The 252,209-nt window shown below is 44.8% G+C and overlaps 12 protein-coding genes across 24 annotated transcripts in view; 9 read left to right on the forward strand and 3 right to left on the reverse strand.

Moving 5' to 3' along the window:
- Positions 1 to 2,027, forward strand: part of LOC132762488 (cytochrome P450 1A5-like) — a 20,842-nt gene extending 18,815 nt beyond the window's left edge. Inside the window, exon 7 of the mRNA XM_060755525.2 lies at positions 1,078 to 2,027. Within this exon, the coding sequence (XP_060611508.2) occupies positions 1,078 to 1,366 (289 nt within the window). The 3' untranslated portion in view covers positions 1,367 to 2,027. The remainder of the gene's footprint in view (positions 1 to 1,077) is intronic.
- A 7,302-nt stretch (positions 2,028 to 9,329) lies between these two features.
- EDC3 (enhancer of mRNA decapping 3) lies at positions 9,330 to 48,965 on the forward strand. 3 transcript variants are annotated; one of them, XM_060755521.2, is made up of 7 exons: positions 9,330 to 9,431; positions 14,610 to 14,787; positions 19,091 to 19,404; positions 27,895 to 28,227; positions 39,339 to 39,492; positions 42,800 to 43,017; positions 47,312 to 48,965. In XM_060755521.2, the coding sequence occupies exons 1-7, from the start codon at positions 9,368 to 9,370 to the stop codon at positions 47,644 to 47,646; spliced, it is 1,596 nt and encodes a 531-aa protein (XP_060611504.2). In that variant the 5' UTR covers positions 9,330 to 9,367; the 3' UTR covers positions 47,647 to 48,965. The 3 variants fall into 3 exon arrangements, with proteins under 3 accessions (XP_060611504.2, XP_060611507.2, XP_060611506.2); XM_060755524.2 differs by having other exon boundaries at positions 9,341 to 9,423; XM_060755523.2 differs by having other exon boundaries at positions 9,352 to 9,427.
- Positions 48,966 to 50,738: 1,773 nt separating this feature from the next.
- On the reverse strand, positions 50,739 to 76,997 carry CLK3 (CDC like kinase 3). Of its 4 annotated transcripts, none has more exons than XM_060755520.2 (13): positions 76,804 to 76,997; positions 72,531 to 72,682; positions 65,336 to 65,552; positions 62,733 to 62,826; positions 62,384 to 62,450; positions 59,798 to 59,914; positions 58,384 to 58,550; positions 58,169 to 58,263; positions 55,734 to 55,902; positions 55,326 to 55,408; positions 54,858 to 54,937; positions 52,205 to 52,295; positions 50,739 to 51,178 (listed from the first exon to the last, which is right to left on the reverse strand). In XM_060755520.2, the coding sequence occupies exons 2-13, from the start codon at positions 72,680 to 72,682 to the stop codon at positions 50,993 to 50,995; spliced, it is 1,518 nt and encodes a 505-aa protein (XP_060611503.1). In that variant the 5' UTR covers positions 76,804 to 76,997; the 3' UTR covers positions 50,739 to 50,992. The 4 variants fall into 4 exon arrangements, with proteins under 4 accessions (XP_060611503.1, XP_067327443.1, XP_060611501.1 ...); XM_067471342.1 differs by having other exon boundaries at positions 58,384 to 58,555; positions 59,797 to 59,914; XM_060755518.2 differs by having other exon boundaries at positions 55,734 to 55,863; positions 76,804 to 76,944.
- On the forward strand, positions 74,424 to 91,695 carry LOC137097623 (uncharacterized). Its single transcript, XM_067471470.1, has 9 exons — positions 74,424 to 74,439; positions 76,679 to 77,097; positions 82,790 to 82,937; positions 83,358 to 83,416; positions 85,055 to 85,206; positions 87,651 to 87,933; positions 89,192 to 89,286; positions 89,456 to 89,564; positions 91,627 to 91,695. Exons 1-9 carry the CDS (start codon positions 74,424 to 74,426, stop codon positions 91,693 to 91,695), a joined length of 1,350 nt encoding a protein of 449 aa, XP_067327571.1.
- A 971-nt stretch (positions 91,696 to 92,666) lies between these two features.
- Positions 92,667 to 111,714, forward strand: LOC132762740 (trichohyalin-like). Its single transcript, XM_067471471.1, has 10 exons — positions 92,667 to 92,833; positions 92,934 to 93,122; positions 94,265 to 94,503; positions 95,769 to 96,000; positions 101,400 to 101,543; positions 102,058 to 102,150; positions 104,991 to 105,128; positions 106,609 to 106,725; positions 108,589 to 108,649; positions 109,828 to 111,714. Exons 2-10 carry the CDS (start codon positions 93,093 to 93,095, stop codon positions 110,385 to 110,387), a joined length of 1,614 nt encoding a protein of 537 aa, XP_067327572.1. The 5' UTR covers positions 92,667 to 92,833; positions 92,934 to 93,092; the 3' UTR covers positions 110,388 to 111,714.
- A 2,658-nt stretch (positions 111,715 to 114,372) lies between these two features.
- On the reverse strand, positions 114,373 to 139,096 carry LOC132762483 (synaptotagmin-4-like). The gene is made up of 5 exons (XM_060755512.2): positions 138,853 to 139,096; positions 123,626 to 124,536; positions 121,249 to 121,414; positions 119,497 to 119,663; positions 114,373 to 117,824 (listed from the first exon to the last, which is right to left on the reverse strand). Exons 1-5 carry the CDS (start codon positions 139,025 to 139,027, stop codon positions 117,663 to 117,665), a joined length of 1,581 nt encoding a protein of 526 aa, XP_060611495.2. The 5' UTR covers positions 139,028 to 139,096; the 3' UTR covers positions 114,373 to 117,662.
- Positions 139,097 to 151,562: 12,466 nt separating this feature from the next.
- ARID3B (AT-rich interaction domain 3B) lies at positions 151,563 to 212,835 on the reverse strand. Of its 3 annotated transcripts, none has more exons than XM_060755510.2 (9): positions 212,726 to 212,835; positions 203,271 to 203,916; positions 181,105 to 181,176; positions 180,820 to 180,892; positions 160,812 to 160,995; positions 159,559 to 159,818; positions 157,082 to 157,357; positions 153,722 to 153,826; positions 151,563 to 151,932 (listed from the first exon to the last, which is right to left on the reverse strand). In XM_060755510.2, exons 2-9 carry the CDS (start codon positions 203,823 to 203,825, stop codon positions 151,775 to 151,777), a joined length of 1,683 nt encoding a protein of 560 aa, XP_060611493.2. In that variant the 5' UTR covers positions 203,826 to 203,916; positions 212,726 to 212,835; the 3' UTR covers positions 151,563 to 151,774. The 3 variants fall into 3 exon arrangements, with proteins under 3 accessions (XP_060611493.2, XP_060611494.2, XP_060611492.2); XM_060755511.2 differs by lacking the exon at positions 212,726 to 212,835 and adding an exon at positions 212,456 to 212,615; XM_060755509.2 differs by lacking the exon at positions 212,726 to 212,835 and adding an exon at positions 209,143 to 209,284.
- A 15,491-nt stretch (positions 212,836 to 228,326) lies between these two features.
- On the forward strand, positions 228,327 to 229,439 carry LOC132762481 (actin, cytoplasmic 1-like). Of its 2 annotated transcripts, XM_060755508.2 has the most exons (2): positions 228,327 to 228,464; positions 228,552 to 229,439. In XM_060755508.2, exons 1-2 carry the CDS (start codon positions 228,327 to 228,329, stop codon positions 229,437 to 229,439), a joined length of 1,026 nt encoding a protein of 341 aa, XP_060611491.2. The 2 variants fall into 2 exon arrangements, with proteins under 2 accessions (XP_060611491.2, XP_060611490.2); XM_060755507.2 differs by having other exon boundaries at positions 228,327 to 229,439.
- A 2,471-nt stretch (positions 229,440 to 231,910) lies between these two features.
- On the forward strand, positions 231,911 to 232,838 carry LOC137097611 (actin-3-like). The gene is given in 2 exon segments (XM_067471343.1): positions 231,911 to 232,179; positions 232,181 to 232,838. Coding segments are annotated over 2 exon segments (912 nt in total). The 5' UTR covers positions 231,911 to 231,925.
- An 885-nt stretch (positions 232,839 to 233,723) lies between these two features.
- On the forward strand, positions 233,724 to 234,866 carry LOC132762739 (actin, cytoplasmic A3a-like). The gene has a single exon (XM_067471472.1). The coding sequence runs from the start codon at positions 233,724 to 233,726 to the stop codon at positions 234,864 to 234,866; it is 1,143 nt and encodes a 380-aa protein (XP_067327573.1).
- A 3,268-nt stretch (positions 234,867 to 238,134) lies between these two features.
- On the forward strand, positions 238,135 to 239,277 carry LOC132762738 (actin-3-like). Its single transcript, XM_060755918.2, has one exon. It carries the CDS (start codon positions 238,135 to 238,137, stop codon positions 239,275 to 239,277), a length of 1,143 nt encoding a protein of 380 aa, XP_060611901.2.
- Positions 239,278 to 242,315: 3,038 nt separating this feature from the next.
- Positions 242,316 to 243,425, forward strand: LOC132762479 (actin-3-like). 5 transcript variants are annotated; one of them, XM_067471347.1, is made up of 2 exons: positions 242,364 to 242,904; positions 243,097 to 243,425. In XM_067471347.1, exons 1-2 carry the CDS (start codon positions 242,364 to 242,366, stop codon positions 243,423 to 243,425), a joined length of 870 nt encoding a protein of 289 aa, XP_067327448.1. The 5 variants fall into 5 exon arrangements, with proteins under 5 accessions (XP_067327445.1, XP_067327448.1, XP_067327446.1 ...); XM_067471345.1 differs by having other exon boundaries at positions 242,364 to 242,680; positions 242,783 to 243,425; XM_067471346.1 differs by having other exon boundaries at positions 242,364 to 242,547; positions 242,659 to 243,425.
- The last annotated feature ends 8,784 nt before the right edge of the window (positions 243,426 to 252,209 follow it).

A 252,209-nucleotide genomic window follows, 5' to 3' on the forward strand; every position in this document is an offset into this window, starting at 1 on the left:
GTACTGGTTTATGCCAGGGCCTTTGCATAAACATTGACAAAATCACGGCCTGTCAACTGCAAAAGGCCACCTGACTTGGATCTGTGTGCATCAAGGGGTCCCTGTGGTGATTGGCACACTGGCTGCAGTGCCTCAAGACCTTGGCCTGCACTTAAACACAATCAGCGCTGACAAAATTACCATCTGTCAGTTGCAGAAGGCCACCTTACTGGGATCTGCACACATTATTTGCCGATACATCACACAGTCCTAAACACTTGGGAAGGGTCCGACATGTGATCCAATACAACAGCCAGCAGAGTGATCTTGTCTGCTGTGGACTCATCTTGTTGTGTTTTAAATAATAATAACTATCCCTTACTGGGATCCCAGATCCCAGTAAAGTGGCCTTCTGCAGCTGGCAGATGGTGATTTTGTCAGTGCTGATTGTGTTTAAGTGCAGGCCAAGGTCTTTAGGCACTGCACCCAGTGTGCCGATCACCACTGGGACCCCTTGACTGGCTTGTGCCAGAGTCTTTGCAATTTGATCGTTAAATCCTCATGTCATGTCAGCTTTTCCAGTTGTTTCTCTGCAATCCTGCTTTCACCTGGGATTGCGACATCGACGATCCATACTTTGTTTTTTAACACGATAGTGAGGTCAGGAGTATTATGCTCCAAAACTCTGTCTGTATGAATCCAGAAGTCCCAGAATAGCTTGACGTGTTCATTCTCTGTAACTTTTTCCAGCTTGTGATCCCAACAGTTCTTTGTCGCAGGCAGATTGTATTTGTGGCACAAGTTCCAATGGATCATCTGAGCAACGGTGTTGTGCCTCTGCTTGTAGTCTGTCTGCACAATCTTCTTGTTTTTATTATTATTATTATTATTATTATTATTATTATTATTATTTCTTACCTGCCTTTCCTTGTGGCTCAAGTTGGAAGTTACTGGAAGACACAGAACATTACGATTTAAAATGAGTGCAGGATGATTAAGATGATTGCGATGATGATTTTATTCATTTATTTCCCATCTTTTCCTCAATAATGGCACTCGAAAGTGACTGGCGACTGTGTTGTCCCCCTTTTTTCCCAGGAAACTTTGGAAAGACCCTTCTGTTTTCAACCCAGGGCGCTTTCTGGCTGCAAACGGGTCCAGAATAAACCGAACCGAGAGCGAGAAGATCCTGACCTTCGGCTTAGGGAGAAGGAGGTGCCTCGGGGAAAACATCGGCAGATGCGAGATCTTTCTCTTCTTAACCACTTTGGTCCAGAAGCTGGAGTTCAGCATACACCCCGGGAAAGAGGTGGATTTCACTCCTCAGTATGGACTCAGCATGAAGTTCAAGAGGTGTGAGCACTTCCAGATCAAGACCCGTTTCTAAAAGTAGACATTGGCAGACATCGGGCTGGGAACGGGGAGGCCATCATTTACCTTGGAGTGAACGGGTTGCCTGGGGCAAGCTGAGGCATTCAGTGCAAAGACTAACACGACATCACATCATTTGCAGTTGCAATACAAAGTGGAACTCTGATGTGGTGAACCATTGCAGATACACATAAAGTTACTTTGAATAATTGGAAGCAGAGGTTGGGAAGCCTCTTGTTGCTTATACGGACAAGACTTTGAGCTCAAGTTTGTCTAGAACGCATGGATTGAGGATTTCAACTTTGGCGTATGGGTTTCGCCTTAAGATGGTTGATAAGCAAGCACCTAGGTGCCCAAAACATTTGTTGAAGCTTCAACGGTGCCTTATGGATATAGATGAGGTGTCCTAGCAGCCAACATTATTCAGCAATTGATCATGAGATTGGTGGTGGGCCGAAGCTTGCCCATGCCTGAATTAACCCCTTCGAAGAGACACGGACACAGATACATTATAATAACACAATGTATGAGGATAAAACATCTCTCATGAAAACCTTCCATCACACACACACACACACACACACACCTATATAAATAAAAAGGTAATGTTTGTTTGTGGGATTAACATAACTCTAAAACCACTGGACGAATTGACACCAAATTTGGACACAAGACACCTATCAACCAACGAGTGACCACTACTCATAAAACACCGAAAACACAACAGAAGAGACTGAAAAAGCAAAAAAAACCCAAAAAAAATATTACAACGCATGCGCAAAACCATATACACACACACACACACACACATGCACAGACACACATATATACACACAAAAAACACATATACACAGGCTGGGCCACAGCAACACGTGGCAAGGGATGGCTAGTGTGTGTGTGTGTGTGTGTATATATATATATATAATGTTCGTTTGTGGGATTAACATAACTCAAAAACTACTGGGCGAATTGACATCAAATTTGGACACAATACATCTATTAGGCCAGCGAGTGACCATCCCTTATAAAAACATTGAAAAACACAACAGAAGAGACTTAAAAAGCCAAAAATAAAAATACATTACGATGCATGCGCAAAACCACATATATACACACAGAAAACACTTATACACAGACTGGGCCACAGCAACGAGTGGCAGGGGACAGCTAGTGGTAAATAAAATGAGGAAATGGGAGGTTTAAATAAAATTAATCAAATATTCATTTAACTTTTTCCAACGGGGCTCAGGTTCTGCTTTCTTTTTTATAGAAAGAGAAGAACGTGGCTTCATTTTATGTTATCCTTTGTCTCATTTTCACTATGCTTTGATGTGCTTTTAAACTCTTTTAATCCAATGTTCAGTTTTTACAAAAGAGATAATTTAAAAAATGATTTTTTGGTGTTATCATTAGCTTGTATATATAAATGTATTGTTCGTTTGTGGGGTTAACGAACTAAAAAACCTCTTGACGAATTGACACCAAATTTGGACACAATACACCGATCAGGCCAACAAGTGACCATCACTCATACAAACACTGAAAAACACAGCAAAAGAAACTTCAAAAGCCAAAAAACAAAACTTACAACGCATGCGCAAAACCACACACACACACATCCACACACACATATATATGCAAACAGACTTATACACATATACACACATATTCCCACCGACCCCTGCTTACAGGAATAATGGGCTCTGTTATATGGCCCAATGATATCTGGAGTGCTTTATATAGTTTCGACGCTCTTTCCCTTTTGAAATCCTTCCTCAAATGCTATTGTCATTGCCAAGAATTTTGATGCAATTGTTTTGATATATCTCTCCTATTGCTGTCTGTCTATAGATATACACAGGTCTTGCTTATACGGGCCGGCGAAATGTTGGATAAGCAGAAAAGTTGGATAATAAGGAGGGATTAAGGAAAAGCCTATTGAACGTCAAATTACGTTATGATTAGGTTGTTGTAGGTTTTTTCGGACTATATGGCCATGGTCTGGAGGCATTCTCTCCTGACGTTTCACCTGCATCTATGGCAAGCATCCTCAGAGGTACTGAGGTGTTTTGGAACTAGGAAAAGGGGTTTATATATCTGTGGAATGACCAAGGTGGGACAAAGGACCCTTGCCTGCTGGAGCTAGGTGTGAATGTTTCAACTGATCACCTTGATTAGCATATAATTGCCTGACAGTGCCTAGAGCAAACTTTCAGGCCATTATATGCTAATCAAGGTGATGCAGGCGAAACATCAGGAGGGAGTGCCTCCAGACCATGGCCATATAGCCCAAAAAAACCTACAACAACCCAGTGATTCCGGCCATGAAAGCCTTCGACAATACGTTATGATTACATTATAATTTTACAAACTGAGCACCAAAACATCCTGGTTTACAACAAATCAACAGAAAAAGCAGTTCAGTACATGGCAACATTATGTAGAAATTGTGGTATTTACCAATTTAGTACCAAAACACACAATAATGTCCCACCCTGGACATTATTCCGGGTGGAAGGTAGACTGCGTTGGATAAGACAAAACGTTGGATGAGCAAAGGTTGGATAAGCAAGACACTTCTATGTATGTGTGTGTATGTATGTGTATATATATATATAATCAGCCTCCATGAAGCCAGAGTTATATGTAAGGCATTATGAATATTGTTGAGATATTAATAAAAAGTATTAAGTCCCCCTAGGGGTGAGAAAAGCGGTATATAAATGCTGTAAATAAAATAAATAAAAATTGCTTTCTATCTTACTGAGGACTCATGTTTACATTTGTGATAAAGCATGTCTCGTTAAGAGCCACATCCACATTCAATATTAACATCAAGTCAATACAGAGTTTATCCGATGGTATAGTATTAGGTCTATTTTATAAGCAACTCTCAAGCAACCAGAAACAATATTTGTCCAGTCTCCACCACAGATGCCGGTTAACTGAGAGCCTGCTGTATTTCTATGGCTGCAGCAGTCCATGATGCTTTAAAAATAAAAGGACAATATCACCATAATATATAATATAAATCAAAATATATACATAATATAAAATAAACATAAAATAAAGCATATAATATAAACATAAAATAAAACATAATAATATATAATATATAATATATTTATTTATTTATTTATTTACTATATTTATATGCCCAAAGGGGTGAGAAGGGCAGCACATAAATGTCATAAATAAATAAATAAATAAATATTTATATTATATATTATTATGGTTTATTTTATGTTTATATTACAATATATATAATGTTTTATTTTATGTTTATATTATATAAAATATAAATAAATAAAGATGTATAGTAGAGCAGCTTACAAGATACATATACATACAATATATTAGCATAGCACAGTATCAATATTATATATTACTACATTGTACTATACCATTATATTGTAATATTATTAGTAATTTTACATGTAATATAAAATATAATAATGTATTATTATTATATTGTATTGTATTGTATAATAAATAGTATATGTATATACAATATATTATATTATTAGTAAAGCACTTTAATATAATTATAATTAATAATTATTAGTATTATATTGTATTACATTATAATATTATAAATATTATATGTATACACAATATATTATATATTATTATTAATAATGCACTTTAATATAATTATAATTAGTAATTATTAGTATTATATTGTATTACATTATCATATTATAAAATATGTATATACAATATATTACATTATTAGTAAAGCACTTTAATATAATTATAATTAGTAATTATTAGTATTATATTGTATTACATTATATTATAAAATTATATGTATATACAATATATTACATTATTAGTAAAGCACTTTAATATAATTATAATTAGTAATTATTAGTATTATATTGTATTACATTATATTATAAATATTATATGCATATCCAGTATATTATATTATTAGTAAAGCACTTTAATATAATTATAATTAATAATTATTAATATTATATTGTATTACATTATAATATTATAAACATTATATGTATATACAATATATTACATTATTAGTAAAGCACTTTAATATAATTATAATATATAATATAACTAATATTAGTACTGTATTGTATTACATTATAATATTATAAATATTATATATATATATATATATATAATATTTATAATATTATAATGTAATACAATACAGTACTAATATTAGTTATATTATATATTATAATTATATTAAAGTGCTTTACTAATAATGTAATATATTGTATATACATATAATGTTTATAATATTATAATGTAATACAATATAATATTAATAATTATTAATTATAATTATATTAAAGTGCTTTAATATTATATATATATATATATATATCTCCAGCAAAGGATCACCGCCTTGTCGGGGCGCTGGAGCTTGAGCACCTCAATGATGTCATGAGTGAAACCGTGAAGGGCCACCCAAGACGGGACGGTCGTGGCAGAGAGGTCAGACCAAGCGTGATCCCTGGGGAAGGCAACGGCAAACCACCCCAGTATCCTTGCCAAGAAAACTAAATGGACCAGTACAACCAGAGATATGTCGGTATGCCATTGGAAGATGGGACTCCCAGGTCGGAAGATGGCCAAAATGCTACTGGGGAGGAGCAGAGGATAAGTTCAAGTAGCCCCAGATGTGATGACGCAGCTAGCTCAAAGCCGAAAGGAAGGCTAGCGGCCGACGGTACTGGAGGTGAACGACGAATCCGATGCTCTAAAGATCAACACACCATAGGAACCTGGAATGTAAGATCTATGAGCCAGGGCAAATTGGATGTTGTTATTGGTGAGATGTCAAGACTAAAGATAGACATTCTGGGGGTCAGCGAACTGAAATGGACTGGAATGGGCCACTTCACATCAGATGACCACCAGATCTACTACTGCGGACAAGAGGAACATCGAAGAAATGGAGTAGCCTTCATAATTAATAAGAAATTCGCTAAAGCGGTGCTTGGATACAACCCAAAAAATGACAGAATGATCTCAATTCGAGTGCAAGGAAAGCCTTTCAACATCACAGTGATCCAAATATACGCCCCAACCACAGCTGCTGAAGAAGCAGAAGTAGATCAGTTCTATGAGGATCTGCAGGAACTACTGGATAATACACCAAAAAGAGACATTATTTTCATTACAGGAGACTGGAATGCCAAGGTGGGAAGTCAAATGACAACAGGGATCACAGGCAAGCATGGTCTGGGAGAACAAAATGAAGCGGGACGCAGGTTGATAGAATTTTGCCAGGAAAACTCGCTGTGTATAACAAATACTCTCTTCCAACAACCTAAAAGACGGCTTTATACATGGACCTCACCAGATGGTCAACACCGAAATCAGATTGACTACATCCTTTGCAGTCAAAGGTGGCGGACATCCATCCAGTCGGTGAAAACAAGACCTGGGGCTGACTGTAGCTCAGATCACGAACTTCTTATTGCCCAATTTAGAATAAAACTAAAGAGTTCAGGGAAAATACACAGACCAGTTAGATATGATCTCACTAACATTCCTAGCGAATATACAGTGGAAGTGAAGAACAGATTTGAAGGACTAGATTTAGTAAACAGAGTCCCAGAAGAACTATGGACAGAAGTCCGCAACATTGTTCAGGAGGCAGCAACAAAGTACGTTCCAAAGAAAAAGAAAACCAAGAAGGCAAAATGGTTGTCTGCTGAGACACTGGAAGTAGCCCAAGAAAGGAGGAAAGCAAAAGGAAACAGTGAAAAGGGGAGATATGCCCAGTTAAATGCGCAATTCCAGAGGTTAGCCAGAAGAGATAAGGAACTATTTTTAAATAAGCAGTGCATGGAAGTGGAAGAAGACAACAGAATAGGAAGGACAAGAGACCTCTTCCAGAAAATTAGAAACATTGGAGGTAAATTTCAGGCAAAAATTGGTATGATAAGAAACAAAGATGGCAGGGACCTAACAGAAGCTGAAGAGATCAAGAGAAGGTGGCGAGACTATACAGAAGATCTGTATAGGAAGGATAACAATATCGAGGATAGCTTTGACGGTGTGGTGAATGAATTAGAACCAGACATCCTGAGGAGTGAGGTTGAATGGGCCTTAAGAAGCATTGCTAACAACAAGGCAGCAGGAGACGACGGGATCCCAGCTGAACTGTTTAAAATCTTAAAAGATGATGCTGTCAAGGTGATGCATGCCATTTGCCAGCAAATATGGAAAACACAAGAATGGCCATCAGACTGGAAAAAATCAACTTATATCCCCATACCAAAAAAGGGAAATGCGAAAGACTGCTCAAACTTCCGTACAGTGGCCCTTATTTCTCATGCCAGTAAGGTAATGCTCAAGATCCTGCAAGGAAGACTCCAGCAATACATGGAGCGAGAGTTGCCAGATGTTCAAGCTGGGTTTAGAAAAGGCAGAGGAACCAGAGACCAGATTGCCAATATCCGCTGGATAATGGAGAAAGGCAGGGAGTTTCAGAAAAACATCTACTTCTGCTTCATTGACTATTCTAAAGCCTTTGACTGTGTGGATCATAATAAATTGTGGCAAGTTCTTAGTGGGATGGGCATACCAAGCCACCTTGTCTCTCTCCTGAGGAATCTGTACAAGGACCAAGTAGCAACAGTCAGAACTGACCACGGAACAACAGACTGGTTCAAGATTGGGAAAGGCGTACGGCAAGGCTGCATCCTCTCACCCAACCTTTTTAACTTGTATGCAGAACACATCATGCGATGTGCGGGGCTGGATGAATGCAAAGCTGGGGTGAAAATTGCTGGAAGAAACATTAACAACCTCAGATATGCAGATGACACCACTCTGATGGCCGAAAGCGAGGAGGAGCTGAGGAGCCTTCTAATCAAGGTGAAAGAAGAAAGCGCAAAAGCCGGGTTGCAGCTAAACGTCAAAAAAACCAAGATTATGGCAACAAGAATGATTGACAACTGGAAAATAGAGGGAGAAACCGTGGAGGCCGTGACAGACTTTGTATTTCTAGGTGCAAAGATTACTGCAGATGCAGACTGTAGCCAGGAAATCAGAAGACGCTTACTTCTTGGGAGGAGAGCAATGTTCAGTCTCGATAAAATAGTGAAGAGTAGAGACATCAGACTGGCAACAAAGATCCGCCTAGTCAAAGCCATGGTATTCCCTGTAGTAACCTACGGATGTGAGAGCTGGACCTTAGGGAAGGCTGAGCGAAGGAAGATCGATGCTTTTGAGCTGTGGTGTTGGAGGAAAGTGCTGAGAGTCCCTTGGACTGCGAGAAGATCCAACCAGTCCATCCTCCAGGAAATCAAGCCCGACTGCTCACTGGAGGGAAAGATACTAGAGACAAAGTTGAAGTACTTTGGCCACATCATGAGGAGACAGGAAAGCCTAGAGAAGACAATGATGCTGGGGAAAGTGGAAGGCAAAAGGAAGAGGGGCCGACCAAGGGCAAGATGGATGGATGGCATCCTTGAAGTGACTGGACTGACCTTGAGGGAGCTGGGGGTGGTAACGGCCGACAGGGAGATCTGGCGTAGGCTGGTCCATGAGGTCACGAAGAGTCGGAGACGACTGAACGAATGAACAACAACAACAACAATATATATATATACACACACACAATCTATTATATTGTATTATTAGTAAAGCACTATAATATAATTATAATTAGTAATTAATAACTGGTAATCATGATCGATCATGATGATTGGCCCTCGACTCCGGAACTTTTCAAGGTGTTTCAGATCAATTCAGGAGTTGCTGTGGTTGTAGAGAGACTATTACTCCTCTAACACCAAGAAGGAAGCGTTGAACTCCAACCCCCATGATGCCACACCATGGGTCGCAACGGCTGGGGCTGATGGGAGTTGTAGTCCAATAGTCAGCCGCTTCCAGGGGCCGAGCAGGCTTTCTGCGCATGCGTGCTGCGAGTGGCACCTTCGCCTCTGGAGAAGGAAAGGCGTGCCGTGTCCTTTCTGCGCCTGCGTGAGCGCTGAGAGAAGGAGAAGCGGAAGTGACGCAGAAGAGCGGGGCAATGGCTTGTCGCTTCCGGTGTGAAGACGCTGTGAGGAAAAGCGGAGGGAGAAGCGAGTCAGTGAGTGAGTGAGCCGCTTTTGGGCCTGCTCGGCGCCTTATCCCCGGCCTAGAGTAGGGAGCAGGCCGAGGGAGGGCTTGGGGGCCTTCTCTTCCCTTCTGGGAGCCTTTGGGGCGGGGAGGAGGCCTCCCTTCCCCCGGGAAGGACCGCCCGGGGTCTCCTCGGCCTCGCCCCAGCCGGACCAGGCCTTTCGTTGTGAAAGGAAGGAGATTGAGTGACCTCCCCTGCCTCCCCCATTTAGCCAAAAGTTTGCAAACTTTTGGCTAAATGGGGGAGGCAATATATATTATTTTATTTATTTATTTCTCGTGTCAGAGCAGCCAGTCTATTATATTACATTTCTAACAGAACAAAGCAAACAAACAGAAAAATACACAACTTGTGAGTTTGGTAGTTGGTTAAATGTCCTTGGACCAGTATCTGGTCACTTGGAGTGCTTCTGGTGTTGCCACAAGAAGGTCCTCCATTGTGCATGTGGCAGGGCTCAGGTTGCATTGCAGCAGGTGGTCAGTGGTTTGCTCCTCTCTGCACTCGCATGTCGAGGATTCCACTTTGTAGCCCCATTTCTTAAGGTTGGCTCTGCATCTCGTGGTGCCAGAGCGCGGTCTGTTCAATGCCTTCCAAGTCGCCCAGTCTTCTGTGTGCCCGGGGGGGGGGGGGGGGTCTCTCATTTGGTATCAGCAATTGGTTGAAGTGCTGGGTTTGAGCCTGCCACTTTTGGACTCTCGATTGCTGAGGTGTTCCAGCGAGTGTCTCTGTAGATCTAAGAAAACTATGTCTAGATTTAAGTCGTTGGCGTGCTGGCTGATACCCAAACAAGGGATGAGCTGGAGATGTCTCTGCCTTGGTCCTTTCACTATTGGCTGCTACTTCCCGGCAGATGTCAGGTGGTGCAATACCGGCTAAGCAGTGCAATTTCTCCAGGGGTGTGGGGCGCAGACACCCCTTGATAATGTGGCATGTCTCATTAAGAGCCACATCCACTGTTTTAGCGTGGTGAGATGTGTTCCACACTGGGTATGCATACTCAGCAGCAGAGTAGCACAGCGCAAGACCAGCATGCAAGCAAGCAATATATAATATAATAATGTAATATTACAATCTTATAAATGTATTATATATAATAATAATAATAATAATAATAATAATGAACTACGGACAATGCAAACTTTTGGCTAAATGGGGGAGGCAATATATAATATAATAATGTAATATTACAATCTTATAAATGTATTATATATATATATATATATAATGAACTACGAACAATGCAAACTTTTGGCTAAATGGGAGAGGCAATATATAATATAATAAAGTAATATTACAATCTTATAAATGTATTTTATATTTATATATATATATAATGAACTACGGACAATGCAAACTTTTGGCTAAATGGGGGAGGCAATATATAATATAATAATGTAATATTACAATCTTATAAATGTATTATATATATATATATAAGACATTTATAAGAATGTAATATTACATTATTATATTATATATTTATAATGATATAAAATATTATTATATTAGTATTATATATTTATAATAATATAATATATTATTATATTGTTGTTGTTCATTCGTTCAGTCGTCTCCGACTCTTCGTGACCTCACGGACAAGCCCACGCCAGAGCTCCCTGTCGGCTGTCACCACCCCCAGCTCCTTCAAGGTCAGTCCAGTCTCTTCAAGGATGCCATCCATCCATCTTGCCCTTGGTCGGCCCCTCTTTCTTTTTCCTTCCACTTTCCCCAGCATCATTGTCTTCTCTAGGCTTTGCTGTCTCCTCATGATGTGGCCAAAGTACTTCAGCTTTGTCTCTAGTATCCTTCCCTCCAATGAGCAGTCTGGCTTTATTTCCTGGAGGATGGACTAGTTGGATCTTCTCGCAGTCCAAGGCACTCTCAGAACTTTCCTCCAACACCACAGTTCAAAAGCATCAATCTTCCTTCGCTCAGCCTTCCCTAAGGTCCAGCTCTCACATCCATAGGTTACTACAGGGAATACCATGGCTTTGACTAGGCGGATCTTTGTTGCCAGTCTGATGTCTCTACTCTTTACTATTTTATCGAGACTGGACATTGCTCTCCTCCCAAGAAGTAAGCGTCTTCTGATTTCCTGGCCACAGTCTGCATCTGCAGTCATCTTTGCACCTAGAAATACAAAGTCTGTCACGGCCTCCACATTTTCTCCCTCTATTTTCCAGTTGTCAATCATTCTTGTTGCCATGATCTTGGTTTTTTTTACGTTTAGCTGCAACCCAGCTTTTGCGCTTTCTTCTTTCACCTTGATTAGAAGGCTCCTCAGCTCCTCATCGCTTTCGGCCATCAGAGTGGTGTCATCTGCATATCTGAGGTTGTTAATGTTTCTTCCAGCAATTTTCACTCCAGCTTTGCATTCATCAAGCCCCGCACACCGCATGATATTATATTAGTATTATATATTTATAATAATTATAATATTATTATAAGGCTCTGGCATCAACCTGTCCAGGTGGTCCCAGTAGTCATTGGCTCATTGGGTGCCGTGCCCAAAGATCTCAGCCGGCATTTGGAAACAATAAACATTGCCAAAATCATGATCTGTCGACTGCTACTTACTTAGGTGATCCCTCGTAGTCTGAGGATGATGGTCCTCCAAGATCGGTGTCCTGGCGTTGTGTCCATAGGTGACTGTGGAGACTATTCTTGACCTGCATCTTCTCCCGCAGTGAGGGCATTGGTTTCCAGGTGGAAGGCAGTCCCGGTCGGGGTTGGCTTGACATGACTTCCTCTTGGCACGTTTCCCTCCTTCGCCCTCCATTCGTGCCTCTTCAGATTCTCCAGCACTGCTGGTCACATCTGACCTCCAGCTGAACCGCTCAAGGGCCAGGGCTTCCCAGTTCTCAGTGTCTATGCCAGGTTGGCTTTGAGCCCGTATTTCAATCTCTTTTCCTGCCCGCCAGCATTCCGTTTTCCGTTCTTGAGTTCGGAGTAGAGCAACTGCTTTGGGAGACGGTGGTCAGGCATCCGGACAACGTGGCCGGTCCAGCGGAGTTGATGGTGGAGGAGCATTGCTTCAGTGCTGGTGGTCTTGGCTTCATCCAGCAGGCTGACATTTATCCGCTTGTCTTCCCATGAGATTTGTAGGATTTTCCGGAGGCAGCACTGATGGAATCGTTCCAGGAGTTGCATGTGACGTCTGTAGACAGTCCACGTTTCGCAGGCAGATAGCAGGGTTGGGAGGAGAATAGCTTTGTAAACAAGCACCTTGGTATCCCTACGGATGTCCCAGTCCTCAAACACTCTCTGCTTCATTTGGAAGAATGCTGCACTCTCAGAGCTCAGGCGGTGTTGTATTTCATTCTCAATGTTGATGTTTGTAGACAGTCCACGTCTCGCAGGCGTACAGCAGGGTTGGGAGGACAATGGCTTTATAAACAAGCCCCTTGGTCTACAGATGTCCCGGTCCTCAAACACTCTCTGCTTCATTCGGAAAAACCGCTGCACTCGCAGAGCTCAGGCGGTGTTGTATTTCAGTCTCAATGTTGATGTTTGTAGACAGTCCACATCTTGCAGGCATATAGCAGGGTTGGGAAGACAATGGCTTTATAAACAAGCCCCTTGGTCTACAGATGTCCCGGTCCTCAAACACTCTCTGCTTCATTCGGAAAAACTGCTGCACTCTCTGAGCTCAGGCGGTGTTGTATTGACTTTTGTGGAGAGGTGACTGCCAAGGAAGCAGAAATGGTCCACATTTTCTAATTATATTAATATTATATATTAATATATAAACATTATATATTTATAATAATTATAATATTATTATAAGGCTCTGGCATAAACCAGTCCAGGTGGTCCCAGTGATAATAATGGGCACACTGGGTGCCATGCCAAAATATCTCAGCCGGCATTTGGAAGCAATAAACATTGACAAAATCACGATCTGTCAACTGCAAAAGGCCGTCTGACTTGGATCTGCGCGCATCATTCGAAAATACATCACACAGTCCTAGACACTTGGGAAGGGTTCGACTTGTGATTTTTTGTGATACAAAATCCAGCATAGAGATCTTTTTTGCTGTGACATACTGTGCTTTTGTGTCAGTAAAGTAATAATAATAATAGTCATTAGTGCAAACATTAGTTCCTCCCGGCTGTTAGGAATGGAGAGAGCTGAAGTCCTAAACACCCGGAGGGAGGGCCCAAGTTTGCCCAGGCCTGCATTAGTGTGTCTATGGAGGCCAGGCATAGCCATTAATCCAAAGGTTGTATTGCCATTATTATTATAGCATATAATATTATAACATAATAACTATAATAAACCCCTGAACATGAGCAAGAACTTCCTGACTGTGAGAGCTATTCAGCAGTGGAACTCCCTGCCCCGGAGTGTGGTGGAGGCTCCTTCTTTGGAAGAGTTAAAACAGAGGCTGGGTGGCCATCTGTCAGGGGTGCTTTGAATGCAATTTTCCTGCTTCTTGGCAGAATGGGGTTGGACTTGATGGTCCACGAGGTCTCTTCCAACCCTATGATTCTACTATTATTATTATTTAAACCTGGAATTTAAAAGGAAAAATCTGTTGGTGAAAGCCTCACTCATTTAGCCCAAAAGTTTTATTGTCATTATTATAATTATTAATGTTGTTGTGGTTATTATTATCATTTAAACCTGGCATTGAAAAGGGAAAATGGGTTGTTGATAGTGTCCCCCATTGAGCCCAAAGGTTTTATTGCCATCATCATCATCATTATTTAAACCTGGCATTGAAAAAGAAAAATGGGTTGGTGGTAGCGTCCCCCATTGAGCCCAAAGGTTTTATTGCCATTATTATTATTATTATTATTATTGTTATTATTTAAACCTGGCATTTAAAAGGACAGTGGGTTGGTGATAGTGTCCCCTATTTATCCCAAAGGTGGTGGTGGTGGTTGTTATTATTATTATTATTTAAACCTGAGATTTAAAAGGAAAAATGGGTCGATTATAGCCTTATCCATTTATCCCATGCCTTTCTAATATTATTATTTTCATTATTATTTCCTAATAATCATACTGTGTTTTTCCAATTTTACTGGGGTCCTACACTCCTAACCCAAGCAAATGTGGAGGATGGTCTGTAGAGTGCTGTGGGGCTATCACAATACATGAAGTTTTTTAGTGTCCCATTCCATTGACAGCATTTTTTTCTTACAGTGATCAAGGAAGCTATGGCTGCAGATTGGCTTGGAAGTGTTGTCTCCATCAACTGCGGAGAAAGCCTGGGCGTCTATCAAGGAAGAGTGTCTGCTGTGGATCAAGTCAGCCAAACCATCTCCTTAACACGGCCTTTCCATAATGGAGTGAAGTGCTTGGTACCCGAAGTCACCTTCAGGTAAATGCTCCTTCTGCCTCCTTCCTTAAGCCTTTGACAGGGAAACTTCTTCTAGTGCAGCATTTTTCTGCATGAAGCAGAGAGTGTTTGAGGATCGTGATGTTCGTAGGGATACCAAGGTTTTTGTCCTCTCAACCCTGTTATACACCTGCGAAACATGGGCCATCTACAGGCGTCACACTTAACTTCTGGAACGATTCCATCAGCGTTTCCTCCAAAAAATCCTGCAAATCTCTTGGGAAGACAGACAGACAAACGTCAGCATGCTGGAAGAAGCAAAGACTATGAGCATAGAAGCGATGATCTTCCGCCATCAACTCTGCTGAACTGGCTCCATTGTCCAAATGCCCTGTCATTGTCTCCCAAAGCATTAGCTACTTTGAGAACTGTTTGTGTGTAATGATTGCCACAATGGTAAACCCATATTTATGAGAATGTTTTGACTTCTGCCTTTGGTTTGGTTTTATATTTGCTTGCTGCATAACTGAAGTGTACAGTTGGTGAGGACAAGAGAGAGGGTCTTAATGTATAACTACTAAAATAAAGACTGAAAATAATGCATAACTACTAAAATAATGTATAAATATTAAAATAAATATAGCATCCCTCATCATCATCTCAAGATCCTGCAAGGTAGACTCCAGCAAGACATGGAGAGAGAGTTGCCAGATGGACAAGCTGGGTTTAGAAAAGGCAGAGGAACTAGAGGCCCAATTACCAATATCCGGATGCTGGATAATGGAGAAAGGCAGGGAGTGTCAGAAAAACATCTATTTCTGTTTTATTGACTATTCTAAAGCCTTTGACTGTGTGGATCATCATAAATTGTAGCATGTTCTTGGTGGTATGGGCATCCCAAATCACCTTGTCTCTCTCCTGAGGAATCTGTATAAAGGACCAAGTAGCAACAGTCAGAACTGACCACGGAACAACATACGGGTTCAAGATTGGGAAAGGCGCACGGCAGGGCTGTCTACTCTTACCCAACCTATTCAACTTGTATGCAGAACACAGCATGCGATGTGAGGGGCTTGACGAATGCAAGGCTGGGGTAAAAATGGCTGGAAGAAACATTAACAACCTTAGATATGCAGATGACACCACTTTGATGACCGAAAGCAAGGAGCTGAGGAGCCTTCTATCCAAGGTGAAAGAAGAAAGCTCAAAAGTTGGGTTGCAGCTAAACATCAGATGATGGCAACAAGAATGATTGACAACTGGGAAATAGAGGGAAAAGGTGGAGGCCGTGACAGACTTTGTATTTTTAGGTGCAAAGATGACTGCAGACACAGACTGAGGCCAGGAAATCAGGAGATGCTTCCTTCTTGGGAGGAGAGCAATGGCCAATCTCAATAAAATAGTGAAGAGTAGAGCCATCACACTGGCAACAAAGATTCACATAGTTAAAGCAATGGTCTTCCCCATAGTCACCTACAGATGTGAGAGCTGGACCAGAAGGAAGGCTGAGCGAAGGAAGAGAGATGCTTTTGAACTGTGGTGTTGGAGGAAAATTCTGAGAGTGCCTTCGACCGCCAGAAGATCCAACCAGTCCATACGTTAAGAAATAAAGCCTGACTGCTCATTGGAGGGAAGGATAGTAGAGGCCAAGATGAAGTACTTTGGCCATATCATGAGGAGAAAGGAAAGCTTAGAGAAGACAGTGATGCTGGGGGAAATGGAAGGAAAAAGGAAGAGGGGCCGACCAAGGGCAAGATGGATGGATGGTATCCTTGAAGTGACTATCCTTGACCTTGAAGGAGCTTGGGGTGGTGACGGCTGACAGGGAGCTCTGGCATGGAATGGTCCATGAGGTCACGAAGAGTCAGAAATGACTGAACGAACGAACAACAACAATAGCATCCCTATTTTGTGAACTTTAAGATCTTCCGGGGAGGTCCTCCTTTCGCTCCCACTACCGTCTCAAGTGCGGTTGGTGGGGATGAAAGAGAGGGCCTTCTTGGTGGTGACCCCCCGCCTCTGGAAACACCCTCCCCAGGGAAATTAGACAGGCCCCGCCCCTCCTTTAATAAGAACTTGAAGACCTGGTGGTTTCAACAAGCCTTTGAGAATGACTAGTTCTAGCTCAGCCCTAGACATTGCTGAATATGGCCTTATTCTTCCTGCCAATTACCCAGAACATTTCCTCTAATCGGCCCCGGAAATGAACAGCCATAGACCCTGCTATAGCACTGCATTTAATTCCCGGGCCCCTTAGAATTTTTGAGCTTGCACTAATCTTGGACCGGCCTTTTAAATTGCCTCGAACAGGCAGGATTACTTTTAATATATATGTGGTATGGCAACAATTTTTATGCTTTTATTGTTTTGATAATCTTATCGTTGTGTTCTTTACTCCATGTGTATTGATGATGTTACTTGGAAACTGCTCTGAGTCCCCCCCCCCCCCCCGGGAGATAGAGCGGTATATAAATAAAGTTTTATTTTATTTTATTACTAGCTTTCCTCTGCCACACATTGCTGTGGCCCTGTCTGTATATATGGATTTGTGTGTGTATATATATAGTTTATATGTGTGTATATTTGTGTATCTGTGTATATTTGTGTATCTGTGTATATATATGTGTGTATGTGTGCATGTGTGTGTGTAGATGTGTATATATGTGTGTATATATTTGTGTGTTTATATGTGTGTATATATATTGTGTATATGTGTGTGCTTGTCTATATGCATATTTGTGTTTATATGTGTATGTGTGTATGTATATATGTGTGTATGCAGATGTATGTGTGTGTATATTTGTGTGTGCTTGGTTATATATATATATATATATATATATATATATGTGTGTGTGTATGTATGTGTATGTATGTGTGCATGTGTTTATTTATTTATTTAGTTATTTATTTTTCAAACTTATATGCCGCCACTCCCCTATGGCTTGGAGCGGCTTACAAAACAAACTGGAATCTAACACAAATTAAAAACAACAGATCAAAGGTCAAAAGCCTGTTGAAACAAATATGTCTTACAAGCCCTGCGGAAGGCTGATAAGTCCCGCAAGGCACGAACTTCTGGTGGCAGAGTGTTCCAGAGCGATAGTACCACTACTGTAAAGGCTCTGCGTCTAGTTGCTGTTAGATGCAAGGTCTTGACACTGGGAATTTCCAATAGATCTTGTTCCTCAGAACGGAGGGATCTCTGGGGTTGGTATGGGGTGAGGCGGTCCCTCAGGTACATCGGCCCCAGACCATGCAAGGCCTTAAAGGTAAGTACCATCACTTTGAAAGTGATCCGGTGCTCAGTTGGCAACCAATTCAGCTGTAGTAAGATTGGTGTTATGTGGCATATCATCGGAATTCCTGCAAGAAGCCGAGCAGCTGCATTTTGTACCAACTTGAGCTTCCGGATCACCGACAGAGGAAAGCCAATGTAGAGGGCGTTACAGTAGTCCAGTCTTGAGATGACCGTGGCCTGGATCACCGTAGCTAGGTCGTCCCTGGACAAGGAGGGGGCCAGCCGTCTAGCCTGCCACAGGTGAAAAAAGGCCTATCGACAGCCTCTGCGTCCAGTGGGATAAACCGGTCGAGGACGGGCCTGACAAGTGGCCACGGAGTCTCAAGTTCTCTCTCTGTATAAATTGTGGCGGGAAGGTCCCGGTGCAGTAAAGAGATCTTGTCTGCGAAATAGCTCCGAAAAGCTTCAGCTTATGTATATGAGTGTGTGTGTATATATAGTGTATTTTTGAGGTTTTAAGTCTGTTTTGTTGTGGGGGTTGTATTTTTAGGGGTGATGAACACTCGTTGTACTGTTAGGTGTATTGCATCAAAATTTTGTGTCAATTCGTCCAATTGTTCCTGAGTTATGTTAATCCCACAAACGAACATTATATTTAGAATTTACGGCTTCTAAATTCCAACAATACCGTTTTCTCACCTGCTAGACTGTTAGCGAGCAAGTGATACGTTTCTGCAGAAGTAATAATAATAATAATAATAATAAAACTTTATTTATACCCTGCTACCATCTCCCCAAGGGACTCGGTGCGGCTTACATGAGGCTGAGCCCACAATACATCAGCAAAAAACAACAACAGTAATACAAAACAATAAAATAAAACTCATAAACAAAAAATATGCAGTAAACATCAACAATAACACAACAACGTTTAAAAAATCTATGGCTGGGCCAAATGCAATAGTTAAAATTTTAAAAACAATGCTGAGCATGACCAGGTGAAATATAACTAGGATAGAATTTTCGGAGAAGAATGGGGCGCGCAGAGAATCCTAGTAGGCTTTGCCACAAATGACACCTCTTGTTTGGGCCTCTTCCTGTTTTCAGGGCCGGGGATATTGCAGAACTGAAGATCCTGGAGATTCCGGGCGCGGATGATAATGGACAATGTGGAGATTTCCAACAAAATGACCGTGGTATTTTAAGCATTGGATGCCAAGGAGACGCCAGCCAGAACGGCACAGGCAGATTGCTGAGGAAACCTGTGAGCAGTGCCCCCCAAAATATCCCCAGGAGAACGGACACGAAATGCCAGGATGTTGCCATTTCCCCGCAGCAGCACCTTTGTTCTAAGAGCTACGTGGATCGTCATATGGAATCCTTGAGCCAGTCCAAAGGCTTCCGTCGGAGGCATAACTCCTGTGAGTATCTTGACGGCACGGCATGCTTCTTCGGTTTTGTTATGAGAATGGTGTAATTCTGTTTACGCTGCAAATTTTCTCTAAGAGATCCCCAGTTGGGCCAGTAGACTATAGTAGTAGTAGTAGTAGTATTAGTCGTCATAATAATAATAATAATAATTTTATTCATACCTCACCACCATCTCCCTGAAGGGGCTCAGAGCGTCCAGAATCACTTAGGGTCCTAGTTTTAGAGGTGGTTACATCCTCCATAAATATAGATTTATTGAATGTTGTAGCAATGAAGCAAAGAAGTAATATACATTATTGCAATTACATAATTGCTTTACTTTTGGTCTTAGGGACCTTTTGCCTTTTGCTGTCTATGAAGCTCAGCCTGTGTCCTTAGGAGACATCTTAGGCGTCATCCATGAAAGTTCAAAGAGGCCTTTGTGATGTCATTTGCTTGGCCATAAAGGCCCATGGACCTTACCAAAGTGTAGGGGCTCATTTTCAAAACGCTTGCAGAAGTGTTCAGTCTTGAGTGGGAAATGCCAGGAACCTTCTGTTAATGTTTGATATTACAGAGACAATAACGTTGCTAGAGCGGTGTGGATGTGCTCAGTAATTATCTTTTTTATTGGGCTTCAAACGGTGGTTCCTTTTATTTGAATGTCATTGTGAGTAAAAGTTATGAATGTGTTTTAATGTCTGTTATAATTGGTAACCATGGATATATGGTTTAATATCCTTCTATATAGCTCACCCAAGCTACGCACACTGAATCTCATTATACTTACTGTGTTTAATTATGAATTTTGTGTGCTATTCTTTGCTAACATATTGCTTCTCAGACTTAAAAGCTGGCTTCACAGCAGAGAAGGTCTAAATAATCTATTTTACTAGCAACAGGACTATTAGAAAGGTTTGTTTATTTATTTGTTTATTTGCTGCATTTATATACTGCTTTTCTCCCCCTGAGGGGACTCAAAGCGGTTTCCAACATAATAATGGCAAAATCCAATGCTGTACATACATGTGAAAGCCAAGACATATAATAATAAATAATAATAAAACTTTATTTATACCCCGCTCCATCTCCCCCAGGGGGACTCAGAGCGGCTTACATGAGGCCACGCCCATCAATATAGTACATACATTATAAATCAAAACATAACAATACCTGAAAATAAAATATATAAAATGCAAAAAAATTCAATATAATAAGTGAAACAACCACAGTATAAAAACAAGCAATTAAAAACAAGATATAACTAGACAATAACATATAACTATAAATTAGAAACCTAACCATATTACAGTATATACTCGAATATAAGCCGACCCAAATATAAGCTGAGGCACCTAATTTTACCCCAAAAAACTGAGAAAACGGATTGACTCGAATGTAAGCCTAGGGTGGGAAATGCAGCTGCTACTGGTAAATAAAAATGGATACCAATTCAATTACATTAATTGAGAAATTAGTAGGTTATATATTTTTGAATATTTACAAAAATGGTAATTTAAGATAAGACTGTCCAACTCTGATTAAATGATTATTTACCTTCTTCAATGTAAAGGTGCTTACGTATCCTTCCAATAATAATAGAAAGTAATATAATAAATATAATAATAATAATAAAAAGAGTAAAATAATGAATGTAGCAATGACAACAATTATACAGTAGAATAATAAATGTAATAATAATAAATAGAATAAAATAATAAATGAAAATAATAACAATAATAAAAATAATAAATAAGCTTGACTCGAATATAAGCCGAGGGAGACTTTTTCAGCCTAAAAAAAGGGCTGAAAAACTAGGCTTATACTCGAGTATATAGTGTAAACATAAAATATAGAATGACATTTGAACATAAATATCAGATTAAAAAATATTAAAACCCACCGGTTAACAACACAATTTAAAAACAGTTATTAAAATCACGCCATCCAAAATCAAATTCCTAGTCATTCTATTGGTCTGGTCACAATTCCTTATTCTCTTATTCCACTAAACATTGCTATCCAAAAACTTACTCATGTAACCACGTTTTTACTTTTTTCCTGAAGGTCAGGAGGGAGGGGGCCGCTCTAATTTTACTAGAGAGGAAGTTCCATAGCCAAGGGGGCACCACTGAGAAGGCCCTGTCTCTTGTACCCACCACTTGTGCTTGCAAGGAAGGTGGGATTTAGAGCAGGACCTCCCCAGACGATCTTAGCCTTCGAGGTGGGTCATAGAGGGAGATAAGCTCGGACAGGTAAGCTGGGCCAGAACCATCAGCACTTTGAATTGTTTTGGTAGATGGATTGGCGCTTGCTTGTTTCCTTCTCTTCATGTTTCTGTTTAATGGTTTTAATTGATTTTAAGTTCATAGTTATATGTAGTAATTAGTTATTATCATTTCTTTGTGTACTGTATATTGACATTTAATATTTGCCATTAGACTGTTGTAAACCACCTTGAGTCCCCCCAGGGGTGAGAAAAGTGGCATATAAATACAGTAAATAAACAAATAAATAAATGTGTTCCGTTCACTTTCCGAATTCCTCGATAGAGCTAAAAGGTGTTCAGATACTTTGACACACCCATTCTAGCTATATTTACATTCCATGACACTATCTGAATCCCTAGGATGCCCTTTTTCTTATCAGCTAGTTTGGGGTTTTTTAATGTGATGTTTGGATGAAACTTGCCTCAGAATTACACTATTTTTTAAAAGAAAATGCCAGGAGTCTTCAGTGACCAAAAAAGTGGGGTCCAGGTCCACATGGGGTGCATGGACCATGTTTTCCCTATATCCACATCACATAAATAACAAAAGATCAGACCAGTTAATGTTTCTTGGCTATGTCTGTGTTGTGAGAATGTCCTGCTCCAGGCTAGGGTCTTAGATGAGAGGTCAAGGGGACAGTGAGGTGTTAGCTTTGGGAAAAGAAGGGGATGGAGAAACCCAAGGAGGTCATCGTGCGATGTTGCTGAGTCTTGTTATTGGAGGTTCTTGCTTTCTTGCATTGCCCCACCATTGTCCTTTAGAAGCCCTGAGGTTTGCGTGCAATGGATAGGGACACGTTTGCCTCTTCATCATGCTAGTGTGAAAGGAATCGATAAACAAAACTGGCCTTGTAAGGTCACACAACAATGGCATACGTGCTGGGCTGGCACTCGGCTCTTTCACGCGAAGGCTGGCAGTGCAGCCTTGAAAAGAGGTCTTGCAGGAAATCCGCCCGCATGCAGAGCCACCCTGCCCACTTGGTCTGTTGCTCAAAACTGATGACTGGCTTCATCTGGAAGCCCTTGTTTACCTTTTCTCAGGGAGGGTCTCCTGCTCTACTGGTGGGCTGCCAAGTGATTCTCCATACTACAACATACCCTAAATGGTTCTGGCCCTGCATATCTGTCCGAACGTATCTCTCCTTATGAACCATCCAGGAATTTAAGATCTTCTGGAGGGCCTTTTCAGTGGTGGCCCCTCGGCTATGGAATGCCCACCCCAGAGATATTAGATCGGCTCCCGCTCTCCTAACATTCCGAAAAAAAGTCAAAACTTGGCTTTGTGAGCAGGCTTTCTCAAATGCAACGTAGTAAATAATTACTTGACCTCGGAACGGCTGGACAATTGCAATCGGATGAAGATTCTGGAAATTAGATACGGAGGATTTATGTTTTATGTTTTATTGATTTTATTGTTTTTGGAGTTTTATTGATGTTTATATGCTTTTAACTGTTTATATTATTGTGGCATCGAATTGTGCCGGTTTTGTAAACTGACCTGAGTCGCCCTCGGGCTGAGAAGGGCAGTATAGAAATATAGTAAGTAAGTAAGTAAATAAATAATAAACATCTGGCACTAAGAACAGAAGAAGAGCCCTGCAAGATCAGATGGAAGGCCTACCCAGTTCAACAATATCATACTGCTTCTCAGACCTTTTATTCCATAACATTTCCCAGCATTGACATACTGAAAGATAGTATCTGGATACTGGATATAGTGTATAACTGTCCCAACTAGCTGGCATTGTTGGCTCTGGAATCTAAGAATTCTGTTATAAGGCTTCCCAGGTTGGTCACCGTCACTGCATCTTGTGACATGAATCCTAGAGTTGGAAGAGATCTCGAGGGCCATTCAGTCCGACCCCTTTCTGCCAAGAAGCAGGACAATTGCATTCAAAGCACCCCCAACAGATGGCTATCTAGCCTCTGTTTCAAAGCCTCCAAAGAAGGAGCCTCCACCACACTCCGGCGCAGAGAGTTCCACTGCTGAACAGCTCTCACAGTCAGGAAGTTCTTCCTAAGGTTCAGATGGAATCTCCTTTCAGTTTAATGATGCTTTTATAGCTTAATGATGCTATGTGTAAACAACTAATGGAGTAACCATGATGTAGTCTAGAATTAGGGAGTGATTCCTATGTATCTCTTCCATAATATGCATCATTTAACACATTTGTATCATGCACCACCAGGGCCCCCTGCTGGCACAGCAGGTTAAACTGGTGAGCTGCTGAACTTGCTGACCGAAAGATTGGCGGTTCAAATCTGGGGAGTGGGGTGAGCTGCACTTTTAGCCCCAGCTTCGGCCAACCTAGCAGTTTGAAAACATGCAAATGTGAGTAGGTCAATAGGTCAACCTTCTGCGGAAAGGTAACAGCGCTCCATTCAGTCATGCTGGCCAAATGATCTTGGAAGTGTCTATCAACAACGCTGGCTCTTCAGCTTAGAAATGGAGATGAGCACCACGCCCCAGAGTTGGACATGACTAGACTTAATGTCAGGGGAAACCTTTACCTATCAATTACATCTAAGCTCCCACTTTTGCGAGGACAAGCGTCCATACATTAATGGAGAAGTGCCCCTGGACATGACAAACTCAGCTCAGTCAATGGCACAGATGCGTTTGGAGCAGAAGCACTCCTTTCGAGGCACAGCTTGACATGTCCTGGTGACCAAGTAATACAGTTGGTGTCATTCTGGGTTGCAGCGATGTTTAGAGCCAAGCCAGCAGTGCCTGTCAGCAAGATTTCAGAACAGGCAGCGGCTGGGGTGGATTAAAGGGCTGACTCCGACAATCCCAGTGTGTTTAGCTTTGGTGGGGCTTGGCTCCTGTTCAGGATGTCTATGGAGGGCCCACAGAGACCATTCCAAGTATTGTTTTCCCTGCTTCGGTGACATTTTTCTGTTCAATCAGCATTTGAACTCCAAGCAAGTTGGCTGCATGTAACCTTTTGAAATTAGTCACCACGAGGGCTTTTGCTTCGCTGTTTTTCTGACGGCGTGTGTGTGGAATTGCTGCACAAGTAGAAGACAGTGTGTTTGCAGATGACTCTGAAAATCTCTAAAGCGCACAGTTTAGTAAAAGAGTCTATTGAGTTGATTGCTGGCATACCCGGAACTTTCGTGGTAGCTACTTCTGCTTTTGAGGGCAGGGATAGAGCACATGCTTTGCTTGCCAAAGGCTGCAGAATGAATTCCAGGCAAATAAATTTACTGTATATACTACCTTTACCTACCTTTTTACTCAAGTATAAGCAGAGTTTTTCAGCCCCTTTTTTAGGCTCACCCCCCCCCCCCTTGGCTTATACTTGAGTCAAGGTTATTTATTATTTTATTCTATTACTAGCCGTCCCCTGCCACACATTGCTGTAGCCCAGTTTGTGTATATGTGTTTTGTGTGTGTGTATATATATTTGTGTCAGGTAAAGGTAAAGGTAGTCCCCTGACATTAAGTCCAGTCATGTCTGACTCTCGGATGTGGTGCTCATCTCCATTTCTAAGCCGAAGAGCCAGCGTTGTCCGTAGACACCTCCAAGGTCATGTGGCTGGCATAACTGCATGGAGCGCCGTTACCTTCCCGCCGGAGCGGTACCTATTTTTTTTTTTTGAATTTTTATTGAAAAAGATGTGGACAGCACCAACAGATAAACAAACAAGACAAAACACAAAACACGACAAATACCTTACATACATAATACAAATTAAAGGAGCTACTATTATTATTGGTTGAATACTTCCTTCTATATCTATTACTTTCTTATGTACATTTCCTAAGTTCTTAATTCATATTTATCCCTGTCTATTTATCTACCTGCCTACCCTGCCTACTTATCTAACCCCCGCCCCATCCCCCACCCCCCTTTACCCCCTAACATTGCACATACTAGACACATAAATACATATAAATAAATACGTATATACATATAAATATAAATTCCCTTTAACTTCCAGGATACCTTGCGAACATAGTTGATTTCGTTTCTCACTTTTCCTAATTAACCTATTTTGTCTTCTCTTCCGGGAATCTTCTTTCCTTTCTGTTTTTAACAATACTTAAGATTGTTCTTCTCTAAAATATTAATGAACTTGCTCCAATCAGTGTTGTCTGCTTTTGTTCTATTTTTTCTTATTTTCTGTGTCAGCAAGTCCATGTTCATGATATCCATAGCCTTATTAATCCACAAATTAAAAGTTGCTGTATCTTTGGTCTTCCATACACGTGCTATGCTTATTCTCACTGCTGTGGTCAAGTAAAAAATGATCTTGTCATCGTTTTTGTTCAACTTAGAGTTAGTCAGTCATTCCAAGCAAAAAATGTTCTGGTCTGAATTCGAACTTAGATTGGACAATCTCTTCCATTTTTCTATGAACCTCCGACCAGAATTCCCTAATGACTCCACAATCCCACCACATGTATTTAAAAGATCCCACTTTCTTTTGGCATCTCCAGCACTTTTTATCAATCCTCCCCTTACTGTACTTGGCTAATTTTTCTGGAGTTTGGTACCACAGGTAGAACATTTTTACCCAGTTCTCTTTTATCTCTGTGGCGTACGCATATTTCAGTTTCTTTGTCCATACCTCCTCCCATTCTGACATGGTGATTGTGTGTCCTATCATTTTAGCCCACTTAATCATAACTACCTTTACCTGCTCCTCCTCAGTTGCCCACATTAGCAATTGCTGATACAGTCTTTTTATTAGTTTACTCTCTGTTTTTATTATTTTATCCCACAAGTTTTCTTTTAGTTCAAATCCTATTTTCTTATCTTCTTTAAAGTTTTCGTTGATCTGCCAGTACTGGAACCAAGAAAATTTGGGTTCTATTTGCTGTATTTCCTCCAGTGTTTTAATTCTTATTTCATGATTGTTTATGTGGATCAGTTGCTTGTATGTCAGCCATTTTTCATTTGACATTTCTCTTCTTTGATCAGCCTTATTTGGTGACAGCCACATCGGTGTCCTGGTGTACCATCTCATTTTATACTTGTTCCAAACCTTTATCAGCAATGCTCTGACAAAGTGATTATTGAATTTTTTTTCCACCGCAGTCTTTCCTTTCCATAAATAACTGTGCCAGCCTCTGTTCAGGTCTTCTCCTTCCAATGATATTATTCTGTTGTTACTTAATGCTGCCCAATCTTTAACCCAAACCAGTGCCGCTGCGTCATAGTATAGCTGAAGGTCTGGCAATCCTAGTCCTCCCCTCTTGGTTTCGTCGCTACCTATTGATCTACTCACATTGATCTACTCACATTGATCTACTCACATTTGCATGTTTTCGAACTGCTAGGTTGGCAGAAGCTAGGGCTGACAGCGGAAGCTCATGCTGCTCCCCGGAATCAAACCTGCGACCTTTCGATCAACAAGCTCAGCAACTCAGTGCTTTAACCCACTGCACCACCGGGGGCTCCTTTTTGTGTATATGTGTATATATGTGGTTTTGCGCATGTGTTATAATGTATTTTTTTTAATTTTTTGCTTTTTGAGTCCCTTCTGCTGTGATTTTTAGTGTTTTCATGAGTGATGGTCACTCGTTGGCCTGAGAGGTGTCTTGTGTCCAAATTTATTATTATTATTATTATTATTATTATTATGGCATTTATGTGCTGCCCTTCTCACCCCGAAGGGGACTCAGAACGGCTTACAAGATATATTTTCATACAATATATTATATTATTAGCATAGTACAATATCAGTATTATATATTACTATACTGCACTATACCATTACATTGTAATATTATTAGTAATATTACATGTAATGTAAATATATAATTATAATTATAATATTGTATGGTTATTACTAGTATTATATTATATTACATTATAATATTATAAATATTATATTTACATACAATATACTGTATGTTTTGTATGTCCAGACCCGCTGTACACTGTTTTCCTTGTTGTTGTTCACCGCCCCGAGTCGCCTCCGGGCTGAGAGGGGCGGTCAATAAATGAAATAAATAAATAAATAAATAAATAAATATTATATTATTAGTAAATAATAATTATTAATAAATACAGTTCCTTCCCAATGGTCTCAATGGTTATAATTCCCTCGTCATTTTCTGCACATTTTGTATATAAGTAAAAAATGGAAGGCAGCCTTGTGTCTAGATGGGTATGTCCCAAGGAAAGTGTGCCAGATTTTCTGGGTTGCAGCTGGCGGTTTTGAGTTTCCCCATCTTCTGTCTCCGCCAGCCACTGATCTGCCATGTCTTTCATTTCAGGGTCCTCCAGCAGCCGCCACCCAAACCAAGTGACCCCAAAAAAGAGTGGCGTGAAGAACGGGCCGATGAAGAACAAAGACGATGAATGCTTTGGGGACGACATCGAAGAAATCCCAGACACAGATTTTGATTTCGAAGGGAACCTGGCCCTCTTTGACAAGGCAGCTGTGTTTGAGGAGATTGAAACCTTCGAGAGGAAAAGCGGGACCCGCTCCAGAGGCACGCCAAACGAGAGGTCCGCCCGCTATCGCCACGATGAGAACATTTTGGAATCCGAGCCCATTGTGTACCGAAGAATCACTGTGCCTCAGGCAAGCAAGGAATTCTGCACTGGTAGGATGGCATTTCTCAAAAATTAAAGGGAGCAGCTTCTTTGGGGAATGAATGCTTTGTGGGAATCGCTTTGGAAACAGAGATGATTAGGCTACACTAAATGTAATAGTGAGGCTCAGTGTGGAGATCTTTCTTTCACGAATCAGGGTGCTTAAAAAAAATACATGTACATGTATATCAGGAATGGATTCAGCATTGGATTAAGGCTCTGGAAAACTTGGTTCAAATCCTCTTTCATCCATGGGCAAGTCACACTCTTGGCCTACAAAAATCTGAGGGTCGCCATAAATCAGAGGCAACTTGAAGATGCACAATCACAAATGCAAATTTTTTTTCCCTGTAATATGCTCGTTGCAGTGCCACTGTTTTGTTGGCAGAGTTAGATCAAAACAGTATTTATTTACTTACTTTCTATTTTTATACCCACCCTCTCTCACCTCAAAGGGGACTTAGAGCGACTTACAAGTTATATGTATATAAAATATATTATATTATTAGCTGTACCTGCCAGGTATTGCTGTGGCCAATCTTCCCTCCCTCTTTCTCTCCTTATTTCTCTCCTTCCTTCCCTCCCTCTTCCATTCCTTCTCTCTTTTTCTTTCCCTTCTTCTTTCTTCCTTCTCTACCTGTTTCTTTTCTTGCTTCCTTTGCTCTTTGGTTCCACCCTTCCTTGTCTCCTTCCTTCCTTCCTTCCTTCCTTCCTTCCTTCCTTCCTTCCTTCCTTCCCTCTTCCTTTCTTCCTTCTCTCCTTCCTTCCCTCTTTCACTTTTTTATTTCCTTCTCTCCTTCCTTCCTTCTCTACCTTTCTTTCTTTCTTTCCTTCTCTCCTTCCCTCCTTCTTTCCCTCCCTCCTTTTCTCCTTCCTTCCTTCTTACCCCTTTCTGTGTATATGTTTTGTTTGTGCATATGTGTGTATAGATTTCTGTATATCTTTCGTATATGTGTATTTGTATATATACTCGTATATTTCGTATATGTGTGTTTGTATATATATATGTGGTTTTGCGTATGTGTTGTAATTTATTTTTTGTTTTTTGGCTTTTTAAGTCTCTTCTGCTGTGTTTTTCAGTGTTTTTATGAGTGATGGTCATTCGTTGGCCAAAGAGGTGTCTTGTGTCCAAATTTGGTGTAAATTTGTCCAATGATTTTTGAGTTATGTTAATCCCACAAACAAACATTACTTTTTTATTTATATAGATTAGCATAGCACAGTATTAGTGTTATATATTACTATATTGTACTATACTACTATAATGCAATATTATTAGTAATATAACATGTAATATATAATATATAATAATTGTATTATTATTAGTATCATATTGTATTGCATTATATTATGATCAATATTATATGTAGATACAATATATTATATTGCTAGCATAACACATTATCAGTATTATATTACTATAGTGTACTAAACCAAAATACTGCAATATTATTAGTAATATTTCTTGTAATATATAATATACAATTATTATATGTTATTAGTAGTTTTATTATATTGTATTACATTATAATATTATCAATATTACATGTATATACCAATATATTATATTATTAACATATCACAATATTAGTATTATATATTAGTATATTGTTGCTGGAGGGAGTATCCTGACTATCTAGGTAAAAAATGAGTGTGTGACATTAGCAGGGTATATTCTTAGTGTTCAAAAACACTCTGCGTATATTTTCCCGATCCTTGCGACAGTTGAGAACACAGGTCAGCAGGATTGCTGTTTTGTAGGAAGTTTTGCATCATGGACCAAAACAGAGAGTGAGATTAAGTTTTCAAAAAGGCTGTAAAGTTAATGGCTGAGCCAAACTCTGAATGATTGACCTGTGTCTCGGTTCCTACTTGTAGCCAACCCGTCGATCTAGGCCTCTTCTGTAAAACCTCTAACCCTGAAAACGGTGGTGTCCCTTGCACTGGAGCTGACAGAATGACTGAGCAAAATCTATTGAGTTATCGCTGGATTGGTGTCATTCCCTTTCCGGGTGATGTATTCTGTGTGGAAGGCGACAGATTGGGTCTCTGACATCCCTAGTTTGAAAGAATTTTAGTTGGAAATATTACAGAAGACCCGACCCAGTCACATTTGAAAGGTGCTGGCATAAATGGACGAAAAATATGGGCTTAGATATGTTCATTTCCAGTCCTGCTGGGGAAAAAACGAGCAAGTGAGGTGCCAGTGACTTTTGGATTGTGTTGTTGAAGGCTTTTATAGTTGGAATCACTGGCTTGCTGTGAATTTTCTGGGCTGTCTGGCCATATTCCAGAAGCATTTGCCAGGCATCCTCAGAGGTTGAGAGGTCTGTTGGAAACTAGGCAAGTGGAGTTTATGTATCTGTGGAATGTGCAAGGTGGGAGAAAGAACTCTTGTCTGTTGAAGGCATGTGTGGATGTTGCAATTGGCCGCCTTGATTAGCATTTAATGGCCTTGAAGCTTCAAAGCCTGGCTGCTTCCTTCCTGGGTGATCCTTTATTGGGAGATCTTAGCTGGCCCTGATTGATTCTTGTCTGGAATCCCCCTGTTTTTTAAGTGTTTCTCTTTATTTACTGTCCTGATTCTAGAAGTTTTTTTTAAAATACTGGTAGCCAGATTTTGTTCATTTTCATGGTTTCCCCTTTTCTGTTGAAATTGATTGTGTAATCTGACATGGTGGTTGTGAGAGTGGTCCAGCATTTCTGTGTTCTCCAGTAACATGCTGTGTCTAAGTTGGTTCTTCAGGTGCTCTGCTATGGCTGACTTCTCTGCTTGAAGTAGTCTGCAGTGCCTTTCATGTTCCTTGATGCGTGTCTGGGCAATGCTGCTGCGTTTGGGGGTCCTTATGTAGACTCCTGCAGAGGTGAGAGGATCCCTCTTGTCCTTTCATGAACGTAGCATTTGTTGGATTTTCTTGGTGGGTCTGTAGATGGTTTGTATGTTGTGTTTCCTCCTCCGCTTCCCTCTGTGGTCAGTAGTTCCCTTGATGTCTGGCAAGAACACTTTCCCTCTGGGTGGATCTTTGTTTTGACTCTCGTGGCTTGTTCTTGTTCTTGCAGCTCTTCTGATGTCTGAGATGGAGTCTCCATTGGCTTGTAGAGCCCAGTTGAGGTGGTTTAGTTTACCTTGGAGGAGGTGGGATTGGCATTATTTTGGACTGTTTACATCAGGGGTCCTCAAACTAAGGCCAGAGGGCCGGATGCGGCCCTCCAGGGTCATTTATCCGGCCCTCATTCAGGGTCAACCTAAATCTGAAATGACTTGAATGTACACAACAGCAACAACAACAACAATCCTATCTTATCAGCCAAGAGGAGGCCCACACTTCCCATTGAAATACTATTAAGTTTATATTTGTTAAAATTGTTCTTCGTTTCAATTATTGTATTGTTTTAAAGTGTTTTTGCACTACAAATAAGATATGTGCAGTGTGCATAGCAATTCATTTTTTTCAAATTATAATCCGGCCCTCCAACAGTTTGAGAGACTGTGACCTGGCCCTCTGTTTAAAAAGTTTGAGGACTCCTGGTTTACATGGTAGCATGTGTTGAGAGCATTTTGGTCTGTTGCTATGACTAGAGTCCAGTTGCTTCAGGTATTTGGAGGTTTTTTGGTCAGGCAATATGATATTCGAAGACCATATAAAGGAGAAGTGATAACAGAGTGTTTCTGCATGCTTCAAGTAAATTTTTGACGTTGTTATCCTTTCAGCAAAGGGTCTCATTCCCTTTGGAAAAGGCAAGGCAAATAGAGTTGAGGGTTCTCGGTGATCATCTCCCCTCCCCAAAGTGTCCCAGCCTCTCTCTGCTTTGCATGGGCAGTCTTGAAGTCCCACCAAGCCCTGAGTGAATCCGTTTCTCTTATCACAAACCGTGAACTAACGCAATTCACCTCCTAAGCCCAAGCGCCATTCGGTCCTGGCGGCTGTCCAGCCCTCATTTGCGACTGTTGTTATTTTTCAGGTTTACACGCTATCTCTTTGATTGCCTTCCACGCTGAGTTTATTTAGCACGGTCTGGTTTTGATAAGCCAGTCTGACGGGTTGGCCCTTGCGTGAGGGAGGCCAGGGGAAGTCCTCCCGGCACTTGCACGCTCCTGGCCAAGAGCAATTAGGGCAAAGTGTCATAAAGCTCTCGCGCCTTCAATGTCCTTGCGTGCAGTGAGGCCCGGTAATCTCACACCTTATCTTTCGCTACACTTCAAACAATCTCCCCTTGAATGGAGGAGTAGTACGGGGGCAAGAGTTCCCAAAGGCACAGGTTATTAACCAAGTGAGTCTGTGGCAAGATGGATTTGCACGCCCTCCTGTTTGTAGAAGCAGCTTGTGCCACATCAAAAGTCATTTTAGAGGGCACAATCCCACTATGATGCACAGAGAGTCGTATTGTTATGTTTCAATCATTTGTGTCTCTGTGTTGCCCAATGTGACTGTATTTATTTATTTACTATTTTATACCCCACCATCTCTCACTCCGAAGGGGAATCAGAGTGGCTTACAAGTTACATGTATATACAATATATTGTATTATTAGCATAGCACAGTATTAGTATTATATATTACTATATTGTACTATGACACTATACTGCAATATTATTAGTCACATTACATGTAATATATATCATTATTATATTATTATATTGTATTATTAGTAATAGTATTATATTATATTACAATATTATGATCAATATAATATGTACATACAATATATTATATTATGAGCATAGCACAATATTAGTATTATATATTGCTATATTGTACTATACCACTATGTTGCAATATTATGTGTGTATTTGGCATTGAATGTTTGCCATATATGTGTACATTGTAATCTGCCCTGAGTCCCCTGTGGGGTGAGAAGGGCGGAATATAAATACTGTAAATAAATAAATAAATAAATAAATAGTCATATTACATGTAAATACACATATATATAATTATTATATTATTGTTTTGTATTATTAGTATTATATTGTGTTACAATATTATGATCAATATTATATGTACATACAATATATTATCTTATGGGCATAGCACAATATTAGTATTATATATTACTATATTGTACTATACCACTATACTGCAATATTATTAGTCATATTACATGTAATATATATAATTATTATGTTATTATACTGTATTTTTATTAGTATTATATTGTGTTACAATATTATGATCAGTATTATATGTACATAAAATATATTATGAGCATAGCACAATGTATACTTTACTATATTGTAGTATACTACTATACTGCAATATTTTTAGTAATATATAATATACAATTATATTGTATTATTATTAGTATTATATTGTATTGCATTGTGACATTATCAGTATTATTTGTATATACAATATATTATATTATTTGATCTCACAGAATGTAGTTGAGAGAATCCAGAGTGCAAGCTAGAAGCTGAGCTTGCTTGGAATGATCCAACAGGACAGAGATTCCCAAACGTTAATCCTCCAGGAGTTTTAGACTTCAACTTGCAGGATCCCCTGCTGCAATAGAAGAAAGTGTGGTGGAGGCTCCTTCTTTGGAGGTTTTTAAACAGAGGCTAGATGGCCATCTGTCAGGGGTGCTTTGAATGCAATATTCCTGTTTCTTGGCAGAATGGGGTTGGACTGGATGGCCCATGAGGTGTCTTTCAACTCTATGATTCTAGGATGTGGGTTAGAGAGCTTTGTGGCAGATGTGTCTGAAGAGTTATGATGGGGGATTGCTCCATGGCACATAAAGACAGTGAGGAAAAGGAGTTGATGGGTTGGACTGTTGCCTTCCTGCTTTCTTGTGTGCCTCCCAGTGGCATGTAGCTAGAGCAGTAGTTCCCAACCTGTGGTCAATGGACCACTAGTGGTCTGCAAGAACTAAAATATGGTCCACAGCCTCGGTGTTACTACGAGAGTGCCTGTTCTTGTGAAACCTTTTTATAGTGCCGAGGCTTATTAAATATGGTTTTCTGTGGGCGAGCAGACAGTGACTACTGGATGGTATAGGTTCTGTATCAGAAACTAGAGCTGATGTGGTCTATCTAATGCAGTTTTCTGAATCAGCACCCCAAATAACCAAACTGTATCTAAAGTTGACCAAAAACTGACTCGTAACCCTTTTGGTTCCAATGTTAGAGAGTGGTGTGCACTCGCAACTCAGCTTCAATACCTGCAGGTGCTAAAGTGATGGTTCTTTGGCTTAGATGGGTCCCAAGCATCATGTCAAGGCCTAGAGGTTGGCAGGATTTTTACAGAGAGGGTTGTTGACGAGGGCACGCTTGCAAAATAGGAAAAGGAACTTCCTTGGCTCTCCCGCTTCAGGCCGGTCCAAACCCCAGAACAGGATGTGCGCTCCGCCCCGGTGTGTGAATATCCCTCGGGGTATTGTTTCATAACAAAGTGGTGCCGCCGCCTCTGCTGCCAAACCTTGCGTGACTCTGGGAGGGCGAGCTGAAGCCCTGCGTGACTAAGTGCAGATGGGGCCGGATCCCGTGCAACTTTGAACACCGAGGGCAACTTTCCCCCTTCCACAGCTATCAGTTGTTTCTGAAGAACACTCTCACGAAGAGGGTAATACTTGGAAGGGTGCTGCATGCCGTAAAACTGATTAAGGTGGGGCGATTATCTTAATTAGCTGCTAACATGCAAGGTCAAGCTGTATCAACAGTTTGCCTTTCCCACAAGGGTAATAAACTTGTCACAGAGTCTGCTTCGAAGGGTCAAAAAATACCCTTTTGTTGCCCCTCCATAGACTGTGACTCCTTGGAGCAGACATTTTCCTTCTCCACCGAGAGCCAGTGTGGCATCGTAATTTGAGCTGTTGGCTAGGGTTCCAGAGACCAGGATTCAACTATGGAGACCCTCTGGATGTCCTTGCGCATGTCACTTTCTCAACCCAGAAAAACCCATAGCAGTAGGGTTTATTTATTTATTTATTTACTGTTTTCGTATACCGCCTTTCTCAGCCAATTGGCGACTCAAGGCGGTTTCCAACAAATCAGTATCCATAAAACATAATATAGATAAAAAACATTAAACAGTACAAAACATCACAAAAGCAGTAAAAACAACCTCATCAGCGTCTCATTATTCTCAAGCATTGTCCAGTTCCATTGTCAGGTCATCCGATTTCCTATATTAGCTACTCTGTATTTGTAAACGCTTGCTCGAATAGCCATGTTTTAACTTGCCTCCAAAACGTCAAGAGGGAAGGAGCAGATCTGATCTCCCTAGGGAGGGCATTCCATAGCCGAGGGGCCACCACTGAGAAGGCCCGGTCTCTCATCCCTGCCAAATGTGCTTGTGACGAAAGCGGGAGCACGAGCAGGGCCTCCCCAGATGATCTTAAAGTCCTCAGTGGTTCGTAAGGGGAGATACTCTCGGACAGGTAAGTTGGGTCAGAACTGTTTAGAGCAGTGGTTCTTAACCTTCCAAATGCCGCGATCCCTTAATACAGTTGTGGTGACCCCCAACCATAAAATTACTTCCGTTTCTGCTTCATAACTTTAATTTTGCTATTGTTATGAATCATAATGTAAATATCTGATATGCAGGATGTATTTTCATTCACTGGACCAAACTGGGCACAAATACCTGATATGCCTAAATTTGAATACTAGTGGAATTTATTTTGTCATTTGGGAGTTGTAGTTACTGGGATTTATAGTTCACCTACAATCAAAGAATATTCTGAACTCCACCAATGATAGAGTTGGGCCAAACTTGGCACAGAGAACCCCCATACTAATAGAAAATACTGTGTTTTCTGGTGGTCTTGGTGACACCTCTGACGCCCCATCGCGACCCCCCCAGGGGTCCCGACCTCCAGGTTGAGAAACACTGGTTTAGGGCTTTATAGGCCAAAGCCAGCACTTTGAATTGGGCCCGGTAGCAAACTGACAGCCAGTGGAGCTGGCGCAACAAGGGGGTTGTATGCTCCCTGAGCGCCACTCCTGTTAACAACCTGGCTGCCGTTCGTTGGACTAGTTGAAGCTTCTGGACCGTCTTCAAAGGCAACCCCACGTAGAGAGTGTTGCGGTAGTCTATACGGGATGTAACTAGAGCGTGGACCACCGTGGCCAAGTCAGGCTTCCCAAGGTACCGGCGCAACTGGTGCACGAGTTTTAACTGTGCAAATGCTCCCCTGGTCACCACTGAGACCTGGGGTTCCAGGCTCAGCGATGAGTCCAGGATCACATCCAAGGGATGCCATAAGCTGCCAATGGCTTGAAGGCGCACATTAACCAAGAGTGCCTCTTCATTTTCCCTGCTGCATCTGTCTTACCTTGACTTTTCTGTCAGGACCTGATCGCTCTTAGTCAGAAATGCAGCGTCACAAAAATGCTTGATTGACTGTGCTTTAATTTCTGAGCTGAGGCTCGATGTGGGTTTTGCTCGCTTTGTGGACCAGTGCCAGCCAGAGCAGACAACACGACAGCAGATGGATTGGGCTCGGGGTCCTAGCTACATCTACACTCTTATTTGCTCTGACTGGGTGACTTCCTGTCTGGAGAGATGCTGGAATCCTGGCAGGGATTCCAGAAAAAGAAACAGACCATCTGTCAAAGGCTTTATGGCCGGAATCACTAAGTTGTTGTAGGTTTTTTCGGGCTATATGGCCATGTTCTAGAAGCCATTCTCTCCTGACGTTTCGCCTGCATCTATGGCAAGCATCCTCAGAGGTAGTGTTTTGGACTTCAACTCCCACAATTCCTAGCAGCCTTACGCTGCTAGGAATTGTAGGAATTGAAGTCCAAAACACAACCTCTGAGGATGCTTGCCATAGATGCAGGCGAAATGTCAGAACTGCTAGGAATTGTGGGAGTTGAAGTCCAAAACACAACCTCTGAAGATGCTTGCCATAGATGCAGGTGAAACCTCAGGATTGCTAGGAATTGTGGGAGTTGAAGTCCAAAACACAATCTCTGAAGATGCTTGCCATAGATGCAGGTGAAACCTCAGGATTGCTAGGAATTGTGGGAGTTGAAGTCCAAAACACAACCTCTGAGGATGCTTGCCATAGATGCACGCGAAATGTCAGGACTGCTAGGAATTGTGGGAGTTGAAGTCCAAAACACAACCTCTGAAGATGCTTGCCGTAGATGCAGGTGAAACCTCAGGATTGCTAGGAATTGTGGGACTTGAAGTCCAAAACACAACCTCTGAGGATGCTTGCCATAGATGCAGGCGAAATGTCAGGACTGCTAGGAATTGTGGGAGTTGAAGTCCAAAACACAACCTCTGAAGATGCTTGCCATAGATGCAGGTGAAATCTCAGGATTGCTAGGAATTGTGGGAGTTGAAGTCCAAAACACAATCTCTGAAGATGCTTGCCGTAGATGCAGGTAAAACCTCAGGATTGCTAGGAATTGTGAGAGTTGAAGTCCAAAACGCAACCTCTGAGGATGCTTGCCATAGATGCAGGTGAAACATCAGGAGAGAATGCTTCTAGAACATGGCAAAAACTACAACATGGGTCCTCATACTTTTTAAACAGAGGGGCCGGGTCACAGTCCCTCAAAATGTTGGAGGGCCGGATTATAATTTGGAAAAAAAAAACATGAATGAATTCCCATGCACACTGCACACTTATTTGTAGTGCAAAATACACTTTAAAGCAATACCAGAGTTTAAATGAAGAACAATTTTAACAAATATAAACTTAATATTTCAATGGGAAGTGTGGGTCTGCTTTTGGCTGATGAGATAGGATTGTTGTTGTGTGTTTTCAAGTAATTTCAGACTTAGGTTGACCCTGAGCAAGGGCCGGGTAAATGACCTTGGGGGGTCGTATTCGGGCCTTAGTTTGAGGACCCCTGACCTACAGCACCCCACAGACCATCTCCTTTGAAGGCCACAGAGGCTTGAACCTTGGATATGATCTTTTTCCATGAGTCACTGAAGGTTCTCCTTCGTGGAAAGAAGCTTGTTTTCTGTATTTTTGAAGGCTTTCTTTGACAAACCACTGGATTGTTGTGAGTCTTCCAGGCGGCATGGCCATGTTCAAGAAGCATTCTCTCCTGATGTTTCGCCTGTATCTATGGCACAAGTTCTGAGGAGACCTTGGTGGAGGCTCCTTCTTTGGAAGCTTTTAAACAGAGGCTGGGTGGCCATCTGTCAGGGGTGATTTGAATGCAATATTCCTGCTTCTTGGCAGGGGGTTGGACTGGATTGGCCATGAGGTCTATTCCAACTCTTTGATTCTATGATTCTATGACCTGTTGTAGATGCAGGCGAAACCTCAGGAGATAATGCTTCCGGGCCATGGCCATACAGCCTGGAAAACTCACAGCAACCCAGTTTGTTTTCTGCTCACCCATTTCCTAAATAGAGGAGGGCAGGACCCCCCCCCCCCCCACACACACACACCGGACCCTCCTCTAAAGCTTCATTGAAGGGCTATACTCCAGTCCTAGTGCGCTAACTCTGTATACCCAAGGTCATTGTTAAAGCCACTTAACATTTATGCTGAATCTCTCTGAAAAGAGCAGAGCAGGACTTCCTTTTTGGCCAGTAGAGATGACCCCACTCCAGATCTGCTGCTCGTTTGGCACAGATGGCATTTCTCTCCTTACTTTGTGCCTTTCAGGATGGAGTGTGTAGAGGCCGATTATGGAAAAGTTAGCATACGGGATACTTGTGTAAGGCCATCAATCATGAGTATCTCTTTTGGCTCTACGTTTCCTCTAATACAGAGGCAGATTATGTCTTGAGGGAACACAAGCAGGATTTGCGCTCATGTCCGCCTGGCAGGCTTCCCATAAATAACGGGCTGGCCGGCTCTAAAATGCTACATACATCTACTATCCAAATGCCTGGTTCCAGAACCATGATATTATTTTTTTTCTAAAAGCCAGGAGGTATGGAGTGGATCTTACCTCATTTGGGAGTGTGTTCCATAGGCGGGGGGCCACAGCCGAGAAGGCCCTGTCTCTCGTCCCCACCAGGCGCATCTGTGCTGTTGACGGGAGCGAGAGCAGGGCCTCCCCGGATGATCTTAGATTATGAGGTGGGACGTAGGGGTGGGTGTGTTTGGACAAGGAAGCTGGGCCAGAACCGTATAGAGCTACACTACTTTTGCCAAGGCTCCCTTCATGATTCCTCCTCCTCCTTCCCGTTCTGCATTTCAGACTCCGGGCTGGTGGTGCCAAGTATCTCCTACGAGCTCCACAAGAAGCTTCTTTTGGTGGCTGAGAAGCATGGCCTCACTCTGGAACGGAGACTGGAAATGACCGGGATCTGTGCCAGCCAGATGGCCCTGAGTCTCCTTGGAGGACCCAACAGGTAAAGGAGGTCTCTCTTTGGGAGCCGAAACCCCCTTCTTTCCAGCATTCCTCGCTTGCGCTCACTGGCCTCAGCTACATAGACGTGGTTTGGCTCTAGAAGGAGTAGCTCTCCAGATCTCACTCCCTGAACCGAGCTTGACTCAGCTTGCAGGCCTCGTCGACTCGGTGGGTCTTGCTAGCTCCTGTGTGCAAAGTGCGAGGACCCCACAAACTGGATTCCCTTGCAGCCCTCTCATTTGGTGCCTCAAAAGAGCAAAGGAACCAAGGCCGAGAGTTAAGAAACCGGCTAAGCCGCTTCCTGTGTCTAAGAGCCTCTGTTTCCTGTTCCTCTTGTAATGCTCAGTGCAGCCAGCCTCGTTCCTCCAAGGTGTTATTTCCGTGTCCTTCTCGAGCTGCCTGACACAATGAGAGGACCTGGCCCACGGCCTGAGAAGGAGACGGGTGGGGAGGGCGATCTTCCTAAAAGTGGTTGGAGTGAAGATGTGAAATGCTTAGGCTTGGAGCAAGGGTCCTCAGACTTTTTAAACAGAGCTCACAGTCCCTCAAACTGTTGGAGGGCCGGATTATAATTTGAAGAAAACATGAATGGATTCCTATGTACACTGCACACATCATATTTGCAGTGCAATAAACCACTTAAAAACAATGCAATAATTAAAATGAAGAACAATTTCAACAAATATAAACTTATTAGTATTTCAATGGGAAGCGTGGGCCTGCTTTTTGGCTGATGAGATAGGGTTGTTGTTGTTGTGTGCTTTCAAGTCATTTCAGACTTAGGTTGACCCTGAATGAGGGCCAGTTAAATGACCTATGGCCCCTGCGCCTTAGTTTGAGGACCCCTGGCTTAGAGCCTGGTAAGTGTCCTCTCACTGTACCGTGCCAGTAGAGGCAATCTACGGCAGGAGGGAAGGGCCTTGGGCACGGCAGCTGAGAAGAAAGGGAGGGATTGGAGAAGCAGACCTTCCTCAATTGATGTAATTTCTCTGTCTTCTCTTGCCAGCACTCATATTCTTGGGAAAAGTGGAATTGCTGCGTAGTCTCTCACTGGAATTCCAGCAGAAGCCTTTTTAATGTGTTGTCGAAGGCTTTCATGCCTGGAATCGCTGCGTTGCTGTGAGTTTTCCAGGCTGTCTGGCCATTTTCCAGACGCATTCTCTCCTGACGTTTTGCCCACCTCTATGGCAGGCATCCCCAGAGCTTGAGAGGTCTGTTGGAAACTAGGCAAGTGGGGATTAAATATCTCTGGAATAATAATCTATATAAATAAAAAGGTAATGTTTGTGGTGGTATTCACAGAACTCAAAAACCACTGGGGGAATTGATACCAAATTTGGACACAATACACCTAACAACCCAATGTATGTCCTTCACTCATAAAAACACTGAAAAACCCAGCAGAAGGGACTTAAAATGCCCCCAAAAGCTAAATGACAATACAGAAAAAGGGAAGAAAGAGGGAAGGAAGGGGAGAAAAAAAGGAAAAAGAAAGAAAAAGAAAAGAAAGAGGGAAAGAAAGAAAGAAAGGGAGAAGGAAGTATGGAAGCAAAGAGAGAAGGAAGGAAGGAAACAAGGAAGGAGGCAGAGAAGGAAAAGAGAGAAAGAGGGAGGGAAAGAAAAAGGGGGAAGGAAGGAAAGTTAGAGAAGGAAGGAGATAAGGAAAGAGAAAGGGGAAAGAAGGAAGGAAAGAGAGAGTGAAGGAAGGGGGGAAGATGTAGAGAAAGAGGGAGAGAGGGAAAGAAGGAAAGAGAGAAGGAAGAATAGAGAAAGCAGAAGAGAAAGAAAAGGGGGAAAGGAAGGAAAGAGATAGAGAAGGAAGGAAGAAGAGAAGGAAAGATGGAAGGAAGGAAGGAAGGAAGGAAGGAAGGAGAGAAAGAGGGAAGGTTGGCCACAGCAAAGCGTGGCAGGTACAGCTAGTAATTATATATATATATGTGTGTGTGTGAGTGTGTGTGTGTGTGTGTGTATATATATATATATATATATAACATGTATTATGACTAATATTGCAATATAGTGGTATAGTACAATATAGTAATATATACTAATATTGTGTTATGCTCATAATATATATTGTATGTACACATAATATTGATCATAATATTGTAATATAATAAAATATTAATAATAATACAATATAATATAATGATATATATTACGTGCAATATGACTAATAATATTTCAGTATAGTGTTATAGTACAATATATTCTAATAATAATAATAATAATAACAACAACAACAACTTTATTTTTACTCCACCACCATCTCCCCAAGGGGACTCGGGGTGGCTGGCATGAGGCCAAGCCCAACAACGTATTACAATAAAGTAAAAACAAAACACAATAACAACACAGTAAAATACATACAACATATGAGTACAAAAAACGATAAAGCAAAATCATACACAATAAAATAACATAACAACGAGTGGGCCGCATGTGCAAGATAAAAACTAAGATACTAAAAATCCTAAAATCAGGATGAGATGGGGATGGAGCAGATTGTTTCTTTATATTTTATTACACAGAAGCCATTGAGATCCACAAGCATGTGGACAACTTCAACAGAAAGGAGGAAACCATGAAAAGGAACACAATCTGGCTATCAGTGTTGAAAGAAAAACTCTAAAATCAGGACAATTAAGTAAAAAACAAAAGGGGAATTCCAGACAGGAAACAATTAGGGCCAGCTAACACCTCCCAACAAAGGATTCCCCCAGGCAGGAAGCAGCCAAACGGGAATTCCAGACAGGAAACAATTAGGGCCAGCTAACATCTCCCAACAAAGGATTCCTCCAGGCAGGAAGCAGCCAAGCTTTGAAGCTGTAAGGCCATTCAATGCTATTCAAGCTGGCCAATTGCAACATTCACAGACAAGCGTTCTTAATCCTGAACAGTATTCCATAGATATGTAAACCTCACTTGCCTAGTTTCCAACAGACCTCACAACCTCTGGGGATGCCTGCCACAGATGTGGGTGAAACGTCAGGAGAGAATGCTTCTGGAACATGGCCAGGCAGCCCAGAAAACTCACAGCAACCCAGCTAGTAGTCTGTTAGGAATTGTGGGAGTTGAAGTCCAAAACACCTGGAGGGCCAACGCTTGCCCCCATGCCTGTGATATAAGCTGGCAGAAGCAGAAAAGACGTGTTGCACAACATGTTGCGTATACATCCTTCCCGGCCTTGTCTCCTGAGTCTGTCGTGCAAGTCTTGAGTATTAATAAGGAGACGAGCTCTTTTTAACACCCGAGTGCAACTCCAGCCATTTCCGACCCTGAAGACCCTTCTCTTATTTAACTTCCAGGCTGAACCCGAAAAACATCCACCAGCGACCCACCGTGGCCTTGCTTTGTGGGCCCCACGTCAAAGGGGCCCAAGGGATCAGCTGCGGGCGGCACCTCTCCAATCACGACGTGGACATCATCCTTTTTCTCCCCAACTTTGTCAAGATGCTGGAATCCATCACCAACGAGCTCTCCCTCTTTGGCAATACCCACGGCCAGCAAGTCTCCAGCGTCAAAGGTAAGCTGCGCACCGATCGGAGACCTCACATGGGTTTTGGTCCTGGGCTAGAAACATCATTTCCTAATTGGTTCTGTCATAAAAACTCCAAAATAAAGTTTTATTAAACTGCAAAAGCTTTGTTTGTGTGGGACATCCTGCAGCACGTTTTGCGATAGTTTTCCAATGAGTATCTCATAGATCAGGGGTCCTCAAACTTTGTAAACAGAGGGCCAGGTCACAGTCCCTCAAACTGTTGGAGGGCCGGATTATAATTTGAAAAAAACATGAATGAATTCCTATGCACACTGCACATATCTTATTTGTAGTGCAAAAAACACTTTAATAATAATAATAATAATTTATTTATACCCCGCTACCATCTCCCCAAGGGACTCGGTACAGCTTACATGAGGCCAAGCCCAAAGTACATCAATAATAAAAACAATAACAAGTAATACTAAACAATAAAAATAAAACTCATAACAGAAAATAAGCAATAAACATTAACAGTAACACAACAACGTTTAAAAACCTATGACTGGGCCAAATGTAATAATTAAAATTAAATAATGCTGAGCATGAACAGATCAAATATGAATAGGATATAATAATATAATCATTAAAATGAAGAACAATTTTAACAAATATAAACTTATTATTTCAATGGGAAGTGTGGGCCTGCTTTTGGATGATGAGATAGGGTTGTTGTTGTTGTTGTTGTGTGGTTTCAAGTCATTTCAAACTTAGGTTGACCCTGAGCAATGGCTGGGTAAATGACCTTCGAGGGCCGTATCCGGCCTCGGGCCTTAGTTTGAGGACCCCTGTCATAGAGACTCGACCAATTCAACTTTGTTTACGACAACCACAAAAAACAAAGTTTCTGGAGTAGAACAACTACTTTCAACATGAAATGACACTTTCACATGAGGAACAGAATATTTTTCAGATTGTGTCACGAGGTCCTCCCCCACAAATGTACCTTTTACTTGCTGTCTCATCCAGAGTTTTATCATTTTATGTCGTGCATTTGGCCCGGCCACTGTGTTTTATTTTTTATTATGTTTTTTTGTACAGTTTCTTTTACTTGATTGGTTTGTTTATTTTGTTGTGATGTTATTTTTGTTGTTTATATTTTATGTTACTGTAATGTATCGCTGGGTTTGGCCTCATGTAAGCCGCTCCAAGTCTCCTTTAGGGAGATGGAGGCAGGGTATAAATAAATATTATTAATATTAATATTAATATTGTTTATTTGATTTATTATAATTGTTGGGCTTGGCCTCCTGTAAGCCGCTCCGAGTCCCCTTTAGGGAAATGGAGGCAGGGTATAAATAATAATAATAATAATAATAATAATGTATATTTGGTTTATTGTAATTGTTGGGCTTGGCCTCATGTAAGCCGCTCCGAGTCTCCTTTAGGGAGATTGAGGCAGGGTATAAATAAATATTATTATTATTATTATTATTATTATTATTATTTACACAAAAGCACAGTATGTCACAGCAAATGAGATCTTTATGCTCTATAACATATAGAGCATAGATCTATATAATCTGTAACACTATTATTATTATTATTATTATTATTATTATTATTATTGTGTTATGATAGCCTCATTTGTCTCAGTGCATATCCTGGCTTCAACGCTTTGCAACTCTTGAGGGCCAGGTGTTGGAGTGAGGAGAAACATAGGTAAAGATTAAGTCCAGTTGACTCTGGGACTCGGGTGCTCATCTCCATTTCTAAGTGGAAGAGCCGGCATTGTCCACAGACACCTCCAAAGTCATGTGGCCACTGGCATGAATGCATGGAGCGCTGTTACCTTCCCGCCGGTACTTATTGATCTATTCACATTTGCATGTTTTTGAACTGCTAAGTTGGCAGAAGCTGGGGCTCATGCTGCTCCCCGGATTCGAACCTGCAACCTTTTGGTCAGCAAGTTCAGCAGCTCAGCGGTTTAACCCACTGCAGTACCGGGGACTCCTTGAGGATAAACTTAGGGAATGAATAAAAGATTTTCAGTGGATTTGAGGTGGAATCATGATGGAGCTGCGATGGCACAATGAGTTAAACCCTTGCCCGGCTGAACTTTGGTGGTTCAAATCCAAGAGATGGGGTGAGCTCCAGTCTGTCAGCTTCAGCTTCTCATGTGGGGTCACGAGAGAAGCCTCCCACAGGATGGTAAAACATCCGGGCAATGTCCCCTGGGCAACGTCCTTGCAGACAGCCAATTCTCTCACACCAGAAGCAACTTGCAGTTTCTGAAGCCTTTTCTGACATGGAGAAAAACAAAGTGGAATTGGAGAAAGCTTAACTTCCTTTGATTCAGCCATAAACCCCTAATCTTGCAGCACCACCTAGCGGCAGGAAGGGGAAATATTTTGATATTTCTGACTTGCCAGCTAAGTTGAAGCCATCGCCAGATCAAATCTCGTGTCTGTTAAGCAGCGAAGGGAACAGAAAGCGGAGCTCTTTTAAGAAAGTATTTCGTAGCTTTTGTAGCATGACTCCGCTCCTGTCATTCTTGAAGCTCCTCCGCTCTACTGCTGTGCTCAAGGAGCTTCTGATCTGCTGAAATGCTGCTGCTGCTTTGCATTTTTAATTTTTTTTAATTTTTGAAATTACCCAACACCTACGTGTTTTTAATTTGTGGTTTTAATTTGTCACCACCTCTAAGGATGCCTTTAGCCATAGATGCAGGGGAAACTTCAGGAGAGAATGCTTCTAGAACATGGCCATACAGCCCGAAAGACCCACAACAACCCAGTGATTCCAGCCATGGAAGCCTTCAACAATGATTTTAACGCTGAATGCAATTTTAAATTTTACGATGCATTCATTATAATTCAATTGAATTTAAGTTTAATCCTTGTATGTATTTAAGGCATTGAATAATTGCCATATGTAAGCCGGTGGCGCAGTGGGTTAAACTGCTGAGCTGCTGAACTTGCTGACCAAGAGGTCGCCAGTTTGAATGTGGAACTCGCTCCCCGGGGAAATTAAGTCATCTTCATCCCTCCTCACCTTGAGAAAAAAGTTAAAAACGTGGATGTGGGACCAGGCCTTCGGGCGAGTAAGCGGACAACGACAATAACCGTGTTGGCAATGGCTTGGAAATGGATTCTGGATAAGTTGGTGGAGCATCCAACCACAGTTTTTTGGCTAAAAATGGCCACCAAAGTGATAATTCTTAGTAGATTTTAATTGTATTGTTTTAATGTCTTTAACTATTTATAATTATTGACTGTCGTTTTTACTACGTATATATTTATTATTTATTATTTATTTACCTTACTTATATACCGCTGTTCTCAGCCCGAAGGCAACTCACAGCGGTTCACAACAAATAAGAACAGCAAAAATTCAATGCAACAGTATAAAAACAGTTGACAACCTAACACATTACACAATTAATAAACAATTACTACAATAGCCATTCATTATCGTCTCATCATCAAAAACATGATCCAGATTCGTCATCCATTGTTCCATTCCAGTGTTCATTAACCAATCATTGCACGAATTATTCGAACGCCTGCTCAAACAGCCAGGTCTTCACTTTTTTGCGGAATACCATTAGAGATGGTGCTAGTCTAATGTCCGTAGGAAGGGCGTTCCACAGCCGAGGAGCCACCACCGAGAAGGCCCTATCTCTCATTCCCGCCAGCCGTGCTTGAGAAGCAGGCGGGATCGAGAGCAGGGCCTCCCGGAAGATCTCAAAGTCCTGGTGGGTTCATAGGCAGAGATGCGGTCGGATAGGTAGCTTGGGCCGGAACTGTTTAGGGCTTTAAAGGACAACGCCAGCACTTTGAATTGAGCCCGGTAGCAGATCAGTATATATTGAGGCATCGAATGGAAGCCGCCCTGAGCTCCCCCCTCCCCCAGGGGGGCGTTGAGAAAGGCAGGGTAAAAATATTCAAAATAAATAAATAAATCAAGCGTGCACGGCGAGCTCCTGCTGTTAGCCCCAGCTTCTGCCAACCTAGCTGTTCAAAAACATGCAAATGTGAGTAGATGAATAGGGAAGGTAACGGCGCTCCATGCAGTCCTGCCGGTAGCCACATGACCTTGGAGGTGTCGACGGACAACGCCGGCTCTTTGTCTTAGACATGGATATGAGCACCAGCGTCCCAGAGTCGGACACGACTGGACAATGTCAGGGGGAAGCCTTTACCTTTACCTAAGCCACCTTGCGTCCCCCTTGGGGTAAGGAAAGGCGGGGCATAAACAGGGCAAGTAAGTAAATGACTTCTCACTCCAGCCAAAGTGGACTTCCTGCTAAGCGAGGCCACCTCTTCCCTTTCTCCAGACCTGCCAGACACGCCGGTGGACCTGGTGATCAACTGCCTGGATTGCCACGAAAATGCCTACCTGCGGGACCAGCCGTGGTACAAGGCGGCGGTGGACTGGGCCAACCGCAACCGGGCGCCCGTCCTGAGCCTGGACCCGCCGGTGAGCGAGGCGGAGCAGGGCATCGAGGCCAAGTGGTCGCTGTCCTTGGGGCTGCCGCTGGGCCTGGGCGAGAGGGCCGGGCGGCTGTACCTCTGCGACATCGGCATCCCCCAGAAGGTCTTCCAGGAGGTGGGCATCAACTACCACTCGCCCTTCGGCTGCAAGTTCGTCATCCCTCTGCACTCGACCTAAAGGGGGGGCCAGGCAGGGCCTTCGGCCTCTGGACCCCAACGGATCACCCAACAGATTAAACTCTTGTCTCGACGCCTTAAGGATGCCAATGCTCTCAGTTTCTTCCTGGAGAAACGTCAGTGGCATCAAAGAGAAGCGAGAAGCCCGGCCTTGGGGGCTCTTGTGCCATTCATCGCATGGAGGGAGGGGCATCGGCCGGCCAAGGCCTTCAGCCGGCTCGGATAGTTGGTGGTGGGAGAGAGGAGGGAGGGTGGGGAGAGGCTTTTGCAGGCACACACACACACGTATACCAGGCAACGCGAATCCTTTCCCATTTTGTTTCCGTTTTCTTTTTGTTTTGGACTTTTCTGATCTTCCAGGACTTGGAGGAGAAGAAAGCGGTCTTTGAGGACCCTCTTTTCCTTGATGACCGTATGGGAATGGTGGTCGTTTGGCCCATTTCCCCTCTTGCGCAGCTACAGCCCATCCATAGTTCTTCCTCCCAACTTTTTGGGATCTTGGGCAGCCTTATGTTGGAAAGGGGTGTGCCAAAGGAACCTGTTTCTCCGCGTTCCTGAAGCTGCGCCGATCCTTTTGACCCAGGGCTAGCTCAGATTTTCTTCCTTTTTGCTCGGAGGAGTGAATAGTAGCATCTAATCAAAAGGGGTTTGAGGAAGGAAGTGAAGGAGCAGCTTCCGTTCCGATAGAAGTCGATTCCTGCCAGCTTGCAGTATTGAGACCCCATGGCTGATACAAAATGCCTAGTTCATGGGCCATTGTTTGAATGCAAAAGTTGGAAAGCCTATTGCAGTACCAAAGACACATGGGGAAATGCATATTGTGAGGCACAGAGTTGCCTCTTTGGTACCGTTTGCAACAATGACGTGGCTTAATGTGAGCAGCACTAAAGACGCCGCCAGGAGGATGTTTAGGGATGCCAAGGGCGGAGTATGCAACGGCCCTGCTGTGTAGGCCGCAGGCAGAGCAAGTTCTGTTTTCTGCATGTGCCGACGCACAGAGGCTTCCTCCTCTCGTGCTCCAGGCATCTCATCTGTAGCCATGGCCTCCCTCCGTCTGTGTCCCTTGAGCCCCTCGCCCTCAGTGGCTTCCTCCTTGTTGCTGCCAGCAGCGTTGTTTCCTCTCTTTTGGGTTCTTTTCCATTTTCTAGTTAGGCTCAGTGTCCAGGCTGCCAGGGGTGCAATGCGTTCTTGAAGCAGCACACGCTTGAAAGGCTGCTTGCTCTGGGGAACTGGACGCGTTTGACCTTCCGTGTCTCTTTCGAAAGGTGCCATGCAAAACTCTTTCCACTCGTCACAATCATTAAACAGTGCAGAAAAGCAGTCTGGCTCCGCAGGTGTTTTCCTTTCCGGGGAATTTGGAGGGATCCAAGCTTGGAAGGAATGGAACCAGTGATTCGGATGCAGCAATACAGGGGGAACCCAGGCACATGTCTAAACAGGTATGGGAAACCCAGGCCCGGGGGCCAGATGTGGCCCCTTGGGCTCTTTTCTCAGGCCCTCCTCTCTCTCACCATCCTATCTTTCCTGCGTCCTTCCCTCCCTCTTTCTCATTCCCTTCCACCCTTTTGCCCTTCCTTCTCTTTTCCTCCTCCTTACTTCACTCCCTTTCTCCCTCCCTCCTTGCTTCCCTTTTACACTTTTGTCCTTCCCTCTCTCCATTTCCTTCCTTCCCTTTTCTTTCCTTCCTTATCCCTTTCCTCCCTCCATTCCCTTTCACCCTTTTGTCCTTCCATCCTTCTCTCCATTTTCTTTCCCTCCTTCTCTCCTTCCTTCCCTCTCCCCCTTATCCTTCTCTTCTTCCCTTTCCCCCTTTTTTCCTTCCCTCTTCCTTCCTGCCTTCCCTTCCTTATGTCCTTCCTTCCCTCTTTCCTGCCTCCTTCCCTCCCTCCTCATTCCCTTCCACCCTGCCACCCTTCCTTCTCATTTCTTCCTCCTTGCTTCCCTTTCACTTTTGTCCTTCCCTGTTTCTGCTTCCTTTCTTCCTTCCCTTTTCTTTCCTTCCTTCTCCCTTTCCTTCCTCCATTCCTTCCACCCTTTTGTCCTTCCCTCCATTTTCTTTCCATCCTTCTCTCCTTCCTTCCCTTTTCCCTTCAATCCTTCCCTTCCACCCTTGTCTTTCCTTCCTTCTCTTTCTCCTTCCTTCTCTCTCTCTTATCCTTCCCTTCCTTCCATCCTTCTCTTCTTCCCTTTCCCCCCTTTTCTTCCTTCCTTCCCTCCCTCCTTCTCCTTCCTCCCTTGTGTCCTTCCTCCTTCCCTCCCTCCCTTCCTCCTCCCATCACCGGGCAGCCAGTCCTCCTCGCAGGGAGTGCTAGCGTGTGGCCCCCAAGTTAGAAAGTTTGCCCACAACTGGTTTAAAACCATGCAACACTGAAGAGCAAAATTACCATATATACTCGAATATAAGCCAAGGTTTTCAGTCCCTTTTTTAAAACTGAAAAAGCCCCCCTGAGCTTATACTGGAGTCAGAGTTATTTATCATTTTACTCTATAATTATTATTTTTATTACATTTATTATTTTACTTACTGTTATTATTGCAATTCCATTATTTACTCTATTATTTTTGGAAGGATAAGCATATTTCCATTGAAAAAGGTTGGAATAATGATTTAATCAGAGTTGGGCAGTCATATCTTAAATTAGTTTTATGTAAATCTTCAAAAACACTTAACCTCCAGGGATGCCTCAATTAATGTAATTTTATTGGTATCGATTTCTATTTTGGAATTTACCAATCTCTGCTGCATTTCCCACCCTCGGCTTATACTCGAGTCCATCCTGTACTTTATTGCTTCCAATGAACAAGGTGTTACAAGTTCAAAAGTTACTTTGAACAAGATGGTTTCGTGTATTGTGCCATTCTCATACCAATCATACATTTTGCTTCTTCAGAAAATGGCAACAGATGACAGGGAAATTAACAAATAGGGCAGGAGGTAACATGAATAAATAGGGCAACGGGTTAACATGGGATGAAGTACTTTTTTCCATCACGCAAGGCAAGAAACCATTGGAAACTCACTGTTTTATTGTTAAATGGGGGGGGGGGGGACGGGTGGGGGGGAGCAAAAAGAGTTGGACGCAGTCGTACAAGTCAGTTATCAAACAATATGAAACACTTTATTTCAACTTTACAACATATAAATATATGGGGCCAATCTGTGCTTTAGAGTTGCTCTTCTTCCCTGCCCCCCCCCCCCCCCCAAGCCCAGAGTCCGGCCTGAGGACGAGGCTGCATCCTAGCCGTGGGGGGTGCCCACAGTCATGGCCAGGCCGGTTTCAGAGTATGTACACCTCCTGCGGGGATCCCTTCCTCCTCCTCCTCCTCCTCCTGGGCCAAGGCGCCTGTCATCTGCTCAGGTCCCGGCTGGAGTCTCGGCAGCTCAGTCGCCTTTCCTCGGGAGACAGGCCGGCAAAGAACGGGTGCTGCAGCGCTTCGGCAAACGTGATCCTCTGGGCCGGGTCGAACGCCAGCATTTGCCGCATGAGGTGGAAGAGCTGCATGTGCTCCGTGGACTCCTGCAGCATGTACGTCTGTGGAGGGAGGGGGAGGGGCAAAGGGGTCATTAGCACTGCCCTCAGACGTTCTGGACCTCATGACATTTGAAAGTCTCTTTCACACAATTCTCATCAAAGAGGAAAAACACAAATAAATTGCTGGTTTTTAAAAACTTCTCTGGATCAGGCATGGGCTCAAACTTCGGCCTCCAGGTGATTTATGTTGCTTATGTTTTTGGTTTTATTTTGCTGTAATATGTTCTTTGGGCTTGGCCTCATGTAAGCTGCCCTGAGTCCCCATTGGGGGAGATGGTGGCGGGGTATAAATAAAGATTATTATTATTATTATTATTTGGTTTATTGTAATTGTTGGGCTTGGCCTCATGTAAGCCGCCATGAGTCCCCATTGGGGAGTTGGTAGTGGGTTATAAATATTATTATTATTATTATTATTAGAAGGACTCGATGCGGCTTACAAAGGCCGAGGCCTCAACATAACATAAAACAATACAATTCAAAGCAAATCAAAAAAATAAAGCAATATCAACAAAACATTACATCATAAACACAGTAAAACCAAGGCCAGATTATTATTATTATTATTTAGACTTCAACAATTCCTAATAGCCAGTAGCTTCCAACAATAGCAGGCTCATAATAATAATAGTAATAATAATAATCTGGGCCCCTAGTGGCGCAGTAGGTTAAACCACTAAACTGCTGAACTTGCTGACCAAAAGGTCGCCGGTGCAAATCCAGGGAGCAGGGTGAGCTCCTGCTGACAGCCCCAGCTTTTGCCAACCTAGCAGTTCAAAAACATGCAAATGTGAGTAGATGAATAGGTACTGCTCTGGTGCAGTCATGCCATCCATATGACCTCAGAGGTGTCTATGGACAACGCTGGCTCTTCGGCTTAGAAATGGAGATGAGCACCTACTCCCCGAGTCGGACACGACTGGACTTAAGGTTGGGAGAAAACCTTTGCCTTTACTAGTAGGCTGTTGGGAATTGTAGGAGTGGAAGTCCAAAATCCCATAGGACGCGAACGGCTCTGGTTCTTACCTGCAGTGGTTTACAGTTTTCTTGGACGTATCTCCCGTCGGAGGTGTTTTCGTCCCACACCAGGCTCCCCTTGTGGAAATACTTCTGTTTCCTGAAGAAGACACACACAAAGAGACTGCTCAGCAAAAGGCCAGCCGCATTCACACATTTGATCATTCATAGTTTGAAAACAAAGCCCCCGGCGGCACATTGGGTTAAACCCTTGTGCTTAGCAGGACTGGCTAACCGACCGGTTGGCAGTTCAAATCCGGGGAGTGAGGTGAGCTTCCTTCTGCCAGCTCCAGCTCCTCATGCGAGGACACAAGAGAAGCCTCCCACAAGGATGGTAAAAACATCAAAACATCCGGGCAATGTCCCCTGGGCAACGTCCTTGCAGACGGCCAATTCTCACACCAGAAGCGACTTGCAGATTCTCAAGTCACTCCTGACATGACAAAAAAAAAAAGTAGCCAAAAGTGATGAAAACAACAAAGACACGCAAACCAATGTGATCTCTTCCTTAGGAGGCTTTTCTTTGTAGTAAAATAATATGGTTGCACTATTTACAAGAACAAATAAAGTTCTTTATACTTCCTTCTTTGCTTTCACACTGGCATCTTTCTCATGTAGACAAACAGCTTCGCTCTCAGGGAGCCTCTTCTCACAACGAACTTACACAGATGTTTCACACACTAGCTTGTTACACACAGCAGCCTTCACACTGAAGCTTCACACACAATGGCCTTCAACCTGGGACTTCTCCCATACAGAGGCGTTCTCACACTGAGGCCTACCTCACACTGACACCTCTCTCACACTGAGGCTAACTAACCCTGAGGCCTACTAAGCTTCAGGCAGGCCTGCTTATATAGAACAGCAGCTTTTGCTGAGTCATTGCATCCATTTAACCCTTTCAGTGCTTGACTCACAATTTTGTAATTAAAAATACCTAGCTAACTTGCCCGCTCATCATGGCATCCTTTCAAATATTTAAACATAGCTCTCATGCCTCCTCTTCTGTAGGCTAAATATATCAAGCTCCTGAAGTCGCTCCTCAAAGGGCAGGAAGGTATCTGGAGTGACTATAAAGCTAACAAGAATTCTCCTCGGCCTGAACTCTTTACCCGAAGTGTGTGCAATTCAGCTGAGACTATCCTAGTATTATATTGTATTGTCGAAGGCTGTGCCTGGTTGTTTCCTCTCTTAACACCTGTCAGCAAGAGAATTTCCCAGGCTCAGGCAGGCCTTCAAATGATAATGAAGGTGGTCAGTTGAAACACTCACACCTAGCTCCAGCAGAGAAGAGCTCTTTGCCCCAGCCATTCCACAGATATATAAACCCATTGTCCTAATTCCAACAGACCTCACTACCTCTGAGGATGTTTGCCATAGATGCAGGCGAAACGTCAGGAGAAATGCCTCTAGAACATGGCTCTATAGCCCGGAACAACCCACAAGAATCTAATGAATTATTATGCACACTGCACATTTCTTATTTGTAGTGCAAAAAAACACTTAAAAACAATACAATAATTAAAATGAAGAACAATTTCAACAAATATAAAGTGTGGGCCTGCTTTTGGTTGGTGAGATAGGATTGTTGTTGTTGTTGTTGTTGTGTGCTTTCAAGTAGTTTCAGACTTAGGTTGACCCTGAGCGAGGGCCAGGTAAATGACCTTGGAAGGCCGTATCTGGCCCCCGGGCCGTAGTTTGAGGACCCCTGCTCTAGAGCATGGCCATATAGTTATTTATTTATTTTAAACTTTTGTATCCCGATCTTCTCAACCTCCGTAGAGGGACTCAGACTGGCTCACAGCAAGGATTCAATGCTAACAATAAAATCTAAAACATCGTACATGAACAATAAAATTAAAATGCATATAGACTAAAATACATAAAAGCCAGTGCGTCAAGATAAAATCGTGTCCCACTCAGTCCGCATATGTGGTCGATAACTTTAGCCAATTGCCAGTCTCCACCATCATTCTGGGAATGCCTCATTCCATAGCCAGGATTTCATTAGCTTCCTGAAGGTCAGGAGGGAGGGGGGCAGATCTGATCACAATCGGGAGAGAGTTCCATAGCCACGGGAGCCACCACAGAGAAGGCCCTGTCTCTCGTCCCCACCAGACGCGATTGCGAGGGTGGTGGGACAGGAAGCAGGGCTTCTCCAGAAGATCTTAACAGCCTTAATGGTTCGTAGGGGAGAATACGTTCGGATAGGTAAACTGGGCCGGAACCGTATAGGCCAGGGGTCCTCAAACGTTTTAAACAGAGGGCCAGATCACAGTCCCTCAAACTATTGGAGGGCCGGATTATAATTTGAAAAAAAAGTGAATGAATTCCTGTGCACACTGCGCATATCTTATTTATAGTGCAAAAACCACTTAAAACAATAATTTTTCAATTAAAATGAAAAACAAAATTAACAAATATAAACCTATTAGTATTTCAGTGGGAAGTGTGGGCCCGCTTTTGGCTGATGAGATAGGATTGCTGTTGTTGTGTGCTTTCAAGTCATTTCAGACATAGGTTGACCCTGAGTGAGGGCCGGGTAAATGATCTTGGAGGGCCGTATCCGGCCTCCAGACCTTAGTTTGAGGACCCCTGGTATAGGGTTTTGTAGATTAAAACCAGCACTACCTACAACAACCCAGTCTTATGACATTCTTACCGTGTTTTGCGGACCATATGCTGAGGGATCGAGCCAAGGATCTTCTCCATCATCACAAGGTGCTCTCTATTTTCGTGAGTCTGTCGAGTGAGACAAAAGGGATTATGTATCTACTCACGGCTACACTTAATATTCACCACTTAATATTCACCAACTACACTTAATATTCACCATTTCCAAAGGAGTGAAAAGCAAGGTATGAATAGACTACAAATACCATCACCCCAAAAGTGGGGATGCTACCTAGGGATGATGGACACATCTGGGGGCTGGTTTTTCTTACAAGGACCAAAAAGTCCAATAGTGCATCAAAGACATCACTAGAGCCATCTTTTACTCATAACGCCAGCAATAAAGTAACATACTAATGTTTTACTATTGAGTAACAGTTTAAAAAGAAGCTAAAAAGTGCTCATTCAAGAACAGTAATAGCATGGAGTGCCTCCAGAAGGACTGCAATGCCTGTACCTGGAAAAGTGTGAACCCTCGATAGTATTCAAAGAGGATGCAACCAATGCTCCAGACATCACACGGCTGAGCCCAGCCCAGCTCTGTAAAGGAAGAGGAAGGAGACATGTGGTCACGTTGTTAACTCGCTTGAGCCTGCATCATCCAGGCCTGGGCCAACTTGGGCCTCCTTCCAGGAGTTTGGGACTCCAACTCCCACCATTCCTAACAGCCTTAGGCCCCTTCCTTTTCCCCCTCAGCCGCTTAAGGGGGAAAAGGAAGGGGCCTAAGGCTGTTAGGAATGGTGGGAGTTGGAGTCCCAAACTCCTGGAAGGAGGGCCCAAGTTGGCCCAGGCCTGGTGCAAACCAAGTGGTGCTAGTGAACTTTACTTCAACCCACTCCCCAAGTGAGTCAAAACGTCAGCTCACCCAAGATCACCTCCGGCGGCCGGTAATGCCGAGTGGCCACAATGGTGGTGTGATGCTCGTGGTCGAAAGTGGCGCTGCCAAAGTCTGCCACCCGGATCCACGTGTTCCGGATGGACTTCTCCTCACAGCTCTGCAACAGAGAAGACATGTCCCAGCCCCGCTCAGTCGCCTGCCCAAAAAGTGAGGACAGAAAGGTCAAAAACACAATGAGCACAAACAGCCATCTTTGCCTCCACAAGAATAAGGCTTCCCAGCTTTCCTGCCTCTCCTTTTCAGGCAGGAAAAGGAACGGGCGCTCAAAAGTACATGTGGTGAAAAGCATCCAGGGCAGGTATGGGCAAGCCCAGGTCTGGATGCGGCCCCTTGGGCTCTTTTCTCAGGCCCTTTTCTCTCTCTCTCTCTCTCTTACAATCCTATCCTTCCTTCCTCCCTGCCTTACCTCCCATTTTCCCTTCCACCCTTTCATTCTTCCTTCCCCCTTTCCTTCCTCCTTCCCCCTCTTTCGCCTTCCTTCCTTTCCTTTCGTCATTCCCTCCTCTTTCTTCCCTCCCTCCCTCCCATCCTTCTCTTCATCCCTTCCTTCCTTTTTTCTCCCTCCATCTCTCCACTTCCTTCCACCCTTCTCCTTCCCTCCTTCCCCTTTATCTTTCCATCCTTCTCTCTTTCCTCCCTCTCTCTATTTCCTTCCACCCTCCCTCCCTTCCATCCATCGTCTCTTCATCCCTTCCTTCCCTCTTCCTTCCCTTCCCTTCCACCCTTTTCTTCATCCCTTCCTTCCCATTTAGCTTTCCACCCTTCTCTCTTTCCTCCTTCCCTCCATTTCCTTCCACCCTTCCATCCTTGTCTTCATCTCTTCCTTCCTTTTTCCTCCCTCCTTCCCTCCCTTCCCTTCCACCCTTCCTTCCATCTTTCTCTTCCTCCCTTCCCCTTTATCTTTCCTTCCTTCCTTCCTTCCATCCATCTATCCGTCTCTTCATCCCTTCCTTCTTCCTTCCCTTCCATCCATCCTTTTCTTCATCCCTTCCTCCCCTTTTATCTTTCCATCCTTCTCTTTCCGCCCTCCCTCCATTTCCTTCCACCCTTCCTTCCTTTTTCCTTCCTCCTTGCATACCTTCCTTTCCATCCTTCCTTCCATCCTCTTCCTTCCTTCCCTTTTATCTTTCCATCCTTCTTCTCTCCCTCTCTCCATTCCCTTCCACCCTTCCCTCCTTCCTTCCTTCCCCTTTATCTTTCCTTCCTTCTCTCTTTCCTCCCTCTTTCCATTTCCTTCCACCCTTCCTTCCTTCCGTCTCTTCATCCCTTCCTTCCCTCTTCCTTCCCTTCCACCCTTCCTTCCATCCTTTTCTTCATCCCTTCCTTCCCTTTTATCTTTCCACACTTCTCTTTCCTCCCTCCCTCCTCCCATCCCCTTCCAGCCTTCTATTCCTCCCTTTCTTCCTTCTCTTTTTCCTTCATCCCTTCCTCCTGGGGGATGCTTAGTTGGAAGAGAAAGTAGGGAACATGAACAAGGTCGAGTGTCCCACTGAGAAGGAGGGGGATGTGGGGGTAAACTGACTTTCTGTTTCTCTAGAGAGCAGGGCACAAGAAAGGAGCCATGGACTCAAATGGCAAGGAAAGGGATTTGACTGAAAAGATGAGGAAGGACTTCCTGGAGAGTGGCCAAGGCTGCCTTGGAGTGTGGTGGAGCCTCCTTCTCTGGAGGCTTTCCCCCAGAGGCTGTCCATTGGGAGTGCTTTGATTGTGCCTTCCTGCATAGCAGGAGATGGGACTGGATGGCCCTTGGGGGTCTCTTCCAACTCTAGGATTCTATCTCAGGAGGAGACACTTTTTCTCTCCTGTCCACCATCTCATCCTGACCCAGGCCAACCCTTTTGGGATCCAAATATTTCCCATCTTTCCTTCAATTTCTGCCTCCAAAGAAGAAGAAGAGAAGGAAAGGGCAGGGAGGGGTCTTGGGGAGACCCCCTCCCTCCCAACCTGCTCTGGTCACCATGCAGCTCCCAAGTGAGAACGTTTCCCCATGCTGATCTAGAGGCCCAAGTAGACCTCAAGGTGAACATGAGGCAATAATGTCATGCAGCAGCTAAAAAAGCCAACACGATTCCAGGCTGCACCAATAGGAGCAGAATGTCTCCATTGAGGGAATTCGTAGTCGCACTCTCCTCTGATTTGGTCAGACCTCATCTGGACTAACCCTGTGTCCAGTTATGGGCAAAGCAATTCAAAGAGACTGACCAGATGGGAGATGCCCAGAGATGGGCAGACAAATACCAGCAGTCAAAGACCCTACAAGAAATGGTTGAGGGAGCTGGGTGTGTTTAGCTTGGAGAAAAGAAGGCTGAGAGAGAGAAGACCTCAAAGAGGCCACGTTTCTGAAGCTCGGTGCTATCCCTACAACCCTTCCCACACTTTTCCCACTCTGGGAAGAGTCTTACCTTTTTCTCATTGTATAAGGTATCGAATTCTGAGTTTACAAACAGGATGTTTTCGGGCTTGAGGTCAGTGTGCGTTAGCTGGTTGTCATGAAGAACTGCAGTGAAGCACAAAGGGGAGAGAAGAGCATTGCAACGGCGGTCAACAACGGGGGGGGGGGGGGAGCGGGGGGAGCCATTCAAAGAGGCCGGCTTTCCTTCCGGGCCAGCCGACTTACACTTCAAGGCGTGGCAGAGCTGGAAGGCCATGTGCCGGATCTGGGCCAGCGGGTAGGGCTGGAAGTTGTTCTCTTTCAGGAACTCAAAGGTGTTCTTGCCCAGGAGCTCAAACGCGATGCACATGTGCCCGTGGAAGTTGAACCAGTCCGACATCAGGACGCACAGGCTAGGCCCAAGGAGGGAAAAGAAACACACTAGGGCTCCCAAAGAAGCGGCAACACCCATCTCTCTGACTTTTGTGGGTGGGGTCAGTCACGGATTTAACCAAAACGGTTCTCTCGAGGAACATCCAAGTCCCTCATCAGTTTCCCTATATTCAGCTTCTACAGGAAGTCATGTTCCCCCCACTTTTGTGGAAGAGCTGATCGTAATGGCTACACCTCAATTTGGACTTGTGGGAGTCAGAAGTCCAAAACACCTGGAGGGCCCAAGTTTGCCTGTTCTAAAAATACATTCTTGTGTATTAGCCGCCTCTCCTTTTGGCTCGAGGTTGAGCACAACACTGTCAATTACATAAATGCATCTCTAAAATCACATATTAAATACAGTTAAAACACAAGAGTTGCATGCTCTCTCAAGTTCAGCCTGTGCGTAAGAATGCTGACGCTTAAATTTCTAAAAATCTAATGGATTGACAGTGCTATCTTGTTTTGGGGTCCATCCAGTCTGCTTCTCCGCAATGGGAACAGCGTAAAAAAGGGGGATATGTTGAGGAGCGGCTTATTTAAAAATTTTATATCCCGATCTTCGCAACTGCTGAATCCTTATAGCAAGGATTCAATGCTAATACTACAATCTAAAAATATCATATAATAACGAGTTAAAATACATATCGATTAAAATCACAAATAAGCCAAATCGCCAAGATAAAATCATGTCCAACTCAGTCCGTATTTGTGGTCGATAACTTTGTTCTGTAGCCAGTTTCAACCATTATTCTGGGAATGCTTCCTTCCATAGCCAGGATTTCACCAATCTGCTGAAGGACAGGAGGGAGGGGGCACATCTCATCTCAATCGGGAGAGAGTTCCATAGCCGAGGGGCCACCACAGAAAAGGCCCTGTCTCTCGTTCCCGCCAGATGCGATTGTAAAAGTGGCGGGACTGAGAGCAGGGCCCCACCAGAAGATCTTAATTGTCTTGGTGGTTCATAGGGGAGAATACTTTCGGACAGGTAAACTGGGCCGGAACCGTATAGGGATTTAGAGGTTAAAACCAGCACTTTGAATTGTGCTTGGAAGGCTAGATAGCCATCTGTCGGGGGTGCTTTGAAGGCAATTTTCCTGCTTCTTAGCAGAATGGGGTTGGACTGGACGATGGCCCACCAGGTCTCTTCCAACTCTAGGATTTTAAGAACGTAAACTGGCACCAGAAAAACAGCCCAGGTCGAAGACGTCTGATGAAAATGACTTACTGTTTGTTTTCCTTATCCTTTTCTTTAATTTTCTTCAGGACATTAATTTCTAGCCTGGCTGCTTCGCGGTATTTGCCCACATTTCGAATAATTTTCAAAGCGACCAGAGAGTTGCCTCTGAAAAAAGGGCAAGACAAGAGAAGAGGGACTTTTAGACATGAGTAAGAGTCAAGGCAGAGGATTCTAAGAGTCACAACAAAGGCACTTCAAAACTGAACAGTAACCGTTGGTTGGGTTTTCGGGTCATGTGGCTTTCCTCAGGTGGCCAAGGGAGTCCTTCCGCATGTCTCAGAGGAAGAGGAGGTGGTGTTTTGGGCTTTTGGCCAATCAGAGGCCAACAAAAGAGTGACGTCGGCAGGCTACTTCATGGGGCGACCGTCCCCAAAACACCCATTGTGGGCACGTCCTTCAGTGCTGCGATGTGCTGCCCAGTTTGCTGCTCCTGCCGCTCTCCCTCCTGCCTGCAGTGCTTGCCTGCTTGCCTTCCTTGCCTAAGGTGCCTTGCTGCCAGCCAGCAGGGAAAGATTTCTTTGTTTACCTCATTGGCATCTTTTTGTTTTCTTTTTCTTCAAAGGGTCTGGGAGTTGAAAAGGGGTGGGAGTGGATTTGGGTGCTGGGGAGCATGCGTGGCTTTTTTGGGGGGAGAGAAGGGGATATCTCTGTTAGCTGCTTTCCTTTATTTGCTTTACTTTAATAATATTTTTTAAACTTTTGGGTGCCTGCATCTGGCTTGCGGAGCCTTAGTCACAGGGCATCGCCCTGATTTTGTGTTCTCCTCCCTTCCTCTCCAATCAAAGTTACTTAATAATGGCTGCGTCCTGCCTGGGGAAATCCTTTGCTGGGAGGTGTTAGCCGGACCTGATTGATTCATGTCTGGAATGCCAGTTTTCTGAGTGGAATTCTTTATTTACTGTCCCAATTTTAGAATTTTTTAAATACCGGCAGCCAGACTGCCACATTACACAGAGAATAATAATAATAATAATAATAATAATGTACATCACACAGTCCTAGATGCTTGGGAAGTGTTCGACTTGTGATTTTGTGATACGAAATCCAACATGTAGATCTCGTTTGCTGTGACATACTGTGCTTTTGTGTCAGTAAAATAATAATAATAATAATAATAATAATAATAATAAATCACACAGTCCTAGATGCTTGGGAAGTGTTCGACTTGTGATTTTGTGATACAAAATCCAGCATGTAGATCTCGTTTGCTGTGACATACTGTGCTTTTGTGTCAGTAAAATAATAATAATAATAATAATAATAATAATAAATCACACAGTCCTAGATGCTTGGGAAGTGTTCGACTTGTGATTTTGTGATACAAAATCCAGCATGTAGATCTCGTTTGCTGTGACATACTGTGCTTTTGTGTCAGTAAAATAATAATAATAATAATAATAATAATAATAATAATAATAATAATAATAAATCACACAGTCCTAGATGCTTGGGAAGTGTTCAACTTATGATTTTGTGATACGAAATCCAGTATATATATCTCATTTGCTGTTACATACTTTGCTTTTGTGTCAGTAAAATAATAATAATAAACTTTGTACCCAGCCACCGTCTCCTGCAACGGGGACTCGGGGCGGCTTACATGAGGCCAAGCCCAAACAACAAATTACAGCAAAATAAAACAAAAACACAAACAACAATCAACAACATCATAATTACCTAATAATAAAATAAAAAAACATATAAATACATTAGCAATATAAAAATTACAATCACAGTGACAGTGGGCGGGCCACATGTGCAGAATAAAATGATTTTTAAAGTGATTAAAAAGCCATGGAAATCCAGAAGGAGCATGTGGATAATTTCAAGAAAAAGGAGGAAACCATGAAAATGAACAAAATCTAACCGTCAGTATTAAAAGAACGTTAAAATCTAGACAATAATAATAATAATACTTTATTTATATTCCGCTCTATCTCCCCAAAGGGACTCAGGGCAGATTCCAAACATAAAAGGCAAAACATTCAATGCTGAAATACAACAACAGATCCATACTAACAAAATGTATACAACCCAACATATAAATACGAATTATAACTTAACAAACTAAAATTAAATAAAAAGCACCGCCTGTTATAACAGACATAAGACAAAACATCAAACATGAGTAAATAAAGACCCCCACTCAGAAAAGAGATTTTTTTTGTCCCCAGAGTATATTTCCCCACCTGTATGAAAGCCTATTTTTACGACCCCATTCCTTTATAAGTTTCTCCCTCACAAACAATCTGCTCCATCTCTGTCTCCTCCTGATTAGTGTTTTAGTTTTTATCTTGCACATGCGGCCCGCTCATTGTTATTTTATTGTGTATGATTTTGTTTTATCATTTTTTGTATTTTGCTGCATTGTTATTGTGTTTTGGTTTTATTTTATTGTAATATGCTGTTGGGCTTGGCCTCATGTAAGCTGCCCTGAGTTCCCATTGGGGAGATGGTGGCGGGGTATTAAATAAATATTATTATTATTATTATTATTATTATTATCATCATCATCATTATTATTATTATTATTATTCCAGACAGAAGTGCCAAGCCAACAAGGGTGGGGCTTACCTGGCATGGTCCACGCACTCCACCACTTTGCCAAAGGTGCCTTCGCCCAGGCTCCCGACGATTTCGTCTAGGAGAAAAAACAGAAGGGGACGTGAGCGCCGGGGCAGGCGGGGGCGTGAGGCCCTGCAATTCCACCGCATTCAGGTTTTCAAGACAGGCTCTCTCACGGCTACACTCTTTTAAACACACAAGTGTCTACTTTCTGCTTCAGGCAATTACTGTTCAAAACATCCATTTATAAGCCATATAAACAAAGACACTCTAGAGACCCCTCCCGAACACTGAGAGCGATCAGTCTAACATGGGGATAGAAAGTAGAGAGGTAAAGTTTTACGAAAGGTGGCTGTACATCGCTCTTGGAGCCAATCGCCGATCCTGCACACCAGGTGACCTTCCTTGTCATCTTCCACGCTCCTGCTGCGCTTATTGCTCTGTTGGCTTCTCTGTACACACCGCCCCCCGAAACGCCATCATCCGACCAATCAGTCGCACACAGCGGGCAGTTTTCCGATTGGCAGATTGAGTTGTCATTCAAAGGCGCAGAGACGATGGTGCATCCGGTGGTTGGTTGGTTGGATTTTCCAGATCCCAGCATTTCATAAGGCACACAGCATATATAACGATAGGGATATTGCAAGGGACACGTCAAGACACAAAACCGACTTCAAAACAAAAGTTTAAAAAACAGCTACAGGTATGTAAAGAAACCGATTAGCTACGGAAGGCGGGGGCAGAGCCGTCCCTGAGCCGGGAACAGCCCCCGGGAGAGGCCCGGCCATGAGGAAACCCCCCAAAGAGATCTACCAGCCCCTCTGAATCGCACAGCAACCAGTGCAGAAAGGAGGGTTCAAAGGCAGCCGCTTCTCCATCGGCAACGGTCGTGGCGGCAACGCTTTGAAACCGAGAAGCCGAAGGAACTTCCCCCCTTCTCCTCTCAACCCTGCCTAGTTGTCGGCCAATTTTGTCAGGGACTCCCCAATTCCTGAAGGAAGCCACGACATATCATTATCGCTCTATGCGCTGACAGGTGTTCCCCAGCCACGCCTGTGCAATGCACCTTGCTTTCATCCCAAGCAGAAACCACACTGAGAAGAACTCTAAAGGCAAGGAGCCTTTGCTGGAAATGGTTGACCAGCATTGTTGGAAACAGGGAAACCAAGCAAAATAGACACACGTCAGACCCACTGCCTCCCAAATCCTAATCTCCTAGGAAGTGGGGGGAAATCCAGTATCAAACAGACACTGGTATTAGTTTCTACTGAACGGTGAACTGCTACATGGCCTAAAGTACTCGACAACCAGGACCAAGGCCCCCAATATCGCCTGATGTCTTGGTTTTTAAAAATCGTAATTTTTGCTTGCATATGCTATAATGTCCTTCAGCTAAACACAGGTTACAAGTTGAACGATACCCTCCTTTCCCTTCCCACCCGCTTCCAGAGTACCAGACCACATACAACTCCTAAAAGTGGCTCAAATGTAGAGGAGTGGAGACAATCCGAAGATTGCTAGAGAAGGCTTCCAATCTCCAAATAGTTTAGGTCATTGCATACCCTTCACAGCAGTACATACGTCCAAAAAGACAAACCCAGAGAAGGAAAGGGGATTTAAGTTACCCACTTTTAAGGCATAATGTAAGTGTGGCTAGGAGAGAAAAACAGAGAACAGTCACATCTGTGTGCAGTACAGTGTGCACCAGTGAAAGCACTCCCAGAGATTGACAACAGGGAGGTGTGCAAACTAGTAACAGAAAGATGCATTTCTGGCTTAGTGACCACTCTGCCTCCCAATAAATCATCCCTGAGACTTGTAGGTCAGGAAACGGATGGGGCTTGGCAACTTGGTGTGAATTTAAAACTGTCTTAAGCAAGCTCAAAAATCAAGCTGAGTCCTAAAAGCTGAGGTTGCATGTAAATCAATACAACTTCTAACTTGAGGTACCAAAAACACCCGCCAACTATGGATCATGGCTGATGAGGGTTTCAACAACCCTGGTGTGCATTAAACTCATGGCAAGATCATTTGGCCCTTGCATCTGGCCCTGCCTAGTGAATTTTCCTGTGTTTTTAATGCTTGATTTTATATTGTTGTGTTGTATATTATTTTGATTTTGCATTTTATGTATTTTGCTTGTTTTATTGTGTTTTGTGTTATATTGCTTGTATTGTATTGATGGGCGTGGCCTCATGTAAGCCGCACTGAGTCCCCCTGGGGGAGATGGAGCGGGGTATAAATAAAGCTGCTTTATTATTATTATTATTATTATTATTATTATTATTATTATTATTATTGGTGATCTGTGTGGGTCACAAGTCCTATTGGCTAGTTATACATTTAAGTAGGACAGTGTTTTCGTACAGCAACAATATCACAGAATCATAGAGCTGGAAGAGACCACACGGGCCATCTAGTCAACTCCCTGTCATGCAGGAAAAGCACAATCAAAACATTCCCAACAGATGGCCGTCCAGCCTCTGTTGAAAAGCCTCCAAGGAAGGAGCTTCCAGCACTGTAGGAAGTTAATCCTAAACTGTAGGAAAGGAAGGTGCGGTGGAAACCATGAGTGACCTTGAGAAATTAATTTGTCACAAAATAGAAATGTAAAGAAATTCAGCGCCTACAACTGAGCCATCCTCATGCCTGTGAAACAAAGAATGTGGCACAAGCGTTCTGAACCAAATGCACGGCTTCTTCTATGTGTTGACTCTGATTTCCCCTTCCCAACCCATTTTGGAAAACACAGGCCTTCGGTCTTGACCACTAGGGATATTTACACAATTAAAGAACGGCTAATACATTACACAAGTGCAAAGAAACATAATTCTAAACTGTATTAAGGAGAAAGAGAGGAGGGATTAGAAGTACTCACCCAATGTTACTCAAAAGCTGAAAAAGAACTAGAATTCCGTTAAGGCCCTGACCAATCCTGAACTCATTTTGGATGCTACTCACCGAGGACGTACTGCTACAAGACCTGGTCCTGCGTTTCCGGCAGCGGTGCTGGTGCTTCCTGGTCCGGTGGCGCTCCCTCTCCCGCGATCTCCGGTGGTGGCGTGAGCGGCGAGCAGAGTAATAGTCCTCTCCAAAAGAAGGGCTTGGCTCTTCGAAGCGGTAGGCGTCGCTCTCCGTTCTGTCCCTGTACCCTCGCTGATAGGGCATTCTGTCCTGGCTGAGTTGCAAACACAAACTCCGTCACAAAACAGAAACCGGGTGCAGAGTGCAAGAGCTTTGCAAGCAACCAAAGGGTGTCGTGTGCATGCACCTCAGAGTCATCTATTGGCTTACTGCAGACCCATGAATTTCATAGAGTTTCCGTTTTCAAATATGTTTTTATTGTAAACATAGGCAGAATAATATCAAAATCCATCACCATCACCAACCCCACCAATATTCAATGTTGGGCATATCGGGTATTGGTGCCAAATTTGGTCCAGTGAATGAAAATACATCCTACATATCAGATATTTACATTACAATTCATAACAGTAGCAAAATTACAGTTATGAAGTAGCAACAAAAATATGTTTATGGTTGGAGGGCACCACAACATGAGGAACTACATGAAGGGATCATAGCATTAGGAAGGTTGAGAAAGACTGCTCTAATCCTTACGTATTTGCGTTTTTGGGGGGGTTTTGTAATTGAATTGATCCAGTATTCAATGTTGCCTTTCCATATCTCAGCCAACATTTGTTTCAATTTATATTGTTTTCCTATTTTCTTGTATATGAAACCCATCAGGCCTTTCTCCTTTTCTAATTTCCACTTAAAAATTTGGTCAAAATCTGTTTCTGGTCCTTCTTTTTTTCCTCCAATTCGTAATTCTTTGTTTCAATCCATTCCAAAGAAGCCAGTTACGCCGACCACAATTGTCCTTTATTGTCTCCCAATCCATGATCGTCCCGTCTGGGTTTACGAGGTCTCTTATCAATTTAATTCCATTTTGTTTTACATTTGTTATCATTTTGCCAAATATCTGTTCCTTTTTATCATCTAGAAACCCTACTGGGAGTCTATCTACTTTATTCATTGGGAGTTTACCTTGGCATTGGTCCCCCTTTGATTTCTTTTAAAGTTTTATTGTCCACCCATCCTTTTAAACACAGACAATGATCCCATCCATTTATTGTATTTTTCACTTCTGGCCCATCTTCTTGAATCATTGAAATCTAACAATCTCGTTAACTGACAGGCCTCAAAATAGTCTTGTAGATTAGGTACCTGACATCCTCCATTTCCTTCTGGGGAGTAAAATACTGAATTGGCAGTTCTATTTTTATTTGCTCCTGCTATCCTAGTTTTTATTGAATTATCCCATTTCTTGATTGTTTTGCTGGGGATACTATATGGAAGGACTAATTAGGGGAGAATCATCATTTTGACTATCTTAATATTGCTTGACATATCCCAATTCCAGTTTTGCCAATTGCAAATTTGATTGTTTACTTTTTTCCATAGGTGGTTATAATTTGATTGCGTCCTATCCTCAGCGGTAGTTCTACCAGTTCTTCCATCCGAAATACAGCCTACACTCCCTGGTATTACCTGGTGGCCTCCTATACAAGTATTAACTGGGCCTGATCCTGTTTAGCTTCCAAGATTAGATAGTGTCTGGTGCCTTTAAGGTACGCAAACATGCCGCTTCACTACAGAGGAAGGAGATTATTATGGGATAACAACAGCCTGCGTTCCCAAAAGCATCGTACTAAATAAGGAGATTCTGAACACATCAAATGTACTGCATGATTAGCACATACACTCATCGTCTACCCATTATGACACACTCTTACAGTATGCAAGAATCCATCCAGTTCTCCGGCTTTGTGCTACAATCAAGCAAACTATTCCACTCTGCGGCTGAGAGGTCATTGTTATTGCTTATTTTAAATGCCACTTCCCAGAGAAATAACATTCAAAGACATTCTAATGCACATGCATGCCTGAGCGCTGATAAATTCCCAGAGGCTCTTTTCAGCGCATGCACTTGTCTTCTGAGAGAGATTAGGCCATCCGTGGATGAAATGACGCTCTCATTTGTAGCCTCCATTTCAAAAAGGTTTTTTTCCTGGCACGATCACTCTAGATTTCTTAAATACACCGTAACCCAACTGGGGCAGAAATCACAAATGCTTAATAACCCAATATGTACTTCCCTTTAGGGGCCCACTGGTGGCGCAGTGGGTTAAACTGCTGAGCAGCTGAACTTGCTGACTGAAAGGCTGGCGGATCAAATCCAGGGAGTGAGGTGAGCTCTCACTGTAGCCCCAGCTTCTGCCAACCTAGCAGTTTGAAAACTTGCAAATATTGAGATCAATATGTACCATCGCGGAGATTAAGATCCTCCGGGGAGGCTCTGCTTTCCGTCCCGCCATTGTCACAGGTGCCATTGGTGGGGACGAGAGACAGGGCCTTCTCAGTGATTGCTTCCCAGCTATGGAACTCCCTTCCTTGTGAGATCAGGTCGGCCCCTTCCCTCCTGTCCTTTAGAAGGATGGTAAAAACTTGCCTGTGGGACCAAGCTTTCGGGACAGGGCAATGCAGCGACAATGGGAAAGATCACAGGCCAATTGGATTTGATGCAGATGGCTAGGACGGTTTTAAATTGTGATATTTTAAATGGTGTATTTTAATATTTAGATAAATGTTTTTTAATGTTTATGTATTGTACCCAGGCATTGAATGTTTGCCATGTATATGTTGTGCTCCGCTCTGAGTCCCCTTCGGGGTGAGAAGGGCGGAATATAAGTGTTTTAAATAAAATAAATAAATAGGAAACACTCCCGCCGGAAGGTAACAGCACTCCATGCAGTCATGCCGGCCACATGACCTTGGAGGTGTCTACAGACAACACCGGCTCTTCGGCTTAGAAATGGAGATGGGCACCAACCCCCAGAGTTGGACACGACTAGACTTAATGTCAGGGAAAAACCTTTACCTTTACTTACTCCCCTTAATAATTCACAACAGTTTTCTATTAACTGTGTGTGCAGTTAACAAAACTGAAGCTTAATGCTACCCCTGCCATGCCATTTTTCCTTCTGAAAAGCATTTTAACATTTACATTAGTTTGCAGTTGTAAAGACCAAAGCAGAAAGGATTACGTCCAGCATTTCTGTGGCATGTCAAAAGGAGCAAAATGTTTAATGGTTTTCCATTTGTCCACACAAACCTGTAGGTCTGCAAGATAATATTCAATTATTAGAAATGAATGAGCTTTGTAGCAGACCAAGAATTTTAATCTGAGTATTCCAAATCTATACTGAACTCTCTGAAATGTTTCAGGGCATTTTTAAAAACACTGGAAATGCATCACTGACATGCCTCTTTTCTTTTGAAACAAGCCAAATATGACTTATAAAACCTGCCTGCATACATGGAGCAGCAGTACCTTGAATTGTCTGCGGATGACATGAAGAATACACTACAGCTTTCCTTGATTGAAAAGCCCTCAAATGCAAAAGTCTGGGTGGCCTCCATAAGAAAAGAGGTGCTAGCACCAAACCTGATGAGCCACCAAAAGGCAGTGACCCCTGGTGACCACCTTCTGGACATCTTGGAGAACTTCAAGGAGGAGGATTTCAGGAGTTTTGAGAGGAAACTCAATGAATTCCCAGTCAGGAAAGACTATAACAACATCCCCAAAGGGCAGCTGGAGAAGGCAGACGCGCTGGAACTGGTCGATCTCATGTGCACATACTACCCTGAGCATTACGCTATAGAGGTGGCAGCCAGGGTGCTGGAGATTAACATCAAAGGCCAGGCAGAGAAGCTCTGGAAACTCACTGAGATGCCCCCACATCTGCCCAAGAACACCTAGGCAGTCTATAATATTACACTATAATGTTATAGTACAATGTAATACATAATATTAATATTGTGCTATTATAATAATATAATATATTGTATTTATTTTTTACTTGTAATCTGCTCTGAGTCCCCCTTCAAGGTGAGAAAGGCGGCATATACTGTATATACTCGAGTATAAGCCTAGTTTTATTCTTTTACTTTGTTATTAATATTATTTTATTACATGTATTATTTTGCTCTATTATTATTCTATTTAAATTATTTTGCTCTATTATTATTCTATTTATTATTTTGCTCTATTATTATTATTACATTTACAGTATTTTACCCTATTATTATTATTACATTTATTATTTTAGTCTATTTATTATTATTATTACTACTACATTTACAGTATGTTACCCTATTATTACTACATTTATTATTTTACTCTATTATTACTGTTTTTATTGCATTTTCATTATTTTACTCTATTATTTTTATTATTATTTTAATAATAAGTACCTTTACATTGAAGGTTAGAATAATGATTTAATAAGAGTTGGACAGTCTTATCATAAATTACAGTTTTATGTAAATATTCAGAGACATTTAGCCTTATTGATGCCTCAATTAATGTAATTTTATTGGTATCTATTTTTATTTTGAAATTGACCCATAGTGGATGCATTTCCCACCCTCGGCTTATACTCGAGTCAATACGTTTTCCCAGTTTTTTGTAATAAAATTAGGTGCCTCGGCTTATGTTCAGGACGGCTTATACTCGAGTATATACGGTAAATGTTGTCAATAAATAATAATAAATAAATAATAAATAATATCTATGCCAAAGCCTGAATTCCTTCCTTCAAGAGAGATCCAAATGGTATGTTGCCAATTTTTCTATCAGAGTCTAAGAGTCCCAATACCAGACTCTTGGTAATACTCTGAAATGAAGTGTCGTGCTGCCACTAAGCTGCAACTACAAGCCAGTGCTGACCTTTGGAGCCCCTTCTTCAGTTTCATCCACTCTAGCTCCAACCTCCTGCTGCAGAATGACCCAACGAAATCCTATGCAGGTTGGTAACATTTAAAGCTGAGAGGAATGCGTCCCATGTCTCAGTCCCAGAGTTTATTTCAGGAAGGACGCTGCTGGCACGTAGCAAACAGCAACACAATTCCCCCGTCCTCAACAGTGACATTTCTGCAGGTTGAAATCACTTAAAATGGACACAATCTTCACTGACCTTAGTCCTTCCAGGCAAAGCACTGGTTTAGGTGGCTGGGTGCTAAAGCTATGTGCAAACACAGCTCACTTCCTTTCTGAGTATTAAGCAACAACCCGCCCACACAGCAACTGTCAATATGTTACACGGGAGGGTTACTGAAACATGGGCATTAATTTTCTAATCCCTTTTTAAAGCTCTGTAATAATAGGCACAATATCTCAGAGCACCAAAGGCTTCTGAAGTATCACCTTACGTATCTTATTTCTGTGCGTTTTTATTAATTCGCGACCATGGTAATTTATTCTGGAACTCATTACCTGGAGAGATTAGGAAAGCCCCTACCCTAGAAACCTTGAAAAAGAACCTCAAAACCTGGCTCTTCCGCTGCGTCTTTGGTGAGTAGGTACGTAACCTCACACTATCACTCAGCCTCAACGTTTCTGTCACTGGAGTACACGTCCCCCCTGCTCTCGTGGGAAAGCTTGGTTCCAAAACCCTGTTTTTAAATTGAGCTTCCCTTGCAAATAACCTGCTCCTCCTTTTATCTCACCCAAGTTTTTAATTATTTTTAATCATTTTATTTTGCATATGTGGCCCGTCCATTGTCACTGTGATTGCAATTTTATTTTGCTAATGTATTTATATGCTTTTGGTTTTTGAGTATTATTATGTAATTATGATGTTGCTGCTTCTTGTTTGTGTTCTTGGTTTTACTTTGTTGCAATTTGTTGTTTGGGCTTGGCCTCATGTAAGCCGCCCCGAGTCCCTGTTGCAGGAGATGGTGGCGGGGTATAAATAAAGATGATGATGATGATGATTATTATTATTATTCCCTTATTCTGGCTCCCATAATGAGCAAAGACAGAACTGTATATCCTGGCACCAAATGACCAGGCAGGACTTTGACCTCCCAACCCTTGCTGACATTGTCTTTGAAACTGTAAAAAATGAAAAATGAAAATGAAAATAGGATTTTAAAGAGGTCGGCATTACCTAATAGCCGGTATGTATCTTCACAATATATTCAAGACTGTACAAAATTAGATTGGGGATTTTAAACAACCCACATGTGAGAGCTTATGTGGGAAAAGATCCAGGGCAGCATTTCAGCATTTGGTGACCCTTGGGTGGGTTGCCAAAGACCATCAGAAAACACAGTATTTTCTGTTGGTCATGGGGGTTCTTTGTAGGAAGTTTGGCCCAATTCTATCAGGCCAATCTTCAGAATGTTATTTGATTGTGGGTGAACTATAAATCCCAGCAACTACAACTCCCAAATCTCAAGGTCTTTTTCCTCAAACCCCACCTCACATTTGGACATAGTGAGGATTTGTGCCAAGTTTGGTCCACATCCATCATTGTTTTGAGTCCACAGTGCTCTCTGGATGTAGATGAACTACAACTCCAAAATGCAAGGTCAATGCCCACCAAACCCTTTCAGTATTTTCTGTTGATCATGGGAGTTCTGTGTGCCAAGTTTGGTTCAATTCCATGGTTGGTGGAGTTTGGAATGCTCTTTGATTGTAAGTGAACTATAAATCTCAGCAAATACAACTCCCAAATGACAAAATCAATCCCCCCTCTCAACCCCACCAGTATTCAAATTTGTACGTATTGGATATTTGTGCCAAATTTGGTCCACTGAATGAAAATACATCCTGCATATCAGATATTTACATTACAACTCATAACAGTCGTAAAATTACAGTAATAAAGTACCAAGAAAATAATGTTATGTTATGGTTGTGGGTCACCACCACAGGAGGAACTGTATTAAGGGGTCACGGCATTAGGAAGGTTGAGAACCACTGATCTAGGGGGTGAACACTGTAGAATGAATGCAATTTGACACCACTTGAACTGGCCTGGCTCAATGCTATAGAGTCATGGGAGTTTTATGAGTCTTTAGCCTTCTATAGCAAAAAAAAAAAGTGATGTCACCTCACCAAATTACAAATCTAAGCACTTTGCACCATTAAGCCATAGCAGTTGGATCAAACAGCATCAATTCTGCAGTGTAGAGCCAACCTAAACCAGTTCTATCCTCTGATTTCAAAATAGGAAACCAACTGTGATCCTGGTTAAGAGTATAAGCCAGGCCACAATACAAATGCTCCCTGGCAGAAGCTCACCTCCTAGAACGTGACCTCCTGGAGAGATCCCGGCGAATCGGGTACCGTGTCCTTCCTTCATAGTGCTCCCGGCTGCGAGACCGCCTCCTCTTCCACCGGTGGCTCATGTAGGGCTCCGGCTCAGGCGAGCGATAGCGCTTGCAGTGATGCATCTGGACACACAAGGGAAGGTCTTCCATCAACACCAGGTGACAAATCCCTCCAGCCAGAAAGGCTTCATTCAGCAGTCTAGGCTCTCAACATTTGACCCCTTTCCCCAAGTCCCAACTTGACTCCTGACATTTTGGGAGAACAATGCCAGTATGTCATGCATTTACTATGTTTTGGGAGAGCGATGTCAGAGCATTATGAAATTCAGGAATATTCATATCAGAGGGCCTTTGTGACATAAGCAACAGACTCGCCAGCAGCTATTGTTTTAAAGGCATAGTACCAAATTTTACACAAGCCTATAACCCACTTGGATTCGTAAGAGGCATTCTTTTATCCTAAATCCCATAAATAAATCCTGTTTGCAGAAAGAGCTCTCAGAACTGCAGGTTAGATTCATTTTGTCGCTATCTTTGACTGAAAGGGAACGGCCAAAACAAACAGAACAAAGTAAGAAATGCCACATGAACAGAACACAGCATAAGCGGAAGGGGGAATTCTGGATCAACCAGAGAGAAGAAGCACTTTAGGACTAGAAAGCATTCTGAGTAAGATCCCCTATCGTAGGGCTTATTTCCAAGGAAAGATGCATAAACTCAGTCTGAATGTGCAGGTCCTATACAACTATACCCAGAATATCAAGATAGAAAATCCCACAACATCTGTTTTGAACTGAATTATCGGAGTCCATACTGCCATATATTCTAGTTCAAAGCAGACATGGTGAGATTTTCTACCTTGATATTCTGGGATATGAGGCTGTGCGGAAGGGCCCTTTAGCTGAATTAAGGTCACAAAAAACTTCCACTGGCTCCACTGAACAACTCCATTTTGATTTCAGTCATCACAGCTTTTATTGCTAGATCTTAAATCATACGCAACACAAAGCCAAGATCAAGCTTGCTTAATCTGCATTCTGGAGAGGAAGAGTCCAACGGCTGCTGTTTCATTACCAAATGTATTCCAATTACTTTAATCATCGCTGCCCAACTTTACATCTAACTCTCATGGGAAGAGATACAAAGAGCTCCAGAAAGCATCCAACCAAGGCCTGGACTCCTTATCGCTGCAAGTCAGCCTTCCAGATTATTCTTTTGTAATCTGACATCAGCCGCATATGTAATATAAATCCCTGACGTATTGTCAGATCATTCAATCATCCCCAGAACAAACATTTTATGAAGATCAAGGATGAAAACAAACAGAAAAGGGGGGAACATGCAGGAAGGTTGCATACAACAATTCACTCTAAAAAATCAAAGACTGCATGAAGATCCTGAGAAGCTATTTCCAAATAAACCAGGAGCTGTAAAACAGACTTGATTCAGGACAGTTAATCTTGGGGTGCATTTACACTGTACAGTAAATGAAATTTGTCAACTCTGTAACTGCAATGGCTCAATGCTATAGAAGCCTGGGAGTTGTAGTTTTGCTAGGTATTGAGCCTTCTCTGCCAAAGAGTGCTGGTGCCTCATCAAATTGCAACCCCCTGACGCCATAGCCATGGGCAGATAAAAGTGGCGTCAAATTACACTTTAAATTACCATGGAATCCTGTGATTTTTAGCTTAGTCCTCACCCAATTAAAAAAAACCCTAATAAAGTGACAACTCCCAGCATCCCATAGTATGGAGCCATGGCAGTTAAAGTACTGTCAAACTGCATTAATTCTACAACCTAGGGCCCTTCCACACAGTCATAAAACCCAGAATATCCCACAATATCTGCTATATATCCCCCAAACATGGAAACCCACTTGGGTGAGTCACATTCTCCCAGCCTCAGAGAAACATCAAGGCAAACCCCCTCTGAATAAGGCTTGCTTTAAGGCACTGGTTCCCACCTATGGGTCCCCAGATGTTTTGGTCTTCAACTCCCAGAAATCCTAACAGCTGGGAGTTGAAGGCCAAAACATCTGGGGACCCATAGGTTGAGAACCAGCTCGTAAACTGGCTGGGATTTCTGGGAGTCGTAGGCCAAAAACACCTGGGGACACACAGGTTGAGAACCACTGCTTTAAGGTCTCATACACCCAAAACAAATAGGAGGAAGGATGAATGAATGCACTTCTTCAATAGCAACATCCAGGGCTGTCACTCTGGAAATGTTTTGCTCATCTAAAATACAGACTGAAAGTGCCTTAGCCAAGTACAATACCACAAAAAGGAATCATGCCAGTCTGTCTGGTTTTACAGCCTGATAGTTAAGCGTCAGCCTTTTCAGTCTATCAGGGCTGAGCTGGAGAGAACACATTGGTTAATCAGTGGCCCAACATCCTGCTGCACGGCCTTTGTCTTTGGCTGGAGCTACACTGCCATATAATCCAGTTTCTGAATCCAGATCATCTGCTTTGAATTAGATTATATGAGTCTACACTGCCATATAACAATATTAAAAGCAGTAGTAGTAGTAGTAGTAATAACTTTATTTATACCCCGCCACCATTTCCCCGAAGGGACTTGGGGCAGCTTACATGAGGCCAAGCCCGTCAAAGACAAATACAACAATACATCCACAAACAAGCAAGCAAATAAACAATATAAATAATACAATTGAACATATAAGCAACAACACACAAAGATTTAAAAACATTATGGCAGGGCCAGATGTAAATTAAAATTTTAAAACCCTGAGCGTGTACAGAATAGGGTATGTCTAGGCAGGAGGGTTTAAAAGTGATATGGGGGGGTCAATCCAACGGATAGATAAAGTGCGTAATATTTATAAAACAAAGTAGTTAAAAGCAGATCATTTGGATTCAGAAACTAAATTATATGCCAATATAGATGGGGCCTTTGTTTCTGTTTCTCTGTCTGCTTCCTTTATTTTGCTTTCCACATTTGCTGGGATTAGAGCAGGCATGGACAACTTCAGCTCTCCAGGTGTTTTGGACTGCCTGCCAGCTGTTAGGAATTCTGGGAGTTGAAGTTCAAAACACCTGGAGGGCCCAAATTTGCCCATTCCTGGGTTAGAGGCACAGGACCTATGGAATTATGGAAGTTATTAAAGGAATTATGGGAGTTGAAGTCCAAAACACCTGGAGTTTGTCTATTCCTGCTTTAGATTCCTGTTACTTGCCTTGAGTACCTATATCTAGAGACAAAGGCATGGGGGGATATTTATTCATTTTATTGTCAAGGGCTTTCATGGCCGGAATCACTGGGTTGCTGTAAGTTTTTCGGGCTATATGGCCATATTCCAGCAGCATTATCTCCTGACATTTCTCCTGCGTCTATGGCAGGCATCCTCAGAGGTTGTGAGGTTTGTTGTAAACTAGGAAAGTTTCTGAGTGATGGCCACTCCTTGTGTCGTGAGACGTTTTGTTGCCAAATTTGGTGTGATTTCGTTCGTTGGTTCTTTTGTTTTTAAGGTACTCATTATGCACAGAGCAGTTTTATATAGATAGATTATATTTATATTAAATATCATATTAGCATAAAAATAAAGTGAATAAATAAACATCATTGGGTTGCTGTAAGTTTTTTGGGCTTTCTGGGCATACTACAGCAGCATTCTCTCCTGACGTTTCGCCCACATCTATGTGAGGCATCCTCATAGCCTCAGGCCCTTTCCTTTTCACCCTCAGCCGCTTAAGTGGCTGAGGGGGAAAAGGAAGGGGCCTGAGGCTATGAGGATACCTGCCATAGATGTGGGCGAAACGTCAGGAGAGAATGCTACCGTCACATGTCCATACAGCCCAGAAAACTTACAGCAACCCAGAGATTCCGGCCATGAAAGCCTTCCTTCGAGAACACAATAAATATTACCCAGGAGGGTCTGAACCCAAGGCCTCAAGCGCGGAAGAAATCGTCCATTGAATAGCCAAGCTCAAATCCCACGAGAGCTGCCCCCAAATCTCGCGACAGTAGCGCGAGGGAGCAGCTGTGGGCCGCCCCCAAGGGATTGGCGGGAGGGCCCGGAGGGGGCGGGCCTAGCTCGGTTTCCCTCCTATCAGGGGTTAGGCCCCGCCCACAGGGACTCCTCTCACTGTCTTCGCAGGCTCGGCCTTGTCGACTAGGCCCGGCGAGGCCCAACTGGCCGTTTTACCCTTCCCGCCCTCGGCGCCCCGTTCCCCAACGTTAACCGGCAGCAGACGCCGAAGCCAAAGCCCGCAGGCCGCTCACCGCGCTCTCGTTCTCCTCCGCTCCCCTCCGAGGCTTCCTTCGACTGCGACGGACGACAGGCAACACCTCGCGCAGGCGCAGTCGGCGCTCTTCCCTGAGCTGAGGGGGAGGGAGAGACGAGTCGGCGACGCGCGTGCTAGAGCGGCCGACGTCTCGCTCTTTCCCCAGCCCTCTCGCTCTCGCTCTCTTTCCAACTCTGCGGTCGTGGAGGACTGCGGCAAAGGAGTGGGCGGGGCCGTGACGTCACAAGCGTCAAAGAGGATGCGCCCTCACTGGGTTTCGCAGACACTTCCGGTTCGAAGGCAGGAAGGAGGAAACCAGAGTCACATTAAGTAATAATACTAATAATAAATAATATGTAAATTAATAATAATAATAATAAATAGTATGTATAAATATAATATTACACTAATTAATGAATAGTAAAATTAAATAAATAATAATAATAAAAATAGTATGAATAAATATAATATTACACTAATAAATGAAAAATAAAATTAAATACATAATAATATTAATTAATATAATAATTAATTAAGTCACAATAATGTCGTTATATACAGTATTAATAATACTAATAATAAGTAATGTGTAAATTAATAATAATAAATAATATGAATAAATATAATATTACACTAATGAATAATAAAATTAAATACATAATAATATTAATTAATATAATAATTAATTAAGTCACAATAATGTCGTTATATACAGTATTAATAATACTAATAATAAGTAATGTGTAAATTAATAATAATAAATAGTATGAATAAATATAATATTACACTAATGAATAATAAAATTAAATACATAATAATAATATAATAAATCACAATAATGGCGTTATATACAGTATTAATAATAGTAATAATAAATAGTATGAATAAATATAATATTACACTAATAAATGAATAATAAAATTAAATAATAATAATATTATAATAATTAAGTCACAATAATTGCGTTATATACAGTATTAATAATACTAATAAATAATATGAATAAATATAATATTACACTAATAAAGGAATAATAAAATTAAATAATAATAATTGATATACTAATAATTAAATCACAGTAATGGCATTATGTACAGTATTAATAATACTAATAATAAATAATATGAATAAATATAATATTACACTAATAAAGGAATAATAAAATTAAATAATAAAAATAAATATTAAAAATATAATAATAATTAAGTCACAGTAATGGTGTTATATACAGTATTAATAATACTACTAATAAATAATATGTAAATTAATAATAAATAATATGAATAAATGTTATATTACACTAATAAATGAATAATAAAATTTAATAATAATAAATAATATAAATAACAATATGAATAATAAATATAATAATAAATTCAATCACAATAATGGTGTTATATACAGTATTAATAATACTACTAATAAATAATATGTGAATTAATAATGAATAATATGAATAAATATAATATTACACTAATAAATGAATAATAAAATTAAATAATAATAATAATAATATTTAATATGAATACTAATTAATATAATTAATTAAGTCACAATAATGGTGTTATATACAGTATTAATACTACTAATAAATAATATGTAAATTAATAATAATAAATAGTATGAATTAATATAATATTACACTAATAAATGAATAATATAATATAATTTTTTTGGTTGTGTCAGGAGCAACCTGAGAAACTGCAAGTTGCTTCTGGTATGAGAGAATTGGCCGTCTGCAAGGACATTGCCCAGGGGTCGCCCGGATGATTTGATGTTTTTATCATCCTTGTGGGAGGCTTCTCTCATGTCCCCTCATGAGGAGCTGGAGCTGATAGAGGGAGCTCATCCGTCTCTCCCCAGATTCGAACCTGCGACCTGTCAGTCTTCAGTCCTGCTGGCACAGGGTTTTAACCCACTGCACCACCGGGGGGCTCCTATAATTTAATAAATAATATAAATAATACATATTATTATTAATACTATAATAATTAATATAAATAATCATAAAGAAATAATAATAGCAATATTAAATTAATTACAAGAAAGCATTTGACTCACTGCCACATATTTGCGATCATCAAATGTCTGGATGTCATCGGGGTGTGTGAAAATATTAGCAAGTTTACTGAAAATGCAATGAAACTACCCCGCTCCTCGAACCACCAACCTTTCAGTCAGCAAGTTCAGCAACTCAGCAGTTTAACCCGCTGCGCCACTAGGGAGCCCTGTAGTGGTATAGCCTTGTCAGTGTAGACTCATATAATCCAGTTCAAAGCAGATGGTGTGGATTATCTGCTTTGATAATCCAGTAAAGTAAAGGTAAATGTTCCCCCTGACATTAAGTCCAGTCGTGTCCATCTCTGAGACTCTAGTGCTCATCTCCATTTCTAAGCCAAAGAGCCGGCATTGCCCATAGACGCCTCCAAGGTCATGTGGCCAGCATGACTGCATAGAGTGCCATTACCTTCCTGCAGTAGCAGTACCTATTGACCCCACATTTGCACGTTTTCGAACTGCTTGGTTGGCAGAAGCTGGGACTAACAGCGGGAGCTAATACTACTCCCCGGATTCGAACCTGCGACCTTTTGGTCAGCAAGTTCAGCACTTTAACCCACTGTGTCACTGGGGGCTCCTCATAATCTGGATTATATGGCAATGTAGAAGGGGCCTTAGGCAAAGAAGGCTAAAGACCTTGAGAAACTACAAATCCTATAATCCAATAACATTGAGCCAGAACTGTTCGACTGATGTCAAACTGAAAATGCACCTGGCATTTCTGGACGGTCTCCCATCCAAAGACTGACCAGCCCTGGCCCTGCTTAGCTTCCAAAATCAGATGGGATCTGGTGCCTTTTAAAGGTGTGTTGGTCCTATTCTACATTTGGTGTTGGGACCCCGTAGTGTCTTATTGTTGGCCTTCTTCCTCTCCCTGGTGGCCCTTCCCTATTCTCTCTACAATGGGCCAGAAGAAGCCAGTGTGAAGAGAGGCGTGTTGCGGCCACGGTTTCCATAGCAGCTGCCCTGTGTTCGTTGGCAAAGCTGGCACGCTGGAACAGAAGCAAGCCGGACCCATTGAAAAGCCTTTCTTACAGCATTCGGGACTTGGAGTTATAGTACACGTTTCTCAGCAGGTATCTGACTTTCTCATTTCTTTAGCACGCTTCAACCTCCACAGAGTAGTCTCCATTGCAGAATTAATGCGGTTTGACGCCACTTGTACTGCTATGACTCAAGGCTATGGAATCCTGGGAGGTACTGTTTGAAAGAGAAGGATAACGACCTTACAAAACTACAACTCGTAAGATTCCATATCTTATTTATTTACTTAAGCGATCCCTCGTAATCCGAGGATGATGGTCCTCCAAGTGTAGTGTCCTGGCGGTGGATCCGTAGGTGACTGTGGAGCCCAATCCTTGATCTGCATGTTCTGCATGGTTTCCAGGTGGAAGGCGGTCCCGGTTGGGGTTGGCTTGACGCACCTTCCTCTTGGCACGTTCCTCTCTTTCGCCCTCCATTCGTGCCTCTTCAAATTCTACAGCACTGCTGGTCACAGCTGACCTCCAGCTGGAACACTCAAGGGCCAGGGCTTCCCAGTTCTCGGTGTCTATGCCAGAGTTTTTAAGGTTGGCTTTGAGCCCATCTTTAAATCTCTTTTCCTGCCCACCAACATTCCATTTTCCGTTCTTGAGTTCGGAGTAGAGCAACTACTTTGGGAGACGGTGGTCGGGCATCCGGACAATGTGGCCGGTCCAGTGAAGTCAATGGCGGAGGACCATCATTTCAGTGCTGGTGGTTTTTGCTTCTTCCAGCACGCTGACATTTCCCCGCTTGTCTGCCCAAGAGATTTGCAGAATTTTTCAGAGGCAACACTGATGGAATCGTTCCAGGAGTTGCACGTGACGTCTGTAGACAGTCCACGTCTCACAGGCATATAGCAGGGTTGGGAGGACAATCGCTTTATAAACAAGCCCCTTGGTCTCCCTACGGATGTCCCGGTACTCAAACACTCTCTGCTTCATTTGGGAAAATGCTGCACTCGCAGAGCTCAGGTGGTGTTGTATTTCAGTATCAATGTTGACATCTGTAGACCGTCCATGTCTCGCAAGTGTATAGCAGGGTTGGGAGGACAATGGCTTTATAAACAAGTACATTGGTCTCCCTACGGATGTCCTGGTCCTCCAACACTCTCTGCTTCATTCATAAGAATGCTGCACTCACAGAGCTCAGGCGGTGTTGTATTTCAGTGTCAATGTTGACTTTTGTGGAGAGGGGGCTGCCAAGGGAGTTGAAATGGTCAACATTTTCTAATGTTATACCATTAAGCTGTATCTGGCATTGGAAAGAGGTTGGCTGGTGACTGCTGGAAGAGCACTTAGGTTTTCTCAATGTTCAATAAGAAGCCAAGCTTCTCGTATGCTTCTACAAAGGTGTTTAGAGTGGCTTGTAGATCTTCTTCTGAATGCGCACAGATGACATTGTCATCAGCATATTGAAGTTCTATAACAGATGTTGTAACCTTGGTTTTGGCTTTCAGTCTGCTGAGGTTAAATAGCTTGCCATCTGTCTGATAGATGATTTCCACTCTGGTGCACTCCATATCATTGTGCAGTGAAAGTGACATTGAATTGCATTAATTCTACCATATAGAGGGACTATGGATAGAGTTGCAATGCTGGTTAGTGTTTCTGTGTTCTGCATCCTGCCTTTAAAGCAACAATGAGGTGGGAGTCAAGCTTGCAATGGCAACATTCACAGTTGCTTTTAACAGACAAGGGTTCTTTCTCCCACCGTGGACATTATTCCACAGGAATATACACACTCCACGTACATCACTGCCAATAGAACCTCTGAAGCTGCCAGCCACAGATGCAGGTGAAACGTCAGGAGAGAATGCTGTTGAAACATAGTCATGCAGCCCAAAAAGTCTCACAGCAACACAAGATAAAAGTAATATAGAAAGTCATGAAGAATAGATACAATTTATTAAAGAGTTTGGTATGAAAGCTATTGCTGGTTTGGTCTTGAACTTATGAGGGTTTGAGCCTGCGGAAGTGTGGAAAGGTTCTTTTTAAAGGGGGGGGGAATCATATATTTGGGTTGTTGTAGGTTTTTTCGGGCTATATGGCCATGTTCTAGAGGCATTCTCTCCTGACGTTTTGCCTGCATCTATGGCAAGCATCCTCAAAGGTTGTGAGGTCCTCACAACCTCTGAGGATGCTTGCCATAGATGCAGGCGAAACGTCAGGAGAGAATGCCTCCAGAACATGGCCTTATCGCCCGAAAAAACCTACAACAACCCAGTGATTCCGACCATGAAAGACTTTAAAAGGGGGGGGGGTCATATATTTGGGTTGTTGTAGGTTTTTTTCGGGCTATATTGCCATGTTCTAGAGGCATTCTCTCCTGACGTTTTGCCTGCATCTATGGCAAGCATCCTCAAATGTTGTGAGGTCCTCACTACCTCTGAGGATGCTTGCCATAGATGCAGGCGAAACGTCAGGAGAGAATGCCTCCAGAACATGGCCTTATCGCCCGAAAAAACCTACAACAACCCAGTGATTCCGGCCATGAAAGACTTTAAAAGGGGGGGGGGGTCATATATTTGGGTTGTTGTAGGTTTTTTTCGGGCTATATTGCCATGTTCTAGAGGCATTCTCTCCTGACGTTTTGCCTGTATCTATGATAAGCATCCTCAAAGGTTGTGAGGTCCTCACAACCTCTGAGGATGCTTGCCATAGATGCAGGCGAAACGTCAGGAGAGAATGCCTCCAGAACATGGCCTTATCGCCCGAAAAAACCTACAACAACCCAGCAATTCCGGCCATGAAAGACTTCGACAATAAATCATATATTTATTTCTGGGCCCTTGGTGAACTATAAATCTATGGGGTGGGGGGTATCCTACTCGACAACATGAGCTTCTATTACTTGTAAGACGTGTTCTTAGCTTTCAAAGCACAATGATTTCTTTTCCTTCCTAGATTCAGAGGGACTGCTACGTCTCGCTCCCAAGATCTATCCCGATTCAGAAGCATCCTGAAATGTTACTCCAAAGGGGATTTATGGGGTTGCCTTCCTGGTCTGGACACCGACATTCCCAACATGGTGCCATTGAAATGGGGGATTCAGGTCTGCTTAGTAATGATATAGAAAACTGTTGTTGTTATTTGTCAGGAGTCAATTTCTGACTGCATGAAGACATCATAAATTCCCTCCGTGACATCCTGACTGAATCATCCTGGCTGACTCAATTCTCCCTCTGCGACATTTTGAAGCCTGCAGAGGGCACTGGAAACCTTGTATTGGAACTTGTGAAGCAACAAGTTCTAATAAGGAAACTGAGAAGAGGGAGGAGATGGACAAGAAAGGTGTATAAAAGGACATGATGGTGGGAAAAAGTCAGTAGTGTCTTTCTTTGCTGCAGAGATACAAGCAATATATCTATTTCATAGCAGAACCGGCTTGTGAGTGGTTATTTAATATTGCTATATAGATCCTACAGTCTTACATTATTATTTTACCATTTCTCTCCATGTTTGTCTGCTACAGAAATGAAGAGGAAAGAGAAGAGCCGGGGTCTTCCTCCAAATCTTCCCTTTCCATCAAAGGTAACCGCAACAATAGTTGTCCAAAAGTTTTTCCTTTCAGGGGGATTATGCATATCTATATAAATGTAATGTTCGTTTTGACACCAAATTTGGACACAATACATCTGTCAGGCCAACGAGTGACCATCACTCATAAAAACATTGAAAAACATAGTGTAAGCGACTTAAAACAAAAACATATTACAGTGCATGTGCATAACCACACAAATACACATATACACAAATATATACACACACCTATTATGTACATAGAGCCCCTGGTGGCACAGTGGGTTAAAGCACTGAGCTGCTGAGCTTGTTGACCGAAAGGTCGCAGGTTTGATTCCGGGGAGAGACGTGAGCTTTCACTGTCAGTCCTAGCTTCTGTCAACCTAGCAGTTTGAAAACATGCAAATGTGAGTAGATCAATAGGTACAACTCCAGTGGGAAGGTAAGGGCGCTCCATGCAGTCATGCCAGCCACATGGCCTTGGAGGTGTCTGTGGACAACGCTGGCTCTTTCGCTTAGAAACAGAGTCCCAGATTCGGACACGACTGGACTTAATGTCAGGGGATAACCTTTACCTTTACATTTACCTATTATACACATATATGAAAACACAAAACACATATACACAGACTGGGCCACAGCAACATGAGGCAGGGGACGGCTAGTGTGTATGTGTGTGTGTGTGTAAATGCTCTGTGCATAATGAGTACCTTAAAAACAAAAGAACCAATGAACAAAATCACACCAAATTTGGCAAGAAAACTTCTCACAACACAAGGAGTGACCATCATTCAAAAAATTATGATTTTGTCATTTGGGAGTTGTAGTTGCTGGGATTTATAGTTCACCTACAATCCAAGAGCATTCTGAATTCCACCAACGATGGAATTGAACCAAACCTGGCACACAGATCTCCCATGACCAACAGAACATACTGGAAGGATTTAGTGGGCATTGACCTTGAGTTTGGGAGTTGTAGTTCACCTACATCCAGAGAGCACTGTGGACTGAAACAATCATGGATCTGGACCAAACTTGGCACAAGCACTCAATACGTCCAAATATGAACAAAGGTGGAGTTTGGGGAAAATAGATCTTGACATTTGGGAGTTGTAGTCACTGGGATTCACAGGTCACCTACAATCAAAGAGCGTTCTGACCCCCATGAATGGCAGAATCGGGGCAAACTTCCCACACAGAACCCCCATGACCAACAGAAAATACTTAAGGCCATCCAGTCCAACTCTCTTCACCAGGGCAAGAAAACGTAATCAAAGCCCTCCTAACGAAGAGCCATCCAGCCATCGATATAGATAGATATATATGATTCACAGACACACACAGATGTAGTATCCTAGATTTGAAAGGGACCCCTAAAGAAGGACAATTATATGTTGCCTGTTCCAGGGTGGGCAATTCATTGCTACTTCATAGCTGTCATTTTGCTACTGTTATGAATTGTCATGTAAATATCTGATATACAGGATGTATGTATTTTCATTGGTTGGACCAAATTTGGCACAAATTATATATGTGCGCAAAATTAGCAGACACATTCGAGGATCAATCCCTTTCCGATCAATGCCACAGGGAATCCCATTTGTGGCATCCTTCCATGTGAAATCATCTTTCTTTTTGCCTTTGGATCAGGTAGTTGTCAATGGGACCCCAAGTTCCTTGAAGTTTACCAGCTCAAGAAACCCAATGCATGGATATAGTTGGTGTTTTCGTCAATCCAGATGCCCTCAAAGAGCCCAATCCACGAGTCCCCTGTTTGGCATTCACTCCAAAGACAGTGGAATGTAAGTTTGGCAGAATCCTATTAATATATTCTCAGGCCCTGATCATATAATGCAGTTAATAGTACTTACAAGGTCATGCTCACAAGTGTTTTGGGACCAGCATGGAGTGGTCTTGATGGAGCTCCTAGCAAAAGGATCCCATGATCACCGGGGCAGACTAGGCTTCACTGCTGTGGAAATGGTGAGAGGCCATCCAAACCAAGAGGCAATGTGGCATGCTCCCCAAAGGTGCCCTCAACCTTCTGCAAGGCAATGCACCCATTCACAACTCACCTGTGGCCCAAATGGAATAAGCATACTCCTCTGGCTTTGGAATTCTCCCGCATCCCCCTTATCCCTCCGACCTCGCACCATCGGGCTTCCACCTCTTTCCAACAGTAAAGTTACTTTTGAAGGGCAAGCGTTTCTCTGATGGTGAGACTCTGATTTCTGAAGTCACAACGTGGTTTTTGGAGCAACCTGTCGACTTCTACAAATTAGGTGTTGACAGTTGCTTAAAAGGATGGGAGAAGTGTATGTCCTTAGGTGGTGGCACCCATGGAGAGAGGAAAGACTCAGGACTGGGCCAAGTTGCATTGCTCTCAGCCCACAGGAAGTGGGTCACGGGAAATCTGGTCGCCTTAGTGGATGATCTCTGCAGAGAGCTCAGCAGGGGGAGGAGTGTGTCCCTGTTGGTTCTGCTGGACCTCTCAGCAGCCTTCGATACCATTGACCAAGGTATCCTTCTGGGGCGCCTTGTGGGGATGGGTCTTGGGGGTCCTGTTCTGCATTGGCTCCAGTCCTTCCTGGAGGGTCGTTCCCAGAAGGTGTTGCTGGGAGACTCCTGCTTGGTCCCAAAGCCATTGTCCTGTGAGGTCCCGCAGGGCTCGGTATTGTCCCCCATTTTGTTTAACATCCACATGAAGCCACTGCGTGAGATCATCTGGAGTTTTGGAGTTCTATGCCATCTGTACGCAGATGACGCCCAACTCTATCACTCCTTTCCACCAGATGCTAAGGAGGCTATCCAAGTCCTGAACCGGTGCCTGGCCGCTGTGATGGTTTGGATGAGGGCGAGCACATTGAAGTTGAATCCAGGCAAGACAGAGGTCCTCCTGGTCAGTCGCAAGGCCGAACAGGGTATAGGGTCGCAACCTGTGCTGGACAGGGTCACACTCCCCTTGAAGGCACAGGTTCGCAGCTTGGGAGTTCTCCTGGATTTATCACTGAGCCTGGAATCCCAGGTTGCAGCGGTGGCCAGGGGAGCATTCACACAATTAAAACTTGTATGCCAGCTGCACCCATACCTTGGGAAGCCAGACTTGGCCACGGTGGTACACGCTCTCGTTACATCTAGGATAGACTACTGCAACGCACTCTACATGGGGTTGCCTTTGAAGACTGCTCGGAAGCTTCAAATAGTCCAATGAGAGGCAGCCAGGTTAATAAGTGGGGCGGCATACAGGGAGCACACCACTCCCATGTTACGCCACCTCCACTGGCTGCCAGTTTGATACCGGGTACAATTCAAAGTGCTGGATTTGGCTTATAAAGCCCTAAATGGCCCCGGCCCAAATTATCTGTCCGAACGCATCTCCCCCTATGAACCATCGCAGAGATTAAGGTCCTCCAGGGAGGCCCTGCTTTCCATCCCGCGATTGTCACAGGCGCTATTGGTGGGGACGAGAGACAGGGCCTTCTCAGTGATTGCTCCCCAGCTATGGAACTCTCTTCCTGGTGAGATCAGGTCGGCCCGCTCCCTCCTCTCCTTCATAAGGATGGTCAAAACTTGGCTGTGGGACCAAGCTTTCAGGACAGGCCAATAAAGCAGCAATAGGAAAGATGACCAGGCCAATTAGACTTGACATAGATGACTAGAATCATAGAATCATAGAGTTGGAAGAGACCTCATGGGCCATACAGTCCAACCCCATTCTGCCAAGAAGCAGGAATATTGCATTCAAAGCACCCCTGACAGATGGCCATCCAGCCTCTGTTTAAAAGAAGGAGCCTCCACCACACTCCGGGGCAGAGAGTTCCACTGCTGAACGGCTTTCACTGTCAGGAAGTTCTTCCTCATGTTCAGATGGACTAGGACCGACTAGGATGGTTTTAAGTGGTGTATTTTAATATTTTGATAAATGTTTCTTTAATGTTTATGTATTGTATGTGAATCTGTGTCCTGGCATTGAATGTTTGCCGTAGATAAGCTGTGCTCCGCCCTGAGCACATTTATTTATTTCAAATGCTTTAAATAAATAAATAAATCTTTAAGGTATGCCCTTCATATACATATTTTGCATATAGTTTGTACATACTTTGACTATTATATATTTCTATGTATGGAAGAAGTACAGATTTAAAATATTATTTCTTTGCATGTATTGTTGCCATTTGCTTGAGAGTCCCAGTGGCTCAATTTCTGGTTTATTGAGAGTCTGCTGTATATTGTTGATTCATGCCAGAGATTTGATAAACGATGCAGAGGACCATAGGCAACTTCTCAGCCGAAGTGTCAGAAGGAGGCATTCTCTATCCCGTTTCCCAAACGGCGATGCAAGAAAACACAGTCCTTTGCAGCCCTTGGCTAGAAGGCGATGGAGCGGATCAGGGCCAGACTTGCGTCGACCCTTCAGAGAAGAGGGCCAAAGAGAATCGGAAATGGGAGCAGCACTTTGGAGCAGAGAACGAAATTTGGAGGTGGAACTCAACATGATGCAGTTTGAGCTGTTCTCCCTCAAACAGAAGGTAATGAGGGAATGCTCCAGAACTCGGGCGATGACACTGGGATGCATCTCCACCAGTGGCTCTCAACCTTCCTCATGCCGCGACCCCTAAACGCAGTCCCCCATGTTGTGGTGACCCCCAACCATCACATTATTTCCGTTGCTACTTCAGAACTGTCATTTTGCTACTGTTGTGAATTGCAATGTAAATATCTGATATGCAGGATGTGTTTTCATTCACTGGACCACATTTGGCACAAATACCTGATACACCCAAATTTGAATACAGGTGGAGTTGCAGGCAGGATTGAATTTGTCATTTGGGAGTTGTAGTTGTTGAGATTTATAGTTCACCTACATCAAAGAGCATTCTGAACTCCACCAACGATGGAACTGAACCAAACTTGGCACACAGCTCTCCCATGACCAACAGAAAATACTGGAAGGGTTTGGTGGGCATTGACTTTGAGTTTTGGAGTTGTAGTTCACCTACATCAAGAGAGCACTGTGGACTCAAGCAATGATGGATCTAGACCAGACTTGGCACGAATACTCAATACTCAATATGCCCAAATGTGAACACTATATATATATAAGGTCAGACTCATACAATCTGGTTCAAAGCAGATAATGTGAATAATTTGTTACGATAATCTGAGCTATATCGTAGTGTAGAAGGGGCCTGTATTGCAATGGTCGAAGCCAGCCTGGGTTGGAGTGGGTGTCCAGCCATTGTGTAGCCTGTTGTCGACTTTTGCAACCCGAAAGACAGTTGCATCTGTCAAGTAGGAAAATAAGGTACCACCTTGTGTGGGAGGCTAAATTAACTAATTTATGAGGCCATAAAGAAAAGACTCCGGGGAATGTGGAATGCGGAAGAACTTCATCGGTGTCGCTGGTGGACGATGAAAGCAGCAGCTCCCCTGTCGGCCAGAAAAACGTTAAATAGCCTCTGTGTATTGTCTGTATATGTTGTTTGTCAAACTGGCATTGAATATTTGCCATATATGTGTATACTGTAATCCGCCCTGAGTCCCCTGCGGGGTGAGAAGGGCGGAATATAAAAACTGCAAATAAATAAAATAAATAAATGGTAACCATCTGCCTATCTAAGTCCTCAATGAGGACTACAAGCTTGTGCAGGATTGGCACAAAGGGCAGAATGCTCAGGGGCAGGCAATGCCCTCGTTCCCCTTCCACTACCCTTTGCCTTCCTCCAGTGTTAAGCTTCACAAAGTGCTTCCCAAACCTGCCCTGATCCCTCACCTTTTCCGCAGCAGATGGAGAACTCCTTGGCTCACCTGGAAAAGGAAAAGAAATGGCTGGAGACGAGTTTCCTGGAAAACCGGAAGCAAGAAGGAGACTTGGATGAGAAGTGAGCAGGGTCTCTCTAGATGCCGAACCTCCAATGTCCCTATCACTCCGCGATCTGACTCCTTTAGAGATGATCAATCATATCAATTAGTAGTAACAGTTTTTCTGTAATCAAATGGTAGGTAGATGAAGGGATCTCCCTCATAGATCCATTTGCCTGCCTTTTGTAGGATCCTTAATGTGGAAATGGAGTTGGAGAAAACTAAGACTTATTTAGGTCAAAGGAACCAGAAATCCTTGCCAGAAGCATCCACAGAATCCAGCCACAATGGAGTTGCGGTAAGAAAAGTCTAAACACCCCGTTATTTGCATGTATTTTGGTGCCAAAACATGGACTCTGTTTAAGTTGCAGTTATAGAGCATTGTAGAAAATGTTAGGGATTAGGCCTGGTCAATCCACGGTTCTAAATGGCTCTAAAGTACTTGCAAAACTAAAGTTCTGGTGGTGAAAATTTCAGAACTCTAACAAAACTTTCCAAAATTTAATTATTATTTCATTATTGGTGATTTTTATGATAGAACCAATTAAGGAACTGCCATTTATAATGAAATTTTGAGAGTTTTGTTAGAGTTCTGAAATTTTCACCACCAGAACTTTAGTTTTGTAAGCACTTTAGAACCATTTAGATCCATGCATTGCCCAGGCCTATTAGGGATGCATAAGTGCAAATATAACATTTTTGCAGTTATGCATCCCTAACATTTTCTGCATTGCTCCATATCTTGTTTTGATTATTATTATTATTATTTTCCCAGGACTGGAACTCAAAACAGCCCAAAGCCTTAAAAACGATACAATTTAAAAACCTACAACATATAAATACTAATGTATTGTTGAAAGCTTTCATGGCTGGAATCACTGGGTGGTTGTGAGTTTTCTGGGCTGTCTGGCCATGTTCCAGAAGCATTCTCTCCTGACATTTCACCCACATCTATGGCAAGCATTCCCAGAGGTTGTGAGATCTGTTGGAAACTAGGAAAATTGGATTTATATATCTATGGAAGGTCCAGAGTGGGAGAAAGAACTCCTGTCTGTTGGAGCCAGGTGTGAATGTTTTGATTGGACACCTTAATTAGCAGCAGTTTCAAGGTCTGGCTTCTTACTTATTAGCTAATCACCTCCCAACAAAGGATTCCCCCAGGTGGCAAGAAGCCAGATCTTGAAACTGCTGGGCCATTTAATGCTAATAAAGGTGGGCAATTGAAACATATCTCCAACAGACAAGACTTTTTCTGAAGTCCAGGAGGGAGGGCGCTGATCTAAGCCCTAAATGACTCCGGCCCAATTTACCTGTCCGAACGTATCCTCCCCTATGAACCATCAAGATTGCTAAGATTGTCTGGACGGGCCCTGCTCTCGATCCCACCGGCCTCACAGGCACGGCTGGTGTGGATGAGAGACAGGGCCTTCTCGGTGGTGGCCCCTCGACTCTGGAACTCCCTTCCACTGGAGATCAGAACTGCCCCTTCTATCTTGACGTTCAGGAAACAGGTGAAAACTTTGGGGATTGGTTTCGACGAATGAGCCATGATCCTGTGATATGGATGGATGACAATGAATAATGATTTTTGATGACGACTGACTACTGTAATTATATGATTGTATTTTGCTATTTTAATGTTTTAGTGTGATTTAGAATATGATGTTTTAATGACTGTCTGAAATATTGATGTTGGAAACCGGCCTAAGTCCCTCGAACGGAGGTGAGAAGACCGGTATACAAAACTGCTAAATAAATAAATAAATAAATTTCATTGGGGAGGGAGTTCCATAGTTGAGGAGCCACCACTGAGAAGGCCCCTATTGCACCTGCGAGGGAGGTGGGACCGAGAGCAGGGCCTACCTGAATGATCTTAATCCCTGAGATGGTTCATAGAAGGAGATACATTCGGACAGGTCAGCTAGGCTGGAACCGTTTAAGGCTTTATAGGCCAAAGCCAGCACTTTGAATTGTGGTCGGTAGCAGAGTGGCAGCCAGTGGAGCTGGCGTGACGGGGGTTGTATGCGCCCTGCATGCCGTGCTGGTGAGCAACCTGACTGCCGCCTGTTGGACCAATTGGAGCTTCTGAACAGTCTTCAAAGGCAACCCCACATAGAGAGCATTGTAGTAGTCTATTCAGGATGTAACCAGAGCGTGGACTACTGTGTCCAAGTCTGATTTCCCAAGGTATGGGCAAAACTGGTGCAAAAGCTCTTCTGGCCACCGCCGAAACCTGAGGTTCCAGGCTCAGCGATGAGTCCAGCACAGGCCATAACCCTGTACCCTGTTTGGCCTTGCAACTGACCAGAAGGACCTCTGTCTTGTCTGGATTCAAATTCAATTTGTTTGCCCTCATCCAGACCGTCACAGCTGCCAAGCACCGCCTCAGGACCTGGACAGCCTCCATAACAATAGGTGGAAAAGAATAGTCGAGTTGAACATCATCTGTATTGTCGAAGGCTTTCATGGCTGGAATCACTAGGTTTTTGTGGGATTTTTTGGGTCGCAATCTGTGCTCAACGGGGTCACACTCCGCCTGAGGGTGCAGGTCCGTAGCTTGGGGGTCCTCCTGGACTCAATGCTGTCGCTTGATGCTCAGGTGTCAATGGTGGCCGGGAGGGCTTTTGCACAACTCAAACTTGTGCGCCAGCTGAGATCATACCTCGTGAAGTCCACGCCTTGGTTACATCCAGACTGGACTACTGCAATGCGCTCTATGTGGGGCTGCCCTTGAAGACGGCCCGGAAGCTCCCATTGGTACAACAGGCGGCAGCCAGACTCTTTACTGGAGCAAACTATAGGGTGCCCCTTTTAAAACAGCTTCACTGGCTGCCGATAAGTTGCCAAGCCAAATTCAAGGTGCAAGTTATGACCTATAAAGCCCTAAACGGTTTGGGCCCCACCTATCTTCACGATCGCATCTCCCTCTATGAACCGGCGCGAACTTTAAGATCTTCCAGGGAGGCCCTCCTCTCGCTCCCACCACCATCACAAGCACAGTTGGTGGGGACGAGAGAGAGGGCCTTCTCGATGGTGGCACCCCCCCACCTCTGGAACACCCTCCCGGGGAAATTAGACAGATCTCACCCCTCCCCTCCTTTCGTAAGAGCCTCAAGACCTGGTGGTTTCAACAAGCTTTGGAGAATGAATAGTTCTAGCTCTGCCCCAGATACGGTTGAAATTGGCCATATCTTTTTCTACCAATTACCTAGGTCACTCTCTTCTATGAGGCCCCAGAAAATTATAGCCATAGACTATTCCTAATTTCCCGGCCCCTCTAAAATCGCATTAGCCCATCCTGGCCTTTTAAATTGCCTTGAACAGGCAGGATTATTTTAAATATATGTGCTATTGTGATATTTTTTATGCTTATATTGTCTTGTTAATATTATGTTTATGCTGTTTTCTTTGTATGTATTGATGATGTCACTTGGAAACCGCTCTGAGTCCCCTCGGGGAGATAGAGTGGGATATCAATAAAGTTTTGTTTGTTTTGTTTGTGAGAAGGTTAATGAGCTGAATCTGGAGCTGCAACCGGCTCTTTCGGATCAGAAGAGACTCCTCGAGGTATAGTGCCACTTGGTTAAATGTGTTTTTGGTGCACGTTCCCTTTGCATCCCCTTAACGGACTCGACAGACCTTATGGAGATGACGCTTTGGTTTTCAGGAGAAAGTGGCCCTCCACCAGCAGGTTGAGCAGCTGACTCTGGAGCTGGAATGTATCCAGAAGCAGAAAGAAGCCTTCCAGGACCAAGTCTCAGCTCTCTGCTTGGAGCTTTCTGATGCCAAGAGCCAGGTCCATGACCTAGACAAGGAGAAAGTCCTCATGAAGGAGGAGCTGGAGTCCACCAGACAGGTTAGCCCATTTCTGGACGTGCATCTTGTGCCTCCAATCCTAGAAGAGTTCACAGATTCTATGCATCATTGAGTCTAGCCTGTTACTCGGTGCAGGATCACCATTTAGATTCTAGAGCACTGGTTCCCAACCTGTGGTCCATGGACCACCAGTGGTCCACAAGAACTAAAGTATGGTCCACAGCCTCACAATTACTACACTGTTGCAAAGACAGCGACTGGTCTTGTGCTGAGGCTTATGAAATATGGTTTTCTGTGGGTGAGCAGATGGCGACTGCTGGATGGCATAGGTTCTGTATCAGAAACTAGAGCTGATGTGGTCTATCCAATGCAATCTTCTGAATCAGCACCCAAAAGAACCAAAGCAAATCTAAAGTTGACCAAAAACTGATTTGTTACCCTTTTGGTACTAATGTTGGAGGATGGTCCTTGCTCAAAGTGGTCCCTGGTCGAAAAAAGGTTGGGAACCACTGTTCTAGAGCAATGCTTCCCAAACTGTAGTCCTCCAGATGGTTTGGACTTCAGCTCCCAGACGCCTCAGCTGCCTCAACGAATGATCAGGGATTCTGGGAGGTGTAATCCATAACACTCGGAAGACCATCCCCAGTTGTCATCTGTCCAGATGAAGAGACCTATCGCATCTCTAGGCAGTTGATCCCATGGTCAGACTGCTCATACCCTCATGAAGTTCCTTCTCACATTCCATCAAAATCTACCCTTGTGTAACTTGTAGCTATTGGATCTGGTCCAGAGCAACCTCTTCTTTCACCTATTTGGAGGTGCTCTTCAGGGTTCTCTTTGCCAAGGAAAACCAATTCAACCTCTTCAAGCTTTCCTCGTGTGTTGTGTTCTCCATACCGATTCCAACCTTTGTTGGTCTTCCCTGAACCTGTTCCAACTGATCTACGAAGGGTTGGATTTTGTAGGGTTTTCTGTGTGGCAAGAAACTGTCTATCCGATTTGGGGAATGGGAATCAAAGGTCCATGGTGACATTGGGAGCCACAGGAAATGCTGTGGGATCAAGTCAACATTTGGGACTCTCAAAAATGAAACTGGAAAGCACAGGTACACAACCCGACACTTCCAAGATTTGACCCATCCAAAGCCTGTTGGAATTAAAACTCTGCGATTCCCTCTTCCAGGCGAAGGAAGAGCTTTTGTCCGAGGTGGCTGAAAGTCGCCAGAGGCTTGAGGACTCTTTGGGAAAGCTCCATCACATAGAAACGGAGAAGAACGTCCTAGACAACCGTATCCAGGCCCTGGAAAGTGAACGTTCACGCCTGCTGGATGAGAGGGAAGCCGTCCACTCGGAGAACCAGGCCAATGGGAGGAAGCGGGAGGAGGAAACAAAGGCTCTCCAGGAAAGCTGTGAAAATCTCAGGTAGTTGAAAGAAGATATGGAAAGAGTATTCAGTTGTGGTAGTGGTTTGGGTGTTGGACTAGGACCCCTTCTACACTGCATAGCAAAGCCTGAAAATGTAACGGTATCCAAAAGTCCCAAGCTCAGCTCCCCGGGCATAGCCCGACCAATCAGATTCATGCATCTTATTTTACAGTTGATACACACACATTAACTGATTTCTTACATGCCCTAACAAATATCACCAGCAATATCGCATGCAATATATAATATATAACCACTATGTTGCATTATTAGTAGAATTATATTGAATTCCATTGCAATATTATTATCAATATTATATGTACATACAATATATTATATTATTAGCACAGAACAATATTAGTATTGTACATTACTATATTGTAGTATACGACTATATGCAATATTATTAGAAATATTACAAGGAATATATTATATACAATTTTTATGCTTATACTAGCCGTCCCCTGTCATGCATTGCTGTGGCCCACTCTGGTGGTCATGGGTGTTCTGTGTGGGAGGTTTGGCCCAATTCTATTGTAGGTGGGATTCAAAATGCTCTCTGATTGTAGGTGAATTACAAATCCCAGCAACTACAACTCCCAAATGTCAAGATTCTATTTTCCCCAAACTCCACCAGTGTTAACATTTGGGGGCATATTGAGTGTTCGTGCCAAGTTGGTTTTGGTCCAGATCCATCCTTGTTTGAGTCCACAGTGATCTCGGGATGTAGGTGAACTACAACTCCAAAACCAAATGACACCACCCACCAAACCCTTCCAGTATTTTCCGTTAGTCATGGGAGAACTGTGTGCCAAGTTTGGTTCAATTCCATCATTGGTGGAGCCCAGAAGGCTCTTTGATTGTAGGTGAACTATAAATCCCAGCAAGTACAACTCCCAAATGACAAAATCAGTTTTTTTGAGTGGAGAACATACATTGGGTGGTTAGGTGTATATACAATATATTATATTATTAGCAATAATCATTGGAAAACCCATTGGGTGGCCTTAGACAAGTCACATATTCTTAGTGTCACAAAATCCCATCATAATAGGGTTGACAAATCAGATGGGGAACTCCAGTAACATGCAACAAGCTGTGATCGTTTGGGTTCCCAGGATGGCTTGAACTAGCTAGAGAGATTATATCCCGGGGATGACTGTTTGGTGAATTAATTGGTCATTCTTTGGAGGGTTGTTATCTAAAGTGTCCTTCAAGCTCTGCTTTGTGTGGGTATATGGGTCTTCTTTCTGCTTCAACAGGGAGTCTCAGGCCTTGGAGCAAAGGCAGAAGGAGCGCCTTCAGGCAACGAGTTGCCAGGAGCTGGAGGTGGCTTTGCACCACAAGCTGGCCGAGACGGAAAACCAGTTGGCGGAGCAAAAGCAAGTCTCCCTTTACTGGAAGGAGAGATGGGAAGAGGCCGCTGCCGCCTTGAAGACCAAAGAGGAAGAACTGGAGGCCGTTAGGACGCAAAGCCAGGCCTTCTCGGCCAAGGTATGGCCAAGGAGTCGGTCTCCTTCCCTTCTCGTTCTCAGCGAGTGAGCGCCTTTCTCGGCAGACAACGATGCCGGAATGGCTCGAGAAAAGCATTCCCTTTCTCTCCATACATTGGTCCTTGGCTCCCACTGGGATTTGGGTCCAGATGACAAAATCTATGGATGCTCAAGTTCTATCATATACAATGACTAGCTTGGGTACCCGGTGTTGCCTGGGTTATTGGGAAAAGGCAGTTTTTTAATTGTGCCAAATGCATATGGTCAGAGGGGGCCCTAGGTAATTTTCAATGGTAAGCAAACAACCCCCCAACCAATCGCTGATATATATTTTCTGTTCATCATTGGAGTTTTGTGTGCCATATTTGGTTCAATTCCATCATTGGTGGATTTCAGAATGCTCTTTGATTGTAGGTGAACTATACATCCCAGTAACTACAACTCGCATATGTCAAGGTCTATTTTCCCCCAAGAGCGCCCCTGGGCAAAATCAACTACACTGCAAATGCTTACTTTGCATAATGGGTTGAGCTGCCCCTGCATATGGTTGTGGGTGAACTACAACTCCCATCATGCCAGGTTAACTCCGAATAACTCCATCAGTGCTTAAACTTTGTTATGTTGGGCAAGTTTGCTCTAAGATGCCAACAAGGTGATACAGCAGCAAAAAAAAAAAAAAGCCTAGTGCCTAGATCCAGGGAAGTCGTGCTCCCCATGCTCTATTCTATTCTTCCTTGGTCAGACCACACCTGGAATCACACTGTGTGCGGTTCTGGGCACGACAATTGAAGGGAGATGTTGACCCTAAGCTGGAATCCAGAGGAAGGTGACTAAAATGATCAAGGGTCTGGAGAACAAGCCCTATGAGGAGCAGCTTAAAGAGCTGGGCATGTTTAGCCTGAGAAGAGAAGGCTGAGAGGAGATATGATGAGGGCCGTGTATGTGAGGGGAAGTCACAGGGAGGAGGGAGTAAGCTTGTTTTCTGCTGCCCTGGAGACTAGGACGCAATGGAATAATGGCTCAAAACTACAGGAAAGGAGATTCCACCTGAACATGAGGAAGAACTTCCTGACTGGGAGAGCCGTTCAGCAGTGGAACTCTCTGCCATGGAGTTTATTGGAGACTCTTTCTATGGAGGCTTTGAAGCAGAGGCTGTATGGCCATCTGGTGCTTTAAATGTGATTTTCCTGCTTCTGGGCAGAATGGGGTTGGACTGGATGATGGCCCTCCAGGTCTTCTCCAACTCTAGGATTCTATAGGGGTGTTATCCCTTCACTATGTTATCCATTATTTATTTTATTTATTTATTTTTTGCATTTATTGACCGCCCCTCTCAGCCCGAGGGCGACTCGGGGCGGTGCACAACAACAAAAATGGACAATGTACAATAAAGCAAGACAACACAAACCAGACAATACACACATAACATATACTTATACTAAAAATCCGCTTCGTCAAGTCCTGGGGTCATAGCCAAAATTCATAATCCTAGTTCGTTCCAGTGTCGTTCAAGATACACTCAGTTGAAGGCCTGCTCGAAGAGCCATGTCTTCAGGCCCCTACGAAAGGCCATCAAGGAGGGCGCCTGTCTAACTTCAACAGGGAGGGTGTTCCACAGCCGGGGGGCCACCACCGAGAAGGCCCGCTCTCTCGTCCCCGCCAGACGTGCCTGTGAGGCAGGCGGGACCGAGAGAAGGGCCCCCCCGGACGATCTCAAGGCCCTCGTGGGCTCATAGGCCGAGATGCGGTCTGCAAGGTATTTTGGGCCGGAACCGTTTAGGGCTTTGTAGGATAACACCAGCACCTTAAATTGGGCCCGGTAGCAAATCGGCAGCCAGTGGAGCTGGGACAGCAGGGGCGTTGTATGCTCTCTGCGTCCTGCTCCCGTTAACAACATGGCTGCCGCGCGTTGGACTAGCTGAAGCTTCCGGGCCGTCTTCAAGGGCAGCCCCACGTAGAGAGCGTTGCAGTAGTCGAGGCGGGATGTGACCAAAGCGTGTACCACCGTGGCCAAGTCAGACTTCCCAAGATACGGGCGCAGCTGGCGCACGAGCCTAAGCTGTGCAAATGCTCCCCTGGTCACCGCTGAAACCTGAGGCTCCAGGCTCAGCGATGAGTCCAGGGTCACACCCAAGCTGCGAACCTGCGCCTTCAAGGGGAGTGCGACCCCGTCCAGCACAGGCTGTAACCCTATACCCTGTTCGGCCTTGCGACTGACCAGGAGTACCTCTGTCTTGTCTGGATTTAGTTTCAGTTTGTTCGCCCTCATCCAGACCATTACAGCGGCCAGGCACCGGTTCAGGACTTCGACGGCCTCCTTAGTAGCAGGTGGGAAGGAGTGACAGAGTTGGACATCATCTGCGTACAGGTGACACCGCACCCCGAAACTCCGGATGATCTCACCCAGCGGCTTCATGTAGATGTTAAACAGCAAGGGGGACAGGATGGAACCCTGAGGAACGCCACAGATCAATGGCTGCGGCGCTGAACAGGAGTCCCCCAGCAACACCTTCTGAGTGCGACCCTCCAGAAATGACTGGAGCCACTGCAAAGCAGTGCCCCCGAGACCCATCTCTGCAAGGCGCCCCAGAAGAATACCGTGGTCGACGGTATCGAAGGCCGCTGAGAGGTCCAGGAGCACCAACAGGGACACACTCCCCCTGTCTAGCTCCCGGCGCAGATCATCCACTAAGGCGACCAAGACCGTCTCGGTACCATGCCCCGGTCTGAAACCAGACTGTGCCGGATCCAGAATATCCGTGTCTCTCAAGAATACCTGGAGTTGTGAGGCCACCACGCTTTCCATGACTTTGCCCAAGAAGGGAAGATTGGAAACAGGCCGAAAGTTGTCCAATTTAGTGGGGTCGAGTGATGGTTTCTTCAACAGCGGCTTTACAACAGCCTGTTTTAGGCTCGCTGGAAACTTGCCTTCCCGAAGGGAGGCATTAACCACCACCGTTACCCACTCGGCCAATCCCCCTCTGGCCTCCTTCAGAAGCCAGGATGGGCAGGGGTCTAGGATGGACGTGGTGGGTCTCATTCCTCCAAGTATCTTGTCCACATCCTCGGGTTTCACAAACTGAAAAGAATCCAACAAAATCGGACAAGCAGGTGCTTGTGTCACATCCACAGAGACTGCATCTAATGTAGCGTCCAGCTCAGCGCGGATCAAAGCGACTTTGTCTGCAAAGAACCGAGCAAATGCTTCACAGCGCGCTGCCGAGTTGTCAGGGCTCCCACCTGAAGTAGGGAGAGTTAAAAGACCTCTGACAACCCGGAACAACTCCGCCGGACGGTTTTTTGCAGACGCAATAGTGGCCGCAAAGAAAGTTTTCTTTGCGGCTTTTATTGCCGCGGCATATGCCCTTAAAAAGGACACAAACCGTGCTCGGTTTGACTCGCTTGGGTCTGAGCGCCACACGCTCTCTAGAACCCTCTTCTTTCGCTTCATCGCTGCCAGCTCCTCAGTAAACCAAGGGGCTGGTTTAGCTCGGTTACTCGAGAGGGGACGTTCCGGAGCGATCTTGTCAATAGCCCTGGTCATCTCCCCATTCCAGAGAGCGACCAAGGCCTCGACATGGTCACCTACCGCGGTGGCGGGAAACTCCCCAAGAGCCGTCAGGAATCCACTCGGATCCATTAGCCTCCTGGGGCGGACCATCCTAATGGGTCCTCCACCCTTGCGGAGGTTAGGGGGCGCAGTGAGCCTAAATCTAATCAGGAAGTGGTCAGACCATGGCAACGGAGAGGTGGACAACTCCTCCACACCGCCACCCTGCTCCCATCCCTGACAGAAAACCAAGTCCAATGTGTGTCCAGCACAGTGGGTGGGGCCAGTTATTCGTTGGGACAGCCCCATGGTTGCCATGGCGGACATGAAGTCCTGAGCCGCACCTGTGAGGGTTGCCTCGGCGTGGATGTTGAAGTCCCCCAGCACAAGAAGCCGTTGGGACTCCACCGCCAGGCTCGAGACCACCCCCGCTAGCTCAGGTAGGGAGACTGTAGTGCAGCGAGGTGGACGGTACACTAGCAGAATCCCTATTCTGTCCCGGTCACCCACCCTCAGGTGGACGCATTCAAAATTTGTGGTCTGCGGGATGGGGCTCCTGGTTAGATGGATGGAATCTCTATAGACCACTGCGACCCCGCCTCCCCGTCCTCCGGCTCTTGGTTGGTGTTGCACGGAGAAACCTGGAGGACAGAGCTGGGAGAGGTTTACGCCCCCCGCTTCATCCAACCAGGTCTCCGTGATGCACGCCAGATCTGCCCGCTCCTCCAGGATTAAGTCCTGGATCCAAGATGTCTTACCGTTGACAGATCTGGCGTTCAACAACACCACCTTCAAGCCAGAGGGCCCGCTCACCTGGTTACACCAATTTACCTTCGGAGACCGATTGGGAATAGTTAATTTAGATAAGCGGTCCGAATTGAGCCGAATTCGAGGTCTCCTTCTCCCGCATCTCCTCCTTCCCACCACGACCTCTATGGGGACCCCTCGGCTAGTGGAACACCTCCCCCCCTCTATGCCGCAGTTCTGAGCCATACGATCCCTTTCTCCTACAATTGTTGTTAAACTTATAGGTTCTTGCCAGCATCCCCTCTTCCCCTCCTCCCCCCTCCCCGCCACATCTTCAATCATAGGCTCCAGAACACCACCCCTTCTGCCCCCCCGCTACAAAGTAGCAACAGGAACAATACACAAATGGGGGCAGGGGACCACATGGGTAGCAGCAATGCAGATGGTAACTGATGTTCCAACTACTACAATAGGGCAGTTCATAAAGTGCTTAGAATTGGGAGCAATTCGTCAGTAGTCGTAATGATCGTAATTGGTTAGCAGCAGCACACATTCATAATTCATCCATAGATGGATGGATGGATGAACTTCCTATCTGTGAGAGCTGTTCAGCAGTGGAACTCTCTGCCATGGAGTGTGGTGGAGACTCTTTCTATGGAGACTTTGAAGCAGAGGCTGTATGGCCATCTGGTGCTTTGAATGTGATTTTCCTGCTTCTGGGCAGAATGGGGTTGGACTGGATGATTGCCCTCCAGGTCTCTTCCAACTCTAGGATTCTATAGGGGTGTTAACCCTTTCCTATGCTATCCCTAGATGGATGGATGGATGAACTTCCTATCTGTGAGAGCTGTTCAGCAGTGGAACTCTCTGCCCCTTTGTGAAGTTAGTGGAGGCTCCTTCTTTGGAGGCTTTGAAGCAGAGGCTGGATGGCCCTCTGTTGGGGGTGCTTTGAATGTGATTTCCCTGCTTCTGGGCAGAATGGGGTTGGACTGGATGGCCCAACTCTAGGATTCTCTGATTCTAGGCTTCTACATGAGTAAATATACGTGGAAGGAGCTCATCTAATGAAGATCCTGCTCTCTGTTCCTTTTCCTTCCTGGCAGGCAGACGCTCCCTTGCTTCTCCAGATCCAGCTGGATGCTTGCAAGCAGGAACTGGAACTAGAACGGAGCCGCAGCCAAGCTCTGCACCACCAAATCCAGCAGTTGCAGCCCAGCAGCCAAAGGCAGGCTACTCCTCCACATCAGGTCTGGAATAGAATGGGAATTAGAAGGTCTATAGAGCGGTGTGTGTGCATGCATCTTTCTTTCACACACATGTATATACCACCATGGATCCTCAAACCTCCAGAAAAGAACCTTGAAATACTATTGTTTCCAACTGGAATTCTCTGTCCCATTCGCATCGCTGGGAGTCACAGCTCAAAGGAAGAGCGTTTCCCAAACTGGGTTGCCCTCTCCAAGAATGGAAGGTCGTTCCCTTCTGTGTGAAGCCGCCTACACAGGCCCGTGTAATGAGAGACAATGCGAGTGGGAAGCCGAGGCAGAGCGTTATCGTGGGGCGGGTCCAAGGGCATTGCCGGGGCCTTGAGTGCTCACTCTGGCCTGCAATACACGGCTAGTTCCCCGGAAGCCCTGGGGCATGCACTCGCCTCTTACTAATGGAGGCAAGGAGGCATGAAAGAGGCAGGAAGTCAGGCAGAGATGGTGTTGTTATTCCTGTCTGGCTTCTTCGCCCACCTCGAGGTCTTTCCTCCTTCAGGGCCGCCATCCGGAACCAGGTGCCAAAGCCATCCGGAGTCCCCAGCAAGAGCAGGAGAGCCTCAAGCTGCAGCACCAGCTGGTGACCCAACAGGTAAAGAGGGCACAGCGTGACTATCCCGTCCACCCACCTCTCCCTTCATCTCCTTTGGACTGAAAGGACGTGGGTGCCGCCGAAGGAAGCGTCGTGGGGTCAGAGTTGGTGTGAGATGGGAGCGCATTGAGGTGTGTAAAGGCTCTGCAAACAACCACGCTTAGGCTGTGATTCCTCGTTGGAGGGTCCAGTTCCACTTCCGCCCCTTGCCGCCAAGATTTGTTCCGTGCAGGTTTCCCCTTGCCCTCCTTTGTGGCTGAGAGAGAGTGATTTGCCCCAAGTCACCCAATGAGTTTCCATAGCAGAGTGTGGATTCAAGCCCAGAGATATAGTCCAACACTCAAGCCACGACACCAAGCTGGTTCTGACCAGGCATGGGCAAACTTCGGCCCTCCACGTGTTTTAGACTTCAAATACCACAACTCCTAACTTCCTGACTGGGAGAGCCGTTCAGCAGTGGAACTCTCTGCCCTGGAGTGTGGTGGAGACTCTTTCTATGGAGGCTTTGAAGCAGAGGCTGTATGGCCATCTGGTGGACCCCATTTATGTATTGCCCAATGGGAGCTGTGAAATGGAGCAATTTAAAATGTCCACGGATAATAATAATAATAATAATAATAATAATAATAATAATGTGAAGGAGCCCGTATATTACTGCTACTGATTGTAAAGGCTTGGCCACTAATTTGTAATTATGCCACCAAATTGTAAGGATGTATAAATATAACTGCTACCAATATGTAGAGAGTTGATAAAAGGAGCCACCTCTTTGTGAGGGCTTATTATATTGATGACACAACCAATAACTTGTAATGTTGCTTTGGTCTTTCTTCAGTATGTAGCATGACTTGACTTGGAAAGGAATGGTAACGTAGGCTTGAGTTTAAAAAGAAACTGTAACAAGTTTATTGAGGTACAGAACCTTGATGGTTTCAAAGTTTCCTTTCTCTTAGAGGTACAGATCTTTAATGGTTACATTCATAACAGTTCTAATTCTTCTAACAAACAGGTCTCAAATTGGTTCCTTAAAAAGATGTTTCTTTCTTTAACAGATTGTTTCAGGCACACGCCTATCCTTTCTTTCTGTTACAATAAAGATACTTATTAGAGCTTCCCCTCTTTTTCCACAACCGTTGCTTTTAATATAAATAAGTGTTGCAACCCAGAGCAGGAAACTGGACCCTCAGACAACAATCAACAACACTTGGCTTCAGGAAAACAATCCTTTTTTATTGATGAAAGATGAATACAAAATAGAGGGAAAATGCAAAGGTAAAAAGTCACAGTAAAAATCAGCAATAAGAAATGTCCATAAACAAGATCATAAAACCCACAGCAAAACTGCTGAATCCTGGAACCTGTTAGCAATCCACTAACCGTACTTGGAACAACTAGAAAACCTCCGAGGAACAAGGCCACTTGAATCAGGAGACCTGCAAACGCTGGCACATGAAATTGAAACGATGCCTGGTCTGATGCTGTATTCAGGCCAGTCATATTTAAGGCCAAGAAATCTATTGCGAGACATGTCTGAAGTTTTTGTTTGGATTTCTTTCAATCTGGCCGACCTAAGTAAACATTGTGCTTCTCCCCGACTCTGCCAAATCTGCCCCCGCCTATCCTCATTAGGCAGGCCAGGTGTCTGATTCTCTGGAGAACTAAGACTGGGAGGAAAAGGGAGTGAAACGTTTCCGCTTGGCTCGGAATGCATGTTCTCATGGGAATCTTGACTTTCGCTTTCCAAGGCTGAAGGATTTTCACTACTTAAACCATCATCATCTAAATTGGCCTCAGAATTCACATTGACATCTACATGGACATCAGGAAATACAATCAGAGAATCAGGTTCACACACAGGCTGAACCCCAACAATAAGTCACTCAACTTATCTAAACTATATTGGCTCAAAGCCAAAACCTCCTGATTCTTAATACTAAAGAATCAGCCTTCCCCTGTAGTTCTTTGTCTACAGAATTCTCACTGGTTCTCCACACACGACAGAACCAGCTACTTCTGCAGTTCACTGACCACAGACTGACTGCTTTAAAATGGCTGCTCTGTCAAGTGGCAGTTGGCTCCCTATCTTCATAGGAACTCATCTCAAAGCGAGCGAAGCTGGCTACCATCCCCCAATATTATGCAATACTATATACTTACCCTTACAAACACTTATCTTTAACAATACTTAACTGTAGACAAAAATTTACACTTCATCACAAATAATAATAATAATAATAATAATAATAATAATCTTCATTTAATACCCCGCCAACATCTCCCCAATGGAGACTCGAGACGGCTTACATGAGGCCAAGCCCAACAGCATATGACAATAAAATAAAACCAAAACACAATAACAACACAGTAAAATACATACAACATATCAGTACAAAAAAAAAACGATAAAGCAAAATCATCCACAATAGTGAGATCCGAGACGCAGATAGCGAAACCCAAGGTGCAGATACCAAGACGGATACCGGTGACAGACCGCCATGTAGGCCCATGCGCCTGGCGAGACGAAGAAGCCCAATGTTCCCAAATAAATCTCACTAAGTTGAAGAAGAAGCCACCAAGGTAGTTTATTAAGTTGGCGGAAGTGATGCCAGTCCGCGGTTATGTGCCAAAGTAAGCTGAGATGCCATGATAGTGAAAAACAGGCATTTTTATACAGTACGGTTCTTTGAAATTCCCGCTCCCACCCCAGCTGGACCCACTTTTGTGGTCTTCCTTGTCACCTATGTCATTATTTCAGCCAACACATTCGGCCATTTGCAGTTGGCCAAAAGTATCTTAACTCAAAAGAGTAGCATGACATGTGCTTTGTCTTCTCCTAACAGTTGAAGGGGGTTTTCAAACAGCGGGCACAGCAGAAGCAAGGCAGCCGGAAGTCTGGAAGACTCCAGGAAGGAAGTTCCACCGTGTCTCCTGCATCTCAAGGAACTCTGGTAGGAACTCCCTTCTTCTCCATTCCTTCTGTAATTATCTTTGAAGTCTAATCCCATTCTATCAGCACTGTGCTTGGGCATGAGGACCTGCGAAGCTCAAGCAAGTTTGGAAAAGTTGCTTTCGGGGGCCTCTTTGAGTTACTTTTTTCAACTCTTGAGGTTTTTTTCCATCTATGATTCTGAGCTTCTGGAGAGAGTTTGAGTATCAAGCCCCTTCAGCGGGATTCCAAAAAGTCATCCAATTGAAAGAAGGCTGCACTTCCAAATAATAATAAAAATTATTATTATTATTATTATTATTATTATAAATAATAATTACTATAAAAATAATAATAAGAGCAGAAGAGAAAACAGGCCAAAGAAGGCTCTCTCTCCACGGACAGTTCCTGGGAAAAATTGAGAGCCAAATGGACAAAGAAAAAACATGGCTGTGGCTCCCAAATGGAATTCTGAAAAAGGAGACAAAGGAGGGCCTGATTCTGGCAACCCAAGAACAAGCCATTCAAACCAGTGCCATCAAAGCCAGAATTGAAAAGTTGACAACAGATCCCAAATGTAGACTCTGCAAGGAAGCAGATGAAGCAATAGATCCCATCCTCAGCTGCTGCAAGATCATGCAGACAGACTCCAAGCAGAGGCACAACACCGTTGCTCAGGTGATTCATTGGAACTCTTGCCACAAACACCATCTACCTATGACAAAGAACTGGTGGGATCACAAGCCGGAAAAAGTTACAGTCCCTCTGGGACTTCCAAATTCAGACAGAGTTTTGGAGTATAATACTCCTGACCTCACAATCGTGTTAAAAAACAAAGTATGAATCGTCGATGTTGCAATCCCAGGTGACAGCAGGATTGAAGAGAAACAACTGGAAAAGATGACACGATATGAGGATTTAAAGATTGAACTGCAAAGACTCTGGCACATGAGGAGCTGGAGCTGATAGAGGGAGCTCATCCGCCTCTCCCCGGATTCGAACCTGCGACCTGTCGGGCTTCAGCCCTGCCAGCACAGGGGTTTAACCCACTGTGCCACCGGGGGCTCCAGTTTTTTGGTGCCTTGGAGGTTGTGCTTGAATCCAGCCACGGGGGGGGGGGGGGGGGGGGGTGCTGTTGCTCCATTCTCTATGACGAAGAGCCATCAGGACTTACTTCCTTTTGGTCGAAGGCATTTTCTGGTCTTTTCCTTTTATGGTGTCATAAAATACCTCCCCCATTTGTTTTAGCGGTACCTAATTTCTCTACTTACAGCCAAGCTATTTTCGAACTGCTTAGGTCAGCAGTGAGCTGGGCTGAAAGTTGGGTGCTCATGCTGACCCAGGGCTTCAAACTGGCAACCTTTGGGTTGGTAGATCTGATCATTGCTGGTGATTTACCAGCTGTGCTCAAGCCCTGCCCGGCTGTACTAAATAGGCCTCTGAAGTCAAAAATATTTGGAGGGCACTATGCTGAATCTAAGCTGAATAAAGTTCTAGAATTTCCAGAACATTATCTGAAGTTTCTTCTATAGGTTGGAGCTGAATCCCTCCAGTTTTCTGCAGAAGGGGAACCTGAATCTCAGGACATTGGCTGCAGCAGAGAAGAAGCGGAGAGTCTGAGGCAGCAGCTGAAACAAAATGCGGAAAGGGTAAGGAAGCCTCTTGCAGCAGCCGGGGCATCTATCTGTGTGCTGTGCCAGAAGACGGCTCCTCTCTGTTGAATTGTAGCTGTGCCCATGTTGAGTCTCATTTATTTGAACGGGGGAGCTTGAATCCAGATCCAACCCAGTGTGTGTGAACCAAGATGGAAGTGGCTGGACATCCGGGAATTGTGCCTTCTTTCTTCCCAAACTGGGGATGATCTTCCAGTAGACTGAATACTCCTCTAGTAGACCCTCTGGTGGTGCAGTGGGTTAAACCGCTGTGCTACTGAACTTGCTGACCGAAATGTTGACGGTTCGAATCCAGGGAACAGAGTGAGCTCCTGTCGTTAGTCCCAGCTTCTGCCAACCTATTTACTTATTTATTTATGACATTTCTATGCCGCCCTTCTCACCGCCGAAGGGGACTCAGAGCGGCTTACAGGTATATATTACATACAATATATTATATTATTAGCATAGTACAATATCAGCATTAAACATTGCTATATTGCACCATACCACTATATTGTAATATTATTAGTAATATTACATGTAATATAAATATATAATTATAATATCATATTATTGTTATTATTATATTGAAGTACATTATAATATTATAAATATTACATGTAATATAAATATATAATTATAATATCATATTATTATTGTTATTATATTGCATTACATTATAATATTATAAATATTACATGTATATACAATGTATTGTATTACATTGGAACCTAGCAGTTTGAAAATATGCAAATGTGAGTAGATCAATAGGTACTGCTTCTGTGGGAAGGTAATGGTGCAAAGCATAACGTGTACACAAATAAAAGCCTTTTTATACAGAAACAGAGCTGTCAGATTTGAATTTCCCGCCCCTCTGCCGGCTCGGCAATGATTGGCTGGCGCTCTACAGCTGGGAGGAGACTTGGCCGCCTCCTAAGCGCCTTGGCCAATCGCTGAGCTTCTGCCACCTTGGCTTCCCAACCAATCAGAAGGGAGGGATGTGGGATGAAAGGGAAACAATGAATTCTTGAATGGATTATGGAGATATGTAGTCCCCAAATGGCTGACGAGTCCTCAGGGGGCCTTCTAGCCAGTCAGCCTATTGTCTTTGATTAGTGGCAATAAACGTTGAAGACTGCCAAAATCCGGATTTTCCTGGTGCTGAGATATGGAAACAATGAGGCAATCTTGGCTGAAGTTTCGGTGGAGGAAGGTTTGAATGAGCAAACAGATCAGGACAAAGTGTGGCTTTCCGAAGGCCCTTTTGTCCTGTTGAGATGTGATCATCAATGCCAAGCGGGCACCATCCGCTGGGGGGACCGACTCTGAGCCCCAGGGTTTCTGCCCATTGTATGGTTCATGCAAATAAGTATTTGATAAGGTTCTTTTCAATCAGGTGATCTCCTCCTTCCCAGGGTCATCCAGGGGACTGCTTACATTTTTATACATTTCAATTAAAGGGAATAGGACAGAAGGGTCAGGCAGAGCTCATTCATAGGGGACTTGAAAAGGTAAAGTTTCCAAAAAGTTTCAAAGAGCCCTTCAGAAGGGAAAAAAGGCCCATAGAAGTTCAAGAGAGTACATAAGTGTAAAGGGAGGGGGTTTCTCAGTAATAAATGTGCTACCTTCTGCTATATATGAAACATAGGGCATAAAAACCTTGATTAAATGTACACACTCTCTAACATGGGAAGGGTCCTTGTTGTTGTTGTTAGTGTCTTGGCAAATTGACCTTGTCCTTAGCAAAACTATAAGTTACTATCTTTTATTGGGGGGGGGGTCATGTTTGACTTCACATAGCTCCAGCAATATGACGTTCATCCCCTGAGTATTCCATCTACTGTTCCTCCATTCCAGATTTCCTCCATGGCTTCTGAAATTGAGGCTTTGAAGCAGAAGAATGAGAACCTTGTGAAAGGTAAGAAAGGGGAAGACATGGAAACCACAGCTATCATTGTTTCCTTCCCAATTCATGCCTGGTCCTGTTGGTGACATTTGAGTGGAAGGAAGTGGCAGAATCACCTCTGAGTATTCGTTGCCTAAGAGAACCCTATGGAGTCCATGGGTGACCCTAAGGCTACAAGGGACTTCAAAACATACTTGGAACTGTAATAATTCAGGGTTTCATGGTGCCTTGGTCAGGCCACACCTGGAATCAAACTGTGTCCACTTCTGGGCATCACAACTCAAGGCAGAAGGTCTGCCGAAAGGGATGGCCAAAGGGTCAAAGGTTTGGAAGGCAAGGGTCTTCGGGAGATGAGAATCTTCATCTTGCAGAAAAGAATCCTAGAGTTGGAAGAGACCTTGTGGGCTATTATCCAATCCAGCCCCATTCTGCCAAAAAGCAGGAAAATTACATTCAAAGCACCCCCGGCAGCCTCTGTTTGAAAGTCTCCAAAGAAAGCCTCCACCACACTCCGGGGCAGAGAGTTCCACTGCTGAACGGCTCTCACAGTCAGGAAGCTCTTCCTCATGTTCAGATGGAATCTCCTTTCTTGTAGTTTGAAGCCATGGCTCCATTGCGTCCTAGTCTCCAGGGAAGCAGAAAAGAAGGCTGAATGGGGGCATAAGAAGGTTTTCATGGCCGGAATCACTGGGTTGTTGTAGGTTTTTCCGGGCTATATGGCCATGTTCTAGAGGCATCCTCTCCTGACGTTTCTCCTGCATCTATGGCAAGACGTCACAACCTCTGAGGATGCTTGCCATAGATGCAGGCGAAACGTCAGGAGAAATGCCTCTAGAACATGGCCCTATAGCCCGAAAAAACCCACAAGAACCTAGTGATTCCAGCCATGAAAGCCTTCGACAATACATTGCTTTTATTATTGTTGTTCTATGGGCTCAGCCTCATGTAAGCCGCACCGAGTCCCTTGGGGAGATGGTAGCGGGGTATAAATAAAGTTATTATTATTATTATTATTATTATTATTATTATTATTATTATTACCTGGGGATCTGGTGGAGCCTCCTCTCCCTTGGAGGCTCTTAACATGGCCAGACAGCCTGGAAAACTCACAGCAACCCATTTCAGGAATGTAGTAAACAGGTGGATGTTCGAAGCGACAGACCTGTTGCTTCTGCTTTCTCAACAAACAGGTAAACTGAGGTTTCAGCAGCAGATCCAAGAAATCCGCAGGCTGTCGAGGCAACAACCAGAAAAAGGCAGCCCAAACTTGCCAATTCCTAGATCAGCGGACAAGCTGCACCTGGATTTCGAAAGCACTCAGGAGAGTGGGAGCTCCTTGCCTTCACCCCAAAGCGATGAACCCACCATCACCATGTTTGGCCAGGAAAAGCTAGCAGTGACTTTGCAGCGTCCTTCACTCTCCAGAAATGAGGACAAGGAAGGCCACCTCTCCGCTGATGGCACGGATGCTCGGCATTCCTCCCTTGTGGGTCCTACAGTCCATGGTTCCCCCGTTGTTGTGGCACCTCTCCAGCTGCATCCAGATGTTCCGGATCCCTCCACGCCTTCCATAAGGCTTCCCTCGGATGAGGAACTCGCTGTTCTCCATGAGGCCCCGAACCCTGCGGAGAGCGAAGGGGCATTTCTCAGGCCCCAGAGCCCAGCCCTGTTATCCCCCAGGCCTTTTGGGCTCTCCAGACCATGGTCCCCCTTTAAATCCAGAGCAAGCCCTGAACATTCAGACAACTGAAGGTAGAGAGGACAAGCCTGATCTAGATCAGTGTTTCTCAACCTGAGGATCGGGACCCCTGGGGAGGGGGTCGCAAGGGGGTGTCAGAGGGGTCACCAAAAGCCAACAGAAAACACAGTATATTCTGTTGGTCATAGGGGTTCTGCGTGGGAAGTTTGGCCCAGTTCTATTGTTGGTGGGGTTCAGAATGCTCTTTGATTGTAGGTGAACTATAAATCCCAGCAACTACAACACCCAAATGTCAAGGCCTATTTCCCCCAAACTCCACCAGTGTTCACATTTGGCCATATTGAGTATTCGTGCCAAGTTTGGAGCAGGTCCATCATTGTTTGAGTCCACAGTGCTCTCTGGATGTAGATGAACTACAACTCCCAAACTCAAGGTCAATGTTCATCAAATCCTTCCAGTATTTTCTGTTGGTCATGGGAGTTCTGTGTGCCAAGTTTGACCCAATTCCATCATTGGTGGAGTTCAGAATGCTCTTTGATTGTAGGTGAACTATTAATCCCAGCAACTACAACTCCCAAATGATAAAATCAATTGTTTTGAATGAAGGACATACACTGGGTTGTTATGTGTCTTGTGTCCAAATTTGGTGTCAATTCGTCTGGAGGTTTTTGAGTTCTGTTAATCCCACAAACGAACATTACATTTTTGGAGCTTTGGAGGAGCTCCATCATTGTTGAGTCCACAGTGCTCTCTGGATGTAGGTGAACTACAACTCCCAAACTCAAGGTCAATGTTCATCAGACCCTTCCAGTATTTTCTGTTGGTCATGGGAGTTCTGTGTGCCAAGTTTGACCCAATTCCATCATTGGTGGAGTTCAGAATACTCTTTGATTGTAGGTGAACTATAAATCCCAGCAACTACAGCTCCCAAATGTCAAGGTCTATTTTCCCCCAAACTCCATCAGTGTTTACATTGGTGCTTATTGAGTATTCATGCCAAGTTTGCTCCGGATCAATCATTGTTTGAATCTACATTGCTCTCTGGATGTTGGTGAACTACAACTCCCAAACTCAAGGTCAATGTTCATCAGACCTTTCCAGTATTTCCTGTTGGTCATGGGAGTTCTGTGTGCCAGGTTTGACCCAATTCCATCATTGGTGGGGTTCAGAATGCTCTTTGATTGTAGGTGAACTATACATCCCAGCAACTACAGCTCCCAAATGTCAAGGTCTATTTTCCCCCAAACTCCACCAGTGTTCACATTTGTGCATATTGAGTATGCGTGACAAGTTTGGTCCAGATCAATCATTGTTTGAATCTACATTGCTCTCTGGATGTAGGTGAACTACAACTCCCAAACTCAAGGTCAATGTTCATCAGACCTTCCAGTATTTTCTGTTGGTCATGGGAGTTCTGTGTGCCAAGTTTCATCCAATTCCATCATTGGTGGAGTTCAGAATGTTCTTTGATTGTAGGTGAACTACAAATCCCAGCAACTCCGAAATGACAAAATCAATTCCCCCCAAACCCACCAAATTTGGGCACATATCAGATATTTACATTACAATTCATAACAGTAGCAAAATGACAGTTATGAAGTAGGAACGTAAATATTGTAATGGTTGGGGGTCACCACAACATCAGGAACTGTATTAAGGGGTCACGACATTAGGAAGGCTGAGAACCACTGTTCTACATGGACAGAGTTGTTGTGAGGGCCAAATAGGAGCAGCCCTTGAAAGAAAGACCCATCTCTTCTGGGAGGCCTACCCAGCCAGTTTGCAAGCATGGATTTGAAACTTGTGTCCTTTGTTTAATCTCTGTTTTGTGAGTGTTAAGATGTATTTTATTAGAATTATGTTTTAATATGTATCTTTTATAGAATTGCAGGCAAAGTTACTCGGATACGTCTTGGGCTGGACTCCAATTTCATCACAGTGCCAGGAGAGGTGATTGTGGCATCTGCTTGTCCAATTTTGTGGGATTCTTTTAGGCTTGTTCTTCCTGAGACCGTGGAGGAGGTCCTTGGTGCTGTGAGGGCGACCACATCGGCTTTAGACCCTTGCCTGTCTTGGCTAATTAAATCGGCCAGGGAGGGGTTGGTTGATTGGTTTGTGTTGATCATTAATGCATCATTGGAGCAGGGAGTTTTTCCATCTCGACTAAAACAGGCTGTGGTTCGTCCACTCCTCAAAAAGGTCTCCCTTGACTCCACAGTGCTGAACAACTATAGACCAATATCCAGCCTCCCTTTTCTGGGCAAGGTTCTGGAGCGGGTGGTCGCCTCCCAGCTCCAGGGTTTTCTAGATGACATCAATTACCTGGACCAGTCATAGTCTGGTTTCAGGCCTGGCCACGGTACCGAGACGGCTTTGGTCGCCTTGGTGGATGACCTCCGTAGAGAGCTTGACGGGGGAGTGTGACCCTGTTGGTCCTCTTGGACATCTCAGCGGCTTTCGATACCATCGATCATGGTATCCTTCTGGGACAGCTCTCTGGGATGGGTCTCGGGGGCACGGTTTTGTCCTGGCTCCGGTCCTTCCTGGAGGGCCGATCCCAGATGGTGAAGCTGGGAGATGCCTGCTCGGACCCCTGGCCTTTGATCTGTGGGGTCCCACAAGGCTCTATTTTATCTCCCATGCTTTTTAACATCTACATGAAACCGCTGGGAGAGGTCATCTGGAGTTTTGGAGTTAGGTGCCATCTCTACGCAGATGACACACAACTCTACTACTCATTTCCACCTAATTCCAAGGAAGCCCTTTGAGTGCTGGACGAGTGCTTCGCCGCTGTGGCTGTCTGGATGAGGAGGAACAAGCTGAAGATCAATCCCGACAAGACAAGAGGTCCTCCTGGTCCATCAAAAACCGGATTGGGGTATAGGGTGGCAACCTGTGCTGGACGGAAATGCAGTCAGGTAGGCGGGTCCCAAACCATTCAGGGCTTTGTAGGTAAGAACCTGCACCTTGAATTCGGACTGGAAAATGAACGGCAGCCAATGGAGCTCCTTAAACAGGGAGGTTGATCGCTCCCTGTAAGTCACCCCAGTTAGTAACCTGGCTGCCGCCCGTTGTACCAATTGAAATTTCTGGGCCGTTTTCAAGGGCAGCCCCACACAGAGTGCATTACAGTAATCCAATCTGGAGGTGACTAAGGCATGGACCACCCTGGCCAAATCCGACTTCACAAGTTATGGTCGCAGCTAGCACACAAGTCTTAATTGTGCGAAGGCCCTCCCAGCCACCGCCGACGCCTGAGCTTCAAGCGTAAGAGATGAGTCCAGGAGGACACCCAAACTGTGGACCTATGACTTCAGGGGGAGTGCAACCAAGTCCAACACAGGTTGCCACCCTATACCCCATAGTACATAGTACCTATGTACTATGTATGTACTGTCTATACAAATGGCATTGAATGCTTGCTATGTACTTGTGATCCACCCTGAGTCCCCTTCGGGGTGAGAAGGGTGGAATATAAATAAAGTGTTGTTGTTGTTGTTGTCACTTGCCATTACAGTTACACTTCTGAAAAAACCTGTCATTTCTCAACAGACGGTGTTGAGCATCTTTTTTCACATGATCTAAAAGTGGTCAGATTGCTTTACAACAAGAGTACTACAACTTCCTTTGTCATAGCAAATCCCACAATGAGCCAAAGGCAGGATTATATGCAGAGACGGCCCTAGGTAATTTTCAACGGTAAGCAAACAGTATTTTGCCCCCCCCCCCCCAAAAAAAACCAATCACTGATAAATATTTTCTGTTTGTCGTGGGAGTTCTGTGTGCCATATTTCGTTCAATTCCATCATTGGTGGAGTTCAGAATGCTCTTGGATTATAGGTGAACTATACATCCCAGTAACTACAACTCGCATATGTCAAGGTCTGTTTTCCCCCAAGAGTGCCTCAAGAGCGCCCCTGGGCAAAATCAACTATACTGCGAATGCTTACTTTGCGTAATGGTTGAGCCGCCCCTGATTATACGCCAGCACTGGAACCAAGTGATATTCCTCCTCCACATCCGGCCACTATAAGAATAGTCATAATGTTGTTTATTATTTAACTTACAATGGCAATAGTTACAACAAAGGCAGTTATTAGGTTACAGTGGTGATATTATTATACCTTTATCAACTGGAAAAAAAGAACTAATTACACATAACTAGTTGTCTGTAACTGCTTAAGTCCCAGCAATACAATTGCAGTTCAAACAGCCTTTCAGCAAGGTTGTGGGCATTACGTGGGCCAGGGCCCCGTCTGTTCTCCTTAAGGTGCCGCTGTGCATTGGATCTCTTCTCCCTTCCAATGCAGCTCATTCTACGGCAAGCCAGTCGTGCAAAATTTCCTCCCTGTTGTAGCAGCGCAATCTCCAGCATCCTTTTTCTCGCAGCTCCGGTCCCTTGAGTCTGCCTCCGACTGCAGTCCACGTTCAGTTTTGCTGATGCAGTTTTCCATTCTCTTCGTTGACAGCCCTCCTAAAGACTGCCAGCATTGGGCAGGTGATGTCATCCTCCCAAAATTGCTGCAGTGGATCTGGAAAGCCATGTGGAAGCATTTGAGGGGAGCGCGTTGGATTCACCAGGGAGGAAATGTAATGCAGAAGCATAAACCATGGTAGGCTTGCCCTTTCCATGGGCACGAATTCCCAGATTGCTGTTATAACGCCAAATAAATATGTTGCTCATGTGAAAATATTTGGAATTGGCTTCAGAGCACTCCAAAGTGGCTTAAAAGTGCTTGGGGTTAAGAGTGTGAGTGATTAAAGCTCGGGGCTGGCTTAAACTCAGATCTAGTTTAAAAGCAATTGGAATGGCCTCAAGCACACTCGGAACTGGCTTAAGAGCACTCAGAACTGGCTTAATCTTAGAAGTGGCTTAAGCGTCCTTGGAAGTAGTTCAAGTGCTCAGAACTAGTTTAAGAGCAATTGGAAGTGCCTCAAGCACACTCGGAACTGGGTAAAGAGCACTCAGAACTGGCTTAATCTTAGAACTGGTTTAAGCGTACTTGGAAGTAATTCAAGAGCACTCAGAACTAGTTTAAGAGCAATTGGAAGGACCTCAAGCACATTTGGAGCTAGCTTAAGAGCACTCGGAACTGGCTTAATCTTAGATGTGGTTTAAGCGTTCTTAGAAGTAGTTCAAGAGCGCTCAGAACCAGCTTAAGAGCAATTGGAAGTGCCTCAAGCACATTTGGAGCTAGCTTAAGAGCACTCGGAACTGGCTTAATCTTAGAAGTAGCTTAAGCGTCCTTGGAAGTAGTTCAAGAGTACTCATAACTAGCTTAAGAGCAATTGGAAGTGCCTCTAGCACACTCAGAACTAGCTTAAAAGGACTCGGTACTGGCTTAATCTTAGAAGTAGCTTAAGCATCCTTGGAAGTAGTTCAAGAGTGCTCAGAACTAGCTTAAGAGCAATTGGAAGTGCCTCTAGCACACTCAGAACTAGCTTAAGAGTACTCGGAACTGGCTTAATCTTAGAAGTATCTTAAGCATCCTTGGAAGTAGTTCAAGAGTGCTCAGAACTAGCTTAAGAGCAATTGGAAGGACCTCAAGCACATTCAGAGCTAGCTTAAGAGCACTCGGAGCTGGCTTAATCTTAGAAGTAGCTTAAGCATCTTTGGAAGTAGTTCAAGAGTGCTCAGAACTAGCTTAAGAGCAATTGGAAGGACATCAAGCACATTCGGAGCTAGCTTAAGAGCACTCTGAACTGGCTTAATCTTAGAAGTGGCTTGAGGGTGTTTGGAAGCAGTGCTCAGAGCTAGTTTAAGAGCTCCTGGAAGTAGCTTAAGCTCAAGGGTATCTAAAGAATGCTCAGAATTGGCTTAAAAACTATGAACCGGCTTAAGAGCAGTTAGAAGTGGCTTAAGCATATTTGGGATGGTTTAAGAGAGCTCAGAAATGGCTTAAGGGCATTCACAAGTCACTTAAGGGCACTAGGAGCTGGCCTAAGGACACGCCAAAACAACTTAAGGGCGTTCGTAGTGGCGCAAACTTGGAACCAGTTTAAGAGCAATTGGAAGTGACTTAAACTCATTTGGAACTTGTATTGTTGAAGGCTTTCAAGGTCGGAATCATTATGTTGTTGTGTGTATTCCAGGCTGTATGGTCATGTTCCAGAAGCATTCTCTCCTGGTGTTTCACCTGCATCTATGGCAAGCATCCTCAGAGGTTGCGAGGTCTGTTGGAAACTAGAAAATTTGGGTGTATATATCTGAGCAATGTCCATGGTGGGAAAAAGAACTCTTGTTTGTTTGAGGTAGGTGTGAATGTAGCAATTGGCTACCTTGATTAGCATTTAATAGCCTGGTAGTTTCAAGGTCTGGCTGCTTCCTGCCTGGGGGAATCTTTTATTGGGAGGTGATTAGCTGACTGATTGTTTCTTGTTTGGAATTCCCCTGTTTTGAGATATATAAACCCCATTTTCCTAGCTTCCAACAGACCTCACAACCTCTGAGGATGCCTGCCACAGATGCAGGCGAAATGTCAGGAGAGAATGCTTCTGGAACATGGCAAGGCAGCTCAGAAAACACACAACAACCCTCATTTGGAACTGGTGTAAGAGCACTTGGAGCTGACTTAAGGGTGCTCGAAGCTGGCTTAAAAACTTTCAAAAGTGGCTTGAATTCAGAAGTGGCTTAAGAATGCTCAGAATTGGCTTAAATTACAAACAAGCTTAAGAGCAGTCAGAAGTGGCTGAAGCTCACTTGAAACTGGTTTAAGAGCACTTGGAGCTGGCTTAAGGGTGCTCAGAGCTGGCTTAAAAGCTCTCCAAAGTGGCTTAAGCTCGGGAATGGCTTAAGAATGCTCGGAATTGGCTTAAGAGCAGTCAGAAGTGGCTGAAGATCATCTGAAACTGGTTTAAGAGCACTTGGAGCTGGTTTAAGGGTGCTCAGAGCTGGCTTAAAAGCTCCCCAAAGTGGCTTAAGCCTGAGAATGGTTTAAGAATACTCGGAATTGGCTTAAGAGCAGTTGGAAGTGGCTTAAGGGCACTCGGATGTGACTTATGGGTGGCTTAAAGAGGTCTCAGAAGTGATTTAGGAGCTCTCCAAAGTGGCTTGAGAGCATTCAGAACTGGCCTAAGAGCATCTGGACGTTTCAGATCTCCTGCCTGGTCCATTCTCAAAGCAATTTGTCCTTATAACTCCATGGATCCTGGAGGCACCGCCATCCATGCCCACCTTCTCTCATGATGCTCGAGGCTGCCAATGGTGGAAGAGACGTTTGGCTTCAGGGTCCTTGCACAAAGGGCACAGCGGCAGGGAGTCCCCCCGCGACCGCTCTTTGCCGCAGCAAGCAACATCGCCCCAGTAGGAACCTTGGCCTCCGACCATCAAGGGCTGAGTTGGAAGGCCGGCGGTTGGATGGAGTGCCAACGGGCCGACTCCACATTTCCCCGGCTACACATTTCCTTCCAATGGACCTGCCCCATCTCCGGAGCATTGGGGCCGATCAGCACTCGACCCACAAGGCAGCTGCGGGTGTAGAGACGAGCCTGGAAGAAGACGAAGAAGAAGGAAGGCACATGAGACTGTCCTCAGAGAGCAACAGACAACAAAACAGGTAACAACAACAACAACAACAAGCGCAATCCCAGGGGCCATCCATTCCTACCCCTTTTGCCCTGCAGGAAAAACACAATCAAAGCACTCCCACAGATGGCCACTCAACCTTTGCAACAACAACAACAAGAGCAACCCCAGGGGCCATCCAGTCTTACCCCCTTCTACCCTCAAGGAAAAGCACAATCAAAGCAACCCAACAGATGGCCACTCAGCCTTTGTAACAACAGCAGCCCCAGGGGCCATCCAGTCCTACCCCCTTCTGCCCGGCAGGAAAAGCACAATCAAAGCAACCCAACAGATGGCCACTCAGCCTTTGTAACAACAGCAGCCCCAGGGGCCATCCAGTCCTACCCCCTTCTGCCCGGCAGGAAAAGCACAATCAAAGCAACCCAACAGATGGCCACTCAGCCTTTGTAACAACAACAACCCCAGGGGCCATCCAGTCCTACCCCCTTCTGCCCGGCAGGAAAAGCACAATCAAAGCAACCCAACAGATGGCCACTCAGCCTTTGTAACAACAGCAGCCCCAGGGGCCATCCAGTCCTACCCCCTTCTGCCCGGCAGGAAAAGCACAATCAAAGCAACCCCAACAGATGGCCACTCAGCCTTTGTAACAACAGCAGCCCCAGGGGCCATCCAGTCCTACCCCCTTCTGCCCGGCAGGAAAAGCACAATCAAAGCAACCCAACAGATGGCCACTCAGCCTTTGTAACAACAACAACCCCAGGGGCCATCCAGTCCTACCCCCTTCTGCCCGGCAGGAAAAGCACAATCAAAGCAACCCAACAGATGGCCACTCAGCCTTTGTAACAACAACAACCCCAGGGGCCATCCAGTCCTACCCCCTTCTGCCCAGCAGGAAAAGCACAATCAAAGCACCCCAACAGATGGCCACTCAGCCTTTGTAACAACAGCAGCAGCAGCAACAACAACAACAACAACAAGCGCAACCCCAGGGGCCATCCACTCCTACCCCCTTTTGCTCTGCAAGAAAAGCACAATCAAAGCACCCCAACAGATGGCCACCCAGCCTTTGTAACAACAGCAACAACAAAAACCAGAGCAACCCCAGGGGCCATCCAGTCAATCCCCTTCTGCCATGCAAGCGAGGCATTGCAGGCCATAGGGGCAGCAGGGGTCCCCCAAACCGCAAGCTTCATATGTAGGGGGGAGCAGGAGGGGGATATGCAGTGGGAAGCCCCTGACAATGCTTCATGGAGCCCTAATGGCTCCGCAGAGCATCATTTGAGAAGTGTTGTAACAACAACAACAACAACAACAACAACAACCTCAAAGGCCACCCAGTCCTACCCCCTTCTACCCTGCAGGAAAAGCACAATCAAAGCACACCAACAGATGGCCACTCATCCAGTCCTACCCCCTAATGGCTCCGCAGAGCATAGTTTGAGAAGCGCTGGTATAGAGACATGGCAGTTAGATGCACTCTTGTTGTAGTCCCCAAAATGTGAACTCTCCATTCTCTTCTGATTTCATCCCAAAGGCAAGTCAGCCAAGGCAGGGGTAGGTAAAGGCATTCCCTGGGCCCTCCAGAGCTTCTCACCTCCAACCTGCAGATGCTGGCCTTTGTGTCCAGCTTCTTACCTGCATGACGGTGAACTCCAAGGCCAGCTGCTGCTCCTGGATGTCTCCGGCTGGGATGCTGAAAAGGAACGGGGTGTTCCATACGGGATTGCACCCTGCGACGGACTTGGTCTCCTTGGTGTCAAGGACCTTCCCATCGTGATACAGCTGGATCACAACGTAGTGGTCTAGAAAAAACATGGAATGAGATTTGAGTGTTCTGGGACCAAGGCTGGGAGTATGGTGGTGTCTTGTGTGTGGGAGTTTGCCATGTTTTAAGAGCCAAGCTGAATGTGAGTGCTGGTGCTGCGGATATCTGGGGTCAAGAGTGATTAAAGCTTAGGACTGGCTTAATACTCAGAACTAGTTTAAGAGCCACTGGAAGTGGCTCAAGCACATTCGGAACTGGCTTAAGAGCACTCGGAACTGGATTAATCTTAGAAGTGGCTTAAGACTGCTTTGAAGTAGTTCAAGAGTGCTTGGAAGTGGCTTAAGAGCACTTGCAGGTGTCTTAACAGTGCTCAGAGCTGGCTCAAGAGCTCTCGGAAGTGGCTTAAACTCAGGAGTAGCTTAAGAATGCTCCAAATTGGCTTAAAAACAACAACGAACCGGCTTGGGAGCAGTTGGAAGTGGCTTAAGCACATTTGGGATGGTTTAAAGAGAGCTCAGAAATGGCTTAAGAGCATTCACAAGTGGCTTAAGGGCACAGGAGCTGGCCTAAGGACACTCGGAAATGGCTTTAGGGCGTTCAGAGTGGCATAAGCTTGAAACTGATTTAAGAGCAACTGGAAGTGGCTCAAGCACATTCAGAACTGGCTTAAGAGCACTCGGAACTGGATTAATCTTAGAAGTGGCTTAAGATTGTTTTGAAGTAGTTCAAGACTGCTCGTAAGTGGCTTAAGAGTGCTTGGAGCTGTCTTAAGGGTGCTCAGAGCTGTCTTAAGAGCTCTCAGAAGTGGCTTAAACTCAGGAGTAGCTTAACAATGCTCCAAATTGACTTAAAAACAACAACGAACTGGCTTAGGAACAGTTGAAAGTGGCTTAAGCACATTTGGGATGGTTTAAAGAGAGCTCAGAAATGGCTTAAGAGCATTCACACGTGGCTTAAGGGCACTAGGAGCTGGCCTAAGAGTGCTTGGAGCTGTCTTAAGGGTGCTCAGAGCTGGCTTAAGAGCTCTCAGAAGTGGCTTAAGCTCAGGAGTAGCTTAAGAATGCTCCGAATTGGCTTAAACCTATGAACTTGCTATGAACAGGGTTTTCTCAGGCAAGGGATTATCAGAGGTGGTTTTGCTCATGCGAATTTACAGCAACTGCTGTTCCATCCAAGTGCCAACCTGGGTTGACCCTGCTCCGCTTCCAAGATTCCAAGGAAACCCCATGATGACCATAAGTTGATTATGCATTTGTGTTGATCTCAGAACTGGTGTGGCCTAACACTACCAGGATTCTTATTTAGGGGAGCTTAATAATAATAATAATAATAATAATAATAATAATAATAATAATAATAATAATAATATCTTTATTTATACCCCAGCACCATCTCCCCAAAGGGGATGCGGGGCAGCTTACATGAGGCCAAGCCCGGAAGTGCATTGCAACAAAATAAAACCACAACACAACATAAACATCACAATAAAATAAATAAAACATAAGAATACAACAAAATAATGCAAAATACATTAATAGATAAATCACAATCACAGTGAGCAGTCTCCTGTTTTGTTTCTCTCCGTGTTACACACCCTGCCAGGCTGCCCAAGGGAAACGTACCTGGTGTGCCAGGGATGCGCGTGAGCCGGCCTAGGTTCTCCGCTTTGCGGACCAGCACTTTGATCCGGTTGGCCAGAGCTTGGTACTGAAGCAGGAGAAAGAGCTGACCCATGGACTTGGGCTGGCAGAACGATGGACTAAGGCTGATGTCCTGAGAACTGAGAGACTGAAATAGGGGAGGAGGAAAATTACATAGCCATTTGTGGATATACTTGTGATCGATACAAAGAAGAGCCTGAGTGACGTGTCACGGCTGAACTACAAGGCTGGAAGACCAGATTCAGATCTCTGCTTGGCCATGGATGACCATGGGCAAGTCATACTCTCTCAGCCTCAGGACCGGGCTGTGGCGCAGTAGCCAGCTGCATTAAATCACTACTGACCGAGAGGGCATGAGTTCGAAGCCAGTCTGGGTTGGAGTGAGCTCCCGACTATTAATAGTCTAGTTTGCTGTTGACCTATGCAGCCTTAAAGACAGTTGCATCTGTCAAGTAGCAAATTTAGGTACCACTTTATTCAGGGAGGCTACTTTAACTAATTTACGACACCATAAAAACCTTCTAACAGTGTGTGTAAGAATAAGGAAGTACTCCATCAAAGACTCAGTGCCACAAGTGGATGGTGAAGCGGCAACTCCGAAATTGAGCACACCCTCATGAAGCCCAGAAAGCCGGAATGTTAAGTTGCCTCTGTGTCTGTCTATATATATTGTATGTCTATGGGATTGAATGTTTGCCATGTATATGTGCATTGTAATCCGCCCTGAGTCCCCTGCGTGGTGAGAAGGGCGGAATATAAATACTGTCAATAAATTAGTAAATAGACATGGGCGAAAGCAAAGCCCTTCTGAAACTCCCATGATAAGTTTGCCATAAGTATCATCACATTGACTAAATTCCACTGAACGCTACACTTAAAATCCGGGAAACCACTCTCCTCATCACATTACTTTGGCTTCAAGTGTAGCCTAGAGCATTTCTTTGCGTACTTTAAGCGTGGGCGCCAAACGTTTCAAGAGCTGGTAGGACAGTGGAATTTTTGAAATGACCCAGATGATTGGCTATTTCTGCAATGTGTTGGCATTAGTTGCTCCCAGGTTTAAAATGAAACGTTTCCACAATTTGTGGGAGGGGAAATGGTGGGAGGAACCGAAATTACTCCGGTTAGGGAAATTTCCCCCTTTACCTTTTGCTCACCAAATTTTTATTTTATTATTATTATTATTATTATTATTATTATTATTAGCCATCCCCTGCCACGTGTTGCTGTGGCCCAGTCTGTGTATCTGTGTTTTGTGTGTGTATGTATTTGTGTATATATGTTTGTTTTGTGTGTGTGTGTGTGTGTGTATGTGTGTATATATATATATATATGGGTGTATATAGTGTATTTATGCATTTATATATGTACATGCATATTGTGTATATGTGTGTGCTTGTCTATATGCATATTTGTGTGTATATGTGTGTATGTATGTGTGTGCATGTCTATATGTATGTGTGCGTGTATATGTATGTGGGTGTATATTTGTGTGTGTTTGTGCATATATATTGGGAGCCCAGTGGGTTAAACCGCTGAGCTGCTGAGCTTGTTGACCGAAAGGTCACAGGTTCAATTCCAAGGAGCAGCGTGAGCTTCCGCTGTCAGTCCTAGCTTCTGCCAACCTAGCAGTTCAAAAACATGCAAATGTGAGTAGATCAATAGGTACTGCTCCAGCGGGAAGGTAATGGTGCTCCATGCAGTCATGCTGGCCACATGACCTTGGAGGTGTCTATGGACAACGCCGGCTCTTCGGCTTAGAAATGAAGATGAGCACCACACCCCAGAATCAGACATGACCGGACTTAATGTCAGGGGACAATCTTTACCTTTACTTGTGCATATATATATGTGTGTGTGTGTATGAATGTGTGCATGTGTATATGTATATGAGTGTATGTATATATTGTGTATTTTGGGGGTTTTTAAGTCTGTTTCTCTGGAGTTTTGTGTGTGTCTGTGTGTGTGAGTCTGTGTGTGTGTGTTTAGGAGTGATGGTCACTCATTAGCCTGATAAGTGTATTGTGTCCAAATTTGGTGTCAATTCGCCCAGTGGTTTCTGAGTTGGGTTAATCCCACAAACAAACATTACCGGTACATTACCATTATTTATATAGATTATGCCATGTCTCTATGCTGTGCAGCCCTGGGAGTCCTAGTTTTCCAAGGTCCATACCCTTCTCTTGGTGCATTTACAGTATGGAATGGATGCCCTTGCACTCCACATCTATCCTCAGAGGTTGTGGGCATGCCTGCCATAGATGTGGGGTGCAAGGGCATCCTCATAGATTGGAGCGGGTTACAAAAGCGAATGGCATCAGCTGCAAGGTGCCCTCACCTTTCTGAGCTTGGTTTTGGTGGTGGACAGCTCCTGAGTGTAGACCGAGGGCACTCTTGGGTTCCAGGTGGCTTGGGAGCATGGGAACATGACTTCGCCCAGGAAGGAGTCCTTGAGGTTGTGGAACTCCTTGGCGTAGACGGTGAAACGTAGCGTCAGGCTCTGGAGCTCTTCCAGGCCGTAGCGGCCAAACTGGAACTGCTCGTGAAACTCCGGGTTCAGGCTTCTCTTGCACAAGGAGGTACGCTGGGGCTCCACGAACTTTGGAAGGAGGTAGACTTTGACGTAGGAATTGCGGCTTGACCGGAGACCCTTGGGCAAGCGGGAGACGCCGACCACCGTCACGGTCAGCAGGGCCTCCGCTTCCGAGTAGAACAAGGTGAAGTGAAGGTGCGGCCGAGGCTTCATGGTGGTGGCCCCAGAGAGGCCTCTTGGGACGGTGTAAGACTGAGGGAGGCTGGTGCCCAAGGTGGGCCGGGAGATGAGGCTGCTCCGGTCCCCAAAGGCGCTCTCCCCGGAGATGGTGCACCGGCGCTCCCGTCCCCGCGGTGCCTTCACCGGCAAGCCCAGCTTCTGAGAGATGGGGATGCTGGGGAGGGATGCTCGGCCGTGGCGGAGGCTCCGGGGTGGGCTTTCTGGACCAGAAGACCCTGGAGAATCCATGACTGCGGTGGAACTTGGGGCCTCCAAAACCTCTCCTTCGATCTCGACATACTGTTGCTGGATGGCCACCGGTGTTATCGTCCGGGAAGGCGAAACCAGGCCCAAGTCCATCACGGTCCGATCCGCCACTTGTGCTTTGGCGTCATCGGAGCGGCTCTTCTTGCGCTGGTGCCAGCAGATGGCGCACCCGAGGAGGAGACAGAAGCACAGCAGGGCCAGCCCCACGCCCAGGAACGCCTGCAAATGCACTGCCGGGAGAGAGGAGGGTACACCATGAGAAACAAGGAGCCACAGCACCAAAGGCCACGCGGGCCATCGAGTCCAACCCCCTTCTGGCCATGCAGGAAAAGCACAATCAGAGTACCCCTGGCAAATGGCCATCCAGCCTCTTTTACAAAGCCTCCAAGGAAGGAGCTTCCACCACACTCCAAGGCAGAGTTCCACTGCTGAACAGCTCTCACAATTCTTCCTAATGTTCAAGTGGAATCTCCTTTCCTGTAATTTGAACCCATTGCTCTGAGTTCTTGTCTCCAGGGCAGCTCCCTCTTCCTTGTGACACCCTTTCACAAATGTATACATGAGTTGGAAGGTGAACCTAAGGCTGCCTCAGTCTTAAAGTTATTACGCTTTTATGTTCGTTTCGATCATCACAATTTACCGTATATACTCATGTATAAGCCAAGTTTTTCGGCCCTTTTTTCAAGGCTGAAAAAGCCCACGCCCTCGGCTTAGACTCGAGTCAAAGTTATTTAGTATTTTACTTTATTATTATTATTATTATTATTATTATTATTATTATTATTACATTTATTTTACTCTATCTATTATTGTTATTATATTATTGGCGGGAGCCAGGTTTAGGTTGACCACTCTTCAGGATCCACTGGGTTGTATGAAGGTGGTCCACGAGGAATGGAGCCAACGGCAGGCTCAGGGAGGAGGTCTCCCATGGATTAGGCCTTTCGGTCATCAGGCGGCAGGCAAGCAAACCCTGGGAGACGTTCACCTTTGGGTTGGCCTTGATCTCGACACGACACCTCCCCGCCTCCTTCTCAAAGGAGAAACCCTTCAAGCAAGAAAAGGGCAAGGAGATCCTTGAAGCCTCCCATCCAAATAACAATAGTATAATAATAAAACTTTATTTATACCCCGCCACCATCTCTCCGATGGGGACTCGGAGCGGCTTACATGAGGCCAAGCCCAACAACACATAAAAAACAACAAGCAATTAACAAAAATAAACAATACAGTTAATATAACTCACAGGTACACAATAACAGACATGAATTTAAAAACCTATGGCTGGGCCATGTGTAATAGTTAAAACTTTAAAAGTAAATGCTGGACATGGAACTGAGGATGTGCCTAGGAGGAGGAGGGTTTTAAACCAAAAGTAGAGAACAACCCAACGGATAATTAAAGGGCTTCTCAGGGTATTGTTGCCCCGTTTTTGAGGTGCAGCTGCACAAGTTTGCTCAGAGGCTAAAATAAACCCAGCCTCACCTCAAAGCCGATAAAGCCCATGGAAAAAGACTTGGCTTATCAGTGCTGACGCAAGGCGGCCAGAAGCAAAGGGCCACGGCCAAGCCAAGTACCTTGAGGAAAGGCGCCGGATCTGTGCCTCGCTCTCAAGACTCAGAGGAGATGGAATCCAGCTGGGCTCCCCCCTTGCGCCCCCACCCTGGAAGTCGGGACCCCTGGGGGGGGGGGTCGCAAGGGGGGAGTCAGAGGGGTCACCAAAGAACACCAGAAACACATATTTCTGATTATCTTAGGAACCAAGTTTGGTCCAGATCCATCATTGTTTGAGTCCACGTGGCTCGCTGAATATAGGTGGACTACAACTCCAAAACTCAAGGTCAAGGCCCACCAAACCCTTCCAGTATTTTCTTTTGGTCTGTGCTCCAAGTTTGGTCCAATTCTATCGTTGGTGGAATTCAGAATGCTCTTTGATTGTAGGTGAACTATAAATCCCAGCAACTACAACTCCCAAATGACAAAATCATAATTCCCAAATGACAAAATCAGTGTTCACATTTGGGCATATTGGCCATGGGAGTTCTGTGTGCCAAGTTTGGTTCAATTCCATTGTTGGTGGGGTTCAGAATGCTCTTTGACTGTAGGTGTACTCTAAATCCCAGCAACTACAACTCCCAAATGACAAAATCAATCCCCCTCCCCAACCCCACCAGTATTCAAATTTGGGCATTTAGGATATTTGTGCCAAATTTGGTCTAGTGAATGAAAATCCATCCTACATATCAGATGTTGACATTACAATTCACAACAGTGGCAAAATGACAGTTATGAGATAGCAACGAAAATAATGTTATGACTGGGGGTCACCACAACATGAGGAACTGTATAAAGGGGTCACAGCATTAGGAAGGTTGAGAACCCCTGTCTTAGGGTCACTATAAGTCATAACAGTAATCTGATACTAGAAACTAACCAAACCAAAGCTCAAAAGCAGCCGTCATGGACATAGAAGCCAAGCAACAAAACCAAAAAAGAAGAAGAAGGAACCAACCTCGCTGATGCTTGTCCAGCAAGACCTGGACGAGCAACCAGAGGAAGAGCAGGACCATCAGGCCTTCTATCATCCCCTTGAAGAAGAAGAGGCAGACAGACTGACAGAAGGCCAGTGCCGGGTAAACGCGGTCCTTGAAGAAGGCCATCCGCCGTTGCTGCTTCTCCGACTTTGGAGACGTCTGGATGAGGAGAAGTCCTTTTCACACTCAATTTGGACTCCTTAGAGAGGAGATCAAGGAAAGAGGGTCTCGGAGAAGATCTTCTTGTTGTTAAGTGCCTTCACCTGGAGACTGAATGAATGAGAGGCCTCCAAGTCACCGTTTGCGGAGCTCTTGCAGACTCAGGGCTTCTTGATTCAGTTTGCAGAGCAGGACTTGGACTTTGGTTGACCCCTTGGATGGAGATGCAGGGGACGGTTCCCAAGCTGTTCCAGACCTAGTTTCTCTAGAGTCTGCAAACCAACACCGCTCTCTTTAAATAATGTGACCAGGCAGCAGTGTCCTCAATGCGCTCCGAAGACATCACCGCCGGAGTTCCTCTTCTCATCCGCATGACCTCCTCTTCGTGCCCCCTCTCTTCCTCGCAGCCCCCAATGCGGGTGGCAAGGTCGGCCAGGCATAAACGCCTCCACCTTGCGGAGTTCTCATCGGGAGGCCATGTTTGCCACAAGGACGGGCAGCACCTTTGCTGTATAAATAGATACCAGGCAGGAGATGCCCTCTGGTCCGCGGCACTTGCGTCAAGAGGGGAAGAAGGCGATGGATGTGGCAAGACAGCCGTGAAGTTCAACTGTGCCTTTTCGGAGACGGAAAGTATGAGAAAGCGGTGGGCTTCTACGCTTCAGGCTCTTCCACTTTTTGCTGGGGTGGAGGGAGATAGCAATGCATATGTGTGGCTTTTGCACCTTGATTCTTGGGAGCCACCCATTTGGAAAGGGAACCCAGGCCCTAGTTTGACATGTAATACAGCTGTGTTTCATCCAAAGAAATAAAGGACTGCCTCCCCGGTCAAATTGCATACTAATGCTTTTATGGGGGTCATTCAATAAAGATTTCCCCTGACCCACTTCTATTTATCACAGGACTTTGAAACTGCACATGTGTCGTGATATAAGTCTCTATGGCTTGCATGCCAATTTACAACTCAGAACTGATAACGGTCTTGATTTTACACATGCTGTAGTGGTGTGAGGTTTGATAATGGACTCAGCGGAATACAGAGCACTCCTCAAGTTCCTTTCCTATAATAAACCAACAACTACTAGGAACGAGAGGTATGGCCGGGCGGGGCCGTGAGGGACACGATCTAGGGAAGTAATGCTACCCCTCTATTCTGCTTTGGTTAGACCACACCTGGAATATTGTGTCCAATTCTGGCCACCACATTTGAAGAGAGATATTGACAAGCTGGAATGTGTCCAGAGGAGGGTGACTCAAATGATCAAGGGTCTGGAGAACAAGCCCTATGAGGAGCGACTTAAGGAGCTGGGCATGTTTAGCCTGAAGAAGAGAAGGCTGAGAGGAGATATGATAGCCATGTTTAAATATGTGAAAGGCAGCCACAGGGAGGAGGGAGCACGCTTGTTTTCTGCTTTCCTGGAGACTAGGACGCGAAACAATGGCTTCAAACTACAACAAGGGAGATTCCATTTGAACATGAGGAAGAACTTCCTGACTGTGAGAGCTGTTCAGCAGTGGAACTCTCTACCCTGGAGTGTGGTGGAGGCTCCTTCTTTGCAAGCTTTTAAACAGAGGCTGGATGGCCATCTGTCAGGGGTGATTTGAATGCAATATTCCTGCTTCTTGGCAGAATGGGGTTGGACTGGCTGGCCCATGAGGTCTCTTCCAACTCTTTGATTCTATGATTCTAAGAGACACACAAAGATTTCAGTTGGAATAAAACAGGAATATGTTGGGTTGTTGTAGGTTTTTCGGGCTATATGGCCAAGTTCTAGAAGCATTCTCTCCTGACATTTCACCTGCATCTATGGTAAGCATCCTCAGAGGTTGTGAAGATGCTTGCCATAGATGCAGGTGAAATGCCAGGAGAGAATGATTCTAGAACATGGCCATATTGTCCAAAAAACCTACAACAACCCAGTGATTCCAGCCATGAATATGTGTAGGGGTTTCAAAGAACTTGTTGGGCTTTACTTCTTACAGAGAATGGTACTTTCATCTTGAGTTTCTTAAAACAAAGTTCCACACGCACAAATCCAAACAGGATCTTTTAAAAATCCTTTTAAAATCTCCCTTCCTGCACAGCACTCTAATCACCATAGAGGCTTATTAACGATTATCCTCAAAGAGGTATCTTTAAGCCACAAAGAGTTCCCGAACTCTTCCTTCCTTCCTTCCTTCCTTCCTTCCTTCCTTCCTTCCTTCCTTCCTCCCTCCCTCCCTCCCTCCTTCCTTCCCCCTTCAAACTCCTAGTTCCTTCTTCCACACCAAACCCCTAGCTGAACTTAAAATGGCTGCCTTGCTCCTTCTCTTTACCTCTGGCTCCGTTGATTTCCAGCTACAGAGCTATTCCCTCCAATTTCATTAGCCAATCAGACTGCACTTCTGGCTATGAGGCTGCCCACCTTTCTCCTGAGCTTTTTCAAGCTGGGCCTGTTTTCTCCCTTTTACGCCAATCTGTTACAGCCGCACACAAAAGGAGATGATCAGTGAGATAAAAGCATTTGATGGTGATGATTCCCCATTATAGGACGGAGTCAAGAACTGGCATCGTCCATTCCAATGTGGTCGAACTTCCATGGAAACAGCTCCAATTCCAGGGTGACCCCACTCTGCGATTGATGAACACACCATCCAGCAAGTGAAGGGCACCAATTTGGAAAAGTGTTGCGTAACCATTCACCAACTAGCCCAAAATGTCAAGATGAGTGTGGGGTCCATGGAGAAAATCACCCAAGACTGACGTTGAGCATGCCCCCCCCCCAACAAGGGATGGTGACTTATAGTTCTGCAAAGGACAAAGGTACCAGACTGCACAATAGGGGTTAAGTCTTGGTCACATTGCCAAGGCATTGACAACAACAAGGACCCCACGAGGCTTTTGGGAAACGGCTGGATCTTGGGACTTCTGCCCTTCGTGAGAGTTGTAGTTTCCCAAGGACCAAAGTGTGAATCAGTTGCAGCACAGCTGGGGTTTCATCTGCCAGCCTTCCCAATGATCATGGACTCTCTGCCTGCATGTCTTGGACTTCAGTACATACTATCTCCCTCATGAACTTTCCTCAAAGACCTTTTAAAACATTGGACTTCAGGCTTCTTCATGAAAATTAATCCTCTTATTGGGATGTGGGACAAAGATGGGGTTTTGTTGCTGTGAAATGCTTATGATTTGAATGTATGTATCTTGCTATGAAATATCTTTTGCCCCCTTTACCCTTGCCCTTTGCCCCAAAAAAAGGCGACCAGGAAAAACCACTCGGTGCCCGAGGGGGCTGTTGTTCCCTCGAAACCAACCTTATCACAGACATTTGCATGGACAATAGCAACTGGAAATTCTTTGTTTATTTTTCTGAGTTGGCCTGGTAAACAGGGAATTTCTCTGGTCACATTTTAATTTAATCACAAAGGGGCGAGACTGGCCCCAGGGGTCTTCTTGCCCAGCTCTGTTTGTTTCATCCAAAAACCCATCAAAACCAACACACCTTATCTGATCCTGGAAGGGAAAACCTGAATCAAATGGTTATCCCTAAATCACTGATCCATCACAAGAACAAAAAAACTGGTTTCCTTGGCTGGCTGATCCCTCGGGCACAGGACAGTAGAATGTCATCATCCTCTCTGGACACAATGCCCCTCTTCCGTCCTGCCTCCCTCTCCCTGATTTGCTAAGGAGCCGAAGAGGGAGGGAGGTTTGAAACTTTCAAACCTGTATAAATATGCCTCTGATCAATGTATTGGTATGCTTGCATGTGAATGATCACTGCAATTGCATCCGCTTCAGCTGAATCGCTAATAAACCTCGGTGCCACTTCTTCGCCTTGGCAAGAGTCTCATTTCAATTATTAATATCAATAAAGAAAGGAGAGAAAGGATGTTGGCAGGATCCAACAAAGCATACAGCCGATGAAGCGGGAATCAGGTCCTTGATATTAGATCGCGGCATGGAGGGAGGGAGGAGTTCCACTAGCCGCGGGGCCCCCATAGAGGTCGTGGTGGGAGGGAGGAGATGCGGAAGAAGGAGACCTCGAATTCGGCCTAATTCGGACCGCCTATCTAAATTAATAACTCCCAACCGGTCTCCTAAGGTAAATTGGTGTAGCCAGGTGAGCGGGCCCTCGGGATTGAAGGTGGTGCTGCTGAACGCCAGATCTGTCAACGGAAAAACGACCTGGATCCAGGACCTAATCCTGGAGGAGCGGGCAGATCTGGCGTGCATTACGGAGACCTGGTTGGATGAAGCTGGAGGGGTAAACCTGACCCAGCTTTGTCCTCCAGGCTTCTCCGTACAGCACCAACCTAGATCCGGAGGATGGGGAGGCGGAGTCGCAGTGATCTACAGGGATTCCATCCATCTGACCAGGAGCCCCATCCCGCAGACCACAAATTTTGAATGCGTCCACCTGAGGGTGGGTGACCGGGACAGAATAGGGATTCTGTTAGTGTACCGTCCACCTCGCTGCACTACAGTCTCCCTGCCTGAGCTAGCGGGGGTGGTCTCGAGCCTGGCGTTGGAGTCCCAACGGCTTCTTGTGCTGGGGGACTTCAACATCCATGCCGAGGCGGCCCCCACAGGAGCGGCTCAGGACTTCATGTCTGCCATGGCAACCATGGGGCTGTCCCAACAAATAACTGGCCCCACCCACTGTGCTGGACACACATTGGACTTGGTTTTCTGTCAGGGATGGGAGCAGGGTGGCGGTGTGGAGGAGTTGTCCATCTCTCCGTTGCCGTGGACTGACCACTTCCTGATCAGATTTAGACTCACTGCGCTCCCCAACCTCCGCAAAGGTGGAGGACCCATTAAGATGGTCCGCCCCAGGAGGCTTATGGATCCGAATGGATTCCTGACGGCTCTTGGGGATTTTCCCGCCACCTCGGCAGGTGACCATGTCGAGGCCTTGGTCGCTCTCTGGAATGGGGAGATGGCCAGGGCAATTGACACGATCGCTCCGGAACGTCCCCTCTCAAGTAACCGAGCTAAACCATCTCCTTGGTTCACTGAGGAGTTGGCAGCGATGAAGCGAAGGAAGAGGGAACTAGAGAGCGTGTGGCGCTCAGACCCAAGCGAGCCAAACCGAGCACGGTTTGTGTCCTTTTTGAGGGCATACGCCGTGGCAATAAAAGCCGCAAAGAAGACTTTCTTTGCGGCTACTATTGCGTCTGCAAAAAACCGTCCGGCGGAGTTGTTTCGGATTGTCAGAGGTCTTTTGACTCCCCCTACCTCAGGTGGGAGCCCTGACAATGCGGACACGCGCTGTGAAGCATTTGCTCGGTTCTTTGCAGACAAAGTCGCTTTGATCCGCTCTGGGCTGAACACCACATTAAATGCAGTCTCTGTGGATGTGACACGAGCGCCTGCTTGTCCTATTTTGTTGGATTCTTTTCAGTTTGTGAAGCCCGAGGATGTGGACAAGATACTTGGAGGAATGAGGCCCACCACGTCCATCCTAGACCCCTGCCCATCCTGGCTTCTGAGGGAGGCCAGAGGGGGATTGGCTGAGTGGGTAACGGTGGTGGTTAACGCCTCCCTTCGGGAAGGCAAGATTCCAGCGAGCCTAAAACAGGCTATTATAAAGCCGCTGTTGAAGAAACCATCACTGGACCCCACTAAATTCGACAACTTTCGGCCTGTTTCCAATCTTCCCTTTTTGGGCAAAGTCATGGAAAGCGTGGTGGCTTCACAACTCCAGGTACTCTTGAGAGACACGGATTATCTGGATCCGGCACAGTCTGGTTTCAGACCGGGACATGGTACCGAGACGGTCTTGGTCGCCTTAGTGGATGATCTGCGCCGGGAGCTAGACAGGGGGAGTGTGTCCCTGTTGGTGCTCCTGGACCTCTCAGCGGCCTTCGATACCGTCGACCACGGTATCCTTCTGGGGCGCCTTGCGGAAGTGGGTCTTGGGGGCACTGCTCTGCAGTGGCTCCAGTCATTTCTGGAAGGCCGTACCCAGAAGGTGTTATTGGGGGACTCCTGTTCAACTCCACAGCCGTTGACCTGTGGGGTTCCTCAGGGTTCTATCCTGTCCCCCATGCTGTTTAATATCTACATGAAGCCGCTGGGTGAGATCATCCGGAGTTTCGGGGTGCGGTGTCATCTGTACGCAGATGATGTCCAGCTCTGTCACTCCTTTCCACCTGCTACTAAGGAGGCTGTCGAAGTCCTGAACCGGTGCCTGGCCGCTGTAATGGTCTGGATGAGGGCGAACAAACTGAAATTAAATCCAGACAAGACAGAGGTACTCCTGGTCAGTCGCAAGGCCGAACAGGGTATAGGGTTACAGCCTGTGCTGGATGGGGTCGCACTCCCCTTGAAGGCGCAGGTTCGCAGCTTGGGTGTAACCCTGGACTCATCGTTGAGCCTGGACCTCCAGGTTTCAGCGGTGACCAGGGGAGCATTTGCACAGCTTCGGCTTGTGCGCCAGCTGCGCCCGTACCTTGGGAAGTCTGACTTGGCCACGGTGGTACATGCTCTGGTCACATCCCGTCTTGACTACTGCAACGCTCTCTACGTGGGGCTGCCCTTAAAGACGGCCCGGAAGCTGCAGCTAGTCCAGCGCGCGGCAGCCATGTTGTTAACAGGAGCAGGACGCAGGGAGCATACAACGCCCTTGCTGTTCCAGCTCCACTGGCTGCCGATTTGCTACCGGGCCCAATTTAAGGTGCTGGTGTTAACCTACAAAGCCCTAAACGGTTCCGGCCCAAAATACCTTGCGAACCGCATCTCGGCCTACGAGCCCACGAGGACCTTGAGATCATCTGGGGAGGCCCTTCTCTCGATCCCGCCTGCCTCACAGGCACGTCTGGCGGGGACGAGAGAGAGGGCCTTCTCGGTGGTGGCCCCCCGGCTGTGGAACTCCCTCCCTGCTGATGTCAGACAGGCCCCCTCCCTCATGGCCTTTCGTAAGGGCCTGAAGACTTGGCTCTTCGAGCAGGCTTTCAACTAAGTGCTATGCTACGGGTAAAGACAACCGGACTGAACTACGACGACGAGATTGACTACGATTCTTTAAACATGACGGAGCGGATTTTTAGTATAAGTTGATGTATGTATTAGTGATGTAAATTGTTGTTGATTCTTTTGTAAAGTGTCTTTTTGTACTGTACGCCGCCGCGAGTCGCCCTAGGGCTGAGAGCGGCGGCTAACAAATGCAAGAAATAAAATAAATAAATAAATAAAATAAAATTGCTGGAATCAGGCTTCCCTGAAGGCTTGCCAAGGTAGCGTTCCCTCTTTGGTGGGAACTAAGGGTCATCTCTCCTTGGAGTTGACCGCCCTAAAGTCTCATTTGACTTCAAGACCACCTTCACCTGCAGAAGGTCTCCGCTCGCTGGGTCCCCCGGCTGCTCACACTGGCTGCTCCACAGTCACCTGTGTATCCGCCGCCGAGACACTACACTTTGAAGGCCATCATACTCGGAGAAGCAGGGATCGCCTAAGTAAGTAGTAAGTTTTCAGCTGCTTTTAAAAGGTCCCGGTTTCCCTCTGCTCCTTCCCCTTTTCTCTTTTGCCAAGGTAGCGTTCCCTCTTTGGTGGGAACTAAGGGTCATCTCTCCTTGGAGTTGACCGCCCTAAAGTCTCATTTGACTTCAAGACCACCTTCACCTGCAAAAGGTCTCCGCTCGCTGGGTCTCCCGGCTGCTCACACTGGCTGCTCCACAGTCACCTGTGTATCCACCACCGAGACACTACACTTCGAAGGCCATCATACTCAGAGAAGCAGGGATCGCCTAAGTAAGTAGTAAGTTTTCAGCTGCTTTTAAAAGGTCCCGGTTTCCCTCTGCTCCTTCCCCTTTTCTCTTCACTCTGTGACAGGGTCATCAAAGGTCGAAAACTACTCGAAGGCACACGACAAAAAGTAGTAAACACAAATTAATTTAAAGATTAACTTTCAAGCTCTGCTAATAGCCAGGGACACCTGTGCATTCAGGTGAAGGTGCGAACTCTTCTCAAGGACAGAGCAGAACAACACAGAAGGTGTGCAGTCTCGCTGGAGGGCAGCCCACAAGACCTCGACGCCACATAATCTCTCTTTCCGTCTTCCTGGAAATTCACAGTCGTGTCCTGGATGCAGGTTAGCATTGCCCGGCGTTAATCATTGCCCCTTTTTTGTGCAAAGGCCAAGAGGAACCGTGTCCCAAAGAGAAGAAAATTGGATCTTCCCCTTGCAGTCTCGAAAGCAGTCACAATGGCTGGCTCCCAGAAGTCACCTCAAATCAACCTAATGCTCTTGAGAAAGAGGACGAAAGAGGAATCCAGCCGCTCAGTTTTCTCTGAGTTCTAAGGATTTGAACTACTTAGTTCTATTAACATCAATATGTAAATATTTTATATTGTTTGGGTTTTTATTGTTTTGTAAGCCTCTTTAAGTCTTGTAGGGTAATAATAATAATAATAATAATAATAATAATAATAATAATAACTTTATTGTTCTACCCCGCACTCATCTCCCCGAAGGGACTCGGGGCAGCTTACATGGGGCCCAAGCCCAGGCAGAATACAATTAAAAACAAAGCAAAAACAATTAAGACAGCATAAAAACAGCATAAAACAACGTAACAATAATAGCTAGCAACAACAATAACAGCAGACTAATTTTGGAAGGGGGGAGGAAAACCACTATGTGAACTGGTTAAAGCCAAAAGAGGTTAACTAAGGTGGATAACAATGTATAACAGCATAGGAAATATCATGGAAACAGAGTAAATTAACAGGATCAGTTAATATAATATAGGACATCAGATTGAATGACAATTCAAGTCATGATACAGGCCATTTGCCATAGGAGTCGTCAATTGATAGCACAATGAAACATCCACGTCTTTAATTCCTTACGGAATGTGGCTAAGGAGGGTGCCAGCCTAATAATAATAATAACAATAATAATAACAATAATAATAATAATAAGGACTCTTACAACTCAAACAAGCAGTCGAAGAAGAAAAACATGCCCTGGCATAATATATCAAGGAAAGCCAAGAACCTGCTTTAATTGAAGTCAATAATCGGAAACTTCTCAAAGCACAGCAGACAAAGAGTCAGTACAAGAAAACTGCACTCCAAACCAGAGCTGGCAGCTGGCACAACAAAGCATTGCATGGGCAGTTCCTTGATAAGATTGAAGGAAAAGTTGACAAGAAGACCGGGTTATGGCTAATGAATGGAACCCTGAAGAAGGAGACAGAAGAAGGCCTGATTCTTGCAGCCCAGGAGCAAGCCATCATGACAAAGGCTATTAAGGCCAGGATCGAAAAATCAGCAGATGACCCAAAATGCAGACTGTGCAAGGAAGCGGATGAAACCATGGACCATCTCCTCAGCTGTTGCAAGAAAATCACACAGATGGATTACAAACAGAGGCACAACTCTGTGGCCCAGATGATTCACTGGAACTTATGTCACAAGGACAACCTGCCAGCAGTAAAAAAAATGGTGGGATCATAAACCTGCAAAGATTGTGGAAAATGAACACGCAAAAATACAGTGGAACTTTCGAATCCACCAGACATCATGATTGTGGAAAAGAAAAAAGTCTGGATTATTGATGTTGCCATACCAGGTGACAGTCGCATTGGGGAAAAACAACAGGAAAAACTCAGCCGCTATCAAGACCTCAAAACGAACTGCAAAGGCTCTGGCATCAACCAGTCCAGGTGGTCCCTGTGGTAATAATGTCAAAAGATCTCAGCTGGCATTTGGAAACAATAAAAATCGACAAAATCACGATCTGTCAACTGCAAAAGGCTGCCTGACTTGGATCTGCGCGCATTATTCGGAAATACATCACACAGTCCTAGACGCTTGGGAAGGGTTCGACTTGTGATTTTGTGATACAAAATCCAGCATAGAGATCTTGTTTGCTGTGACACACTGTGATTTTGTGTCAATAATAATAAACCTTAACATTTGGGAGTTGTAGTTGCTGGGATTTATAGTTCACCTACAATCAAAGAGCATCCTGAACCCCTCCAATGATGGAATTGAACCAAACTTGGCACACAGAACTAACATGAGCAACAGAAAGTACTGTGTTTTCTGGTGTTCTTTGGCGACCCCTTCGACACCCCTTCGCAACACCCCCCCCCCCCCCCTCCAGACTTTAAGGTTGAGAAACACTGCCTTAATCCATCCGTGCTGGATCATTACGCCAAATATCCACCCAGTCCAGCAAGTGGCTTTTTGAGGCCGCCACAAAGAGATGTCTCTAGGAATCCCAATAGCAAGGGATAGGCATTGGGCCACCTGGAAAGAGGGTAGCCACAGGATCGAAAGGTGAAAGGTCAAGCCCTTTCCAAAGGACACATGGCACAGAGATGCTGTCTGCTTACTTTTGGGGGGCAGTACGAGAGTCATGGTTTGGAGTGCTTGGCTGTCAGCAACCCTGGGTGTGTGCTCCCTCTCTCATCCTTCTGCAGGTCCTTCTCGGCCGGAGAAAAGGTGTCTCTTTCCGAGTCTTCCCATGGCTGGAGAGGCCTTCCTTGCCTCCGCCCTCGGTTTGCCCCTCTCTCTGCCAAGGCTCTTCACGCTGGGCAGCCAACCGGCCGCATTCCTGCCTGAAACCCGGCTCCCTTGGACTGTCTCCTCCCCGTCCTTTTCGAACAAAGCTCCCTCCTCTTCTCTTCTCTTGGGACAGAGCTTGCTTTCGCAGGTGAACAAAAGGGACTCAGAAGAGAAAACGAATGAGCCTTGTAAGCTGACCCACCTCTTGCAGCTTGTCAACAACAACTTACGAAACCACTCACATTTTCTGGGATGCACCTCTTAGCCATTTATTTATTTATCGTATCAGAAGCGCACTGAGCATGCAGTTGTAATATATATTTAAAACACACACACACAAAGTTAAAAAGTTGGCATGATACTAAATGTTCTGGCTACTTGGAGTGCCTCGGGTGTCGCTATGAGAAGGACCTCGATTGTGCCTGTGGCAGGGCTCAGGCTGCATTGTAGTCTGTGGCCTGTGGTTTGCTCTTCTCCGCGCTCGCATGTCGTGGACTCCACTTTGTGGCCCCATTTCTTAAAGTTGTATCTCGTGGTGCCAGAGCGCAGCCTGTTCAGCGCCTCCCAAGTCGCCCAGTTTCCTGTGTGCCCAGGGGGGAGTCTCTCATTTGGTATCAGCCATTGATTGAGGTTCTGGGTTTGAGCCTTCCACTTTTGGACTCTCGCTTGCTGAGGTGTTCCAGCGAGTGTCTCTGTAGATCTTAGAAAACTATTTCTTGATTTAAGGCGTTGGCTTAAATCCAAACAAAGGGTGGGTCAGAGATAGAGGTAGCCCTAGGTAATTTTCAATGGTAAGCAAACAGTATTTTGGCGCCCCCCCCCCCCCCCCAACCAATCATTGATATATATTTTCTGCTTGTCGTGGGAGTTCTGTGTGCCATATTTGGTTCAATTCCATCATTGGTGGAGTTCAGAATGTACTTTGATTGTAGGTGAACTATACATCCCAGTAACTACAACTCGCATATGTCAAGGTCTATTTTCCCCCAAGAGTGCCTCAAGAGCACCCCTGGGCAAAATCAACTATACTGCAAATGCTTACTTTGCGTAATGGGTTGAGCCACCCCTGGCCAGAGATGTCTTTTCATTACAGGCTACTACTTCCTGACAGATATCAGGTGATGCAATACTGGCTAAACAGTGTAATTTCTCCAGTGGTGTAGGGCGCAGACACCCAATGATAATGTGGCATGTCTGATTAAGAGCCACATCCACTGTGTCTTCTCAAGAGGCTTTCAAGCAGAAGCTGGCCATCTGTTGGGAGGGCTTGGGTTGTGTCTCCTTGCATGGCAGGGGGTTGGACTTGATGACTCTTGGGATCCCTCCCAGTTCTAGGATGATATAATTCTTACCTGCTTCTTCACAGGTGCTCCCAAGGTAAGCCGAGGCGATGGAGGAGTCCAGGAGTGCCTTGGGCAACGCAGCAGACATGAAGAACTCCTGGGAAGAAGGAAAGGAGATCTCGGGCAAGGCATAAAGGGGGAAAAGCAGGTCCGGAGAGGGACATACAATGTCAGGCTGTGCCATCCACCAGTTGTTTTGAGCATGGCAGTGATGCCAAGTGGTTTCAACTGCGCTGATAAAGCCAAGCCAGGAAAGCACTCCAGGCTGAACAAACAGGTGGGGAGATACACACACACACACACACACACAGCCATGTTTACTCCCCTCTTCATCCCAGGGAATGGCTCCCACGTGAGAAGGCCAGAGGAGCAATGCACGTGGTCAAAAATAACAGCCAGGCTTTGGGTTGCCCGAGTGAAAACTGTGACGAGCTCTTGGATGTCGAAGAAGAGAGCATTTCAGCCGGTCTGGCTGCAGGTGACAAGCAAAACCATATGAATTTCCCATATGGTAAAGGTCTCGAATGATCAAGAGGTTAAGCATCTGGAATTCCAAAATACTCCAAAATTGTCCAGCTGCATGGCTGACCCTTCTGCTTTGTGATGCTTCAATGCGCTTTTGTTTCATGCACAAACTTATTAAAAGCATTGTGCAAAGTTGGTTTCAGGATGTGTTTAAGGCTGTGTCGATGAAATTCGTGTTTAGGTTTAGGTCCCATCTCCAAGATAACACATGATGTACAGATTATCAAATACAAAAGCCAGCATAGTTATCTTGTTTGCTGTTTGCTCATCTTGTTATGTATATAATAATAATAATAATAATAATAATAATAATAATAATAATAATAATACTCATTTTGGAGCACAATACTCCTGACTTCATGATCATGGAAAAAATGTATGGATCGCCAATGTTGCCCAATCCTAGACACTTGGGAAGTGTCCGATGTGTGACCCAATACAAAAGCCAGCATAGTGATCTTGTTTGCTGTTTGCTAGTCTTGTTATGTATCAAATAATAATAATAATAATAATAATAATAATAATAATGAAACAAAAGATCACATCCTGAGCTGCTGCAAGAAGATTGCGCAGACAGACTCCAAGCAGAGGCACAACACCATTGCTCAGATGATTCATTGGAACTTGTGCCACAAACACTATCTGCCTGCGACAAAGAACTGGTGGGATCACAAGCATGAAAGCGTTACAGAGAATGAACACACCAAACTCCTCTGGGACTTCCGAATTCAGACAAACAGAGTTTTGCAGCATAATACTCCTGACCTCACAATCGTGTTAAAAAACAATGTATAGATCGTTGATGTCGCAATCCCAGGTGACAGCAGGATTGCAGAGAAACAACTGGAAAAGCTGACACATTATGAGGATTTAAAGATCGAACTGCAAAAACTCTCGCACAAGCAGGTCAAGGGGGTCCCAGTGGTGATCGGCACACTGGGTGCAGTGCCTCAAGACCTTGGCCTGCACTTAAACACAATCGGCGCTGACAAGATTACCACCTGTCAGCTGCAAAAGGCCACACTACTAGGATCGGCACGCATTATTCGCCAATCCATCACACAGTCCTAGACGCTTGAGAAGTGTTCAACTTGTGATTTTTTGATACGAAATCCAGCATATAGATCTCGTTTGCTGTGTCATACTGTGGTTTTGCATCAGTAATAATAACAATAATAATATTAATAATAATACCGTACTTTCCTCCATCACTAAAAATAGAATCGCAGGTGCTTTTGTATATAAATGCTGCTTTTTCCCCTGTTAGTGGCATTGAAATTAAATTTCGTCAGTCCTCTGTGTGCACAGGTTGTGCATCCACAACTTCCACCATACATGGCTTGAAAATATTAATATCTCTTCATTTTGCCACTTTATATAAGAGATGGGATTTTGCTATACTATTGTATATGAGTGGACTTGAGTAGCCATGGATTTGGGTCCTGGAACCAAAGCCCAAAGAAAACCTACGTGATAAATGGTGAATCAAACACTGACTTCTCTTGAAATGTCCCTTTTGTACTCAATGCTCTCTTGTACCAACCACTAAAGCAGTGGTCCATGAACCATCAATGGTCCACAAGAACAAAAATATGGTCTGCAGCCTCGCCGTTACTACACAGTTGCCTTGAAACCACTGGGCAACGATGCGACTGGTCTCGCGAAACTCTCTCATAGTATCGAGGCTTATTAAGTATGGTTTTCTGTGGGTGAGCAGATGGTGACTACTGGGTGGCCTATGTTCTGTATCAGCAACTAGAGCTGATGTGGTCTACCCAATGCAATTTTCTGAATCAGCACCCGAAACTGAATCTGAAGTTGACCAAAAACTGATTCGTCACCCTTCTGGTACTAATGTTGGTGCATGGTCCCTGGTCAAGAAAAGGTTGGGAACCACTGCACTCAAGCATCGTCTCAATGAAAGTCCAGGAATAAGATCAGGAATGGCCAAATACCTACAACGATCCCTGTGTATAGGTGTAACTCACTCAGGTAAATTCTCACCTAGGCTGCCATCTTGTGCTCAGCTTCGTGAACTGCAACAAGAGAGGACAAACAGGTAAAATGTCTGATCACAAGGGTGGGATGTGGTGGAATCAGCAAAGACCAACACGAGAACACGTTTATGAAAACATGTATGTGCTATTGAAGCAAAAGCATCTGCAGTCAGGTTGCCAGTCTGAAATTGGGCGAGGGCTCCTGGCCCATTCCAGCTGGTCTTACAGGGAAGGAAGCACCTGTAGAAATGCCTTTTCTTTCGTTGTCCAGGTATTCCGGGAAAGACGCTCAAACACCCACAGACGATGGAATCTTCAAAGTGGCAAGAGCATCGAATATGTGCAGAATGAAGGCCGTAACCTTCTGCCTGAAACCAAGGCTAGAGTTGTATAAGAAACACTTACGGCTGTGGACCGTGCCGTCTTCTGCCCGGTGGAGCCAACTGCGAAGTCTCACCCAGTTGCCATCCAACTGACAGGCTGGCTTAACGGCAGGAAGAGCCACTCCTTTTCGTGGTCTGCCGTGCAAACAGCACGCCAGTCCTTTCTGCTAGGAAGGGATTTAGGAACCGGTTCGTTCGTGGCCAACGGGAGCCAGGATCTCTGCCAGCGTTTGGCTGAAGCCTTAGCAACACAAATAAATACTTTGCCACCGTGACAAAACCCGTTACCTGAGGAGCAGGTGGAGGGGGGGGGGGAGGGAATCCCACTTTTTTGTAAAATTTAGGATGGAGAATTCCAAATTATGCTAGGAAAAGTGTGTGTTAGGATCTCCAAGAATCAATGAAAACACCGTCTTCGGCCAGGAATATGTCACCCCAGCCCTCCAGAAAGACGGGCATCCAGCCTCTGCTTTAAACCCCCTGAAGTTCTTGACGTATTTTTGCGCAGGAGAATGGAACAAGAACATGTTGCTTTGGGAGATTCTGCTTTTTATGGCCCTTAAGAGGCCCCGGCGGTGCAGTGGGTTAAACCACTGAGCTGCTGAACTTGCTGACCAAAAGGTCAGTGGTTCGAATCCGGGGAGCGAAGTGAGCTCCTGCTGTTAGGCCCAGCTTCTGCCAACCTAGCAGTTCCAAAATCTGTAAATGTGTGTAGATCAATAGGTACCGCTTCTATGGGAAGGTAAGGACACTACATGTACTCATGCCAACCAGATGACTTTGGAGGTGTCTACGGACAACGCCGGCTCTTTGGCTTAGAAATGGAGATGAGCACCAGAGTCCCAGAGCCAGACACGACTAGACTTAATGTTGGGGAAGGTAGTATAGATAAGACATATGTTTTGTGTGGGAAACTGGAACCGCAGTTAACAGACTGTGGGCACAGTGTATTGTCGAAGGCTTTCATGGCCGGAATCACTGGGTTGTTCTAGGTTTTTTCGGGCTATATGGCTATGTTCTAGAGGCATTCTCTCCTGACGTTTCGCCTGCATCTATGGTAAGCATCCTCAGAGGTAGCGAGGTCTGTTAGAACTAGGAAAATAGGTTTATATATCTGTGGAATAATGACAAAGGTGGTACAAAGAATTCTTGTCTGCTGGAGCTAAGTGTGAATGTTTCAACTGACCACCTTGATTAGCATTTGACGGCCTGGCAGGTTTTTGGCATGGCTTGTTAGTGCTTGGGGCAATCTTTTGTTGAGAGGAGATTAGCTGTCCCTGATTGTTTCCTCTCTTTTGTTTTGCTCATGCAATTTTAGAGTTTTTTAATACTGGCAGCCAGATTTTGTTCATTTTCATGGTTTCCTCCTTTCTGTTGAAATTGTCCACATGGTTCTTGTGGATTTCAATGGCTTCTCTGTGTAGCCTGACATGGTAGTTGTGAGACTGGTCCAACATTTCTGTGTTCTCAGATAATATGCTGTGTCCAGGTTGGTTCATCCAGTGCTCTGTTATGGTTGAATTAGTCTGCAGTGCTTTTCATGTTTCTTGATTCGTGTTTGGGCAATGCTGCTGCATTTGGTGGTCCCAAACGCAGCAGCATGGTCCACAGCTGCATGGTATACAGAAAGGAGGAACCAAGGAAAATGAACAAGATCTGGCTACTAGTATTAAAAAACTCTAAAATTACAACAGCAAAACAATAGAGAGGAAACAATCAGAGACAGCTAATCACCTCTCAACAAAAGATTGCCCCAGGCACTAACCAGTCACACCAAACAACAGCCAGGCCATCAAATGCTAATCAGTTGAAACATTCACACCTTGCTCCAACAGACAAGAGTCCTTTGTTCCACCCTGGACATTCCACAGATATATTAACCCATTTTCCTAGTTCCAACAGACCTCACTACCTCTGAGGATGCTTGCCATAGATGCAGGCGAAACGTCAGGAGAGAATGTCTCTAGAACATGGCCATATAGCCCGAAAAAACCTACAACAACCCTGTGGGCACAGTGTTTGGCCACTGGGGGGCAGATGGGAGCAGGGTCTGAGATAGACAGGAGGCTTGAGCAGGAAAGCTTTAGAACTGTCTTTTTAGAATTGCGGAAAGTTCACCTCCATCCAGAGAGCACTGCGGACTCAAACAATGATGGATCTGGACCAAACTTGGCACAAATACTCAATAGGTCCAAATGTGAATACTCGTGGAGTTTGGGCACAATAGACCTTGACATTTGGGAGTTGTAGTTACTGGGATTGATAGTTCACCTACAATCAAAGAGTATTCTGAACCCCTCCAACAGCAGAATTGGGCCAAACTTATCACACAGAACTTCCATGACCAACAGAAAATACCGTGTTTTCTGATGACCTTTCGTGACCCCTTTGACATCCCCTTGAGACTGGTTGAGAAATGTTGTTATAAGGGTTATAAAACCCCATCCCACCACCGTTTCCTCATGGAGCTCCATCAGATATGAATGCTGAATATTTGACTCTGGTGGCTTTTATCAGGAGACGCATCCCAGGCCAAGAAAAGGACATGGTGCAGCCTACAACCCGCCGTGAGCCAAGAGGAACCACAGAACTGTAGCCGTCATATGAAGAGGTAGAAGTTTATTGGAATATAAACATTCAGGTAACATGTAAGATAGAAAAAAAATCCACCGACAACATATACAGACACTTGCTGGAAGGAGACATCTGAGGTATTTATTCACCATCTAGGCTATCACATTTTTATTTCTTCCTTTAAATAGTTAAGAAAAAACAAAAAGGAAACAAAAAACTAATTGCAAGGCTGCCGCCGGGTTGCGGGGCGTGCGCACCGGAGGGGCGATTCAGACAGCCACAGCTTCCTCTCTCCTTCAGATCTCTCTGGAAGGAACCAGGAAGGAAGGACCCCACGTCCGTGGAAGCTTATCCATGTGTTTCTGGGGGGAGGGGGACCCTGAGAGTCTAAAGCTGGGAGAACTGCTCCTTCCCTTCCATCCTGACGGCGGAAGGATTGCGTCCTGAACGTTCTCAGGAGCTACGAGGCAGCAATTGGGGTGCGTTTGCCAAACCATCGTGAAAAAGAGGGGCGAGGAGGAAGGAGGAAGCCCACCTTTCAGGCTGAAGGTCCAGAGTTTGTTCTCTGGGTTTTGGGTCTCAGTTACAAAGTTGGGAAAGACTTTTGCCAGCTGCCAAGAGAGACAACTCTCACCCGGGACTCCAAACAGCGCATCTTGGAACAGCAACGCATGATTTCAGGCGTAGCTTGGAGGTCCCGGGAGCCGGGAGCTCACAACCAAGCCAACTTCTCCAAGCCGGGTAGCTTTCTCCAGCCTTATTCAGCGGGGAAGGAAGGAAGGGGAGGAAACTTGCAGAAACAAAACCCGTCGCCACAGGAGAACAAGAGCCCTTCCCGTCATATCAAAAGCCCTGAGTGCCGTCGTACAATCTTTTAATATTCCGAGTCGGGAGAGGTAGAGAGGGAAGCCCCACCCGCATACGCCCCACCAGGTTGGCCATTGCCTGCTGGTTGCCTGGAGTATTGCCCCACGCGCGCGTCCACCCCACTGCCCCATCCCTCACATCAAACAGCAGAAAGAGGCCCGCGGCCTGGCCCTGACCCACAGCCTTGCCGACCAAAGGGCAGCCAAGACGTCCACAAGAAAGAGCCTGAGTCCGACGGTACAGCTTATTTTCAAGAGGTATATGCATTTCTTTATATATTCTATATCTCTATATAGTCACAAGTCCTCAAAACTATCCCCCCCCCCCGAACTGGATGCGAGCAACACATGAAGGCTCTCGAACACAAGAGGCCATTCACAGTGATACAAGCTGCTTTCTAGCCACATTAGACCTGTCTGTTTTCAATTTGGGTCTCCCTGATATGGAACCAAATGAAGCAAGGGTCTGGGTTGATTTAAAGGAAGACGCGTGCCACTGCCTGTGAGTAAAGGCTTAGTTAAGAAGGCCACGGTTTGCCCGCCTTAGCCCCAGTTCCTCTTCCCGAAGTCAAGCACTGAGGAGAGAGCTTAGCCGAGAGGAGGAGGACAGCCAAAGGAAGGGAACATGGCAAAACCAGAGCTCCACTTTCCCATGACCAGATAAGACCCAGATTGGAAAAAAAGAAAGGAACTGCAGAATGCATTTTCCCAAACAGGCTGTTAAACACATTTGAGGAAAAGCAACTGCCGAGCACCTCAAACTCAACCCTGCCTCCCCAGATTTTGCAAAAAACCATCTAATATGTAAACCAAGAGACAGTGAATAAGATTCACTTAATTTCTCATTCTATTTTGTGCTCCGCCCATCGGTAAGAACATTTGGGATGTTGTTCGGAAGCAGGAGCAGCATAACTGAGCCCTCTGCAAGAACTGGGGTCGGGGTGCAGAACCCCAGGAAAGAGGAAGACCATGAATCAAAAAATCACTCTTTTAAAACTCGTCAGAATTCTTTGGGCACTCTAGTTTGACTCTATGGCCAACTTGAGCCGCAACAATTCCAAGTTGTTGACCACAGAGTTGTGCAGGAAGACCTTGAAAGTCCTAGAAAAGATATGAATCTAATCCATGAATAATCAAATCCACAAAAGCGCAAGCCACGCACGTGGAGGGATGGCGGCCTCGAGAAGCACAGAAGACAAGGAAAGCAACCTGCATTTGGATTCCAAGAAATCTATTCCAGATTTCTTTTCTTGTGGGTTCTGTGAAAAAAGAGCCCCAAACCTTTAGCAAACTCGAATCCCAGGAGAGTCACAAATGATCTTGTGGTTGAAGGAGTTCTGGTAAAAGTGAAAGGCCAAAGGCATCAGCTGGGAGCGCGAGGCCTTCTCGTGGGCGCACCATTTGTGGTCTCATTCCCCTTTCAGGTAAAACCCGCTGGGTGTCTCTTCAAAGTGGCGGGGCCAGAGGAGAGGGGAGAACAGACAAAAAGCAAAAAGGCAAAAAGAAGACTCCAGTGAAGCCAAAGAGTTTGGCTGTTTCCAAAACAGAGGCTCTAAAAATTAACTTTCTGAGACTCCAACTCCCAGAAGTCCTCAACTGGCACAGTCAGTGGGGATTCAAGGGGGTTGCAGCCCCACAAAAGGAACTCTCCCAAGCGTTAGCTTTGCCCAGATGGAAGAAGCACACGACCAATAACACGTTGCATGCAGAAGGAAGACATTCCTTGGGCCTGTGTTCTCCCAAAGCTCAACTCTGGTTGCCAATCTGGTCTCTTCTATGAAGAGATGCAGACTACTATCGGGGGGGGGGGGGGGGGGATAAACACTAGTACCACTAAGGCCCCAAAGTCATGTATCCTATCACCAAGAGCAAAGGATGGCCAACTGACTCTCACAACAGCGCTGCAATTCCTTCTACGAACGGGACTCAGTCGGTGATCTAATCGTGTCTTTTCTAGTGAGCTAAAATGGGAGTGTGTGCATTGAGCCATTATTGATACAGAGTGTAGCAGCAACTCGTGGACTCTCTCCCACAGAGGCTTTCATAAAATTCCCATTAGGGGAAAAAATCCAGGTTGGATTCTTGCCATTTGTTTAATGTCAATTTGGTAATATTCTGGAAGATGATGATGAAGAAGAAGAGGAAGAGGGCAAACCTATAGGGCTAACCCTGAGGAAAAAGCTGCATTCTGTAGTCTCCATGGAACAGGTCTAGCTTCTGACTCCCCAACTGCGCAAGGACCTTCGCTTGTTACAGTGCGCATGCAGCCAGCGATCAACCAAAGAAGAGGCAAGGCCATGGAATCTCCCAACTAGAGAAAGAAGCACTGCCAGTGTGTAAGACACAGCCGCAAAACAGGAGTAATGCCATTCCTTCAACGGGTTAGCCAAGACCCTCACTAAGAGCAAGCATGAACGTCCACCAGAACGTTACTTCAGGCCAAGGGAAGCTTTCTGGAGAACTCACAGTCTTGCTTGCCCCTTGCAATCAACTTCTGGCTGTCCACGTCTTCCACAATCCCTTGCCACTGACCATGTTGTCTAAAACATCCGGAGGGGCCACAACTCCCCTTCTCTGCTTTAGCGGGCCCTGATCGAAAAATGACTTCAGGGCTACTTTTTCAAAAAAGGATCAGCTTGGCTGTTTGCAATGTGAGTCTGCCCTAAAACATCCCAAGTCTTGTCGTCTTCAGCTGCCGGCGGACAAGAGGGAACATCAAAGTGTGGAATGGCTCTCTCTGCCATTCACGCACGCATGCGTGCATCGTGGGGGGAATCCAGATCATTAAAATTTGACCCGGGACAGACAGGATTGTTGTGCAGACCAAGTTACGGCCTAGTCACTCACCATGCATAGACCAGGGCTACCTGCGAAGTCTCTTAATGGGCAATCTACACTGGATAACTCCTGGGTGACAGAACTGCTTTTGTGGCACGCCAAGAAGTCAACAACAGCATTTTGATGCAGGAGGTAGTCTGAGTTTGGGGCCACAGGAACACTGAGGGCCTCATGCCACAAGCTCATGCACACAGTTCACAGCAATGCTTTTGGGTCCCACTGGGCCAGCCAACTTTCTAATTAACATACTAGCACTCTTTGCTCAGAGGCTGGCTGCCCGGTGATGGAGGGAGAAAGGGAGGGAGGGATTTAGGGAGGGAGGGAGAAAGGACAAAAAGGAAGGGAGGAAGAAAGGGAAGGAGAAAGGGAGAGAAGGGAGTTAAAAAGAAAGGAAAGAGGGAAGGAAGGATGAAAGGTTGGAAGGGAGAGAGGGAGGGAAGGAAGAAGGAAAGAGGCAAAGAAGGAAAGCCAAAAGGGAAGGGAGGAAGAGAAGGAAGGAAGGGAAGGAGATAGGGAGAGAAGGGAGGTAAGGAGGAAGGAAAGAGAGAAGGAAGGAAGGACAAAAGGGAAGGGGGAAAGAGAAAGAGAGAGGGAGGGAAGGAGGGAGGAAAGAGGAAAGGAAGGAAGGACAAAAGGGTGGAAAGGAAGGAAGGGAGAGAGGGAGGGAGTAATGGGAGAAGGAAAGACAAAAGGGAAGGAAGGAGCAAGAGGGAGAGAGGGAAGGAAAGAAGGATGAACGGTTGGAAGGAAAGGAGGGAGAAAGAGGGAAGGAAGAAGGAAGGATAGGATGGTGAGAGAGAAGATGGCCTAAGAAAAGAGCACATCTGGCCCCTGGGACTGGGTTTGCCCATACCTGCACTAAGATAATGGTGGGCTGTTCCACTGTCTGCTACTCTGTTTTTGCAAAAGTAGTGTTTGGGGACTAAATCTCTCAGACTGGGAGAACTGCGGGGCCAAAAGGAATCCTTTTATTCCCGATTTCCAAGTTCTGGCCCTCACCTGTGAAGAACTGTTCCTGAAAGAGATGTCACAACAGCCCATGAGGTTGAAGACTTAATAGAGAAGGAAGCTCAGGCTGCTAGAAGCCATTTGGCAACCATGGAAGGGCTCCGAGAGGCTCTGCTCATGCAACCGATGAGAAGGAGCCAGGCACGTCAGCGGATTAGTCGCTGAGGAGACACAGAGATCTTCTGGAGGAGGCCGAATCTCACTGAGCAGTTTGAACGCACTCCTCGGAGACAGAGAGAAAGAGGCCCAGGTGAAGGTAGGCCCAGGTTCTGGTTTTGTTATATCCTGCTCTTTAAAGGTTTTCACGCCCCATTTTTCCTCTGCAGACATTTGTTGAGAAATACTTCAACAACTGAGATCTGAAGGAAGATCGCGCTTCTCCAGGGCTGGAAAACAAGTCTCCAATTAGTTCTTCAGACTGAGAATGAACAGAGTAGAAATCCAACAGGCAATGTTCCAGTTGGGCACCCTGCTTTCTTCCTGAAACCCACTCTTCTTCTAAAGCCACTTGGGAAAGGGAAAGGGGAAGAGATTCCTAGCCTGAGACCCGGTGGCCTTGCCGGTGCTCCAATATGAGCACGTCTGGGCTGGGATCCTCCACAAACCAGAAGAAAGATCCAAAAGGGAGGCCAAGGCTTTGCTGCGGATGACACGAAGAAAGAAGAACCCAGAAGCATCTTCACTTCAGGTTGCAAAGACAAGTGATGAGTTTGCAAACCCTGAAGTGAGGAGCCTCGATGGGAGGAGACCATGCGGAGGAGCGCGAGAGCACAACAACCTGAGAAATGAGCCTGCAACTAATAGGCCACGGCCCCCGTCCATCACCCGTATCCTGAGACACCTTCTGCCAAAATGCTTCCACGCTACATTGGCCACATCAAAGCTTTCCAATCCGTCAGACCCAGGGAGTTCCTTTCTTTTCTTTCTTTCATTCATATCTCTCTCTTTTTTTGGTGTGTCTTTGGTGCTACAATATATAAAATTAAAAATAAAAAGCAGTCAACAAGACGTATAAAAAGAAGCTTTAACATATGCAAATCCTTCCAGAAGAGAAATAAAAACCAACAACAACACAGCAATAAGTACATATTTTGTCTGAGGTATTTCATCTGCTCAGGAGGCGCTGATGCAAGTCTGGAGGATGACTGAGATTCGCCAGGGTGGGGGGGGGGGGAGGGAGGGGGGATGGCCCTGCTGGCATGGAGACAGGCTGTCAATCCCACTGATGGACAGGAGAGGCCACCTGTAAGGAGTGAGCAGAAGCAAGGAGTGGGCTCAAGGCGTGTTCAGGACACCCACAAATAGCCCCCCCCCCCGTTCCCTGGATCAATTTTTAAGGGGAAGTCATTGGGAAGGAACCTGGGAGTGGATGATGGGCCAAGAGGGATTCACTTTGAGATGCTCGGAAATGCTCAGAGGGTGGTCAACATTTTCTTCCACTTCCACTTGCCTCCATCAACATGGCGCTCTAGAGGATGGTCAGTGGTTCATTACAAAAGTAGACCTGGCGCAGTTCAGTGTCCAGGCATTTACGTTCCTGTTCTAGCCTTGTGAAAGGGGAAGGACAACATCATGGCGGCTTCCCTGGGGTTATTTATCTCCAGCCACCTTTACCACTCACTTTTTTGACAGGCAATTATATACATATATATTGCCAAAACCCATGTCTACATTCACACTTGAGAGAGAGAGGTAAAGGCATGTAGCAGAGGGCAACTGTGGAGCAGCTTCACAACACTGGGAGAGAAAACCCTTGACGGCAGCAGCAGCAGCTAAGGCCGGACGACAAAGCCTGGGCAGAGTATTTCAACCCTATTTGCAGTGTGGAAATGCAGCGGAAGCACTGCAGATGCACAAAAATGAAGCAATGCCAGACATGAACTTCCTCCGGAGGAAGGCAGGAGACCAAAGTCACGGGAGAGCAAACTGAGCCTAAATCCAACCTCAGGCGCCAACCAGGATGACGACCCTTTTGCTGGATGGCAAGTCCTAAATTCAACTGCTAGTCCCAACTAGGCTGGTTGCACTGAACTGCTGCCACCTTTATGAGTTCCACTGGTTCTAGTCAGGACAAAGAATGGGATTAAGCCCCTTGTTGACGTATGTATGTGAATCCCATTGCTTTGTTTGTGGCTATCAACTGGATTGTGGCAAGGGACGGGAAAAGGGTGGGGGGGGGGGGTTGGAGCCAGGACCACAAGCGGGTGTGTGCGGCCCCTTTGGGTGGAGCAAGGTGCAGAGAGGCATTGCGAACGTGAGCGGAGAATAAAGAGCGACCGTACATGTCCCCCGGCCTTCGGGGGAAGGATTGTCAACACACCAGTCATGTGAGAGGAAGGAAGTGTTGGGGGCGCCCGGTGAAGGAGCCCAAAAGCAAAGGCCCCATATCACACAGTTTGGGGTCTTGGCTGTTTGGGTACCCTGGTGATGCTCAGTCATCTACACAAAATGCACAGCCCGTCCGGAGGATCCCTGATTGAAACACGCCCTGTGTCCCTTCCCACCCCCCCACCCTCCCACCCCCCCGCTCACCCACAAAACCCCCATTGCCCTTCTTTTATTTTTTCCATGGAGGACACAGCAAGACCTGAAGAAAGGCTACATGGAGAGCAAGCCCATCTGGACGGGAACCTGACTGGCTGCAGAACCGCGGGGTTCTCTGCAGCAGGTTCCTCAAGGCGAGGTCACCATCGAGATTCCGAGAGGAGCCGTCCCACGAGCGAGAGCGCCGGCTTCCCGCTTAAAGAGACCAGCTGGTGGAGGGCTCGGCGCTGGGCGTTCCCCTGGAGGAAGTGGGGCTGGGGGAGCAGTGGGAGGAGCTGCTGCTCCCGCCCCCGGTGCTCTGCGCGCTCGATCCGGCAATGAGGTGGACGACAGGCTTCTGAGCAAACAGGACTCCTGTGGGGCAGAGCGTGGAGAAAAGTTAGCCGAGCAAGAGAAGTGCCTCTGGGACAGGCAGGGGCAAACTCCGGCCCTCCAGGTGATTCCGGACTTCACCTCCCACCATTCTGATGTTTAATACCTTTAAGTTCTATGTTAGTTATAGTTTTCAATTGATTATGTTTTATTTAAATGATAGTTCTTATGTGTAAGCTGCCCTTTATGTGGGGCTATCTTGGGTTTTTATATTGGTGTTTACTGTCATTGAGGCATTGAATGTTCGCCTTTTTGTTTGCTGGAATCTGCCCTGAGTCCCCCGGGGAGAGAGGCCGGAATACAAGTGCGGTTTATATTAACAGTATTATGCCTCTGCTTATAGACTGTCTGCACGATCTCTTGCAGCAGCTGAGGATGGGATCCATTATTTCATTTGCTTCCTTGCAGAGTCTACACTGGGGATCTGTTGACAACTTTTCAATTCTCGATTTGATGGCATTGGTTCTAATTGCTTGAAATAATTTGAAGTATCTTAGTTCTATATATATATATATATACACACACATACACACACACTAGCCATCCCCTGTCATGTGTTGCTGTGGCCCAGTCTGTGTATATGTGTTTTTTGTGTGTATATATGCATATATGTGTGTATTTATATTTGTACATATGTGTATATTTGTGGTTTTGCGCATGTGTTGTAATGTATTTTTTGTTTTATGGCTTTTAAGGTCTCCTCTGTTGTGTTTTTCAGTTTTTATGAGTAATGGTCACTTGTTGGCCTGATAGGTACATTGTGTCCAAATTTGGTGTCATTTCACCCAGTGGTTTTTGAGTTATGTTAATCCCACAAGCAAACATTACATTTATTTATATATATACTAGCCATCCCCTGCCATGTGTTGCTGTGGCCCAGTCTGTGCTTTGTATATGCATGTGTGTCTATATGTGTGTGTATATATTTGTGTATATGTGTATATATATATATGTGTGTGTGTGTTTGCATATATATGTGTGTGTGTGTGTGTGGTTTTGCGCATGCATTGTAATGTATTTCTTGTTTTACGACTTTTAAAGTCTCTTTTTGCTGTGTTTTTCAGTGTTTTTATGAGTGATGGTCACTTGTTAGCCTGACAGGTATGTTGTGTCCAAATTTGGTGTCATTTCGCCCAGTAATTTTTGAGTTATGTTAATCCCACACACGAACATTACATTGTATTGTCGAAGGCTTTCATGACTGGAATCACTGGATTGTTGTAGGTTTTTTTGGGCTATATGGCCATATTCTAGATGTTTCGCCTGCATCTATGGCAAGCATCCTCACTACCTCTGAGGATGCTTGCCATAGATGCAGGCGAAACGTCAGGAGAGAATACCTCTAGAACATGGCCATATAGCCTGAAAAAACCTACAACAACCTGAACATTATATATGTACTCCGGGGTGCATATATAACATGCAGCAGGTAAAAACAGTGCATAAGTATAAAACAAGTCACATAAAATTATAACCACAACCCCTGTCAACACATATAGCATAAAATCAAAATAATACAATTTTAAGAATCGCAGTAGATAAAACTAGTTGGCACCAATTCACAAAGTGCCAAATGTCGATCAATAAAATCCGATTCAGCAGCCAGTCAGTTCTGACTCCGTAACAAATCCGGGGCAATGCTTGTGCCACTCAGATGCCAAAGGAAGCACATCAGCAAATGTGCTATTTTGCACACAGGAGGGCATTTCCAAAGCATTCCACCACCCTCAAACCCTCCTCCCGACTTCCAGAAACAGATCCTCTCTCTCACCCGCATAGATTGTGCCATTGATCTCCACTGACATATTAATGCTTCCGAAGCCAGATGGGGTCCAATTCAAGGCGGCCGCTGTCGATGCCGAATCCGATTTATCCTCTGGAGAGGGAGGAAAAGACTGACATGAGCTGGTTGGTGCCCGCCCTATTATTGAGGAAGCCCAATACATTGACCCAGCTGGAGAATGCCTGGTCCACCTGCTAACTGGAGCCCGGTTATTTAGAGGACAATCTGCAACTGAAAGACCTTTGTTTTGCGCCGTCCTCCATCTTGGTTTGTCAATTTGAAACGTGTGGGAGGAATCACTCGATTTAACTGAGCCCACAGAGAAGACGCCGCTGCTCTGGGGGAAGGGGGAGTCAAAGGGAACCGTGTTCAGCATTTGGGATCGTACCTTCAAATCTCACATAAAAATCCAGAGCAGACTGATGGTTCCATTGACAAGATTAATTATATTAACTTTATGTGTGCATTTTGCTCCTTTTGAAGTTTTCCCCTCATATGTTTGCAGGTCTTTGCAAATCCTATACAGATCGAGATATCTAGAGATTTCCAAATACCTGTATATCTGTATCTATATGTACACAATATTTTTTTATGAATTCTCCCCTCACATGTTTGCAAGTCTCTGCAAATCCTATATAGATATAGATATCAATAATACATACAGGTACCTATATATACACTTATACCTATACCTATAAATACATACATACATGTATATATACAAATATACATATATGCACACATATCTGTGTGTGCGCATATATATATATAAAAATTTATATATGAATGTTCCCTTCACATATTTGCAAGTCTCTGCAAACCCTATATAGATATAGATATCAATAATACATACAGGTACCTATATATACACTTATACCTATACCTATACATACATACATGTATATATACACATATACATATACGCACACATGTGTGTGCGTGTATATGTATATAAATTTATATACGAATGTTCCCCTCGCATATTTGCAAGTCTCTGCAAATCCTATATAGATATAGATATCAGTAATATATAAAGGTACCTATATATACACTTATACCTATATATATATATGTATATATACACATATACATATATGCACACATATCCGTGCGTGCGCGTATATGTATATAAATTTGTATATGAATTTCCCCCTGCATGTTTGAAAGTCTTTGCAAATCCTATATAGATATAATTATCTCTATATAGAGAGATGTCTAGATAGATAGATATGAAGATAGATATATAGGGTTGCAAATATTGCAGGAGGGAAATGCACATATATAGAGAGGATTTGCAAATGTTTCAGGGGGAAATGCATATGTGAAATTAGTATATGTAATTATAGATCTATATCTAGCTCTGCATTGTTGATATAGGTATTGAATGTTTGCCAGTTACTATGTTGGAAGCCAGTCTGAGTCCCCATGGGGAGATAGGGCGGGAGACAAAGGAAGTTCTATTATTATTATTATTATTATTATTATTATTATTATCAAGCAAAAAGTGAGCACTAGAAACAATATCATGTGAAAGCTGACTGGCATAACCTGGGGATCACAACCAGACACAGTGAAGGCATCTGCGCTTGTGCTTTGCTACTCTGCTGCTGAGTAAGCATGTCCAGTGTGGAACACGTATCAATATGCTAAAACAGTGGATGTGGCTCTGAATGAGACATGCCGCATTATCACAGGATGTCTATGCCCTACATCACTGGAGAAATTACACTGTCTAGCTGGTATTGCACCACCTGACATCCGCCAGGGAGTAGCAATCAGTAGTGAAAGGACCAAGGCAGTGACATCTCCAGCTCATCCCCTGTTTAGGTATCAGCCAGTACGTCAACGACTTAAATTAAGAAATAGTTTTCTAAGATCTACAGAGACACTCGCTGGAACACCTCAGCAAGCGAGAGTCCAAAAGTGGCAGACTCAAACCCAGAACCTCAATCAATGGCTGATACCAAATGAGAGACTCCCTCCTGGGCACACAGAAGACTGGGCGACTTGGAAGGCGCTGAACATACTGCGCTCTGGCACCACGAGATGCAGAGCCAACCTTAAGAAATGGGGTCACCAAGTGGAGTGCACTCCCAAATGAAATAAGATCGACTCCATCCCTCCTGGCCTTCAGAAAAAAAATTAAAATTGTGGTTTTGGGACCAGGCCTTCGGGCAGCAGACCATAATGAACACTGACTGGAATGGCGTTGCAGCAGATGACCTTGTGACTTTGTTTTATTGTTTTAATTAATGCTATATGCATTGGTTTTAATGACTGTTTGTATTTGACTGTGTTATATATTATTGTAATTGTGATGTAGCAGTTTTGCACCGTTACTAATGTAAGCCGTCCTGAGTCCTTTTTTGGGGATAGAGAAGAGACGGGGTGCAAACGCCAGAAATAAATAAATAAATGAATAAATGTGGGTGTGGAGAAGAGCGAAGCACAGACCACCTGCCGCAATGCAACCTGAGCCCTGCCACATGCACAAGGGAGGGCCTTCTTGGAGCAACACCAGAGACACTCCAAGTGGCCAGCTACTGGTCAAAGGACATTTAATAGAATGCCAAGCTTGCAAACTTTGTGTGTGTGTGCGTGCTTTAATACAATACAACTGTTTGGTTCACTCCTGACATAATAAATAAATAAATGCATATTATTATTATTGATACCATATTGTTTTTGTTGACCCTACTTTTTCACTTACAGAGCTAGTTTTTCTTTGCAATACAGTAGAAATTAAAAAAATTGACCTACTGATGCCTCAATTAACATACTTTTATTGGTATCTATTTTATTTTGAAATTGACCAGTAGCTGCTACATTTCCAACCCTCGGCTTGTACTTGCGTTGTAAAATTAGGTGCCTCGCCTTATATTGGGGTCGGCTTGTTCTCGAGTATATACGGCAATGAAGGGAACTCAAAGCCCCCATTCTGTGAGACAGCGGACCTCCAAACTATATGTAGATACCATAGCGGTCATCTGAAGTGGACTGGTTTCCAGAAGATGTCCCTAGGACTAATATACCGGAAGGAAAAGATGGATTCTTTCTTCCTGAAAGGTCAGGTGCATGCTGAGAAGGGGAGGAATCCTCCAACGACCCCAGAGGTGCAAATGAAGTGAAAGCTGAGAGTCTAAATGTGGCCAAAGGGCTTACGTTTGCCACTTCTTGTTTGCACCCCTCTCCTGAACCCCCTCCTTTGTGTAAGGGATTCTAGAGAATTGTGGTGCCGGAGCCAGAGAAGGAGCAAGACAAGTGTGATACTGAGGGAGAATTCATCCTGCTCCGCAGCCGGGAAGGGAAGTGCCGCAGCAGCCCCCACACCTCCCACCATCGTCTCACCTCGGCCATTGATTTTGATCTTCATTGGCAGCTGCCGCGCCATGCTGAACAGGTTGCGCTGGAACGCCTGCTGGACAAACCGCTGCTCCTCCTCGGTCATGCGCGCAACCTTCTCCGCCGGTTCTCCCGACTCCAGCCTCTCCCTCAGCTGCTCCAGGGTAGCTGTCCTGGCGGCGGCAGCAGCAGCAGCAGCTGCGACGGTGGCCTGCTGATTCGCCAGAGTCACAGGCATGGCAATACGGTTTGGCGTGGAAACAGTCAGGGGGACGCCATCGCCTAGAAAAGCGAGAAGGCAGCTCAGGCACCTCGCCTTCCGAACACAGAGAGGGGCTGCCCCTCAGCGGGCAACCTGGCATTGAAAGGAACACACAAACTCCAAGGGTTGCTGCCAAGTAAGAATACTTGAGCTCTCTGCTTTCTCCTTTACGACTTGTGCTGATGGCCCAGCAAGTCCTGACTGACCAACAAAGAGATCTTGAGAGAAAGAAGCCCAGAGCCCGAGAGAGGAAGACTGAAAGAAGAGCTCTGCTGAAGCATTCCAGTCGTCTAGCATCCCATGTCTAAGGAGAGGCATAAATAATAACGCTATGGAACACGATTTTCCCCTGAGTTATAAATGTCATTTCCTAATGCGTTCTATCATAAAAACATGGAAAAGTTTATTAAACTGCCAAAAAGTTGTGTTTGCGGGACATCCTGCAGCACATTTTGCTCTAGTATTTCAATGAGTATCTCATAAAGCCTCAACCAATTCAAGATACCTCACAGACCTCAAAACCTCTCAGGATGCCGGCCATAGATGCAGGCGAAATGTCAGGAGAGAATGCTTCTGGAACATGGCCATACAGTCCAAAAAAACCTACAACAACCCAATTCAATATAGTTTGTGGTAGCCACAAAAAGAAGTTCCTGGAGTAGAACAACTACCATATATACTCGAATATAAGCTGAATTTTTGGCCCCCTTTTTAGGCTGAGAAAGCCTATACTTGAGTCAATGTTATTTATTATTTCACTCTGTTATTAATTATCATTTTATTACACTTATTTTTACTCTATTTATTATTATTATTACTGCTACTACTGCTACTACGTTTTCATTATTTTTCTCTATTTATTATTATTACTTTTATTATTTTTCTCTATTTATTATTGTTATTATTACATTTATACTCTATTATTATAGTTATTATTACATTTTCATTATTTTACTCTATTATTACTGTTATTATTACATTTCCATTATTCTACTCTATTATTATTATTATTATTATTATTATTATTATTACATTTCCATTATTTTACTCTATTATTACTGTTATTATTACATTTCCATTATTTTATTTTATTTTATTTTATTTTATTTTATTTTATTTTATTTTATTTATTTATTTATTTATTTATTTATTTATTTATGGTACTTCTACCCCGCCCTTCTCAACCCCCAGAGGGGGACTCAGGGCGGCTTACAAAAAGGCACGATTTGATGCCTATACAAGATATACATACATATAAAACAGCATTTAAAACAATTAGCAAGTTAAAACAATCAGTACATAACACAAACAATAAAACTAATCTCATGTTCAGCGTTCAGAGTTCCATAATTCCATTCCGTTTAGTCAATTCCTGTCCATCATCAAGTCCTTTCTTTAGCTGCCAGAATGTCCAAATGCCTGGTCCGAAATCCAAGTTTTCAATTTTTTTTCTAAAGGAAAGGAGGGATGTTGCTGATCTAATTTCCCCGGGGAGTAATTCCACAGGTGAGGGGCCACCACTGAGAAGGCCCTGCTCCTCGTCCCCGCCAATCTCACTTGTGATAGAGGCGGGGTCGAGAGCAGGGCCTCCCCAGAACTTTATTATTTTACTCTATTATTATTTTTATTATATTTATTATTTTACTATTATTATTATTATTATTATTATTATTATTATTATTATATTTCCATTATTTTACACTATTATTATTCTTTTAATTACATTTATTATTTTACTCTATTACTATTGGAAGGATAAGTTAGCACACTGACACTGAAGAAGGTTAGAATAATGGTTTCATCAGAGTTGGACAGTCTTAAATTACAGTTTTATGTAAATATTCAAAAACATTGAACCTTCTGTATTTATTAATTAGGAAATAACACTCTTTCAAACCAGGAACAGATTTCTGTTTCAAACTTTGTTCCATAGTGTTATTAATGTGCCGCTGGCCTGCCCACAAGAAAACGTACAGCACAAGCTGGGAAAAAGAAGCTTCACTTGGATCTACAATTAAAGGGACTTGATGGCTGGAGAGCGACTCCCCTCTGCAATTTCACAACTATGAGGCAAGCTTCACAACATCATTTAATAACATAGTGACTGGAATTCAGAAAACTGCTGGAGCACTAGGCCTTTCTGGCAGTCTAGGTGACCTTTGTGGGTAGATGGTGCACCCAGCAATTGCGTCCCAACTGTCAGAGCCAACCGAAGACCAACCTTTCCTGAGAGCGCCTGCTGTGGACAGGTGAGGGCTGCTGGTCCCACTGCCCGTGGCCAAGCTGACGATAGGGAAGCGGATCTTTGGAGGACACAGGAGTGAGGGAGGCCCCGGGGCCGCCGGGGAGTAGCTGAACAAGGAAGAACTGTAGCTGGGCCGCCGGCCCTCCCGCCGGTTGCCATCAATGGCGGCCTGCAGCTCGGCCGGAGAACTTAAGGACTTCTTCTCACATTCATAGGCATAGAGGTACTTCATATACCTGAAAGGAAGCGGAGCAAAACAAACAGTCGGGAACGCTGACATGAACTGACAACGGAATATAATAAGAATGCTATAAGGACCATGCAATAACCCTAGCCAGGAAACAAACTCAATTTAGAAAATATATCATCACATTTTAAGATGTCCAGGGCCAACCACGAGGAGCAGCACTGGTCAAGAGCCCCCTCTTTAAAATTGCGTTTAGCTTTATCTATCTCCATGGGGCAATCCTTTCCTGATCCAGAGAAAGGGCACGAAATGCAAACTCAGCTAAGTGCAAACTCAACATCAGCTGGCACAAACCGTGGTTTAGAAACCAGTGCTCAAACTCCATTTTATATTCTTGTTATTATGGGCCCAGCAATGCTTATTCCTCATCTTTCTAATTCAGTGGTTCCCAACCTGTGGTCCGTGGACCACCAGTGGTTCGCAAGAACAAAAATATGGTCCGTAGCTTCACCGTTACTACTATGGATAAGAACACAGCTCAAACAAAATAATTTTTTTCTTGCTGTCTTCATTTTTAGGCCTGTTCTGGGGGTTATAGTGGTGCTGATTCAGAAAATGGCATTTATTTATTTACCATATTTATATACCGCCATTCTCAGCCTGAGGGTGACTCAGGGAGGCTTACAAATGGCACAATTCGATGCCCGCAATAACATAAAAGCATAGCATTGGATAGACCACATCAGCTCTAGATGATTAAACACACTATGGTTTTCTGTGGGCAAGCAGATGGTGACTACTGGATGGCATATGTTCTGAATCAGAAACTAGAGCTGATATGGTCTATCCAATGCAGTTTTCTGAATCGGCACCCCAAATAACCAGACTGAATCTAAAGTTGACCAAAAACTGATTTGTTACCCTTTTGGTACGAATGTTGGAGAGAGGTCCCTGGTCCAAAAAGGTTGGGAACCACGGTCCTGGTTGTATCGTGCCGCACCCTGAGAAATGCACATTGATTTGTGGAAGCCTCAGGACTTACTGGGTGCGAAGCGTAAATGCAGCACTGGTGATCGAGGTGGGTAGGTTAAGGCCTTTGGTGATCTCCCTCCAGATCTTCTTGTTGATGATTTCCACCAGACCTCCTTTCTCCGTCACCAGCTTGTAGAGCATGTAGAGGTCGAGGATCTGCTTCGCCATGATGGGGATGCGGTTGATGGGCGTTCCTGCAGAAGGAGACGAGATAGCAGCGAAGGGCGGAGAGGAAGGCAAGCGAGAAGAAGCTCTGAGATTGTGGCCAGATCTTGAGCATGAAGCCCTCTCCCAAAACACGTTGCCATTCCTCTCTCCCCCCCAAGCCTCTCTCAAAGGCTCACATTTCCCATGAAGCCTCTCACTCAACCCCTTCCTTCATATACATTCCCCTCTTAATTTCAAACCTAATATGGTAGGAATGTTCTTCACACAACTCTTGAATTGAACTACTCATTTTTCTTCCTATTCAAATTTTAGATAAACTCCTCTGGCTAGTAAATTTTTATTCGCTTGAGACAGTGCTCCAAAGGAACATATATGCTAGTGGCACTGAACACATAACCATACACATTGCCATCTTTGGTCTATCTATTCTATGGAAGGGAACATTCCCTCAAAGGAGGGAAAAGTCTCTTAGAAAAAACACTTTAGTGACAAACATCAATGTCCTCCTCCTGATATGCATGTTCTCTCAGGGAAGCCAACCTCATCCTTCCAAAAAATCCTCATCAAATAAAGGAACTTCATTTCATAGACCCATAGAGTTGGAAGAGACCTCGTGGGCCATCATCCAGACTCATAGAGTTGGCCATCATCCAGTCCAACCCCATTTTGCCAAGAAGCAGGACAATCGTATTCAAAGCACCCCCGACAGATGGTCATCCAGCCTCTATTTAAAAGCCTCCAAAAAAGGAGCCTCCACCATACTCCGGGGCAGAGAGTTCCACTGCCGAACAGCTCTCACAGTCAGGAAGTTCTTCATGTTCAGGTGGAATCTCCTTTCCTGTATTTTGAAGCCATTGTTCCATTGCGTCCTAGTCTCCAGGGCAGAAGAAATCAAACTTGCTCCATCCTCCCTGTAACTTCCCCTCACATATTTATCCATGGCTATCATGTCTCCTCTCAGTTTTCTCTTCTGCAGGTTAAACATGCCCAGCTCTTTAAGCTGCTCCTCATAGGGCTTGTTCTCCACGCTCCTAATCATTTTGAGTCGCCCTCCTCTGGACACATTCCAGCTTGTCAACATCTCCCTTCAATTGTGGTGCCCAGAATTGGACACAGTGTGTTCTGAACAAGGCAGATTAGAGCATGGGGAGCATTACTTCCCTGGATCTAGACACTAGGCTCCTATTGATGCAGGCCAAAATCCCATTGGCTTTTTTTGCTGCCACACCACATGGTTTGCTCATGTCCCCCTTTCTCCTCACGAGGACTCACTCCAAGATCTTTTCCACACGTCTTGCTGTCGAGCCAGGCATTGCCACCCTCCATTCTGTGTCTTTGCATTTCCTTTTTTCTGCCTAAGTGGAGCATCTTGCATTTCCCCCTGCTGAACTTCGTTGTGTTGATTTTGGCCCATCATCTCTCTCATCTGTGAAGATCGTTTTCAATTCTGCTCCTGTCTTCTGGGGTAGCCATCAAAGCACCTTCTCTCTCTCTCTCTCTCTCTCTCTCTCTCTCTCCCCTCCCCCACTTTACTTTTGAAGCTCTTTTATAACAGGGTGCTGCCATTTTTACAAGCAAATGAGACCACTTCCCACACTTGATCTGACTCCTGCAGAATTTGCACACGCTCAGAGTACTTCTATTGCTGACCAAGACTAGGGTGTGCATATAACTTTGTTTTTCTTCACTCTGATATGTATAAAATGCAAAAAAGACATGGTGGCGGGGGAAGAAGGGAAATATTAGGAACTCACGGCTCCCTAACTCCCAGCTGGCCCCATTAAGTCCTGCAACTCAAATTGTCCAACACAAATGGCTTTGATCTGCGCAAGATTTCTGTGCATTCCTGAAGACAGTTTAATGCTCTCTTTTAGGAAAACCACAGCCCAACAAAGGAAGGAAAGAGCAACTTCCTGTTTGCCATTGCAACAGCAATGGGCAACTTTTCCCACACACAATGAGCCTGAAATTAAAATAATAAAAGAAACAAGAAAAAACCCTGAAATCTATATCTGGTTTGCATGTTTAATACAAATTCTTTCTATCTCTCTGAACGTGGCAGAAACCAAACAACAACCTCCAGATGAATCACCGTGACAGAATTCCCATATTACCATAATAAATGAAGATAAAAAAACCTTGATAATAAAACGCAATCTGTGTGAGACAGAATTAATCCGCTCCTTGTCTCATTTATTTTACTAATTAACTGCATTTTTCTATCTTTATCCAGATGGACCAGAAACTTATGCCCGGCAGCTATAAATATTTTATTTATTTCTGGCTGAAATAAAAAGTAAAATTACACACACACACGCAGCATGTGCAGGATTGCTCTCATACTAACAGTTAGTTTGCACATCTGTGACAAGTGTATTTAGCTTCCTTCAAAGGAAGGGCTGAAGAAAATAGTTTGACAGGATATCTATGTGGTAGAGATTTTCATAAATGCAGGAAACGGAGAGAAGTATCAGTTTGCGATGCATACACACCTGTGGCCCACAAGAATGCCTTTCTCAGCAATCCTGTGTGCCTTCACATTTATAGTCCGTCTCGGGAAGATTCAGAGGTGGCCACAGGCAGGACAAATCAATAGACTGCCACACTTTATAAATAAACAAAGAGTGACATTCAATACCTATAAGCCAATGGCTCTCAGCCTTCCCCATGCCGCAACCCCTTAATACAGTTCCTCCTGTTGTGTTGACCCCCAACCATAAAAATTATTTCCGTTGCTACTTCAGAACTCTACTTTTGCTACTGATAGGAATCATAATGTAAATATCAGATCTGCAGGACGTTTTTTCATTCACTGGACCAAATTTGGCACAAATACCTGATACGCCCAAATTTGGATACTGGTGGGTTTGGGGGGAGGGGGATTGATTTTGTCATTTGGGAGTTGTAGCTGCTGGGATTTATAGTTCACCTACAATCAAGGACCATTCTGAACTCCACCAACGATGGAACTGAACCAAACTTGATACATAGAACTCCCATGGACAAGAGAAAATGCTGGAAGGGTTTGGTGGGCATTGACCTTGAGTTTGGGAGTTGCATTCACCTAGAGAGCACTATGAGCTCAAACAATGATGGATCTGGACCAAACTTGGCACGAATACTCAATATGGCCAACTGTGAACACTGGTGGGATTTGGGGAGGACTGACCATGATTTTGGGAGTTGTAGTTCACCCATATCGTAATGCATTATTTAATAGGAGCATTAATTAAAAAACAAACAAAAGGAAAGACTGATTTTTTTCCTAATAAATAGCAAATTGCCTAAGCTGCTTCTCCTCCTGATGCTTCTGGGCCACTCTCAGTCCCTTGTCACGCGGGCGCTTTCTTCCTGTCTTGAAGCGACTCGCTGACGTGAGTCTCCCTCCAGCCTCATATGCTCTCTCTCGTCCGCACATGCGCACCATGCTATGTGCTGAACACACCTGTTCTCCCCTCCCCACTCGGAGTCTCAGGAACAGCTCTCCCCTTGCCAGCCAATCCCAGCGGAGGAGGGCTTTTGGTGGGAGGATTCACTTTCTGGTTCCAAAACGGAAGAGAAGGACAGACGGAGAGATCTTTAGCCTTCCTTGCCAAAGGGGTTCCCTAGACCATCAGAAATATGTGTTTCCTGACGGTCTTTGGCAACCCCTTTGAAACCCCCTCATGACCCCCCCCCCAGGGGTCCTGACCCCCAGGTTGAGAAAGGCTGCTTTAAACAACAGACCAATTAGACCAATTGAAAGAGACCAATTGAAAGAGACCATCTGCCGGGGGCGCTTTGAATGTGATTTTCCTGCTTCTTGAGAGGGGGTTGGACTGGATGGCCCACAAGGTCTCTTCCAACTCAATGAAAACCACAACCTTTCAGTTCATCACTTTGGATCTCATATATAAATATCCTTGCTTTCTGTTTTGGGGATCATGTGCTGTAGTGAAATGCGATTGTTGTTCGAGGAAGAGATGCCTTCTTCTTGCTTAGAAAACACATAACACGAGGGTGGGGACTTCTGCTTCTTATCCTTGCAATGCCCAGAGTTGTTGTTGGAAAACCTGGCCACAAATCCTTTCAGCCGATGACCGTTCTCGGGAACGTGGGAGCCGCAATCCACAAGTCACCTTAGCAATGTTCTGAGACAGCCATTGCCGAAGAATCCATTCAAGGTCTTATAGTGAATTTGACAACCATTGATCAGATCTGATTTCTGTGCAGAAGAGACTAATAAGGGATAGTGAACCATTGCTTGGTTGTCACTCTAAGCCGGGATAGCTTCACGAATCTACCTAAGCAGCAGCTATTGCTAATCCATTAATAGTACGTATAGCAGATGGACGGTGGGAGAGAGAAGAGAAGATCAGACCAACTGGCCATCTTGCCCAGCAATTGTATTTTGAGGATAATTCTGAGGAATGCGCATCACAATGGAGTGGATATCAGTTTGATTGTAAGAGCAACTGTGCAAGGAATTGGGGATGGAGCGGAGGACGGACAGATGGAGAAAAACTTCATGGGCAAAGCCTCCTCACGAAATCCTCTCTTCAGATAATGACACATTAAATTGATTTATTGCTTCAGAGTGTTGTGTCTAAACATATCAAACCACTGAAATCTTTCAAAGCACATAAAGTAAGGAAATGCCACAGAGGGTGCATCATACGAGGGCCAGTGTTGACAGGAAAGGGAGAGCCTCCCCCCTGCCCCCCCCCCCAGCAAGCCAACGTGATTGATGCTGCGCATAGAAGAGATTTCCTGTAAATCATGCTCAGCCTCCGCTTGCAGAAAGCCGTCCCCACCATTTCCCTCTCTTGCTGCCGCACTTCTCAGGATACAAAGAGTCCCTATTGATCAAATTTCACACGCAGAGAGAGGAAAGGGTGTCAGCTACAAATCTAATCAACAAACACTCATCAGCGTAAAGGACGTCTTGGATAAATCCCATGGAAAGCAAGGCACCCTTGCTTGGGGTGGCGGGCAGAGGATGTTTCTGATTGTTTCAATTGCCAAAGGTTATTTTATTCTAAAATTCTCTGGTTTTTGCTCCCTATTTTTTAAATATAAAGCATTCTCTCAGACCTTATGTGATGCTAAAGTAATATCCTTTTCATCGCATTTACATTTATTCCTTTTGCAGAAGTATGGCAGGGTTGCTGTGAGTTTTCCGGGCTGTATTGCCGTGTTCCAGAAACATTCTCTCCTGACGTTTTGCCTGCATCCACGGCAGGCATCCTCAGAGGTTGTCTGAGGATGCCTGCCATCAATGCAGGGGAAACGCCAGGAGAGAATGCTTCTGTAACAGGGCCAGACAGCCCAGCAACGCAGTGATTCCGGCCACAAAAGCCTTCAACAACACAAACCTAGTATATTTTAAGGTAGGCAGTCTTCAAGATCGGAGAGGATGTAGGGCTTTAGGGAGCCCCTTGAAGAAAGCACTTTTTTGGTCCAGTTTTCCCATTTGTTGGGAAAACACAACAAGAGAACCAGCTGTGAGAACAAAGAAGAACTCAGGCCCTGTGTTTAATGGCTTTACAATCCCCTTCTTGGCCTCCGCACCCCATAACCTGTCCCAGTTTCAGGTTTTATGGCAACATCTGATCCCGAGACCCTGGGACGGGGCACAATGTGGCTCCCACACCGCTGTGGCGTCAACAGCTGAGCGCCACATCCTGTATCCATCACTTGGGAAGTTTTCCGTATCTGCCGGTGGAGAGCGCAGCCACTCTGGCCGACTCTTGCTTTCGCAAAAGCCAAAGCCAATCTGTTTAAATATTTGTACGTGAAAGTCTCTGTCCGCTGACAGGTGCCATCTTGCGCGTTCACTGCTCCCCGTGAACGGAGGAAGTGAGAGAGTGCTGGGAGCATGAAAAAAATAAGAAATAAGTGAAGATTAAAGCCTGGAATGTGACAGCTCTTGCCTCCAGTCAAGGCCCTTTTCTGCTCCCGGAGGCTGCCTCTGAGGCTCACGACCCGCCCACTCTTCCCCAATCCAATTTGGAGAATGGTATTAACTTATTACCAAGCAAGCTTGATCCGGAGACCAGATGGGCCAGGAAGAGAGTGAAAGGGGAGGCCGCGCATAAAGTTTCTCAGCAAAAAGAGAGAGGGGCGGGGGGAGAGACTGTAAGAAAGGCCAATTTATAGAGTCCTTCTGTGCATTGTAGCTGGAAGCTATGGTAAAATGGCTTCAGAAGGCATGAAGAAAGGAAAGAGACAGAAAGACAGGCCAGTGGGACCCTCAGCTCTCCACATTCACCGGAGTTCGGAGCACGGCATCTCCATGAAAGTGAAAATCATAAAGAATTTCAGTGTGTTCTCAAAGGCTTCCGTGACCACAATCACTAGGTTGTTGTGTTTTTTGGACTGCATGGCCATGGCCCAGTAACATTCTCTCCTGGCGTTTTGCCTCCTTCTGTGGCAAACATCCTCAGAGGTTTGTTCAGAGGTATGGAATTCCTTTCTGGTAAAAAAAATCCAGGTCTTTTTTTTTTTAACCGGAAAGAATGTCTAGGCCTTACAGCGTGTCCCTACAGTCATCTTCCACTGGAAGCTGCTCTTAGAACAGGGGTTCTCGACCTTCTGAATGCCGCAACCCCTTAATCCAGTTCCTCGTGTTGTGGTGACCCCCAACCGTAAAATTATTTTTGTTGCTACTTCATCACTGTCATTTTGCTACTGTTATGAATCGTCTGGGGAGATTTCCTCTCACTCCATGATCCTTTGCTTCTCAATATCTGTATCTGGGGAGGGGTGTACCTTTGCAAGCTCCCCTGGGAATAGGAACTGTATTGGGCAGACATTGTGGAAATTAACAGTAAACAAACAGTAAACAGATCGTGGTTAACTTTGCACAACAGGAAACAGTCTGAGCCTCATCTTCTTGGGCAAGAAGGAAGAGAAACAGAAGGAGGAACGGCTCAAGGAAGGCTTCCCCTCACAGCATCGCCCTTCAGAATTGGTCCAAAGTTGAAGACAAACCTGAGTTTGCCATACAAAAGTAAAAGAAGAAAGAACTTTCTTCTTCACAAAGATTATAGTTGATGGTTTCTAAGGTACCAACAACTCTAGTTTCCATTACACATATGACAAATTTAAAATACACATTCTCATGGAATCACAGAGTCCTAGAGTTGGAAGAGACCTCATGGGTCATCCAGTCCAACCCCATTCTGCCAAGAAGCAGGAAAATCACATTCAAAGCACCCCCAACAGATGGCCATCCAGCCTCTGTTTAAAAGCCTCCAAAGAAGGAGCCTCCACCACACTCCCTCCGGAGCAGAGAGTTCCACTACTGAACACTCTCTCCTTACAATTAGGAAGCTCTTCCTCATGTTCCGGTGGAATCTCCTTTTCTGTAGTTTGAAGCCATTGTTCCATTGCGTCCTAGTCTCCAGGGCAGCAGAAAATAAGCTTGCTCTCTCCTTCCTATGACTTCCCCTCACATATTTATACAAGGCTCTCATCATGTCTCCTCTCAGCCCTCTCTTCTTCAGGCTAAACATGCCCAGATCTTTAAGCTGCTCCTCATAGGGCTTGTTCTCCAGACCCTTGATCATTTGAGTCACGCTTCTCTCAACACATTCCAGCTTATCAATATATTTGCAATGCCCAGAATTGGACAGAGTGTGTTTCCAGGTGTGGGAGGCCCTGCTCTCACTCCTGTCAATTGCACAGATGGGGAGGACTTCCCTGGATCTAGACACTAGACTCCTATTTATGCAGGCCAAAATCCCACTGGGTTTTTTAGGTGCCGCAGCACCTTGTTGGCTCACCTGCATGACATTGTTGGCACCTTCCTCCCCACAAGGACTTCAAGATCTTTTTCCCACGTCCTGCTCTGAAGCCAGGCCTCATTGTCTCCCATTCTGTCTCTTTGCGTTTCACTTTTTCTGCCTAAGTGGAGTCTCTTGCATTTGTTCCTTTTGGATTTCATTTCGTTAGTTTTGGCCCATCATCTCTCTCATCTGTTTAAGACAGTTTTCAATTCTGCTCCTGTCTTCTGGGGTATTAGCTATCCCTCCCAATTTGGTCCCATCTGCAAACTTGATGTTCATGCCTTCTCACCCTTCATCTAAATCATGGCACTCCACTCGTCACTTCTTTCCAGGTTGATAAAAGTCAAAATATGAGCAAAATGGTCAAAGGATGGCTATTAGAAAAAAAACTAAAACTCTGTGGGGCACTAAAGGCTAAAACTCTGAGGAAGTAAAAAATCTCTATTGTGCAAAATATAAAGAAGTTCACCTCTACAGACTCGAATATGCTACAAACACCACTGACTCCAAAATATTTTCCTCCCTTTAGATTAAGAGACTAAACGAGGCCAAACATCCTTTGGCTCTTTGCTTGCACTAGACCCCTCTTCCCAAGGAGCGCCCCATACTTTTCTCGCTCAAGTCGCAGTTTTTCAAGAAGAGGAGCCGGTCCAATCAAGAGGTATTTCACTTGCCCTGTGTTTATTCTTTCCAAACTTCACAGCCGGATCCGGCTTGCTCATAATGTCCCCCGGCGCCTTTGAAGTCTCCAAACCCAATCAAGGAGAGGGGCCATTTACACTCAGGACCTCCGCATGGTGAGGTTTTACACGCCCTTAGCAAAGGAAGCGGCACGCTGAGAATTTCGGTTCTCCTTTCGAAAATAAAACACCCTCCTACTGATTGCTTGTGTCTAAATGCTGCCCTTCTCCCACAAACGACTTTGGTTTTATGGCCCCGAAGCTTTGCACATTTAAGTCCCATTATGTTCAAGTAAAGAGGATGGGCAGCAGCTTTCTCTTCTTGTCGCCCAAACAGGGAGACTGGGTGCAATATTGAGAAGCACCCTCGTCCCTCCCCATCTGGTGGGGTTAGGGGCACAGGACCCACGCAAAACTGAAAAACCACACATAAAGACATTGCTAATATTGGGTTGTTGTAGGTTTTTTCAGGCTGTATGGCCATGTTCTAGAGGCATTCTCTCCTGACGTTTCGCCTGCATCTATGGCAAGCATCCTCAGAGGTAGTGAGGTCTGTTGGAACTAGGAAAATGGGTTTATATATCTGTGGAATAATGACAAGGGTGGGACAAAGAAAGCCTTCGACAATACATTGCTAATATTCATCTGAGAGAACACTTTTCTAGGAATTTCAAGATCTTCCAGCACAACGCTATGCCAACTTCCACTAGGAGCTGACCATGGAGTCAGACTGGAGGACCTAGACCAAGGTCCTCAAACTTTTTACACAGAGGGCCAGGTCACAGTCCCTCAAACTGTTGGAGAGCCAGATTATAATTTGAAAAAAACATGAATGAATTCCTATGCACACTTCACATATCTTATTTGTAGTGCAAAAACACTTTAAAATGATACAATAATTAAAATGAAGAACAATTTTAACAAATATAAACTTATTAGTATTTCAATGGGAAGTATGGGTCTGCTTTTGGCTGATGAGATAGGATTGCTGTTGTTGTTGTGTGTTTTCAAGTAATTTCAGACTTAGGTTGACCCTTAGTGAGGGCAGGCTAAATGACCTTGGAGGGTTGTATCTGGCCTCGGGGCCTTAGTTTGAGGACCCCTGACCTAGACATTTCTAGAGGGAACATTTTAAAATTAAATCCATTAACAATCAGATCACAAAAGTCAAACCCTGGTGTAGATGGATGACTATATCACTTGCCCAAGTTTTCACTGGGTCCTTGATTTTATTTTCATTATTTTACCATTTCTGCTATAGCTGTTGTTTATCGTGTGTGTGTGTTATTTATATATAGAGGGGGGGGGCATATGTATATACACACACAGAGGCCCAGGTCATGAAGATTTGGAAGAAACTAACAACATATATGGGCCCCCTTCCTGGTGGCGCAGCGGGTTAAACCGCTGTGCTGCTGAGCTTGCTGACTGAAAGGCTGGTGGCTTGAATCTGAGGAGCGGAGTGAGCTCCTGCTGTTAGGCCCAGCTTTTGCCAACCTAGCAGTTAGAAAACATGCTGGAAGTAATGGTGCTCCATGCAGTCATGCCAGCCCCATGACCTTGGAGGCGTCTACGGACAACGCCAATTCTTTGGTTTAGAAATGGAAATGAGCACCACCCCTCAGTCGGACATGTAGAATCATAGAATCAAAGAATTGGAAGAGACCTCATGGGCCATCCAGTCCAACAACCTGCCAAGAAGCAGGAAATCTGAGTAAGTGTTTAAAATTAGTTAATGGCCATCCAGCCTCTGTTTAAAAGCTTCCAAAGAAGGAGCCTCCACCAAACTCCGGTGGACTTAATGTCAGGGAAACCTTTACCTTTATATATACACACACATACACATATATATACACACACAAATACATACATATGTACACACACACACACACACATATACACACACAAACACATACACATGACATATGCTTTGATAAAAACATTAATTTCCAATCGATATTGTTTGCCACTTTGAAGGCTTCATCCTACAAGTGGGGCAGAAGTGAGACACGTGTGCAAACGCATAAAGTTTTAGATTGCCCTCTGCAAAGATTCACACCTTGCATGAGTTTTTGTTGTTGTTTCTGAAACCGCTTCAAGAGCAGTGAAAAGGGAGGTTGGTGGAGTGTTAGGCCTTCCAGAGCCGACCACAGGGGTGGACTGGCAGAAATAAATCCACACGGCAAGTGTGGAAAGGTTGCCTGTTGGGTCCTGCACACTCCCGCCACGGCTTTCAGGGAGGAAGGGGAAGACGATCAGTATTTATTGGAAGCCCAGCTCGGTGGTGGCACAGCCCCTGCGGAAGAGGAAGGCTGGAAAAGGAGCATCGAGCATTGCGGGAGGGAGGGAGGGGGGGAGGGAGAGATCCTTTCACAGCCGGCCGCAAGGCTTGTCAGGGCCCATGATGGATTACTGTCATCTGGCAGTGTGGGGATTAATGATCTGGGGGTCAGAGGGGAGAATTCCAGAGGGAAAGGTCACTGACCGGGGGCACGGCATAAGACTTGTTGCCGTTTGAAGACAAACTCGGTTGTACTGTACTTTCCAGCAAGTCCCCCCGCCCGCTCTCCCACCGCACCGGCCCCAGGCGGAGGGCCCAAAGCTGTATTTGGATTCAGTGCACACATTCTCGTTTTTCTGTATGCACGCCCAAACGCACAATGTTGTGTTCCCCCTCCCCACAATCCCCAGCCACCTCACCTCTGATACAGAATAATCGGAATCAGACGGAGCCCTGGACACAGATAATAAACAGCAGCCAGAGGTTTCAGCTTTCAGACACCCCCCCCCCCCCCCGAACACTGAAAAAGGGGGTAAATTCACCTCCTGCTTTCCATGATTACATGCCTGGAAACTGAGGTGATGGGTTGTACTCTGGCTGTGGGCTGGCAATGTAAGTGGTGCCCTGGGGGGCAGCCCCAAAGAGGGGTATGTACCCCCCAAAATGGTAGGGTTTGGGAAAGGAAACTTCTAAAAGGAGGCAGGAAAAGGGAAGGGGAGAAGGAACTGGCAGCACGTTTAAGATAAAATGATTTGCATTACAGCAAATGTTTCTGTTGTTACATGCAATTACAGTGGGCCCTGTTCGACTTCATGGCCCTGGCCCAACCCTTTCGTCACCGACTAGGTCCACTTTGTAATTCTGGCCACTGGAATTCTGAATCCCGTCTGATGAAGTAAAACTGAAAGTGGCTTTTAAACGTTTGTGATTGTTTCAATAGGATTATGTTTATGTTTTTATGATGTTTCTCTTTTGTATGGTTTTTGTGTCATTCGGCAATTGAACGCTTTGCCCTCTGCCGGACACCTCTCAAGGAGATAGGGCGGTATATAAATAAAGTTTTCTTTTATATTACTATATTATTATCCTTCTTATGCTTCAATAGGCTGATAGAGCTCCTCCTTGTTTTAGGAGGGTGGCTAAAATGATCAAGGGGCTGGAGAACATGCCCTATGAGGAGCGGCTTAAAGAGCTGGGCATATTTAGCCTGCAGAAGAGAAGACTCAGAGGAGACATCATGATGGCCATGTATAAATATGTGAGAGGAAGTCCTAGGGAGGAGGGAGCAGGCTTGTGTTCTGCTGTCTTGGAGACTAGGACGCAAAGGAGCCATGGCTTCAAACTACAGGAAAGAAGATTCCACCTGAACATTAGGAAGAGCTTCCTGACTGTGAAAGCTGTTCAGCAGTGGAACTCTCTGCCCCAGAGTGTGGTCGAAGCTCCTCCTTTGGAGGCTTTGAAACAGAGGCTGGATAGCCATCTGTCAGGAGTGCTTTAAATGTGATTTTCCTGCTTCTTAGCAGAATGGGGTTGGACTGGATGAAGGTCCACCAGGTCTCTTCCAACTCAATGATTCTGTGAAAGCTTTTATAAGGAAGACAATCCTACCCCTGGCGATGGGGCACACCATCCCACATTACCCTTCGCTTTCTATTAAAACAAGGCAGAGGGAAATGCCCTGTTTGTGCTACGACTCCCGTGATCCCCGATTGTGCGGGCCATGGGGTTCTGGCAGCTGTAGGTCAAACCAGTTCCTTTCCCAAACTCTGGAAATACCCTGTTAAGGCAATTATGGAATGCGTTGCTGGAAGAGACTTTGGCAATTGGATTAGGCGACTTGAAGGCTCCTGTCGTGCGATGGCTAAGCGTGTTACAACTGGGACCGGGAAAGGTTCAGGTTCCAATCTGATCCCATCCCCGTGGGCTGTCTCTTCCTCTCAGTCACCAGGAATGGCATCAGCTGAGGGCTCATGTGTGCGCGACGGCTTCCTCACTCTCTCAGGCCGGGAGCGCCTTCCAGCCGGAATGCTATTAGATTCGAAGGTCTATTCTGGAGAGAGAGGAGGCTGGACGCTGGGGCCAAAGGCACAAGAACGCAGCCAAAGGCATCATCTTTGAGCAAATCTAAGGAGAAGCATTTCGATTTCACAGACAGGAACTGGACCTCCCAAAGATGACAACAGGAAGTGATCTTGTGTCACTTCCTGTTGTCATGTTGAAGAGAAATGGAGAAATCAAAGATTACTCAAGCAGGGCGGAAGGTTTCTTTCTTAGAAAGGAGTTACTTGTTGTCATGCGTGGTGGGGGTGGGGGGAGGCTATTTTGAGGCAATGTGTTGTCCAAGGCTTTCCTGGCCGAAATCACTGGCTTGCTGTGAGTTTTCTGGGCTGTCTGGCCACATTCCAGAAGCATTCTCTCCTGACATTTCACCCACATCTATGGCAGACATCCTCAGAGGTTGTGAGGTCTGTTGGAAACTAGACTCCAAAATTTTGACAGTAAAGAAAGAACAGCACTCAAAACAGGGGAATTCCAGACAAGAAACCAACAGGGCCAACTAGTCACCTCCCAACAAAGGATTCCCCCAGGCAGGAAGCAGCCAAGCCTTGAAGCTATTCAATGCTAATCAAGGTGATCAATGGCAGCATTCACAGTTGCCTCCAACAGACAGGAGTTCCTTCTCCCATCCTGGATATTTTTCCAGAGACATATAACCCCTCGTTTCCAACAGACCTCATAACCTCTGAGGATGCCTGCCATAGATGCGGGTGAAACGTCAGGAGAGAATGCTTCTGGAACATGGCCAGACAGCCCAGAAAACTCACAGCAACCCTATTTTGAGGCATATTTCATCTCAAAATGTCACTTTAAAAATGACAGGTTCAGCAGGGTTTGGGGATTGGGAGGTTCAAGGAGGCAAAAGGGTGGTTCAGGTCATGCAAGAAGCCTTCGTCCGCACTTCCCGCACTGCTAATGCCACATTCGTTCGTACTTCTCTCCCACCCTTCCCCTGCCCTTATCGCCTGCCCTTTTCATTCGCTATCCTCTTGTCTACTTCCACGGTGGGCATTCACACCTCCTGACCGATGGGATCCTCATTACCTGATCCAAGGGCCTGCCTGTGGTCCATCACACTTGGTTATCAAAGAGGGAGCCAGGGAGCAAGGCCATTCATCATGTTCTATTTGGCATGAGGCCGGGTCTTATCTGTACCTGTGGAAAGGCTATTGACTTCATCACCACGCAACAATGTTCAGACTGACAGATCGCATCCGCTTCATCCCACCGTTTGCCAGGGAAGAGGAGGAGGTGGTGGCTTGGGCAAAGGCCTCCTGCTTTCCCAATGGCGGCCTTCCAGCCCCAAAGAAACCGATCCAGCCTGACGTTTCTCCCTGGGCCAGCTTTTCGGGAAGGCTGCTCCCTGTCACGTTCAGCCTGACTCGCATTCAATCGCTCAACGGCTACCAGCACAGCTGGGTTTAATAGACTTGGCACTCCCAACATCTTTACCAGATGTTCAACAGCTCTGCTACTGGTGGGGTTCACACCCCACTGACCCTTGAACTAGCTCCCTTTCCCCGGTGGAATCTGAAGGAGAAATCCCGTTTTTCAGGAAGGAAAGGAAAGGAAAAAAACCCGAAAGCAGACCCATTGATGTTTTTAAGGCTTCTGTATCGCCCGTCTGAGCTCATTTGCTTCAAGGTTGAAGCAAGGCCTCTGAGGACATGCACGCCAACAGACTAACTTCTTGGCCACTAAGGACAACGTCAAAATGCCTAATGTTGAAGGTGGAAAAGTACGATGACTACGACTGCATAGGGGTCAGCCACTGGGCTGAAAAGGAAAGTGTCCAGGGCCTTCTCGGCAAAAAAGAAGGACAGTGTTTGTGGCCTCTTTTCTTGCAGGAAACAAAAAACTGAACTAATCCAAGGAGAACATGCACTCTAGATAGACGTAGATTCGCCTCAGCAACGCATGGGCTTCTTCTTGTGATGCCAGGCATGACAGAAGCTCAAAAACTAGCAAGTTATTTTATCTGAGCCCTGGTTCAATACTTGAGAGATCTCTCCATCGTTCTCTACCCTGTTTCCCCGAAAATAAGACCTCCCCTGAAAATAAGACGTAGTAGATAGAGGTTTTGCTGAACTGCTAAATATAAGGCCTCCACCAAAAGTAAGATCTAGCAAAGCTTTGTGTTCATATATATATCAGGATTGGTAAATGTACCATAGATTGTTGTGCATGGGAATAATGAAGGAATAAGAAATTCTTGAAAGGATTCACACCTTGTCTGGTTATGTTTGGGATGACAACTACTGCACCGTATATAATCAATGTCTGGATTTTCTGTTCAACAATAAATGTGAAAAATAAGACAATTCACAGAAAAATAAGACCTCCCCTGAAAATAAGACCAAGTAGAGGTTTTTCCAAATTGCTAAATATAAGGCCTCCCCCGAAAGTAAGACCTAGTAAAGCTTTGTGTTCATATATATCGGGATTGGTAAATGTACCATAGATTGTTGTACATGGAAATAATGAAAAAACAAGAAATTCTCGATAGGATTCCCATTTTGCTCTAAAGAAAAGCATCTTTTGGAAGAGATACATTGCTCTGTGGGTTGTTGTTCTTTTGCTGGTGCTGGGTCACACTGCTGCTAGTAAGTTACGCTGCCGTGAATTTATGAGGAGGGTCTTTTGTTAATAAGCCCACTCACCCAAAATGTAAATCAGGGGTTTTGATGGCCATAGAAATGTGCCAGTCTTTTAAGACACCAAGTCCTTTTTAAGAATTATTTTCTCATCACGAAATTTCCTCAGGGACTGGCAAGAAAGTCTCCCACCTGTATCTGGAAAAGCTTGCATTGGGTTTACACCATTCTGGAGGAATCTGCCTGGTGCAATTGGAAGGAAAAATACTCTCATTCTCTGCCAAGAGATGAAAAGGCGAGGTTGTCATCCTCGGCTGTATACAAACTCCAGGATATCCTTCAGGTAGAAAAAAATAAGCAGCGAGGCTGGAAAATAGGAGGGGGCCGATCCTCAGGGTATTCCCCAGATAGGCCTGATAAGCAGCCCCACCACTGCGGCCTGGAGATAAAAGAACCCCGGCCAAAGGCTTTCATCAATATCAGGTTTTTGCTGCACACTTCGTCCACATCTGAAAACACGCCGATAAGGCACACAACAGCAGGAAAACATTAAAACCACTCAGTCGGGGCGTACAAAGCCTCTTCTATGTATATACACATCAAATCCAGAATGGACAAGCCATCTGGGAAAACTAAGGTCACGCCGAAACCTTGAGCAGGAGCAGGATGGCACAATCCGAAGCTTTTTATGAGATCTTCACCAGGAAAGGGATAATGAAGAAAACAGTTTCCTGGGCTGCAATGCGCCCTGCAATCGAGCACCACTCTGCCCTAGTTGAAAATTCATGCACAGCCGTTTATTACTTTTTAAGGCATTTTCTTCCATGTTAAAAAAAACCCTGATAGCTTCCATTTAAGTCAGTGCCTCTCATGTCCAAAGAGTGATGGTCTGGCATCCCAGCAGAGGAGACAGACAACACTGACACTCCGTCCTTAGGCAATCTTTGCAAAATACAGACAGTTTGAGAGATTCATTCAGTCCCTGTTCTACTGATTTCTCACCCTACATCAGCATTTCTCAACCTTGGGATCGGGACCCTGGGGGAGGGGTTTTAGAGGGGACGCTAAAGACCACCAGAAAACACATATTTCTGATGGTCTTAGGAACCCCTTTGGCAGAGAAGGCTGAAGATCTTCCTGCCAGTCTTGCTCTTCCTTTTTGGAAATAGACTGAATCCTCCCACCAAAAGCCCTCCTCCGCTGTGACTGACTGGCCTCTCAGCCAAGGGGAAGGTTGTTTCCGATACTCCAAGTGGGGGACAGGAGAGCAGGCATGCTTGGCGCATGGCAGCTCATGTGCAGGCGAGGGACAGTGTGTGAGGCTGGGGGGAGGCTCATGGCGGCAAGTCCCTTCAAGGCATCGGGGCTATGTGTAGGAAGTTTGGCCCAATTCTATCACTGGTGGGGTTCAGAATGCTCTTTGATTGTAGGCGAACTATAAATCCCGGCAACTACAACTCCCAAATGTCTATTTTCCCCAAACTCCACCAGTGTTCACATTTGGGCATGTTGAGTACTTGTGCCAAGTTTGGCCCAGACCCATCATTGTTTGGGTCCACAGTGCTCTCTGGATGTAGGTGAACTACAACTCCCAAACTCAAGCTCAATGGCCACCAAACCCTTCCAGTATTTTATCTTGGTCATGGGAGTTCTGTGTGCCAAGTCTGGTTCGATTCCATTGTTGGTGGAGTTCAGAATGCTCTTTGATTGTAGGTGAACTATAAATCCTAGCAACTACAACTCCCAAATGGCAAAATCAATTACCTGTCCCCTCAACCCCACCAATATTCAAATTTGGGCATATTGGGTATTTGTGCCAAATTTGGTTCAGTGAATAAAAATACACCCTGCAAATCAGGTATTAACATGATGGTTCATAACAATAGCAAAATGACAGTTAGGAAGCAGCAACGAAAATAAAGTTATGTTTGGGGGTCACCACAATATAAGGAACTGTATTAAGGGGTCGCAGTGTGAAGAAGGTGGAGAAACTCTGCCCTCCACCCTCTTTGCATAAGTGAGTGACTTCCTTCTCAAATCCGAATTCCTCCCACTGGTTTTCTGCTGCATGAGCCATTGATGTTGTGGAGGGATCATTTTCGCATTTACATTGGTTGCCTTGAACACGAGATGGGACGGAAATCCATAACCACCACCAGGGATTGCACCCCCACCCCCACACCCAGAAAGCCTGATTAAATTTCGGTTTTGCTCATCAGGGTCTGCTGGCAATTAGGTTCAGGGACACTCCATCCCAACATCAATCTTGTTTTAGTCCAAACCTTTGCATGTCTACTTCTCTTCTTCAGCTCACTTGAAACTAGCTCCAAGACTCAATCTACAGACAGACTCTACCAGCCTTCTGCCACCTCTCCGGAATTAATTTCTCTGATGCTTTTAGCTCAAAGAGCTCTACACTTGGAAAGCAGAACAATCAACTAATTCAACACCCCCCGCTCTTCCCTGCAGCCTGCACGCCTGAGGATCTTTCTTGTTTACAGATGTGCATCATCTCACAATCCTAGTTTAATCTGCAAAACAGCAGAAGAAGTGACTGCCGCTCCCAGAAAGGACAAGCTTTCACGATCAGGACAACCCAGATAATACAAACATGATTAGTTCCCAACATGATACATTGCCAGGGCGTCCCTACTATCGCTGATAGTTTTAGCACCACCGCTAGTAGCGTAATTGCCATTCTGATGTGGATGACCACGTCCACAGGAAATGCACTAGAACAACTGTTACTTTTCAAAACTGCACAAAGACTCTTTTCCCATCTGAAACCAATTCTTCTCCATTTGGAGGCACAGGGTCAAGCGCTGATCCATCTGTCCTTTCCTCTGCCAATTCGGCTCTCTCTTTCGGCTCTGCTCTCCCCTCTGCTGCCCCGGAAGAAGAGGGCTTTTATCACCTGCAGGTGCCTTGGCTTTGTGGTGTCCTGCTGTGCTCAAAGGAGGCCAGCATTGGGCCTCATCCAGCAGGGCCCTTCTCTTCTCTCTTGTCCATTTTCTGCCAGGGGAGGCTATTCAGAGCTGGGTTGTTTTATCCCTTTCAAGTGCCTATGGGAAATCTCCCGTCTGTCTTTCATCCCTTAACTCCCTGATGTGGGCGGGGGGCTCCTCAGGCGACATGTCAGACCAGGCTCCCTTAGGATGCCACCATGAAAAGCTATTTCAGGAATTCATCGGGAGCTACAGAGCATCATGACTGCCCGGCATTCTGTGGCATGCCAAATGACACATGCCAGTCTGTCACGGTTATATTTATGTTTCCAAATTTAGCAGCACCAAACAGGGGTGATTTGCCAAATGTATTTATACTGTCTTATTTGGAGGCAGAAAACCGCAAGATGCGGATAAACCTGTTTCCATTATTATAAAGCCTCAATAAGATTGGCTTTAGCTGTGGGGGGAAGAATTATAAAATCACAGAGTTGGAAGAGACCGCGTGGGCCATCTAGTCCAACCCCATTCTGCCAAGAAGCAGGAAATTCCCATTCAGAGCACCCCTGACAGATGGCCATCCATCCTCTGTTTGAAAACCTCCAAAGGAGGAGCCTCCACTACACTCCAGGGCAGAGAGTCCACTGTTGAACAGCCCTTCTCACAGTTAGGAAGTTTTTCCTCATGTTCAGGTGGAATCTCTTTTCTGTAGTTTGAAGCCATTGTTCAATTGCGTCCTAGTCTCCAAGGCTGCTCCCTACTCCCTAGGACTTCTCCTCCCATCTTGACCTATGGCTCTAATCCTGTCTCCTCTCAGCCTTCTCTTCTGCAGGTTCAACATGCCCAGCTCTTTAAGCCGCTCCTCATAGGGCTTGTTCTCCAGACCCTTGATCCTTTGAGTCTCCCTCCTCTGGACACTTGTCAGCTTAGAGTCAACATTGTGGTGCCCAGAGTTGAACACAGTATGATTCCAGGTGTGGTCTCACCAAGGCGGATTAGAGGGTGGCAGGACTTCCCTGGATCTAGGCACTAGACTCCTATTTCTGCATAAATCGGAGTATATTCCTATTTATTCAGAAATTGCTCCTTTGCAAAAAGAGTGAGCAAAGAGAGGTCTTCTAAACTATGATTATTATAGCTATTTTAGTACTGGGTATCATTGCCAATTATGTCCGGAAAACTGGATATTGCAGTCCAGAAATGTCAAGGGGCCTGCAATGTGCCCACCTTGAGTGATAGATTTACTAAGACATTCTTCAGCTTTGGTTCTACTAGAAAGACAAAAATGTTTTGGCAACAGCTGCTGCTTCATGGATTAGCAGAGGATAAAAACTAAATTGAGTATTGGCTCTGCAATGACTGTTTTGTAATTATCAAATTTTGCTATTTCTGTTGCTTCCTTTCTTCTCCTTCAATTGCCTTTCGCTCTGTCGATTGGAAGTCACACGCTCTCAAGAAACAGTTTCATATTCTCTACTCCTTTGCAGATTATGTAAATAAATCTTGATATAGATTCTACTCACCTCTCTTCTGCATAAAGATGAAGAGATCATCCAGGAATTTCTTCCTTTCGGGGTCACTATCCAATTCGTACAACTGGAGAAATACAGGAAATAAAAATTAACTCAAATTGGACTGTAGGGAAAAAAGTCAAATAAGGTACAAATAAGAGACTGAAAGAATGAGTGTGTTGTTTGGCTAAGCTCACCTGGCACTTTGCAGAAATTACAGGGATAACTTCTTGGCAACCCAACTATTGTTTCCTACGAGGCTCAACTATATAATCAAGTGCAAGCCATTGTACTTACCTTGGCAAAGTCTCGAGATACCTCTCTTCCTCTGCTGCCGTCGGCATCTTCATTCCAGCTCAGGCTCCCATTCTAAAATATAGGAAAGCAAAGAAAATTAAGCAAGATGGCAATTCAAAATTGCAAGCAGGCAGAACGCAAGTGGCCAGCTCACACGAGAAGCAGCATTTCAGTTTAGGAAAAAGAGGATGAAATGCTGCAACCAGATTTTGTGAGTCAACGTCATTGAAAACTGAGAACAGAAAAACCCCTTCGAATCTACTCAACATTGCTTTTCTGAAAGAAAATCATAAAAAGCTCATATGTTACTAGAAGGTGTGTTTGAGGCTAGCTAGTTTTATTGGCTCCTTGCAAGATTTGCAGAAGCTCTTGTCAATACTTTTTAAAAATCACACAGCTTGCCTTTCCTGTACTCACCCGTTTTCAGAGATAAGACACCAAGGCACTACACTGGGAGTTATTTCGCTGGTGAGCATGTAAGAATTCACTTTAAACTATCCAGGAGTGTTCTGTTTCAACCCAGATCCAACCCAAAACCCAGACCTTTGTGGGATTCACGTGAAAAGAAAAGAAACAACTGTATGTAAAACCTAATTTGGGCATGCCGCTGTAATATGTGATGCCTGAACCTCGTGACATTAAGCTGTTGCCGTCTTTTTGTTCAAGCAGACTCCCACTGAAATCCACTTCACTTTGCATGTCACCATCATCATCTCAATGGCCCACAAAACCCAGAGGAAGCGGCAGAGTAGCTCTTGCTCCTAATGATTGTGGGAACGGGTGGATAAATCCTGCGGCCATCTGAACTGCAAACACCAGAGTGTAAAAGTAGCCTGGGCAACGGACAAAAAGCTAAACGAGGGAGGTCAAACATCACCGGCTGCTTTGGATCACCCGCCCACCATCTGGTGGTGAGCACACACACACAGGATCCTGAATCAGATAAAGAGCCACCAAATTCATGAAGGGATTTCCACACAAAAACAGTTTTTAATTAGGCTGCGCTTTAATGTCTCCAGTCTTTGTGTCATCTGGTAGTGACACGGACACTGAATTACCAAGACGAAGAGCCCCTGTCCAAGCCCGGCAAAGCCACCCTCTCCCCCTTCCGGGAAATGGCAGCCGGCTGCCCTAATGCCCACTGATTTAGTTTGAGCCAGTAATTCCTGCTGGAAAGTCAATTACCCAGTGAGCCCCATCAGCTGAAAGATATTTAATGGAGGATTATTGCCACTTCTGTTATGTCAGCTGTTTATTACAGAAGTCAGCTTTCCCAGCTCTTCTTCAGAGAGAGCGTTGAAAATGAGCTTTGCTGGCAGGTGAATTCGGCACAGTGTCCTTCCAGCAGAAATCACAACTACGACAACTCTTCCGCCATATCAACTGCGATATTAGTCAGCTTCGCCTAAACAACATGCAGCGGGAGCCAGGCCATTCACAACAGCCACCTCTTCACTAAGGCAGGTTGACACAAGCCAGACAACCATGGTAGCTGGAGGACATCATGGAAGCAACATCAGTCAACGGTTATGGTGGGGGGGGGGTAAACAGGAAGTACCTTCCCCTCCTCATCTGGAGCCATAAGAATGGAGTCACCAGTAATGGTAACCCACATCTCTTCTTTACCTGTGCATCTCAGCTGTGAGCCACAGGCAGCTCAGTGTCCATACCAAAACAATATATTTCAAAAAGATACACCTTTACAAACGTTACATACAAACAAGACATTAATCCAAAAAATGCAAGACTTTTTTTTTACTTCACTGGCCTTGTCTGCCTTGTTTGGCACAAGTCTGCCCATGCGAAGCAGGTAAACATAGCATTGAACAAAACATGCAGAATAATTCCAGGATGTCTCAAATATACTCCTGTTGATAAATTCTGCAAACTAGCTGGCATTGCCCCCCCCACCCCCGGCCCAAAGGTGTGACGGGAAGTTGCTGCTAACTGTGAGAGACATAAGGTTGAACACTGTGAAAGTTATAATCTGCAAGGCTATCAGCCTCCTCCCAGTAGAGTTAAATCAAGGGAAAGCTTAACAAGAACTACCACTCCTCTTCCGTTCCTCCAGCAAGAGCAAGGGTATCCCTCTGGGCAGCTAAACTGGGAAATCCCAAATGGATGGCCTCCCACGAGGGAGGGTCCTCCTCCATGGGCAAACCAAAAATGGGCGACCTGGAAGTCCCTGAGCAGGCTCAGAAGCGGAGTGGGAAGATCAAAAGACAACCTAGCAAAACGGCAGCACCTAGAACAGTGGTTCTCAGTCTGTGAACTGTGGCCCAGCAGTGGGCCGTGAGAATGAACATCCAGTCCACAAACCTCCTTCCTCTTTATTTATTTCATTTCATTTCATTTCTTCTTCTTTCTGCAGAGCTAAACAGCCCGGCTCCTTTTGGTACTAACGCTGGAGAGTGGTCCCCTGGTTAAAGTGGTCCCTAGTCAAACGGGCCCTGGTCAAAAAAGGTTGAGGACTACTGACCTAGAAGAATCCACCTCCTTGTGCGACTGTGGAGCAGAACAGACAACTCTGCATCTGGATGCTTGTCCACAATGCCCTGCCTTATGTACAGAGGAAGAATTAGAACACGGCCCTATAGCCCGAAAAAACCGACAACAATCCAGAGGAAGAACTGTTTGAGGCTACAGACAATGTGGTCACTGTGGCCCGTTTTTGGTCAAAAGATATTTCGCCGCTTGTGCTCCTTCTATTTTTATCAGTTTTTATACTAATGCATGCAATGCTTTTGATCCGAAATAAATAAGATAAACTTCACTGATCCTGTCACAGTTATGAGTGTTTGTAATGCTAACAGAACATTCTTCCACCAAGAGGAAAGAAATCTTCATGTCTTCATTTTTGATATCCTATCACTACCCTGCTTTTTTGAAAAGCAAAGATGGGAAGACTTATTTATTTATTTATTTAAAAGCTTTGTATACTGACCTTCTCACCTCTCTTGAGGGACTCAGACCGGTTTCCAACCATAATATCACATACAGTCAATAAAAACATCATAATTCATATTACAGTAAAACAATTAAAACAGCAATTACATTCAATAACTACAATGCTTAGTCGTCACACTAAAATCGTTGTTCATCATCCTCCATCCATATCTCAGGGTGCTGGCTCACTTGTCGAATGCCTGTCTCCATAACCACGTCTTCACCTGTTTCCTAAATGTCGGGATAGAAGGGGCGGTTCTGATCTCCAGTGGGAGAGAGTTCCAGAGTCGAGGGGCCACCACCGAGAAGGCCCTGTCCCTCGTCCCCACCAGGCGCGCTTGCGAGGCCGGTGGGACCGAGAGCAGGGCCTCTCCAGACAATCTTAATAATCTTGATGGTTCATAGGGGAGAATACGTTCGGAGAGGTAAACAGAGCTGGAGTCGTTTAGGGCTTTATAGGTTAACACCAACATTTTGAATTGTGCTCGGAAGCTAATTGGCAGCCAGTGGAGCTGGTGTAACAGCGGAGTGGTGTGCTCCCTGTACCCAGCACCCGTTAGTAGTATGGCTGCCGAGCATTGGACTAGCTGCAGCTTCCGGGCAGTCTTCAGAGGCAACCTCACGTAGAGAGTGTTGCAGTAGTCTAAATGGGATGTAACCAAAGCATGGACCACCGTGGCCAAGTCAGACTTCAGCATTGTGCAATCTCCCTCTTTGTACCAGAATCCTGAGAGCTCCCAACCAGAACCAGGGTGTAGCAGAAACAGAATGATGGCTCTTGTGATCCGCCAATTACCTCTTGTCCCCATATCTTGGAAAATCTAGCTTTCAGATTACCATATACTCATGATGTCTAATCAACCTCATGTTTAAGCCAAGAACAGGTTTGGAAGACATGAAGAAAGGCTGCCAACAAAAGCTCATATTTCACAGGCGAGGAAGGATGAGACTGAGATGTAAGCAATTAGCAAATTACAAGTCATAGCAGAAGTCTTTAATTATACACACACACTTGCCTTTTTATTGGTGGCTATAAAAGAAATGGGAATCAGATGAATTTCATGCAAATCATCTAAAGAGGTACAAGCATATCTCCATCGACTTTCAGTCCACTCCTGCTCTTCTGAGACACTCAACAAAGACAAATCCATGTTGAGGGCAACCACACCGGCAGTTTTGTGTTGTGACTAATAGATATAAATCTCTTATCAGATTTCAGAGCTGGCAAATGCACTGCCTTGCCAGGTTCTGAAGCTTGGCAGTTCTCCCACTGGCCTGGGAGTCGAAATCCTTTCTCTATACTTTACTTATACACCAGCTTGAATGGCAACCCTGCAACCTGCTGCTCTATACGCTCCTAGAATGAAGAGAACAATGCACATTGTTGAAAGAAAGCAACCTTGGGAGAAATGCAAGAAACTTCAAGATGACGCAGAATACCAGCCTTAAATAAGCAACTGTTTTTCAAATAAGTGGCTGCAGTGATGTGAGGAGTGAAGGAGGAAAACTATTTCTCTTCTGATACAGGTATTACGTAATCGTAACTGATCAAGCAATATATTTACTATTACTCAAATTGCAAATATTTATAGTTCAAACTGACTGCATAAACATTGACTTTCTAGCTCATGTGAAACATTTCTGGTCAATAATACCAGTCTTATTCATTGCATGCTCTGGGTGCTTGGTCCAGCATGCAACTTACCTAGCGTTATTGAAGACTTCGTCACTGATCTTCAGAGGAAGTTCAGTGCCCTAGCTAGCATATGCCTCAAACTGTGTTTAGTGCTGAGGCATATGTGCAGAAATCCATCACACACATTTTCATTTGACAATCATGACCCCTCACCCTTCTTCCTAAGCAAAAATGACAGAGCATTGCTGGAAGGATGTGATGGCCACATTCCAGAACCTTCTTTAGTTTAAGACCACTATGTTTTCATTTCTTTATAGTCTTCTTCAGGAAATCCCACTGGAGTATTGCAGCACACCCAAATAAATAGGAGTCACTCTGGGCCGTGCTCTGGCTTGCAAGAAGCACTGCTTGAATATCAAGCAAAAAGTCAGAGCTAGAAATAATATCATATGAAAGCTGACAGGCACAGCCTGGGGATCACAACCAGACACAGTGAAGACATCTGCCTTTACGCTTTGCTATTCTGCTGCTGAATACGCATGCCCAGTATGGAATACATCTCACCACGTAAAAAAAGTGGATGTGGCTCTTCATGAGGCATGCTGCATTATCACAGGATGACTACATCCTACACCACTGCAGAAATTATACAGTTTAGCTGGTATTGCACCACCTGACATCCACAGGGAAGTAGCAACCAGTAATGAAAGGACAAAGGTAGTGACATTTCCGGCCAATCCTCTGTTCAGATATCAGCATGCCAATGTCTTAAATCAAGAAAAGGCTTTCTAAGATCTACAGAGATACTCGCAGGAACACCTCAGCAAGCAAGAGTTCAAAAGTGGCAGGCCAAAACTTGGAACCTCAATCAGTGGCTGAGACTGGAAGAGAAACTCCCCCCAGGGCACAAAGAGTTCTGGGCAACACGGAAGACCTGAACAGACTGTGCTCTGGCACCACGAGATGCAGAGCTAATCTGAAAACATGGAGACCACGACATGTGAGTGTGAAGGAGAGCAAAGCACAGACCACTTCCTACAATGCAATCTGAGCCCTGCCACATGCACCATGGAGGATCGTCTCACAGCGACACAAGAGGCACTCCAAGTGGCCAGCTTCTGATCAAAGGACATCATGGCAAGTTTTTTTTTTTAACTTTGTGTTATTTAGAAAAAAACATAAATGTACCATTATGTCGCTTCTGACACAATAAATAAATAAATAAATTCAGGAAACCCATTAAATATGCAGATTTATACAAGGAGAAAGGCCAACTTGCTTAATTTGCCCCAATAGCTCCCTTTGTATTCACCTTATGGAGCATTTCCTCCTTCACTGGCAACTGAGCAGGGATCTGAAGGTACAGGGTGGTCCGTGTCTTTGTTGCCATTAGGTGCCTAGTTCATATGTATTCATGTGAGGTTTTCTTTGCTCTGGGCTGTGATTTTCTTGTCTCCATAAATGCTTGACAAGGGAATAGACTATCTTTGGTTGAGTTTTACATCAAAAACGGCTAACAATCGCAATGGTTTTACAAAACTGGACAAAGAGGAAAGGAGGAGTGTTGAGAGCATCTATACCTGTGAGCGCGAGCAGACCGATATCAAAGATAAAGGATTCTGAAATGTTTTTGTTCCCAAAAGCGGAAGATAGTGGCCGTGGTAGGCCCTGGGGCACCCCAAGAACCGGCTGGCCACATTCCCCCTTCATCTCCACCCCGTCAACACACCTTCTAAGGTTAGTTAGCTCTCAAAGCATGCCAGGGAGCAGCAGCTCCTCCCCAGAGATTGCAAGCCTGCCTTTACAGAAGCAATTAGAGCTGCGGCTATTTTAGGATTACTCCCCAGCCACCTGGAACATCTTATTAGAGAGGAATTCAGATGTCCAAAACAATTTCAGTTTCCCCAACCAGCGCCCCCCCCCCCCCGCCAAAAGCCTGTTAACCCCTTCCTCGGGAATAAAAGCAGAAATTCCTGAAAGAACACCCGTTCTTCACCCATCCCCATTCCAATCCCTCGCGGAGCAAAGTTCTGAATTGATCCAGGAGCTTGATCATCCCAGAACGTCTCTGGACAGATCTCAGCTTCAATCAGGTCCCTGCGTTTACAGAATGGTGTCCAGCCAGCCATCCCAGTGCAACCTTTTCAAAAGTTGCATTTGACAGATGACATGAGGCAGCATTTGCAATCACGACTAATATGAAACTCCGGTGGGCCCCTCCACTCCGGAGAACCAAGCCAAAGCCTAAAGGGATCAACTGTTGCCACTACTACTGGTGCAAGACTTGCACCACTTGGGAAACTTCCTTTTCCCAGATCTCTCATTATGGCCAGTGGCTATGCTGGAATGAGCCACTTTTACAATCGCCATGAAATTGAGTACTGCAAATGTAAATTAATGAAATAGGGGCCTTCACCACGAGGAGGGGGGTCTTTTTTACTGTAGCAAAATGGCTTTTTGGGCCAGACCTTGGTTCCCAGATGACATTCCCAAGTGCTGTTCCTTTCCATGTACCTACTCAATAGCTCCCACCATTGTGGTAACAATGACTTTGGTCTATCTGCTTGTCCTGGTGGGTTAAACCCTTGTCCCGGCAGGACAGAAGACGGTCACAGGTTCAAATCCGGGGAGATGGTGAATGAGCTCCTTCTGTCAGCTCCAGCTCCCCACTGCGGGGACATGAGAGAAGCCTCCCACAAGGGTGGTAAAACATCAACACATCCGGGCAACGTCCCCTGGGCAGCATCCTTGCAGACAGCCAATTCTCTCACACCAGAAGCAATTTGCAGTTTTTCAAGTCGCTTCTGACACACACGAAAATAGAATACTGAGAGAATAAAAGAAATAATTTGGATAAATAATCTGATTAAATCTGAAATAACAGCTTCCAGAGAGTTTGCATCTGTAGAAAATAAAAAAATGCTTTTTTTTTTACCTAAGAGAACACATCTCCAGAAATCTCTAGGTTCTCTAAAAGAGTCATTAGAGAACCTAGATATTTCTGGAGATATGTCCTCCAGAATTCCACTTCTAACTCTTCCTAAAGAGATGTTCGCTCGAGGCCCTCCAGCATGACTCTGTGATCAGCTTCTTCTAGATTAGCATTGGAGGATCCAGAGTTCTAGAAAGAGCATTTGAATCAAATCTGCAGAAATCAACACTGCACATATGGAGAGCAGGCTGTGTACATCAAGCTCCCTGAGAGTAATCTGTAGTATCCAAGTTATTTTAAGGCTGTCAAAGCAGGGAAAAGTGGTTGCTTGAGGTGGAGTGACATGTTCCAAGTTATAAAGAGTCAGCCCACTGCATTTAGTAGCTGTCTATGGTGAGGAACAACAAAAATAGGTGGGATCACAAGCCTGGAAAAAGTTACAGAAAATGAACACGTCAAACTACTCTGGGACTTTCGAATTTAGACAGACTTAGTTTTAGAGCACAAGACTGCTGACCTCACGATCGTGTTAAAAAACAAAGTGTGGACTGTCAATGTCGCAATCCCAGGTGACAGCAGGATTGAAGAGAAACTGGAAAAGCTGACACGATATGAGGATTTAAAGATCGAACTGCAATGACTCTGGCACAAGCCAATCAAGGTGGTCCCACTGGTGATCGGCACACTGGGCGCGGTGCCTCAAGACCTTGGCCTGCATTTAAACACAATCGGCACGGACAAAATTACCATCTGTCAGGTTCAAAAAGCCACCCTACTGGGATCTGTACGCATTTTTCGCCAATACATCACATAGTCCTAGATACTTGGGAAGTATCCACTGTGTGATCCAATACAACAACCAGCACAGTGATCTTGTTTGCTGTGGACCCATCTTGCTGTGTTTCAAACAATAATAATAACTTTATTCTTATATCGCACCACTCGGGGCATCTTACATAGGGAGCAAACCCAGCATAAACAAGGATTAAAAGGTAAAACACAATTAAAAATATATAACAAATAAAACGATATAATTAAAACAATTAAAACCAGAAAAGTAAAACTATCATAAAAATACATCCAACGACATCAACAACCAGTAGCTGGAAACAGTGGGCATGAGCAGATTCGAGAGGGCAGGGCAAGGGCTTGTGCAAAAGGCAGACTAGAGTTACCAAGCTGCCTTCTGTTGAGACAAATGGATTACAAATCCTCACAACAAAGCATGAATCTGAGTTGTTTAAGAAACACAAAACCCTTCCTATGAGCCTGGAGTTGAACGCATGAGAATTGTTCCCAGCTACCTTGCAGAAGGCCGGGGACAAATCACGACTACAGAAACATTTCAGTGTTTCAAAGCAGCGTGCAGCCAGGGGCTCATCTCAACCTGGTTCCTCCCATTGCAGCTGCAGGCCTGGCCGGATTCATCCCTTTATTTAGCCTGTTAATGCCCTCCGCCCACAGTGCCACAAACCCTGCAAATCGTGGACACCCGGCCAGAGACAAGGGAAGGTTGTCCAAGGAGCCATTTTGACTTAAGCCTGACACATTTGCCACACACTGAGCTGAGAGCGCAGGAGGGAGGGATGAATCGAGGAGGATTATTGGGGAAACAACAGAAATTCCTTCTGTGGGTGGAGATGAGCCTGCCTTCGGAAGTGAACCAGATGCCATTAAAAAGAAGCGGGGGTTGGGGGGGGTGTACTACAAAACTCTGATAAGATCAGGCTTACTGCCTTGTGTTGGAAGTTTTCAAGCAGAGAGAAAAGTAGTAATTATCTCTCTCATACATACACACACACACACACATTTCTTTTGTGTCCTGTTATATTATTTTCCAAGAGCTAAACAAACGTAACTCGCGCTATTATTGCTAAAAGACTCTTGGATTGACACCTGCAGTTGTCTAAATGTTAGAGGATTATTTACTTCATCGGAGTTTGCTGAATTGCACACGGGTGGTTAAGCAGTTGGTCTTTTCATTGGGTTTGTTTTATGACTGGATGCTTTGCAGTTGCTCAAGCCCTCCCAAGTGAAGAAGAGCACTTCTGAACAAGGGAAGAGGAACCACAACTCTGTCGCTGCTGATGACGATCACATGACACTACATAGTGCAATGAGGCTGGGAAAGAAGGAGCAATACGTGTATTCAGGCACAGAGGGGAATGTATAGATGGGAACCCCAAATATTATTATTATTATTATTATTATTATTATTATTATTAAACTTTATTTGTACCCTGCTAGCATCTCCTGAAGGACTCGATGGGGCTTAAAAAGGCCAAGGCCTCAATACACAACATAACAATACACATAAAGCAAATTAAAACAATTAAAGCAGTATTAAAACAACAAAACAACAAGCAATAAACAATACAACAAAACACAATAAAACTGGGCCGGGCCAGAGTAAAGGGTACAGGATTAAAAGTGCTGCTGTGACAGGTGATATGTAACGATTATAGGGCAAGTGCAGTGTGCAGTGTGCGGCTTTCTTAATTCTAATAAAGTGCTTCTGGGACTTGGTCTTGGAGATTTTCTAATCGGGGAAGGCACATCGGAACAGCCAGGTCTTCAAGTTCTTTCTGAAGACTGCCAATGTAGGGGCCTGTCTAAGATCTTTGGGGAGGGTGTTCCAGAGGCGGGGGGCCACCACGGAAAAGGCCCTGTCTCGTGTCCCCATCAAACGCGCTTGCGATGCAGGAGGGATCACGAGCAGGGCCTCTCCAGATGAACGTAGTGAACGCGTGGGTTCGTAGACGGAGATGCGGTCACGCAGGTAGGCTGGTCCCAAACCGTTCAGGGCTTTGTAGGTAAGCACCTGCACCTTAAATTGGGCTCGGAAGATAAACAGCAGCCAGTGGAGCTCCTTGAACAGGAGGGTTGACCTCTCTCTGTAGGGAGCGCCAGTTAACATCCTGGCCGCTGCTCATTGGACAAGTTGGAATTTCCGAGCCGTTTTCAATGGCAGCCCCACGTAGAGCGCATTACAGTAATCCAACCTAGAGGTGACCAAGGCATGGACCACCCCGGCCAGATCAGCCTGAGCCTGAGCCTCAAGCGTAAGCGATGAGTCCAAGAGGACTCCCAGACTGCGGACCTGTGGTTTCAGTGGGAATGTAACCCCATCCAACACAGGTTGCCACCCTATACCCCGGTCAGGTTTACGATCGACCAGGAGAACCTCTGTCTTGTCGGGATTGATCTTCAGCTTGTTCCTCCTCATCCAGATAGACACAGAGGCCAGGCACTCGTCCAGCACCCGAGAGGCCTCCTTGGAGTTGGGTGGAAATAAGTAGTAGAGTTGTGTGTCATCTGCATAGACGTGGCACCTAACTCCAAAACTCCGGATGATATATTCATTATTATTATTATGATTATTATTATTAGATGATTCCCTGGAACCTATGTCACAAGGACCACCTGCCAGCAGCAAATAATTGGTAAAGGGATCATAAACCCGCAAAGGTCGTGGAAAATGAACACACAAAAATACTGTGGGACTTTCAAATCCAGACTGACAAAGTTTTGGAACACAATACGCCAGACATCACGATTGTGGAAAAGAAAAAAGTCTGGATTATTGATGTCGCCATTCCAGGTGACACTTGCATTGAGGAAAAACAACAGGAAAAACAACAGGAAAAACTCAGCTGCTATCAAGACCTCAACATCGAACAGCAAAGGCTCTGATTGCTTCAACCAGTCCAGGTGGTCCCAGTGGTCACTGGCGCACTGGGAGCCATGCCAAAAGATCTCAGCCGGCATTTGGAAAAAATAAACATCGACAAAATCACAATCTGTCAACTGCAAAAGGCCACCTGACTTGGATCTGTGCGCATCATTCGAAAATACATCACAGAGTCCTAAACGCTTGGGAAGGGTTCGACTTGTGATTTTGTGATACGAAATCCAGCGTATAGACTGTGTTTGCTGTGACATATTGTGCTTTTGTATCAATAATAATAATAATAATATTTAGTTATACCCCACCACCATCTCCCCAACAGGGACTCAGGGTGGCTTCCATGAGGCCAAGCCCATGCAACAAATTACAATAAAATAAGATACAAGTTACAATAAAATAAACAACATCGCAGAAAAATTAAAAACTCAGGGTGAGATAAAGGAGCAGAATTATTTGTGAGAACCCATAGAGAGACTAACCATACTGGGGGGGAGGGGGGGTGTACTCCTAGGACAAAGACATTGAGAGGAGCAATAGGTTAAGAATATGTAACTACTCTCCAAAAGCGCAACGGAAGAGCCAGGTCTTGAGATTCTTTTTAAAGGTTTCTAAGGTAGGGGCTTTCCTAATCTCTCCGGGTAATGAGTTCCAGAGTCGGGGGGCCACAGAGGAGAAGGCTCTCTCCCTTGTACCCACAAGGTGAGCCTGAGAAACTGGCAGGGGCAAAAGGAGGGCCTCCCCCGAAGATCGAAGAGTTGGTTCATGGAGAGAGATACGATCACAAAGATAAGCAGGCCCCAAATCGTTTAGGGCTTTGTAGATCAGAACCTGCACCTTGAATTGGGACCGGAAAATGAATGGCAGCCAATGAAGCTCCTTAAACCAGGGGGTTGACCGCTCCCTGTAAGTTACTCTCCAACTCATGCTGTTAGCTTACAGCATGAGATCAGATGTTGTCTTGACTGTCAATGTAAGGGTTGTACTTTTCCCCATCAGAGCACAACGGAAACATTTGCCTTTTTAGAAAGAAGCAAAAGGATTGGTGACACTAGCATTATTCTAATAATATTAATAAACTTTATTTGTACCCCACCACCATCTCCCCAGCGGAGACTCGGGGCGGTTTACATGGGGCCAAGCCCAACAACACAGCAACAAAATAAAATCAGAACATAAACAACAACATAATCAATTACATAAAACATACACTATAAGAATATTACAACCAATATACAGTAAAATAAAACCATTCAAGACACAAAACAATGAGCAGGCTGCATGTACAAATTAAAATATCAGGAATATTCTAGGAAGAAACAAACCAATTGGTGGCACAAACATTTTAGGAAGAAGGAAAAGGATTGCAAGCACTAGCATTATTTATCTGCCTCAGCAGATAAATAAATATAGTTACCAAAGATCAAGCTTGCTTCCATTTGCTAAGCTATGTTCTATGTTGCTTCAAATGGATTTAGTAGTTAAAAAGAGGCGGGGAGGGGAGGGAAATATTCCAAAGCATGTTACAGAACGTTCTGTCAAACAAATTCCTACATATATATCTTCAAATGATCTCGGCCTGTTATGAAAATGGTGATGTGTGTGTGCGCGCGCATACATGTGTCCATTCAGAGAGTTTATGTTTAAGGCAGAGATGTTTTGAATTCCAAATACGTCAACAGTGTCTATATTTGGAATGTGCAAGGCTTTAAAAAATCCTATCCCACATGTAGCATCCCAACTGCAAGCCTGTACTGTATGATTTCACTTTTGACTCCAATCTGACCCATCTTAAGGGGCCCGAGAGTTGTCATTCTCTGATCAAGCACCTACAAAAACACATACCTCAAATAACTCATCATCATGAAAAACATGATAGTACTTCAGTGTGTGAAGTCCTGCCTATGAGGCCCTTTGGGGAGAGAGGGAAGTCTCTAAATAAAGTTGTTGTTGTTATTATTATTATTGTTATTGTTATTATTATTATTATTATTATTATTAACAACACAACAAGATGAGTCCACAGCAGACACTCTGCTGGCTGTTGTATTGGATCACACGTTGGACACTTCCCAAGTGCCTAGGACTGTGTGATGTATTATTTAGTATTATTTATTATTATTAAAAAGATAAAAGTTTCCCCTGAAATTAAGTCTAGTCATGTCCGCTCATCTCCGTTTCTAAGTCGAGGAGCCACCATTGCCCATAATAATAATAATAAACTTTATTTATACCCCGCTGCCATCTCCCCCAACGGGGACTTGGAGCGGCTTACATGAGGCCAAGCACGAACAACAAATTACAATACAATAAGATACAAATTGCAATAAAATAAACAACATTTAAGTATAAAACATAAAAGCATATAAACAATATACACAAAACATTAAAAAAGCAGTAAACTAAACATAATGACAGTGAGCGGGCCATATGTACATAACATGATTTCAAAACTCAGGGTGAGATAAAGGGGCAAAACTATTTGTAAGGGAGAACTCATAGAGAGACAGGGAAATAAACAAACCTCCGTACAAGAGGGAGGGGGGTGCACTCCTAGGACAAGAGGGAGCCTCTAAGGTCATGTGGCCATTGGCATGACTGCATGGAGCGCCATTACCTTCCTGCAGAAGCGGTGCCTATTGATCTACTCACATTTGGATGTGTTCAAACTGCTAGGTTGGCAGAAGCTGGGCCTAACAGTGGGAGCTCACCCCACTCCCCGGGTTCAAACCACCAACCTTTCAGTCAGCAAATTCAGTGGTTTAACCCGCTATGCCACTGGGGGCCCATTATTATTATTATTATTATTATTATTATTATTATTATAAAAACAAATATTTAAATCCTGTGGTGGAAGGGCTATGCCTAACGTACTGCTGGATATATCAGTCCAAGTGTGATGAGTTGGAGAATAAATACACAAATGAATGATGCCATTCTCTTTAAGCAGTGTTGCTCCTCTCAGAAACAGTGCTTAACTATCTCTACAATTATGCAGAGATCACAGCCTAACATCTGCAAGGAAGGAGTCCAAAACAATCTGAGACACATGCTTTTGAATTTTTCCTCAATCGAGCAATAGCTGGCCAAAAGACCTTTCCCTACTGTAGTTTCGTAAAGCTCTTTGAGGGGTTTGAGAAGTGTGTGTTTGGCGCGCAAAGCTGACGGGGCTTCCTTCTGCTTTTCTTTGGGGATTTGCCAGCCTCTTGACAAGCAGCCAATCCTCCCTCCTCGTTTTGTGCTGACAAGATCCTCACCGCCCCAAAGTCATAAGCTGAGCCAGCTCTTTTGTCTGCAAGTGTGTTCGACAATTATTGACTTGGCTGTGGGAGGCGGAATGGCGCTCAAAGCAGCCGGGCATCAACACCCCTCCTCTTCCTTTGGAGAGCCTCCTTGGGAAGTGAAAGGACTCCAGTTATCTTCCAGTTGACTTCTCTGTGGAATGGAAGACGGGTTCTTTTTACAAATACAAGGGAGAAGAGGAAAAGAGCAAAGCGAGGCCAAAAAACCCCCACCTTTTAGTCCCAAATGCATCAATGTCAAATGCAGTTAGCACACCACACGCAATGAAAGAGAGGTGCTTTTAGATCAAACATACTTTCTGATGGAAAGCCAATTTAAGCAGGACTTGCCAACAGATTATTTGACAAGAGAACATTACTAAGAGAGGATCAAAAGAACCCATATCTCCCACCCATGTGGTTGTGTCTTCTGTTTGGGGGGAGGGGGAGCAAATTAAATAAAATTGTATGGTCAAAGGTTTTCATGGCCGGAATCACTGGGTTGTGAGTTTTCCAGGCTGTCTGGCTATGTTCCAGACGCATTCTCTCCTGATGTTACGCTTTCATCTATGGGAGGCATCCTCACAACCTCTGAGGATGACTGACATAGATGCAGGGGAAACGTCAGGAGAGAAGGCTTCTGGAACATGGCCAGACAGCCTGGAAAACTCGCAACAACTTAAATAAACTTGTTTTCCCCAAAATGCAGATTTTATTCTGATAACCGTCTCTCTCTCCCTCTTTCACAATCAATGCTGAGGAAGCTGTGAAAGTCTTGAACTAGTGTCTAGAATAAATAGATAGATGAAGAAAGGAGTTGGGTGAGGGTGAATAAATGGATAAATGAATAATAAATAAATGAATAAATGGCTCACTCCAATCAAGACAGAGGTCCTGCAGAAAAGACAATCTGGGATTGTGATCACAACATGTTTCTGGATACGGCTGCACTCCTTCAGAAAGAAAAAACTCTTCCACCTAGAATTACACCTGGAAAGAGAGGCAGTTGCAGGCCTTCCTGCGGATTCACTTTGTACACTTTGTGCCCTATTCCTGGGAAGTGACCACATAGGTTTCTCAATTACCTCTCAGTGCAATGCGCGCCATGTCAGCCACAAAAATATTTTGGAAACTACCACTGATGCAAAATGCTGTAGTCAGCCTGTTACATACTGTGTACTTTAGAGATCACACAGAATAGCATTGTACCAAATGTTCTTCCCATTTGCTTCCAAGCTCCATTTTGACATATGATGTTTTAAATGGCTTGGGGCCAAGATATCAGACACACACACACATCACGTTCCCAAATTAGGAGCCTATGTAAAATCTGAGAAGCTCAAGAGACACCCGTTGTCCAAGTTCCCAAGTTTAGGCTGGTGAGATGAGGTCTCCCCATGAGCAGTTCTATGGCAGTCGAATGACAACAAGGGAAAAGAATTCTCACCTGATCAATATGATCCTGATTCAGGCATGCAAAGCAAACCAGAGCAACATGGAGGCGGCTAAATGAATGATATGTACATAGTTTAGCTCACAGGTACTCAAGGCAGTGTGTTAATGCTTCTCTGCTATGTAAATGAATCCTACAAGTAAAAGGACAAGTACTATGCTGGGAGAACCTTCCAAGACCAATCATGGCCAGAAAAGCTACTTTTTTGAACTAAAACCCCTCAGAACACAGCCTAAATGCCAGCAAATATTTTTAATATATTTTATCCGGTCTTTGGTCTTCTAGTGCCCTACTTGTAAAGAAATGTTTTCTTTAATATAAGGGTTACCAAGTCTCAAAAATTGAGGCTTTGACTATATCAGAGCATTCTGCCCCATCATTCCACTGCATCTGCCCATGTGATCCGGTTTTTCAAAAATACCGTAACATGATCAAAGCTCTAAATAAAAACTAATATCCACAAATGCTAATATATTAATGCAACACCAAGCACATTCTGGACTTTTAAAAGGTGACTATATTACTAACACGGTCAAGATTGCTCCCTCTGGCTTCTCCAATAGTTTCGGCCTGACTCATTTCAGCTCTTCTAATTGCACCAGTGTTGCAAATAATGTAAATAAAGCAAACTTCTAAAAGGAAAAAAATGGCCATGTTATCTGTATGGAACAAAGTTCATAATAAGATACTCAAAAGGTTAAGATTAGACATTCAAAACAACCTACCCTTCATTCTATTTCCAATATGTTATGCTGTTCTATTTTAAATAATAGAATAATAATAAAGTATCTATTTTAAATAATTCTTAACTTTAATAATAATAATAATAATAATAATAATCGTTTATTTATATCCCGCCATCATCTCCCAGAGGGACTTGGGCAGCTCACAAGACACTCAAGGTGTGACATGCAAAATACAAGTGCAAAACAAACTATACGAGTAGACAATAAACAATCAACACAACATCATAAATTCACAGTAGCCCCTGGTAAAAACAATAAAATACAGTAATTGCTGTAGATAAAACAACAATATTCAATCTTAGTAGTATAAAGTGCTAATAAAGAATCTAAAGTTCCTTGTGTATATTATTGGAGAGTCTAAACATGGTTGAAGGCTTGTTGGAAAAGCCAGGTCTTTAATTGTATGTGGTAGCTTTGGAGGGTGGGGGCTAGCCTGATCTCCCTCGGGAGGGCATTCCAAAGCTGGGGTGCCACCACCGAGAAGGCTCGCTCTCTCATCCCCACCAAACGCGCTTGAGACAGAGGTGGGATCGAGAGGAGGGCCTCCCCGCTAGATCTTAAAGCCCATGCTGGTTCATAGAAGGAAATGCAGTCTGAAAGATAGATTGGACCCGAAGCGTATAGAGCAGTGGTTCTCAACCTGGGGTCCCCAGATGTTTTTGGCCTACAACTCTCAGAAATCCCAGCCAGTTTACCAGCTGTTAGGACTTCTGGGAGTTGAAGGCAAAAAACATCTGGGGACCCCAGGTTGAGAACCACTGGTATAGGTCTTTATAGGTAATAACCTGCTCTTTGAACTGGGTCCGAAAACTCACTGGCAGCCAGTGGAGCTGTTTTAGTAGAGGCATGGTGTGCTCCCTATAACCAGCTGCAGTTAGTAATCTAGCTGCAGACCTTTGCACTAACTGCAGCTTCCATCAAAGGCAGCACCATGTAGAATGCATTGCAGTAGTCCAGTCTAGATGTAACTAAGGCATGGGCCACTGTGGCCAAGTCAGGATTTCTGAGGTATGATCATAGCTGGCACACAAGCTCTAATTGTGTAAAGGCCCTCCTGAGCATCAAGCGTCAGCGCCGAGTCCAGAAGGACCCCCAAACTGCAGACCTGTGCCTTCAGGGGCCCTTCAAAGACTACAGTCGACAGGAATCGAAGCCTGTGCAAGGCCTAAAAGGCACAGACATTCTTTAAAAACAGCTTTGAGAATAATAAAGGAGATCACTTTATTTGTAGGGCTGTGGAATCTGGCATTGCATCACAAAACGGAATTTCTCTCAAAGGGATGGGGCCTTGTCTGGGGAAACGGTTCCAACACTGAATCACCTTTCTACTGCAAAGAATTCAATGCAGTAGCCCCAACACGGTATCAAAAACCAAAGGGCGCACTATAATTCAATGTCAATGGAAATCAGTGAAAGATTCAGCTACTAATACTAGCTTCACAGATCTTTTATCAGAGTTGTCTTTGCAGTGGCAGCATTCAACTCCTGTCCCATGCAGGCTGATATATGTTCTTAGGAGCAGCTCTGGGAGATGAGAAGAAAGGTGCACCTGGTCCATGTTTCTTGCAAAGCTGCCGGCCAGCTGCTTCTGGGATGTTATTATTATTATCATTATTATTATTTATTAAACTTTATTTGTACCCCGCTAGCATCTCCCGAATGCCTCAACACAACAACAAGGCCTCAACACAACAACAGCATAACGAAACACTCAAAGCAAAATCAAAAACATAAGCAATAACAACAAAACATTACACCATAACACAGTAAAAACTAGAGCCGGGCCAAGTAATGGGTACAGATTAAAAAGTGCTGGGTGTGACAGGTGGTATGTTGGATTTCAGGGCAAATGCAATGTGCAGAGAATCTTAAAATTCTAATAAAGTGCTTCTGGGACATAATGCTGGAGTTGTGGATGTCCACAAGTAAGACCAAAAGATCCAGCCCTGAAGGTTCTCCTCAGCAATGGGCATTTGGTGGCATTTTAATCTAAAAAATGAGATTCAATAATACGGTCTTGACTAGAGTATTAAGCAGTCTTCTTAATAACACATACAGTAGATGCCAGTGTCAGATTTTATGGCGGTAAGCATTTAACTATTCCCAAGGAATTATTTCTTTGCTAACTTTTTATTGAATTGTTTATTTATTGGCTTTCACGTTTGGGGGGGGGGGGGGAGTAGCACTCAAGGCAGTTAACAATCAAAATACTAAAAACATAATTAGTCAAACTCATCACAATGAATCAATCCCAACAGTTTAAAAGGCCAATTTGGAAAGGGTTTTTTAATGAATTATTATTATTATTATTATTATTATTATTATTCTACATTTATACCCACCCTTCTCACCCCAGTGGGGGACTCAGGGTGGCTTACAATCCATGGCATACAATGCCACATTACACATATAATAATAAACATAACATATGAATTTAAACAATTAACATATCAATTTAAACATACAATAATAAACATGAGATAAAAATTCAAATATAAATACAATAACAAGCTTAGAAGTAAGTCAAATAGAAATACAATAAAAAGCTTAAAAGTAAACATACATCCCACAACCAATGAATTTGCTTCTTTGGGGAATTAAATGATTGTTTTAAAGGAAAGTAGTGTGCTGTACTGCCTTATATTTTTTTAATCTTTTTAATAATAAAGATGATTTAATGCAAATGTGAGTAGATCAATAGGGTGCTCCATGCAGTCATGCCGGCCACATGATCTTGGAGGTGTCTACGGACAACGGCAGCTCTTCAGCTTAGAAATGGAGAGGCGTACCAGAGTCCCAGAGTCAGACACGACTGGACTTAATGTCAGGGGAAAACCTTTACCTTTACCTAATATAATTTTAGAACCATCTCTGCTCAGCCATGAAAGCCTTTTGGGGTGGCACACTATCCAGAATTTACTTCCACTGAGATGCACCCATTATCAATCTTCATGCAATGTAATTTAATGTCTTAACTATGCAAAACTTCTCAGATACCATGGCTGTCAGGAGAAGTACGATTTGTGTGTGGAAATGTATATACACATATCAACGGAGGGTAGCATTTCGTCAGATGCTTGACAACGACCATACTCCATAAAAACTCAAGCTGCTGCAGATCTTTAAAGGACAACTATTCACAGCGTTGGTTCACTCTTGAGCAACAAGTTGCAAGAGATGCAACTGAAATTTTGCCCACACCACTCACCACGCCTGCACTCCCAGCCCAAGCAAGATAATTTATTAATACACAACGCCCAGAACATTGACCCCTCTATTATTTATAATTTATTTACTGTATTTATACCCCGTCCTTCTCAACCCCGTAGGAGACTGAGGGTGGATGACATATATAGGCAACAATTAGATACCAAAACACACACACCCTAAAATATAAGCATTAAAACAGTGAATTAAAACATATAAACCTTAAAACCAATTACTTAAAATCATGAAATCCAATATCGTAGTCTGCTGCCATTCCAGTCTGTCATTGCACTATTTCAACATCCCTTATTGTAGTTATAGATTACTCAATTGAATGCTTGGTCAAAGATCCATGTTTTTAGCCTTTTCCTAAAGGACAAGATGGAGAGGGCTGATCTAATTGCACTCAGGAGGGAGTTCCATAGCTGAGGGGCCATCACTGAGAAGGCCCTATCTCTCATCCCCATCAACTGCGCCTGCAAAGTAGGCAGGATCAAGAGCAGGCTTCCCCAGAAGATCTTAATCTCCTTGCCGGCTCATAGAGGGAGATAGTATGCTCAGACAAGTAAACTGGGCAGGAACCGTTTAGGGCTTTATAGGCTAAAGCCAGCACTTTGAATTTTGCTCGGCAGCAGACTGGCAGACAGGGGAGCTGATGTAACCGGAGGGATGTCCTCTCTTTGAACAGTCTTCAAAGGCAACCCCACATAGAGTGCATTGCAGTAGTCTATTCGGGATGTAACAAGAGCATGGACCACTGTGGCCAAGTCTGACTTCCCAAGGTCCATGCACAACTAGGGTTTTAATTGTGCACAACAAGTTTTAATTGTCCAAAACCTTCCCTGGCCACCACCAAAAACTGGGGTTCTATGCTCAGCTATGAGTCCAGGATCATTCACAAGATACGAACTGGATTCAATTTCAATTTATTTGCCCTCATGCAGACCATCAGGACCTGAACAGCCCCATTAGCAATAGGTGGAAAGAGTGACAGAATTGGACATCATCTACGTACATATGGCACTGAACTCCAAAACTCCGAATGATATCTCCCAGCGCCTTCATGTAGATGTTAAACAACATGGGGGACAATACTGAACCATGCGTGACCCCACAGGTCGATGGCTATCGGGTCAAGCAGGTGTCCTCCAACAACACCTTCTGGGAAGGGTCCTCAGGAAGGACTGGAGCCACTGCAGAACAGTGCCTCCAAGCCCCATTCCTGCCAGGAGTCCTGTGGTCTGTGATATTGAAGGCCGCTGAGACGTCCAAGAGAACCAACACACTGCCCCCGTCAAGTCCTTTTCTATTATGGATTCAGCAGAGTGGACGAATTTCTGCCAGCTGCACCATCCTGCAAGTGTTCCAATCGCAACAGATTAAAAGCTCTTTGGCCACAGAGGCAGAGAAAAAGCAAGGACTTTCAATGACTCTCCAAGCAGCCGTACCAACAATGAACTTGTGGGGAAAACAGGTCCAACACATACTGGAGTCACCACACTCTTGCCAAGCATTTCCTCTTCCCAAACTCACGGAGGGTGTGAGAAATTGCTGCTGCTCCCATCAAAACAGATGATGAAGCTTTTTGGGACTTGTCACCCCTTTCAGATTCAATGTTTTCAACATCTGAATTGATCTACCAAAGCTTTTGCTCCATACTCAACATAGTGCTCCGGCCTGTTTTGCAGCTTGGCAGGCAGGAATGCCCATCTCATTCTCAAGGGCTACCTCGAAGGTGGACGTGGGGAACCTTTGGCTTCCCAGAAGCCCAAGCCAATGGGACTAATGGCACAGGATAAAAGGAAACCAAATCCAAAATATATGGAGCACCAAAAGAATCCAGCCTTGTACCAATGGAAGTGCACATTCCAGTGTGAGATGGACACAACAAATGTACAGAATAATAACACATTTTAGAATTTAGCTTTAGCGTAAACTCTTACAAGCCGTAAACAAGCCCTAGCAGAGGCATTTTAATCTTCCAGAATGGGAAAACTGCCATACAACAGGTGAGACATTCCAAACAATGACATCATGAGGAAAGCAGTGAAGAGCCAGGCTATAAATCCAGGGAGGCCAGAACTGGCCCCACCACCTGAGTTTGTGCATCTCTGCTTTAAAACAGGGATGAGCAATGTATGGCCATTCAGATGTTGCCTCACTGTAACTCTCATCATCCTGCCAGCAATGCCAATGATAAAGAAAGCAAAGAGTTGTCATTCAACAATACTTTGGGGGCAAATGATTCCCTCCCCTGATCTCAAGAACGCGTTCACTGACCTGCTTGAGCTGCTCATCCAGTCTCCAGGTCTGTCTCACCGAGGGAGAGCCAGAATACGGAGGGTTCGTGGCTTCTTTACCCTGCTCATCCTTTCCCTGTGGCCCCCGCTGCAGTCCTAAAACCGGCAGGGGGTTCGAAGAAGAAGCCACTCTTTGGTTGTGGGGGGCAGCTTTGGAAGCGTGAAAGTACTTCAAAGCAGAGCATGCATCTTTCCCAGTTCGTGGAGCGTCATCGTCGAGGTCGCCCTCTTCCTCGTCCTCTTCCCCTTCCTCATCTTCCTCGTCCTCCTCTGAGTTCATACTGCTCTGGTCAAATGTTCGGGCAGCGCCAAGCACAGGCGGGACTCGAGCCGAAGGGCCAAGAACGGGGCCGCCCGAGGCTTTGCCAGATGTGGCCGAGAGAGCACCTTGTGGCACCGTCAGCTGCTGCGCATAATGCAGCGGGGTTTCTCTCATCTGCCTCTGCTGTCTCTCCCGGGAATCCATCTGCAGCGGGGCTTGCTGCTGCGCTTGCTGCTGCTTTTGCAGCTGCTCCACAACGGCCTCCAGCTTCATCCTGCTGCTGTTCGCATGGCTGTGATAAGGGGGCAGTTCTGCTGGACAAGACGCCAGCCCAAGGCTTTCTTCTAGCGGAGGGCGAGAGAATCTGAAACACAAATATTGGGTCTGCATAAATTACTTTCAGCTTTCCTCCCTGGAATGCAAAGCTCAGGCCCTGCTCCCAGAATGGGAAACCTCAGGAGCCTCACACTCACATGCCAATTCTAGACTTCTTGGCAAACACGCATCGGAGATTCTTTATTCCAAAGCTTATCTGCATGCTGGACAGGTTTCCCGTTTTGCTAGTTATGTTACTACATCCTGACCTGATCAGATGGTTTAAGGGCCGTGGCAAAACCCAGTTACTGTTTGTAGGCAATTAAACTCAAAACAAGAGATGCTTAGACCCACACAATTGGTTTTTCAAGCCTTTTCCCCCACCAGAGAACTGAAAACAGAGCAGATTATACTGGTCAGAGGCAGTGCAATGGGCCTGATTAGAACCCTACTCAGTGAGGACACTCCTTTATTAATGGCTGCTTGCCTCACAAATTATGACAAAATGGGAAAGAAGGAAAAGTGGGACAGAAGTGGAATGAATAGGTAGGCTCATCATTAGTTTTACATACATCAGAACAGGAAGGAATTATCAACTCCAAACATGAAGGCATCAACCCTGAAAATTCTGGCAGAAAAGCCAGCTTTGAATTTCTAGTCATTTTATAGCAGAACAATTGGGATTTTTCCTCTGTGAATTGACACACGCATCCTTTGGCAAACCTCAGTCTACAATTACACACCCTTTGCGGCCACAGCAACAGGCCCCTCACTGATAGGACTTGGAAAAGAAGATGGCTGTGCAAAATGGGGGTGGGGGGGGGGGAGAGAGAAGGACAGTGAGAGCGGAATCACATGAGGAGGGGGGGGGGGGGCTAACGCTATCCATCAACACAGCCGTGACAACAGGGTGCCAGAAAGTAGAGCTCTACTCTCCCATAGCAACTGCTCATCTGTTAATGAGGCCGGCCTCCCTGTTTCAGACCCAGGGACAGACCCCATCAACACAATCGCAACCTGTGAAGATCAGGTGGCTTGCAAGATGGAACAAGAAAAAAGCAGCCCACAATTATGAGCTCAACTATTTGCAAGGAAAGTTACCTATTGATCTTGAATCAGAAAAGAAATAATAGGGAGTGGGTGGAGATTTACATTTAATTGACGGGCTGATGCCAGGCAAGGTGAAATACAAGTCAGACATGAAGTGTGCATCCTCCTCTGGCAGAACTGTGCACTCTTCCCTAGCTTGCTTTCCCTTTCTCTGCTATCTTCTCAAACTGCTTGTGAACATGTCTTCTTGTACAGGCAGTCCCCAAGTTACAAACAAGATAAGTTTTGTAGGTTTGTTCTAAAGCTGAATTTGTATGCAAGTCAGAACAGGTATATTTTGTAAGTGTAGCTCCAGACATACATGTGTGTGTCTGTATGTGTGTGTGCATGCAAGCGTTAGGGGCTGCAGTGGGTTAACACACTAAGCTGCAGAATTTGCTGACCAGAAGGTTGGCGGTTCAAATATGCAGACGGGGTGAGCTCCAATTGTTAGTCCCTGCTTCTGGCAAACTTGCAGTTCAAAAGCATGCAATAGGTACCACTCAATCGGGAAGACAGCAGCATTCCAAGCAGTCATGCCAGCCACATGACCTAGGAGGAGTCTACGGACAATGCTGACTCTTCATCTTAGAAATGGAGATGAGCACCCCCCCCCCCCCCCCGAGTCAGACTTGACTAGACTTAATGTCAAGGGTAAACCTTTATCTTTACCTTATGCTAGCTTTGGGCAGCATAGGGACGGGTTAACACTCCTGTGATGTTTGTTTATTGTCTGTGCCTCTGTTCAGATTATTTCACCTCACGTTCTGTTCCTGTGATAACTGGATTTTGAAAAATTTGGCTTGTTGTGGAAATAAGGATTGCTGAAAAAGCTTCAGTTGAGACACCTTTTCCCCATGGTAACTCTTTCAGGAGTAAATTTCCCTTCATTTGGGTCCATTTCTCTCACTTCCTGTTGTCTCACCCCTGTTCTTAACTGTGAGTCATTTGGAAGTCAGATATTTGTAACTTGACGATGGCCTGTATTTTGTTCACTGCCTCAGAAGTTATTAGTATTCTGTGGATTTACCTCTTGGGATGAAACTCATGCCCATAACTTTAGGACACGAGTAAAAGGTAGAGTGGATTAATTAAAATAGCATATCAGAATGGAATCCAAAACTAAACAATATCCTTTCTTCAGCTACCATTTCCTTTTATTGCTGCTCTAGAGATTGCTGTCTTAATTTTAGCAGAATAATCTTCCTCTGAAAGAGCACGAGGACGTTTTGCTAAAATTACGCAAGTCATCTCAAGAAGCAATAAATAAAACCACCCCTCACCTATTTTAAGAGAGACAAAGAATTTCCAGCATCTGTCACAAATATTAAGTTAAGCAACAAGCTGAAAACACTTGCAAGTTGGAAAGAAATGTTCAAGATCACAAAGCAAGCCTACTACTGATAAGCCCAAAACAGTACTTTAGTTGAAACATTGGGTGAGATGAAAATGACAATCTTGTAAAATGTCTGAACATAATATTGGTTTGAGGACAACGTTAGAAGTACAAGATTATTATCATCCTATAAAGTGGCATTCGTATCCAGCAAGGCTTTTGGATAAAGCAGCTGCTACATATAAAACCTTTCAAATGGCTATTTCTACCTCAAGAATTCAGAATGTATATAAGTAAGTACATATTGTTTACTGTTTCAGAGAGGTAGACATTCACAAGAAGGCAAACAGCAAACACATATGCTATGTAAGCATTATACTGTAATTCAAAACTTGGTATTTTGTTGTTGTTGTTACCAGGTAAACACCTCGGGTGTAGGAAGCCCCACTGAATTCTGATTCTGGTTCCCCCTAGATCTTAAACAGGTCAGAAACAACCCCACTTGGCAGGTTCCAGCAAGACGAGCGCATTGTTGCTGAATGTTGTAATTATACATGAATGCAAAGCCCCGCTGGCCTCCAGCACTAAAGAAAGGGACTTGTGCAAGGACGACTGCCACACCTTACATATCAATACAACCACCCAAAGCCTTCAAAACAATGTCATAATATTTCAGTCTTGGGGTGGAAAAGCTCAAGGTTTTCTTTGGTTGTTTAATTTCAAATTACATGTGTCTGCCATAACTCTTGTTTCACTGAACAGTTCATATCCAGAGCTGCATTGGAATGCCAGCCATTTATAGACAACCAGCTGCATCTAACTTTCAATATCTGAAAAGCATCCGACCTTAGGAATGAATACCTACAAGCGGACTGAGTTTAACAGTTTCTCTGCAGTATCTCTGCTCCATACTAAAGTCATAAAAGCAAAATAAGATTTCTTCAACACTACAGCTTTATTTCTTCTGAACACACGGCTATAAACACAATACTTCAAGGATCAAAAAGTCAATTACAAAATCAAAACCTACCCAACTTATGTCTCAAATTAACATTTCTTTATATCGGATTACTGACTGGTTCCCAACTTGCTGACCGATTGGATCCTGCCTTCTAACATGTAATCAAGGTGAAAGCCAATAAGGAATAAAAATATCACAATAAAGAAGCTGAAATCAATACTTTTAATAAGACAAAAAGCAACAGCAAACAATCAAAACAAGGCCAATGACCTCAGCATGAAAAAATAACTTCTACTGAAACTGTTGAAATAAATAATTACTTTTGCCTGCTGCAGCTGAGATTTTTAAGCACCACAGGTTAAAAAATACCTTGTTTCTTACTTCTATTCCTTTTCTTTTGTCCTTCCGAGAAAGATTTTAGCCTGAGCAAACCTCTTAACATTCAACATGTGCCTATTATATCCCAGATCGCCTATATCTTTATCTTGCCACTCAGCCGTGTTTCAGATGCTCCCTGCCTTCTCCTTTCCCTCAAATACACACACACACACACACACACACACAAGTGTTCTGAAACATCTTCTCATCCCTTCTCAACTCATATTCACAAGCTGAAAATCCAAAAGAAGTCTTCTCAAATATGCCAGCACATTTGTTGCTCCCACAATAAAGGTAGTCCAATAATCTGCTCCCTTTCAGCCCTGGCAATATTTCTTCATATAATGATCACCTATGGACACAGTTGTTTTTCAGCCTTCTCCTTTCCCTCAAATAAAAAATAAGGTAGCAAGATCCTTCTAAACTCAGTGAGGCAAACTCCCTGTCTCAAATTGCAATCCTACACCATACAGGTATAAGACTTACAAATGACTCATAGATAAGAACAGGGGTGAGATGACAGGAAGTGACCAAAATCTACTTCTAGAATGGGATAGCCATTCCTGGAATAATTATTATAATGGGGAACAGGGGTATCAACGGAAGATTTATCACCAATCCTTGTTTCCACAACAAATCTTTTTTTTTTTCAAAATTCAGTTATCACAGGGACAAAAAGTAATAAGCACATTCAACTTAAGAACAAATCTGCAGAACCTAACTTGGGACTGCCTGCATATAATAATAATAATAATACTATATGGGAGTAAGCCTCACTGAATATAGAGGGAATGACATCTGAGAAAACAAATCAGCTACCAATGTTTTTCTTGGGGGGGGGGGGGGGGGGGGTATTCCTGAAGTTTTTTAGAAGCACTCCATTTTGCAGGTAATTCAACTCTTTCAGCTGTACGGTGTCCAAAAAGAACACTTTTTTCTTTTTTTCTATTCCTAATGTTTATAGAAATGTAATTAGTGAAGTCACAGGCTATGGTCAGATGAACTGATAAACTATGGCTGACTCTTAGCATCCAGGGAAACCTTATGATTGCCATGGCTGGGAGGCAAAGATCATAAAGAACTGTCTTCTTTTTTTATCAACCACAGTCTGTCACAACATAGGAACACTGAACTGTGCTTCATCTTAAGTACATTTTAAAAAATATATGCCATCTTTATGTATCGATGTGTGAAAACTGTTCAGCTAATTTTGATCTGTAACAACAACAACAACAAAACATCTAGTGCCCTCCAGGTAGGCTGGATTTCTGCCTCCATCATGGCCAATGGAGTCAAGTGAGGAATTGCTGCCGTAACTGATTGTTTTTTTCCAAACAAGATGAGAGCATATAATGAGCTTTGGGAATTTCCACCCAAAAATACAATCTCATTGCCAATTTGGATGGTTAAAAAGGGAACAAAAATCATGGTAAAACCTCCCCACACAATTTATGACCTTTTACAGTCAGCTTCTACCGGGACCAGTCGCTTTTCTGCTGTTGTAAACTTACCTCACAACATAAATGTGCATAGGAGAAGTCTCTCTATTTTTCTCTCTTTCACACACACACAAGAGGGTTTTCTTATCTGAACTCTACAATTTATCTGCCTACAAGTGCTGCAGGCGAGAAAGGAGCCCTAAGATCGTCCACCCACAAGCCTTGCCCTGGACCCACAAATATTCTTATATACACACCCTCCCATCAACCACACCCACAACGAACTCCTGAAAAGCACACTACAGTACTAAGCACATTTATTAGACAGCATTTGTGCTAGAAAGCAAGCCATGATGGACTTAGTTCTAAGTAAATCTGCATAATCTGCAATTGCAGACACACTTCAATACTGACAATTAAGCTTCTTTTAAAAAAAAAACAGTATTACAGATTATAAAAAACAATAAAATAAAAAGGCAAAGGAAATTAAAAAGAAACTGGAGAATGCAAAAGTTAACTTTCAATCTTCTTCTCCGCTGTTATATAAACATCTCTCTCTCAATAAAAACTCACTTCTTTCAATAACAGATCCTTTCTAATCCTCAAATCCCAAAATTAAAAGTTAGTTTTCTTTTTTTGCAAAATGTTCAAAAAGGGTTCCTGTTGAAGAAATGTCACTGGTGTGCTTTCTCCAATCAAAGAAGAGTCTTTATCCTTTTCCGCTTGATTAATCAATTTCTCCATCCACTCCTACATAGTTGGCATAATCTGAATTTTTCCATCCTTACGCATATAACAATCTGGTTGCTGTGGATTATATACAACCTGAACTGAGCTTCAAGGATGCTATCTCCCGAGTTAAAAAGTGTGAGCAGGAGGGACCATCTTAAATCCCACTGAACACCACAGGGCTTATGAGGAAGTAAACACAGACATGCGAGTGAGCAGGGTGGGCTTCCCCACCCCCACCCCATCTCAACACAAAACACCAGCGCTCACATGTACACAAACTCCATTGCACTGACTCTCAAGTACGCATGCCTAGGATCCCTGGAATCTATAACATGGAAACCTGTTTACGGGTTTATGAGGGAGGAAGTCCCTAAGGCTTCCTTGAAAGAAATAAACACTCAGAGACCAAGGAAAGCACACACACCTCTTCAAGCGCCCCAGAACGTATTCCAAAGTAAGCATGACTAAAATTCCTGGGCATGGGAAACTCTTTTCCTTCGAGGCAAAGGCAGGGAACACAATCCCAAACACGACTTGCGAAGGAATCAGAAAAACACACATACACAAACACATTATATACACACACACATATACATATATCTCCCAAAATTATAGAAAGACTTGCCAAAGGTTTACGCCACATGATGAGATAGCTAGATATCCCTATACACACATATATTCAGTGTGTGTATGTGTATACATATATATGTATCTCCCCAAAATTGCGAAAGGTTCTGATCTGTGATGAGATACAGATAGATAGATAGATAGATAGACAAAGAAATCTCCGAAAACTACAGAAAGAACTGCCAAAGGTTCACATCTATTATTAGATAGATAGATATCACTATCTTATAAAAATAAAATTTGTAATGTTCATTTGTGGGATTAACATAACTCAAAAACAACTGGATAAATTGACACGAAACTTGGACACAATACACCGATCAGAAGAACGAGTGACCATCACTCATACAAACACTGAAAAACACAGCAGAAGGGACTTAAAAAGCCAAAAAACAAAAAAAATACATTACAACGCAGTGCAGAACCACATATATACGCGAACACACATATAAACAAATATATACATACACACACACGCAAAACACATATATAGAAACTGGGCCACAGCAGAGCATGGCAGGGGACTGATAGTACATACATAAATATATATCTCTCAAAATTACAGAAAGAAAATTACAGAAAGGTTTACATTTGTGATGAGGTAGATAAATATCCCTATATATCAGGCCTGGACATGGGCCAATTCCCGGCTGTTAGGAATTGTGGGAGTTGAAGTCCAAAACACCTGTAAGAAGGGCTCATGCCTGCATATATGTGTGTGTGTGTCTAAATATATATGCATATACACAGTGTGTGAGTATCTTGCCAAAGGTTCTGATCTGTGATGAGATACAGATAGATACATCTCTCAAACTTACAGAAGGGATTGCCAAAAGATTACATCTGTGATGAGATAGGACAGATATGCTACCGGCTGTTTGGAATTGTGGGAGTTGAAGTCCAAAACACCTGGAGGGAGAGCCAAAGTAGGCCCATGTCTATGTGTGTGTGTGAACACGCAGTGTGTGTGAACACGCAGTGTGTGTGAACACGCAGTGTGTGTGAACACGCAGTGTGTGTGAACACGCAGTGTGTGTGAACACGCAGTGTGTGTGAACACGCAGTGTGTGTGTGTGAACACGCAGTGTGTGTGTGAACACGCAGTGTGTGTGTGTGAACACGCAGTGTGTGTGTGTGAACACGCAGTGTGTGTGTGTGTACACGCAGTGTGTGTGTGTGTACACGTAGTGTGTGTGTGTATGTCTATCTTGCCAAAGGTTCTGCTCTGTGATGAGATACAGGTAGATAAATCTCCCAAACTTACAGAAGGGATTGTCAAAAGTTTACATCTGTGATGAGATAGGAAAGATATGCTACTGGCTGTTTGGAATTGTGGGAGTTGAAGTCCAAAACACCTGGCGGGAGGGCCAAAGTAGGCCCATGTCTGTATATACATGTGTGTGTGTACACGCAGTGTGTGTGTACATGCAGTGTGTGTGTGTACACGCAGTGTGTGTGTACACGCAGTGTGTGTGTGTGTGTGTACACACGCAGTGTGTGTGTGCGTACACGCAGTGTGTGTGTGTGTACACGCAGTGTGTGTGTGAGTACACGCAGTGTGTGTGTGTGTACACGCAGTGTGCGTGTGTATGTCTATCTTGCCAAAGGTTCTGCTTTGTGATGAGATATAGGTAGATAAATCTCCCAAACTTACAGAAGGGATTGCCAAAAGATTACATCTTTGATGAGATGAGACAGATATGCTACCGGCTGTTTGGAATTGTGGGAGTTGAAGTCCAAAACACCTGGAAGGAGGGCCAAAGTAGGCCCATGTCTGCATATGTGTGTGTGTGTGTACACGCAGTGTGTGTGTGTATGTCTATCTTGCCAAAGGTTCTGCTTTGTGATGAGATACAGGTAGATAAATTTCCCAAACTTACAGAAGGGATTGTCAAGGTTTGCATCTGTGATGGGATAAGCTAGATCTCACTCTACATACACACATCTCTCTATATATTATATCTATTATATCACCCCAAATTTCAGCCAGACCTGCCCAAGGTGGCATCTGTGAAGGGATCTTTACCTCGGCAGAGGTGTTTATGTTTACCTCCAGAGAGGAAGCCCAACCCCAAGGCCGGCGGGTGTCTGGCCTTACTCCCGAGGAGGCCTCCTCCTCCTCCTCCTCGAGGCCTGTGAGGCGGCCTGGCTCCCCTGAAGAGGCTCCCCTGAGGGAGGGAGGGAGAGAGGGAGGGCAGGCCCAGCGCGGGCCGCCTTCCCGCTTCCCCACTCCCTCCTCCCCCGGAGAAGCCCCTCCGCCCCTCTCCCCGGTCGGCCTCCGCGCCGCCGGACTCACCAGCAAGACCACCGCCAGCAGCAGCAGCAGCAGCAACCGCCGCCGCCTCAGCCGCGCCCCCTCCCCCACCCTGACCGGAAGCGGGGGCTCGAGCAGGAGGGAGGGGCCGAGGGAGGGAGGGAGGGGGAGGGCCCCGATACCACGCGCCGGAAGTAGCGTCACTAAAAGGGGCGTGGCGGGAGGAGAAGGCGGCTCCAAGGAGGGAGCGCGCAGCGTCCTTCCGGTTGGAAGAGAGGCCTTCATTTCTGGCAGGCGGGGGCCAGCCTCGGCCTCCCGGAAGAGGCATCCCTGGCCCTCCGGCCATTCAGCTCATTCCTCAAGGACTTACGACCTTTCTAACCCGCCCCCCCTCCTCTCTCTCCTCGACTCTAATCCATATTATTGTTGTTGTTGTTCATTCGTTCAGTCGTCTCCGACTCTTCGTGACCTCATGGACCAGTCCACGCCAGAGCTCCCTGTTGGCCGTCACCACCCCCAGCTCCTTCAAGGTCAGTCCAGTCGCTTCAAGGATGCCATCCATCCATCTTGCCCTTGGTCGGCCCCTCTTCCTTTTTCCTTCCACTTTCCCTAGCATCATTCCCTTCTCTAGGCTTTGCTGTCTCCTCATGATGTGGCCAAAGTACTTCAACTTTGTCTCTAGCATCCTTCCCTCCAGTGAGCAGCCGGGCTTTATTTCCTGGAGGATGGACTGGTTGGATCTTCTCGCAGTCCAAGGCACTCTCAGCACTTTCCTCCAGCACCACAGCTCAAAAGCATCTCTTCCTTCGCTCAGCCTTCCCTAAGGTCCAGCTCTCACATCCGTAGGTGACTACAGGGAATACCATGGCTTTGACTAGGCGGATCTTTGTTTGTTTATTTATTTATTTATTTGGTGCATTTGTTAACCGCCGCTCTCAGCCCTAGGGCGACTCGCGGCGGTGTACAACATATAAAAAGCATATTTTACAGTCAACTACAACGGCAAAGAACAACAAATCACTAATACATTATCATTTAAATTACACTAAAATAATCCGCTTCGTCTTATCATAGAATCATAACCAATCTCGTAGTCTATATTCCGTTCCAGTTGTCATTTCCAGTTACTGTAGCCTTTAGTTAAATGCCTTCTCGAATAGCCATGTCTTCAGGCTCTTCCGGAAGGACATAAGGGAGGGTGCCTGTCTGATGTCAACAGGGAGGGTGTTCCACAGCCGGGGGGCCACCACTGAGAAGGCCCTATCCCTCGTCCCCGCCAGGCGTGCCTGTGAGGCAGGCGGGATCGAGAGAAGGGCCTCCCCAGACGATCTCAAGGTCCTCGTGGGCTCATAGGCCGAGATGCGGTCCGAAAGGTATTTTGGGCCGGAACCGTTTAGGGCTTTGTAGGATAGCACCAGCACCTTAAATTGGGCCCGGTAGCAGATCGGCAGCCAGTGGAGCTGGAACAGCAAGGGCGTTGTATGCTCCCTGCGTCCTGCTCCTGTTAGTAACATGGCTGCCGTGCGCTGGACTAGCTGAAGCTTCCGGGCCGTCTTTAAGGGCAGCCCCACGTAGAGAGCGTTGCAGTAGTCAAGGCGGGATGTGACCAGAGCGTGTACCACCGTGGCCAAGTCAGACTTCCCAAGGTATGGGCGCAGCTGGCGCACGAGCCTAAGCTGTGCAAATGCTCCCCTGGTCACCGCTGAAACCTGGGGATCCAGGCTCAACGATGAATCCAGGATCACACCCAAGCTGCGAACCTGCGCCTTCAAGTTGCCAGTCTGATGTCTCTACTCTTTACTATTTTATCAAGACTGGACATTGCTCTTAATCTCCGTGATGGTTCATAGGGAGAGATGCATTCGGACACGTAATTTGGGCCGGAGCCATTTAGGGCTTTATAGGCCAAAGCCAGCACTTTGAATTGTGCCTGGTAGCAAACTGGCAGCCAATGGAGCTGGCGTAACATGGGAGTTGTGTGCTCCCTGTATGCTGCCCCAGTTATCAACCTGGCTGCCTCTCGTCGGACTAGTTGAAGCTTCGGAGAAGTCTTCAAAGGCAGCCCCACGTAGAGCGCATTGCAATAGTCTATCCTAGATGGAACGAGAGCGTGGACCACTGTGGCCAAGTCTGACTTCCCAAGGTACGGGCGCAGCTGGCACACAAGTTTTAATTGTGCGAACGCTCCCCTGGCCACCGCTGCAACCTGGGATTCCAGGCTTAGTGATGAATCCAGGAGGACCCCCAAGCTGTGAACCTGTGCCTTCAAGGGGAGTGTCACCCCATCCAGCACAGGTTGCGACCCTATACCCTGGATTCCACTTCAATGTGCTCGCCCTCATCCAGACCGCCACAGCGGCCAGGCACGGGTTCAGGACTTGGACAGCCTCCTTAGCATCTGGTGGAAAGGAGTGATAGAGTTGGATGTCGTCTGCGTACAGATGGCATTGAACTCCAAAACTCCGGATGATCTCACCCAGCGGTTTCATGTAGATGTTAAACAACATGGGGGACAAGACTGAGCCCTGCGAGACCCCACAGGACAATAGCTGTGGGGTCGAGCAGGAGTCCCCCAGCAACACCTTCTGGGAACGACCCTCCAGGAAGGGCTGGAGCCACTGCAGAACAGGACCCCCAAGACCCATCCCAGTGAGGCACCCCAGAAAGATACCCTGGTCAATGGTATCAAAGGCCGCTGAGAGGTCCAGGAGAACCACCAGGGACACACTCCTCCCCCTCTCAAGCTCTCTGCGGAGATCATCCACTAAGGCAACCATGGCTGTCTCAGTTCCATGTCCCGGTTCTGGGTTTTTGCCTGCCACTTTTGGACTCTTGCTTGCTCGGGTATTCCTGCGAGTGTCTCTGTATATCTTAGGGAACTGTTTCTTGATTTAAGACATTGGCGTGCTGGCTGATATTTGAAGATGTCGCTGCCTTGGTCCTTTCATTATTGGCTGCTACTTCCTGATAGATGTCTGATGGTGCAGTGCCGGCTAAGCAGTATAATTTCTCCAGTGGTGCGGGGCATTGGCATCCTGCGATAATTTAAGCTACTGATGACTCAGTTAATGTAATTTTATTGGCATCTGTTTGTATTTTGAAATTCACCAGCAGCTGTTGCATTCCCCAATCTCGTCTTAGACTCGAGTCAATACGTTTCCCAGTTTGTGGTAAAATTAGGTGCCCTGGCTTATATTCAGGTTGGCTTATACTCGAGCAGTAAATCAAGACTGAACTCTTAATAAATGCCAAGATAGCTCAATTTGAAGGTGCGCTTTGGCCATAGGCTAAGAACACACAAATCACTAGAAAAGGACAGTAAACTTGCAGGTGCCTCTCTGAGGTCCTTGTGTAGTGGTATATATTTGGTCGCTTCCGCGTCTCCGTTGAATTTGCCCTCCTGTTTGGAAACACTGCGTTGCCCAAACTTTAAAAGCTTCATCCGAGCCAAGAGAGAGCGGTATTGGACCCTTCTTAAGTCAACGCAAAGGTGTAACGCATCTCCTGATGTTGCCCTGGCAATGAACCTGGGTGTCAGGAGCCAGGAGCAAGGTGGCCACATTTGCTGATGACACTGAATTATTTAGGATGTTGGGAATAAAAATGGATTGCAAAGAACCCAAAGGCACGCTGCAACCTGCAAGAGTGGCCTCTGAAATGAAAGGGGAATTCAGAAATGGAAAGTCAAGGTTGGTTCTATCTTGAATGGCGATGCTGTCACTATGAGTTGGTGTTAAATCCCACCTCTCAGGATGGGAGCCCTGACAACTCGGCAGCCCGCTGTGAAGCATTTGCTCGGTTCTTTGTGGACAAAGTCGCTTTGATCCGTTCTGGCCTGGACACCATGTTAACGGCAGTCTCTGTGGATGCAGCTAGATCACCTGCTTGTCCCATTTTGATGGGTTCATTTCAATTGGTGAAACCCGAGGATGTGGACAAGATACTCGGAGGGATGAGGCCAACCACATGCATCCTAGACCCCTGCCCATCCTGGCTGATAAAGAAACCCAGAGGGGGATTGGCCAAGTGGGTGAAGGAGGTGGTCAATGCCTCCCTTCGGGAAGGCAATATTCCAGCTATAATAAAACCGCTGTTGAAAAAACTCTTACTGGATCCCACTCAATTTGACAACTATCGACCTGTTTCCAATCTCCCCTTTTTGGGCAAAGTCGTGGAACATGTGGTGGCCTCACAACTCCAGGTATTCTTGGAAGAGAATAGATTTTCCAGATCCGGCACAGTCTGGCTTTAGGCCAGGACATGGAACCAAGACAGCCTTGGTCGCCTTAGTGGATGATCTTCACTGGGAGCTGGACAGGGGGAGGGTGTCCCTGTTGGTTCTGCTGGACCTCTCAGCAGCCTTTGATTATATCGGCCACGGTATCCTTCTGAGTCACCTTTCGGGAATGTGCCTGGGGGGCACTGTTTTACAGTGGCTCCGGTCCTTTCTAGAGGGTCACACCCAGAAGGTGTTGTTGGGGGACACCTGGTCAACCCCACAACCGCTGTCTTGTGGGGTTCCTCAGGGTTCAATACTGTCTCCCATGTTGTTCAACATCTACATGAAGCCGCTGGGGGAGATCATCCGGAGTTTCAGGGTGCAGTGTCACCTGTACGCAGATGATGTCCAGCTCTGTCACTCCGTCCCACCCGCTACTAAGAAGGCTGTTCAAGTCCTAAACCGGTGCTTGGCCGCTGTGACGGTCTGGATGAGGGCGAACAAATTGAAATTGAATCCAGACAAGACAGAGGTCCTCCTGGTCAGTTGCAAGGCCGAACAGGGCATAGGGTTGCAGCTTGTATTGGATGGGGTCACACTCCCACTGAAGGTGCAGGTTCGCAGTCTGGGTGTGATCCTGGACTCATCGCTGAGCCTGGAACCTCAGGTCTCTGTGGTGGCCAGGGGAGCTTTTGCACAATTAAAACTCGTGCGCCAGCCACACCCATACCTTGGAAAGCCTGACTTGGCCACGGTGGTCCACGCTCTGGTTACATCCCATATAGACTACTGCAACACTCTCTACGTGGGGTTGCCTTTGAAGACTGTTTGGAAGCTTCAACTGGTCCAATGGACGGCAGCCAGATTACTAATGGGAGCGGCGCTCAGGGAGTATACGACTCCTCTGCTGCGCCAGCTCCACTCACTGCCAGTTTGCCACCAGGCACAATTCAAAGTGCTGGCTTTAGCCTATAAAGCCCTAAACGGTTCTGGCCCGGTTTACCTGTCCGAACACATCTCCCCTTATGAATCATCTAGGACGTTAAGAACGTCTGGGGAGGCCCTGTTCTCGACTCCGTCTCCGACTCCGCCTTCTCAGTGGTGGCCCCTCGGCTATGGAACGCCCTTCCTAGGGACAGTAGATCAGCCCCCTCCCTTCTGACTTTCCAAAAAAAAAGTCAAAACGAGTCGCCTACAGACTGAGAGGGGCAGTATGCACATGTAGCAAATAAATAAATAAATAAATATGGATATAGAATAAAAATATGGATATTAATGGCCCATTGTGTTTGTTGTGTGCTTTTGAGTCATTTCTGACTTCGGGCGATACAAAGGTGAGACCAGCACAAGGTTTTCTTGACCAGATGGATTCAGAAAAGCTTTGCGATTGCCTTTCTTTGAGGCCGAGAGAGTGTGGCTCGACCAAGTTCGCCCAATGTGTTTCCATGGCCAGATCATAGAATCGTAGAGTTGGCCATCTATTCCAACCCCCTGCCATGCAGGAAAAGCACCATCAAAGTACCCCCAACGGATGGCCATCCAGTCTCTGTTTACAATAGGGATCCGAACCCTGTTGTCTAGAGTCCTGCGCCAATATGCAAACACAGTCTTCTTCTCTGCAAGGTGAGTTCAATATTTTTCAAACTATTGTAGAAAAAAATTAACTGTAGAGCATAAGCAGAGTTAATAGAAAACATATCCCTGAAAGAGAACCAGTTTTGCAGACTCTGCTTTCTTGTGGACCTTTGGGGCCCTTGTACACTCCCAGACTAAATCCAAATGACCTGCTTTGAACTGCATTATATCCCAGTGTAGACTCATATAATCCAGTTTAAAGCAGATAATATGAGTTACCGCTTTGAAAATCTAGATTATATTGCAGTGTAGATGGCGCCTTAGTCTTCAGTTGGCCTCCAGCACAGAAAAAACTAGGAAAGCTCTCAGAATCCTAGAGTCGGAAGAGACCTGATGAGCCATCCAGTCCAACCCCATTCTGCCAAGAAGCAGGAAAATTGCACTCAAAGCACCCCTGACAGATGGCCATCCAGCCTCTGTTTAAAATCTTCCAAAGAAGGAGCCTCCACCACACTCTGAGGCAGAGAGTTCCACTGCTGAACGGCTCTCACAGTTAGGAAGTCCTTCCTCTCCTTTGAGGTTGTTCAAGCGCAGGGAAGTAGACTGTGTTCTCTCGTTGAGAGCACTCTTAAAGAGAATAGAGATGTTTCTAGGGCCGTTGAGGGCAAGGCAGGCAGCCTCCTGCTGGGATGAGGTCACAAGAAGAATCAAGAGGGGAGCAACCCACTTCTCCTTCTCCATTGTTCATTTGGTCAGTCTTGATTGTGATAACTGTCTTACAAGCACAGTATTAGAAGTCCTCTCTTGTTGTGTCTTGTAGGTTTAATTTCCAGTGAAGCAGCATTTCTCGGCCCGGAGGTGTGGACCCTGGGGGGGGGGGGGGGGTCGCAAGGTGGTGTCAGAGGGGTCACCAAAGAGTATCAGGAAACAGTATTTTCTGTTGGTCGTGAAGGTTCTGTGTTGGAAGTTTGGCGCAATTCTATTGTTGGTGAGGTTCAGAGTGCTCTTTGATTGTAGGCGAACTATAAATCCCAGCAACTACAACTCCCAAATGTCAAGGTCTATTTTCCCCAAACTCCACCAGTGTTCACATTTGGGCATATTGAGTATTCATGCCAAGTTTGGTCCTGATCCATCATTGTTTGTGTTCTGGTACAGCTGCACCAGGAGCTCCAACTTTATTTGCTTTGTATTAAATGTTTGGTTGCAGTCCTGGGTTTCAGGGATTCTGTAGAAAGGTGGCTTCCTTTGGCTGCAGTCATAGGGCAAGTCACCTGTCCATTATCATTAAGTTTTGGTCCCGCCCCTTGCTCAGGGCAATTGGGAAGGGAAGGGAGCCATTTTTAGTTAGTCTCAGCAAGGAAAGCTAATGTATAGGTTGTGTGCAAGCTTCCCCTGTACAAAAGCTTCAACTATTAACAATTTCCAGGAAAACAGCCCTAAAGACCAAAGAACTCACGCTGGAGAGTCTACTGCCTTACTGGTAGGTCCACTCAGCGTTCGAGACGCAGTTCGACCCGGTAGCGGGGCCCACATCAGTAAGGGTTAGATTACAGTCAGCCTGGGAGAAGTTAAAAAGGGGATTTTCAATTTAAAGTAAAGAAGAAGTTATTGAAAACAGTTGCCTGTCCTTCGTGGGCAAGATTAGGAATTAACCGGTTGCCTAAAAGCTTGGAATCATTTGCTTAACTTTACTGAAGACAAGAGAAGTTTCTGTTTGATTGTTCATTAATAAAAGACTTTGTTGTACTTCACAAGCCATCTAAAGACTATTTGTGGTGAAAAACCTCTGAGAACTTCTCTTTAGGCCCCCTGGCTTTCCGCTGGGCAAAGGTTGCACATCCTGTTCTAAAGGAAATTCTTCACAGGCCCAGTGCGCAACAGAACAGTTTGAGTCCACAGTGCTCTCAGGATGTAGGTGAACTACAACTCCAAAACTCAAGGTCAATGCCCACTAAACCCTTCCAGTATTTTCTATTGGTCATGGGAGAACTGTGTGTCAAGGTGCGTTCAATTCCATCATTAGTGGAGTTCAGAATGCTTTTTGATTGTAGGTGAACTATAAATCCCAGCAACTACAACTTCCAAATGACAAAATCAATCCCCCAAACCTCACCAGTATTCAAATTTGGGAGTATTGGGTATTTGTGCCAAATTTGGTCCAGTGAATGAAGATACATCCTGCATATCAGATATTTACATGATGATTCATGACAGGAGCAAAATGACAAGTGATGAAGTAGCAACGAAAATAATGTTATGGTTGGAGATCACCACAACATGAGGAACTGGATTAAGGGGTCATGGCATTCGGAAGGTCGAGAACCACTGCAATAAAGTGTATTTGGGATTGCTTTTAGCTTACGATAGGAAGCCTCACCTAAACATGACAGTGGGATATGCTACCTTGAAACCCTTCCACACAGCCATGTAACTCCACAATATCTGCTTTGAACTGGATTATCTGAGTGCACACTGCCATATAATCCAGTTCAATATGTATTTTATACAGCTGTGTGGAAGGGGTCTTGGAGTACTCTGCCGTCTCCTTCTCTGGAAATTTTAAATGGAGGTTGGATGGCCATCTGTCAGGAGGGTTTGGGTTGTGCTTTCCTGCAATGCAGAATAAGGTTGGCTCTACACTCCTTCAATTGCAATGGCCCAATGCGATGAAATCATCTGAGTTGTAGATTGGGGAGGAACCAGCACCGTTTGGCAGAAAAGGCTGAACTCCTGTGATGCCATCGCATTGAGCCATGGCAGTTTAAAGTGGCATCAAACTGCATTATTATTATTATTATTATTATTATTATTAACTTTATTTATACCCCGCAAAATCTCCCGAAGGACTCGATGCAGCTTACAAAGGCCAAGGCCGCCGAAAAACAACAACATACAATACACAATAAACTCATAAGCAAATAATAAAACATCAAGCAAAACAATAAAACAGTAAAACACTGACACCATGGCGCAATTAAAACCAAAGGCCAAGCCAAATGTAATGGATAAAATTTAAAAAGTGCTGAACTTGACAGGTAATATGTAGAGGTATTTGGAGGTAGGTGCAATGTGCAGATAATCCTGAATCTCTAGCAAGGTGCATTTGGGACTTGAAGCCAGGAGTTTCCTATTCTGGAAAGGCACACTGGAACAGCCAGGTGTTCAGGCTCTTCCTAAAGACAGCCAACATTGGGTCTTGTCTGATGTCCTTGGGGAGAGAGTTCCAGAGTTGGGGGGCTACCACAGAGAAGGCCCTGTCCCTCATCCCCACCAAACGCACCTGCAACGCAGGTGGGATCGTGAGCAGGGCCTCTCCAGATGATTGGAGGGAGCATGCGGGTTAGTAAACGGAGACGCGGTCACGCAGGTAGGCAGGTCCCAAACCGTTTAGGGCTTTGTAGGTGAGCACCTGCACCTTGAATTGGGACCGGAAAATGAACGGCAGCCAATGGAGCTCCTTGAACAGGAGGGTTGACCTCTCTCTGTAAGGAGCACCAGTTAACATCCTGGCCGCCGCGCGCTGGACTCGCTCTCGTCCCCACCAGCTGTGCCTGAGACAGGGGCGGGAGTGAGAGAAGGGCGTCCCCGGAAGATCTTAAGGACCACGTGGGCCCTTAAGGGAGGAGGCGGTCGCGCAGGTAGGTGATAACCTGCACCTTGTATTGGGACGGGAAACTTATCGGCAGCCAGTGGAGCTGTTTAAACAGGAGGGTTGACCGCTCTCTGTAACTTGCTCCAGTTAACAATCTGGCCGCCGATCTTTGTACCAGCTGTAGTTTCCGAACCGTCTTCAAGGGCAGCCCTATGTAGAGTGCATTACAGTAGTCTAATCTTGAAGTAACTAAGGCATGGACCACCATGGTCAGATCAGATAAGCCAGTCCCTCTGGAAGTTCCTTTGAATCAAAGGATTTGAGTGTTTGCCTATGAGAACTTGCAAGTGGAAAATTACTCTTCAAGGCAAATGCCTTGTTATAGGCAGTAGATGTCACTCTTCTCCAAGAGTTGGGCCCTTGTTGCACATTCACATGCTGGAGTGAGAAAGCAGAGAGACAGACCCCTTCCACACAGCTGTACATAATCCCATATTATGGGATTTTAACATTTTAATATTGAGGTAAAGGTTTTTAATGTTTATGTATGCATATATGAATCCCTGTCCTGATGTTGAATGTTTGCCGTTTATATGCTGTGCTCCGCCCTGAGGCCCTTTCGGGGTGAGAAGGGCGGAATTTAAATGTTTTGAATAAATAAATAATAAAATAATTGTTAGCGGGGTCGCTAAAGACTATCAGAAAACACAGTATTTTCTGTTGGTCTTGGGGGTTGTGTGTGGGATGTTTGGCCCAATTCTATCATTGGTGGTGTTCAGAATGCTTTTTGATTTTAGGTGAACTATAAATCCCAGCAACTACAACTCCCAAATGTCTATTTTCCCCAAACTCCACCAGTGTTCACATTTGGGCCTATTGGGTACTCATGCCAAGTTTCGTCCAGATTCATCATTGTTTGAGTCTGCAGAGTTATCTGGATGAAGGTGAACTACAACTCCCAAACTCAAGGTCAATGCCCACCAAACCCTTCCAGTATTTTCTACTTGGTCATGGGAGTTCTGTGTGTCAAGTTTGGTTCAATTCATTGTTGGTGGGTTTGAGTATGTTCTTTAATTGTATAAATCCCAGCAACTACAACTCCCAAATGTCAAGGTCTATTTTCCTCAAACTCCATCCGTGTTCATATTTGGGCATATTGAGTATCCATGCAAAGTTTGGTTCAGATCCATCAATGTTTGAGTTCACAGTGTTCTCTGGATGTAGGTGAACTACAACTCCCAAACTCAGGGAGGGTCAATGCCCACCAAACCTTTCCAGTATTTCCTGTCAGTTGCGGGAGTTGTGTGTGTCAAGTTTGGTTCAATTCCATTGTTGGTGGGGTTCGGAATGCTCTTTGATTGTAGGTGAACTATAAATCCCACAACTACAACTCCCAAATGACGGAATCAATCCCCGCCGCCCCCCGAACCCCACCAATATTAAGGGGTTGCAGTCTTAGGAAGGCCGAGAACCACTGCTGTAGAATGAATGCAGTTTGACACCACTCTAACCACCATGTCTCAATGGGTGTTGTAGTTTTACAAGGTCTTTCTCTTTCTCTGAGAAAGAGTGCTGGCGCCTCATCAAACGACAACTCCCAGGATTCCATAGTCTTGAGTCGTGACAATTAAGACTGGAGTCAAACAGTGTTCATTCTGCAGTGTAGACGCACCCAGAGAGAAGGAAGAGAAGACTCGCTGGCACGAAGTTCAAGGCGTGATTTGTCCGTATGTCGAGCTGAAAAATCCTCGAATTCCATATTTGGTGAAATGCACGTCTTTGGCCATATTTGGCAATCTCACCGAATGCGCCCCGCTTGCCCTCTTCCCTAAAAAGCCGCCTTGTCTTTCTTTACGATCTCTCTTTATTGCCCGAGAAGTTTCAAATAAAACTTTGTGTCAACAGGGAAGTGGAAATGTGGGCAAAGACAACCCAAAAGGCACGTGGTTTGAGAATGGGTAACTGGGATAAGGAAGACCCGAGCACAAAGGCCAAACTCTTTAAGGTGCATCTACATGGAAGAATTAATGCAGTTCGACACCACTTGGACTGCCATAGCTCAATGCTATGGAACCTGGGAGATAGGGCGGGATATTCATAAAGTGTATTACTTTACTATTAGGCCCGCTGGTGGCACAGCGGATTAAATTGTTGAGCTGCTAAACTTGCTGACCAAAAAGTTGGCGGTTTGAATCCGGGGAGCAGCGTGAGCTCCTGCTGTTAGCCCCAGCTTCTGCCAACCTAGCAGTTTGAAAACATGCAAATGTGAATAGATCAATAGGTACCACTCCAGCCCCTAGCCCTGGGTTTGCCCATTCCTGGTGTGGATGCACCCAAAGTCCACCACAGAAGCAAAGCTGAGGCTTGGAAAGTTCCTCACCGATTCTTTTTTGCCACCCACACCTATTTTATAAAACACCGCCCTTTCTTCCTCCAGTCATTACAATGCTGTTGGAGGTGTGTTTACAATGCTTGCTTATGACCGGAATGGGTTTTTAAAGACAATTGCCATTCAGAGATAAGACCAAAAATGGTATTTAAGGAAACGAAAAGGCAACTAAGGAGGAAACTCTAGAAAAGCCGCACCGAAAGCCCTGGGTGCCAAAGAAGCGATTTCACACTTGCTGGGACTCTGGTGAGACGGAGGGCAAAGGCAAGGGCATCACCTTGAGGTGAGTGAGGCCTTGGGGAGCGTCTACACTGGGGGGTTGTTTGAATCGTCTCCTGTCAGCTCAGCTTCTATTTAATGCTTTTAAAAAACTTTGGATAAGAACAGATTGATCATTGTATTGGAAGGGTTTCAGGGCCAGAATCACTGGGTTGCTGTGAGTTTTTCGGACTGTCTAGCCATGTTCCAGTAGTATTCTCTCCTGTCGTTTCACCTACATCTGTGGCTGGCATCCTCAGAGGTTTGTTCAGAGGTCTGTTGGAAATGAGGCCAGTGGAGTATGTGTGCACGTGTTGTGTATCTAAAAGGCCCAGGGTGGGAGAAAGAACTCTTGTCTGTTTGAAGGAAGTGTGAATGTTGCAGTTGGCAAGCGCGAATAGCATTCTGTGAACCCATGGCCTTCTGGCAAGGAAACTAGTCCAATGTGGACTAGGCAAAACTACGGTGAGGTGGATCTGTAATTGGTGAAATGGACGAACCCAGATGGTGATTCTCCCCAATGGTTCTTCCTCTTCATCCTGGAAAGAAGTGACGAGCGGAGTGCCATTAGCAGGGTTCCGTCCTGGGCCCGATCCTGCTAGGGATCTTCATTCATGACTCAATAATAATAATAATAATAATAATAATAATAATAATAATAATAATACTTTATTTATACCCCGCTACCATCTCCCCAAGGGACTCGGAGCAGCTTACATGAGGCTGAGCCCACAATACATCAAATACAAGCAAAAACAATCAAATACAAACAAAAACAAAAACAAATACAAGGCAATTAAAATAAATCTCATACACAAATAGCATAAACATTAAACAAGGTATAGTACACATTTAAAATCCATGGCTGGACCAAATGTAATTAGAGTTTAAAACATAATGCTAGGCATGAACAAGATGAAAGACTTAGATGAAGGGTTAGAAGGCGGCAGGATCATCAAGTTTGCAGATGGGACTAATTGGGAGGGATAGCCAATACTCCAGAGGACAGGAGCAGGATTCAAAACGATCTTGACAGATTAGAGAGATGAATGGTCAAAACTAACAAAATGAAGTTCAACAGGGACAAATGCAAGATACTCCACTTTGGCAGAAAAAAACGAAATGCAAAGATACAGAATGGGGGACGATGAGGCCTGACTCGAGAGCAGTACATGTGAAAAAGATCTTTGGGTCCTCATGGACAACAAGTTAAACATGAGCCAACAATGTGATGTGGCGGCAAAAAAAGCCAGTGGGGTTTTGACCTGCATCAATAGGAGCATAGTGTCTAGATCTAAGGAAGTAATGCTACCCCTCTATTCTGCTTTGGTTAGACCACACCTGGAATATTGTGTCCAATTCTGGGCACCACAATTGAAGAGAGATATTGGCAAGCTGGAATGTGTCCAGAGGAGGGCGACTCAAAGGATCAAGGATCTGGAGAACAAGCCCTATGAAGAGAGGCTTAAAGAGCTGTGCATGTTTAGCCTGAAGAAGAGAAGGCTGAGAGGAGACATGATAGCCATGTATAAATACATGAAAGTCCTAGGGAGGAGGGAGCAAGTTTGTTTTCTGCTTCCCTGGAATCTAAGACACGGAACAATGATTTCAAACTACAAGAAAGGAGATTCCACCTGAACATTAGGAAGAACTTCCTGACTGTGAGAGCTGTTCAGCAATGGAGCTCTCTGCCCCAGAGTGTGGTGGAGGCTCCCTCTTTGGAAGCTTTGAAACAGAGGCTGGATGACCATCTGTCAGGGGTGATTTGAATGCAATATTCCTGCTTCTTGGCAGAATGGGGTTGGACTGGATGATGGCCCACGAGGTCTCTTCCAACTCTATGATTCTATAATTCTAGGTTGGTTTATCAAGTGTGTGTGTGTGTACAGAGAGAGAGAGAGAGATGGCATTCGGACAGAATACAGAACTACTTTCAAACTATCAATCTCTTGAATCATAAAATGCGAAGGTCCCTTATTGTTATTTTGCAAAACTGGAAACACCGTAATTCCTACTTTAAAAACCTTACAAGGGATCACATTGCTACTATGAGAAAATACCAGAAAAACAATGTATTCCTACTTTGTGAGATACAAATAAAGTGGAGAAAGTTTGGCAAGGAGAAATTCCAAACATGAGAAAAGTAGCAAAAAAAAAAAAAAAAAAAAAAAAAGAAGCACAAATTGTTGGTTGAGTTGCTGTGAGTTTTCCGGGCTGTCTGGCCATGTTACAGAAGCAGTCTCTCTAGATGCTTTGCCCACAACTATGGCAGGCTTGTGAGGTTGTGAGGTCTGTTGGAAACTAGGCAAGTGGGGTTAATATATCTGTGGAATTATGTCCAGGGAGGGAGAAAGAGCTCTTGTCTGTAGGAGGCAAGTGTGAATGTTGCAGTTGGCCAGCATTGAGTCTCATCAATACTCCCACTAAAAGCCCTCTTCCTGCTCTCTGGATGTGGGTGAACTAACACTCCCAAACTCAAGGCCAATGCCCACCAAACCCTTCCAGTATTTTCTGTTGGTCATGGGAGTTCTATGTGCCATGTTTGGTTCAATCCCATTGCTGGTGGGGTTCAGAATGATCTTTGATTGTGGGTGAACTATAAATCCCAGCAACTACAACTCCCAAATGTCAAGGTCTATTTTCCCCAAACTCCACCAGTGTTCATATTTCGGCATATTAAGTATTTGTGTCAGATCCATCATGTTTGTGTTCACGGTGCTCTCTGGATGTAGGTGAACTACAACTCCCAAACTCAAGGGCAATGCCCACCGAACCCTTCCAGTATTGATCATGTTCTGTGTGCCAAGTTTTGTTCCATTCCATCGCTGGTGGAATTCAGAATGCTCTTTGATTGTGGGTGAACTATAAATCTCAGCCTCTACAACTCCCAAATGGCAAAATCAATACTCCCCAACCCCATCAGTATTCAAATTTGAGTGAATGCGGTATTTATGCCAAATTTGGTCCAGTGATTGAAAATACATCCTGCCTATCAGATATTTATATGACGATTCATAACAGTAGCACGATGATAAAAACATCAAATCATCCGGGTGTCCCCTGGGCAACGTCCTTGCAGACGGCCAATTCTCTCACAACAGGAGCAACCTGCAGTTTCTCAGGTTACTCCTGACACGACAAATAATAATAATAATAATAATAACAGTAGCAAAACTATGGTTATGAAGTAGCAATGAAAATAATGTTATGGTTGGGGGTCACCACAATATGAGGAACTGTATGAAGGGGTCGTGGCACTAGGAAGGTTGAGAAGCACTGCGGTAGACGATTGTATGAGAAGGAGAGGGAAGATGGCCTCAAGAGAGATTGCAATCACCATAGTCCTAATCTGAGAAATGTACCATTATACAACGGGTTGAAAGGAAGGTATTTCTCTCCTAGTGTTGGCAATGATGGGATCATATTGCTGAGATGTCTACTCCAAAGTTGGTTGGATGGGAAGAGGGTTACCAATTATACCGTTTAGCCAGTCTAAGCCACCTCCGCTGCCGAGAAAGTGTATCTCCAGCTTCTCATGTACAAGTCTAGGACCGGCTCATGATTCATCCCACAAATGAACCGTCTGCTTGTTTTCTTACAGACCTAAATGATGGAGAACGATCTTCCTGCTTTGGTTGTTGTCAATGGCAGTAGAGTATGCAAAGCAGGATTTGCTGGGCATGATGCCCCAACCACAGTGTTTCCTTTTGTTGTTGGGAAAAACCGTTGGAAAAAGGACTTCTATGTGGGCAAGGAAGCCCAGAGCAAAGGAGACGAGCTGGATCTCAGCTACCCAGATGTCTTTGGCATCAACAACTGGGATGCCATGGAGAAGATCTGGCACCATATCTTCTACAATGAGTTGCAGGTGGCTCCAGAGGAGTATCCACTCCTGCTTACCAAACATCACACTAGCCGAAATTGCCATGAGAAGAAGTTAATGCAGCTCATGTTTGAGACCTTCCATGTGCCATCTTGCTACTTGGCAATCCAGGCAGTGCTGTCTCTGTATGCCTCTCGCCGGACCACAGGGGTTGTCATACATGTTACAGGTAGACATGTTAAAATTGTTCCCGTCTATGAAGGTCATGCCTTGGAACATGCTAATGGGCATTTTGGAATGGGTGGGAATCACCTGACAACCTTTCTCTCAGGTACCCAGCGGGACTGGATCTGCAGATTCAAGAACAGCACAGAGATCGTGAAGGACATCAAAGAGAAGTTCTGCTACGTTGCCCTAGACTATGAATTGGAGATGGCTACTGCTGCGTCCTCCTCCACCTTGGAGAAGAGCTATGAGCTGCCGGATGGGAAGGTGATCACCGTCGGCAGTGAACGTTTCAGGTGCCCTGAGGCCCTCTTCCAACCCTGGGTGGCAGGTAGAACTCCGACATGGAACAAGACATGTGGCATTCATGAGGTGGCCTTAAAAGCTATCTTAGACTGTGACAAAGACCTCCAGAAGGACCTCTGTGCCAACACTGTGCTGGCCGGTGGGACCACCATGTTGCCCGGCTTTGCCGAGCGGATGGGCACCGAGATGACAGCCCAGGCTCCAAAGAACATGAAGATCAATATAATTGCTCCCTCTGAGCGCAAGAACTCAGTGTGGATTGGAGGCTCGCTCCTGGCATCTCTCTCCACCTTCCGACACATGTCTATAAGCAAGGAGGAATACAATGAGGCTGGCCCAGCCATTGTCCACCGCAAATGCTTTTGAGGTTCACAGCTGCTGTCCTCCCCAAACAGACAAATTAGTTTAAGTGATTACAAAAATGTTTCGGACTCTTCACACAATACCACCGGACACCAAGTTTGACTGAGTGCCACCTGATGGTTCTCGTGAATACCAAGGCCATCCCGAGACCCACAACATAAGATAGCTAATGCTTCCTATCCAAGTAAAAGGAGGTTCTTGACCCAAGGCTTGGATCATCTATATTACTTCTGTGTTACAACTGCTAATGCCGGTCTAGCACTCACTGCACTTTTCTCCATGGAGAAGAAAATCATGGACCGAGACCAAGTGTGAGGAAGACCATCATCGTTCTAAAGGAGGAGCAACAATGAATGCAAAAAGGAACGTTCTGATTTAGACCAAAGTGGAAGAGACTGATCTTGGCTGGAAGAACGGGTACCTCCTAAGACAGTGTCTCTCCGTCTTCCTAATGCTGCGATCCCTTAATATGGTTCCTCATGTTGTGGTGACCACCATCAAATTATCACATTATTTTAGTTGCTACTTCATAACTGTAATGTTGCTACTGTTATGAATTGTAATGTAAGTATCTGATATGCATGGTGTATGTTCATTCATTCATTGGACCAAATTTGGCACACTGAATACTGGTGGGGTGGGGTTTGATTTTGTCATTTGGGAGTTGTAGTTGCTGGGATTTATAATTCACCCTCAATCAAAGAGCATTCTGAACTCCACCAATGATGGAATTGAACCAAACTTGGCACACAGAACTCCCATGACCAACAGAAAATACTGGAAGGGTTTGGTGGGCATTGACCTTGAGTTTGGGAGTTGTAGTTCACCTGCATCCTGAGAGCACTGTGGACACAAGCAATGATAGATTTGGACCAAACTTGGCACAAATACTCAATATGCCCAAATGTGAACACTGGTGGAGTTTGGGAGAAAAATAGACCTTGACATTTGGGAGTTGTAATTGCTGGGATGTATAGTTCATCTACAAAGAGCATAGTGAACTCCACCAGCAATGGAATTGAACCAAATTTGGCACACAGAACTCCCATGACCAACATAAAATACTGGGAGGGTTTGGTGGGCATTTACCTTGAGTTTTGTAGTTGTAGTTCACCTACATCCAGACAGCACTGTGGACTCAAGCAATGATGTATCTGGTCCAAACCTAGCACAAATACTCCATATGCCCAAATATGAACACAGATTGGAGTTTGGGAGAAATAGACCTTGACCTGAGGGAGTTGTAGTTCCTGGGATTTATAGTTCACCTACAATCAAAGATCATTCTGGACTCAAGCAACGGTATGATTGGGTCAAATTTCCCACACAGAACCCCCATGCCTTGAAGGGACTTTTTGGTGTGAGCTTCCCTCCAGCCTTGCACGCTCTTCCTCACCTGCACATGAGCACTACACTGCCCTGCGCGGAGCATGCCTGCTCTCTCCTCTCCGCTTGTAGTCTCTGAAACAGCCCTGCCCTTGGCTGAGAGGCTGGCCAATCATAGGGGAGGAGGGCTTTTGGTGGGAGGGTTCTCCCTCTGTTTCCAAAAAGGAAGTGAAGGCCAGGCAGAGAGACCTTCAGCCTTCTCTGCCAAAAAGGTTCCTAAGACCATCAGAAGTATGTGTTTCCTGATGGTCTTTGGCGACCTCTCTGGAAACCCCTCGCGATCCCATCTGGGGTCCCAACCCCCAGGTTGACAAACGCTGTTGCTGGCCTCATATTTGCTCATATATGTGAGAGACTATTTCCATATTTGCATTCTGCTTGGAACGATCAGATTCCAGAATTCAAAAATTCAGATATGTTTCCCTGCAAGGATATCCATGAATGCTCTGAAACCTGAGATTCAACTCCAATAGATGAAACCTACCTGGCTCACCTGGACAGATTTTATAAATCTTTAGTAGCAAGCCTATGTGTGACGGCTAACACAGTAATGCTTTCCCTTCACTGACATTCTCTCAAATAAAATAATTTATGCATATACATTTGACTTAATTTCTTTTAAAATTCTCCATTATTTATTGATGAAACCTATTAACTTTTTTTTTACATGTCAGGAGTGACTTGAGAAACTGCAAGTCGCTTCTGGTGTGAGCTATCTACATTTCTCAAGGGAATGCTTACGCTGTGACTATTGGACTGGAAGCATGTACACATACACTTTTCAAAACTACAAGGTATCGCAATGCTAACAATGTGAATCCGCCAGTAAGAAGATATCTGGGACGTGGTTCACTCTGGATAATACTTCACCAATTCCCTGTCTGCTTGTTTTCCCGCAGATTGGCTTGGAAATGGCGGATAACAATAGGCCTGTTCTGTTTGTGCTCAACGACCATTGGACGTGCAAAGCCGGATTTGCGGGACGCGACTCCCCGAGCGTTGTCTTCCCCTCAGTTGTTGGGAGGAGTAGTGGGGCAGAGAAGGACTTCTATGTGGGAACGGAAGCCCAGAGCAAGAGAGACATCCTGACCCTGAGGTACCCCATGGAATATGGATACGTCAACAACTGGGACGACATGGAGAAGATCTGGCACCACACTTTCTACAATGAGTTGCGAGTGGCCCCCGAGGAGCACCCTGTCTTGCTTACTGAAGAAATAACTAACCTCAAAGCCAGCCGGGAGAAGATGACACAGGTCATGTTTGAGACCTTCAACACGCCTGCCATGTATGTGGCCGTCCACGAGGTGCTGTCTCTGTATGCCTCGTCTCGAACCACTGGGGTCGTCCTTAATATACAATTATGGTCACATTGTGCCCATCTATGAAGGTCACGTCTTGCCACGTCCTCTTTGGCGTTTCTTTATGTGTGGTCAGGACTTGACCGACTATCTCTTGAAGCTCCTCATGGAAAGGGGCTACAGCTTCACCAGTGAGGCAAGGAGAGGGATTCTGAGGGACATCAAGGAGAAGCTCTGCTATGTCGCCTTGGATTTTGATCAGGAGATGGCCACCACTGCATCCTCCCCCTCATCGGAGAAGAGCTATGAGATGCCAGATGGGAACGTGGTCACCATTGGGAATGAGTGTTTTCGGTGCCCCGAGGCCCTCTTCCAACCCTTGCTCATAAAGCAAGAGTCAGGTGGCACACATGAGTGTCTGTTCCACACCATCATGAAATGCGACATAGACCTCCACCCAGACCTCTACGCCAACACGGTGCTAGCAGGTGGGAGCACCATGTTCCCTGGCTTTGCGGAGAGGATGCACTCAGAGATGACAGCCCTCGCTCCAAAGAACATGAAGATCAATATCATTGATCCTCCTGAACACAAGAACTCAGTGTGGATTGGGGGGTCCTGCCTGGCTTCTCTCTCCACTTTCCGGGATATGTGTATAAGCAAGAGAGAATACGACGAAGCTGGCCCATCCATTGTCCACCGCAAATGCTTCTGAGATGTTGATTCTGCTTTCATGGATGAGCAGCATGTAGTTTGTGCTCTACGTTTGCATGTTTTTTTCACTTTTGCACATCTGATTATTTGCAGATGTCTTGAGCATGTTCCCACTAGAAAACTCTTGGTCCTCCGAACACAACTGGAAGACCTAGAGCTCCCTTCCCTAGGCAATAGGAGGTCATGTCACATTATTTTTCCAGCAAACATTGACCATAGATTTGTACCGGGGCAGGCATGGGCAAACTTTGGCCCTTCAAGTGTTTAAGTCTTCAACTCCCATAAATCTTACCAGCCGGTAGGCTCTTAGGAATTGTGGGAGCTGAAGTCCAAAACACCCTGAACACCAAAACCTTTTCAACTGCCCACATTTGTCAAGTGAATGCTTATGTTATAACTATTGGACTGGAAGCATTTACACCTACACTTTTCAAAATGACAAGGCATTGCAATCCTAACCATGTGAATCTGCCAGTAAGAAAATCTCTCCCTGTTTTGTGTGATACAAATAAATAATCTCTCAACCTCTGAGGATGCCTGCCATAGATGCAGGCAAAACGTCAGGAGATAATGCTTCTAAAAAAATCCCATATAGCCCCAAAAACCTACTACAACTAAAATTACAGAAAAGTTGGCAACATTTGGTTCCTTCTTTTTTCTTCATCTCTCTAGACATTCCTCGGACCTCCAGCGTAATTGGAGGAGATTCGGCACACCGGAGAATAAAGATTGCATTTTAAATGAAATTTGTGAATAATCATATCCGCAAAATAATCCTATCTGACTGCATATCCAACTTCTCACCTGAGAGTCTGGGATGTGATTCACTCTGAATAATACTTCACAAATTCCCTGTCTGCTTGTTTTCCCGCAGATCGGCTTGGAAATGGCAGATAACAATAGGCCTGCTCTGTTTGTGATCAATGATTGCCGAACATTCAAAGCCGGATTTGCGGGACACGATTCCCTGAGCGTTATCTTCCCCTCTGTTGTTGGGAGGAGCAGCGGGGCAGAGAAGGACTTCTATGTGGGAACGGAAGCCCAGAGCAAGAGTGACATCCTGACCTTGAATTACCCCATGGAATATGGATATATCTACAACTGGGACGACATGGAGAAGATCTGGCACCACACTTTCTACAATGAGTTGCGAGTGGCCCCTGAGGAGCACTCGGTCTTGCTCACTGAAGAAATAATTAACCTCAAAGGCAGCCGGGAGAGGATGACACAGATCATGTTTGAGACCTTCAACACGCCTGCTATATATGTGGCCATCCGGGAGGTGCTGTCTCTGTATGCCTCATCTCGAACCACTGGGTTGGTCCTTAATATACGAAACGATTATGGTCACATTGTGCCCATCTATGAAGGTCAGGTCTTGCAATGTGCACTTATACATTACCACATGTGTGGTGAGGACCTGACCAACTATCTCCTGAAGCTCCTCACAAAAAGGGGCTACAGCTTCACCACTGCAGCAAGGGGAGAGATGGTGAGGGACATCAAGGAGAAGCTCTGCTACGTTGCCTTGGATTTTGAGCAGGAGATGGCCACCGCTGCATCCTTGACCTCGTTGGAGAAGAGATATGAGATGCCAGACGGGAAGGTGATCACCATCGGGAATGAGTGTTTTCGGTGCCCTGAGGCCCTCTTCCAGCCCTGTTTAATGGGGCAAGAGTTAGACAGCACGCCTGAGAGTCTCTTCAACACCATCATGAAATGCAACATAGACGTCCGCCCAGACCTCTACGCCAACACGGTGCTAGCAGGTGGGAGCACCATGTTCCCTGGCTTTGCGGAGAGGATGCACTCAGAGATGACAGCCCTCACTCCAAAGAACATGAAGATCAATATCATTGATCCTCCTGAACACAAGAACTCAGTGTGGATTGGGGGGTCCCGCCTGGCTTCTCTCTCCACTTTCCGACACATGTGTATAAGCAAGGAGGAGTATGACGAGGCTGGCCCATCCATTGTCCGTCGCAAAGGCTTTCACTTTTGTGCATCTGATTATTCGCAGATGTTTTGAGCATGTTCCCATGACGAGGCTGGCCCATCCATTGTCCACCGCAAATGCTTCTGAGATTTTGATTCTGCTTTCATGGATGAGTAGCATGCTGTTGGCACTCCACATTTGCATTTTTTTTAACTTTTGCACATCTGACTATTTGCAGATGTGTTGGGAATGTTCCCACTTAGAATCTCCTGGTCCTCCAAACACAACTTTAAGATTTAGAGCTTCCTTCTCTAGGCATTAATGGTCCCGTGGCATGATTCTTCCAGCAAACATTAATCATAGAATTGTACTAGAGGATTTACAAGTTGCTAGAGCAGGGTTCTCTCCAGCAAAAAAAAAAGGGGGGGGGGCAGTATAATTTGGATTTTTTTTCCACTTTTGTGTCTTTAACCCCAGTGATTGTGGAGGTCTCAAGCCTTCTACACAGAAACCCTGCACGACCAATTAATCACATGCCAACATAGTCGTGAATATGAAAAGGTGAACTGAGAAATATCTTCTGCTATCTAGTGCATCTCGAATTCAGCATCCTTCCCGACTCTGTGTTGTGACTCAGCTGGAATCTCAGAGTGATAGTGTCAATGATAGTGTCAATGATCCGATGAGGATGATGCGATTCAGATTCACAGTCAGGTGCAAAGCAATGATGTCCCTGTGTTAGACGAAAAAGACCAGGAACAAGGGGCAGAAGTTCAGTTGTTTCCCACAGCAAGGGATGTCGCTCATGAAAGTGAAACTACTGAGAGCCAGGTGCAGGATTCAGCAGGAAGGGAGGGCGGTTCTCAGCCAGATAATGAGGAGAAAAGCACTAACGAGGAAATTGACCTTGATGAAGCCGAGCTGATCGGTTGGAATTTAAGGTTCGAAGGAGTATCGGGATCGCTAGCAGGCGAGAGAGGGAGGCTCGGGGCCATAGGAACGCCTTCATGTTGCCCAAAGTGTATGAAACAGGCTGTTTGAAGATGCCTCAGTGTCAGAGCAACTTCCCGCTTCAACCAAGAGACTTTGGATTTATCTCGCAGCTTTCATGTTCATGTATTAGGACTTTGTCATGTTCTCATGGGACTTTGCCTTGCCCGTGTCTTCATGGATCTTGTTTGCCTATGTTACCTTGGATTGATCTTTTGAAATATACTTTTGCCTTTTTGAACTTTTTATCTTTTACTTTAATAAACCATAAAGACTCCTGCTGATGTGTTCTTTGGTGTCTTAAGCAAGGCGACTCTACTATGAGGTGCGACACTCCGGGCGTATCTACACTGTGGAATTAATGCAGATTGACAACCCTGGAATGGCCATGGTTCAATGCTATGGAATTATGGGAACTGTCATTTTACAAGACCTTTCGCCCCTGTGGCAAAGAGCATTGGTGCCTCACCAAACTACAGGAGCGCCCAGTGGCGCAATGGCTTCAACCAGTTTTTCTCAACCTTCCTAATGTGGCGACCCCTTAACACAGTTCCTCATCTTGTTGTGACCCCCAAGCATAAAATTATTTTCATTGCTACCTCATAACTGTAATTTTGCTCCTGTTATGAATCATCATGTCAATATCTGATATGCAGGATGTGTTTTCATTCACTGGACCAAATTTGGCACAAATACTCGATATGTCAAAATTTGAACACTGGTGGGGTTGGGGGGGGGGGAGGCTTGATTTTGTCATTTGGGAGTTTTAGTTGCTGGGGTTTATAGTTCACCTACAATCAAAGAGCACTGTGTACCCCACCAATGATAGAATTGTGCCACACTTCCCACACAAAAGCCCCATGCCTTGAAGGACTCACTGGTGTGAGCCTCCCTCCAGCCTCACACGCTCTCCCTCACCCGCACATGCGCACCACGCTGCCATGCTCCAAGTACGCCTGCTCTCCCCTCCTCACTTGGAGTCTCAGATACAACCTTCCCCTTGGCTGAGAAGCCAGCTGAGAGACTAGCCAATAGCAGCAGAAGAGAGCTTTAGGTGGGAGGATTTGTGGTCTTGTTTCCAAAAAGGAAGAGAAGGACAGGCGGAGAGGTATTCAGCCTTTTCTGACAGGGGTTCCTCAGACCATCAGAAATATGTGTTTTCTAATAGTCTTTGGCGACCTCTCTGAAGCCCCCACCAGACTAACCCAGGGATCCCGACCCCCATGTTGGGAAACACTGGCTTAAACCCTTGCGCCAGCTGAACTGCTGACCGAAATCTCAGCGGATCAAATCCTGGGAGTGGTGTGAGGTCCCGACTATCAGCTCCAGCTTCCCATGCGGGGACATGAGACAAGCTTCCCAAAGGATGGTAAAACATCCGGGCAATGTTTCCTGGGCAACATCCTTGCAGACGGCCAATTCTCTCATGCCAGAAATGACTTGCATTTTCTCAAGTCGCTCCTGAAATGAAGCCCCCCCCCCCCACCAAAAATAGAAAAACAAACGTAAACTCTCAGAATTCCATAGCATTGAACCGTGTTAGTTCAAGAGGAGTCTGATGGCATTAATTCTACAGCATTGGTGCACAGAATGCTATTCGAAGGATTTGATGCATCAACTGGCCTTGTGTTTTCTGCAGGAATCTATCTGGTTAGAAATGGCAGTTGTCTTAAATGTTAATTTAGAATAATTAGAAGTAGGAACTAATTTGTGCCCATTTTGTTGATCTTTGGTAGCAAGTCTGTGAGTGATGCCTGACCTTGTTATTTTCTTCCCTTCACCAGCTTTCTCTCAAATAAAGTGATTTAAGTGTATACGTTTGACTACATTTCTTTTTTATTCTCTCTCACTTCTGGATGAAACATTTTCAATTCTCCACACTCGTCAAGTGAGTGCTTACGTTATGACTATTGGACTGGAAGCATTTACACATACACAATGCTAACAATGTGAATCCGCTAGCAAGAAAATTTCTGTTTTGTGAGATACAAATAAATTATCCCTCAACCTCTGAGGATGCCTGCCATGGATGCAGACAAAACTTCAGGAGAGAATGCTTCTGGAACATGGCCATATAGCCCGAAAAGCCTACTACACCCAAATTACAGAAAAGTTGGCAACATTGGGTTCCTTCATTTTCCTTCATCTCTGTAGAAATTCCTCGGACCTCCAGCATGATTGGAGGAGGTTCGGCACACAGGAGAACCTATATAAGTATTCACAAATTAAATTTGTGAATACTTATATCTGCAAAATAATCCCATCTGAGTACATATTCAACTTCTCATCTGAGAGCCTGGGACGTGATTCACTCTGAATAATACTTCACAAATTCCCTGTCTGCTTGTTTTCCCTGCAGATCAGCTCAGGAATGGCAGATAACAATAGGCCTGTTCTCTTTGTGATCAACGACTGCCGAACATGCAAGGCCGGATTTGCGGGACACGATTACCCGAGCGTTGTCTTCCCCTCAGTTGTTGGGAGGAGTAATGGGGCAGAGAAGGACTTCTTTGTGGGAACGGAAGCCCAGACCAAGAGAGACATCCTGACCCTGGAGTACCCCGTGGAAAATGGATATGTCATCAACTGGGACAACATGGAGAAGATCTGGCACCACACTTTCTACAATGAGTTGCAAGTGGCCCCCGAGGAGCACCCGGTCTTGCTCACTGAACGGCCCCTCAACTTCAAACAGAGCCAGGAGAAGATGACACAGATCATGTTTGAGACCTTCAACACACCTGCCATGTATGTGGCCATTCAGCCGGTTCTGTCTCTGTATGCCTCTTCTCGAACCACTGGGGTGGTCCTTAATATACGAAACAACTATGGTGAAATTGTGCCTATCCATGAAGGTCGCATCTTGCCACGTTCTCTTTTTCGTTTCTTCATGTGTGGTCAGGACTTGACCGACTATCTCCTGAAGCTCCTCATGGAAAGGGGCTACAGCTTCACCAGTGAGGCAAGGAGAGGGATCGTGAGAGACATAAAGGAAAAGCTCTGCTACGTCGCCCTGGATTTTGATCAGGAGATGGCCACTGCTGCATCCTCCTCCTCGTTGGAGAAGAGCTATGAGATGCCAGATGGGAAGGTGATCACCATCGGGAATGAGCGTTTTCGGTGCCCTGAGGCCCTCTTCCAACCCTTGCTCATGGAGCAAGAGACAGGTGGCACACATGGGGGTCTGTGGGAAACCATCAGGCACTGCGACATTGACCTCCGTCCATACCTCTACGCCAACACCGTGCTAGCAGGTGGGAGCACCATGTTCCCTGGCTTTGTGGAGAGGATGCATTCAGAGATGACAGCCGTGGCTCCAAAGAACATGAAGATCAATATCATTGATCCACCTGAACACAAGAACTCAGTGTGGATTGGGGGGTCCCGCCTGGCTTCTCTCTCCACGTTCCGACACATGTGTATAAGCAAGGAGGAGTACGACGAGGCTGGCCCATCCATTGTCCGCCGCAAAGGCTTTCATTTTTGTGCATCTGATTATTCGCAGATGTTTTGAGCATGTTCCCATTCGGAATCTCTTGGCCCTCCAAACTTAACTGGACAACTTAGAGATCTTCTTGCTAGGCCTCTGAAGGTCCTGTGACATGACTCTTCCAGCAAACATTGGCCATAGAATTGTACTAGAGGACTGAGAGGTTGCCAGAGATGTTATGAATCCTTTTTAAAGAAAGTTTCTTTTTATTGCAATTTTCAGTGTGAGAGGGTAGATCACAACGTTTACCCTTTTACACAAAGAAAGGCATTGGACAAATATATATTCAGATCCTATGGAACTACATTGAATTCACAAACAACTTACAGTTTCACCAGCTAACAAACAAACAAAGGAGGGGTTACATTTTACTCAGCATTCACATCCACACTAACATTCATTAATCTTCATGCTTCTAAATATTACCATATCTTTTCTCCCTCCTTGGAGAAGAACGCTTGTTTCCTTGCAAATCTGTCAATGCACCAAACGCCAGAATGCATCGTCTTTCCCTAAGAATATGACTCTGAAACTTCTTTCTCTTTCCTTGAGAAAAGGAGGCCAAGTGTCCAGAATCCTGCTTTCCATTGCAGATGTGACATTCTCCCAATTGCATGCACCATCTCTATCCTTCCCATGGAGCAGAGCATGGCAGGTGAACAGCACAGCTGTCTGTCACACTTTCTGGATTATAATACGGTCTCTTATATAGCAGTATTTCTATTGATGTTGTTCCAAATTTGTAAATGAATGATAGATGTTTTTCCAGCTTGAAGCATTCATCAGTTTCTTGGCAGATGTTGACTCTTCCTGAGTGGTGTTGGTAAACACAAGCAGCCTTGTGTTTACTTCCTTCTTAATGTAAGGAAACCTTGTAAACATTACCTTAACTTAACGAGCCATTGCCTTTGACTAATGTAAAAACGTTGTTTTTCCTGAAGTTAATCAAGTCAGCAATGTCAATAGTTAAATCATTTGTCACAGTTCTTATCAATGTCAGCAATTCAGCAACATTTTCCAGACCTCATTCCTTTAGAACTCGGTCTCCAAAATTATTAGCTCTCATTCATTCATCTTTCATACATTTCCATTCAAACCATACATCATATTTCATTGTGACAGAGCGGGGTAATCTCCAGCAAAATAAGTATAAATATAATTTGAACTTTTTCCACTCTTGTTCCTCTGACCTCAGTGAATGTGGAGGTCTGATTGCAATGCTGTAAATAGATTTCAAATATTTTACAAACTACAATTCCCAGTATTCCATAGTATTGAGCCATGGTTGTCACATTGCCAGGGCTCTGCCAGTATGCAGGCAGAGGTGAACCAAATCAAATACCCAGCTTGTGTCAAACTGTTTAATTAAAGCAGCCCTTACTTTCTGGCTCTTTCATAGTCCAAATGTAAAACATAAAGAGAGCACTCAGCCACAGAATATAAAACAAAGATTAATAGCAAATGCTGATGCAACTTCAAGAGAACATCATAGTCAAAGGGCCCAGTCCAGTGGTCAAATGCCGAGAATTCAATGAGTAAAGTCCAAGGATCAAGAGTCTATACCGTAGGTTCTTGTGGGTTTTTTCGGCTATAGGGCCATGTTCTAGAGGCATTTCTCCCGACGTTTCGCCTGCATCTATGACAAGCATCCTCAGAGGTAGTGAGGTCTGTTGGAACTAGGACAATGGGTTTATATGTCTGTGGAATGGCTGGGGTGGGGCAAAGAGCTCTTCTCTGCTGGAGCCAGGTGTGAATGTTTCAACTGACCACCTTCATTAGCATTTGAAGGCCTGGCTGAGCCTGGGAAAATCTTTTGTTGAGAGGTGTTAAGATGTGCCTGGTTGTTTCCTCTCTGCTGTTTTGCTGTTGTAATTTTAGAGTTTTTTAATACTGGTAGCCAGATTTTGTTCATTTTCATGGTTTCCTCCTTTCTGTTGAAATTGTCCACATGCTTATGGATTTCAATGGCTTCTCTGTGTAGTCTGACATGGTGGTTGTTGGTGTGGTCCAGCATTTCTGTGTTCTCAAATAATCTGCTGTGTCCAGGCTGGTTCATCAGGTGCTCTGCTATGGCTGACTTCTCTGGTTGAAGTAGTCTGCAGTGCCTTTCATGTTCCTTGATTCGTGTTTGGGCGCTGCGTTTGGTGGTCCCTATGTAGACTTGTCCACAGGTGGTCCATAGGGTTCTTTAGAGTTCAGGAGATAGGTCAGGATACTGAAAATCCACAAACCTGGAGGAGAAAATGAGCAGCATACACAACTAAATAGGACAAATATTTTTCTCCCGAGATCAGTCTCCAGGTTGGCTCCTTATAACCAGTTAAAGCCAACTGTGACCTGTCCCTTGCGTGCCTCCACCCTTAACTGCTTTCACCCGTAAACTCTTACTTATAGATTACTCAGCCCTTTAGAACTAAGATTAACCCCTTCCATTACCAACTGCCAAGCCTGCCACCACCACCATCAGTTGCAGAACATGATACATGACAATGGTAGTTCAAGTGGGGTCTGACTACATTAATTCTACGGTATAGGTGCACAGAATGCTATTCGAAGGATTTCATGCATCAACTGGCCTTGTGTTTTCTACAGGAATCTATCTGGTTGGAAATAGTTATTGTCTTAAATGTCAATTTAGAAGAATTAAGAAGTAGGAATTAATGTGTGCCGATTTTGGTAGCAAGTCTGTGAGTGATGCCTGACTTTGTTATTTTCTTCCCTTTACCTGCTTTCTCTCAAATAAAATGATTTAAGCGTATACGTTTGACTACATTTCTTTTTTTATTTTCTCTCACTTCTGGCTGAAACCTTCTCGAATGTCCACACTTCTCAAGTGAGTGCTTATGTTCTGACGATTGGACTGGAAGCGTGTACACGTACACTTTTCAAAATGACAAGACATTCCAATGCTAACAATGTGAATCCTCCAGCAAGGAAACATCACAAAATGCAAGTGTGGAGGAATGCCTGCATATCCAATTTCTCACCTGGAATGCGATTCACTTTGAATAATACTTCACAAATTCCCTGTCTGCTTGTTTTCCCTGCAGATCGGCTCAGGAATGGCGGATAACAATAGGCCTGCTCTCTTTGTGATCAACGACCATCGGATGTGCAAAGCCGGATTTGCAGGATGTGATTCCCCGAGCGTTGTCGTCCCCTCTGTTGTTGGGAGGAGCAGAGTGGCAGAGAAGGACGTCTATGTGGGAATGGAAGCCCAGAGCAAGAGAGACATCCTGACCCTGAAGTACCCCTTGGAATGTGGATATGTCAACAACTGGGACGACATGGAGAAGATCTGGCACCACACTTTCTACAATGAGTTGCGAGTGGCCCCCGAGGAGCACCCGGTCTTGCTCACTGAACGGGCCCGCATTTCCTTTCCCTGCCGGGAGATGATGACACAGATCATGTTTGAGACCTTCAACATTCCTGCCATGTATGTGGCCGTCCAGGAGGTGCTGTCTCTGTATGCCTCATCTCGAACCACTGGAGTGGTCCTTAATATAAGAAACAATTATGGTGACATTGTGCCCATCTATGAAGGTCACGTCTTGCGGGATGCTCTTATGCGTGGCTCCCTGTGTGGTCAGGATCTGACTGACTATCTCCTGAAGAGCCTCACGGAAAGGGGCTACAGCTTCACCAGTGAGGCAAGGAGAGAGAAGGTGAGGGGCATCAAGGAGAAGCTCTGCTATGTCGCCTTGGATTTTGATCAGGAGATGGCCACCGCTGCATCCTCCCCCTCGTTGGAGAAGAGCTATGAGATGCCAGACGGGAAGGTGATCACCATTGGCAAGGAGCGTTTCCAGTGCCCCGAGGTCTTCTTCCAACCTAGTTTCATTGGTCAAGAGATGTTTGGCATGCATGAATGTCTCTGGGCCACCATCATGAGATGTGACAGAGACCTCCATCCATACCTCTACGCCAACACCGTGCTAGCAGGTGGGAGCACCATGTTCCCTGGCTTTGTGGAGAGGATGCACTCAGAGATTACACCCCTGGTTCCTAAGAACATGAAGATCAATATCATCGATCCTCCCGAACACAAGAACTCCGTGTGGATTGGGGGGTCCTGCCTGGCTTCTCTCTCCACTTTCCGGGATATGTGTATAAGCAAGAGAGAATACGACGAAGCTGGCCCATCCATTGTCCACCGCAAATGCTTCTGAGCAGCATGCGGTTGGCGCTCCAGATTTGCATGGGGTTTTTTTCCTCCAGTTTTGCGCATCTGATTATTTGCAGATATGGTGAGCATGTTCCCACGAGGCATCCCTTGGTCCTCCAAATGCAACTGGAAGACGGAGGGATTCCTTTTCCAGGTTTTTGGGGTCCTCTGACATGATTCTTCCAGCGGTCATTACAGTTCTAAGCAAGATAGTGATATGGAACAAGTTCAGAATTTCAGACCATTCTCGTTAGTAAATTGTGATCACACATTATTTGCAGAATTTTTAGCAAACGGATTGAAACAAATCTTAGTAAAAACATTAGATTGAGATTAAGTAGGTTTTCTTCCAGGCAGACAGTTAAGCCAGAATGTGAGGACAGTGGTAAGTACTGTATATTAGAGGTTACAGAACAGGACCCTGATAAAGATATTGTGTTACTATGTTTAGATGCAGAGAAAGCCTTTGACAATGTCTGTTGGGAATTTTTTGAAAAGGTATTGACCCGGTATGGGTTTGGCCAGCAATTTTAAAAGGCTGGAGATGCAACACTCAAGACAAAGAACTAAACTGAGAATAAATATTCAATTGTCAATTCCTACAGAGAAAGAAAAGAAGGGACAAAGTTGTTCCCTGTTGCCTTTACTGTTTATTTGAGAGCTAGAAAAATTAAACATTAGAATGAGAGAAGATATTAAAGGAGTGAAAATAAAAGGGCATGAATGTAAAGTTAAGGCTTATGCGGATGATATGGTTTGTATTTTAGAGGACCCAACAAAGATCATCCAAAATTTAATGGAGACTATCAGCAAGTACGGCAATATTTCAGGATTTAAATAAATAAATAAAGAGAAATCAACATTTTAAACAAAAATATTATCTACGCCACTGTTTCTCAACCTGGTGGGGTGTCGCAAGGGGGTGTCAGAGGGGTTGCCAAATACCATCAGAAAACACATTGGAGGAGGTTCAGCACACCGGAGAACCTAAAGAGAACATTTTAAATTAAATTTGTGAATACTTATATCTGAAAAATAATCATATCTGACTGCATATCCAACTTCTCACCTGGGGGTTCTGTGGAGGAAGGTTGGCCCAATTCCATCATTGGTGGGGTTCAGAATGCTGGGTGAACTATAAATCCCGGCAACTACAACTCCCAAATGTCAAGATCTATTTCCCCCAAATTCCACCAGTGTTCACATTTGGGCACATTGAGGATTTCTGCCAAGTTTGGCCCAGATCCATCATTGTTTGAGTCCACAGTGCTCTTTGGATGTAGGTGAACTACAACTCCAGAACTCAAGGTCAATGCCCACCAAACCCTTCCAGCATTTTCTGTTGATCATGGGAGTTCTGTGTGCCATGTTTGATCCAATTCCATTGTTGGTGGGGTTCAGAATGTTCTTTCATTGTAGGTGGACTATAATTCCAGCAACTGCAACTCCCAACTCCTAACCCCACTAGTATTCAAATTTGGGCATATTCATGCCCAATTTGGTCCAGTGAATGAAAATACATCCTGCATATCAGATATCTACATGATGATTCATAACAGGAGCAAAATGACAGTTGTGAAGTAGCAACAGAAATAATGTGATGGGTGGGGGCCCATCAACCACAACATGAGGAGCTGTATTAAGGGGTTGCAACATTGGGAAGGTTGAGAAACACTGCATTAGGAGATCTAGATCAGGTATTGGCAAACCCAGGTCGGGGGGCTGGATGTGGCTCCTTGGGCCCTTTCCTCAGGCCCTCCTCTCTCTCCCCATCCTGTCCTTCCTTCTTTCCTTCTTCTACCCTTTCATCCTAATGGGATAATGGATTATGACTTGTTAGGAACATAACCTTAGAGTTACGGAAGTGTTCCTATTGGGTACCGGATGATCACTGGGCATATAGATATCTTGCTTCAATTGATGCTCTCAACAGACAGAGATTCATATAGACTTTTACTCATAACGTCATGTATTTAAATATAGAGGCACATTGGGTAGATGCGGCGAATGCCGTGGATGGAGCGTACTTGGATTTCAGTAAGGCCTTCGACAAGGTCCCTCATGACATTCTGGCAAGGAAACTAGTCCAAGGTGGGCTAGGCAAAACTACAGTGAGGTGGATCTGGAATTGGTTAAATGGACGAACCCAGAGGGTGATTCTCCCCAAGGCTTCCTCTTCATTTTGGAAAGAAGTGACGAGTGGAGTGCCATCAGCAGGGTTCCATCCTGGGCCCGGTCCTGCTCAGGATCTCTATTAATGACTTAGATGAACGGCTAAAAGGCAGGATCATCAAGTTTGCTGATGACACCAAATTGGAAGGGATAGCCAATACTCCAGAAGACAGGAGCAGAATTCAAAACGATCTTGACAGATTAGAGAGATGATGGGCCAAAACTAACAAAATGAAGTTCAACGGGGACAAATGCAAGATACTCCACTTTGGCAGGAAAAACCGAAATGCAAAGAGACAGAATGGGGGACAATGCCTGGCTCGAGAGCAGGACGTGTGAAAAAGACCTTGGGGTCCTTGTGGACAGGAAGGTGAACATGAGCCAACAATGTGATGTGGCGGCAAAAAAAGCCAATGGGATTTTGGCCTGCATCAAGAGGAGCCTAGTGTCTAGATCCAGGGAAGTCCTGCTCCCCATGCTCTATTCCGCCTTGGTTAGACCACCTTCCCTGGAATATTGTGTCTAATTCTGGGCACCACAATTGAAGAGAAATATTGACAAGCTGGAATATGTCCAGAGGAGGGCGATTAAGATGATCAAGGGTCTGAAGAACAAGCCCTATGAGGAGCGGCTTAAAGAGCTAAGCATGTTTAGCCTGAAGAAGAGAAGGCTGAGAGGGGATATGATAGCCATGTATAAATATGTGAGAGGAAGCCACAGGGAGGAGGGAGCAAGCTTGTTTTCTGCTTCCCTGGAGAGTAGGACGAGGAGCTCATGTTCACCTTCCTGTCCATGAGGACTCCAAGATCTTTTTCACACCTCCTGCTCTTGAGCCAGGCCTCATCTTCCCCCATTCTGTATCTTTGCATTTCGTTTTTCCTGCCAAAGCGGAGTATCTTGCATTTGTCCCTGTTGAACTTCATTTTGTTAGTTTTGGCCATTCATCTCTCTAATCTGTCAAGATCGTTTTGAATTCTGCTCCTGTCTTCTTGAGTATTGGCTGTCAGTCCCAATTTGGTGTCGTCAGCAAACTTGATGATCATGCCTTCTAGCCCTTCATCTAAGTCCGTGATGGTGAACCTATGACACGCGTGTCAGCACTGACACACACGGCTATTTTTGATGACACGCGGCCACATGCGGCCGCATACAGAGAAGTACACCTTATAAGAGCCAAACTAATTCCATCCTTAAATTGTAAAAGGCTCTACAAATTTAACATCTGCGTGTTTGAGCATTGTTCACTCCATAACTCAGTATGGAATATACATTTTTCTTATTTAAACTATAATATTGCAAAATTATGTTTATTTTTTCTCGAAGTTGACACCCCACCCAAGTTATGGTCAGGTTTTTGGCAAATTTTGACACATCAAGCTCAAAAGGTTGCCCATCACTGATCTAAATCATTACCTTTTAGCTTAGTTTTTAGCTTAGCCCAACACTGCCATCTAGTGCATCTCAAATTCAGCATCCTTCCTGACTCAGGGTGAATTAATATAGATACTGATAACACTTGAACAGCCTTGGCTCATTGCTATGGGAGGGAGTACCAGTGGCGCAGGGGGTTAAACCCTGTGCCGGCAGGACTGAAAACCCACAGGTCACAGGTTCGAATCCGGGGAGAGCGCAGATGAGCTCCCTCTCTCAGCTCCAGCTCCTCATGCGGGGACATGAGAGAAGCCTCCCACAAGGATGGTAAAACATCAAAACATCCGGGTGTCCCCTGGGCAACGTCCTTGCAGACGGCCAATTCTCTCACACCAGAAGCAACTTGCAGTTTCTCAAGTCACTCCTGACATGCCAAAAAGAAATTGCTATGGGAGTTATACGAGTTGTCGCTGTGTCTGACCAAACTACAACTCCCAGGATTCCATATATTGAACCATGGTAGTTGAAACCATTAATTCTACAGTACAGATCAGGCATGGGCAAACTTCTGCCCTCCTTCCAGGTGTTTTGGACTTCAACTCCCAGTCGGTAGGCTGTTAGGAATTGTGTGAGTTGAAATCCAAAACACCTGGAGGGCCAAAATTTGCCCAAGCCTGGTACAGATGCACCCAAAGCTATCAAAACGGTTTGATGCATCATCTAGCCTTGTGTTTACTACAAGAGTCTGTCTGGCCTGGAATGTTGCATTTTAATGATTTATATAGGATTTTAATGCTGTTTTTTATATCGTTTTTAATAATCCGGTTTTCATGTTTAGATGTTTCCCTTATTTGGGAAAAACCTATGGTCTAAGCATTAGGGGGAAAAACCTGAGTTGTTGAATAGCTACAGGAATCTATCTGGTCTGAAGTGGTAGTTGTCTTAAATGTCAATTTGGAATAATTAGGAATTAATTAGGACTGATTTTGTAGACCTTTGCTGGCAAGTCTGTGCATCATCACTTACTTCATTTCCTTCCCTTCACCCGATTTCCCTCAAATAAAATGATTTACCAATTTTACTTTGGATTTTGTTTCTTATTTTAATTTCTCTTAATCTTATTTAAATTACTCATAATAATAATAATAATAATAATAATTCAATAAACAAGATTAGTACACAGCAAACAAGGTCACAATGCTGGCTGTTGTATTGGATCCCATGTCAGACACTTCTAGAACTGTGTGATGTATCAGCAAATAATGTGTGCAGATCTGAGTAGGGTGACCTTTTGTAGCTGATAGATGGTGATTTTGTCAGCGTTGGTTGTGCCAAGATCTTTAAGCACTGCACCCAGTGTGCCGATCACCACTGGGACCCCTTGACTGGCTTGTGCCCGAGTCATTGCAATTCAATCTTTAAATCCTTATCTCGTGTCAGCTTTTCCAGTTGTTTCTCTGCAATCCTGCTGTCGCCTGGGATTGCAACATCGACGATCCGTACTTGGTTTTTTCCCACAATCGTGAGGTCAGGAGTGTTGTGCTCCAAAACTCTTGTCTGTCTGAATTCGGAGTAGCTTGACGTGTTCATTCTCTGTAACTTTTTCCGGCTTGTGATCCCACCCATTCTTTGTTGCTGGCAGATGGTATTTGTGGCACAAGTTCCAATGAATCATCTGAGCAACGGTGTTGTGCCTCTGCTTGTAGTCTGTCTGCGCAATCTTCTTGCGGCAGCTGAGGATGGGATCTATTGTTTCACCTGCTTCCTTGCAGAGTCTACACTTGGGATCTGTCGCCGACTTTTCAATTCCAGCTTGGATGGCATTGGTTCTAATTACTTGTTCTTGGGCTATGATTATTATTAATTCATTATCTATCTATATAAATAAAAACGTAATGTTCGTTAGTGGTATTCACAGAACTAAAAAACCAGTGGGGCAATTGGCACCAAATTTGGACGGCATACACCTAACAAGCCAATGGATGTCCTTCACTCAAAACAATTGATTTTGTAATTTGGGAGTTGTAGTTACTGGGATTTATAGTTCACCTACAATCAAAGAGAATTCTGAACTCTACCAATGATGGAATTGAACCAAAGGTGGCACACAGGACTCCCATGACCAACAGAAACACTAGAAGGGTTTAGTAGGCATTGACCTTGACTTTGGGAGTTGTAGTTCACCTACATCCAGAGAACACTGCGGACTCAAACAATGCTGGATCTGGACCAAACTTGGCACGGATATTCCATATGTCCAAATATGAACCCAGATAGAGTTTGGGGGAAATAGACCTTGACATTTGGGAGTTGTAGTTACTAGGATTTATAGTTCACCTACAATCAAAGAGCATTCTGAATCCCACCAGCGATATAATTGGGCCAAACTTCCCACACAGAACCCCCATGACCAACAGAAAACACTGAAGGCCATCCAGTCCAACTCCCTTCACCAAGGCAAGAAAACATAAACAAAGCCCTCCTGACAAAGAGCCATCCGGACATAGATATAGATATATGATTCACACACAGAGAGAGATATAGTATCATAGATTTGAAAGGGACCCCTAAAGAAGGACAATAATATGTGACAGGTTCCAGAGTAGGCAAACCAGACAATCTCTACATCTGTACTGACAAAGAAACAACAAGAAGTACTTTTTATCCACAAGCTTCAAGACATTCCATATATTAGAAATCAACACTTTCTCATTACTTTATTTTCAAGATCACCGGACTGGGCCGCAGCAACGCCTGGCAGGGGACGGCTAGTATATAAATAAAAATGTAATGTTCATTTGTGGGATTAACAGAACTCAAACACCACTGGATGAATTCACACCAAATTTGGACACAAGACACCTAACAACCCAATGTATGTCCTTTACTCAAAAAAATTGATTTTGTCATTTGGGAGTTGTAGTTGCTGGGATTTATAGTTCACCTACAATCAAAGAGCATTCTGAACTCCATCAATTATGGCATTGAACCAAACGTGGCACACAGAACTACAGTGACAATCAGAGAATACTGGAAGGTTTTGGCGAGCATTGACATTGAGTTTGGGAGTTGTAGTTCACCTACATCCAGAGAGCACTGTGGACTCAAACAATGATGGATCTGGACCAAACTTGGCACAAATATTCTACATTCCCAAATATGAACACAGATAGAGTTTGGGGAAAATAGACCTTTACATTTAGGGGTTGTAGTTACTGGGATTTATAGTTCACCTTCAATCAAAGAGCATTCTGAACCCCACGAACGACAGAATTGGGGCAGACTTCCCACACAGAACCCCCCTGACCAACAGAAAATACTTAAGACCATCCAGTCCAACTCCTTTCACCAGAGCAAGAAAACGTCATCAAATCCCTCCTGACAAAGAGCCATCCAGCCATAGATATAGATAGATATGATTCATACACACATGCACACATATATGTATATGACAGATATAGTATCCTAGGTTTGAAAGGGACCACTAAAGAAGGACAATTATATGTTCCATGTTCCAGAGTAGGCAAACCAGACAATCTCCACATCAACACAGACGAGAAATGCTGTTTCCCCACAAGCATCAAGACATTACATATATTAGAAACCAACACTTTCTCATTACTTTATTTTCCAGATCACCAGACTGGGCCACAGCAACGCCTGGCAGGGGACGGCTAGTAATTAAAATTATTATATTAATTTATACTAGTGAGGATGGGTATAAAAGCATTAGCATACAATTCAAAATATACACATATGCAAACATTAAAAGAGAATTTATGTGGGGAGAGCTCCTGCCTTTGCTGCGGAGTTCCCCAGGGTGCTATCCTCTCACCCCTGTTATTTAACATCTACGTCCGACCACTTGCTGGACTGGTGCGGAGCTTTGGCATAGAGTGCTACCAGTATGCAGATGATACCCAGCTACTCTTGCGTCTCGAACCTGGAACAACTGCAATTCCTGAGAACTTTAGGCTGTGTTTGGAAGCAGTGATGAGTTGGCTGTGAGCGAGCAGACTCAAAGTGAATCCTGCTAAAACTGAGATACTCTGGCCTGGCCAGCCGCCAGAATTAATTAATTTATTTATTTGGGGTTCTTTTACCCCGCCCTTCTCACCCTGAAGGGGACTCAGGGCGGCTTACAAAAGCAAAGGCACAATTTGATGCCTGCATCATAAAACAATCATACACAAAAATTACATCAATTCACAGTTAACAAAAATTCATGCATTACAACCATAAAATCAATAAAATCAATAAAAACCAAATACAAACCCAATTTCTCCTCTTACATGGTCAGCGTGCGTTAACACATAGATCTAGTTTTATGTTCCGCTACATCAATCCTGCTGGTCTTACTTGCCTGATTATCTGATTTAATTGCCAGAATGCCCAAAGGCCTGGTCCCATAACCAAGTCTTCACCCTCCTCCTGAAGGCGAGGAGGGATGATGATGCCCTGATTTCCCCAGGGAGTGAGTTCCACAGGTGGGGGGCTACCACTGAGAAAGCCCTGCTCCTCGTCCCCACCAGCCTCACTTGTGACAGTGGTGGGGTCGCGAGCAGGGCCTCCCCAGATGATCTCAAACTCCGGGGTGGGTCGTAGAGGGAGATACGTTCGGACAGATACACTGGACCGGAACCGTATAGGGTTTTGTAGGTCAAAACCAGCACCTTGAATTGTGCTCGGAACTGGATCGGCAGCCAGTGGAGATGGCACAGCAGGGGGGTGGTATGCTCCCTGTATGTTGCTCCGGTGAGCAATCTGGCTGCCGCTCGCTGGACTAGTTGAAGTTTCCGAACAGTCTTCAAGGGCAACCCCACGTAGAGAGCGTTGCAGTAGTCTATTCGGGATGTAACAAGACCATGGACCACAGTGGCCAGATCAGATTTCCCGAGGTACGGGCGCAACTGGTGCACAAGTTTTAATTGCGCAAAAGCTCTCCCAGCCACCGCTGAGACCTGGGATTCCAGGCTCAGTGATGAGTCCAGGATCACTCCCAAGCTGCGAACCTGCGTCTTCAGGGGGAGTGTAACCCCATCCAGCACAGGCTGTAACCCTATACCCTGTTCGGCCTTACGACTGACCAGTAGGACCTCTGTCTTGTCTGGATTCAATCCAGTCTCTGCCTGATTTCGATGGGGAAGCTCTGGCTCCATCTGCCACTGTTAAAAGCCTTGGGGTTGTGTTGGATTCATCGCTGACGATGGAGGCCCAGATCACGGCCATAAGTAAACAGGCCTTT

This window comes from Anolis sagrei, chromosome 9 (assembly GCF_037176765.1).
Source record: "Anolis sagrei isolate rAnoSag1 chromosome 9, rAnoSag1.mat, whole genome shotgun sequence".
Classification (NCBI taxonomy): domain Eukaryota; kingdom Metazoa; phylum Chordata; class Lepidosauria; order Squamata; family Dactyloidae; genus Anolis; species Anolis sagrei.

Excerpts from the sequence above, each read along its gene's own strand:
- EDC3 (XM_060755521.2), top strand. The coding sequence starts at position 9,368 with ATGGCTTGTCGCTTCCGGTGTGAAGACGCTGTGAGGAAAAGCGGAGGG. Across the intron at positions 9,432-14,609 it reads AGGGAGAAGCGAGTCAGTGA|TGATCAAGGAAGCTATGGCT; the intron begins GTGAGTGAGCCG and ends TTTTTCTTACAG. Across the intron at positions 28,228-39,338 it reads AAGCAAGGAATTCTGCACTG|ACTCCGGGCTGGTGGTGCCA; the intron begins GTAGGATGGCAT and ends TCTGCATTTCAG.
- CLK3 (XM_067471342.1), bottom strand. The coding sequence starts at position 72,682 with ATGCATCACTGCAAGCGCTATCGCTCGCCTGAGCCGGAGCCCTACATG. Across the intron at positions 54,938-55,325 it reads GAGGGTTCACACTTTTCCAG|ACTCACGAAAATAGAGAGCA; the intron begins GTACAGGCATTG and ends CTCACTCGACAG. Across the intron at positions 51,179-52,204 it reads AAAACTGTAAACCACTGCAG|ACGTACATGCTGCAGGAGTC; the intron begins GTAAGAACCAGA and ends CTCCCTCCACAG.
- LOC137097623 (XM_067471470.1), top strand. Across the intron at positions 82,938-83,357 it reads CATTGAAATGGGGGATTCAG|AAATGAAGAGGAAAGAGAAG; the intron begins GTCTGCTTAGTA and ends TGTCTGCTACAG. Across the intron at positions 89,287-89,455 it reads GAAGGAGACTTGGATGAGAA|GATCCTTAATGTGGAAATGG; the intron begins GTGAGCAGGGTC and ends TGCCTTTTGTAG.
- LOC132762740 (XM_067471471.1), top strand. The coding sequence starts at position 93,093 with ATGAAGGAGGAGCTGGAGTCCACCAGACAG. Across the intron at positions 94,504-95,768 it reads GAAAGCTGTGAAAATCTCAG|GGAGTCTCAGGCCTTGGAGC; the intron begins GTAGTTGAAAGA and ends CTGCTTCAACAG. Across the intron at positions 108,650-109,827 it reads GAATGAGAACCTTGTGAAAG|GTAAACTGAGGTTTCAGCAG; the intron begins GTAAGAAAGGGG and ends CTCAACAAACAG.
- LOC132762483 (XM_060755512.2), bottom strand. The coding sequence starts at position 139,027 with ATGGCACAGCCTGACATTGTATGTCCCTCTCCGGACCTGCTTTTCCCC. Across the intron at positions 119,664-121,248 it reads GCGCATCCCTGGCACACCAG|ACCACTACGTTGTGATCCAG; the intron begins GTACGTTTCCCT and ends TGTTTTTTCTAG. Across the intron at positions 117,825-119,496 it reads TGGAGTTCACCGTCATGCAG|GCTCGTCTCTACACCCGCAG; the intron begins GTAAGAAGCTGG and ends GTCTTCTTCCAG.
- ARID3B (XM_060755509.2), bottom strand. The coding sequence starts at position 209,162 with ATGCACATTTATGTTGTGAG. Across the intron at positions 180,893-181,104 it reads TATCTCGAGACTTTGCCAAG|TTGTACGAATTGGATAGTGA; the intron begins GTAAGTACAATG and ends GTATTTCTCCAG. Across the intron at positions 153,827-157,081 it reads GATCAAAATCAATGGCCGAG|AGGATAAATCGGATTCGGCA; the intron begins GTGAGACGATGG and ends CTCCCTCTCCAG.
- LOC132762481 (XM_060755507.2), top strand. The coding sequence starts at position 228,327 with ATGATGGAGAACGATCTTCCTGCTTTGGTTGTTGTCAATGGCAGTAGA.
- LOC132762739 (XM_067471472.1), top strand. The coding sequence starts at position 233,724 with ATGGCAGATAACAATAGGCCTGCTCTGTTTGTGATCAATGATTGCCGA.
- LOC132762738 (XM_060755918.2), top strand. The coding sequence starts at position 238,135 with ATGGCAGATAACAATAGGCCTGTTCTCTTTGTGATCAACGACTGCCGA.
- LOC132762479 (XM_067471344.1), top strand. The coding sequence starts at position 242,316 with ATGGCGGATAACAATAGGCCTGCTCTCTTTGTGATCAACGACCATCGG.